Below are 288,358 nucleotides of genomic sequence, written 5' to 3' on the forward strand. Positions count from 1 at the left end.
CAGTCCATATAGTCCATATTTGGCAAAGTCAGTAAGTCCAAGATTGGTAGTTAAGAGTCCTCAGATTCCCAGTCCTTCAGAGGACCCCAATGGGCCCCTCCCAGCTGGGGGTGCAGTCCAGCAGCATTACAGCCTACGTTTTGACAGTGTTTCCAGTAGCTCTGCTCTGGGGCACTGAAGGACCCCTTTTTATGTGGATCTGTAGAAAATTGTCAGGAAAAACTAGCCAATCAATTCCTTCCATCTACCATACATCAACATTGTAACAGTTTCAGATAGCAGATTTGACCCAGATAACCAAAGAGCATGAGTCAGCACATAAACCATTAACCCATTTGCAGGCACCTGCATAGAAGGAGGTCAGATATAAGTCAGAAAGTGGTCAACTGCAGGTCAAACATACCTCCCAGCTTTCTAAGGTGAGAAAGAGGAACAACTTACAGTGCAACATTTCTAGGCAAAGGACAAACCTCCTACCATGCCCCCAGTTAAGTGAACCATGAAAAACCATACAATAGAGTGCATGCCTGGAGTTCAGCTTTGATGCAAAAGCACTGATTGGTAAAACCCACATATTTTTTTTTTTATTGATGTATGTAATCATTTGGAAATTGGATGAATAGTTTTGTGTAGTAGAACACACTGGGGGTTAGAATGTACTATGGTGCATAGAGGTATATAAATCACACCAAAAAGAGGGACTAATAGGGAAGAAAGGGAGACAGAGGGATTTGGCTCCAAGAGAGGCAAAGTCCCTTCAAATAGGGGACAGTTATAAAATATGAGTAAAGTACAGTGAGAATAAACTATGAATGATCTAAGAAGCATCTCAAACTGATGTCAAATGCAAGAGGAATACACCTGATCTTTTCCAGGGAGAATTCAAGAACAAATTACTCCTTTGGGACTTTAAGGCAGCTAACAAAATATCACACATGTTTATATATAAATAATTGCATACTTTATGTTACAATTTTTTTTCCTAAAAGATTAATTACATTTTAGAATCATACTGGTAGCTCTGATACAATTTTGTCAGCATAGTCCCCTCTATAGTGTTGAAACAACCAGATAGTATACAAGATCTTCCCCAATGGCCCTGATGCATTTCAATCATTGTAATCCTAGATCTTCTTCAGGGAGCATGAAAAAATGGGGAACAGGACATTTGAAGTAAAGGAAGAATGCTGAACCTGGTTGTCTACAACAAAGGTATTAACCATTGATATATGGTTAGTACACTTGTTGTAGACAATCAAGTTCAGCAATTCGCCTCTACTTACAATGTCTTCTAGACTTATTGTATGAAATCATTTAATACTCTATGTTTCTTATATAGTGACTCCATGGAATGATGTTGTCACCAAGGTGAGGATTGATTGACTTCTTCCTCTGCAGCCAACATATTGAGAGGTTCATGTGACCACTTGTGTACCATCAGGTGACTCATGCCATCATTTATCGAGGCATGCAATTCTGTGGTGAACGCCATTGTTTTTAGGATTGCTCTGATACATGTAGCTGTTCAATTGATGTTTTGTAAATATGAAAATGGAGATCATATAACTATTTTTGATTATATTACAATTATTTGTTATTAATTTTCAATATGTTCATTTAGAGGTCCCCTTTTTTCATACCCTTAGTGGTTGCCAAAGAGGATACAAATATTCATGATGCAAAATTGTTACCACCGCCATGACTATGGACCTAAGTGCCAATGAAATCCAGTGGCAGCAGCAGGGAACATCAGCAACCCTTGACATAGAGGAGAGCAAAGTAAAAAGACTACTAATTGGCCTGGGTAATGCTAGCAGACTAAATTTACTGCACATCTTTGTCGACAGGGTGGCTACATGTACAACAAATTAGGTGCTAAAGCAGGACCACATGTAACACTGACAATTTTGAAATAAAGGAGAAGTAGGGCCAAAGTTCCTTTGGCCCTACTTCTCCTGTGGATCACAGGGGTGTAGTTCATTCTGCACTCCTGTGACCTGTTTTTAGCCAACAGGGGGCTAACATCACTCAGCCAGTCCAGACTCTGAAGAGATCCCAATTTTAAAGTTTGTTAAAGGGAACAGGAGCGTGGAGCTGGAAACAGAGGGAGATCACCATATGAAAAGTATGTAAGTGTCACTGGACCTAGGGCACTGATAATGGCATTGTCCATAAATGTCCTCAGTAATTAAAAGTCTGCGTTGTGGCAGCCGGCTGCAGGAGCTAGAAGCAGCTCTGTAGGGTAGCAAGCATGTATATCCCTTTGCTGGGTTCAGTTCTGGGCGCTGTGGGGAAGAACCGCTCATCTTGGTCACTCTGGTGGCTCCTAGGGCACACTAGTATGGCGTGTATCTGACACTGACAGCTCGTGATGTCATTCCCGGAACTCGAGGCATACAGGGGGTATGGCGTGCGTTCGGTGCATGCGTGCTCCTTCTTCAGGCCATGTTGGAGTAGGCTTATATAGACTGAGCCGGAGGACAATAAAGACCAGCAGACCAGAGATGTAATGTAATCCAAGGTCTAATTTGCTGCAATCAGACAAGTGCTACTAATTTATAAAAACAATTGAGAGTAATATAACAATTTTAAAGTTTGCATACTTACACAATGTTAGGGTAAAGGAGGAAGAGCTGGCTAAGGGTAATGCCTATTACATACTATGAATTTTTTTTCATTAAGCCCAGCTGGCTGAACGAATAAAAACTGAGAAGCTTGCTTGGAGGTTTTGATGTTAGTACAGTGATCATCTTGTTGAGCTATTGTCTTCTGAAAGGGGGACTGCCCCTTCCGCTAGAACACACCCATCAGAGCTTGCAGCCATTGGCTGTGAATGCTGATCGGATGCCGTTTGGCAGATGTTTTTCCAGCATGCCCTTTCTACAGAAGCTGGATGTTCAACTGGCCTTTGTAGGACAGGCTGCTGTACACAGGGGCCAAATATCAGCTGGTTTCTGTTTTTTTTTTTGTTATTTTATTATATCTTTTATTAAATTTTTCCATTCCAAAAAAAAATAATCCTTGTACCAATACAATTCACATATACACAAATTCCACATAAATTAACCTATTCCCTTCCCCTCCCCCCAGTTCAATTACCCCTGTCCATATACCATATTCTTTACTTCTAATTCCTCCTATATTTTTCTGTCTATATCTATGCCCCTTCTATCATACCTCCACTCTCTCTTTCCTTCACTCAACTCCCTACAGCTACTCCACAGCTACTCCATAGTACACTCTCTAAACTTTTCACCTTATACTCCTACCACTTCCAAATAGCTTTTGGATATTTTAAAGTCACACCACCTACTCCACGTTTTCCTACATTTTTCCATTTTATCCTCCTCCATATCATATAACTCCACCATCCTGTTTATATATTCCACTCTATCTAGTCTTTTATTTTTGGGGGCTCTGGTACCGGCCAGAACTTGGGAATAAGACCCTTAGTCGCACTAATTAGATGATATAATACACTATTTTTATATAGTTTCACAGAAATCTCGTAATTATAAAATAAACACACCCACGGGTCCTTCTGTATGGTTGTTCCCAAGTATCTCCTGAATATATTGGATTATTTCCTGCCAGTACTTCTGTATTTTAGGACATTCCCGCCATATACCTGACATTGTTCCCTTTTTCCCACATCCCCTCCAACATACAGGTGAGACATCTAATCGTTGTTTATGTGCCATGTTCGGTGTAATATACCATCTCGCCAAACATTTATAATTATTTCAACTGTGCTCATATTCATCACCTCGTGTGTTAATTTAAATGTTTTATTCTTTTGTTGATCATTCACTTCTGTTCCCAGCTCCTTTTCCATTTCTCTAAGAACAAAGGAGGATCAGTTCCCTCCATATCAATAACGATCTTATAAATCCTGGAGGCAGCATGTTTTTGAACTATGTTCAAATTCAGCAGTTTTTCAAATGGATACAAATCCTCCAGCGTCCTCAGTGGTTGTGGGAGCGCTGTAACAAAATGTCCTAGTTGATAATGCGGCTGGTTTCTGTTGAACCGACCAATACTGGCTGATATTAGACCTGTTGGTACCAGGCTTAAGGGCTTAATGACTGCTTTTACCCATTAAGAACTGTGAGGCAAAGCAGCCCACATGAATTCACACTGACCTCAATATATAATCAGACACACCAGTCCTTCTGGCTTTTGCCAAATGGTCCAGGCTCAGGCTTTCACTTCAAACTGTTACATCTCAGTGAAACTTCACCGTAACCGACTTTAACTGCAGAGAAAACCATGAATGTTATTACAATAAAAATGTCTGATTATTCACAACAAAAGATGCATATAACCACTTTCTTCCTCCACCAACATCTCCAGGATCTCCCAGGCTTCAAAACATCTAGACCCAATCCTCCGCTTTATTCTGCCTTTACCTCCCCACTCGTCTGGTCTGATTCCAACGTCTGCTCATTAAAAATATATTGAAATATGAAATACTAGCAAAGCGTGGGAATGAAGAGTGAGGCATGCTGTGTATTATTTAAAGGTTTTTATTCATCAGCACTAATGATTTTAAATTAATTCCATATGTGTTTGTTGTTACATTCAAAGGGTAACAATAGACGTCCAGTGTTACTTGAAGTTTCATTGTGATCTTTGCTCAAGAACATAATATGGTGCTCAGTTCAATTTTGACTTTTAATTTTTAATTAATTTAAAGAGCCATTCCAGGCAACGGGTAATATTAGTCTGTGATTACCTAATGTTTACTTGGGAAGCAAAGCCGCTGTGGTAAAGTCAGAAATATTGCTTGGATAATTATTAATCTGATTTTATATAATCTGTTGTAGAAAGTTAAAGTTTATCTAGTCAAAACTTTTTTTTTTATAATATTGGAGAGAGTAGAGCAAGATAAAACCCCTGTCTAGTTATTTTCACTGCCTTTGTCACACTGGCGGATTTACCTTCACTTCCTCTCCTGGAGACACAGGACATGAGAGAAAAACTCCCCAAATAAAGGGTAATTCCCTGCTTAGATGACAAGTCTTTGGAAAATTCATCCCAATTGGATAATTTGCCCCCTTCTCTGGTGAAACTCCAAAAATGTTGAATTTCTCCTCATTTTCATATATATGTGAGACCCAGCGAGCACAAAAAAACCCTAAAAAGAGGAGCACTTGCATGCCTTGACGTCACGCGGCTGGATCAGGAGGTCCGGCGGCCACCATTTGTATTATACTGGTCAGTGTACACAGTCACCCTGTGTGTTTTTTACCTGTGTATGTACACCACCTATACCTCTTATCTCTATGCTCAATAAATCTTTTGAATACTACACTAGGAGCATCTATATTTTTATTGCTCTGCACTGAGCTTTCACACCCCAGCCCAGGATTCCGGGTGACCTGTCCAGGCCTAAGAAGCGAGTCATAGACCAGACTGGCATACCCACTACCCATTACCAACTAGAGGGATCTCCTGAGGATCATCCTAGTACCAGGCACTACCTGCACAGGACCTCTGGCCATTTGTGATCTCTATAACCGAGTTTCTTGTCTTCCCCCCAGCCCGGACACCACCCCCCATTGACTTCTCCGTCACATCCAACAACGCCACCATCAAACCCGCCCCACAGGCCAGAGTACTTGGTGTCGTTCTGGACTCCAACATATCCTTCCAGCCCCAAGTCCAATCTTTAACAAACTCGTGCAGACTCCACCTCCTCAACATCGCCAAAATCCGCACGTTCCTAACCCCAGAAACCACTAAACAGCTCATCCACTCCCTCATCACATCACGACTCGACTACTGCAACTCCCTCCTCACTGGCCTGCCTCGCCGCTGGCTATCCCCGCTTCAGTCGATCCTGAATACGGCTGCCAGACTCATTCACCTTTCCAACCGCTCCATCTCCGCCAACCCCCTCTGCCAATCCCTCCACTGGCTTCCGATTGCGCAACGGATCAAATTCAAAATCCTAACACTGACGTACAAAGCTGTCCACCATACTGCCCCGTACTACATCACTGACCTAATATCCAAGTACCGCCCAGCACGCACACTCCGCTCCTCACAAAACCTCCTTCTCTCTAGTTCCCTGGTCTCCTCCTCCCATGCCCGCCTCCAGGACTTCTTCAGGGTGTCACCCATCCTCTGGAACTCCCTGCCCCAACCCATTAGATTATCACCTACTCTCCTCTCCTTTAGGCGCACCCTGAAAACCCATCTCTTCAGGGAAGCCTACCCCACCCCCTGCTAACCTGCCGACCTCCTCCACTCTTCCTACCACTCCATCCACCACAGCTATCTCCTCCTGTACCACTATCCCCTCCCTCCTAGATTGTAAGCTCGAAAGAGCAGGGTCCTCGATCCCCTCATGTTTTGCATTGTATTGGTATTGTTCTGTCACATGTTCTGTCCCCCTTTGTAATGTACAGTGCCGAGCGAGCCATTGGCGCTTTATAAATACTGTATAATAATAATAATATATGCGCATTAAGATTGCGCTTCTGGTGAGTGGGCAATCTTTCAATACTTTTTCACCTGGATACCGGATCAATTTTCACACTGGGCTAATTGAGCCATCATATGATATACTACATTGGACTCTTTGTTTATACTCATACAGTATTGTTTACATAGGATTTGTTCCTCATTGGATATCTTTCATTTTAGCACTGTACTTTATTTACATCTCCTAATTTTCAGCCTTAGTGACAATAGTCATCAGTACAAATCGTGTAGTAAATCTTCCCAGAGGGGACACAGCAATAAAAACCTGCAAGATGGTCTGACTCTACCCTACTCCATCCAGTTCATAAAAGGTTTGCCTTTACAAACATTTTTTTGAAAATCAGAGTCACTCAGAAAGAACTCATGGAGCAAGAATGTATTGGTATTTATAGACGCTAGATATCTTTGATTTGATAGTGGAACAATTATTTATCCAGACAATGGCTCCATGAGTATGACAGTCATCACATGCATATTTGGTCCTCCAAGGTCCCATATACAGTCAATATCAACAGATTTTGTTTTGTACAGGCAGTCCTTGGGTTCCGAACACGATAGGGTCTGTAGATTTGTTCTTAAGTTGAATTTGTATGTAAGTTGAAACTGGTGCATTTTTTAGGTGTAGCTCCAGCAAAACAAATATTTTTAGATTTTTTTTGGATAGCATAGGGAAGGGTTAACATCCCTGTAATGTTTGTGTTGCTGTCTGTGCTTCTGTTCAGAAGATTTTACCTCACTTTCTGTCCCTGTGACAATTGGATTTTGAAAATTTTGGGTTGTCGTGGAAACAAGGATTGGTGATAACACTTCTTGTTTCTCCCTCTAGTCGTAAGCAGGAATCGTTCGTAACTCAGATGTTGGTAACTTGGGGATTGCCTGTACAATGCAAAACTGGATCAATCTGTGGGATTTACACAGACCTACAGGACAGGCCAAGTTGATGACCTCGCTTTTCTCTGCTGCAGTTAAGCAATACAGCTAGGTCACTACCTCACCCCCAGCTTGTGATTGGACAAATAAGGAGCAGTAGCAGACTGAAAGGAACAGTTCGATTTTCTCCTGTTAGCAAGTACTTTGTCAATCAACTTACATGCAGCAGAGTCAAATTGGTTCTTGGGTATGATCCTCCTTCAATCTGTATAAGTTGTATGGTATGGGGCAATTAAAAGAGCCTGACATCAAGATATTTTCTCATACTTACACTACATTGTATTTAAAATTAATGTTGTTATTTTTTAGAAAAGTGCATTATCTGTGTTTTTTTATATTGTCAGCTTTAAACTTTACCCTTCAGATTAATCAATAGGTCACTTATCAATGTTACCAGTAAAAAAAAAGGTAGCTCTGCCTTGCTATAAAAAAAAATACTTCCAGCCTTGACAGCTTAGATCACATGATCTCTGACTATCAATTATTCATCCAGACAGTCCAGACAGTCTATTGCTTTCAATCAGAATCAGTAGCATATACTCATGAAACACTGAATAAGATTCCTATGTAGCTAACATAGGTTAGGGTCTAGAGTGGTAGAGGGATACCCACATATCAATCAGCTGAGTACCGGTAACACATTGCTGTGTATAAATAAATGTTCCAGACTGCCACCTTGCCTGAAAGTGCAATTCATCTGGGTCCTCATTATTGCTCTCCATGAAGAATGTAGGCCTTTATCTTGGCATACTTAATATTTGCCCACTTTGGATCAGTCCATCCAGAACTGAACTGCTTGCAGAGAAGGGTGACAATATGCTGCTATCTGCTTGTCGTCCATTCAAAGTGTCAGCAACAGGCATAGTTGTCAAAGTTATCAAAAACAATTTTTGGGCTCCTCCAATTCAACTGATGCCCAAGGAAAGAAAGATAGATAGAAAGATAGAAAGAAAGAAAGAAAGAAAGAAAGAAAGAAAGAGAGAGAGAGAGAGAGAAAGAAAGAAAGAGAGAGAGAGAGAGAGAGAAAGAAAGAGAGAAAGAGAGAAAGAAAGAAAGAAAGAAAGAAAGAAAGAAAGAAAGAAAGAAAGAAAGAGAGAAAGAGAGAAAGAAAGAAAGAGAGAAAGAAAGAAAGAGAGAAAGAAAGAAAGAAAGAAAGAAAGAAAGAAAGAAAGAAAGAAAGAAAGAAAGAAAGAAAGAGAAGAAAGAAAGAAAATATATCCCTTGTGATACCCTGAACTGTCCCTTCACATTAAATGTTGTCAAGAAGATATTGGAGAAGCACCCTGCATGTCTTAGTGTTGGTCATGCAGTGAATGCACTTGGATATTCTCATATCTCCTAACTCAGAAACCTGAGAAAGAGACTTTGGGACAAAAAAGAGATGCGCCGTGGCTAAATTGCACATAATAGGTTGTTTTCTAAAGGCAAATAGGCTGTTCACTTTGCAAGGGAATTTGCTCCAGGGCCTAGTGAATGTGGTGAAGGTTCACTCTGCAAAGAATATCCAATCATGTGCAAGGAAAATATAACAAAAACTTCATTTTTACTTACACATGATTGAATTTTGAAAGTAGAGCTTCATCTCATTCACCTACGCTCTGGGGCCTATTTTCTTCAAAGTGAACAGCCTTTTGGAAATCAATCCCAATGTGTATTGACATGGCTGCTTGCAGTCACCACCAGGGGTGCATATGACAGCATGACAACAAAGGAGCACAAGTGGGAGACTGATGCCATCCCATAACTGTGCCGTAACAAAGGCCTTCATTGCAGGATAACCAAGCATTCTTTTAATGAAAACTTCACAGTTCAAAGATGAAAAACAACTTTTGAAATGACAATAACATGTTAACGTTTAGATGAGGTTTTAGTGAGTGGGTTTAGCTCTACTTTAAGGTCAGCAATTTTGTTGTAAAGATTAAGGCTTGCGGGGTTTTAAGCAATGCTCATTTGTAAGGAACAATTACTAGATGTAATCACTATTTCCGTTGTTTAATCAGCCACAACCTCTAACTATTGTATTTCGATATATGGGTTTTTTTGATAAAAAACTGTAAATAGTTTGTTACACATAGCACACTTTTCTTAACAATTAAGTTGTATGTAAAGACTTATAAGCTTTGGATAGAGTAGGGAAGGGTTAAGCTAACCATAAACCAGTAGAATTTTGTTAAAAAAAGATTATTTTTTTTCATTAGTGGTTAGAGGGGTCACATTCACTTTCGATCGCAGTGATGAAAATTCAAAGGAGCAGGATTGAATATTTATCTTGAAAGAATGAAATTCTAATTGTGGATGTATTTTTTGTCCAGGACAAATCATATATATTGTTATGTGCATATTCTATTTCTAGGTACAACAGAAGCCTGAATAACACATCTGGCATCCCATTCAAATATCAGGAATGCATGATTTTTTTATACTCTGTTTATTGAACTTTTATAAGGTAAATACAAAAACAAAGCACAAAAAAAGGACCACAACTGGCCCAAAATTTGATCACGCAGGACGGTCAGGGCAGTAAGAAATTTTAATTAATTAAATTCTAGAGGTCTAAGGCAAGCTTTAGATTTTTGTTATGTTTTTATTGCTGTCTGTGCCCCCATAAAGATAGGCCTCCCTCTATTTGTCCTGATGGCCATTGTCATCAAGACAAAAAAATGAGGGGAAGTCTACAATTTTAGAGTTGTCAATCTGGGAATGGGAATTCTGTTCACTTCAGAGAGATTTTCTCATTTCCTGCTGAATCTCCAGGTCAGAAAGGAAAAGGAAATCTCGCAAATTTCTGAATGAGCATTCAAATTAAATTCTACTGATGTATGGGCAACTTTAGGGTGTTTGTTAAAGCAGAGTTCCACCCAAAAGGGGAAGTTCCGCTTTAAAGATTGCTCCCCTGCTCCTCATTAAGGATTGGCACCTTTGGGGAGTGGGGGGAATGGGTACCGTTCTTGTAGCTGCTGACTTTTATTTTTTTTACAGAGTGAGTGGAACTCCGCTTTAAGTTTTTATTGCTGTCTGTGTCGCCTCTAAAGGAAATCCACCCTCTATTGTATCATCATCAAAAGACAAAAAGTTAAGGGAAATCCAAAATTTAAGAGTTTTCACCAGAGCAAGAGGTAAAGGAAAATCCCCCATGGGGCAAAATTATTCCTGTAACAGCTTTCTAGGATAGGAATTCTGTTCACGTTGGAGAGATTGTTTTCTCATTTCCTGTTGAATCTCCAGGTCAGAAAGTAAAGAGAAATCTCTTTAATTTCCATATGAACATCCAAATGAAATTCCGCTGGTGTTGAGTCTTTAAGTTTTTGTCTGTCTGTCTTTGTTTCCTCTAAAGGGAGTCAGTAATGCATTGGTAGGTGAAAACATGGTGGCTTCTTTTGTTTGAAAAATACTTGGACTCAAACTTTATGAACCTTTGTACCAGGTGCTCCTCAACACTCACCCCGATGTTTGCCTCTAAAGGGAATCCTTCCTCTATTGTACTGGTGTTCATCACCAAGGGACAAAAAGTCAAAATTTTAGACATCACCAGAGCAAGAGGTGCAGGAAAATCCCCCAAGGGGCACAACTGTCCTTGCAACAAATTCTCTAAGATAGGAATTGTGTCCACTTTGAAGAGATTTGCTCCTATTTCCTGTTGTACCTCTACATCTGGAAGTGAAGCAAATTTTCCCTAGCCAGACACCATCAAAAATAACCTTTTCTAAATCAAAAAAGTTTTGCTTTTTCATATACTTTAAGGTCTTTTACAATTGTTCACATGTACACATGCCAACAGTCAAATTGTATCTTTCAGTTTTTTTTTCTAGCATGTCTGTGTTCAAAATTGTATATTACAGTAATTCTAAGCTATTGGTTAAGTGGAAGAAAATTGGACAGCTCCAAGAAAAGTGAATCAGCAGTAACTTTCTTTGTGACAAACTCTTCCCATTGACATTTGGAGGACTAACAATGTGGGTTTATAGTTAATTGCCCACATTGTCTTCAGTGATTGACGGGTCACAATAAGGAGTTTTCCTCCAAAGACTGACCTTATATAAAGACTTTTTATACAGTTGACAGCGTGTTTCACATACCCCCTCTCTGGCTGACAGCATTATTTTTCTTAATGTCGGAGACCTGCAGGATCTATTTTTATATAGCAAAATGCAGACCTTCTCCCTTTGAGACTGAAAACTCCCACCTACTTCAGTCAATGGCACTTCTGGTGATAATGAGCAGTGGAGCACTTTTCCTGTGTGAAAAACTGGAGATTCCGACTGACAACCTGTCAACAAGACTGGCAAGGTCTGCACCTCTCCTTGATGACTTTTAGTGATGGCAGGCATATTGTCCAACGTTTCTGACACCTCGTACTTGTAATAATCCTGTGCTAAAGAGCTCTGTGGATTACCAATGGGGATTTCAGTTCAGTTGCTTGTATTTGTTTATGGGAGATTAGTCTATGTGTTTATAAAACAGCCTGCCCACATTGGGGTAGAGTGCTAATTATGCAAAATGCAGATTAGTGATAGTGAAGCAGCTGTGTGAGGCAGAAAGGGGATTTTTCTTTTTTTTCTTTTTTTTTTTTTAAAAAAGGAAAGGACTGCAGATAATAAAAATTTAATGGAGATCAAATTAAAAATACTGCTTTTATACCTTAGATTGTACGCTCCATGAGGGCAGGGACTGATGTGAATGTACAACATATATGTAAAGTGCTGCGTAAATTGATGGTGCTATACAAGTACCTGAAATAAATAAATAAATAAAGGAAAAGTATGCAAACTTTTTGGAAGTTGCTTACTCTTCCCTTGCTTGTGTAATGGGGGAGAATGATCCCCTTAGATTTTTAAATAATGGGTTAGAGCAGTGGTTCTCAACCTGTGGCCCGCGACCCCTTTGGGGGTCAAACGACCCTTTCACAGGGGTCCCCTAAGACCATCAGAAAACACATATGTGTAAAGAGCAGCTACTGTGTAGAAAGCAGCTGCTGTGTTGAAAGCAGCTACTCTGTTAAAAGCAGCTACTGTGTTGAAAGCAGCAGTATTGGAGGTAAAACGACACTCATGAATTATAATTACTGGGTAAATAATTTTATGGTTGGGGGTCACCACAACATGAGGAACTGTATTAAAGGGTCACGGCATTAGAAAGGTTGAGAACCACTGGGTTAGAGTATATATATATATATATATATATATATATATATACATATATATAAAATATTGCTGTTTTTTCCACTAATTTGATGTGTTATACCTATTTCACTATATGCAAAAACGAGCTTTCTTTTAAGAAGATTTAAAACAGAGAAGCAGCCTGTCTTGAGCCCCATTTTGTCTAATATTACAAGCACAGAAGCCATCCAATAAAGGATGTTTCACTAAAAACAACAGGCTTCACATCAAAGAAGCAATGTGAAAGCATGGGAAATATAAAAGGGAAAATGGAAGCCTAAAGTGGAGCCAGTGTAAAGGAGCCAAGAACTTCAACTATTGGAAGAAAAATAAGTACAAACTATTGTTATTCAATACTTCATATTTAACGGACTGTGTTTTTTTTTTAGAAACATCATTTGGTAGCCCTGTCATGCGTTAGGGCTGGTCACTGTCCAGTATTCTGCTTTTGAGTCACTAGCAGCCGATTTAGCTAGGACATGGCAAGATTGCATGTGAGGATCAGGTTGGTCTCTTTACTTGCTTTTAAATCCTTCATGGTTGCTAAGCCTAAAGCAGACCTTCGCCTTAAATACTCACTTACATTCCCCTGCCTTCTCCACCCTCCTATTTTGCTTTTTTTTTTAACTTAATAGTAATTTTGTAGCACTCACTGTGCAGATGTGACACAGATCTTGCAATGCACATCTGTGCATGCATGGCATCAGGGCCGTGGATAAGGGGGTACCACCAATCCTATGGGGCCAGGCCAGCAGGGGGGACCCAGGCAGCTGGATGAAACAGATGTGGGCAGGGAGGGTGATCTGTACAGAGGGGGTGCAAATACTGGAACCAGTCCCCTGTATGGCTCTCTCTGCAGCAGCTTAAAACCAGATTCTTCTCCTCTCCCTCCCCCTGGCTTTCAGCTGCTGCAGAGAGAGCCATACAGGGGATTGGTTCCAGTAATTGCCCCCCCCCCTGCTTGGTACCTTATCACCCTCCCTGTGCACCATACTCTTCCCCATGCTTCGCCCCTGTGTGCCCCCAACCCTGCAGTGCTGCTGGCTTGCCTCCCCTCCTTCCTACCAGCAGCTGCAAGCACACAAAAGGATCCTTCAGGATGCAGAGTAGAGGAAGGGTCCTGTAAATATGTAACATTTTACCAGCCCCTTTCCTTCCTGAATCAACACAATCAGTGCTTGGTATAGATCACACACTGTGTTCATTCATAACTGAAGCATAGTAAACTGTGTTTTATTTTGGGGGGGCCCTGCCAGGTTGGCTGTATGGGGCCCCGTGGTTTCTAACAGCAGCCCTGCATGGCATTGCTGCACAAACACAGAGCGGTATGAAGGTCCTGTACTTTGCCTTGTCTGTGCAAGCATGGAAACTCCTACACACATGCACAGATGTGCTGAAAAGGCTTTGCTGGGACTCGAAGGGAAAGAAAAGCCCTTCAGCACATCTGCACATGCACCAGAGAAAAAAAGATGGTGCTGGAGGGGGGGCGGAGCCAGAGCTAAAAGGGGCTAAAGTTCCTCTTTAAAGCTGAAATCCATGCAGATAAAATACTACTGAATGCAATTATGTATTTTTTTTTTTTTAAATTTAATCAAGTAATTAGGTAAGTACCTAAATGTGACCTAGTATCATGTTCCTGTAGTACCCTGTACAACAGCAGTCTGGGACAGAGAGGGGCAATACTAGGAGCCATTAGGTTGTGCTGCGTACACATGTACAGATCGGAGGAAATAGCAGAGTAAGCGAAGGAAAGAGCTCTATGTGGTGTTGCTTTTCTGTCCAATCACAGGCCAAGGGTGGAGAGGTGACCCAACTGTACAACTTAACAGCAGCAGAGAAAAGATCGGTCACTAACTTGGCTCTGCTGCCTTTCAGGGGTGTAGAAAACTCAGAACTGAATGAACATAATTACAAATCTTTTGGCAGGTAAAACAGCTTACATATTACATATTTCAACCATGTTCAACTGTTCGATTGAAGTTTTTCTTTAATTAAAAAAAAGTATGTCTCCTAATTACTTACTGCTAATAAACTACTATTTTTAAGTGACCTTCAAAATCCAGTTTAGAATTATTTGTCCTGACACAAGCATCCGACTTTCATGAAACATTTTTCCTCGTACAGGTTTTTCTTTTTGTGACACTGAACAAGCCAAGTTTCTCCTCGGGGCGAACGGAACAGCCGGGTGTTGCTTAAAACACACCAGAGACTGAATGCTCATTTTAATGCCCTACAGGGTAGTAAGAGACTAATTAAAAGGCCCGTCTGTGGTGAGGCGTATTCATACAGACATCCGCATGTGCAAGCATGTAGGTCATAGTTTCGTTTCAGGAGGCTGAGTGTAAATGACACATACAAGCATGTATTTTGCTCAAACGCACAATTTTCATTTTGTCCCCGAGTATAAATCACAGGTGGTCTGCAAAGTTGTTTACAGAGAAAAAAAAATCATTAAGAGGTAAAAAAAAAAAAAAAAGCAGTCCCATAAATTAAAAATGAATTCATTCACAGTGATATTTAAACGAATCACACTGTTGCATAATGCATTTACTGATGTTTGAAATGTAGCACATATACAGCACTTCCTTGGAATAAAAATCAATTATTTTGTCTAAATTTGTTTTTAATGAAGAAGCACACGGAAAGTTAATTTAGTTTTCTTTTTAAAGATTAAAAGATAACTCCAGGCAAAAACATGATATGGTTATAAATATGCAAAGTGAAAATCTGTTTACTTCCATTTTTGGATGCATTGGAGGAAATATAATGTTAAAGTTTTACTAAACCTAACAGAGAAAATCAATCTGTATATGCAGTAAAGCACGCTTGTTATACTCACTGTTGAACCTAAGGGGTTAATCCTCTGCATTGTTTGAAAAGGCCATTTGATCCTTTCTTCTCTGCCCTTCCTTTTGTTGAAATGACTACCTGATACAGGCTGAATCCGTAGTCACATACGCATGCTCAGTTTAGTGTGTATTGCTAGAGAGAGTGCATGTGTTCAGCACAGGGCCAATCAGCACTGTCCAGACAGAGGGTCAGGGGGTTTAACATCCTCCTAGAGCAGACAGAAAACTCCTCCTACAAGCTTTAACCAGTGCTCAGCTGAAGTCACAAGACTTCTCTATCTGCTGATGAGAAAAGGTATTTAGCAGTTTATATTTACTAAAATAATTGCATTTCCATGTTGTGTGTACTGTTGGAGAGCAGATATAGTGAATGCAGGGTCCGGGGTTTAGTAACACTTTAATTGCAGCTTCCGAAATAAAGCCTTTCACTAGGACACATGAGCCATGGTGACCAGCACAGCTGGTTGTAAATACTGCAGCTCTCAACCATCCCTCATTTAGAAAGGCTAAGTCTGGCCATAGACTAGTAGATTTTAGAACAAATGTTGATTCAACGATTTGATGAATGTTCAAAAGTATGTAGGCAGGAGCAGGTACTTTTCAGGTCTATAGATGGCATCATGAATTGTTACAGGGGAAGAGGAGTCTATAAGGGAAGTTTGCCCTTAGAGACTCTGCTAGTCCTCTCTGAGAAGGTAGGCATCTCAATTCATCCTGAGTTCTCGTTAGAGTTGAGCTGGCCATCTTAACATGAGAGCCTTTAAATAGGGGTTCCCATGGTATTTGGGTGCACTTCAAGTGAGTAGCAGGTCAGGGAGAGGAACCCGCTGGACAGGGATAGTGCTCAACATAGGAAAAGGGTCCTGAGGTAGGGACAGAGCAAGTGACACTGGTGTTGCAGAACCTTCCGAGATTCCTTCAGTGGTGAGTGCAGTGTAAATTGTCCCATTTCACTACCCCTCCAGTAGAAGCCATCTCCCAGTAACGTCTTTATTACCTGTACTACAGTGGGATTGTGTCAAGTTTGCATTGTTCTCCTGAGTGCCCCTAAACTGTGTGCATGGTCTCTGCAGAACATTCAAATTGTTCTTATAAACAAACTCCAAGTGCCAAGAAGTGTTGTGTATGTGATTCCTCATGAGGCCCCACCTACAACTGCTTCAAAATGTAATTTGCTTTTAAAATTCACATTTTGGAATCAATGCAATTTTCTGAAAGGAAACAACATGAACCATTAGAAATTCATTTGCTCGAGAAACATTTTCCACCCTGCTCTTTCAAATTTTCTCAGGTTTATAATGGAAGAAAAGTCCAGTTAACTGTTTGAATGGCAGAGGTGCCCATGGTGGCATGTGTTGATGTTTTTAATTCATACAGGAAATGTATTAATTACACCAAAGATGGTTTCATAGCTAAAATATGTAACTTTCTTAGTCTAGCAGTTCTTGCATGAAGAGCTCTGCCTCTGCTGGTTTCCGAACATTCAGCACACACACATCCCTGCTGCTGAACGCATGGAAACCCGCAAGGACAGACCTCTTTGGTTGAACACCACTAACCTGAGGAAGTGACATATTTTAGCAACAAAACACGTCTTTGGTGTTGCTCCTTTTAAATAAATGTTGTGTTTAAATTGAAAATAATGACTTTAACTCATTCCTAAATATCAGCACACTTCACCACAGCTGTTTGTACAGTCGACGGGACTTTTCCTCCTTGACAAAACAGCCAATCACCCTCCTGATATCCCCCATGAGGACCTAAGACCAGGTCCCCCGAGGCTAGAGAGGGACCTGTCCTTTGTTCTATATGGAGAGTGATATGCTTCACACTCGGAAGGTGGTGTCTACCATATCTACTAATACCATCAACATACTACACTATAAGAGCTCTTTCGCTTCTTGTATTATTTTTCCAGCAGACTCTTTGGAGCTTGGCTTCCTGCCTTTTTTTTGTTTGTTTTTTACAGCTTTGAGGATTACCACCCCATGGGCACCTTTGATCTTTCTCATAGAGAGTGAAGTGAGGGGCGCCAGACTAAGTACAGCATTAGTAGTATCAATTTATTGGCATAAGAGACAACTGGCAACTCACAAGAAGTATGAAAGGTTAAGGCATGTGATGTGGTCCAAAGCAATCCCGGGAGCCGGTGGAAGACAGGGGGAGTCCAAGCATCAGACTGGTGGCTGGAACGGATATCCTGGTTCGGCCGGCCGCCGCAGGGAAACCAGCGTGGAATGCAAATAGTGCCGAGGCGGACATGACATCAACATTGGAACGTGATGATGTAAATGGGCGGAACACAAATGGTGCCGGGGCGTGTTGACGTAAATGGGAAGAATGCAAATGGCACTGGGGCAGACGTGACGTCAACGTGATGACGGAAATTGGTGGAACGCAAATAGCGCCGGGGTGGACGTGAAGTCAATGCTGGAAAGTGATGATGTAAATGGGCGGTAACGCGTTTCCAAGCGGAGCTTCTTCCTCAGACCTCAGACGTTCCAACGTTTCATACTTCTTGTGAGTTGCCAATTGGCTCTTATGCCAATAAATTGCTACTACTAATGCTGCACTTAGTCCGGCGCCCCTCTCTTCTCTCTCTTTGCTTACAGAGTCCAGCTTTACTCTGAGGGTGCTGACAATTATGCTGCTGTTCTTTGTCCATTGTCTTTAGGAACACTCACAGCTTGTTCCCTGCGCAAAAGCAGGGGGCGGGGAGGCCGTTTATAAACGGCCACCCACCCCTGCACTGCCACCATCCAACCGTTTATATACATGGGCCGGGCAGGAAGTGGTTAAGCACTTCCTGTGAGGCCAGGCTGTCATGGGCACACCCCTTAGGGTGCATTATCAGGCATTCTGGACTCACAGTGTAATGCTGTTTAGGATGGTGCTCAAGTTACAATGTGAGTGTCATCCTGTTTCACACTGAGGACAGCACATCCCCAAAGCTGGTAGGTGTATTTTGTTTTTTAATTAAAGTTGTTGTAAACCCTTACATATACCCAGTGAAGTGACTGGCCTAAGGTGATACACAGAGATGAAACAAATCCTCCTATACAAGTTTTACCGGTCTATCTGCAGTCTTCTCTTCTCTACATCCATTCAAAGTTCAGAATTTATACAGCTTGTCAGACTGTCATAAAAAAATGGGGCGGAGAGCTGAAGTTACACTGTAGAGCTCAGTGAGGAAAACTTTGAGAGCTGATTGGAAGGAAAGGATACACCCCCCTCCACACAGCTCACAGGAAAAGAGCTGAGGTTGTCAATCTGCTGGAGATGCCTCCCCTGTCACCATTTTCTCTTGATATCAGGAAAACTTGTCAAAAATGATTCCTGCTGATAGAAGAAAGAGGCAGCAGACAGAAATGACAGCAGACAGAAATGACACTTAGTGCTCTGGATTGAGACAAGTACATACTATAGAGGGATATGCTTTGGTCATATTTCATGTCTGAGGTTTACAACCACTTTAAGTATAGGGCTGGTGGGGAGGAAGGGACAAAAGCCCAACATTAAGCTGGACATTTTTCAAATGTTTGTTTTGCTGTTTGTTTGCATTTGGTGAGATTTCTCTTTAGATCTTGTCCTGTTCCTAATCACAATGGGGACACAGATCAGCGGGCAATCTCTCCGCTGATCCCCGCTGAGCAGGTGAATAACAAATCTGTGTCCGCTCCGCTGTTGCAGAGCGGACACAGACACTGCCCGCTGTTTTCTATGGGGTGGTCAGATGGAAACGAACTGCCTGTCTGTTTTTGCATCCAATTACCATCCGATCTGATCCACTAGATGGATGGATCCCCATCCATGTTTTTGGCGTACAGGATCGAATCAGATGCCGGCAAGTGTCAGTAGACACTTGTTGTTTTTGCTATTGTGTTCCCTCTAGAGAGATTTCCCCGCACTTCCTGTCCTGGTATCAGGGGAAGTCTTAACAGCTGACAGAGGTACTACTCCAAAACAAGAAAAATCTTCTGACTAGGGACTTTACCTATAGATGTAAGTTTACTTAGCCACCTCTGGCATTTAATTTTGTGGATTGTGTTGCAGTGTTGTCTTCTGCTCTCTAAGCCCTTGTCCTCCCAGGATCTTTGCTTCTTGCACCTGGTTTTGTAAAGCAAATCTTTGGGTTGTAAAGATTGAATTGTGCCATAAATGCAGAGCCAGGACAAGGGGTGGGTGGGAGGGGCAGTTGCCCTGGGCACAATGGTTTACTGTCGGGATGGGGGCACTTTCCTTCTGTTATAAGGCTGACAGGAGTAGTGACAGCAGCAGTGATTTCTGACAAGCAAGTGACTGCTGGGTGTAGGATCATGAATGGGGGAAGGGGCGCAGTTTGGCATCTTTGCCCTGGGCACTGGATGACCTTGTCCCAGCACTGCATAAATGCCTCCACATCCAGACTAGCAAGGCCTTGCTCTGACATTTTCTTTCCTTAACTTAGCTTCCTGGGTGGAAAGAAAGTGAGGTAGAGCAGAGGAGAACTGTTTAGGTTCAAAAATGCTTGTGTCATGCCTCCATAGTCACTTCTGTGAAGTCTATAGGGCAACAAATGCTCAACATAGATTCAAAAAAAGCTTTGAGCTTCAAATGACTCAGGATAGAGATGTGAACAGCCACAACAGAAGCAAACAGAATTTTGATGTTGAACATGCACAACAAAATTTTTAGGTATGAATGGGGGCTGCCCCTTTAAGATGATCCAAGTTAAGATGGTATGTCTTAGTTGATTGGCCGGATTGCTGTGGTTGCCCAAGTCCTCTCAACAAAAAAGTACAAGCTAAATGGATAATTGTACAGGAAGGAAAACAACTAAATCTTCTCAGACTGCAGTGTTTAAGGATATCTCTCTATTTCCTTTTCTATTGCTGACTGTTCATAATGTTTCTTAAGGACATCTCTTTTTTGCTTACTCCTCAGAACGCATGATGGATTATTTTGGTTACCAAATGACAATCTTTTCATAACCGTCAGAAATAAACAAAAGGTAATGGTTCAGCCAGCTTCATTCAGAATATAATCTAGCGGGGGCAATCAGGAATCAACGTATTCTGTTTCTCAAGGACTCCAAGTAGGTGGGACTCAGCACCTTCATTCCCAGTTTATCCTACCTACAAGGGGCTTTGTATTACTTACAGGGGTCTGATATTTGTATCTTAAAGTGATATTAAAGTTTTTTTTTTAACAAACATGTCTATACTTACTGCTCTGTGCAGTGGTTTTGCACAGAGCAGCCTCAATCCTCTTCTTCTTGTGTCCTCCACTGGTGTTCCTGGCTCATCCCCTTGACCAGTACCCCTATTAGCAAGCTGCTTGCTAGGAGGACAGTGGTGCATGTTCGCTCCCAAGCCAGGCTCTATGCATTCATAAGACGTATGGAGCCACTGCTCGGCCCCTCCCTCGCACTCTCCTCCCCTCCCCTCCTGTCTCAGCCAATGAGGAGGGAGAGACCTGGAACAGCTGAGGCTCCTGTGCACATTGCTGGATCAAGAGGGGGTTTAGGTAAGTATTGGGGGGGGGGGCTGTGTGGGGATCAGTACATAAATGCTTTTTTTTACCTTCATGTAAATGCATTCCAATAATGTAGATTTGTATTTTTAAAGACATACAGTATATTTGAAAAAGTATTTTTCATATATTTTGTATTAAAAATGCATTTCAACATGTAGTATGTGTATGTATATATATATATTTATTGAAATATATTTTGAAATATAGTGAATATGGCCAAGATTGTAGTATTTCAAATATATGTCAATATATTTGGGAAGAATATTTTTAAAATATATTTCAAATATATTTTTCTACCATGTGGGGCATCGGGTCACATTATGGGGCATACAGCAAGGCACATTATAGTACCAGTTTCCTTCATATGCAGAGCATGGCAGGGAAGTGGCTGTGATCAGTCCTCTTGAGGCACATTGTTTCCCACCAGACCCCCTTCCCCTACTGTCCATCACAGGTGAAGGCACATACAAGTACCTGGGATGGACAGGAGAGTAAGAGGGGTTTTCAGGGAACAGCGCGCCACAGCTTGCACACAGCCACTTCCCTGCATAGCACTGCATGTCTTGGCAGAGGAGATGTGATGTACCCATCAGCTGCCTGTGACTGATGGGTAGATCACAGCAGAACCCTTGTGAACCTCTTGTGAAACCCTGGTTGAGAAACCCAGAACTAGAAGAATTTATGTGTGATACGATCCAATATTTCTCAACCAGAGTTCCATGGAACCCTGCTCTTCCTCCTCAGGATGATAGAGGTTCCTTAAGCAGTCAGCAATGGTGGATTGATCTCCCACCTTCACTGACCACCAATGCAAGGAGGAAATTGGAGGTCACTTCTACACTGATCACTAATATAAGAGTACACCACAATTGTACATTTGTTTTCAGCAGTTAATTTTCATTTCTTGACTATTACTAAAAATAATTTTGTAAGGAATTGGAAACAAATATCTGTAGCATGGTTGTCAAAAACGTTAGATACATCATTTTACTCTTTTTATTTAAAATTTTCTTACTAAACATGCTAATGTACTATGAGCTCTAGTTATAACCTGCAAATTATTTCAGAGGTTCCTGTTGAAAAAGGATGAAATAAAGGCAGTACATGATCCATCAGGTTATGGTTAAATCTATTTACAGTCTAATTTCTGAAAGCACTCTGGGGGAGATTTGCTAAAACTGGAGCACTCAGAATCCGGTGCTGCTGTGCATGGGAGCCAATCATCTTCTTACTTCAGCTTCTTTAATTAAGCTTTGGTAATAAAACCTGGAAACTGATTGGTTTCTATGCAGAGCTGCGCCAGATTTTGCAGTCTCCGGTTTTAGCCGCCAAAGAGATGCCTGCAATAATATTGCATCTTATCTTGATACAAGAGTAACACTCCTGGGGTGCACAGTTTGCAAATGTCAGCATCCATATTCATAGTCTGACACCCCCTCCCCCACCTCCAAATGGAATGTGTTGTGCTCCTATAATCAACACAAGGAACACACTGCAGGGGGTATGCCAGAGCTTTAACTTAGGAGCCAAAATTGGACCTTCGCATAATGAACACTCTGGGATCTGGGGATACCGAGGCACTCAGGAACCATGATAATGGGAAGGGATGACCCCTCTTAGTGACAGCTATTTACAGACTAGGCCAGTTTTTTTTCTTATTACATTTCCACTTTTAAGACACAATTGCTAACTCACCCCTTGAATTACTGACATATCAATTTACAGGGATCCTGTGGTTCATGAAATTCAGAAAAGGCACTGATGAATACAATTAACCATGGAACCTACGTAACTTGCATATGTCAGTGATTAAAGGGATGAGTTGGAAATCTCACTTCAAGCAAATGCTGGTCAGGCTATAAATCACCAGTAAGGTTTACAAAAAACACACACACAAAAAAAAATATTATAGTCCTGATTTTATGGTGTACTGAAGTCGTATTTGCACTTAAAGTTACTATAACCACTTCCCAATCCGTAGGCTAGGTTCACACCTATGCAATTTGCATTTGGTCCATTTATGCAGTACATTTTGCATTGTGTTTTATGTTTTTGCTACATTTTGTCTTTTTGTTTTTACTTTTTTAAAATGTTTCTTGTTGCTAGGCAGATTTAAAACACAAAACGCATCAAAAACACAGCAAAAACACACTACATGCGCTTCTGCAGTGTTTCCATTGAAGTCTATAGAAACAAAAACTCAACTTTTTGCGTTCAAAAAAGTCCCTGACCCTTTCCAAAAAACACACCGGGTGAAAATGTGGAGATGTGAACATGTCTCATAGGAAATCATGTTAAATGGACTGTTGTGCGTTTCTGCAAAACGCTGCGGAAAACACTTAGATGTGAACCTAGGGTAAAACACAATTCCTAACTCACCCCTTGAATTACTGACATATCAATTCCAGGGATCCCGTGGTTCATGAAATTCAGATAAGGCACTGATGAATGCAATTAACCATGGAACCTATGTAACTTACATATGTCAGTGATTAAAGGGATGAGTTGGAAATCTCACTTCAAGCAAATGCTGGTCAGGCTATAAATCACCAGTAAGGTTTACAAAGAACACACACACAAACAGACACAAAAAAAGAAAACATAATATAGTCCTGATTTTTTGTTGTACTGAAGCAGAGGCGTCCCTAGGGTTGGTTTCACCCGGTACGGTAATACTTGGTGACACCCCCTCCGACAAGCCCCGCAGAATGGATCGGATCTGCGGATTGAGCATAATGGATTGGACTCCGATCCATTATGCTCAATCCGCAGATCCGATCCATCCTGCGGGGCTCGTCGGAGGGGGTGTCACCAAGTGTTACCGCACCGGGTGAAACCAACCCTAGGGACGCCGGCTTTCTTCACAACTTACCTTTTCTAGAAGCGGGTCTGGTGTCACCCCGTATAGGTTGCATGCCGACGGGGACCAGCTCCACGAAAAGCTAAGTTGTAAAGCAAGCCGACGATCTCCGTCCTGCGGGGATTGCCGGCATGCAACCTATACGGGGTGACACCAGACCGCTCCAAGAAAAGGTAAGTTGTAAAGAAAGCCGACAATCCCCGCAGGATGGATCCGATCCATCCTGCGGAGATCGTTGGCTTGCTTTACAACTTAGCTTTTCGTGGAGCTGGTCCAGTGTCACCCCGTGTGGTCGGTGCCACCTGGTGTGGGACGCACTCCCCGCATCTGCCTCAGGATGCCACTATACTGAAGTAATATTTGCACTTAAAGTTACTATAACCACTTCCCAATCCTGGTAGTCTGTTAGGATGGCCATACAGTTGTAGATTTTCAAACATTCGTATGAACATTCATACGAAAATCCATACAAAAATATCAGAATATTTGATGACTCAACAAATGTATTTGGAAAGTACTTCCAAATTTCGTTCGCTTTTAACTTCAGTTTTGGAACAAACAGACTTTCCTAAATGAAAACCACATACACTGTTAGAAGTTTGTTCGCTTGTGATAAATTTTCCATCCTGTTCCTTCGAATTTTCTCATCAATGCGGCCAAAACAAATGTTGATTTGACCTCACTAACAATTAACAAACTGCATAGTGCATTATGCCAACTTGGTGCCCCAAACCCTAAAATATTGACTGAAGATAGTTCTTTTTTAGTTTCCAAGATGATTTTTCTTAGCTTAGTGAATGTGGGGAAAATTCACTTTTCAAAGAATATCCAATCACTTACAAGAAAAATAAAGAAAACAGCATTTTGTTTCTTTTTTTTTTGGACATGATTGGATGATGAAAGTCAGCAGAGCTAGGGAAAAATACCCTGGAAGTGCGATTTTGGAAAAAAAAAAGAAAAAAAAGTTTCTTGCATGTAGTGCCGCCCATTAAAATGAATGGGATAACCTACCCATGATGTGTGCACCAAATGCACATGTATAGATCTGAACCTGTTCTTACATCAGTGTCCTCAATCCCCACTGTACATCACAATCCCCTCCTTCACAGCAAGATCCCCTCTTGATGAGGGTCCTCAGCTCCTCCTTATCATCTCCCCCCTCCACCCCTTTCACAGTAGTGTTCTCACACTTCCACCCCCCAACAGTACTGTCCTCTGTCCCCTTCACTGAAGAGTACTCTGCCCCTTTTTACATCATCCCTCCACATTACTGTCCTCAGATTCCCCCCAGTGCGCTACTGTACTTATTGAGCCACCCCGCCCCCCAGTTACTGTCTTCAGCCCCCCCATTTTACTATCCTCAGCCCCCATATTACTGTCCTCAGCCCCCCCATGTTACTGTCCCCAGCCCCCACATTACTGTCCTCACCCCCCTCCCATGTTACTGTCCTCAACCCCACATTACTGTCCTCAGTCCCCCTCCCCTTCACATTACTGTCCTCAACCCCACATTACTGTCCTCAGCCCCCCTCCCCTTCACATTACTGTCCTCAACCCCACATTACTGTCCTCAGCCTCCCTCCCCTTCACATTACTGTCCTCAGCCACACCACATTACTGTCTTCAACACATTACAGTTCTTAGCCTCCTCCATGTTACTATCCTTAGCCCACAACATTACTATCCTCAGCCCCCCACTTTAATGCTCTCAGCCCCCCCCCCCCACATCGCAGCTGCTAGCCCCTCACATCTAAATTGTTGACTCCTCCACTTTATTTTAATGTCCTCAACCCCTCCCCCCCACTTAATGTCCTCAGCCCCCCCAACAGTACTGTTCTAATTCCCCCCCGACATTCAGTCCTCAGTCCACCTACATTCAGTCATCGGCTCCTTTTCACATCAGCCCTCCTTCACACAAATGTCCTTAGCTCCTTTAACTTTGACCCCCCCCCCACTGTCCTACATTACACAGACAGTGATTGACAGACAGTGATTAATTGCTAAGACTGCCCTTCATCCTAGTAACCAATCACCTGCTTGTTAACCTCGGGCAACTCCCGCCCTCCAAGCAGAACTGTCCTGCCTCTGGCTGTCAGCTCTGTGAAAAGTCATGGCTGGGGGAAGAAAAGGTTCCTAAATGGCGAGACCGCATGGGTCCGGATGGGATAGTGACTCAGTCCGCATCCGGACCCCGATCCACCATTTAGCGATGCCTGCTCTAGAGGAATAGCTTCACTCAGGAAATGCTTGGCCTGACCTAGAAGACCTTTAGCCCCCCACACCATAAGGGTCAGGAAGTCTACAGCTGGCTCTCCTGGGAGCAGGTCTGCCTCTCCCCGCCCTCCAGCCCTGTCCAAGGCCTCCATGTGCTGGTTACATCTGTGCTGGTGTGAGGTGCTTGGCCCCCATGCCCAACTGCACTAGGGCTTCTACCAACCTGGCTTGTATCTGGGCACTGACTCACCCATTACATCACTGCAAGAGGCTCTGCCTAAAAGGGTCCAGCACCTGGTGACACCATCCTCTATAACCAGACACTGTTCTGAAACAGAGCCACCTAGTGGCAGACTAGCTAACTGCACTTGCCTAACTGCCTGCCTAACACTTCAACCCTTTGTTTGTAGCCATCTCATTAGGCTGGAGCTATACAGAGAATACAGGAGATTTTTCATTGCTCAGTTGTGCTTCTAAAATTGCTAGCAAATGATCACTTAGGATTAGCAAAAGACTGCTAAAACAGATGGAACAAATGGCTCCCTGTGGAGTAAGCTATACAAGTAGCATCTTGTAGCGATTAATCACACATGATTGGAGCAAAGTACGATTCTGCAAGATTAATCACTACCACATGCTACTGATGCAGCTTACTCCATAGGAAACCATTTGATTTACCTGTGAAGGATTCATTTGCTACTCCTAGCGATAAATCGATAGTGAGTTTAGAACATGACTGAACTGCTACCAATCTCTTGTGTAGTTCTAACATGATGAGGTGACTGTCAGCAAATGGCTAAATCTCTAGTAGCAAAATTAAAATAGCTCACATAGCTTAGCATTAAAATGTCTAATTGCTAAGGTCCCCTTCCAACCAGGGGCAGACTGACAACTCATGGGGCCCCCGGGCAATAGGGGATCATGGGGCCCCTGTGTCCTTGCCCAAACTCAAAAAAGCCTATGAAAAAGGTACCAGGGGCATCTCATGGGGCCCCCTACTGACCCCAGGCCCTCGGGCAGTGCCCGAGTTTCCAAATGGTCAGTCCGCCCCTGCTTCCAACTTGCCCACTCTGGTGTGTTGCATCAGGCTAGGTTCTCACTTCTGCATGTTGTGATTAACGCATTTTTAGAGCTTGTTTTGTGGTGCATTTTGCATTTTTGAACACGCGTTTTTACCACATTTTGATGCTCTTTGTTTTTTGTTAGGCTTTTTTTACCAATTGGAAAGTATTGACTTTGATGCAACTTTGATGTGACTGGATGGGTGTGACTGATGCGACTTGGATTCTACTTTGATGCAACTTTGGATGGGTGAAACTTTGATGTGATTTTGTAATAGTGTCACTTTGATGCGACTTGGATGCAACTTTGGATGGATGCGACTTGGATGTGACTTTGATGCTACTTTAATGCTACTTGGGTGCCAGAGAGTGTAAAGTCACATCAAAGTTGCACTAAATGAACATAACTGTCATACTTTCTTATTAGCAAGAAAAAAAAAGTTGCATCAAAGTCGCAGCCACCCACAGTCACATCAACGTTGCATCAAAGTCAATACTTTTCTATTGGCAAAAATACCCCACAAAAAGGCATTTCTGCTACATGTCCATTGATGTCTATTGAACCAAAAATGCACCATGTTGCATTTAAAAAAGTCCCTGATCCTTTTCCAAAAACGAAGCTGCTGAAAAATGCATAGATATGAACGTGTCCTATAGGAAACCATGAAAAATGGATTGTAGTGCGTTTCTGCAAAATGCAATAGAAAAATGCATAGATGTGAGCCAGGCCTAAATGCATGTGCGTCATGTTGTGCATTAACATGCAGTACTTTAACTACTTCCCAACCACCATATAGCAGAAATACTGCTACAGGGCGTCACGGGTGCGCAAAATCACGTTTATAAACGTGATTTTGCATTCCTGGGTAGGGGGCGTGCGCGGTGATTACTCGCTGGCGCACGGTGATTACCGAGGATTTCCAACGGGGAGGAGAACTGAATGTAAACAATACAGTTCTCCTCCCTATCAGCTCGTGCACACTGCTTTGGATGTCTCTGCACAGCACAGCCATCCAAAGCAGTGTGATTACAGTGAAGCACAAACACAGAGCTTACTGTGAAACAGCGCACAGTTAACCCTTTAATGTTAACCCCTTTCTGCCCAGTGCCATTAATACAGTGTCAGTGCTTTTTTTTTAGCACTGACCACTGTATTGGTGTCACTGGGGATGTCAATGACACCAAGTCAATTTCCCCCCCAGTGTCAGAATGCCTTCTGCAGTCCCGCTGTAAGTTGCTGACCGCTGCCATTACTAGTAAAAATTAAACAAAATTCCAGTATATATACCGCCATTTGTAAGCGCTATAACTTTCACATAAATCGATTATTTACTTTTTTTTTTTAGCAAAGACATGGAGCAGAATACATGTTGGCCTAAATTTATGACAAAACTTGATTTTTACATTTTATTTACTGGACATGTTTAATAGCAAAAAGTAAAAAATATTGCTTTTTTCTCAAAATTGTTGGTCTTTTGTTTTTATAGCGCAAAAAATAAAAAATGCGCAGGCGATCAAATACCACCGAAACAAAGCTCTATTCATGGGAAAAAAGGACCTAAATTTAAATTGGGTGCAGCGTTGCATGACCGCAAAAAATGGTGGTTAAAGGGTAACTCCATCTTTTGCATCATGCTACATCTGCATTTAGGAAGTAACATGGTGCAAATGGGATGCCTCTCCCCTCCAATCCGCTCCGAAACAGTGTCGTATCGCAAAAAATGGCCTGGTCAGGAAGGGGGGTAAATATTCTGGGGGGTGAGTGGTTAAGGCCTACTATGTATTGTGGTGCCATTGACATTGAACAACACTGTGATGCGCAAAGTCCAGTATGGTGCATTGCCATGCGTTACTGCACCACATTGAAATGAATAGGTGTGAATACACCTTTAGACTTCTCAACATTCTGCTAGTCCTACCTGGTAATAGGTCATCCAAGCAAATTTAGATATTCAAAAATAACTGCAAACAGAGAGAGAAATAAATAACTTGTTGGAAAATCATATCAAGCATATTGCTATTTTAATCCATCACATGCAATCGTTTTACTTTTTTGTTCTTTTTTCTTAGTCAAATTGTAATAAAATAAACAAAAGAAAAACAGAAAACACATGAATGTCCAAATCCTTTAGGCCTCATACAGACAGGCAGAAAAAATGCTGCTTTTATAGGCTTTTTTACTTTGTTTTTAACACCTCTGAAAGCAGCTCTGGGTTACCTAAAGTGCATATGCACAATGTGCTGGTACAGATGTATCTTAGAGCAGCGTTCAGGGGCATAAAAAAAATCCAATGACCTGCATTCAGAGAGGAGCTTCTTGTTGTAATTTATGCCTGTATGTGCGCAAAAAATGCAGCTAAATTAACTTAAACATGCATAAAAGCATACATATGTGCGGACATTTTTTTTTCCAGAGGCTAGGATAAATGGATGTTTTGGTCTCCAAAATATGGCCCGCGGGCCAGATGTCTCCCTTTGCTTGTCCTTATCTGGCCCTTGAGGCATTATTCCTCCCAGGGGCGGACTGACCGTTTGGAAACTCGAGCACTGCCCAAGGGCCCGGGGTCAGTAGGGGGCCCCATGAGAGGCCCTGGTACCTTTTTCATAGGCTTTTTTGAGTTTGGACAAGGACACAGGTACCCCATGATCCCCTTTTACTCGGGGGCCCCATTAGTTGTCAGTCCGCCCCTGTTCCTCCCTTTGATTCCAACAATGGGGTATTATTCCTCCCACTGACAATCGGGTACTATTTCTCCCACTAATACCAAAGATTGGGTCAATATTCCCTGCATTTATACCAACAACGGGGCACTATTCCTTCTGCATTTTAAACCATGATTCCTTCCACTAAAACCAATGCTGGGGAATTTTTTACTTTCCCTGGCCACAGTCTGGCCCTCCTAAAGTCTGAAGGACAGTAAATCAGCCAATGCGTAACTGAAAACATAACCTCCTGCACTCCGGTGTGGTACTTAAAGATAGAATGGACTCCACTCTTGTCAGATCTTGTAGGTACAGCGCACAACGTCTTGCTGCCGTCTTAGGACTGTGGGCATCCTTAAGCAAGCTACAAAACAACAAGAAAGAGGGCACACCAACCTAGGGCATTACCATAGCCTAATTGTTATTCAGAGAGTATATAACAAGTGGGAACTAATAAACGCATGTTACATACAAGCATATCTAAAGATACAGATGAGACCACATCCAAATGCACCTTACTCAGCTGATGGCATGGGAAGACCCCCTTGTGCTGTGGGGAAGAGGGCCATCAGCCGAGTATGGTGGATTTGGAAGCAGTCTTGTCTATATCTTTAGATATGCTTGTGTATGACATGTGTTTGTGAGTACCCATTTGTTATACACCCTTTTAATCACTTGCCTACTGTGCACTTTCATCCCATTCCTGCCCAGGCCAATTTTCAGCTTTCAGTGCTGTTGCACTTTGAATGACAATTGCAGGGTCATGTGACGCTACCCTTATTTACATTTTTTTCATACAATAGAGCTCTCTTTTGGTGGTATTTAATCACCACTGTTTTTTTTTTATTTTTTGTAAAACAAACAAAAAGGCCACACATTTTGAAAAAAAAATTTTTTTTAGATTCTGTTACACAATTTTGTAAATAAGTAATTTTTCTTCTGCACTGATAGGCTACACTTATGGGCACTGATTAGGCGGCACTGATGGGCACTGATGATGCGATACTGATGAGGCAGCACTGGTATGCAGAACTGATAGGTAGCACTGATGGACACTGATAGGCGGCCCTGATGGGCACTAATAGGCGGCACTGATAGATAGCATTAATGGGCACTGAGAGACAGCACTAATAAGTGGTGCTGATAAGGAGGCATTTAAAGGCTGCACTGATAGGCATCACTGATAGGCACTGAAAGGCAGTACTAAAGGCCACTGGTAGGCAACACTGATGAGCACTGATAGGCAGTGCTGATAGGCAGCACTGATGAGCATTGATAGGCAGCATTAATGGGCACTGAGTGGCATCACTGATGAGCACTGATGGGGCTGCACTGATCAGTGTAGATGTCCCCTGTGTGAATTGCCGCTTACCCGCTCTCCTCTCCTCATGCGCTATCAGCACAAGGAGATGACTGCTGATAACTAGCAAATCCTGTTTACAATGAGATCAGCTGTGACTGGACACAGCTGATCACATGGTAAAGGCCTGCTGTGATTGGCACTTTATCTAGATCTGTGATCAGCTGTGTCCGAAGGACACAGCAATCACAGAGTGAGCCTGATGTTGGCCTCAGGGGTGTGCGGAGAGGCGGAGTTCTGGGAGGACGTTATTAGATGCCCTCCCAGAACTGTAGCTGGCTGTAGCTGTCTTTCAGCTATAGCATGGTCGGCAAAAGGTTCAAAAAAATCAAGCTATGGTAATGCACTAGGTCGGTACACCCTCTCTCTTGTTGTCAGTACTGGAACAAGTTCATCCAGCGTCCAGGATTAGGATGCGGAACTGTGCCCCCTCCCCAACTGTTAATGCTTGCCGTAGGGTAGGTTTACTGCCCTGTATCCATTCTCTGCCTCCTTTCTCTGCTGTGCCCAGGGCAGCTGCCCTCCTGCCCACCCCTTGTCCCAGCTTTGCTTGTTGTTTTGTAGGGACAGTATAATAGCCCTTTCTTTAGAAAGTTTGGAGACCCCTTTTCTAGCCAACAGAATGAATCAATGCTCATACACTTCTAAAATGCACATACAGTACATGACATTAGAGGCAACTTCTGGCAACATATCTGGGACTTACATTAATTTGCCTGTGTGCATGTAGCCTAAGACAGAGCTCAGTCTCCCAAAAGTGACATTGATTTTGTGGTACAAAGTAACATTTCAGAATTAAACAAAAAAAGGAACTCTCACCTTTACAACAAACACCATACATTTGGAACTTTTTTTATGAGTTTTGGTTTTCTTAGTAGTGGATGTCTTATCTACAAAATAAAAAGAAAAAACCTCAAAAACAAACACAAAAATACTAAAGTCTTGTTTTTCTTGTAACCCCAGAGCTTTCTGCAAACACAGCTCTTTAACCTGGACAAATAAAACTGTCAAGGACCTGTTTTCTTTCCATACATCCATCCATCTGGACCCACTTCTCTCCCCATTGTTCATTTCCTCCAATTTCCAATATCCAGTTGTTAAACTAGCTGATTGGGCCAGTTAAGTTGAGCTTGGTGATTTTGTTTATTGCTTAGAACAATGGAGCTCCAAATCTTGGTCTGAGAAATGTTTGTGGTACACCCAACCTTCAATAAACACTATTAAATGTTCTACTGATTGGTAAACAAGATTGGGTTCTGCTCAGTCTCACACTTGTAGTGGGAACTTCTGTACAATGTTTTTACTTGCCTAGGGTGTCTCGTAAACAATGTCTTTCTGGAGAAACTAATTCCTTAAAGTGTCTGAGGAACATTAGCCATCTGTATTGAATGACTTGGCGTTTAAAGGCATAGTAAACAATGCCGTGAGTAGTTCTGGCCCCTTTGAAAAGCTGTGCGCAATTTGGAAAGCCTTTAATGGTCACACCATTACCATTTCTGTTTACCGGTCTCAAAATTCAATTATTTAGTTTAGACTGTGCAGAGTTCCAATATCTGCTTGCGTTTTGATACAGTGAGAACAATACATTTTCTGTTCTAGTAGAGAAAGGAAAATGCCTTTCATTTTTTTTTTTAATTATTATTATACAGGAATTATATAGCGCCAACAGTTTGCAAAGAGCTTTACAACATGAGGGCAAACAATACAGTTACGATACAATTTAATACAGGAGGAATCAGAGGGCCCTGTTCCTTAGAGCTTGCAATCTAAGGGGGGGGGGGTCAAGTGATACAAAAGGTAATAACTGTGGGGGGATGAGCTGATGGAGAAAATAAAAGTACAGTGGTTAGGTGGGGACAGGATAGGCTTCTCTGAAGCGATGGGTTTTCAAGGGTAATCCAAAAGTGGACAGAGTAGGAGATAGTCAGCCAGATTGGGGTAGAGAGTTCCACAGGATGGGAGAGGCTCTGCAGAAGGCCTGGAGGCGAGCATGGGATGAGTTTACAAGGGATATAGAGAGCAGGAGGTCTCGGGAGGAACGAAGAGAGCAATTTGGTTGGTATTTTAAGACTAGGTTAGTGATATAGCCGGGGGCGAGTTGTGAATAGCTGTGTAAGTTGTTTTATTTTGAATTTTATTCAGTTGGTGAGCAGAAGCCAGTTGAGTGATTGGTACAGAGGGGTAGCAGACACTGAACAGTTGGTAAGGTGGATGAGTCTGGCAGCAGAATTCATGATGGACTGAAGTGGGGATAGACTGTGTAAAGGTTATCCATTGAGGAGGGAGTTGCAGTAGACAAGGTGAGAGATGACCAGGGAGTTAATTAGCAGGTTTGTTGTGTCATTGATTAAGAAAGGGCAAATTTTGGAGTCCATAGTCCAGGATTGCACCTAGCAATTTGGCTTTCTTCATTATCTTCTTCAGCTATATGCATCCTCCAGCAATAGGTGGACGCTAAAACTGGCCATACACCAGTAGAATCTTGTTTGAGCCATGGGAATTCTGAAAAGAGCACTTGATCTTACCATTACTAAGACAACTAATTTCCTTCAAATTTTGCCCAGTCCTGCTACTTGAATGGAATCCCAGAAGTAATAAACAGACTTCTTTTGTACCTACAACAAGAACATTACAATATGCACCCTTTTTCCCCAGCAGAAACTACATTCACAGTTAGAATTGTGTTTGATAAAAAAAATTGCATCCTATCTCTTCAAATTTTGTCATTATTACAGTGGAAAATAAACGTCAATTTGACCCTACTAACCATTAGAAGGTCAAAACAGCGTACCAAAAATGTAACATTTTTGTATGAAATTCTACTGGTGTATGAAAGTGCTAAAAAAGAATATTGGGTTCTTTTTATGAACTCCAGCAACGCAGAAAAAAATGAAAGCGGTATTCAATCCAAAAGCAAACATTTATTATATTGTAGCTTACCATTACTTAGATGTAGTGGCTGCATTAGTTTGTAGACTTTCTTACCTTTATTTTTTACCTGGTGATCTGGTCAGTAAGTCTGTTGTTTTCCAACAGAACAAACTCTCCTATAAATGTAGCAGTTAGAGGTAAATGAAAACAAACAAGGGCGCACTCTCATCGTGCATTACCGTGGTATACCACGTAATTTATTAAATAAAAAAGGATGTATACTCACAAACCAACGTGATTATAGGCAGCTCTGAGGAAGGGGGTTCAGCCCCCGAAACGCGTCAGCTTATCCGCATCATTAGACACAGTGGTATTGTGACTGTTTTTGTGGATCACTTATACTGCCTATAATCACGTTGGTTTGTGAGTATACATCCTTTTTTATTTAATAAATTACGTGGTATACCACGGTAATGCACGATGAGAGTGCGCCCTTGTTTGTTTTCATTTACCAGTGGTCAGATTTCCCGATCTCAGAAGGGCAGCACCTCTTCGATTGGCATTTTGGCAATTCCTTGGTTTGCATGAAGATTGGAGCGCTGGTTTCATTTGTCTATCTCTTGGAGTAGCAGTTAGAGGGTTGAGACAAACTATTTACAACTGACAGGGGTGCTTACAATGATCTGCTTTTTTTTATTTATGTAAAACCTTTATCCCAAAAGAACAAAAAAAACATTGTAACAGTAGTGTGAGCTGGAGTTTGACTTCAGTTTGTTAGTGTATCTAAATCTTCTAGTACATCTAAGCCAGCCATAGATAAATAGAATCTCGGCCGGTTCAGAAGCTGCAATATATTGCATTTTCGGTTTTGAATTTAACACCACTTTAATACATTGCAGCTTATAAGTTTTTAGATTCAGTGGCTACATTAGTTTTCAGCAAGTTTATAAAATTGAGTAACGTAATGTGGCTTGAACTAAGATCTCAAACAATGGTATCAGCTTTTCCAGCTATCCTCTGTGAACTACAAAGCAACACCCTTTTATGTAATGGAGATGAGAAGAGATGGAGGAGTTTGTAGCTTGAATCAGAGCATAGGATGACAATATTGCTCCTCCATAGACACAGTACAGTTAGTGAGTGTAGTTACCCCAGGGGAGGAAATTTGTTTTGGTAGAATCACAGGTGAAAGCCTGAAAAATAAAACAAATGCAGCTACCACATCAAAGGATTGGTGAGCTGCAATATATTCCATTTTTGTTCTTGGATTTAGATATGAAACACTTTAACTTTGAAATAGAAATGTGTTAGCACTGCCTGTGAGAAAAAAATTACAGGACTCAAACTCCTGAATCTCCTCTCCTTACTCAAGGGAATATCATAGAGGCAATTGAAACTAATTTCCCCCGGAAACTACTAAGCAACTTATTCACTCCCTTGTCATATCACGCCTCGACTACTGTAACTCTCTCCTCATTGGCCGACCTCATCGCAGGCTATCCCCCCTCCAGTCTATCATGAACGCTGCTGCCAGACTCATCCACCTCACTAACCGTTCTGTATCTGCCACCCCTCTCTGCCAATCCCTCCACTGGCTCCCAGTTGCCCAACGGATAAAATTCAAAACACTAACAATGACATATAAAGCTGTCCACAACACTGCCCCAAATTTACATACCTTACTTACTTACTTATCTCTAAATATCACCCAAACCGTACACTCCGCTCCTCGCAAGACCTCTTACTCTCTAGCTCCCTTAGCTCCTCCTCCCATGCTCGTCTCCAAGACTTCTCCAGGGCGTCACCCATACTCTGGAACTCCCTTCCCCAATCCAGCAGACTATCACCTACTCTACTTGCCTTTAGGCGATCACTGAAAACCTATCTCTTCAGGGAAGCCTATCCCGCCCTCTGCTAATTCTGGAATCCTCCACTCTGCCAACCACTCCATCCCCCACAGTTACTACCTACTGTACCACTCACCCCTCCCTCCTAGATTGTAAGCTCCAAGGAGCAGGGCCCTCAAATCCCTCTTGTATATTGTTACTGTATTGTCTCCCACTATAATGTAAAGTGCTGAGCAAACCGTTGGCGCTATATAAATCCCGTAAAATAATAATAATAATATTTGGCCTGCACCTTTTCCTACTTCTATGACGTTCTGCACCATTTTAACTCTCATGATAGACAAGGCTGTCATGGGCACTCCCTTAAGTCCTCCTGGAATACAAGGAATGTTTTTATTGGACTCAATTCACAAAGATAAAACACCAGGATTAAGATAATCATTTTAAAAAAGTGGCAATCATTTTTATCTGAATCCAATAAGATTTGGGAATTACAGTCACGTGTCTGAATATAAATATCCTCATCCTTGTGTAAAGCTTTGTTAATGAAGCCTAATATGTTGGAAGTGTAGCACTCGCCCCCTTAAGGACCGCTGAATTTTGATGGGTCCCTCTAAGCTCTGCATGGACAGGCAACATGCATTTTTCACATATTCACACACAGAGTCAGTAAAACAGTCCTTGAGCTTGGTTTTGTTGTTTTTATTAGGGGTTAACCACTTGGATGGTGTATAGGAGTATATGGGATGGCCAAGGAACTACAAACTTGGGGACAAATTTCTCAGCAAACTGTATAAAAGTGTGGACTAAAAAAAAGTAGCAACTGTCTTTTGAAGGAGCACTGGTGGCCTCTCTGGTGTACCTCCTCAGACCCCAGATGAATCCTTCCTCTTTCACCTGGCTGTCCTGAGGGAATCCCTGGGCAAGGGATTCCAAGATCTGCAATTAAGTAGTCCCAGATGAGAACTAGTTGGTTATTGCAGCTGATCATCCTCTCCCTTCTCTGGCCCATGGGAGTGTTGAAGTACTCACACTGTCCTGTCCTGTAGCTTGATGGGTTGCAGTTTCTTTCAGGCCTTATACTGGGCTTGCTCCTTCCCTGCTGAAAGGATGTCCTCCCTAGGAAACTTGTGACAAAATTGAGATCCTTCCATCCAGCACCAATCTGTAGGTAGGCCCCCTCCCAGGCCCTACACTCCAACACCTTCTCTTAGCCCATCTTCCACCTGACCTTTTCCACTACTCAGGCTCTGTCACATTTAAGGGTTGCTCTTAGCCACTGTGCCCAGCCTCTTGCCTGGGGACTGGCCAAATTCCCATGAACATGCAAATCTGGACCTCCTCCACCCCTCTTCCAGAACGTTCCATCATTTTCTGGAAGGGTGGGAGGGCTGCAGAAACCTTGACCTGTGGAGCCTCCAAGCCTGTCCTGAGGTGGCCTCTCTATCTCACTCCCAGGTGGACTCATTCTGGACTTCCTACTATCTACCTAACTGGAGGGTGCTACATCAGTGCAGTGGTAGATGTTAGTAAGAGTGCTGTACACTTACAAAGTACCTTCCCAGTAACATCACAAAAAAGTGAGTGACAGCTGTTTTCAAGCAACTAAACAGATAAAAAAAAAGTAGCTGTCTTTTACAATGCAATGAAAGCTTTTCCTTGTGTAATCCTGCATTTATGGGTTGGTATCAGATACTGGACATCATATTAACCAATTTTTCCAAGAAAAAGCGGTAAACTTGATAACTACTTATAATAGAATTGAACTTCAGGCAAACTGTTCAAGATATAATTGTAAAACATATATGTTTACTGGTGATGATGTTGATTCATTGTTGAGTGAGCAGATTAGAGGCGGAGACATGGCATTAATGGAAAATATTTATTACTGATTTTATACAGGGCATTATATTGAATTTTGCTGAAGAACATCATGAGATAAAATCAGATTGAACAGGATGCATGTAACTCAACATTAGAGCTGTGCATAGTTCCTTACTCAAGCTCAAGTACTGTTGACTGTATGGATCCATTGGGGTTGAAACAGGCTGTTCACTTTGCCAAGGAAGTTGCATTTTGCAAGGCAATTTCCCCCAGAGCTTAGTGAATGTGGTGAAATTTCACTTGGCAAAGAATACCCAATCACATGCAGAGAAATAAAAAGAACAGCATTTTTAGTTGCACGTGTTTGGATAATGGAAGTCAGCAGAGCTTCCCCTCATTCACTGAGCTTCTAAGAAAATTATCTTGGACAGTGCAACTTATCTTGCAAACTGAACAGCCTATTTGTCTTTAGTTAATCAACCCCATTATCTCTCTGCAGCCTTCCCCTTTTCTTAAAGATGAGCAAACTGTTTCAGAGAACTCACAGTTGATCAAGATGGACTGCTCTAAACATATGTTCAGAAGTACCAGTATGAACCAGATCGCTCAGGGAACTTCCAACACAAGAGTGGCTTGTGATCCAAAGAAGCATGTGCGCTTCACCCCAAAGCCTTCATTCATTAGCAGGGGCCAAAGCTTCCCTGGGAGTATGAAATGAAAATCCCCACCTCTTCTAACATCATTGGCCTAAAAAGAATATTATATATAGATGTCACCTGAATAAGGACAGCTAGGAATGAGAAGAGTGATTTTTCAGAAAATGATTCTGTAGCAAAATTACCGATTTCAGCTTAGCCAAAAGTTGGAAAAATTAGCCCCCATTTGACTGCTTAGGCAAAAAAATTAAATATATATTAAATAGGCACATAGCTTTAGCTTTTTTTTTCTAACAAAGACATCTAGTCACATATTGTGACATGTTGATCAATGGCTTTGTTAATAAACAAAGCTAACCCTAATGCTAAGGGTAACCTTAATGCTAACCATAACTCTTTATCAACAAGGCCATGTGATCACCAAATCAGTGTTGCCATGATGGTCACATGACATTTTACCTAAAGAGTTAGTGTTGATGCTAGGGGTTCTTTTGGCAGTGGGGAATATGTTAGGGTTTGAGTTGATGTTAGGGTTCCTTTGTTCCCCAGTATCTGATCTCTTGTTCCCCATGAATTGCTCACTTCGAATCCCAACCACGACACTATCTGCCTGGAGTTTGCATGTTCTTCCTGTGCCTCCCACACTCCAAATATATGCTGGTAGGTTAATTGGTTAATTGGTTCCTGTGCAAGTATGTGTATGTATGAATGTGAGTTAGGGACCTTAAATTGTAAGCGCCTTGAGCACAGGGACTGATGTACGATATATATGTGAAGGGATGTGTAAATTGATGGCGCTATATAAGTGTAACACCCTCCAGGTTTAGTTGGTTAGGCTGTTTGTTGTTTTGTTTTTTTAGATAGAGGCTGAGTAGCAGTGAGGTTAACTCAGGACAGGCTAGGGAGGTTCTGAAGGTCAAAACATCTGGAGCCCTCCCACCTCTCCAGAAACCTGCAAGCTTTCTGAAGGAGGGACAGGGGAAGGCAGGAGGCTCAGATCTGCATCCTTAACCTCCCTGGCGGTATTCCCGAGTGTAATTCGGGGTACAGTTTCAGTGCCACAAGCGGTAACCCCAAGCTACACTCGGGCTTACCATGTGGCGCTGCTCCGGCATCTGTTCTTCACTTACCTTGCCCTGCGCTCCCGCGATGTCCCTCCTGCAGTGTCCGCGGCAATGTAATCCGGCATCTGTCATCTGGGTTCCGTCCCCTGCGAGCATCGGGACGTACGGGGGACGGAACGGCGGGAAATTTGAAAATGACAAAAAGTGACATTCACTAAATACTTGCTTATTGCTGACTGCAGCGACAGCTTTCTGTGGCATTGATGGACTTTTTTGGCATAATCTCCGAAATCCACTAAAATCACATAGTAAAACATTACTTTATCAAACCATTTTACATACATTTTGTCCCGAGTGTTTTGTCCGGCGCCCTGCCTGCATTTTTACTGTTCTTATTGCCTGGAAACTGAGAAACGTCCATGGCGTCCAAAAAGTGTCCCTTTAGGTCAAAATCGGTTTTAGACCAGCTAGAGAACAGCGATAGTAAATTAGAACCACTTGCAGAATTGAGTGATAATGATTTGTGGGGAAATTCGTTATCAGACACTGAAAACGATTTTGCGACTTTGCTCAGTGATGTACGAACTTGGCGCTATATTTCAAATTTCAGTGTTTTTGGCTTGATTATATTATTGAATTAAATTTATTATTATATTATAATTTTTTATGATTATTTATTATATTATAATTTATGATTTCGTGTTTCAAATTTTAACATACCCGGGATGTTTACTAGACTCTTGTTCGGACAGATTTCAGTGAGTTATTGGTAAAAATTACAGGCCTACAATAAAAAAAATACATATTCCCATGCAAAAAAATGTACCGCTTTGAGCACAGAAATATGGACATAATCAGACCGCTAGGGAGGTTAAGGGACTTTGGCAAATCCTCTGACAGGAGGTTGGGCATGGTGGCCAAGGCAATCCTTAAGAATCACAGAGTCTGGAAGCAGAGTCATTAAGTGTTGGGTGGAAGATGGAGTGAAGAGCTGGAGTGTGGAGCATGGGAGGGGGCTCCAGGGAGGGACGCCCACCTGCAGGCAGGATTCTGGAAGGGAGGATCTCCTCTGTCCTTTCATCTCCTTGGGAGGATGGCCTGTGTATCAGGGAAGAAGCCAGCCCAGCATAAGGTGGCCAGGCAGCCACCAACCCACCAAGCTAGCAGGGAAAGACAGAGTGAGCACTCCTACACCCCCTGCACCAGATAAGTGGAGAGGGCGGTCAGGTCCAATACCCAACTACTCTTCATCCGAGACTGTGCTCAATTTACAGCTCTTGAGCCCCCTTGCCCAGAGATACCCTCAAGGCAGCTGGGGGAAGAGGATGAATCATCCAGGGTCTGAGAAGGTACACCTAGAGCCTTTTGTGTTCTCAAAGGAGAGACTGTTGCTATCCACATTTTTTGTACATAATTGCTAAGGAGTTTGTCCTTGGTTTCTGCAGTTCCTCTGGCATCCCATGTACCCCTATACCCCATCCAAGTTCTAAACCCCTTATTAAAATTACAAAACCAAGCTCAAGGACTGTTTAATGACTCCTGTGTTCTTCAAAGTGTGGAAGAAAATGCATGTTGCCTGGCTGTGCAGAGCTTTAGGGGAACCCAAAACTCCTAAGGGGGTAGTGCTACATAAGTTACTGTAATAAATTAAATAATGAACAAATAAATAAATCTCTAAATACAGTACTTTCTAATTAGGACAGTGCTGTCACAGGCCAGTTGAATAAGTAATGGACTCCACTTTGCTGAATGATGTGTAGAGCGTATTTTCCTTTACTGGGTCATCGCTGGCCAAAATATTACCCCTTTGCCTCTCTGTTTTTGCATATGCATACACAACTTCTTTAAAGTGGTTGTAAAGGCTCAGGGTTCTTACCCTTCATGTATTCTAGTCATGAAGGTACAAAAAACTTCTGTGTGCAGCAGCCCCTCCAGCCTCCCCATAATACTTACCTAAGCCTCATAGTGATCCATCGAAAGCCTCAATCTGGGGACTCTCCCTTTTCATTGGCTCACAGCAAATGAGGACTGAGAGGGGGTGGGGGTGGGGCTGGTTTTGTGTGTGAATGGACATGCTGAGCAGTGGCTCAGGAGTGAGCCTGCTTGGGTGCCCCTATAGAAAGCTGCTTGATATGGGGGTGCCCGACAGAAAGGAGGAGCCATGAGAGCCTGCGGGGGACCCAAGAAGAGGAGGATCGGGGCTGCTGTGTGCAAAACCACTGCACAGAGCAGGTAAGTATGAGAAATTTGTTATTAAAAAAATATACCTTTAATAGCTGTTGGCTAAAGCCTGTTCAGCTTCATCTATACTTAGAGCACTATTAAATCAGCAAAGTATTTTTTTGTGTAAATTCTAAATTCTCCTTAACAGACAGCACAAGCTGCATCACATTTGCAGCTAATCTCATGACGACTGTTACAAATGTCTTGTCAGTGTTCTATGTGCCTGTATTCTGGAAGTGCTAGGTTATAACCTTAAAACCGCTCCCTATGGCACAGACTTCATGATCGGCCACAAGAGTCTGAACTGCAGAAGTTTAGAAGATAGAATACATAAAACAGATGTTCTTAAATGCATGCACATGAGCAATTTGAGCTCACTGATTGCTGCTAATTGGTTCCACATTCTGAATCTCTTCTCAAGAAATCCAAGTGTGACCAGATGACGTTTTCAACTCACCCTTGATCGAACGTCCTATCCTAAGAGTATGATCAGTAATTCTGACAGATATAACCTGTGATGGGCTGTATTAAAAGAGGTTGTGACAGGCCACATACACAGCTTTATAGTATACTGTATTTCAACACTAAAGTCTCATGTTAGTTTTCAACTTCAAAAGTCATTTTAATATTTTGACTTTGCTGCTTTAAAAAAAAATAGTATCTTGTTCAGGCACTTTTTGGTTTAAGGTGACATTGTTTACCTATTATATTTGGGTAGATTTATATTGGGAGGGAGCTGTACTGGTGGGGGAAAGGAGGACTGTACTGGTAGGACCTGTACTGGCGGAGGGAGGTCTGTACTTGGATAGATTTGTACTGGAAGGGAGCTGTACTGGTGGGGGAAAGGAGGTCTGTACTGGTAGGAGCTGTACTGGTGGAGGGAGGGAGGTCTGTACTTGGATAGATTTGTACTGGAAGGGAGCTGTACTGGGGGGGAAAGGAGGTCTGTACTGGTAGGACCTGTACTGGTGGAGGGAGGGAGGTCTGTACTTGGGTAGATCTGTACTGGGAGGGAGCTGTACTGGTGGAGGGAGGTCTGTACTTGGGTAGATCTGTACTGGGAGGGAGCTGTAATGGTGGGGGAAAGGAGGTCTGTACTGGTAGGAGCTGTACTGGCGGAGGGAGGGAGGTCTGTATTTGGATAGATTTGTACTGGGAGGGAGATGTACTGGTGGGGGAGAAATATGTTCTGTGGTGGGATATGGACTGGGTGGTGGGAGTTGCACTGGGGGACCTGAACTGGTGGAGGGGGGAGATGGAAACTGGTGGGACTTGTTCTAGTGTGGGGGGGGACAGCAGTTGGGAGAGCTGTTAGAGGGGGGATCTGTATTGGAGGGAGATCTGTACTTGTGGGGAGCTTTACTGGTGGGGTAGATCTGTCACGGGGGAATCTATACTGGGAGGAATCTATACCGTGGAAACTGTGGGGGATCTGTACTGGGGAGGAACTATACAGGCATATCTGTAGTGAGGTGAAAGGATCTTTAATAGTGGGTGGGGAGGAGATCTGTACTAGGGGGCTTTTGGATTTGTGGAGGAAAGTTATTTTTTTTGTTGTACTCCATCTACTGACCTGTGCGTTACACATTTTGACCCTGTGCTCTGTGTGTTATGCACTCCTGACCCCTGTTAGACTGTTGTATGTGGCATAGTAATTAAAAATATTATGGGGAACAAGGACTGTGCCATATGTTACGGTGTACACAGTGAGCAGACTCAAGTTTTAAGCCCCTCCCAATGTTAGCTCCATTTTGAACACACCCACACTTTACCACGTAGCACTATGCACACAACCTAATTATTTACCTCTAGGTGCCCAAGGCTGAACCATGTCCCCTCCCAGGAAAAAAAAAAGTTTTTAATATTCAGTCTTGAATAATCAAAACTTCCTGGAAGACTGTGGAATATTGTGCAGGCATTTTTCCAAAATCCCATATGAGCAGCTGTGCATAGAATTTGGAATCCCTCTCTGTCACACAACATTCTATTTTAGAACAATGCTGAGAAAGCAACCGGATCTGTTTTATCCCTTTTTAACACCATCTATAAAGCCGAGCCACTCTACAGCCTGGCTTCACTTTTCCCAGAAAATGGTTTTCCATTCCAGCTGATGATAAAAAAATGAAACTGTATATGTAAAGGTACAAACAGAGGAAAAAAATCTTCAAAAATGTTATTTAGTTATCTGATGGTTCATGCAAATACAGTGAATCTTGGCTTACATGGGTGGGTTCACTTACATGATTAAAGAAAAACATATGCAAAACCCATCCAGTCAAGGCCTGGACTGAGTGAAGCTAAAAGGGAGGGCCAGCATGACTGGGGCATGCAGACGAGGTGAGCGTGTATTTTGGGTGGGAGTTTATGCAGGAGGTAAAGGGGGGGGGGGTGGTTACTTACCTGATTGGAGTACGCAACATTGAGGGGTGGTCTTGCCAGGATTTGAAGGGGGGTTGGGTCTTGTCAGAGTTCAGTCGGAGCTTGTGCCAGCACGGGGGTGGTTTCTCCCGCCCTCCCTCCCTGAAGCTGTTTTCGTATTTTTGTTTTGCTGTGTTGGTTATGGTTTGTCCTTTGTGTTTGTCCTGGTGTTGGTTTTGCTGTTTGGTTTGGTTTGTTTGTGGTGTTTGTTTTGTGTGGGTTTATTGCGTTTGTTCCTTGTTCAGGACAGCTTTTTGTGTCCCGAGGTGTTTGTTTGTTTTGTCATGGCAGCCGGCAGGGGTGGATGGGTCTTTGAAGGCGGTGTTGGAGTGACAATTTGGTGAATTATGGGTTGGGCCCATCGTAGGTATGGGTGTCCCTTCCCAATTATAAGGTCATGTTGGTAATGTGGGAGTTCATTGGCTGTATCTGGGACTACGTAACTGTAGTATTGTCCCCGAGGCGGTGTAGTAGCGGCTGGGGGCCTTTCATTGGGTGTCAGATACAGCCGAGTTTGTGATGGGAGTAATGGTGTGTTCGAAGACCTTGGACCCGGTTGGGATCTTACTGTCAGTTATCATTTAAGTGTACTGTAAGAAGTGTTATGTTTGAGTTATGTTAAATAAAATGTCTGCTATGGCCGGTTTTACACCAGAAAAAGAGTCGCATGGTCATTTTGATGGGGAAGGTTTGAAGGGTGGTGGTGGTTTTATGGATTAGGGGTAAGTATTAGCCTCCATATTCTGCAAGTCCAACAGTCATGCTCATCCTGTCGTGCTTTGTGTTACGGGTTATGATCCATCCTTCTTGTTACGAATGTTCCGGTCTGATATGAAGTTACCCAGTGCAAAGCTCTAGTAACTATTAAAGCATGACTAAAAGCAACACTTATTTTCTAGTTTTGGACAGAGTGGAGAGGGGTTAGAACACCTGTCAGGTTTTAAAGGAAAATCCTATATTTTGAATAGCCACTAGAACAGGGGACACTAGTTCTGGTGACCTTGGTGGCTACCAGGGAATTTCTACATTTTGGACGGATATTCTCTCAATTCTGTTGTGGCTATTGGAGAGGAAGTGAAGGGAAAATTCCCCAATGGGGCACAGGTGGCAAGAAAAACCTGGCAAGGGTTATACATCTCCCTTACTCTGTACAAAAGAAAAAGTTTTGCCTTCAGTTTTACTTTTAATTGCACACATAATCAGTAACAGATAACGAATAATTCCAGGCATCAGTATGTGTTGGAATACAGTGTTCGTGTATTTTGTGCAACAACTACATCAGTATTCAGTAAAGATATATTCTTCAACCAGTAGATGGCAGTGTTTGTGTTTGTAGCCACATCTATGGTATACTCTATGTCTTTTCTCTGAATAAACTTTCCTGTTTCCTTGTTGCAGTGAAGCAGAAAAGCACATGTGGGCTGTGTACCGTCTGTTCTGTAGGGCTATATACAGAATTTCTAACAGTATGTTATACATCGTTACATGGGTCTAGCTTGGACCAATGTAACTATGTATATACCACACCTGGCTGATGCCCCTGGAAGTTGGAAATCACCAAAGCAGACATCGCTACTTCACTTATTTTCACTTGTAAACGAGTCTCGTGCCAAGTGGCTGCCGTCCTGCCACTCTCCACCTCATCCATCAGAGAACACTTTGCATTCATTCAGAAAATGACACATGCCCGCCGACCAGAGCCTGGAACCCAGGACGGTAATTCAGCCTGCTGCTTTGGAAGCTATTCTCATGTATCTACTGTGTGCAGTTTTCGTATGTTTGTATTGGGACACCCCGCCAAATCATTACAATCAAGTTTTTGAATTATCTCCATGGCCACAGCTGTATAAAATCAAGCACCTAGGAATGCAGTCTGCTTGTACAAACATTTGTAAAAGAATGTGTCGCTTTCAGGAACTCAGTGAATTCACGGTCAACTGTTAGTGGTGTTATAACAAAGTGGACGCAACTGGGAACAGCAATTCAGTCATGAACTGGTAGACCATGTAAAATGACAGAGCGGGGTCAGCACATGCTGAAGCGCACAGTGCGCAGAAGTCACCAACTGTAGAGTCAATAGCTAAAGACCTCCAAACTTCATGTGGCTTTCAGATTAGCACAAAAACAATGTGTAGAGAGCTTCATGGAATGGGTTTCCATGGCAGAGCAGCTGCATCCAAGCCTTACATCACCAAGTGCAATGCAAAGAGTTGGATACAGTGGTGTAAAGCACGCTGCCACTGGACTCTAGAACAGTAAAGTTTGGAGGAGGGGGGATTATGGGGTAGGGTTTGTTTTTCAGGGGTTGGGTTTGACCCCTTAGTTTCAGTGAAGGGAACTCTTAAGGCCTCAGCATACCAAGACATTTTGGACAGTTTCATGCTCCCCAGTTTGTGGGTACAGTTTGGGGATGGCCCCTTCCTGTTCCAACATGACTGTGCACCAGTGCACAAAACAAGGTCCATAAAGACATGGATGAGTGAGTTTGGGGTGGAGGAACTTGACTGCCCTGCACAGAGTCTTGACCTCAATCTGATAGAACACCTTTGGAATGAATTAGAGCGGAGACTGCAAGCCAGGCCTTCTTGTCTGACATCAGTGCCTGACCTCACAAATGCGCTTCTGGAAGAATGGTCAAACATTCCCATAGACACTCCTAAACCTTCTGGACAGCCTTCCCAGAAGAGTTGAAGCTGTTATGGCTGCAAAGGGTGGGTTTACTCAATATTGCACCCTACGGACTAAGACTGGGATGCCATTAAAATTGATGTGCGTGTAAAGGTAGATGTCCCAATACTTTTGGCAATATAGTGTATGTTTTTTCGTGTAATGCCATTAGCAATTCTGTTGTAGTATTTTTTAGTGTAACTTTTAAATAAATACGTTTTTTTTTACATATTACACTATGGGAATGTGCCGTTATGGGTATGCATCCTAATATTGGAGAAGAGATCCTGATGGTGGATGTTCTATATGCCTGGAGAATTGTAGCTATAGGATATACCTAAGCGTTTGTGGCCATTTATAACCTAATGGTCTACATCATCTGGTAAGAGGTTCCCTAATGGTGTCACATAACGGTGGATGTGCACTTTGTTCAACAGGAGGTTGAAGTATGGGTACAGTTTTAAAAAAATTTGGACTGTGAAAGGACTTTTCTTTGAGGTTTTTTTTTTCACTTTTTGGAACTTTATTTTTTCTGTCACATACTTTTCACCTTTTATGTTATTTATTTATATTTGACATTTATGTGATTTATGCTTTTTGTTTTTGTGTATTCTTTCAATGGTGCCCTGCCAAGCACCCAACCTCCTGTGTTCTCAAGGCAGGAGAGCAGTCATTCAGCTCTGTGCAGTGTCTACTTCAGTGATTTCCGGCTTCCTCGGGCTTTAGCTTAGTATGGAATATACATAGTTACATTGGTCAAAGCTTGCCCAATGTAACTATGTTAACATACCGATTCCTGGAATTATTCTTTAAAGGGTAAACCATGCTCTGCTAGGGAAGGAAAAAGGAAGTGAGAAGAAGCATTGATTGCATTGTGTACCACAGACCATAGTTTATTTTTACTACATCTGTTGCAGAAAATTTACTGCACATATGGGTATAGTTAAAAATACCCAGATAAAAACTGTCTGTAAATGAAGTAATAAAAAATAGTGATTAGACCCCTGTGTAGCATTTTATTGTGCTTTTCTGCTTGGTATCTGATAACAGTTAAGACATTGAAGATACGCTTGGACATCTCATCTGCTTATTCCATGCCTGCGAACAATATAAGACCAGTGGCATTAGCCACACCCTTAAAAATGACTGAGAATAAAATGGTTATCATAAAACTGCATTGAAGAATAAAATTGTTATACTACCATTTGTGAATGTGGTGTATCCACAGGGCTTTTTTAGATTGGTCTGTACAGGATACCAGAGATGGGTCGTGGAAGGGAAGTATTTGTCTCCATTGTTTGGGTTGCGGTTTCTTTAAGAGGGATGGAAAAAAGCACAGTGGAATACTCAGGAATTCCCTCCTGTGCAGGGTAAGGGGTTTCAGAGTTATCTGGTAGAGGGAAACTTAATTTACAGTATTCCCAAGACTATCTTTATATGGGACCCAAAATGTAAAGGTTTGGGGAGGTTTTGGGTGGGCAAGAACCTTCAACTCTGACCATTGGGTTTTTGGACCCGAAAGGGTCAGCCTGCCTGTGAGAGAGGGCTGAAATGAGCAGGAAGCAGTCAGCATGTCCATGAGGTGTTGTGTAGAGAAGGAAACACTTGTGAGAAGTAGCTGTGTGCTGTTGGATTACTGAGACACTGCTGAGCTGTGGTGACCCTCTCTTTGGACCCTTGGAGCAGGTGGGGACTTCAAACCCTGTTAAGGGTCAAGTTTATATAGAGTTTTGTTTTGTGTATCAAAGTGTAGGACTGTTTTGTTTGTTTCATGCTGAAAAGAAGCTGTTTCATTTGCATTTTTTAGAAATAAAGACTGTTTTGATTTGTCAGCCAGCTGGCTGTACCCCAAAATATCATATGGCTGTTGTACTCATTCGTTCAGGTTAAAATACAGCTGTCCAGGGGTCACATCAAGAGTTCTGGATACAGTCCCAGTGTTGTTCAAAGTTATTGCAACTTCTGTGTAACACAGTCTATATATGCCCTATTCCCATCCTACTCCTCCCTGCTCTTGTAGCTTAGGTTTATAAGTTTGACCCAGCAGTACATTCCAGCTTGAAACATCAACATCATATGTGCTCCTCTATTTACAGTATAGGGCAGTGATGGTGAACCCGTGGCACGCGTGCCACAGCCGGCACGCCGAGCCTTATCTGTGGGCACGCCAGGAGAATCCAGCGGCGCGCTGTCTTCCCGGCTGTAGTGTGCGTGACAGCCGGGTCCCAAGTGCGCATGCACAAGAAGCAGTGCTCTTTGTGAATGGTAAGGCGGTACCTGGGACACATGACAGATCCCAGAAGCCGCCGGACCAATCACAAAGCGCAGCGCTTCTCGCGCATGCGCACTGGGCATCCGGCTGTCCGACGAGCGCCCACACTACAGAAGCCGGGAAGACAGCGCGCGGGTGGATAAAGGAACAGGTAAGATAAAAAAAAAACTCTGCGGAAGTAAGAGCGGGTACCTGTCAAATTCAGGTACCCGCTCCCCCTCCCTCCCCAAAGGTCAGCAGTCATCTCTGTGCTGTCCGCAGTCTCTGGTCATCCCTGTGCTGTCCGCAGTCTCTGGTCATCCCTGTGCTGTCCGCAGTCTCTGGTCATCCCTGTGCTGTCCGCAGTCTCTGGTCATCCCTGTGCTGTCCGCAGTCTCTGGTCATCCCTGTGCTGTCCGCAGTCTCTGGTCATCCCTGTGCTGTCCGCAGTCTCTGGTCATCCCCTGTGCTGTCCGCAGTCTCTGGTCATCCCCTGTACTGTCCGCAGTCTCTGGTCATCCCCTGTACTGTCCGCAGTCTCTGGTCATCCCCTGTACTGTCCGCAGTCTCTGGTCATCCCTGTGCTGTCCGCAGTCTCTGGTCATCCCTGTACTGTGTCCGCAGTCTCTGGTCATCCCTGTGCTGTCCGCAGTCTCTGGTCATCTCCTGTACTGTGTCCGCAGTCTCTGGTCATCCCTGTACTGTGTCCGCAGTCTCTGGTCATCTCCTGTACTGTGTCCGCAGTCTCTGGTCATCCCTGTACTGTGTCCGCAGTCTCTGGTCATCCCTGTACTGTGTCCGCAGTCTCTGGTCATCCTTGTACTGTGTCCGCAGTCTCTGGTCATCCCTGTACTGTGTCCGCAGTCTCTGGTCATCCCTGTACTGTGTCCGCAGTCTCTGGTCATCCCTGTACTGTGTCCGCAGTCTCTGGTCATCCCTGTACTGTGTCCGCAGTCTCTGGTCATCCCTGTACTGTGTCCGCAGTCTCTGGTCATCCCTGTACTGTCCGCAGTCTCTGGTCATCCCTGTACTGTCCGCAGTCACTGGTCATCCCTGTACTATGTCCGCAGCCTCTGGTCATCTCCTGTACTTTCCGCAGTCTCTGGTCATCCCTGTACTGTCCGCAGTCACTGGTCATCCCTGTACTGTGTCCGCAGTCTCTGGTCATCTCCTGTACTGTCTCCGCAGTCTCTGGTCATCTCTGTACTGTCCGCAGTCTCTGGTCATCCCTGTACTGTCCGCAGTCTCTGGTCATCCCTGTACTGTGTCCGCAGTCTCTGGTCATCCCTGTACTGTCCGCAGTCTCTGGTCATCTCCTGTACTGTCCGCAGTCTCTGGTCATCTCCTGTACTGTGTCCGCAGTCTCTGGTCATCTCCTGTACTGTGTCCGCAGTCTCTGGTCATCTCCTGTACTGTGTCCGCAGTCTCTGGTCATCTCCTGTACTGTCCGCAGTCTCTGGTCATCTCCTGTACTGTCCGCAGTCTCTGGTCATCCCTGTACTGTGTCCGCAGTCTCTGGTCATCCCTGTACTGTGTCCGCAGTCTCTGGTCATCCCTGTACTGTGTCCGCAGTCTCTGGTCATCCCTGTACTGTCCGCAGTCTCTGGTCATCCCTGTACTGTCCGCAGTCTCTGGTCATCCCTGTACTGTCCGCAGTCTCTGGTCATCCCTGTACTGTGTCTGCAGTCTCTGGTCATCCCTGTATTGTGTCCGAAGTCTCTGGTCATCTCCTGTACTGTGTCCGCAGTCTCTGGTCATCTCCTGTACTGTTCGCAGTCTCTGGTCATCTCCTGTACTGTGTCCGCAGTCTCTGGTCATCTCCTGTACTGTGTCCGCAGTCTCTGGTCATCTCCTGTACTGTGTCCGCAGTCTCTGGTCATCTCCTGTACTGTGTCCGCAGTCTCTGGTCATCTCCTGTACTGTGTCCGCAGTCTCTGGTCATCTCCTGTACTGTGTCCGCAGTCTCTGGTCATCCCTGTACTGTGTCCGCAGTCTCTGGTCATCCCTGTACTGTGTCCGCAGTCTCTGGTCATCCCTGTACTGTGTCCGCAGTCTCTGGTCATCTCCTGTACTGTGTCCGCAGTCTCTGGTCATCTCCTGTACTGTGTCCGCAGTCTCTGGTCATCTCCTGTACTGTGTCCGCAGTTTCTGGTAATCCCTGTACTGTCCGCAGTCTCTGGTCATCTCCTGTACTGTGTCCGCAGTCTCTGGTCATCCCTGTACTGTCCGCAGTCTCTGGTCATCCCTGTACTGTGTCTGCAGTCTCTGGTCATCCCTGTACTGTGTCCGCAGTCTCTGGTCATCCCTGTACTGTCCGCAGTCTGTGGTCATCCCTGTACTGTCCGCAGTCTCTGGTCATCTCCTCTACTGTGTCCGCAGTCTCTGGTCATCTCCTGTACTGTGTCCGCAGTCTCTGGTCATCCCTGTACTGTGTCCGCAGTCTCTGGTCATCCCTGTACTGTGTCCGCAGTCTCTGGTCATCCCTGTACTGTGTCCGCAGTCTCTGGTCATCCCTGTACTGTGTCCGCAGTCTCTGGTCATCCCTGTACTGTGTCCGCAGTCTCTGGTCATCCCTGTACTGTCCGCAGTCTCTGGTCATCCCTGTACTGTGTCCGCAGTCTCTGGTCATCCCTGTACTGTGTCCGCAGTCTCTGGTCATCCCTGTACTGTGTCCGCAGTCTCTGGTCATCCCTGTACTGTTAATTAGTTTGCAATACTGTACGAGTTGTTTTTTCTAAACCAAAAGCTCGATATTCAGGTTTCATTGCAGTGTTGGCACTTTGAAAGAAATAAGTTGGTTTTGGGTTGCAGTTTGGGCACTCGGGCTCAAAAAGGTTCGCCATCACTGGTATAGGGCCATATTTACCACAAGTAACTTGTGAGCCTTTACCTAGGGGAAGAAGGGTATGTGGGGAAGTAAAAAACTGCAATATCTCAAATTTTTTTTATTGTTTGGCCATTTCTGAACCCTTGTGGGTAAATAGAACAACAGAACTAAGAGGTGACGGTAGAGCAAGACCTACGGTTAGAAGATCTCTCAGGTTTTCATTTGTTGTGTATGTCCCTACTGGTGAGATTTACTCTATTTGTTCGGGGACCATTTTGCCAGTACTGAACAAGATAGGAAATCCAAAGTTTTACAGTTGTCAAAAGCAGGATTAGAGGGGAGACATTCCAATAGAGACATGCTTGCATGGGTTTCCACCAGGTACTCCCGTTTCCTCCTATGCTCCAAAGACATGCTGGTAGGTTAATTAGCTCCTGTCTAAATTGGCCCTAGTATGTGTATGTATGAATATGAGTTAGGAACCATAGATTGGGCAGCACAGTGGCTAAATGGTTAGCTTTTCCGCCTGGCAGTATTAGGGTCGTTGGTTCAAATCCCAACCACGGCACCACCTGCCTGGAGTTTGCATGTTCTCCCTGTGCCTGCATGGGTTTCCTCTGGGTACTTCGGTTTCCTCCCACACTCCAAAGACATGCTGGTAGGTGAATTGGATCCTGTCTAAATTGGCCCTAGTATGTGTATGTATGAATGTGAGTTAGGGACCTTAGATTGTACACCCCTTGAGGGTTAGGGACTGATGTGAATGTACAATATATATGTAAAGTGCTGCGTAAATTGACGGCGCTATATAAGTAGCTGAAATAAATAATTGTAAGCTCTCCAAAGTACAAGGACTGATGTACATGTACAATTTATATGCAAAGTGCTGCTTACCCTTAATAAATAAATAAACAGAGGCACCAGTTCCAGTAACCGAAAAAGGAAGGACTGAGCACTGATTGGCTGCAACCTGGTGAAGGGGAAAGTCCACCCTTTGAGGTAGAAGGACTGCTGGAAGCTGCAAGGGCTGCTGGAAAATGAAGTCCTGGAGTGTCAGCCCCTAAACTGAGAGAGACATTGTGGGACTACAAGCCACAGAAGGACTGTGCGCCAGGGTGGAAAAGGAGGGGAAGCTTGGGCTAAGGGGAGGTTTCATGTGTTGGGTGAGGAGAGACAGTTGGCTAACTCCTGACTCAGAGACTCTGATTACATCTGTAACACCCTCCTAGTTAGGAACTAGGATTTGTATAGTTAGGATAAGTATAGCTCTGTTTCTCTGCTTAACAGAGTGCTTTGCTAATTAGCTCTCTGCTTAACAGAGTTGGATTGGTAAGGTCTGCTTATTATGTTCTGGTGCTGTTGGAGTTTGCCTGAGTTCTGCCCACCTTCAGGATGCTATGAGAGCCTTCCAGAACATGGGTAGGGACTAGGCAAAGGAACAGCATAACTATGGATACAGTCTTGCCCAATTCCAGAAGAGGGTGGCCCCATTGCATGCTGGGAGTGGTATTTATGTTCTGTGAGCACAAGGGTTCAATGTCTTTCCCTGAAGAGGATTGCACCAAGCCAGGATGGAGGCAGGCTTGCCTCGTCTGGCACTCATTGCCATGCAGGCCTCAGGTGGGCGACCTGAGGGCCTGAAGTTAGGAAGAATGACTCTGGTTCTACAGTACGCTGACTGTGTGGAACTGTCTGCCAAAGATCTGTCTGGTATCACAGGAGAGAGAGAGTTGCTTGGAAGATTGGAAGGAGATTGCCACTCTGTTCTTGGACAGACACTAAGAGATCTTGGGGTCTCTGTGTGCAATGCTACCCCTCTGATGCTTTATAGTCAGCATGGGTCTGAGGAAAAAAAGGGAACACTGGCTGGTGTTTTGAAGAGCTTGTCCAACCGTTGCTACTGCAAAGGACTTTGCTCAGTTCTATCACTTCTGCATTGCCACAGTCTGCCGTAACAGGCCTGTACCTGAGGAGCTCAGCCCTGCAATTACTACTACTGCTAAAGGGACTTTGCTCACTCCTAAACTGTTTGTTACTACAATTTAAAGAGAAGTCTGCTATCTGCTTTCAATCAGGACTTCAACAATACTCAAGTGAGAGATCAGCTAGATGTCCTCAGTGTGAATAGTTCTAATTTTGAAGTACCCTACTAAATTCCCAATCCCTATCCCCAGTTCTTTGATAAAACTCCAACAATAAACATCCCCTAGACTGATCATTGAAGACAATGAGCAAAAGAGTGTGATTTTGAGGGAAGCAGCCCTTAAGTGTCCAGGTTTCTAGACGCCAGGGAAATCGAGGAGGCTTCACAGCAGACTGCAAAGTGATGAGAAGCTGCTGGCCACAACCTCGGTGCCACCCTAATTTGGTATTTAGTTTGAGGATTTTCACCACTGTACTGCTGAATTACAAATTTAGGTGACTGCTTGCACACAGGACTCTGGGCCTTAATGCTAGTCAATGATTAGTGTCCCACTGGCCATTTGGAGGGGATGTAGAGAGACTCTAATACTTTTAGCCTGTAAATGAGTATTAGCTATACAGTATTTAACTCCCCCAAGTCAAAATTAAGGTACCCCGTAGGGTTTGGGTACAGAAATACTTGATTCACATATTGTTATTTTACTGTACACTGCCATTTTTGTTGTGTTGTTGCAGGGAACCCATACATCAGCAGCTCCTCCAGAGGTAAGACCTACATCTCCAAGACAGGAAGTGAAGGAAAATCTCCCTCATGATATACAGGCAAAAAAAAATAAAAAATAAACAAACAGAAAAGAGCTTTTCCCTTCACCTCCCATGCTGTACACACAACAAGAAGTGATCTTAATTGCTCATGCAGATACTGCTGCTAGCCAGTAACACTTCTGATCCAACAATTAGCTTCCCTTCATATATTAACCAGTTGCAGACCACCTACTGCAGTTGTAGTGCTGAAGAGCAGCCCCTCTGCACTGCATCATATATATGTACGTGATCCAGCATTTTTGGGTAGGGGGCACGTTCACGCCCACTTACCACCTGATCTGTGCTCTCATTCGCTACAGCACAAGTTGGTCACCAGGTCCCGGTCAATGATTTATGCCTGGGACCTGCTGATCTGCTTAGCGAATGACAGTACAGAGCCCCTTGTTTACTAAAACGTAGTAAAAGCAGCACACATTACACATTGTAAGGCACACAGTTAACCCTTTGTGTTATTAGTACAGTGACAGTGTATATTATTAGCACTGAAAACTGTATTAGTGTCACTGGGGATGTCAGTTAGTTTCCACCCAGTATCAGATTGGCTGCCACACTATCACAGTCCCATTATAAGTCTCTGATCACCACCATTACTAGTATAAAAATAAAGAAAAAATCATCTATAAATACCATTGTTTAGTGACACTATAACTTTCACACAAACCAATCAATATACACTTATTGCGAACGTTAGTTCTTCTTGAACATGGGCCGATTGTGTATTCTGTGAACACGCGAATGGCACAGGCGTTCGACAGGCTATTCATCCGCCGTGCCCCAAAATGCATTGCGCCCTGACAGTGCATTGTGATTGGCCAAAGCAAGGTACCTGACTATGCTTTGACCAATCACAGGATATGATGATGTCACAAGGGGCGGGGTGATCCCGCACACTTGTGACATCGTCACCCTCTTTAAGAACTGTCATCCCGGTGCAGCTGCCAGAAGTCAGGAGCCAGCGTCAACGGCAGAGCAGGGTTTTTTTTTTCCTTTTTTCAGGGTGGTGGTGGCGACGGGCATCGTGATTGATGTTGGATCTACTTTGGGGGACATTTTTTTAATTTTTATTTTAATTTTAATAAAGGACTTATCAAAGACTGCCTCCTGTCATTTTTTACACTACACTTTTTTTTGTGTATGGGTAGAGGTACCATGTACCCCATACTCATTCACATGGGGGGTGGGATCTGGGGTCCCCCTTGTCAAAGGGGGCTTCCAGATTCCGAAACCCCCTCCCGCCCGCAGACTCCCACAACCAGCATTGTGGGGAAGAGGCCCTTGTCCTTTACCGGCATGGGGACACTATCCCAATGCTGAGGGCACGTGGCCTGCTAAGGCCCGGGGGATGGAGCGCTCATTCACCCCCTCCCCCCTTTTGCTTGAATCAAGGGTCTGGTAGGAATTTAGAGGGCACCCCACGCACTTTTTAAAGAAAAATGTTTTTACTGTGGGGTCCCTCTTAACTTTCCTACCAGACCTAAAGGCCATGCTGTTTTATTTGTTTGTTTTTTTATAAAAATGTCATTTTTAAACAAAATGTCAGTCCTGCTTCAGCATATTCTATTCACTGTACAGATGTGCAACATCCAAGTCCCCATACCCCTTTTATGGTCAATAACTTGCATATAAGCCTTCAAATTGGGCACTTTTGAATTTACAAGTTCGAGTCTCATAGACTTGCATTATGTTCGATGTTCGCGGTAGAACTTTCTTTAGGTTCAAATGTTCTACCGCGAACCAAACAGGGGGTGTTCAGACCATCACTATTTGGGTACAGTGTAGCATGACCGTGCAGTTGCCAGTTAAAGTAGAACAGTGCCGAATAGCATGGTCATGGTCATGGAAAAATCTTCTGGAGCTATTTTGAGTCCATTCAAGGTTCACATTTTAAATGAAATCCTGATGAAGAGTTTTCTCTGACCCCCCTCTGAACAGTTGGATATTTTTTTTACTGCTTTGCATGATCTCATATCAAAGTCCCATTTCCTCTTGGATGCTTTTTTCTTCATTGGTGCCCTCTGCCGGTTGGCACATTTTGTACTGTGACTCCAACACAGGCTTACTACATTGACAGTACTTGACAGTTTTTGGTTCATTAACCAGGTTGAAGGTTTTGTTTTGTACCAGAATCACACTAAACTTTTATTGGCATAAATATCAATGATGTTGCTAGTTTTATGCCAGTAATGTAGAAAACACTTGCACCTGTTCCTTTACATCAGTTAAAGTACTGGCACCCCTGACAGTTTTGTGACCCTTTCTATACAGCAGTCAACATCAAAGGAAAAGATCAAATCTCAGGTAAGCATTTCACCTAATGAGTTCATTTCAGGGATCTGATCAGCATTAACGACTTTAAGAAAGGGGAAAAAGCAGGTGATGGTATTATGTTAAGTCTCATTTTGTACTACTTGACAACAATAAATTAAAGAAATCCACTTTAATTAAAAGGCAGGTCTTTTTTTTCTGTGAGAAGCTTTTAAAATCATCAAGGGCAGCTAGTGAACACTCTGTACCTGTTTTCCGTACAAAACAACACCGGCTAATGAGTAGTCCACTCTTGAACTGTCACCCTTGGAAGTGTCAGCACAGTTGACACAAAGCCAAGGGCTAAAAGATTCCATTTCATCATGGACATTAAAGTGACACTAAACTTCAGTTTAAGAAATAAACAAATTATACTCAAGTATATAATCTTAAGTCAAAAAAGTCCCTTCTATTGCTCTCAGCCTGCTCCAAATCTCCAAAATCATTTTTGCTGCTGTGATCCGACTTCCTGTTGGACGGTGGCTAATAAAAATTAAAAATTAACTAAGCTTCAGCATTACAACACTGTAAATACAGAAAAATACCTGTTGATCTGCCATGAATCCAGTGAGCTCGTAACTTTCTATTTGAGCTAACAACACATGTGCCACTGAAATCCTTAACATAAGGGGGCGAGGGTTCTGTAGTCTAGCAAGGGAGAACTGGACAGGGCTGTCAACACTACTTAGGATTTCAATAAAGCAGCGGCATGCTGTTACACTTATTTTGTGAAAATATAATACAATTGTCATTGTCAGGGGCGGACTGACAACTCATGGGGCCCCCGGGCAATAGGGGATCATGGGGGCCCCTGTGTCCTTGCCCAAACTCAAAAAAGCCTATGAAAAAGGTACCAGGGGCATCTCATGGGGCCCCCTACTGACCAAGTTTCCAAATGGTCAGTCCGCCCCTGGTCATTGTAAATCTTCATATTACTGCGTATTGAGAATTTATATAGTTACATTTCTTAGCCATTGTTTATTAGTTTCAGTATAGCTGGTTATTATACTGCCATCTTGTAGTCATTTTGGTTATCGCACCATCTTTTCTTCCATCCTGTATTCCCTCCCATATGTGATGTATTTCCTTTTCACTCTGTCGTTATTGGGATGAATATGACTGCTAGTCTTTAGGCCTTATGTTAATCTGCTTGCAGCCGGGAACACACTACCATGTTTTGACCTGCAAATACTGTCTTTTCAATCATCTGCTACATCTTGTTGTCTGCTGTACCTGCTGCAATCAGTAAAGATCTCCTTGGATGAGAAAAAGCTGTTTGGTGAGTTCAGCTATCTGATAAAGACTGTCTGCGGTGATTGTATCTGCTTAAATAGGCCAGGCATAGAGGTCTCAGCAAGGGATAAGTCACTAATACAACAGTTGGAGTAAGAATAAGAGGCAACTTTGTCTACTCACTAGAAGAAGTTAGGAGCTCCCTGGTTTTCTTGCAAGACCAAGAGGAAAAGCATGAGGAAATGTGTGTGCATTGCACAGATTTACTAAATGTTTATGCCCATATACTGTATGGACCTAAAGTAGAACTATAGGCAACACTTTTTTTATCATTTTGTTAAAGTAAGGAAGGGTTATAACCACTGCCAGATTTTTTTTGTGTCCCACTGGGGAGGTTTACCTTCACTGCCTGTCCTATAGCCAAAACCGGAAGGGAATGAAATACTCATTAAGTAAGGGAATCCCCTGGGGCCCCCAAGTCACTAGAAATAGTGTCCCAATTGGAAGATTTCTATTACTATTCTGAGGACAATTCACAATTTGGGATTTTCATTTACTTTCACTTTCCATGATAATGGTAAACAGGACATAGAGAAAGGTAATCTCCTTAATGAGGACACAAACAGCAATAAAAACAGGTGGTCTAATCCATCTCCACTTCGTCCAAAACTAAATAAAACAATGTTGCCTTTAGTTATAAGTCTATCTGAACATGAGAGCAAAAGATTAATACGAGGGGCGAGCGGGGGTTCAAGTCAAATCAGGAATTTTACAAGTATAAAAAGGGATGCGGATATGGTGGTACTACATGCAGTAGTAAGTAGGAAGTATGTCCTATTACTGATAGGCGGCGCATATGTCACAGGCCAGTCCAGAGACCATTTGTCAGGGATCCCGGGTCCTCGGCGGCGCGCGCATGCGCAGACCGCCGATCCGTCCCAGCCGACATGCGCAGTAGCGATCACGGCCGCACCAATGGGAGAGCAGGGCGCCCTATTTAAAGCTGCCTGTGCATTTCCAAGTTGCCGCAAGGTCTCGTTCCTGTTCCTGTAAGTACGCTTCTTGTTGCCAAACTCTGCTTGTCCTGTTTATGCTGACCTTCTCCTGCTCTGACCCTGGCTCGTCCCTGACCATCCTTCTGCCTGACCTCCTGCACCGCGCTGCCCGCTACCTGCTGAACCTGGCTTGTGACCCCGACCATTCTCCGCTTACTCCCCCGTACCACGCTGCCCGCACAATACCGACCCGGCTAGTCTGACCTCGCCTACTCCTGATAGCTGCCCATCCATCCCGCTCGGATCAGGATCTGTCATCCCATCCATCCCGCTCGGATCGGGATCTGTCATCCCCTTCACAGCAGGCTCTACCCGGGCACATACCCTCAGCGGGACCCCTCTGCCACCGCCGGGGGTGCCCAGGGACGCGACCTGGTTTCAGTCTTGCACCAAGTCCATCCCCACCATCAGGGGCCCTGGTGAAAAGGCAGACTGGGACTTAGACTCCGCGTCCTGGGAGACCCCGTGCCGTGGACCACTAGAGATCCCGTTGGGCGGAGCCTGACAGTACCTTGCGGCCATGACTGAGCCTGGAAGGGGAACTTCCCCTCTGGACGACATCTGTCGACAGATGGAGACCCTTACACTGGGAATTAGGGGCCTACAGGAAGGTTATACGATATTGGACAGACGCACGCAGACCTTAGCTACCCCTACCAGGGGGTCTGGGGAACCCATTAGGAAGACTCCGGGGTTGTTACCCGCACCAGAACCCCGTGTCCCCACACCGGAACGTTTTTCCGGAGACCGAAGTAGATTCAGGGCCTTTCGTAACTCCTGTCAGTTATACTTTGACCTCCAGCCTCAGACCTTTTCCTCCGAATCAGTGAGGGTAGGGTTCATTATTTCCCTACTACAGGGGGGACCCCAAGACTGGGCCCACCGTCTCCGAGAGAAGCGAGACCCACTATTGCAGTCAGTGACGGTATTTTTTGAGGCTATGGCCCTCTTGTATGACGACCCGCTGCGCACCGCAACGGCCAAGAGGGCCCTATATACACTCAGGCAGGGTCACCGGACAGTGGAGGACTATGCCGCCGAATTCAGGCGTTGGCATAGTGACTGCCAATGGAACGAGGCGGCTCTGCACCACCAGTTCCGCGTAGGGTTAGCTGAACCCCTGAAGGACGAATTGGCCCGAATAGACATACCTAGCACTTTGGAGGCCTTGATAGCTTTGACTATTCGAATTGACCGCCGGTTACGGGAGCACAGGCAGGGAAGATGCAACCAAGGACAAGGATCAACTGGAACACCCCCTCAGGCCTCTACCCAGTTACAGCCGGCAGGCCAGAATCAGGTTGCCATGGATTCACCCGAGACCGGGCCATCGGGAAGGATCCGACCGACACTTACGCCTGAGGAACGCCAGAGGCGTCTTGCCAACCATCTCTGCCTCTACTGTGGGGGAGCAGGCCATGTGGTATGTACCTGTCCAGCCAAGAGGGGTAAGTGTTCCGCTGTTTTCTCTACAGTCACTTCTAACAGTGTGGGCAATACTAGTTATCTGGCGGTACCTGTGTCACTTCAGCTGCCGGGGAGAACAGTGGTGACCACGGCTATTGTGGATTCTGGGGCGTGTAGTTGCTTCATAGATTTAGACTTTGCAGTTCAGCAACAAATTTCCCTACAAACCAAGGAGGTGGGATTGAATATTTTTCTAGCAGATGGATCACGTATTAAGTCAGGGGTGGTGGACCACGAGACCCCACCTATCCGTACTACCATATCGACCCATCATGAAGAACTCCTTTGGTTGGACACCATAGCATCCCCACTATTTCCAATTATTTTGGGGCTCCCGTGGTTACGAGCCCATAATCCCCAGGTGGACTGGAAGGCGGGTTCTATGCAGTTCCTCTCCCCATACTGCCAGCAGCATTGCCTCCCTAAGATCTCCCCGATTCCACCGACTTTGTTGTGTCTAGAGACAGATGCAGAGCTGGCGCAAGTCATTCCGTCAGTTTACCATAATTTTCTGGACGTGTTTAGCAAGCGGGGGGCGGACATTCTCCCTCCGCACCGAGCTTATGACTGCCCAATTGATCTCCTCCCGGGGTCGGAAATCCCATTTGGGCGGATATTCCCCTTATCCGAGCGGGAGTTAGGGGTACTAAAGGAGTATATAGATGAAAACCTCCATAAGGGGTTTATTAGACCCTCCACGTCACCAGCCGGGGCGGGCATTTTCTTTGTGGAGCAAAAAGGAAAAGTCCCTCCGGCCCTGCGTAGATTACCGGGACTTGAATAAGGTCACAGTAAAAAACCGTTACCCGCTACCACTCGTCCCCGAGCTGTTTCAGAGGCTGAAGTCAGCATCTGTCTTCACTAAACTAGACTTGAGAGGTGCCTATAATTTAGTTCGTATCAGAGAGGGGGACGAGTGGAAGACAGCATTCCGTACCAGATTCGGACACTTTGAATACTTGGTTATGCCCTTCGGCCTATGCAACGCCCCTGCCACCTTCCAACATTTCATAAACGATGTGTTCAGGGACTACCTAGATATCTTCGTCATTGTATACCTGGACGATATCCTTGTCTTTTCCCCAACCTTGGAGGACCATAGAGGTCACGTGAGGCGCGTGTTAGAACGGCTCCGCCAACACAGCTTATATGCCAAGGCAGACAAGTGCTGCTTTGAACAGAGTAGCATTTCGTTTCTGGGTCTAACCATCTCTCCCACGGGAATAGCCATGGATCCTCAAAAGGTTTCGGCCATTTTAGATTGGCCAGCCCCCGCCGATAAGAAAGCGGTCCAACGCTTCATCGGCTTCGCGAATTTCTACAGAAAGTTCATTAAGAACTTTTCGGGCCTAGTGTCCCCAATCACCCAGCTGACCAGGCAGGGGGTTCGCTTCCAATGGACACCCGAGGCACAGAGGGCTTTCGAAGCCTTGAAGGAATTGTTTACGGCGGCTCCTATTCTGAGCCACCCTGATTCGTCCTTGCCATATATCTTGGAGGTGGACGCATCCGAGAATGCGGTCGGGGCGATCCTGTCCCAGAGGAAGGGCATCAAAGAACTCATGCACCCAGTGGCTTTCTTCTCCAGGAAACTGACTCCTGCGGAAAGGAATTATGATATCGGGGATCGGGAGCTCTTGGCGATTAAGGTGGCACTAGAGGAATGGAGATACTTGTTAGAAGGGGCGGTACACCCAATATTGATTTTTACGGATCATAAGAACCTAGAGTATCTGAGGACAGCTAAACGTCTGAGGCCACGTCAAGCCAGGTGGGCGCTGTTCTTTTCACGGTTCTTTTTCCATATAACCTATAGGCCAGGGTCCAAGAACACAAAACCAGACGCGCTCTCCCGCATGTTTGGGGATCCCGAAGAGAACCCCAAGCCAGACACTATCCTGTCCCCAGGAAATTTCTTAGTTCTCCAATCGGAGCTCCATTCTCAACTGCAGACCGCGTCCGTAGGAATGCAAGGTCCACCTGGGGTTCCCTTACTAAATAGGGAAGGACTTTTTTGGAAGGAGGATCAGATTGTGGTCCCTGAGGAGGCCCGTACATTGGTATTAGGATACTGCCACGATCACCCGCTGGCCGGGCACTTCGGGGTACGTAAGACCTTGGAGCTGCTGCAGCGTACTTTCTGGTGGCCTAATATGGCCAGGGAGTGCGAAACCTACATTAAGACCTGTCCCGTGTGTCAGAGAAACAAACCCACTAGGAATAAAGCTTGGGGTCTCTTGCGCCCATTACCCATTCCCGACAGGCCATGGACCATGATTTCCATTGACTTTATCGTGGAACTTCCACCTTCTCAGGACCACACAGCAATCTTCATGATTGTGGACCGCCTGTCCAAGATGGCCCATTTTGTACCCTTAAAGGACACACCTACGGCCCTTGAAACAGCACGTGTGTTTATTAAGGAAGTAGTAAGACTCCACGGAATTCCCAGGGACATTGTATCTGACAGAGGGGTTCAGTTTACGTCCAGGTTCTGGAAAGCTCTATGTGAAACCCTGGGGATTAAGTTATCGTTCTCTTCTGCTTATCACCCACAGACCAATGGCCAGACGGAGCGTACAAACCAGACCCTAGAGCAGTACCTCAGGTGCTATACCACCTTCCTCCAAGATGACTGGGTTACTCTCCTGCCGCTTGCGGAATTCGCATATAATAATGCGAGTCACTCTGCTACTAGACAGTCCCCGTTTTTCGCAAACTATGGGTTCCACCCTGTATTCCTGCCAGATCTAATCCCAGAGGTCGCAGTCCCAGCCACACAGGATATGTTGACCTTTCTGTCAACCAATAGCAAGGTATTGCAGGAAGCAATGGCAAAGGCCCAGGATGACAACAAGAGGGCGTTTGATAGGAAGAGAAGAGGGGAATTGAGTTTGCGGCCAGAGGACCAGGTTTGGTTGTCCACCGCAAATTTAAAAATGTCCTGCCCTTCAAAGAAATTGGCTCCCAAGTTCTTGGGGCCTTTCCGGGTCTATTGCAGTCAGTGACGGTATTTTTTGAGGCTATGGCCCTCTTGTATGACGACCCGCTGCGCACCGCAAAGGCCAAGAGGGCCCTATATACACTCAGGCAGGGTCACCGGACAGTGGAGGACTATGCCGCCGAATTCAGGCGTTGGCATAGTGACTGCCAATGGAACGAGGTGGCTCTGCACCACCAGTTCCGCGTAGGGTTAGTTGAACCCCTGAAGGACGAATTGGCCCGAATAGACATACCTAGCACTTTGGAGGCCTTGATAGCTTTGACTATTCGAATTGACCACCGGTTACGGGAGCACAGGCAGGGAAGATGCAACCAAGGACAAGGATCAACTGGAACACCCCCTCAGGCCTCTACCCAGTTACAGCCGGCAGGCCAGAATCAGGTTGCCATGGATTCACCCGAGACCGGGCCATCGGGAAGGATCCGACCGACACTTACGCCTGAGGAACGCCAGAGGCGTCTTGCCAACCATCTCTGCCTCTACTGTGGGGGAGCAGGCCATGTGGTATGTACCTGTCCAGCCAAGAGGGGTAAGTGTTCCGCTGTTTTCTCTACAGTCACTTCTAACAGTGTGGGCAATACTAGTTATCTGGCGGTACCTGTGTCACTTCAGCTGCCGGGGAGAACAGTGGTGACCACGGCTATTGTGGATTCTGGGGCGTGTAGTTGCTTCATAGATTTAGACTTTGCAGTTCAGCAACAAATTCCCCTACAAACCAAGGAGGTGGGATTGAATATTTTTCTAGCAGATGGATCACGTATTAAGTCAGGGGTGGTGGACCACGAGACCCCACCTATCCGTACTACCATATCGACCCATCATGAAGAACTCCTTTGGTTGGACACCATAGCATCCCCACTATTTCCAATTATTTTGGGGCTCCCGTGGTTACGAGCCCATAATCCCCAGGTGGACTGGAAGGCGGGTTCTATGCAGTTCCTCTCCCCATACTGCCAGCAGCATTGCCTCCCTAAGATCTCCCCGATTCCACCGACTTTGTTGTGTCTAGAGACAGATGCAGAGCTGGCGCAAGTCATTCCGTCAGTTTACCATAATTTTCTGGACGTGTTTAGCAAGCGGGGGGCGGACATTCTCCCTCCGCACCGAGCTTATGACTGCCCAATTGATCTCCTCCCGGGGTCGGAAATCCCATTTGGGCGGATATTCCCCTTATCCGAGCGGGAGTTAGGGGTACTAAAGGAGTATATAGATGAAAACCTCCATAAGGGGTTTATTAGACCCTCCACGTCACCAGCCGGGGTGGGCATTTTCTTTGTGGAGAAAAAAGACAAGTCCCTCCGGCCCTGCGTAGATTACCGGGACTTGAATAAGGTCACAGTAAAAAACCGTTACCCGCTACCACTCGTCCCCGAGCTGTTTCAGAGGCTGAAGTCAGCATCTGTCTTCACTAAACTAGACTTGAGAGGTGCCTATAATTTAGTTCGTATCAGAGAGGGGGACGAGTGGAAGACAGCATTCCGTACCAGATTCGGACACTTTGAATACTTGGTTATGCCCTTCGGCCTATGCAACGCCCCTGCCACCTTCCAACATTTCATAAACGATGTGTTCAGGGACTACCTAGATATCTTCGTCATTGTATACCTGGACGATATCCTTGTCTTTTCCCCAACCTTGGAGGACCATAGAGGTCACGTGAGGCGCGTGTTAGAACGGCTCCGCCAACACAGCTTATATGCCAAGGCAGACAAGTGCTGCTTTGAACAGAGTAGCATTTCGTTTCTGGGTCTAACCATCTCTCCCACGGGAATAGCCATGGATCCTCAAAAGGTTTCGGCCATTTTAGATTGGCCAGCCCCCGCCGATAAGAAAGCGGTCCAACGCTTCATTGGCTTCGCGAATTTCTACAGAAAGTTCATTAAGAACTTTTCGGGCCTAGTGTCCCCAATCACCCAGCTGACCAGGCAGGGGGTTCGCTTCCAATGGACACCCGAGGCACAGAGGGCTTTCGAAGCCTTGAAGGAATTGTTTACGGCGGCTCCTATTCTGAGCCACCCTGATTCGTCCTTGCCATATATCTTGGAGGTGGACGCATCCGAGAATGCGGTCGGGGCGATCCTGTCCCAGAGGAAGGGCATCAAAGAACTCATGCACCCAGTGGCTTTCTTCTCCAGGAAACTGACTCCTGCGGAAAGGAATTATGATATCGGGGATCGGGAGCTCTTGGCGATTAAGGTGGCACTAGAGGAATGGAGATACTTGTTAGAAGGGGCGGTACACCCAATATTGATTTTTACGGATCATAAGAACCTAGAGTATCTGAGGACAGCTAAACGTCTGAGGCCACGTCAAGCCAGGTGGGCGCTGTTCTTTTCACGGTTCTTTTTCCATATAACCTATAGGCCAGGGTCCAAGAACACAAAACCAGACGCGCTCTCCCGCATGTTTGGGGATCCCGAAGAGAACCCCAAGCCAGACACTATCCTGTCCCCAGGAAATTTCTTAGTTCTCCAATCGGAGCTCCATTCTCAACTGCAGACCGTGTCCGTAGGAATGCAAGGTCCACCTGGGGTTCCCTTACTAAATAGGGAAGGACTTTTTTGGAAGGAGGATCAGATTGTGGTCCCTGAGGAGGCCCGTACATTGGTATTAGGATACTGCCACGATCACCCGCTGGCCGGGCACTTCGGGGTACGTAAGACCTTGGAGCTGCTGCAGCGTACTTTCTGGTGGCCTAATATGGCCAGGGAGTGCGAAACCTACATTAAGACCTGTCCCGTGTGTCAGAGAAACAAACCCACTAGGAATAAAGCTTGGGGTCTCTTGCGCCCATTACCCATTCCCGACAGGCCATGGACCATGATTTCCATTGACTTTATCGTGGAACTTCCACCTTCTCAGGACCACACAGCAATCTTCATGATTGTGGACCGCCTGTCCAAGATGGCCCATTTTGTACCCTTAAAGGACACACCTACGGCCCTTGAAACAGCACGTGTGTTTATTAAGGAAGTAGTAAGACTCCACGGAATTCCCAGGGACATTGTATCTGACAGAGGGGTTCAGTTTACGTCCAGGTTCTGGAAAGCTCTATGTGAAACCCTGGGGATTAAGTTATCGTTCTCTTCTGCTTATCACCCACAGACCAATGGCCAGACGGAGCGTACAAACCAGACCCTAGAGCAGTACCTCAGGTGCTATACCACCTTCCTCCAAGATGACTGGGTTACTCTCCTGCCGCTTGCGGAATTCGCATATAATAATGCGAGTCACTCTGCTACTAGACAGTCCCCGTTTTTCGCAAACTATGGGTTCCACCCTGTATTCCTGCCAGATCTAATCCCAGAGGTCGCAGTCCCAGCCACACAGGATATGTTGACCTTTCTGTCAACCAATAGCAAGGTATTGCAGGAAGCAATGGCAAAGGCCCAGGATGACAACAAGAGGGCGTTTGATAGGAAGAGAAGAGGGGAATTGAGTTTGCAGCCAGAGGACCAGGTTTGGTTGTCCACCGCAAATTTAAAAATGTCCTGCCCTTCAAAGAAATTGGCTCCCAAGTTCTTGGGGCCTTTCCGGGTCAAACGTAAGGTCAACGAGGTGGCATACGAGCTGGCACTGCCCGAATCTATGAAGGTTCATCCGGTCTTCCATGTGTCCCTGTTGAAACCGGCAACTCCAGACCCCTTCCCGGATCGAAGGTCTAAGCCACCGGAGGCAGTAGACGTGGATGGGGAGGAGGAATTTGAAGTTGAAGCTATCTTAGATTGCAGGAAGAGGGGAGGCCAAACTCAGTTTCTGGTTAAATGGAAAGGATATGGGGCGGAGGAGAATTCATGGGAGCCGGCCCAAAATGTGCACGCCCCAAGGCTTGTGCGGGAATTTTTTCGGAGCCAGCCGTTGAGTAGGGGTCGGTTGGGCATCCGGAGGTTGCCCGTAGGGGGGGGGCAATGTCAGGGATCCCGGGTCCTCGGCGGCGCGCGCATGCGCAGACCGCCGATCCGTCCCAGCCGGCATGCGCAGTAGCGATCGCGGCCGCACCAATGGGAGAGCAGGGCGCCCTATTTAAAGCTGCCTGTGCATTTCCAAGTTGCCGCAAGGTCTCGTTCCTGTTCCTGTAAGTACGCTTCTTGTTGCCAAACTCTGCTTGTCCTGTTTATGCTGACCTTCTCCTGCTCTGACCCTGGCTCGTCCCTGACCATCCTTCTGCCTGACCTCCTGCACCGCGCTGCCCGCTACCTGCTGAACCTGGCTTGTGACCCCGACCATTCTCCGCTTACTCCCCCGTACCACGCTGCCCGCACAATACCGACCCGGCTAGTCTGACCTCGCCTACTCCTGATAGCTGCCCATCCATCCCGCTCGGATCAGGATCTGTCATCCCATCCATCCCGCTCGGATCGGGATCTGTCATCCCCTTCACAGCAGGCTCTACCCGGGCACATACCCTCAGCGGGACCCCTCTGCCACCGCCGGGGGTGCCCAGGGACGCGACCTGGTTTCAGTCTTGCACCAAGTCCATCCCCACCATCAGGGGCCCTGGTGAAAAGGCAGACTGGGACTTAGACTCCGCGTCCTGGGAGACCCCGTGCCGTGGACCACTAGAGATCCCGTTGGGCGGAGCCTGACACCATTAATCAAGATGATTATTATTATTATACAGGATTTATATAGCGCCAACAGTTTGCTCAGCGCTTTACAATATAACGGGAGACAATACAGCAACAATACAGTTCAATACAAGAGGTATAGGAGGGCCCTGATCCTTGGAGCTTACAATCTAGGAGGGAGGGGCTATTGGTACAAAAGGTAGTAACTGTGGGGGATGGACTGGTTGGAAGAGTAGAAGATTCCATTATTAGCTGAGGGCAGGATAGGCTTCCCTGAAGAGATAGGTTTTCAGAGATCGCCTAAAAGTGAGCAGAGTAGGCGATAGTCTGATAAATTGGGGTAGAGAGTTCCAGAGGATGGGGGAAGCTCTGGATAAGTCCTGGAGATGAGCATGGGAGGAGGAGACAAGGGAGCTAGAGAGTTGGAGGTCTTGGGAAGAGTGGAGAGTACGGTTTGGGTGATATTTAGAGACAAGATCGTTGATGTAATTTGGGGCAGAGTTATAAATGGCTTTATACGTTATTGTTAGTGTTTTGAATTGTATCCGTTGGCCAATGAGAAGCCAGTGGAGGGATTGGCAGAGAGGGGTGGCAGATACTGAACGGTTAGTAAGGTTGATGAGTCTGGCAGCAGCATTCATGATAGACTGAAGAGGGGATAGCCTGCGATGAGGAGGAAGTTACAATAGTCAAGGTGAAATATAACCAGGGAGTGAATAAGTTGCTTAGTGGTTTCCAAGGTTAGGAACGGGCGTATCTTGGAGATGTTGCGGAGGTGAAGATGGCAGACAACAGTGTTAGTGCGTGCATGGAACAGCATGTGGTTATGACGTTTCTTGTGAATGAAGGCGTAAAACTTGTGGATATCTACAGAAGACTTCAAGCACAGCATGATAAGATGCTCAGCCGCAGGAAGACATTTGAATGGTGTAAACGTTTCAAAGATGGCCATACGTACATCAGAGACAATCCCGGCTTTGGTGGTTACCAGCCCACAGCAGTCATTCCTGTGAACATTCAGCATGTGGAACACCTGATCCTGGATAATCGACGCATAGCCTGTTGTGAAATTGCACAAGAGACAAGTCTTTCTGTGGAAACGGTGAACACAATGATGATGCAGTGAAGCAGGCTGTCCTAGGTGTACTGACAAATCTTTCTATGCTAACGCTTTCCAGGTATTAGTTAAACACTAGAATAAGTGTATATTAGTAGCAGGGGAGTATGTAAAAAAATAAATGCAGTTTCCACTCCTTGAAATTTGTTCTTTTATTATATAAGCTCAAAAGTCCTGATTTGATTTGATTTGAATGATCCTTGTATATTAATGTTTACCAGTCCCTGTGGTGGCTGCATTAGTTATCTTTTGCTAAGCTGATTACATTTTCAGCAAGTACAGAAAAAAAATTGATCTTGTGCGTTGTCACCATAGGACAGAAGGTGTGTCACTGTCAGGATCACCAGGAGAAAAAGCCTGAAAAAAGAAAACTTCCCTTTAAAACAAGTCTTTTGCCTGGGGGTTAAGTTAAGAACTCTTCTATTTGTATTAGTGTGTGGACCTCCTTTACTGAAATGTGAAAGCTGAACTCTGGAAATGTAAATACTACTCTTGGATTGTGGCTCCCCTGCACTACAGGGTCAAATGCCTATTTTTGCCTAGATTACCATTATAAAGCCTTCTTTCTTATCTTACTTGCTCCTGTAGGCTCCTCCTCTCCTTGCAGCTGGTCCCCCAAACCAGTTTCTCTTCAGCACTCCATTGGGCTGTTGCATTCTGACATCATTACATGCCACTTGTATTGGGGCTCCCCCCCACATATTGGAGGGGTCAAGTGCTCGTTTTGGCCTTCGGTACCATTAAAAAGCCTTTTGCTTACCTTTTCTCTTGTCCTTGCATTCTTCTGTTCACCATGCAACCAGTCCCGTGACGGTATTTCTTTTTGAACCTCCGCTCAGCATTTACACTCTGACATCATCACGTACAATGCAGAACCAGCAGTTCTGCATTGTAAATGAGGAGGAAGAGCATACCAACAACCCTGACTGTTGAAGGAAAGCACCGATCTCCAAAGGAGTGAGGGCTAAGGTAAGTAAAACTGCTTTTTAATGGTACCCTAGGCAAAAATGAGTATTAATCGTGAGCCATGATTAAGGCCCGACTGGCCTTACACGCCTTATGTGACTGTTTCATACTGTTCATTGCTAACAAATACATACTCTTTAGCTGATCTTCCCCAAGGTGCTGGCTTTTGGCTTGGATTAAAAATTAGTTTTTAATCTCCCTAGAGTTCAGCATGAAATACTGAGAATTCTAGCCAAAGGTCTTTGTTTCTGAAGCCTTCAAAGAGTATAAGAAGCCAACATTACATACAATACTCCAGAAAACATTCAGATATATTCAGAGTACCATTATTGTGTTTGCCTTGATTTTCATGCTAATAATTGCTAAAAAATAGAGTGGAGCCTTTGTAAAAGGGACATCATTTTCATGTAATTGGGGCAAGACAATCTGGTTAGAATGGCTGAATATGGCCTATCAAGTCTCGAAGAAACAGATGCTTGTTCAAAAGGGCTTAAATAGCTTTGCAACACTGGATACTGCTCCTACCACTTCTTGCAGACACTGCTTTGTAGTTTTTACCTATAATTTTACAAAAAAACAGGACATAAAAGGCTGTCAACTCTAAGAATTCTGAGCTGCAATTTAATATTCCCAGCAATTCTTTGCCTGACCTTGAGGAGCTCAGCTGATATGTGATCTTGGCTTTTCAGGCCATCTGCAGGATCGGTTAAAGGTACAACCACTGAAGACAGACAACGTGATGCAATTCGCTGTCGGCGATAAAAATGCTAATCATTACTATCCAAGGCAAATGAAAGCAATTACCCATAACGGCTGGCTTCAACGGTAACACTGTTGAGGGACTCACCTTAATGGTCAATTACCATGCACCACTAGGGTCATCAGTTTGAGTTCCAACTAGGACGCTACCTGCATGGAGTCTGCATGTTTTCCTTGTGCTTGTAAGGGTACTCTGGCTTCTTCCGACACTCCATAGATATGCTGCTAGGTTAATTGGCTGTCTCAGTTGGTCTTAGTATGTGTACAGTATGTATGCATGTGAGATAGGAACCTTGGATTGTAAACTCCTTATGGGCAGGAACGGATGTGATTATACAACATGTAAAGCAATGTGCCAGTGCTATATAAATACCTGTAATAAATAATAAATAAATGAATAAACTATCCCTTATCTAGGGAGAATCTCAGTATTTTTTATCATTTTTGCAACTGAGCTTAATTTTTCCTTCGATATTCGACCATTCCTTCTTCAGGCTATTTAACTTTGAAATGCCTCTTCCCAAAAATATCTTTTCCTGTGGACTGGCTGGTTGGTGGCACTGCTCTTCCTTATGTGTAACATCAAATTTTTTTTTTTTTTTTTTTATGGGATAATGTGGATTTCAACTGACTCCACTACCTACTCTCACTTTTATGTGCAGTTCTGCCACCTTATGTAGTCAGAATTTAACATTTTTAGAACTATTGTGTTTAATGCGGACCTATGGGCATCCCATGTGCTGTACCTGGCTTACTCTCTGAGGCTGCCGCCGGCAAATGTACTCCATCTTCCTCATACTATGTCATCATCAACCCACCACTATACTAACCCCCCCGAAGAAGACTCATACTCTATGAGAGTTAAAACACGTTGGGGCTTATTCTTACAAGATACACACTATTTGAGTTCTGAAGATGTTTTGCATCTTTCATTATGTACCATGATGAATAGATTCCCTGTGCTTTTGGTTTTGTTTTGTTTTTTTTATACTAGACTATATATCAATAAAACTTGTATGTTTTTATATCAATTTTTATTGTGCTTTAACTTTAGTGCCTAAAAAAATCCCATTACTTTATTTTTCCTTTTTATTCATTTTCCAACAGCAGCAGTTATAGCCCAACTTCAGGCTTGGGTCGCTTTCCCTCCGTTTACTATCCACCCTTGTATGAGCCAGCCCAGCACTGTAGCAGTAGTTATAGTCCAACTCCAGGCCTGGATCTGATCTTTTCTGTTTGAGCCAACCCCACACCATAAAAAAAGAATAGCATACCTATTTTTATGTGATCTTGGGTTTGGTGACATCCCAGGGTCTTTTCACGTTCTTACTCTTCAGCTAGAAGGTGGATCCTAGAAGCAGCATGTTTAGGAGGGAAACCTTGATGCACTGGACTCACAGTAAGTGGAATTAATGACAATGGACATCAGTCAACCTGGAAGAGGAGGGGCTCCTCATTGATGGATCATCGAGTCTGCTGGGGACAGCACTTAAATGAGAATCTGGTGAGAGTAACAACAAATTTTTTTTGTTTTCAAAGGCTACCAAGAATTTACTTTTGGTTAATGGCCCAAGCTAGAACTTGGCTTTAAGATACAAAATTGGTTTTTCAAGGGCTTTTTTTTCTCAGAGAATAGGTACAGAAACTGCCCTCTTCTATGTTGCTTCTTGTCTCTGCCCCCTACTGTCTCTTGGTTCTACCCCCTACCCACCTCCCAGTACTGCTGCTTTTAGAGAATAAAGAGCAAAGTATCATTTTGTGGTGCTACGTAATTTGTATGGAATTTGTTACTGATAACAAGAAAACAGTAAAATAGATCCCCCCCCCGCAGCCAGCAGCAATATACTCCCCAGCCCCCCCCCCAGCAACAATAGATTTTGCCAGCAACAATGGACCACCACAACAAAATACCACCCCAGCAACAATAGACCTCAACAGCAACAACAGATCTCCCAGAAGCCATCTTCAACATACTCTCCAGCAGCCAGCAACAACAGACCCCTCCCTCAACAACAGATCTTTCCAGCAACAATTGACTCGCCCCAGAAACAAATATATACCCCACCAGCAACAATAGACCCCCCAGCAACAATGGATCACCATGCAAAGATGGATTATCTCCATGGACTATAGATCCTCCAGCAGCCAGCATCAAGAGACCTTCCAGCACACCTCAGCACCCCTTCCCAATAAATACTTTCAGGGCTGGACGTGCCGGAACTGTGTTCCCCCACGTCCCTACTGAAAAAAATGCCCTGGGCCTTTTGCTGGAATACCCACCCTCTCTCTTGCACACTGTACCCTGCACACTCACTGCTCCTGTATCTTTCTGTCAGTCCCCCTCCAGGCTAAATGATGCTCAGTTTTATTCAACCAACTTCCTATGAACCCAGGCTGTTATGGACCTATCCTTGGGCTGACTGACGTCAGAATTTTGGATTTCCTATGACCTTTTATCCCAGTGACAATTTTCAATGGGACAGATAGAAAGGGTGACACAGACAGAAATAAAAACCTGAGAGGGGTTCTGATCATTTCATCCAAAACAAATACATTTGTTTATTTAGGTATACTTTAACATATATAATAAAAAGTGGTGTATTTTTTCCCTTGGCATATGTGAGTACATCTTTAGCATCTAAGACTCTGTGTAATTAGCTGCAAACATAATCACTTATATGAAGTATAGTCTATGAATGTTCCACAGTTAGCTTGACAAAACTGCTAATTTAAGCAAATTTGCGAGCATTTAACTGAGAGAGGTTTTCTTCCTTTATCACAGTCTAGTTTATAGTCTGGGTCACATCCTAACAATAGACAGGGAAACTTTCTGGCAAGACTCTATACATGGAGAGCGGTAAATAATAGAATTATGAAGCTTGTATCCTGCACACCTGCACCAATTCAATGAAAACATGACAATTCTGGAACCACATTGACGAGGATGTCAGTAACTCCTGATAACCTTTATTGTGATGAGAAAAAAATAACATTTAGTTGAGTTTTGTTTCGATCCAGTTCTTTCCCATGATACTCCAGCGCATTTATATTTTGTATGTCTTTAATTACTTTTGTTCTTTTCATAAAATTGCTTTATTTACTAAGGATGTTCATTGTCTTGAAATTTGAGCTTACAAATTTCCGATTTATGATCCAGATGCTAGAAAAGCTTCCAAACAAAACATGATCTTTATCCAAAATATGGACTCTTTGACTCACAAAAGTGATACATCCAATCTGCAATAAAGCTGAACTCCAGACATGTAATCAAGCCAATCTCCAGGCAAAATTGGCCACCATTTTCTCCTTATAACACATCCAATAACCCACTCCCACCCATTCACATTTAAAAAAAATAATGTCTCTTTTTTCAGTTACATGGACCTACCATCATGTGACTCACAGTGGTTCCTCTACCAGGGTTAAGAGATTAGTAATCCACCACTGCAGACTGGTCCTGCCACTGACTAGTCTTGTCATCTCCCTCTTTGAGACATTATCACAACACAACTTTAGGACCCTAAGTGGACCCTGTCGATACACCCAGGGGCAAGTGTCCATGTCGTTGCACCTGAAGAAGGATTCTTCCACTTGAAAAAGTGAAAAAGCAATTAGACTCAAGACCCACTACCACTAGCCCCTCCCTCCTAGATTGTAAGCTCCAAGGAGGAGGGCCCTCCTATCCCTCTTGTATTGAACTGTATTGTTGCTGTATTGTCTCCCGTTATATTGTAAAGCGCTGAGCAAACTGTTGGCGCTATATAAATGCTGTATAATAATAATAATAAGACCCATTCGGATTAAGGTAGGCATTTAATGCATTCGAAAAACAGTAGACTAGAAGACCATCAATACATTTCATTTTTGTATTGCTACTGTGCCCAAAGGACAAAAGAAGTGTGTATATAGAGCAAAGTGGCCACATCATGCATAAAAAATGTTGTACATATCAAATATGCCTACACATTGGATGCAGCATACAGCAAAGTGTCACATGGGAATACAAAGTCTGCATTCGGGGTTGTGCACCAACAGCCACATTGATGTTAACCACTTGACCACCAGAAAATTTACCCCCCTTCATGACCAGGCCATTTTTTGCTATACGGCGCTGCACTACTTTAACTGACAATTGTGAGGTCATGCAACACTATACACAGATGAAATTTAGATATTTTCTTTTTAACAAAAATAGCTTTCTTTTGGTGGTATTTGATCACCACTGGGTGTTTATTTTTTGCACTATAAATGAAAAAAGACCAACTTTTTTTATATATATAGTTTTAACTTTTTGCTATAATACATATCCCATCAAAAATAAAAAAAAATTAAATTTATTCATAAATTTAGGCCAAAATGTATTCTGCTACATGTCTTTGGTAAAAAAAAATCCAAATGAGTGTATATTAATTGGTTTGCGTGAAAGTTATAGCGTCTAGAAATGACGGTTTATATACTGGAATTTTTATTTATGTATTAATTTATTTATACTAGTAATGGCAGTGATCAGCGTCGTATAGTGGGACTGCAGGACTGCGGGGCATTCTGATACTAACTGACACTGGGTGGGAACTGACTAACTGCCACTGACATCTCCAATGACACTAATACAGTGATCAGTGCTAATAACAACCACTGATCCGTGTACTAATGAAACTGGGCAGGAAGGGGTTAACATCTGAGATGATCCAAGGGCTGGCTGTGCACTGTTTTGTGTTTACTGTGTGCTGTTTTACTAGGGGACATGCTGCATGCTTTGCAGAGAGATAGGAAGTAGCACATCCCCACTGACAGGAGAAAATCTGTGTTGTTACACTCAGATCTCTCCCCTGTCAGCTGCTTCGCTGATCACCACGTCCCAGCCATGAAATGCTGGCCGGGACCCAGTGACTGACATCTCCAGGAGCCATTGACAGCATGGGTAGAGCGGGTGCAAAAAAAAAATGCAAAATGACATATATTTCTGTAATTTTGTGCAGAGCGGCCACCCTGTAGCAGTACTTCTGCTATAGGATGGTCGTAAAGTAGTTAAATAGGACACAGTGGCTGTATTTGTTCAGCCACTGCATCCCAACTGACATGAATGGGTCTGCCTGCAAGGGGATGCACTGAACCGCTGTGCATCCTCGTGCAGGTAAGCACCCTCACACGGTAGTACGCCTGTGCAGTGCTGGATTAAACCCTGTGGAGGCCCTTAGACAGTTGAAACCCTGGGCACCCCCCTGCAGGTTTCTGCTCTCTTGTGGGATAACATTGGCAGGCACATCCACCCACTTGTGGGATAACATTGGTGGGCACATCCACCCACTAGTTCCCATCAGTGCCACCCATTAGTGCCGTCCAGCAGTGCCACCCATCAGTGCCCAGCAGTGCTGCCAGTCAGTGCCTAGCAGTGCCGCCAGTCAGTGCTGTCAGTCAGTGCCACCCATCAGTGCCCATCAGTGCTGGCCATCAGTGCTGCCTATCAGTGCCTATCATTGTTGCATATCAGAGCCGCCTCATTAGTGCCAGCTCATCAGTGCCACCTATCAGTGTCCATCAGTGCTGCCTATCAGTGCCACCTATCCATGCCACCTCATCCGTGCTGCCTATCAGTGCCACCTATCAGTGCTGCCTTATCAATGCACATCAGTGAAGGAGAAAAATTACCTGTTTACAAAATTGTATAATAGAAACAAAGAAAAACTTTTTTTTGTTTAAATGTTTGCTCTTTTTTTGTTTATAGTGCAAAAAATATTTATTTGTGTGAAAGAAATGCTAAAAATTTCATATGGGTACCAGGGGAGGACTGACCATTTGGAAACTCGGGCACTGCCCAAGGGCCCGGGGTCAGTAGGGGGCCCCATGAGATGCTCCTGGTACCTTTTTCATATTTTTTTTGAGTTTGGGCAAGGACACAGGGGCCCCATGATTTCCTATTGCCCGGGGGCCCCATGGGTTGTCAGTCCGCCCCTGATGGGTACAATATTGCATGACCGTGCAATTGTCATTCAAAGTGTGACATCGCTGAAAGCTGAAAATTGGCCTGGGCATGAAGGGGTATCAGTGCCTGGTAGGCAAGTGGCTATGTTTTTATTGGGTACATTACATTAATACATTATTTTCTCTATAGAGTTTTTAATGTAAAGTTTTCATCACTTTGAGCTGATTATTTTTTCTACATTTTGTAAACAATTTAAGAAAGTTTCATTGTAATTTTCTATCATGAACAAATCAATATTATTTTGATTTGTTGTTGCGGGAGTCCTTAAACATTGTGGGGGTTATAGGATGTTGCCTGCTCTGCCTTTTTGGTAATCTGGCAATGACATTTGTGTGAACAAGGCCTCCAAATAACAGCACAGGAGGAGGGAGAAGGTGGGGTCTCAAAAAAATAGGGACCCCTTCTTCAGCAGACTTAATTTTTTTTAATGAATGGGAAAAGTAACTAGAGGGGGTATTGTCTGAGGTTGGGGGACGTCCCTGGAAGGACTCAAGCTTAAAAAAAAGTAGTAATGTATTCACTACAAATTCTTTACATGTATTTTCACAAGCAACTATTGTAAGTGCTTGAATCTGTCCTTAAATTAGAAACAAATGTTCTGTATCAAAGAGATAGTACAACCACGGCACCACATGCCTGGAGTTTGCATGTTCTCCCTGTGCCTGCATGGGTTTCCTCTGGGTACTCCGGTTTCCTCCCACACTCCAAAGACATGCTGGTAGGTTAATTGGATCCTGTCTAAATTGGCCCTAATATGTGTATGTATAAATGTGACGTAGTGACCTTAGATTGTGCACCCCTTGAGGGTTAGGGACTGATGTGAATGTAGAAGGGGATGAAAGAAAGAGCGCACAAACCTTGCGCATTACCTCAATAGATAGTGACTAATTTTATTTTATTTTGGAAATATACTCACAAAAGTGACGGTAAAACAGGCATAAGTTAACCATAATCCACACAGGGTTACAGGTAAATCCAAAGGGGGGGGGGATAAACTAACGCGTTTCAAAGGGTGCTCCCTTCTTCATCGGAGCTGGGTTTGGCAGATAGAAACTTCAGTATAGCAGAGTTCCCACAGCAAGGAGACATTCAGCCACTGAGTGTCAGTATTACAGCATTTCAAATGCTATACAGAAGTTTCTATCTGCCATACCCAGCTCTGATGAAGAAGGGAGCACCCTTTGAAACGCGTTAGATTTTATCCTCCCCCTTTGGATTTACCTGTAACCCTGTGTGGATTATGGTTAATTTATGCCTGTTTTACCGTCAATTTGTGAGTATATTTCCAAAATAAAATAAAATAAAATTAGTCACTATCTATTGAGGTAATGCACAAGGTTTGTGCACTCTTTCTTTCATCCCCTTCTACAGTTTTATCAAGCTTCCCCAGCTTCATGATTGAGCTGCACAACCTCTGATCACCAGCGGATGAACACGCTGTTTGTTACTAATGCCCGTTTGATCTGAGTCTTTGAGCGCAGGAGATTTGGTGATTTTTGGTGACTGATGTGAACATACAATATATATGTATAGCGCTGCGTACATTGACAGCGCTATATAAGTACCTGTAATAAATAAATAAATAAATACTAGAGGTGTTGTTTTTTTTTTTGGGGGGGGGGGTACCACACATTGTCTATGGAAGAGAGCTTAGTACCAGTGGGAATAGCTTTATGCTGGTGATGAAGGTGGTGGTAGTATGCTCCTGAGAGCAGGATGGAATCAGAAAAGATCGGAGGGACCAAAGAAGGAGGTGACAATCTCTTAAATTACTGCAAACTCTTTATTCATTATTCAAATGATCATTGTTTCCAAGAGGCGTAATGTTCTTATGGGAACACAGCTGCTGCAATACTTTACTTTCAAGAATTGTTCTTTCTGCCGCCATCTATAAGCCTTTCCCTTACAGTATAGTCAAGAATGAAACATGGTAACCCCGTAAAATTAGCCAAGGTGAAGGGTGAAGATTGAATCTCCTTTAGATTTTTTTCTGTAATGCAGCTGCAATGAACATAGGCTTTAATTGATAGAATTCAGCTTTGTAACCCAAGACGGCAGCAAGAACATGTAATTCTGGGCTCGGTTTCAGTTGATAGCTGTTCATGCTCAGCTGATGGTCTGAACAGGAGAATGAGGTCTTTGTGATTATCAAGTTTCCACCACAACAGTTTTCTTCTTTTCTTGCAGGAGAGTCTGTAACCATGACCTCTTAGGGGAAATTTGATAAAAGGAAAAAAAGAAGACAAAACATTTTCATGTACATACAGACAAAAAAATGTGTTTATATAAGAGGTGCAAAGAGCATCGTCTGGCATGACCCAACTGTATACATTCAGTGGTTAAACTAAACATAAATCCAAAACTTTTGAATTCTTTTTATAGAGTAGGAAATAGCTATAACTCCTACCATGATAATTTCCCGTCTGTGTCACAATGGGCAGAATTCCTTTCACTTCCTGTTCAGAAGATACCACAAGAAGTGGGAGAAAATCCATTTCTACGGCTTGTTTATACTAGTGGTGGCCTCTGAGTCTAACCAGAACCAGGTTTAGAGGCCCTGGTAAGAGTGGTGAGGCCAACCCATAAATATGGGAGAGTCAGGCTGGCAGGGGAGTCGGGTGGAAAATGGAGGTTGTCGGTGGCCTGGGAAGGGTCCCCTAGGTCTAAGGGGGGGGCTGGCCTCCAGGCTGGGCTGGTTTGGGAGGATCCATTCAGCATCATGGTATGAACAGGATCCATGCCTGGAAGCAGTGGGTGCAAGGAAGACAGAGTGAGTACATCAGCACGCCCAGGGATTCACCTAGAGAAAGCAACGTGTAGCAAGCTTTCAAAGGACAGCTCTGTGCTTAATCCTTGTCCTGGGAGATCTTCAGAGCAGCCACGAAGGCTGGTAGTGTCTATGGACTATGGAGCTGGGAGCAGTTCTACAGGGGACATCTCTGCATGTAGTTGCAAAAAGCTGAGCTAACTTTCAGAGGGGGCTGAGAGTCTCCAGTTTGTAAGGGGCTGTCCCTACTGATCCGTAATGACTAACCGCTTTCAAGAAAAAGAACAACCCAGGATCTGTTTCTATAAATAGGAAGGAAGTTGTCCCCATGCATTGATTCAGTCAAGTTGGGCATCCCATAATCCCTATTACCCTATCCAAGGTATATCCCCTAATAAAATTTAAAAAAAGTAAACTCATGGACTGTTCACTGACTGTGGATAATGTGTGTTGTACTGTGCAAAGCCTAGAAGGATCCAGAAACATGGCGGTCCTCAAGAGGGTAGCGCTACTTAAATGCTGTATAACCACTTGTCCTCCAGAAGATTTATCCCCCTTATTAGTTATTTCAGGTACTTATATAGCGCTGTCAATTTACGCAGTTCTTTACACATATATATTGTACATTCACATCAGTCCCTAACCCTCAAGGGGCGTACAATCTAAGGTCCCTAACTTACATTCATACACATAGGGCCAATTTAGACAGGATCCAATTAACCTACCAGCATGTCTTTGGAGTATGGGAGAAAACCAGAGTACCCGGAGGAAACCCACACAGGCACAGGGAAAACATGCAAACTCCAGGCAGGTGGTGCCTTGGCTGGGATTTGAACCAACAACCCTAGTACTGCCAGGTGGAAGTGCTAACCATTTAGCCACTGTGCTGCCCGTAGGACCAGGCTGTTTTTTGCTATACTGCACTGTGCTACTTTAACTGGTAATTGTGCGGCCATGCAACGCTGTACACAAATTAAACTTATATAATTTTCCCCCCACAAATAGAGCTTTCTTTTGGTGGTATTTGATCATCACTGTTTTTTTATTTTTTGTGCTATAAATGAAAAAAGACCAACCATTAAGAAAAACAATATTAATAATATATAGTGCAGCGCTGGTGTATTAATTAAAAAAGAACATGCTAAAATGAATACAAATAAATAGTTCATAAAGTCCTTCCACAATTAAGTGACCATAGGTGTATGAAGGTCTTCCTCCTTATAAAGGTGACTGGTATCAGATAGAAAAAATGCGCACTCACCGACCGCACATTTTAAATGCGCCTTTGTGCACTCTTATGCGGATGACCAGCCAGACATGCAGATCCTAAGGACACATGGACCATCCCTCTCAAATACTGACATCGGCCTTGGGTGCAGTACCTCCAGGTATATAGAGCCCTTTCGTTCCAAAAGATAGGCAGGCAGGGGTCCCCCTCCTGGTTTCAGGTACCCCAGAAATGGTAGATGCAGATCTGAAACCCTCCAGAAAGAGGGTCAAGAAAGAGGGAATGCCAATAGTGTAGTGTAGTCAAGGAGGAGCCAGTAGCAAGTGTGACTTCCTAACCACTGGGACCACGAGGAGGTCCGGTGGTCTTTGATCTTTGCCGGGTTAGTACATGTTTGATTTCATATTTACCAGTCTGCTTGACGGCTAACGGTATTTGTGGGTACATGCAACCCTGGCCTAATTACTGTTGATCCAATAAAGTTCTTGAACCTACTACACTATTGGCATTCCCTCTTTCTTGACCCTCTTTCTGGAGGGTTTCAGATCTGCATCTACCATTTCTGGGGTACCTGAAACCAGGAGGGGGACCCCTGCCTGCCTATCTTTTGGAACGAAAGGGCTCTATATACCTGGAGGTACTGCACCCAAGGCCGATGTCAGTATTTGAGAGGGATGGTCCATGTGTCCTTAGGATCTGCATGTCTGGCTGGTCATCCGCATAAGAGTGCACAAAGGCGCATTTAAAATGTGCGGTCGGTGAGTGCGCATTTTTTCTATCTGATACCAGTCACCTTTATAAGGAGGAAGACCTTCATACACCTATGGTCACTTAATTGTGGAAGGACTTTATGAACTATTTATTTGTATTCATTTTAGCATGTTCTTTTTTAATTAATACACCAGCGCTGCACTATATATTATTATTCTTGCTTAAAGGTCCAGTGATTCCTTAGAGTGTTCCAGCAGCTGAACTATGAGCGCTCGCTTTATCCTTATGCAAGAAAAACAATATTATTTACTTTCTGCTATAAAACATATCCCATAAAAAATTGTAAAAATCAAATCTGTTAATAAATTTTGGCCAAAATATATTCTGCTACATGTCTTTGGTAAAAAAAAAAAATCCCAATAAGCGCGTATTGATCGGTTTGCATGAAAGTTATAGTATCTATAAACTATAGGATACAGTGGATATTAAAAGTCTACACCCCCCTATTAAAATGTCAGGTTTCTGTGATGTATAAAAATGAGACAAAGATAAATAATTTCAGAACTGTTTCCACCTTTAATGTAACCTATAAACTGTACAATTCAGTTGAACAAAAAACTGAAATCCTTTAGGTGGAGGGAAGTAAAAATAAAATACTAAAATAATATGGTTGCATAAGTGTGCACACCCTTAAACTAATACTTTGTTGAAGCCCCTTTTGATGTGATTCCAGCACTCAGTCTTTTTGGGTATGAGTCTATCAGCATGGCACATCCTGACTTGGCAATATTTGCCCACTCTTCCTGGCAAAAAACACTCCAAATCTATCAGATTGTGAGGGCATCTCCTGTGCACAGCCCTCTTCAGATACAGCCATATAATGGCTCCTGAGCCCAGCCTATGAACACTGATAGAACACACTGTTAAAATAATCTGCTGGGCAATGACCAATAGACAAAAGAGATGACAGTCATCTGCATAACCATTATATGGCTGTATGTCATTACCAGGGGCGGACTGACAACTCATGGGGCCCCCGGGCAATCGGGGATCATGGGGCCCCTGTGTCCTTGCCCAAACTCAAAAAAGCCTATGAAAAAGGTACCAGGGGCATCTCATGGGGCCCCCTACTGACCCCGGGCCCTCGGCCAGTGCCCGAGTTTCTAAATGGTCAGTCTGCCCCTGGTCATTACTAGACTGCATCTCTTGTGTTTTTGCATTCCAGGAGCCCTTGGTGTGTAGGTGGATTAGATGTCCATCTAGCAGGTGCTGGGGGTTGGGGGGAGTCAGTGGGCTGGTGTTTCACCCTCAGCTCCTCTCTCTCCTTTTTGGAGGGGGGGGTGATAGGGCAGATGGGTTTTCCAACTGGGGGGGGTGCTTTGTGGGCTTTTAGAGGGTTTGGTGGGAGGTTGGGAGTGATTGGGAGGGTGGGGTTGGTTCATGGGGGGATCATACCATCGGAGCAGCATAGACCTAGTGGACACCTCTTTCATCTCTTGATATCCCACATGGAGTGTCCCCTTCTCTCCAGGGGTCCTTGTGATGTTGGATCTGTACGCTGTATCTCCGATGTTATATTTGGTGCTTGTTGTATAATAAACTTATTTTGAGGTTAGCTTACTAGATGTGCAGCCTTTTTTCTATTTTCTTTGTTATCCACTGTATATACTGGGGTTTTTATTTATTTATTTTTTATATACTAGTAATGGCGGTGATCAGCGACTTATAGTGGGATGGCGGGCAATCTGACACTAACTGACACTTTGTGGGAACTAACTGCCATTGACATCACTAGTGACACTAATACAGTAATCATTGATAATATACGCTGTCACTGTACTAATGACACTGGGCAGGAAGGGGTTAACATATAGGGTTATCAAGGAGTTAAATATGTGCCTAACAAGTGTTTGTGTGTGTACTGAATCAGTGGTGTCCAGAGGCAGGTGCGGGGGTTTGGTCCGCACTGGGTGACACCGACCGCACGGGGTGACACCTGACCCGCTCCACAAAAAGGTAAGTTGTAAAGCAAGCCGATGATCACCACAGCATGGATCTGATCTATCCTGCGGGGATCGTCAGCATGCAACCTATACGGGGTGACACCGGAGCTGCTCCAAGCAAAGGTAAGTTGTAAAGAAAGCCAACGATCCCCGCAGGAAGTCTGATCCATTATGCTCAATCCGCAGATCTAATCCATTCTGTCATGATCGTCGGAGGGGGTGTCACCAAGTGCTACTGCACCGGGTGACACCAACCCTAGGGACACCTCTGTACTGCATGCTGCTTTACTGGGGATCTACTGTAGTTGTTTTCATTCCCTGCTAAACAAGGAGATCCCCTGTCACTGAACACAGCTCTGTGCTTTTTACACTCAGAGATGTGTTCTGTGGGACTCAAGAGTGGATCTCCGGGTGCCGGCGGTCAATCACTGGCCGGATCCCGCTGTGGCAAATCACCGCACAGCCGGGCGGGCGGGCACACGTGCGCGCCCCCTACCTGGAAATGCAGAATCACGTATATATACATGATTCTGTACTGTTGTATTACATGTACACTGCGTGGTCAGCAACTGGAGGATAATAATAATTTGTGACTCAATTATCTGAAATAAAAAACGTTGGAATTCTAATCATTGTGCTAATAACGCACCCTTGCTGTGAGGTTTGCTATCTCCCCCATATGTAAAAGCCAGTGATTGTATTCTTATTGGCCGTGTAAGCTGGACATACAGTCGGCTGAGACACGGGCAGAAGGTGAATGGGCTGGGATGTTGTTTTCAGGGTGAAGGAACCTGTGAGCGGTAATGATCTGTGCAGTGTACATGAGCTATTCATGAATCAGACACCCAGGGGTGATGTGTGTGAATGTCAGTCTATGAATTATGAGGTGTGAACTTGCTGAGCTTAGCAGTGACTGAATAGCAGATAGCTCCACATTCCTTCTCCATGGGCTGGTTTCTTCGAGTGAGGAACACAAACAGAAGGCTTCGTCATGCGAGAGTCAGTACAGAGCCACATAGTGAGCTTGTGTTACCGCGACACAGAGGGGTATCTAGGGATATGTGTGCAATCCTTGATGATAAACCCTTCTATGGACTTTGTAGGCCTTGTCCTGCCTCAGCTAAGGTGCAGCTATCTTATTATTTATTTATTACAGGTACGTATTTAGTGCCGTCAATTTACACAGTGCTTTACATATATATTGTACATTCACATCAGTCCCTAATCTTCAAGGGTCATACAATCTAAGGTCCCTAACTCACATTCATACATACACATACTAGGGACGATGTAGACAGGAGCCAATTCACCTAGCAGCATGTCTTTGGAGTGTGGCAGAAAACCAGAATACCCGGAGGAAACCCACGCAGGCACAGAGAGAACACAAAAACTCCAGGCAGGTGGCGCCGTGGTTGGGATTCAAACCAATTTACGCAGTGCTTTACATATATATTGTACATTCACATCAGTCCCTAATCTTCAAGGGGTGTACAATCTAAGGTCCCTAACTCACATTCATACATACACATATTAGGGCCAATGTAGACATGAGCCAATTCACCTACCAGCATGTCTTCGGAGTGTGGGAGGAAACCAGAATACCCGGAGGAAACCCACACAGGCACAGAGAGAACATAAAAATTCCAGGCAGGTGGCACCATGGTTGGGATTCAAACCAACGACACTAGTACTGCCAGGAGGAAGTGCTAACCATTTAGCCACTGTGCTGCCCAATCTTATTGTTTTAACAGCGAATTATTGGTGTGGAACTACAAAACACCTCCCCATTTTTCCAGTAACGCCTTTACCCACATGGAAGAAAAATATATTTTAAAAATATTCTTCCCAAATATATTGACATATATTTGAAATACTACAATTTTGGCCATATTTAATATATTTCAACATATATTTCCATAAATATATATATATATATATATATACTGTATGTTGAAATGCCTTTTTATTACAAATATATGAAAAATATTTTTAAAAATACATTTTCAAATATACTGTATGTCTTTAAAAATACAAATCTACATTTTTGGAATGCATCTACAAGTATATGAAAAAATATATGTTCAAATGAGCAGCACAGTGGCTAAATGGTTAGCACTTCCGCCTGGCAGTACTAGGGTCATTGGTTTGAATCCCAGCCATGGCACCTCCTGCCTAGAGTTTGCATGTTCTCCCTGTGCCTGTGTGGGTTTCCTCTCACTCTCCAAAAACATGCTGGTAGGTTAATTGGATCCTGTCTAAAGTGGCTCTTGTATATGAATGTGAGTTAAAGACCTTAGATTGTACACCCCTTGAGGGTTAGGAACTGATCTGAATGTACAATATATATGTAAATTGACAGTGCTATATAAGTACCTGAAATAAATAAAATGAGCTTTTGGCATTTTTTGCCAAAGCTAAAGTCAGCTCCATAAAAGCCTAGGTCTCCATGTACACAGCCTTTTAGCAGAGTTTAGGAGCTGCCGCGTTTAGGTGAGGTTAAACCTTCCTCTCCTGAACACAGAAGAATGCGGCAACCACGGTATTGCATTTTTGAGGCGATTTGCGGTTTCCCATGGCCAGCGGTCAGGGTAGGCTCATATACATGAAGCCTTAGGAGGCAGTATTGCCTCTTGTAAACCAACTTTACAACTACCTCTAAAAAGCGATCCACTGTAGACTGATTTTAGAGGCATATTCAGAACATGGAGCATCAACAGCAATAAAAACCTGACAGATGTTCCTGTCCCTCTCCACTCCATCCAAGACTAAATAACACGTTTTGACTTTATCTCAGTTTTGTTAAGAAATAAAGGTTGGTGAGGCGGTAAAATTCTGCGGTTACATTGTTTTTTAATGCCCCCCAATCGCTCCCCCTTTAGCTGTGGAGGCAGTGACCCGGGGTGTACACATGCTGAGGCAGGAATTGCGCCCCCTTATACATTCAGCAGGTGGAGCACCTGTTTAGTGCAACCCAAGCGCAAGCAACTGCACAGGTTCAAAGGGTTAAAGCAAGTAGTGAGCAGCTGATACAGTGCCTGCCAAATGCCCTCTGAAGAGTGATCCCCATGCAGATCGCTCTTCAGATTCCAAAGCTTGTGTGAACGAGCCCTAAGGATCAAAAAAAAAAAAGGGACAACCTGTTTAATGGAATGGTATCTTCCAATATTCTATCACAGGTACACTTTAGGATGCCTTGATATATGATCCATTATTTACTTGACATTTGATATTTGGATCAAGCTTTGCTTTATTGGAGTCTTTAGAAGCTCAGTGCAATGTACCGTAGGTTATAGATAAATACCGATCATCCACAAACCGTGCATTGTCTACATTTGTGCTCATTTATTTATTATATTCTTCTATACAAGACAGGCTAAGAACCACAGCCTGCAGCAAAAACAAGGCACACAGTTCCCTATGTACCGGCTCATTGTGTGCAGGGCCATTCTAGTATTTTTTTATGGTAGGGACAATTTCCAGTGTTTACTTTATGTTCCTAACTCTCTTTAATTGAATAAGGTTGTGTAACTTTATTTGGCTGGAGGATTGTTTAGTATAATCTTTCCACAGTGCACAAACCTGTATTCATAAAGTGATTTAGATTGCACACAGTTACAGGAAATTTTAAAAGTATATTATTACTTTAATCTAGCAATTGTTCGCTGAATAGCTGCAAGCGTCTATGATTAGACAGTCAGGGTTCAACTAGGCAGGCTTTTTTTTTTTTTTTGCAATACTTCTCTCTGTCCGGTACATTTAAATATTTTGTGTCTTTTTTATTTACATATTATTTCCAACTGTTGTCTGTAGCATTGATTGCTGAGTTGTATATTAATTGTATTGACTGATTATTATTTATGGGCATCTGATTTTTATTTTAACCCCTAGCCTACAGGGCACTTATACTCCCTTCCTGCCCAGGCCAATTTCCAGCTTTCAGGGCTGTCACACTTTGAATGACAATTGCGCGGTCATGCAACACTGTACCCATATGACATTTTTATCATTTTTTGTGACAGATAAAGCTTTATTTTGGTGGTATTTAATCACCTCTGTGTTTTTTTATTTTTTCTTAAACAAACCAAAAACCACTGAAAATTTTGAAAAAAATTTTTTTTTCTTAGTTTTTGTTATAAAATTTTGTAAATAAGTGATTTTTCTCCTTCACCGATGTGCGCTAATGAGGCTGCAGCTGATAGGCTGCACTGATAGGTGGCACTGATGAGGAGGCATTGGTAGGTGGCACTGATGGGCATTGATAGGCATCACTGATATATGGCACTGATAGGTGGCACTGATAGGCGATACTGACTGGCACTGATAGGTGGCACTGACTGGCACTGTTAGGTGGCACTGATAGGCAGCACTGACGGGCACTGATAGGCGGCACTGATGCACACTGATAGGCGGCCTGACTGGAACTGATAGGTGGCACTAACTGGCACTGATATGTGGCACTGAGTGGCAGCATTGATAGGTGGCACTGATTGGCAGCATTGATAGGTGGCACTGACTGGCACTGATGGGTGACACTGAAAGGCAGCTCAGATGGGCACTGATATGTGGCATTGATGTGCACTGGTAGGCACTGATATGTGGCATTGATGTGGCACTGATGGGCACTGGCAGGTGGCATGGATGAGCACTGAGAGCTGGCACTGATGGACACTGATAGGCGGCCTGACTGGAACTGATAGGTGGCATTGACTGGCACTGATAGGTGGCACTGATTGGCAGCACTGATAGGTGGCACTAATTGGCATTGATAGGTGGCACTGACTGGCACTGATGGGTGACACTGAAAGGCATCTCAGATGGGCACTGATATGTGGCATTGATGTGCACTGGTAGGCACTGATATGTGGCATTGATGTGGCACTGATGGGCACTGGCAGGTGGCATGGATGAGCACTGAGAGCTGGCACTGATGGACACTGACAGGTGGGGCTACACTGATCATCAGGGCACATGTCCCCTCCGAGGAATGCCGATGAACGACTCTGCTCTCCTCTCGAGCTGTCAGTGTGACAGCTCATGGGGAGAGAAATACCGATAACCGGCTGTGATGGAAGTGTAGGCAGGACAGAACGCACACGGAGGATGATAAACACACAAAGTTTTATTGAAATAGGAGAGACACTCAATCAGGGTAGGAAGGTAGCGTCCGGGTACCCAAAAAGGGGGGGGGGGAAGAGGGGAGGAGTCCAACACAGTTATAATCCCATCCCACGATGGGGCGATTGGGTAGTGATGGCCCGAGCACACAGGGGCAGTCCAGGTAGCGAAAATAGGCGCATTCAATGGGGCAGTCCAGACAAGGCAATAGGGGGGATTCAACGAGCAGTCCAAGCAGGGAAAATAGGAGCATTGAATGGGGCAGTGCCGGCAACAATAATCCGGGCACACAATGGGGCAGTTCAGGCAGGGATAATCTTCAGTTCAGGGCACTCAGCAACATGCGGTTTGTAGGGGCACTCACGGCAGGTGGCTTCCAGGGACACTCAGCAGCGGACAGCTTCCAGGGACACTCAGCAGTGGACAGCTTCCAGGGACACTCACAGTGGGCAGCGTGCAGGGTCACGCAGCAGCAGCCAGCTTCCAGGGACCCTCACAGCGGGCAGCATGCGGGGACACTCAGCAGCAGGCAGCTTCCAGGGACACTCACGGTAGGCGGCTTGCAGACACTCAGCAGCAGGTGGCTTGCAGGGACACTCACGGCAGGTGGCTTGCAGGGACACTCAGTAGCAGGCGGCTTCAAGGGACACTCACAGTAGGCGGCTTGCAGACACTCAGCAGCAGGCAGCTTCCAGGGACACTCAGCAGCAGGTGGCTTCCAGGGACACTCAGCAGCAGGCGGCTTGCAGACACTCAGCAGCAGGCGGCTTGCAGACACTCAGCAGCAGGCGGCTTGCAGACACTCAGCAGCAGGCGGCTTGCAGGCACACTCATGGCAGGCGGCTTCCAGGGACCCTCACAGCGGGCAGTGTGTGGGGACACTCAGCAGCAGGCAGCTTCCAGGGACACTCACGGTAGGCGGCTTGCAGACACTCAGCAGCAGGTGGCTTCCAGGGACACTCACAGCAGTCAGCTTGCAGGGGCTGGCAGGGTCTTGGCTTTGGGGTCTGGTCGCAACTCAGACCCCTCACAGCACTCTGTTCCGAGCGGGGGATGAACTGGCCGCTGGGTTCTGCTCCGGTCCTCTTATGCCGGAGCAGGATGCTTCCTGGTTGCAACGAGGCACACCCCCTCACTCCGGCCGTGCTCAGGGAGTGCGGCTTTTGTCTCCGGCGGGTGCAGAGCGCAGGAAACTCGGGGTCACGCTGTGCCCGCCAAGACAAGGGGAGGGGGGCGCGCGGAGACACCCAGGTGGCCAGCATGTGAAAAATCCATGTGCAGGCTCACCGGGGTGTCAGACTCCTCTGAGTCCGGCCCAGGAGAGGTGCGAACCGCACCACAGGAGGCAGATCTCTGACATCCTGCACAGCCTTTGATGTAGGCTTGTGCCGGACATAGGGACCTGTAAGGGGAAGGGAGGGGGGAGGATGAAGGAGAGCAAGGGGGGAGCCGTGACAGGAGGGGGGAGGATGAAGGAGAGCGAGGGGGAGACCGTGACACCGGCATTTCCCTGTTTACATGCGGTCTTCCGGAGCCGCACATGTGCGTTGAGAATAGGAGGACGTCATATGACGTCCTCCCAGAACGAGAGAACCGCCTTGCACCTGTCATTGGACTATATGGCAGGGGGGAGGTGGTTAAGGCAAGACCGGTAACCTCTGTTGGCAGTTGGTGTTCCCCTGACCTTCTGGCTTGGTAGTCATTTATACACTATGGTGTCCTTTGATCATGCAGCAGTAAATGAACGCTGCTCAGTTCTCCGGCATTCTCAGGAGAGAGTTCTCCTCTGAATGCCTTTTTATGAAGGGGTGTAGATCGCTTCCCCTAATGAGGAGAGGAGCGATCTACGAACGCTTTGAATGCTGGAAAACGGCTGCTGTTACTATAATCTCACGAGATTACAGTAGGAGATCAGTCAAACACCATTTACTAAGCAGGGGTAAATTATCGCCGCTTCGTTTGCGGTTCCTCTGATTCTCCAGCAGCTCTAGGCTGGAGAATCTGGAGGGAGAACACAGATCGCCAGTGAAGGGCTGACATCGCTCCTTCATACACTGGCCATCTGTGTGCTGAGATGATCAATGGAGAACATGTTCTCTGCTTATCATCTCTGTTTCCTAAACCACTAATGATCGGAGATCAGCAAAGATCCTCAGGATCGCCGCTGACCTCTGTTTCATAACAGTACACCTATATTTCCAAAAGTATTGGGACGCCCTCCAAATCATTGGATTCAGATGTTCCAATTACCTCCATGGCCACAGGTGTATAAAATCAAGCCCCTAGGCATGCAGACTGCTTCTACAAAAATTTGAATGGGTCGCTCTCAGGAGCTCAGTGACTCCAAGCGTGATCCCGTGGTAGGTTGTCACCTGTGCAATAAGTCCATCTGTGACATTTCCTGGCTACTAAATATTCCACGGTCAACTGTTAGTGGTACTATAACAAAGTGGAAGCAACTGGGAACAACAGCAACTCAGCCACCAAGTGGTAGGCCACGTCACATGACAGAGCGGGGTCAGCACATGTTGAAGCACACAGTGCGCAGAAGTCACCAACTGTCTGCAGAGTCAATAGCTAAAGACCCCCAAACTTCATGTGGCCTTCAGATTGGCACAACAGAGAGCTTCATGGAATGGGTTTCCAGCACACAAGAGAAATGCGCAGCTGTTTAGAAGACACAGATGACAAGAAGACAAGATGGAGGGGTGCTTGAGTATCTAGAATGGGTCCAGAGGTGGACATTATTTGTAGGAAACTATCTGACAAGCCCTGAACAATATCTAGGTCCTCGAACTAGTGATCTGAGCAGGCTGCTGCTGGTCTCTTTACTGTTTATCCTCAAAGATGTCTTCATTCACCTTGATTTTCTCCAATTAAAAGTTTGAGGACCTAATGTAGGGGGTCATTTTGTACCCTTGAAACACTTTGGTTTTACCAAAAAAAAAATACAATTAATAATGTGCTTTTGGAATTTGCAATGCTATCATCTTGTTTACTTGATGCACTGATTCATTCTCCATAAATTAGGGTTCCTCAAGAAAACTGCGCAGCCAATAGACTCTGCACCTTCTGATGGTATGGAAAACAATCTGTGCTACTCTAAAGCTACATTAAGTCCTAAATATTTGACATAACAGACAACACAACTCTACCTTTTAGGTCCCATTAACACTTGCTCAAAGCTCCAAACTCCAAAACGCTTGAGGAGAAAAAAAATCAATTATTCTCAATGGAGATGGTACACATCTCCACTCCAAGTCACCTGAAGCCAAACTCCTGAAGCTCAAACAAGTTCTGGAGCTTTTTTTTTCGCTCAAATCGGGAAGATATGCAGGTTTTGAGTGTTTTTATTTCCATAGAAGTGAATGGAAACGTTTTTGCAGGTATTCACGTATTTTATACGTTTTTCTGCTCAAATGAAAACATTTAAAAAAAATTAGTAATGATATACCAATTAATAAATGTAAAATAAATACATAAATAAATAAAAATAATCATAAATAAATTAAATAACTTAATAATATGTAATAAATAAATACAAATTAGCCACTAGCCTTAACCCCCTAACCCTACAAAAAAAAAAAATATGAATGATAATAATAATAAAAATAAACAACCAAACCTGAAAAAAATTATAATATTTATTTATTTATTTATTTATTTTGTTTTAGGGTGTTTATTCATTATTTTATTATTGCTATTAATTACCATTATTATAAATAATAATAATCATCATAATAATAATAATAATAATATATTTACATTTTTAGGGGGTCAATATTAGGGGTTAATTATAATTTATTATTATTATATATTATTTATTTTATTTGTTTATGATTATTTTTATTTATCTGTGTATTTATTTTACAGTTATTTATTCAATTATTATTACAACCTAACCCTAGCAAAACATAAATAAATAATAAGAAAATAAATAAAATGTTAACCCCTAAACCTTATCTGTACTTTAACTCTAACCCCTTACCCTAACAATAACAAAACAGATAATAAATGAATAAAAATAAAAAAAGCAATAAAAGCTGATGGAAAAGCTAAAAAAGCTGAAAAACCTAGCAACAAATGATGCAACAGATGATATTTTTCTCTGCTGGCTAAAAAAAAAACAACAAAGCTCAAAAACGCTGTATGAAAATGCGTAAATGCACAGAAATCGCGTGATAAAACATGCGCAAAAATGCTTAAAGACGCTAGGCTCAAATGTGAATCCAGCCTAAAGGTGGGAATACATGATTAGAAAATCGGCCAATCGGTCATCCTACGACCGAGAGGCGTTCGTTGGTTAGTCGAAATCATGGCCCGCATTAACCAATCTAAAAAAATTGTTCGCCGGGCAATATGTAGTGTTGACGTCTTCTGTACAAGTGGAAGTGATGCGGTGTGCGTGTGACCTTGTAGCCACGCCCTTCTGGCCAGAACGTGTGATATACACAACGATTACCAGCAATGAGTATAATATCGTTTATTACATGACCTATATACATAAATAGTGATACATAAAATATAATCTGCAGAATTCTGGTTTCATCATCTCATTAGGCCAATCTACTTTTAACATTTGGATTTTTTGTTTGTGTTTACAAAGATTCCTTGGACATAAACATCCGGGTCATCTTCTATTTCCGCTCATGCGTGATAGCGCATCTTCTGTTTCCGCTCATGCGTGATAGCGCTTGATAGATTTTTTCCATACGACCATCATACCACCGCATAGAAAATCGGTCGTTCGTATGTGAAACGCCAACATTTTTCACTGTTGTTCAACCGGATTTTTTTCGTTCACAATATCGTTATTGGTTAAAACATCCTTCTGATCAACGAAGAGAAAATCGTTTGATCGGTGGTTCCGTGAAATTTTGCGTACGATTTTCTTATCGTGTGTACGGGGCATAAGTCACCTGAAGACCTTCAACTCAATTTAAAAGCCAAGGCACAGCAAAGAATGAGTATAAAAATAACAAATACCAAACGTTCACTTTTGCATTTAAATGCCTTTACTGGAAATGTAAGATGTAAAGTATTTTTATTATATTACACAATTCTGGACCTTTTTCTCAGAAATACTTCTTTATTGGCATGGGGGGGGGCTACATTATTTTACTGTAAACCCAAACCACTTCTCATCTATTATATTGTTAAACTCTATTAATCTAACTGTAGTGAGCTTTTTCTTTTAACTTCCCAAGCCTGATTTCTTTGCAAGGATCACCTTTCCTGTTTATTTGCGGGTGTTAGTCATGCAAAGCCTGTTTTTTAGAGGCTTGAACAGCGTAATATAATATTGAATAATGAAATTTAAATACAAGGAGTTAATAACCCAAATGCTTGATCTCAGACACCAAAGGGGATCCAGTTTCAGGCTGTAAGGTCCCCTGGTCCTCTCTGTACTTCCTGTTTACCATCATAGCACCGTTCATGCTGAGATTTACTAAAGTGTTATATTACCACTTAAAGTCATGCCTGGCTGCATATCTCACTAATTACATTCTTTGGATTTCAGGCAGATTAAGCTATAGGATAGGTTTTATACGGATCAGTAGCTTTTGGCGCAGAGAACTTGATTTTATATCACCACCAACAGTAAAATATGCAGAGGAGGAGTCATTGACGTTGCTGATCTCTTGTAATTTGGAGGAATATGGTATCTGTCTTTCTTCTAATCAGGCTAACCTGGAGGTCAATGACCTTAGACACTGCAGCTGCTGCTGATGCAACTGACATAATCCCAGCCAAGGCCAATTCATTTAAAGGCTTGAGAGGAAAGTATTGGACTAAAAGTAAACATACGTAGACTCTAGAGCCTGCCAGATGGAAGAAACGGTGCTAAAAAAAAAGAGAGGAGGAACTAAAGGGGTTACATTTCAGGTTGGATGTGGTACCAGGTGAGGGTCCTGCATGTAAAAGGAGGGTCTGATAAAAAAGAGGAGGAACTAAAGGGGTTACATTTCAGGTTGGATGTGGTACCAGGTGAAGATTCTGCATGTAAAAGGAGGGTCTGATAAAAAAGAGGAGGAACTAAAGGGGTTACATTTCAGGTTGGATGTGGTACCAGGTGAGGGTTCTGCATGTAAAAGGAGGGTCTGATAAAAAAAGAGGAGGAACTAAAGGGGTTACATTTCAGGTTGGATGTGGTACCAGGTGAGGGTTCTGCATGTAAAAGGAGGGTCTGATAAAAAAGAGGAGGAACTAAAGGGGTTACATTTCATGTTGGATGTGGTACCAGGTGAAGGTTCTGCATGTAAAAGGAGGGTCTGATAAAAAAGAGGAGGAACTAAAGGGGTTACATTTCAGGTTGGATGTGGTACCAGGTGAGGGTTCTGCATGTAAAAGGAGGGTCTGATAAAAAAAGAGGAGGAACTAAAGGGGTTACATTTCAGATTGAATGTGGTGCCAGGTGAAGGTTCTGCATGTAAAAGGAGGGTCTGATAAAAAAAGAGGAGGAACTAAAAGGGTTACATTTCAGGTTGGATGTGGTACCAGGTGAAGGTTCTGCATGTAAAATGAGGGTCTGATAAAAAAAAGAGGAGGAACTAAAGGGGTTACATTTCAGGTTGGATGTGGTGCCAGGTGAAGATTCTGCATGTAAAAGGAGGGTCTGATAAAAAAAAGAGGAGGAACTAAAGGGGTTACATTTCAGGTTGGATGTGATGCCAGGTGAAGGTTCTGTATGTAAAAGGAGGGTCTGATAAAAAAAAGAGGAGGACCTAAAGGAGTTACATTTTAGGTTGGATGTGGTGCCAGGTGAAGGTTCTGCATGTAAAAGGAGAGTCTTATAACTCACACTTTTCAGGCATATACCTCATATATATCCATAGTATTTTTTAACATAAATGTATATACCTGGTAGTGAGCCCCGTTCTTTGTGTAAATTAGTGCTAGCTGATTAAGTTTTCCAAGCATATGCTCAAAGAAGTTTTCACCAACCCGTTCCAGAAGAAGGTCAGCAACAAGGCATCCATAAAGGTAGGGGAACAATGCACAAACGTTGCCGCATTTCAGCCTGGGTGGGCTTCATTTCAGTTTATATACAGTTGGTACTTTGCTATTTTCCACTAAGGGGACCTAGAGCTCCTAAAAACAAATGGGATATTCGCTACTGATCCATTAAGGACTGACATTATTCCAGAGGGAGTACAGTCTAGGATTCATTTTTGCTGTAAGTTGTACATAGAGAAGTTGTCCTCCAAGTTGTTGTTGAATTCAGCTTGGGTATCCCATAGCCTCTTATCCACATCCAAGTTTATATTACCTTAATAAAATATAAAAACAAGCCCAAGAACTGGTTATTGACTGAGAATGCAAGCTGAAAAAATGTGAGTTGCCTGGCTGTGCAGACAAAGGGAGACCCAAAATCCTGCAGCTCTTTAGGGGGTACACAGATATTTGGGAACAGCTTCATAAGCTTTAGATTCCACAGGTAGTAGAGAATTGTGCCAATCCGTGCAACATACGAGCAGTTTCGATGGTACATACCCAATAAACCAGCAACAAACAGGCAACTGTGACAACATGTGGGCAGCGCATGGGCACTTGTTGCAATATATGGTAAATAAACAGGAAGTTGTCACAATATGAGAGCAACAAACAGGCAATGGTTACAATGCATGGGCATGAAACGAGCAATTGTGACAATGGGTTTGATTCACTAAAGGCAAAAAGACTGTGCACTTTACAAAGTACAGTTGTGCTCTGTGAGTGCAGCTGTTCTAGAACTTAGTAAATGAGCAGAAGCTTTGCTGACTTCCATCATCCAATCATGTGCAAGCAATAAATCCTGTTCTCTCCTTTTCCTTGCATGCGCTATATAAATACTGTATAATAATAATAATAATAATACTGTGATTGGGTATTCTTTGCAAAGTGAAGTTTTACCTCATTTTCTAAGCTCTGAAGCAACTGCACTTTGCAAAGTGTACAGTCTATTTGCCTTTAGTAATTCAACCTCTATGTGCTGTAAAAAAACCATGAGAATGTAAGAACATCGGAAACAATCAGGCAAGCATGACAGTACATGGACAACAAAGCAATCTTGACAATATGAGGAAAAGAAGTGCAGAGTGGCAGACAGTACAATATAATAGAAGCCCACTTTTTCTGGAGTTAGAATTAGAAACAACCAATTGACCAGGTGCTATGGATAGCGTAACCACATGAGTGGTAGGATGCCATAGGTATGAAACATAAAAAACCTTGTTCCCAATTGTAGGCCCTTGTCCAAAATAACTGTGCAAAGGCCCTTAAGGGTTAGTGCCTGTCACAGAAAAACTGTGGCTACCCAACCAGCATAAATAGTTAAAATGCCTGTCTTGACCACCAGTTTAAAACAGGTATCTGACAAAGCAAGACCCACAGAGGGTGTAAAACAGGAACAATTAAAACACTAGCAAGGTAACATTCACCACCCAGCACATTGGTGATCAAGTGATATTGTGTTGCACCAACGAAAGTACAATTTCAATGCCCAACTGCAGGCCTAAGTGAAAAATGCCTAGTCTGATGTCATTCAGGTGAACAACACCATCATCTACCAATAAGACCCCATGATCACCTTCTAGATCCCTATATCAAACAACATGATTTTTTTTAACCAACTTTTTTTGGGCATTTTAATCTTTCTTTCATGTTGTAATGCAGAACCAGGGAATGTGTGTGCTCATACTAAGCATGGAATGATCTTGGAGCATATTAAATCAACAATTGGTGAAGCATCAAGCAAGGTCTTACTTTATGGCACAGATCATATCAGCTGAACAAATTCTACCTAAGTCATCCCCTCTGGCATGGATCACAAGGAGGACTGTACCAGGGATAAATTTGCGTAGTTGTAAATATATGGGCAAAGCTTAGAACCACCTAAAGCTTCACCAGCTTATTCTAGTTACCTCAAAAGTTACACCTAAATTCCTGTGTATATACTATTCTCTACCTAAAGTGTCACCCTATAGTTGAATAAATACTTGATAAGCCATGCCATGATGTGTGGAGAACATGAAAAAATGAAAACAAATGGTGAGTTCGAACATACAAAAAAAAAGATAAGATTCACACCTGCCCAAATACTGCATTTCTGTATTTATGAAACCCATGTTAGATGCAGCAGTAAATGCCTCAATGCATAAAGAGATGAATATCCTTCTTCTCTCTAGTTCCCTGGTCTCCTCCTCCCATGCCCGCCTCCAGGACTTCTCCAGGGTGTCACCCATCCTCTGGAACTCTCTGCCCCAACCCATCAGATTATCACCTTCTCTCCTCTCCTTTAGGCGCACCCTGAAAACCCATCTCTTCAGGGAAGCCTACCCCACTCCCTGCTAACCTGCCGACCTCCTCCACTCTTCCTACCACTCCATCCCCCACAACTATCTCCTCCTGTGCCCCTATCCCTTCCCTCCTAGATTGTAAGCTCGAAGGAGCAGGGCCCTCAATCCCCTCATGTTTTGCATTGTATTGGTATTGTTCTGTCACATGTTCTGTTCCCCTTTGTAATGTACAGCGATGAGCGAACCATTGGAGCTTTATAAATACTGTATAAAAATAATAATAATAATAATAAATAAAAATTTATTTCAGGACCGATTTTAACAAACAAATATGAACAAGTAATTGAAATCCACTGACAACTGTTGAAACTTGGACAAAATAAATGTTACTGTTGATGGTGGAATCAGAGTAAACTAGGAATACTCTGGGCAATGATCATACCAAATGAGTAATCTTATGCAAGACTGACAGGACAGGCACTACCACTGCAAACTTGCAATAATACACTTTAATTTACCCTATTTGTCTGTTTTTGATCTATGAATAACAATACTAACTGGGTTATACGAAAATGACACATCTTGCTAAATGCCTTTTGGAGATATTTGTGACAGAGCAACTAGTTCATTGATTTAGTAAGCTCCATGAAATGTCCACAAAAACATGACACGGAATAGGAGGTATTCTTGAAAGAAGAAACAAATATCTGGCAACAATGTTAGGATGTGAGACAAAAGATCCACTGGCAAAGGATAGATGTTTCCATCCCTTAATTATACAACATATAATGAAGTTCCTAGGCACATCTTCCAAGTCTGAGAGTCAAAATAAAAAAATAAAGCTGACATGGCTTTAACAGCAGATGACTCTTCCTTTGCTTTGTATGCATCCTAAATAGAAAGGTATTGCCAGGCACCTATGATGGTGTAAAGTAGGATGATATTCACTCAAACCATATTTGCTGGTAGGAATCCCATGTCAACATCAACAGCTAAGCTTAGAATAGATCTACATGGCACTGGAAATACGATCCCATAAGTGTTTTGGGCAAGGATGGCCATCCTTGTCTTCCAGAGGGGCCAGGGCCTTAAATTCCACTGGCATTAGATGCTCCTGTGATGATTAGCTTGAACCATATGGAGTATTACAGCGAAGGCATGTTTGACCAAGAAAAGCAATAAAGAATCTATGGCAGGGAAACTGAAAGACAAGCGATTCATCATACTGACCACACTTATACTGTCCAACGAAAAGATTAAATGCCTCCAATCTTTTCTCAAAGAGTTCAACTGCTACTGTGATTGGAAAAAACTTCAACATGGTAATTTTTCAGGTAAGTTAAAACTAGGCCAATGAGGCTGGCCCTGGCTCAACACGCCAAGCATTTTGAAAAACTGCACCAAAGTTGCAAAATCCTGCAGGGTTCATAAATGATTCTAAGGACTGAATTGAGCACCTCTTCTTATTGTCAGCAGGTGTAACTATTATATTCTGACAGTAATGACAACCTGATCTCCAAATCATTACTCATAGGTTAAGTATCCCTTATGTAACAGAATGAAGCCTTAAAACCTTTTGTGTGCCCCAAAAACTGGATCTGCTTACTTTTTCACAGTGCCATCTGCCAGTTGAAGAAGTGAACACAAGCATTCCAGATTTCCTGAGGAAGTTAGAAAAGCCTACTGATGGTATCAATTTTGATACCCAAAAAAAGATAAAAACTGTCTTGTCACTGTCCAAGGTACTCTAAAGTCTTTGCATACAAACCTGCAATGGCTGTTGACAAAGTTGGCTTTTGCAAGGTTCAACGAGAAGGAAATCATCTAAGTACTGTAGCAGAGAAGCAGAACCATAAAAACCCAATAAAAAAAACAACTAAAATTTTCAAAATAATAACAAAAATAAATAGTGCAGCTCATTGTCAGGTGTATGTCTACAAAATGTTGAAATAACCCAGAAGATTAAAGCATTTACAGTAAACAGGAAGGAGTCTAGAAGCAGATTCAATATCTGCCTTTGCTAAAAGTGCCTATGCCCCAGAAGACCTGATGAATGATAAAGCTTTATCAAAGGACTCAAACTGTGTTCTTTATTATTTTTTTTAAAGCCTGGTATTTACCAAAAGACCAACCAAGTGAGAAGATGATGTATGAGTCTGATATTTCCTAGTTCTTTTTCTAGTATTAATCCTAGTGGGGACACTTTAAGGTTCAAATAATGTGGGGAGAACAAGGGACAAGCCATCCAACTCAATTCTATTTCTTTTTGGAGCTTCACAGTAACTACCTGTTCATGCTGGGAAACTAATTTTAAATTGTCAGACAACATGGGAGTGGCTGAGGGATTTGAAAGTATTCAAAAACCCACTTTGAAGCCCCCACAAACAAATGATTCTAGCGGCTCTTCTGAGAGGGTACCAACCCAGCCATAGAATCATCCTTTGTATGGTCTTGGAAGCCCAGTTTTTGGACCAGCTTCACCAGTGGGCTGCTTTCCCTTTCTGAAACATCGTGTCGCTGGTTGAGCTCCACTGCAGCAGGAAGACTTGTGCTTAAAACTGTAGGAATTGTACCATCTGCAGTGATTCTCAAACATCCACCAATCTCCTTTTGGAAACTGCCAATGCTACAGTGGAGGCATCAGTTGAATATGGCAAGGTCAAGGGTCTATGTGGGCACATCATTATTATTAATAATTATCATAAGCTCCAGTCTTGACAGCCAAAACTGAGATGATCATGAAATTATCATTTTCGATGGAATTGAGCATCATAGCTGAACCAACATTGCAAAGCATCAACCTTGAAAGCCCCCTTATTAAATCCATGTAAAAAGTGAAGAATTATAGAAACATTTCCCACTATATGCTGGAACACAATTGCAAAAACCTTGCAGCGAATTTCAAAAGGTTGATGGCAGTGATTTTGCTTTATCTCTTTGAATGCTATCAATCAATTTAGATTTGTTGATTGTTTCCTTGTATGGATTACCAATCAAAGCAAATTAACAAACTCGTGTTTCCAATTTTTTTTCGTTTACCTCTGTGGAAAAGTGTGCCCAAAGGAGACGTTTGTGATAACATAGCAGCAGAAGCACCAACTATGTGTCCAATGGCAGAGCCGCTACCACTAGGTTGGACACCTATGCACAATGAAACATTTTATTCTTGTCAATCTATAATCAGAGTCACTTTCCCTTACTCAAATGGGATTTCAGTCCTACTAACTCAGATTTGAAAATGTGGGCCAAGAGTGGTTGCTCAACATTCAGGGCAGCAGGGAGGGCCATCATTGATAAAAAGGAACAAGCACAACTGCTTGAAAAATAGGTTTGATCCCGTTGATTTGAAACAGCAGAGGGAGAAGCCTGAGGCTGTGTCCCTGCTGTGAAGCTAAGGGCAAGGGAGGAGTACTTAGATCAAGGGGCAGCAGCATCAGCACCAGCCTACAAAGCACCTGTGATCCACTGCCGACTGGGTTCAGTCCTTCTTCTAAGGCATGTGGGACTATGACTGAGACATGAAGGTGGTCTTGCACTTTTAAGCCCCCTAAATAACTGAACACTTGCATCCTCTGGGCCCAAAGCTGGCAGTGCAGAAGGGGCAGAGGCAGGATCCCAGATAAAAGGGGCATAAGCAAGTCGGCTTCCCCTCTCTTGACCACCCCTCTCACTCTTTTAGTAAGGACAACAGCTCTTGAAGCATGTGGCACCAATAGGAAAGATCCTCACACGCAGATGACTCCCCAGATGGCTGCTCCCTTCTCATGCCTGTTTTCCTACCCCTCACTTTACTTCTGTTAAATTAAAAGGCCAACCCAAATTCAACCCAAGTAATAGTAGCCTAGGCATAGGCAGGAGCCTTAAACACTACCAAAATTCATTTCCCCGCTTTCAGCAGTCAAGGCCTCCTTTTCTTAAGTACAATGGGCTTTATGTTCTCTATAGTACTCTTAGATTGTAAGCTCTAACGAGCAGGGCCCTCTGATCCCTCCTGTAGTAAATTGTATTGTAATTGTCTGCCCTTATGTTGTAAAGCGCTGCATAAACTGTATAAATCCTGTATAATAAATAATAACAATAGTTCAATTTAATAAGCTATGTATAATAGGGCAGTACAGTGGCTAAGTGATTAGCACTTCTGCCTAGCAGCACTAGGCCATTTTGAATCACAACCATGACACTACCTGCCTGGAGTTTGAATGTTCTCCTTGTGCCTGTGTGGGTTTCCTCCGGGTATTCTATTTCCCCACACTCTAAAGGCATGCTGGTAGTTTAATTGGCTTCTGTCTAAATTGGCCCAAGTATGTGTATGTATGAATGTGAGTTAGGGACCTTAGATTGTACACCCCTTGAGGTCAGGGACTGATGTGAATGTACAATATATATATATAAGTGCTGCATAATTTAACGGTTTTAAATAAGTACCTGTAATAAATACATAATGCATGTGTTATGTGCCATAGCAATCTTTATCTTAGGCAGATGACTGTTATTTTCAGCTCTCACTGCTGAAAATAAGTCTTCACAGCAGATAATGAGCATTACAGTTTAATGATTTAAACCTTTAATCATTAATAGGGTGGATTCTAACATAACATTACAAGAACTATAAAAATGTATTCATTAAATAGCAATTTATTTACACACAGAAACAGCTGGTCACTCCATTAGCTAAGAGACGTTTGGCACTGCACCAAAAGACAAATTGGCCCTAGAGTGTGTGTATTGGTATTGTGTGCGGGTGTTTTTACATGTGTTTGTAGTGTGTGTCTTGTGTAGTTGTGCATATTATTTATTTATTTATTACCGGTACTTATAAAGCGTCATCAATTTACGCAGCGTTTTACATATAAATTATATTGCCAAATGTGTGCAGTTTTTGTATGTTTGCTGCCCATAGATACACTATATTGCCAAAAGTATTGGGACACACCTCCAAATCATTGGATTCAGGTGTTGCAATCACCTCCATGGCCGCAGGTGTATAAAACCAGCACCTAGGAATGCAGACTGCTTCTACAAACATTTGTGAAAGAATGGGTCGCTCTCAGGAGCTTAGGGAATTCATGCGTGGTACCGTGATAGGTTGCCACCTGTGCAATAAGTCCATCCATGAAATTTCCTGGCTACTAAATATTCCATAGTCAACTGTTAATGGTATTATAACAAAGTGGAAGCAACTGGGAACAACAGCAACTCAGCCAGCAAGTGGTAGGCCATGAAAAATGACAGAGCGGGGTCAGCGCACGCCATAACAATGGGAACACCCTGGACCTCGTCTTCTCCCACCTCTGTACCCTTAACCACTTCACTAACACCCCCTTCCCTCTCTCCGACCACCACCTCCTCACGTTCTCCATCTCCCCTTCCCCTAACTCCCCCCCCCCAGTGCGCCAAACCATCACCAGCCGCAACCTCCGCAACCTGCACCCGGCCCCCCTCCACTCGGCTGCCGACCGCTTGCACGACAGCATCCTTCCACTGTCATGTCCTGACCTAGCCACCACCGCGTACAACGACTCACTATCAGCCACCCTAGACTCTCTGGCACCCCTAACCACACGCAACATCAAACCCAGACCGCTCCAACCATGGCAGAACGACCACACTAAATGCCTCAAACGTCGCAGTCGTGCGCTGGAGAGACTATGGCGCAAAACCAGGTCCCCTCATGCATTCTCCCTCTACAAATCTGCCTTCCTCACCTACACCTCCTCCCTCCACGCCGCCAAGCAGGACTACTTCGTTGACCTGATCAACACCCTCTCAAACTGCCCTCGCCGACTCTTCTCCACCTTCAACTCCCTGCTCTCTCCCCCCCCTCCTCCACTCAGTACCTCACTTACCGCCCACGAGATTGCCACTCATCTCCATAGCAAGATTGACGCAATCCGCAAGGACATAGTCAACTTGCAGTCTACCTCCCCATCTAGCCTCTCCCCTTCCATCACCCTCTCATCTCTCCCCTCCTCTGACCTTGCAACGGCACTGCCCCCCACCACACCCAAGGCCCTGCCTACCGTAACCCCCCCATCACTGCACTCCTTCAGCCCTACTACCACTGAGGAAGTCACCAGAGTCTTCTCAGAAGCCCGCCTCACTACCTGCCCCCTGGACCCTATCCCCTCTCAACTCCTCCGGTCACCCCCCTCTTCCCTCATCCGCTCCCTTACCCACATCTTCAATCTCTCCCTCGCTACTGGCGTCTTCCCCTCCCCCCTAAAACATGCGCACATCACCCCCATACTCAAAAAGCCCTCCCTGGACCCCACTGACCTCAACAACCTCAGACCAATTTCCCTGCTGCCACTCATGTCCAAGCTCCTTGAGCGCTTGGTCTACGATCGCCTAAGCGCCCACCTAACTGACAACAACCTCCTTGACCCACTACAGTCCGGCTTCCGTCCCCTACACTCCACCGAAACTGCCCTCCTCAAAATCACCAACGATCTACTAACCGCCAAAGCCAAAGGCGACTACTCTGTCCTCCTCCTCCTAGACCTCTCTGCTGCTTTTGACACAGTCGACCACCCCCTCCTCCTTAATAAACTACTCTCCCTTGGCATCAGAGACACCGCTCTCTCTTGGTTCTTGTCCTATCTATCCCAACGCTCCTTCAGCGTTTCCTACAACGGCGCCACCTCCTCTTCCCTCCCCCTCTCTGTTGGGGTCCCCCAGGGCTCTGTCCTTGGACCCCTTCTCTTCTCCATCTACACCTCCTCCCTTGGCAAACTCATACACTCCCACGGCTTCAACTACCACCTCTATGCTGATGATACTCAAATCTACCTATCCACCCCTCACCTCACCCCCACATTCTCCGCCCGCATCACTCACCTCCTAAACGACATCTCTGACTGGATGTCGCTCCATTTCCTCAAACTCAACCTCTCCAAAACCGAGCTTCTCGTCTTTCCCCCTTCCCGTGCCCCCCCCCCATCCTTTCCATCACTACCAACAACACCACCATCAATCCCGCCCAGCAAGCCAAGGTCCTTGGCGTCATTCTGGACTCAAACCTTTCCTTCCAACCTCATGTCAAATCACTCACAAATACATGCAGGCTCCACCTTCGCAACATTGCCAAAATACGCTCCTTCCTTACCCCAGACACCACTAAACTACTCGTTCACTCCCTGATTATCTCACGCCTTGACTACTGCAACTCCCTCCTCATCGGCCTACCCCAGTGCAAACTCTCCCCGCTTCAGACCATCCTGAACTCAGCTGCCAGACTCATCCACCTCACCAGCCGCTCCACCTCTGCCACCCCCCTCTGCCTCTCCCTCCACTGGCTCCCCATTGCCCAACGCATTAAATTCAAACTGCTCACTCTGACCTATAAAGCCATTCACAACACTGCCCCTAACTACCTCACCGACCTGATTCCCAAGTACCACCCTACCCGTACCCTTCGCTCTTCACAGGACCTCGTTCTATCTTGCTCCCTGGTCTCCTCCTCCCACGCACGACTGCAAGACTTCTCCAGGTCCTCCCCCATCCTCTGGAACTCACTACCCCAATCCATCAGACTGTCACCTTCCCTCCTCACCTTCAGGCGCTCCCTGAAAACCCACCTCTTCAGGGAAGCCTACCCCACCCTCACCTAACAGCCGCTGCCCTTCCCTCCTCCTACCACTCCATCCCCCACAGCCGTTTCCTCCTGTACCTCTACCCCCTCCCTCCTAGATTGTAAGCTCGAAAGAGTAGGGCCCTCTTACCCCTTGTGTGCTGTTTGATGTTACTGTACTGTTTCATGTATTGTCCCCCCTCTATTGTACAGCGCTGAGCAAACCCTTTGGCGCTATATAAACTCGATAAATAAATAAATAAATAATAAATAAATAACGCACAATGTGAAGTCACCAACTGTCTGCAGAGTCAATAGCTAAAGACCTCCAAACTTCATGCGGCCTGTAGATTAGCAACAATAGTGCATAGAGAGCTTCATGGAATGGGTTTCAATGGCCGAGCAGCTGCATCCAAGCCTTACATCACCAAGTACCATTCAAAGAGTCGGATGCAGTGGTGTAAAGCACACCGCCACTGAACTCTAGAGCAGTGGAGACGTTTTTTCTGGAGTGACAAATCATGCTTCTCTGTCTGGCAATCCGATGGACGTGTCTGGGTTTGGCAGTTGCCAGAACGGTATTTGCCTGACTTTGTGACAAGTGTAAAGTTTGATTGAGGGGGGATTATGGTGTGGGGTTGGTTTTCAAGGGTTGGGCTTGGCCCCTTAGTTCCAGTGAAGGAAACTCTTAAGGCGTCAGCATAGCAAGACATTTTGAACAATTTCATGCTCCAAACTTTGTGGGAAGAGTTCGAGGATGGCCCCTCCCTGCTCCAACATGACTGCGCACCAGTGCACAAAGCAAGGTCCATAAAGACATGGATGAGTGAGTTTGGGGTGGAGGAACTTGACTGGCCTGCACAGAGTCCTGACCTCAATCTGATAGAACACCTGTGGGATTAATTACAATGGAGACTGTAAGCCAGGCCTTCTCGTCCGACATCAGCGCCTGACCTCACAAATGCGCTTCTGGAAGAATGGTCAAACATTCCCATAGACACCCTCCTAAACCTTGTGGACGGCCTTCCCAGAAGAGTTGAAGCTGTTATAGCTGCAAAGGGCGGGGCCAACTCAATATTGAACCCTATGGACTAAGACTGGGATGCCATTAAAGTTACTTGTAGGGGTTTTGCGGAATTCCTGGCTGGAGTGACTTTTCCTGCGTTCTCCTCCATATTTTTGTATTTATTTCTTTCAGGTACTTATATAGTGCAGCGCAATTTACGCAGTGCTTTACATATATATATTGTACATTCACATCAGTCCCTAACCTTCAAAGAGTGTACAATCTAAGGTCCCTAACTCACATCCATACATACTAAGGCTTTTAGTAACATCAGACCCTGAGCTCCTCTGGTGCAGGAACTGAGCTGAACAAGATAAAAAACGAAAAACAAAAACAAAAAACGTTTTTCCTTACATGGCTGACCCTGACTCAGCATACACTTTGACTTTATAGCTTCAGCATTGTAATAGCAATAACAGCAATAGTTATTACTGACAATCTGATATTAGCTTACTTGAAAAATCTCCTTTCATATTGTGAGTGTAGCCTGTCTGCTGGCCATCTCTTTCCACAATTGCTTGAATTCCCTGCTTTGTAGCTTCTCTTCTGCTGTTCAATTTCCGAGGACTATGTATCCTATGGTACCTTCCTGCCAGCAAGCTGTGACTCCGCCTCCTGAAACTCCTCCTCTCAGATCTTCTGTAGTGAAGAAGGCAGGCTTTGTGAATTGTATGACACAGCAGTGCCTAACCATAGGGCATAGTGAATACGTGTCACAGGAGGTGACGGTGCACTGAAAGAGCAAGGTAACAGCATGTATATTAATATTTGTAGATGTACACATAAACCATTAGTTTGCTCTATATTGACATCTACTCCAGCTATACAAACCACCTCTCTAATAATCATGTTGCTTTTTTACCTCCCTATTAGGTTTCTACTGTCACAAATTGAGTTTTCTACTATTATAAATTAAATTACATCCCTGAGTCTCCTTAATGCAATCATGCCCCATAACATCAACTGCAAAGTCCATACAATTTGATGAGCAGCCATAATTAAAAGCAGCCATTGACGTCTGAAGCAATTACAGAGCAGTAAAGGTATGCCCGTGTAAACATGAAAAGCAATTATGTTTCCTGTACGCTAAGGTTGGTGATTACAGAAGAAAAGGCAACTTGAGATTAAGAGAGCTTGCCAAAATCCTTTGGCATAGCCCGTGGCATTGTATTGTACATTCCATTATAAATAGCATTTGTTTGGAGATGGAAAAGGAAGAGAATAACAAGATTCCTTTGGCCTTTCGAGTAAATCTCGGCCCATGGATTTGTGCTGCAAATGCCCTTGTCAATTACCGGCAACGTTGTGCATAAGAGTTCCACGCTGGGAAACTGCTGAGCCAACATCTTGTTTCTCAAGTTTGGAATTGGACTATTATTACTGGTTTGCGTACAGGAGATTACGGAATTCTGCTTGTACACGGTCTTATTTTACAAGTTTTGATCCAGTTCACCAGCTGTTTTGGCTTTCGTTCAAAAAAACAAAAAAGGATTATGAATGCGGAATTGCAATATTGAAAAACTGCAAGGGGTTTACTGGGAAGGGTTCAGTGTATAATGCGCGTTATTAAATCATTTCATAGGCATAATGTTTCCATTAGAACTGCAGGGAGAGAAAGTTGGAATGTAGAAAACAATGAGAGGTTCACATTCTTTTAACTGAAAACTTAGAATGAAATGTGTGTCTGTCAGAGGAGGCTCTGCGTGAACACCTGCTAACCATTACCCAGATGTGATTTGTGGTTGGATGCATAGAAAGGTCTGAATAATCTTGCTGATGTATATGTGTATACATAGATGTATAAAGTGTTTATAAGTAGGCTGGTTCTGCCCGAGATTTGTGGGCAGGCCACAGGAGACTAGGGCAGTTGGACTGCCAGACGCATCTATTTTCGTCTAGATGCCAGACGCAACTATTAAAGTGGGCCTCCCAGCAGGGCTTTTTTTTCTCAAAAAATAGGTGCAGGAACTCAGCTACAACCCCCATGTAGTTTTCTATCTGGTATAGGCTAAATTGTTGTTTCTAAGAACAACCGTATGTGTTTTATAGCTTAAAGCAGCCAACCAGCCAGGGAATGGATGACTGGCATAGGGTGACAATTATTCTAGTAGTGAAGGGGTGTTGTGCTTGTCTCTTTCACTAGCAGCTGGCTCTCTGCATTTTGGGTCCAGACCTGTGGTACAGAGTACCTAGGGACCTAGCCTGGAAGTCCCAGGAGAGATGTAGAGGGGTCCCTACGTGTGTGAGAGACAGCAAGCACATAGTTACAGAGTGAGGTTCATTTCCTGTATCCATTAGTAACTGTGGACATAATACTGGGAGTGCAGGATCTGTGGCACCAGTTCCTAAATGTTGCACACCTTGGAGTTGGTGTTCTCTAGCTGTAGTAGTGTCTAGAGTGTTTAGTGAAAACAGTACAGTCAATTATCCTGGAGTTACTAGAGGTTAACTGTTCTCATTGTGGATAGCTTCTAAGCCTGGAATTATGCCTTAATGCTGAATTTTGCATGAAAGCAAACTCCTGCCTAGAACGTAGGACGGGCAGCTAGGAAAACTCACAGATTTCTTCCCCTGCTGCACCAGCATACCACCCAAGATGGCGGCAGTGGCCATCCTTCTCTGAAGAAGTCTTCTACCAGGGGCGTAACACGTAAGGGCAGAGCCTACTGGAGTGACATTATCATGCTTGGAAGTTTTTTTACGGCATGTGTGTAGGGGGTTGGAGGAGGGTGGTGAGGGAATGGCAAGGAGTTGGGTTTTAAATAAACTTGGAGTTTATAAGAAAAGACATACTTTTAAATGTTAAAAGAAGTTCTTCAGCTTCAGTCAAGTGATGTTTTCTAGGCTGATGTCAACAGTCTGCTGCAAGCACGAGGAAGCATTTTCTCAGTCTCCCCTCTCCCACTGATCTTACTGCCATATTTTAACTTTGTAGCATGTTGCAAGGTTAAAACGCTGCAATAGGGGCTGATCTGTGTCAGACATTTGTGAACACAGCTTAGAACTTCAAAGACAGCAGGATTTACATAACTGTGCCCTCTCTGAACTGGCATGACAATCCAAAATATAGATGAAGACCCTGGATGATGCTTGAATGAAGATGGCTTCGTCCTTCTGGAAATAATAGAGGATGAAAGCTTTGTCAGGGTGAGTATTGAGTATCTCTATGAGAGGTGACAACTACCCAAAAGTTTTATACTTACACATTACTTAACTCCTTGGCTCCAGCCTCTTGGCAGGTGGACCTTAATGCTGAGAAGCCGTATATATGCGTACCTAAAGGTAAACAGACCTATGCCGAAAGCACGCCCTGTACGCGCTCTTGACACAGTTACTGGCGGCTAATGGAAAGCTCCCAATCTCTACTTGCGATCAGGAGCATTTTGATCATGTGACCACTGTGACAGCCAATCATAGCAGTCACATGATCAGAAACCCTGCTCCGCCTCTCGGCATCTAAAGCCCCTTAAAGAGCTGGCAGGAGCCGGTGCAAGGGGGTTAAGATGCATTTTCCTAAGATAAAAAAAATTAAATATATATATATATAAAAAATTATAAAAAAATTATAAAAATAAAAAAAAGTCCTTATTCATTGAATTTATAATGTGTTGAGCAGCTCCAGTTTCATCAGCATATATGCAGGAGACATTGATGTTGCAAGTATAATTATTAAGGCGTCGATACAGAATTTCCCCTACGGTTAGGCTGACTTCATGAATTATTGTATGTCATTGTATAGAATGTTTATTACAAGTTAAATGAGCATTGCAAGCTTGACAGATAATCAATGGTGGAATTTGCAGAATTTGCAGACATCCAGCATCCTATCTTTGGATATAAATCTTTGCCGTGATTGCTGAGCTCATCTTCAAATATCAAGTCAAGGCTGGCCTTGGGATTATGAATATCTCCGCTCCAGACAGGCTCATCCCACGGCGCAGTGCGAGGTATCAACGTGCTGTATCATGTTATAGTGAAATACATTCAACCAGAAACGGTGACTTCAAACCACTCTGTCATCCGTGCATTTAAATTAAATAAAATATAATACCTAGAACAACATTTTTATTCACAGCATTGATTTAAAGGAAAAGTATAGTATGTGCCTACATATTTTGGGTTATTATTGCGGTGTTTCTATAAATCCCATTTCCAGGTATAAAAAAAGAAAAAAAAATCATAAAATGCCTCTCCCGTAATCACCATTAAAAAAAAAAGTTGGGTATGGGTGATCCAGCACTGTATTCAGGGTCCACTGCAGTCCCAGCACATCACATGACTACAGATTTACAGTAGGTGAGTATTTTGGACACTAAGGCCAGGTTCACATCTGTGCGGGTGGTGCCACTGCGGATCCGCATGAAAATCCGTGCATCTGCACCACCCGCACAGAGGAATGCGTACCAGTGGGTGGGTGCCAATAATTCTAATGACATGCCGCCTGCACTGGAAATTGCAACTGTACTGGGAACCGAGGTTCCCATGCGGGCTGAGTTTTCAGGAGAAGTGCGGGGACTTCTTCCCTGCATGTCCATTCAAATGAATAGGCTCTCGTGTCCGTGCAAAACGCGGACCGCAAGAATGCACATATGTGCACCAGGGCTAAGGCAAGGTTCACATTGCTGCCATCTGATTTTGATGTGATATTCAGTGCGATTACGTAGTGCAACTTGGATGTGGTTTGCATATTCTGTAGGTCCAAAACTGCAAAGTAGCACAGGAACTTGCTGATTTGATGTAAACGGGCACCATTGAAAACAATGCGATTTCTAATGCCATGTGATTCTGTGAGACTCAAGTCTCATGTGAAATCGCACCAGTGTAAATGGAGCTTTAGCAACATTTAGCGACCCCCAGCTCATTCTAGCAACTAACTAGGTGGGTTGGGGGTATTACTTGTAGGGGTTTTGCGGAATTCCTGGCTGGAGTGACTTTTCCTGCGTTCTCCTCCATATTTTTGTATTTATTTCTTTCAGGTACTTATATAGTGCAGCGCAATTTACGCAGTGCTTTACATATATATATTGTACATTCACATCAGTCCCTAACCCTCAAGGGGTGTACAATCTAAGGTCCCTAACTCACATTCATACATACATATACTAGGGCCAGTTTAGACAGGAACCAATTAACCTACCAGCATGTCTTTGGAGTGTCTTTGGAGTGTGGGAGGAAAATCGGAGTACCCGGAGGAAACCCATGCAGGTACAGGGAGAACATGCAAACTCCAGACAGGTAGTATTGTGGTTGAGAATTAACCAATGACCCTAGTACTGCTAGGTGGAAGTGCTAACCAGAAGAACATGGTTTTTGTTAAAATAGTGCACCAATTAAAAGCCTTATATTCAAGTTAACTGATACAACCCTTCTGATTTTAACAAATCCTGTGTTTTTTACAGGCAGCATACCAATAAACATCACTTCAGTCTGCAAATAACAGCATACCTTTATTTAATAGTGTAATTCTCAGGCTAATTTACAGTATTAAAAAAAAAATTCAAAAAGTTAAAACATGTAAAATATATAAAAATATATTTTCATTTTTGTTTACTTTTTAGATTTTAATAGAACAGGGTTTTTGTTAAAACAGTGCACCAATTATTAGCCTTCTATTCAAGTTAAGCGAAAAAAATGCTTCTTATTTACCTGATTTTAAGAAATCCAGTGTTTTTCACAGGCTGTATAAAACCAATAAAAAATCACTTTAAGCCTTCAGTCTGCGGATGGCAGCATGCTTATAATTAATATTATAATTGTCAGGCTCAATTACAGTATTAAAAACAGAAATAATTAAAAAAGTTAAAACCTGTAAAATATATAAAAATATATTTCATTTTTGTTTATTTTTTTTAGATTTTAATAGAACAGGGTTTTTGTTAAAAGAGTGCTCCACTTAAAGAGCCTTATATTCAAGTTAACTGATACAACTTTTCTTATTTACCTGATTTTAACAAATCCCATGTTTTTCACAGGCTGTGTAATACCAATAAAAAATCACTTTAAGCCTTCAGTCTGCAAATGGCAGCATACCTTTATTTAATACTGTAATTGTCAGGCTCATTTACAGTAATAAAAAAAGAAATAATTCAAAAATGTAAAACATGAAAAATATATAAAAATATATTTTCATTTTTGTTTATTTTTTTAGACTTTAATAGAACAGGGTTTTTGTTACAACAGTACATTAATTAAAAGCCTTATATTCAGGTTACCCGATACAACGCTTCTTAATATGCTGATTTTAACAAATCCCATGTTTTTCACAGGCTGTGTAATACCAATAAAAAATATATATTGTTACTGAAATTATTATTTTTTTTTTACCTATTCAAACATAATAATAAAAATTCATACATTCCAACGAAATGCTGCATGTCTCTTTCTGCTTTTAATATAACATAATATATCATCTATCCTGTGTATTCAGATATCTAACATTTCAAGTTGAGGATTCGGTTACATAATTTGCGCATCATATAAAAGCTTTGCTTCACATGTCAAGCTTACTGCGATAAAGGCCGGTTCTAGAGTTACTTTTGATTATTTAAACTTGTCACATGAGTGGAAATCCAGTTCATGCTTCACCTGGGAAGATAATTACAGAGCGCTCACAGCTAAAGAAATTTGCTATGCATTAGTGAAAGGTGGGGCGCGCATTAAAGGGTGACTCCGAGCAGCAATAAAACCAAAGAGTGGGTGCCAGAAATATTTGCAGTTGTTATGTTATTAAAAATTACTTTTGAAGTTATTTTAACAATTTCCTTTTTTTTTTTGCTGCCCATACCCCAGTTTAAATTAAAACTAAAGTCAACCCCTTTTTTTTTCATTTTGGATACAGTAAGGGAGGGTTAATATTATTATTATACAGGATTTATATAACGCCAACAGTTTCCTCAGCACTTTACAATATAATATAACCCCTATAATGTTTATTTTTGCCATCTCTGTCCCATGAGGGAAATTTCCCTTCACTTCCTGTCTCCTAGCCGACATAGAAAGTGAGAGAAAAACCCTTGAAATTGAGGGAATACTTGGTTGTCACCAGGGTCATCAGAACTAATGTCACTATTGGAAGATATGTTTAAAATATGGGATTTTCTTTTACTTTTACTTTTACTTTCAATGTTAATGGTAAACAGGACTGCTAGGAAGGGTGAATCTCTATAACGGGAGCACAGACAGCAATAAAAACCTCTATCCAAAACTAAAAAAAAAAAGATTTTAGTTACACTTTAAGATTGTGTAAAAAAAATCTGACACTTCCGGGAGTGTCGATTTCCTGGTTTCCCAGTGTGCACTGTGCTTCCTCCCACTGGGCAATGAAAGACGAAGCGATCTTGTCTCTATGTCACTCTGCTGTCTCCTCCTATCAGCATGTTCTCTGTTAACACATGAGCTCTGCTGCACAACTGACTGGCTCCTTGTGCTGCTGCCCCCTCTCTCAGATCAGTGGAGTTGCATGAGGCTGCCCCCAATTGAATTCAGGTATTTTTATTGCTTGCATTAAATGCATACCTTTCATCATTTATTAATGACTACAGAGCTGGATTAATGTGTAACTTTCATATCTGCCCAGAGCAGGGGCGGACTGACAACTCATGGGGCCCCCGGGCAATAGGGGATCATGGGGCCCGTGTGTCCTCACCCACACCCAAAAAAGCCTATGAAAAAACCAATGAAAGGTACCAGGGGTATCTCATGGGGCCCCCTACTGACCCCGGGCCCTCGGGCAGTGCCAGAATGCTTGAATGGTCAGTCCGCCCCTGGCCCAGAGTTCAGCTATAAAGTGATATTAATCACTTCTTGACCGCGCTATAGCCGAATGACTTTGGACACAGCTGATTACATGTCACAGTGAAGGGCCAATCACAGTGGCCTTTTACCACGTGGTCAGATGTGTCCAATCACAGCTGATCACCATGTAAATACAGTGCCTTGAAAAAGTATTCATGGAAAGAGTACGGCACAACTGCAAACCTACCAAGACAAGGCCATCCACCTAAACTGACAGGCCGGGCAAGGAAAGCATTAGTCCTCATCCACACTGGATATTTTTACAGCAGCTGGTTCTTGCTTTTTTTTCTACAGACGTTTTTAGGGTGGAAAAAAAAACAGAACTAGTGGGATTCTAGAAGAGTTGTTTAACTGTAAAAACGCTCTAAAGCTGAAAAACGCGGTAAAACGCCGCAAACCGGTGTTTGTGGACATTTTTATCTAAATCTCTACAAAACGCTAAAAAGCACAAACACAGAAAAACATGGAAAAACGCAGCTAATTGCGGCAAATGCAAAAAAGCTAAAAAAAGCCAGAAAAACATTTTTAAATACGACTTTACACAGCTAGCGTTACCATCGTTATCAAAACGTCACGTGTGCATGAGGGCTAACACTGAAAAGCGTGGTAAAACGTGGTAAATCGTGGCAAACCTGTGTTTTTGGACTTTTTTTGACCCCGCCCCCCAATTTTTTTGTATAAAAAAATGCTGAAAACTGCAAACATGAAAAAATGCTGCTAAACGCTAATGCAAAAACGTAAAAAAAAAAAAGCTGAAAAACTCACGTTTTTAACGTGACTTTACACAGTTAACGTTCCCAGTGTTATTAAAACGCTTTTCTGGAGATTTTTGGTTTAGATTTGCCAAAAACCATATCATAGGAGGTCAAACCTAACAACACTTTCAATTGTATCCAATTAGGTAGGCTCTTGTGCTACATAGTTGAAGGTAAATCTAAAGGAAATTGGACAGAAATGTGTAAGAAAATTGTATAGTGTATGGCCAGCCTTAATCAGAGAAGCAACCAAGAGGACCATGGTTACTCTGGAGGACCTGCAGAGATCCACAGCTCAGGTGGATTTGACAATTTCCCTATAAATTTAGACCATCTTATGGGGGGAGATCACTGATGGGGGGGCACAGTCACTGATGGGGTGCTGCTTTTGCGTGAGTGCTGCATTGATGGAGTGCGAAGAAGCAGTTGAACACAGCAGTTGAACTAAAGCAGGAGAACTCAAGCAGCAGGAAGATACAACAACAACAAGAAACTACTGCATGCTGGACAGACTGTAAGCAAACACCCCGGGAAACAACTCTTACAAGTCTGAGTCCCACTCCGTGTACCTTTTAATATGTTCCCTCTACTCCTCCTTTTTATATTACTTTCCTGCGTTCCCAAAATCTCACTTCTTTATCCCTCTGCTCCACCCCAAAACTTGTATTGTACATCTCACCCTCACTGCTACCATCACCCTACTACTGCTCTAATCACCTCCTGCTGATACTTTACTCTCCTGCTGACCCAAACACCAGGACTGGAAGGCATGTGCGCTCATGTACATCCCGCTCCCATGTTACTTTCCTCACCTTCCTTCTTCTCCTAATTCCTGGGGATAGCTCCCCAAACCCTGGTCCTCCACTACTTCACCCCCACACCAGGCATCCTCTTTCTTCCGGGAATAGCCGCAAACCCCTAAATTTAATATCGGTCCCTGTGCTCCCAAGAACCACCATCCCTTTTTCATGTTCGCTCTGGAAGGTCCACTCTGTCTGTAATAAGCTCACCTCCATCCATGACCTTTTTGTCTCCCGCTCCCTTAACCTACTAGCAATTACAGAAACCTGGCTCCAAGCAGCAGATTCTGCTTCCCCCGCAGCACTTTCCTATGGAGGCCTCATCTCACACAGACCCAGTGGTCGGAAAGGTGGTGGAGTTGGTCTGCTTCTATCCCCACTCAGCACCTTTGAAGTGCTCCCTAACCCTCCCTCTCTATCCTTCTCTTCTTTCGAGACTCACTGCATTCGGCTGTTTTCTCCCATTTCTCTGAGGATTGCAGTGATCTATCGGCTTCCTGTCCCGCTTTCTTGATGATTTCTCCGCCTGGCTACCCTACTTTCTCTCCTCTGAACTACCCGCTATCATTCTCAGAGATTTTAACATCCCTATTAATGTCAACAACTCGGCTACATCCCAATTCTTCAACACAACCTCATCTTTTGCTATGGCACAATGTATACAGTCCTCCACTCACTCTGATGGGAATACATTAGACCTTGTTTTCTCCAATCTTTGCACTCCCTACAAACTCACAAACACCTCCTTTCCTCTCTCTGATCACAATCTCATCACCTTCACAGTGTCCTCCTCTTCAAACACCTATCCCTCCAAGCAGCAAACAATTACCCGCAGAAACCTTCACAACTTGAACCCTGCTCCTTTCCACTCTGCAACTGACCAACTCTATGACAGAATCTCTCCCTTGTCCTGCCCTCACCTGGCCACTGCTGTCTATAACAGTTCGCTTTAATCCACATTAGACTCGCTTGCTCCTCTAACAACACAAAGCATCAGGCCCCGACCATTACAACCTTGGCAGACTGACCACACCAGAAATCTTAAACGACATAGTCGTGCGCTGGAGCGATTGTGGCGTAAAACCAAATCCCACCAAGCATTCACCCTATATAAATCTGCTTTCTTAACATACAATTCCTCCCTTCATGCTGCCAAACAAGCCTACTTTGTCACTCTTATTAATACCTTCTCATCCAGTCCTTCTCTACTTTTAACTCTCTACTTTCTCCACCTCCACCCAGTACCTCAATCACTGCTCACGAGATTGCAAATCATTTCAAAAACAAGATTGACGTAATTCGTAGGGGCATCACCACTGCACAGACATCCATCCCACTTTGCATACCTTATACTAAACCTCCCTCAACACTTTCCTCTTTTGACCTCGCTACTACCGAAGAGGTCACTAAGGTTTTCTCAGAAGCCCGTCTCACTACCTGCCCCCTGGATCCTGTCCCCTCACAACTACTACAGTCACCCTCTTCTTCCATCCTATGCTCCCTCACTCACATCTTCAATCTTTCCCTCTCTACTGGTGCCTTCCCCTCCCCTCTAAAGCATGCCCTACTAAAACTCACTAATGATCTACTAACTGCTAAAACCAATGGCCACTACTCTGTACTCTTACTACTTGACCTCTCTGCGGCTTTTTATACGATTGACCATCCCCTCCTCCTCAAAAAACTCCACTCTCTTGGCCTCAGAGAATCTGCTCTCTCCTGGTTCTCCTCCTACCTATCGCAGCGCTCCTTCAGTGTTACCTATAATGCTGCCTCCTCCTCTTCACTGTAGGGGTCCCTCAAGGTTCTGTCCTTGGACCCCTTCTTTTCTCCAACTACACCTCCGCCCTTGGTCACTTGATAAACTCCCACGGCTTTAAGTACCATCTCTATGCTGATAACACACAAATCTATCTTTCTACTCCTCACCTCACCCCTTCAGTCTCCTCTCGCATTACTAACCTACTAAGTGACATATCAGCATGGATGTCACTCCAATTCCTCAAACTCAATCTTTACAAAACTGAGCTCTTAGTATACCCCCCAGCCCGTGCCTCCTCCCCTGACTTCTCCATCAAGATCAATAACACAACCATCAGTCCCTCCCCTCATGCCAGGGTACTAGGTGCAATCCTAGACTCCCATCTGTCCTTTCAGCCCCAAATCCAATCACTGTCCAAATCTTGTAGACTTCACCTCCGCAACATCTCCAAGATACGCCCGTTCCTAACCTCGGAAACCACTAAGCAACTTATTCACTCCGTGTTATCTCTCGCATTGACTATTGTAACTCCCTCCTCATTGGCCTACCTCATCGCAGTCTATCCCCTCTTCAGTCTGTCATGAATGCTGCTGCCAGACTCATCCACCTTACTAACCGTTCTGTATCTGCCACCCCTCTCTGCCAATCCCTCCACTGGCTTTCCATTGCCCAACGGATAAAATTCAAAACACTAACAATACCGTATAAAGCCATTTATAACTCTGCCCCAAATTACATCACCGATCTTGTCTCTAAATATCACCCAAACCATACTCTCCGCTCCTCGCAAGACCTCCAACTCTCTAGCTCCCTTGTCTCCTCCTCCCATGCTCGTCTCCAGTACTTCTCCAGAGCTTCCCCCATCCTCTGGAACTCTCTACTCCAATTTATTAGACTATCGTCTACTCTGCTCACTTTTAGGCGATCTCTGAAAACCTATCTCTTCAGGGAAGCCTATCCTGCCCTCAGCTAATACTGGAATTTTCTACTCTTCCAACCAGTCCATCCTCCACAGTTACTACCTTTTGTACCACTAGCCCCTCCCTCCTAGATTGTAAGCTCCAAGGAGCAGGGCCCTCCTATCCCTCTTGTATTGAACTGTATTGTTGTTGTATTGTCTCCCGTTATATTGTAAAGCGCTGAGCAAACTGTTGGTGCTATATAAATCCTGTATAATACTAAAAAATAATAATAATCTGTCCACAGGACAGCTATTAGTCGTGCACTCCACAAATCTGGCCTGGCTCTAATGCTGCTTTGCTGTTACAACTTGTGAGTGTTCCCGGTCGGGCTGCTCTCACTGTGTATTGCTGGACTTTTGTTACAATATATTCCTGTGAAAATGAAACTTTAGGCTCCCTAACCCCCCCCCCTTTTAACCCCCACCCTTCTGGTTGCAGGTCCTGCACACTGAATGTACTCAGCCGCCCAGTGGATCCAGCATTGTCCTGCTGAGATCCACTTTTGATCTGCAACCCCCCCCCCCCCCCATGGTACCGCGCCATCTCTTTTGTGATGTCCTCGGTAAGCTCCCAGGAGGCAATGAAGGCAAAGTGCGTGTTATTGGCCTAGACAAATGACGTGCACAGGGGGGCTAGCCAGGCCTTTTTTTTAACAAAAAAAGGACAAAAGAACCCAGCCCCAATTTCTGCAGTGGAGGCGAGGAGGGGTGGATGGGAGGCAACATGCCCTGGAGCAGGGGTGTCAAACTGGCGGCCCTCCAGCTGTTGTGACACTACAAGTCCCATCATGCCTCTGCCTTTGGGGGTCATGCTTGTAACTGTCAGTCTTGCAATGCCTCATGGGACTTGTAGTTTGGCAACAGCTGGAGGGCCGCCAGTTTGACACCCATGCCCTAGAGGGTGAAGTTCTGCTTTAATATACCCAATTCTAAATACAGTGCTCTGCCCCTTTAAAAAGTATTCAATATCTGTGCCATATAGTATAAATCGAAGCAATAATTAGCTTTTTTTTGAGCTTCAGCATGTAGGTGCAGAAAAACATTTTTTTTTTAGTTTTTTTGTGGTGTTTTTCCAGCAGAAAAAGAAACGCTAAATGCTTCTAAAAGTTGCTAAATGCTACTAAAATGCTCCTAATAGCTTTTTTCTAGTTTTTTTGTCTCTACATGTACTGTAAAAACGCTAATAAAACGCTAACGCTCCTAAACGCTTCTGAATGCTACTAAACTGCTACTAAAAGACACACTAGTGTTTTTCCCAGCGTTTTTTGAGCTTTAAAAAACCCCACTAGTGTGCATGGAGCCTTATAGGTAAAATGAATCAAATAAGTGGTTAAAAAAAGATAATATACAAAAAAAGTGTGTAAATTTTGAAAGTCCTTATGGCTCCATTCACACCTATGCAGTTTGCTTTTTGTCCGTTTTGCAGTGTTTTACTACACGCATTGTTGATGCGTTTTTGACGTGTTTTTAGCGCATTTTGTTCAGCTCTTTTTTTTTATTTATTTTTTGTTACAGTGGAATTTTTTTGGCTGCTGGGCAGAATAAAAACGCAAAACGCAGCAAAAATGCACTACCATGCATTTCAACAGCTTCTTCATTGAACTCTATTGTAGCAAAAATACTGCTTTTGCTTTTAAAAAAGTCCCTGACCCTTTCCAAAAATGCAGCAGCTCAAAAAAGCTTAGATGTGAACATGTTCCATAGGAAACCATGTTAAATGGACTGCAGTGCGTTTCTGCAAAACGCACTAAAAAATGCATTGGTGTGAACAGAGCCTAAGTGTTATGCAAAGTCAGCCAGGTAGACAGAAAAAGGTGCTCCAGAGACCACTCTACCAAAGGGTTCTCTTCCCTCATCCCTTCTCTAGACTAACACACTGACTGGAGACTGCACTGTCCACTGTTGACTCTTTCCTGTGAAGACTGGAAGTTCAGGGAAGCAGCACTGAGAGCAGGAGCTGGCAGCATTGAGGTTCACACTTGTGCAATGCAGGACACCACATGTGATTTGCACAGAAATTGCACCACATTCCTGTGCAAATCACATGCAATGTCTGTGTGGTGCAAGTTGAGCCATACATTTTGTATGGCTCAAATTGCATCGCTTCTGTGCCAAAAAGATGCAGGACCCTTTTTTTTCCACACTTGATTCCCATCGCATGGGTGTCCACACTGGAAATTTCTTGCAATTGCACTGCATTTTGCGATCTGTTTCTGGGTGTCATTAGTTTAATATTGACACCCATACCAGATCGCATGGATGCTGTGCGATTGGAATGTGGTGCGGAAAACGCACAGGATTCGCTGCATTTCCTGCACCGCATTAGTGTGAACCAGGTCTGAAAGATGTAAACTGCAAGTGCTGAGGTATGAATTTTAATAAAAAGTTCATGTTGGAATATTTGTTTATTGAGCTCGATGTGGAGATTGGGGACTTAGCCTCGGTTTACATATCGGCCGTGCGGGCCTCGTTTTGCATGGGCACGAGGGCCCATTCATTTGAATGGACTCCCATGCCCCGTGACACACAGGGAAGAAGTCCCTGCACTTCTGAAAATGCAGCCAGCACAGAAACCTCAGTTCCCAGTACTGCTGCGTTTTCCAGTGCGGGCGGCATGCCATTAGAACTAATGGCACCCTCCCACGGGTCCGCATTCCTCTGTGCGGGTGGTGCGGCTGCACGGATTTTCGTGCGGATCTACAGAGGCACCACCCGCGCATATATGAACCTAGCCTTAAATTGTTACTAGACCCCGGACCCTGCATTCACTATATCTGGTCTCCCACAGTACAGAGAACATGGAAATGCAATTATTTTAGTAAATATAAACTGCTAAATACATCGTTACATAGTTAGTCTGGCTGAAAAAAGTCAAATGTCCATCCAGTTCAACCAAAAAAAAAAGCATGCTAGTAAAAGTTACAATATTTATTTATATATCAAGGTACTTAGTTACATAGTTAGTCTGGCTGTTAAAAGTCCATCCAGTTCAACCATAAAAAAAAGTTATAATCCTACACCCACAGTTGATCCAGAGGAAGGCAAAAAACACAGCAAAGCATGATCCAATTTGTTCCTGCAGGGGAAAAAATTCTTTCTGATCCCCCAAGAGGCAATTGGATATTCCCTGGATCAACTTTACCCAGGGGCAGACTGACCATTCGAGCACTCGAGCACTGCCCGAGGGCCCGGGGTCAGAAGGGGGCCCCATAAAATGCCCATAGTACCTTTTATAGGCTCTTTTGGATGTGTTTTGAGTGTGGGCAAGGACACAGGGGCCCCATGATCCCCAATTGCCCGGGGGCCCCATGAGTTGTCAGTCCGCCCCTGACATTAACTATAAATGTTAGTATCCAGTTATATTCTGTGTATCTAAGAAAGAATCCAGGACTTTTTAAAGCAATCCACTGAGCTGGCCAGAAACAACTCTTGAGGGAGTCTATTCCACATTCTCACAGCTCTCACTGTGAAGAAACCTTTCTGTATTTGGAGATTAAATCTCTTTTCTTCCAGATGTAAAGAGTGCCCCCTTGTCCTCTGTGATGACCTCGGGGGGAATAACTCTACACCGAGTTCACTATATGAACCACTGATGTATTATACATGGAGATCATACCCCCCCTTATGTATTATACATGGAGATCATATCCCCCTTATGTATTATACATGGAGATCATATCCCCCCTTATGTATCATACATGGAGATCATATCCCCCTTATGTATTATACATGGAGATCATATCCTCCCTTATGTATTATACATGTTGATCATATCCCCCCTTATGTATTATACATGGAGATCATATCCCCCTTATGTATTATACATGGAGATCATATCCCCCCTTATGTATTATACATGGAGATCATATCACCCCTTATGTATTATACATGGAGATCATATCCCCCCTTATGTATTATACATAGAGATCATATCCCCCCTTATATATTATACATGGGGATCATATCCCCCCTTATGTATTATACATGGAGATCATACCCCCCCTTATGTATTATACATGGTGATCATATCCCCCTTATGTATTATACATGGAGATCATATCCCCCTTATGTATTATACATGGTGATCATACCCCCCCTTATGTATTATACATGGTGATCATATCCCCCCTTATGTATTATACATGGGGATCATATCCCCCCGTAATGTCCTCATCTCAAGAGAGAATAAATTCAGTTCCTCTAATCTTTCCTCATAGCTGAGCTCCTCCATGCCTCTTATCAGTTTGGTTGCCCTTCTCTGCACTTTCTCCAGTTCCCCCATGTTCTATTGGTGCCCAAAACTGGTCTTTCTAATGAGTTATACAGGTGTAAAATACTTTTTCGCATCAGCAGTTAGAGCAGTCTTGTGACTTCTATCAGTGTCTAGCAGAGCACTGGTTAAAACCTGTAGGAGGAATTTTCATTTTGCTCTAGGAGGATGCAGAACCCCTGACCTCTGTTTGGACAGTGCTGATTGGCCCTCTGCTGATCACATGCACTCTCCCAAGAAAAAAAAACCCTCTCTAGCCATACACACTAAACTGAGCATGTGCAGAGTGTCTCCACATGATATGTCTTATCAAAAGATAAGAGGGGGACACTGGAAGAAGGGGAGGATCAGAGAAGACAGGATCAAACAGCATTTTTACACAATGCAGAGGATTAACCCCCACAGTGAGTATAACAAGCATGCTTTACCTCATATACAGACAGATTTTACTGTTGTGGGTTTAGTAACACTTTAACATTACTTCAAGCCAATCCAAAATTGTAACCAATCAGCAGAACAGGAGTCCTTTGTACTCACTTGCTGCATGATTGTTCAGGGTCAGAGACCTATAATGTACTGAAACCAGAGACAGCCAGGCGAGCAGTGTTTTCAGAAGCAGGTCAGGCCCGTTAGCCTCCTCCAATATTCTCTATGATACAGAGCGTTGGTATTTTGATTGTGGATGAGAAGACTGTGGAACACATTAGGCTCAGGGCAAAGGTATCGCAATAGAAGAAGCAGACGCTGAGACGCGCCAACTGAAGGCGGACATATCCCAGGATGCCGCCGGTTAGGCAATAGAACGCTCTGCAGTTATTTAAAATACAAAGTCATTACTCACATGAAAATCACGCATCTCAGAGGGCTGGGTTCGTGCATGATCCCCATCTCGCACGACTTTACTGCGCTCTGGAGACTCCTGACATGCATCTCCTGCGGCTCACATGCTTAAAAATAGGCCCTTATTTGATTTCCAAAATGAGAAACAGCTTATTATTTTTAAATTTTGAAGCAGCGAGAGACACGGCTGCACAATCCCGGGAGTGTATTAAAATTGGATGAATTGGAACTATGTAAAGTTTACGCTGATCTGATCTGTCATGGAGCTCAGCAAAGGGCAGTTAAAGGAAAACCCTTCTGGAAGGGAAGAAATATTTCTGTAATTGTGTTTTCCTGTAAAGCAGAAGTTTGTCTTTCTTTTATATTTTATACCCGGTGAATTTTATGGGTTTTTTTTTTACTTATGTATGGTCAGGGGCGTCCCTAGGGTTGGTGTCACCCAGTGTCGGAACACTTAGTTCTGCGGATTGAGCATAATGGATCAGAGTCCGATCCATTATCCTTCCCAATCCGCAGATCCGACCCATTCTGCGGGGATCGTCGGCTTGTAACCTATATGGGGTTAACTGATCTCTGCATGAGCTCCACGAAAAGGTAAGTTTTAATGCAAGCCAACGATCCCCGCAGGATGGATCGGATCTGCGGATTGAGCATAATGGATCGGATGTCTGATCCATTATCCTTCCCAATCTGCAGATCTGACCCATTCTGCGGGGATCGTCGGCTTGTAACCTACAGGGGCGGACTGACAACTCATGGGGCCCCCAGGCAATAGGGGATCATGGGGCCCCTGTGTCCTCACCCACACTCAAACCACACCCAAAAAAGCCTCTGAAAGGTACCAGGGGCATCTCATGGGGCACCCTACTGACCCTGGGCCCTCGGCCAGTGCCCGAGTGCTCTAATGGTCAGTCTGCCCCTGGTAACCTATATGGGGTTAACTGATCTCTGCATGAGCTCCACGAAAAGGTAAGTTTTAATGCGAGCTGATGATCCCCACAGGATGGATCGGATCTGCGGATTGAGCATAATGGATCGGAGTCTCATCCATTATGCTTCCCAACCCGCAGATCCGACCCATTCTGCAGGGATTGTCGGCTTGTAACCTATATGGGGTTAACTGATCTCTGCATGAGCTCCACAAAAAGGTAAGCCGACAATCCCCGCAGGATGGATCGGATCTGCGGATTGGGGAGGATAATGGATCGGACTTTGATCCATTATGCTCAATCCGCAGATCCGATCTATCCTGCCGAGGATCGTCGGCTTGCATTAAAACTTACCTTTTCGTGGAGTTGGTCTGTTGTCACCCCGTGCAAAAGATGTCACCCAGTGCAGAGCGCACCCCCCGCACCTGCCTAGGGACACCCCTGTGTATAGTTACTTTTCACTTTTTTTTTGTTTTTGTGGGGGGGAGATTTTCACTTTGTTGTCTACTTCAATTTTCTCCTTTTATATGTGTATTGTGTGACTAGTTGCTGGTGATCTGTATACAAAATAACAAATAAATGTACAAAGCTAAACCACTAGTGGACTCTCCCTGCCCTGATTGTAATTGCTGGCCATATACAATGCATCCCATGGCAGCAGCCTCAGGAGTCAGGTCCAGAGTTTTCTTATGCAGGCCATACATAGGTCGAATTCCAAACGATTTTTCGTCCGAAAATCGAAAACGCCATTCGCTCGGTAATCCGATGGTGCCATTAATGATTTTGAAAATCGGTTGACCAAGTCATAAAGTTCACCCCATATAACAGGCGAAACTTCTGTTCCTTCCAGGTCATGGCTCATGCGCATATTCTTTTCGGAAAAATAATCGTACGATTTGACCATCATTGAGTCGAAAATTGGTCGTTTTTCATGAATTTTCCAACATGCCAGATCACCGAAAAGGGGAGGAACCACGAAAATCGGCTGTGCCATTGATCCACTAACAGAGTGAAAATCAACCGATTTACTTAGGTCCCATTTTCGGATTAAAAATTGGTCGAATTTCGAGCCATGTATGGCCAGCCTTAGGCTAGGTTCACATCTCTGCGTGTTGCGGTTGATGTGCTTTTTCAGGACACTTTTCTGTGTGTTTTGCATTTTTGAATACCTGTTTTGTTTTTTTGCCAATAGGAAAGTATTGATTTTGATGCGACTTTGATGCTACTTGAGTGCCAAAGAGTGCAACATCGCATCAAAGCCACACTACATGAACAGCACTGTCATACTTTCCTATTAGCCAAAAAAAAAAAAAAGAAGCAAAACGCATCAAAAACTTAACAGTTGCATTTTTGGTGCAGTTCCATTATAGTATTTTTCACAGAAAAACACAATCTGCTTAGGAAAAAAAGTCCCCCATCCTTTCAAAAAAATGCACAGTTGTGAACTAGATCCATAGAAATCATGTTAAATGGACTGTAGTGCGTTTCTGCAAACTGGAAACCCTGGCTTAAAGTACATGTAAACCCTCACCTTGTAAAACAATCCATACAGTTCAAAATAGAAATGAAGGGGAAAACATTTGTGTATAGATATAGATAAAAAAACATTATAAATACCTTTTTTCCCATTTTTTAAGTTATCACATATAGTACCTTCTGTTCTCAGCTGTATAAGAGCTAGGGGAGGAGAAACATCATGATACTAGTCTTCCCAGTGAATGGCTGTGCAGACAGGACCTGTCAGGACAAGTCTGATCATTGGAGGAGAGCAGGCTGAATTCCCAGCACAGCTAGAGAACTGACCATGCTGTGCTCTCATGCCTAGTGTGGTCAGTTTTTTTTGTTTTTGTTTTTGTTTTTTTTTAGAAACCAGAGGGACTAGCAGGAACACCAGGGATTTCAAACAAAGGAAGCAATGCAAAGAGAACAGGATACTTTTCATACAAGTACATGGTACAGCAGGCACATATCAGGAATCTGAAATGTTAACCCTTTCACTGCCAGAGCTGGTTTTGCTTTTTTTTTTTTTTTTTTTACAAATGATATCAGGCTTGAAGATTACACAACCCCCCCAAACATTATATATTTTCTGAAAGCAGACACCCTAGAGCAGTGGTTCTCAACCTTTCTAACGCCGCGACCCCTTAATACAGTTCCTCCTGTTGTGGTGACCCCCAACCATAAAATTATTTTCGTTGCTACTTCAGAACTGTAATTTTGCAGTGGGAGGAATAGTGCCCCGTCATTGGTATCAGTGGGAGGAATAGTGCCCCATCGTTGGTGTCAGTGGGAGGAATAGTGTCCCATCGTTGGTATCAGTGGGAGGAATAGCGTCCCATCGTTGGTATCAGTGGGAGGAATAGTGCCCCATCGTTGGTGTCAGTGGGAGGAATAGTGTCCCATCGTTGGTATCAGTGGGAGGAATAGTGCCCCATCGTTGGTGTCAGTGGGAGAAATAGTGTCCCATCGTTGGTATCAGTGGGAGGAATAGTGCCCCATCGTTGGTGTCAGTGGGAGGAATAGTGCCCCATCGTTGGTGTCAGTGGGAGGAATAGTGCCCCATCATTGGTGTCAGTGGGAGGAATAGTGCCCCATCATTGGTGTCAGTGGGAGGAATAGTGCCCCATCATTGGTATCAGTGGGAGGAATAGTGCCTCATCATTGGTGTCAGTGGGGGGAGGAATAGTGCCTATCATTGGTGTCAGTGGGAGGAATAGTGCCCCATCATTGGTATCAGTGGGAGGAATAGTGCCTCATCATTGGTGTCAGTGGGGGGAGGAATAGTGCCTATCATTGGTGTCAGTGGGGGGAGGAATAGTGCCTATCATTGGTGTCAGTGGGGGGAGGAATAGTGCCCCATCGTTGGTGTCAGTGGGGGGAGGAATAGTGCCCCATCGTTGGTGTCAGTGGGGGGAGGAATAGCGCCCCATCGTTGGTGTCAGTGGGGGGAGGAATAGCGCCCCATCGTTGGTGTCAGTGGGGGGAGGAATAGCGCCCCATCGTTGGTGTCAGTGGGGGGAGGAATAGCGCCCCATTGTTGGTGTCAGTGGGGGGAGGAATAGTGCCCCATCGTTGGTGTCAGTGGGGGGAGGAATAGTGCCCCATCGTTGGTGTCAGTGGGGGGAGGAATAGTGCCCCATCGTTGGTGTCAGTGGGGGGAGGAATAGTGCCCCATCGTTGGTGTCAGTGGGGGGAGGAATAGTGCCCCATCGTTGGTGTCAGTGGGGGGAGGAATAGTGCCCCATCGTTGGTGTCAGTGGGGGGAGGAATAGTGCCCCATCGTTGGTGTCAGTGGGGGGAGGAATAGTGCCCCATCGTTGGTGTCAGTGGGGGGAGGAATAGTGCCCCATCGTTGGTGTCAGTGGGGGGAGGAATAGTGCCCCATCGTTGGTGTCAGTGGGGGGAGGAATAGTGCCCCATCGTTGGTGTCAGTGGGGGGAGGAATAGTGCCCCATCGTTGGTGTCAGTGGGGGGAGGAATAGTGCCCCATCGTTGGTGTCAGTGGGAGGAATAGTGCCCCATCGTTGGTGTCAGTGGGAGGAATAGTGCCTATCATTGGTGTCAGTGGGGGGAGGAATAGTGCCCCATCGTTGGTGTCAGTGGGGGGAGGAATAGTGCCCCATCGTTGGTATTAGTGACACAAATGATGGGGCACTATTCCTCCCACTGACACCAATGATACTTACCTTGCTGACCTCTGCTCCAGCCTGGGCTCGCTCTCTCCCTCTCCCATCTACAGCCTGCAGAAGCAAAATTTGCACTTACCTGTCAGCTGTCTTCCTTCTCTGGCCTCTCTCCTCTTCACTCGGTCCTGCAGCTCCCTCGATCTTCTTCGATCTGCGCGCTCTGCCGCTCGGCTCCTCCTCTCCAAGCTCCACCTCCTCGCCGGTGATTGGCCGCCTGTGTGCCTCTCCTGAGCTACAGTTCCGGTGGCCAATCAGCAGTGAGGAGGCGGAGCTGTTGAGTGATCCCGGAGGTGTGGCCAGGTTACAGGGGCAGCATATCATCCCGCCCACAGATCGCGAGACAGAGCAGCGGTGTCTCGGTTCCTAAGACCATCGGAAATATGTTTTCCGATGGTCTTAGGCGACCCCTGGGAAATGGTCGTTCGACCCCCAAAGGGGTCGCGACCCCCAGGTTGAGAACCGCTGCCCTAGAGGATACAACAGTGGTAGTTCAAATTCTTTATGTCACACTGTATTACCGCAAAGGTCTAGGAAATGCAAAATTTGAGTAAAAAACAAACTAAAGTGAATTTTACCTTACCGTTACCTATAACGCTACCACCTCCCCCTCACTCCCCCTCTCTGTTGGGGTCCCTCAAGGCTCTGTCCTCGGGCCCCTTCTCTTCTCCATCTACACCTCCTCCCTTGGCCAACTCATACACTCTCATGGCTTCAACTACCACCTCTATCCCGACGACACACAAATCTATCTCTCAACCCCCCACCTCACCCCTTCAGTCTCCGCCCGAATCACCAGCCTACTGAACGACATATCAGACTGGATGTCACTCCACTTCCTTAAACTGAACCTCTCTAAAACCGAGCTCCTAGTCTTCCCCCCAGCCTGCGCACCCCCCATTGACTTCTCCATCACGTCCAACAATGCCACCATCAGGCCCACCCCGCAGGCCAGAGTACTTGGTGTCATTCTGGACTCCAATCTATCCTTCCAGCCCCAAGTCCAATCTTTAACAAACTCGTGCAGACTCCACCTCCACAACATCGCCAAAATCCGCACGTTCCTAACCCCAGAAACCACCAAGCAGCTCATCCACTCCCTCGTCATATCACGACTCGACTACTGCAACTCCCTCCTCACTGGCCTGCCTTGCCACAGGCTATCCCCGCTTCAGTCGATCCTGAATACAGCAGCCAGACTCATCCACCTTACCAGCCGCTCCGTTTCCGCCACCCCCCTCTGCCAATCCCTCCACTGGCTTCCGATTGCCCAACGGATCAAATTCAAAATCCTAACACTGACGTACAAAGCTGTCCACCATACTGCCCCGAACTACATCACTGACCTAATATCCAAGTACCGCCCAGCACGCACACTCCGCTCCTCACAAGACCTCCTTCCCTCTAGTTCCCTGGTCTCCTCCTCCCATGCCCACCTCCAGGATTTCTCCAGGGTGTCACCCATCCTCTGGAACTCCCTGCCCCAACCCATCAGACTATCACATACTCTCCTCTCTGCCCACCCTGAAAACCCACCTCTTCAGGGAAGCCTACCCCAACCCCTGCTAACTTGCCAACCTCCTCCACTCTTCCTACCACTCCATCCCCCACAGCTATCTCCTCCTGTACCACTATCCCCTCCCTTCTAGATTGTAAGCTCGAAAGAGCAGGGCCCTCGATCCCCTCATGTTTTGCATTGTATTGGTATTGTTCTGTCACATGTTCTGTCCCCCTTTGTAATGTACAGCACTGAGCGAACTATTGGCGCTTTATAAATACTGTATAATAATAATTTTAGGGCAAACAAATGCAAAAAATACACAACTTTTTAGAACAATATAAAAGATGAAGTTGCGCTGAGTAAATAGATACTCAACATGACAAACCTTATTGCTCTCACTCTAGCGTGCTCGGCGACATGTAACAATTGCCGCTTTCATGCGTAGGCACCCAGACGTGTGCGTTTACATTCGTATGTGTGTATATGTGGGGGTGGCTTCACAAATATTTTTTGGGGGGATCTTATTTGCTTGGGTGTAACTTTAGCGTGCACTCATGCGGGGGGGGGGGACAGCACCATTACTGGGGGCTGTGGAAGTGATCGTGTGGCAGCGCAGCCACCTGACTACTTCCACCTGATGGGCAAGAGTCTGCCTGTCAATGTTATACAAAATCCCGGACCGGATTGTGGATAAAACCCTCGCTGTCAGGTCCGTACAATGTATGGACTTGACAGCAAAAGGGTTAAAGGATAACTTCACCTTTTGACCAAAAATATTAAATGCACATTCATTTGCAGGTAAAAAAAATGTGCATTTATTATTTTTGGTTGCAGGAGCCTGGAAAGCATTGCACTGGCGGTCAGCAGATCATTGGTGCTATGCAGGTCTCCTGCTGACCTGTCAGTATATCTGCTTCCTGTACAGGATGCACAGGCAAGCAGATATACTGCAGTGTGGAATTCGCACCAGTTTCTGTGTGATTTTTGCACTGCATCACAATTGCACCCCGTTCATGCGAAACGCTGCGGGTGTGCATGTTGAGTTAACAACACCCTGAAATCACTTTGCAAAACACAGTGCGATGTGGAGAATCATTTTGCATGTTTGTGAATACAAATGCAACCCGATTCTGGTGCAGACAAAAAAAAGGGTCCTGCACTATTTTGGTGCGGATGCGGTGCGATCTGAGCCATACAAAATTTATGGCTCAAATTACACATCACATCCCTGTTGGGGATTGGCCAGGATCCCTCAAAAGTACAAGCCAGCCACTCCTCAGATCCTCCCACTGCCTCTAGACCTTCCTCCAAAGCTCTAGAGCAGAGGAGAATTACAGAGGTGCTAACCTGCAGAGCCTCTCAGCCCTGACCACAATTTGACCTCCTGACTATTGCACCCAGGCTGCTACTCATCTCTCCTCTCTAACAATCAGGACTCTAGCTCCCCCTAGCTAACTAGGAGGGCGCTACAGTAATAATAATAAATAATAATCTGTTCATTTTTTTTCTCTGTGCCGCATTAGTAAAACAAAATAAAAATGATGTTATTTATTTTTCATTTTGTCACACGGTTTGTGGTCATGGTGATTTAGATCTCAACCACAGCACCAGCTGCCTGGAGTTTGCATGTTCTCCCTGTGCCTGCGGGTACTCTGCTGTGCAGAGCAATGCAAAGCAGCATGCTGAAGCTGACAGGGGAGAGATCTATATTGTTTACATACAGACCTCTCCCCCAACAGTGATACTCGTCGATTGCTGGGTGCCAGCGGGGAATCTCTGACTGGGACCTGGTGATTGACAGCTGAAGCTGCCAATGGTGGCACGGTTAGGGTACGCGCGCACCCCCTACCCCAAAATACAAAATCACGTATATACATGATTTTACGCGGCCCTGCCACCCTGAAGCTGCACTTCTGCTATAGGGTGACCGGGAAGCTGGTAATGCTGGTTCTGCAGCCAATGATTTCTCTGGATTGTCGCGGTGTATGGCAGCAGAGCCAGCAATACAGGATATATTTCTTCTTCACAGGCACTGCATTTACGGGCATTTTTATTTTCAAGACAGGATTGCTCTAACCACTGAGCATTATATCTACTCTGTATGAAATAATAAAATAAAAGTACCAGTTTAGAATAAGTGGATTTCTGGAGTGATCACACAATGAAAGACATATTTCGACTGAACCTTTCAGAAGGGTTGTGACTTCCACAATAGGAACCAGTTTAGTGAAGTTAATTTAATATTAACACCTGGTTGTTAAAAATCTTGAAAAAAGACGTCCGCCTCCTCTGTGGCCTGACATTAATGCTGTAATATGCGGATCTGCAGTAGAAGACCAATTAGACCCCACGCAGGAGCACATCATGCATGTTACCAGCAATTGTGTGGACCCTTTCTCCTGGTATAATAGGAGCTCCTATCGGGGAATAAAAGTATAACTGTTTCTTTGAACTTTTCAAAGATGTAGAAAAAAAATGGTTTCTGCTTTAATTGGCATGTTGAAAAGGAAATTTGTCAGCGGGGAATTCCAGAAGAATTAGTGCAGACAATGGCCCCCAATGTAATTTAGAACAGTTTAAACAGTTCATATAAAATGAGAACGTTTGGGATACCTACATGAAGGGCGCATTAACCACATTAAATGGAACGACTGCAAAATAAAAAAGAATTCTAATAATCAGTTTTCTGTCACTGATGATTGTAACTATTAAAAATGTGTAAGTTGCTGGAATACCTTTGAATTATAATTTTCAGGTAAGGTAACCTTTACCCTAGGTTCACACATATGCAGGTTGCTTTTGAGCCGTGTCTGCATTGCGTTTTGCGTTGTGTTTTGTGCTTTTGCCCTCTCGTTTTTTATGCTTTTTTTTTTTTTTTTTTCTTGTTAGACAGATTTAAAACGCAACAAAAACACATAAAAAATGCAGCAAAAACACACTACATGCTTTTCTGCAGCATTTCCATTGAAGTCTATAGAACCAAAAATGCAACTTTTTGCATTCAAAAAAGTCCCTGACCCTTTCCAAAAACGCACTGGGTGAAAACGTACAGGTGTGAACATGTCCCATAGAAAATCATATTAAATGTACTGTACTGTGTTTCTGCACAAAGCAAAATGCTGCATAAAACGCTTAGGTGTGAACCGAGGGTTAGGTTTAGGATTTGTACACGTGTCAGAGACTTAAAGTGTTAGTACACCCACAACAGTAAAATCAGTCTGTATATGCAGGAAAGCATGCTTGTTATACTCACTGTGGAACCTAAGGTTAATCCTCTGTATTGATTAAAATTGCTGTTTGATCGTGACTTCTCTAATCCTCCCCTTCTTCCAGTATTTCCCTCTTATCACCTGATAAGACATATTGTGTGGAGACACTCTGCACATGCTCAGTTTGGTAAGTATTGCTAAAGAGTTTTTTTTTCTTGAGGGAGTGCATGTGATCAGCACAGGGCAAACCAGCACTGTAAAAATAGAGGTCAGGGGTTCTGCATCCTCCTAGAGCAGAAAGAATACTCCTTCCACAACCAGTGCTAGGATGACAAGGGTGTCAACATTTTCCTGATAGCTTGCATTTTAAGCATTCTATTTTTCTCTTTGTTTGGACTTAATTTACTCACATTCTTAGACTCAGATGTTTGGATTCTGTGTTAAGGATCTGAAAGTAGCTCATGTTTACACACCTGTGTGAACAACTCCATTGGAAACAATGTAGCTGTGTTCTGATTCGCAATTAAAAAAACATTAGTATATGAATATTTTTACAGCCATGTGAATGAAGCTTTAATAACTTAAGTTAACCAATAAAGGGTATCACTTAAATTTTAAGCTTTGTGCATTCATCAATAACTAACATGGTACAACACTCTACAACAACTTAATTTACTTAAAATGAATGTAAAGTGACTTTGAATGCATTTTCTTTTCAAATTTAATTTATTATAGTGAGAGCTAAAAAAATGTATTTATGTAAATACGGAATATTGCATGGTAATATTTTGCATTCTTAAATTTAGCCAGCAGGTGGAGCTTTCATTTTCTTTTCTTTTTTTTCATGGTTTCCTCTGTCTCCTTTGCTTCTTTGTAGTAAAAAAACACATGTACAGATCTCATTAGATTAGATTTACCTGAAATTTACACACAATTGAATAAGATGCAGAGACTTGGACAACTCTGGTTTCATGACTAATATAATGTGTATGTTTGATTAAGGATTCAAAAGCATTTATTGAACATTAATAACTTGTGCTTTCCTTTGAAAAAGTTTAATTCTTCTTTAAACTTTTTTTTTAAAGGTTAACATTTAGAAATTCTACTTCAAATTCAATATCAACATCTTCTGGATCTTCTCAAGGAGGAAAGCTTGTAAGGCCTGGAGCGCAGACCTACAACTCCAACTATCGCCGGAAGACTGGGAGCACATATATGAACACATACACAAAGGGTCTATATGTGTATCCACACAAGAAAATAACTTTAAAGTTTACTCTAGATGGTATAGAGTTCCATCACTGCTTCACCGCTTCAACCCCAATTTATCAGATTTGTGCTGGAGATGCCATCAAACGACGGGTACACTCCTACACATTTGGTCGGAATGCCCATTGTTGCAACCCTTCTGGGGGAAAGTCCAATCTACAATTACACAAGTTACTACGTATGCCCTAGACCTTTCCCCCGCACAATTTCTGCTCCATCATACCGTACTTCCATTTTGGACATACCGCAAATCACTGCGTATGCATATGGTAAATGCTGCTAAGCAATGTATCCCAGTCCACTGGCACTCAACACATGTTCCCACTATACGAGAATGGTTTGCTAGGATTGACAAAACTGAGGAAATGGAGGAACTGATTTCCGTAGCTAAGGAACATCCCGAGAGATTCAGGAAAACATGGGCATGCTGGAGTCATTTTAAATCCACCCCTACCTATCATCTAACAGTACACGATTAACCGAGACCCTCTGGCTGAATGTCTAACTACAATGCTGTAGGAGGAAATACCCTGATAACCGAGGACACTTCTCTCACACATAAGGATGGTCTGTAGATCTACATCTCAACATGCCTTCTGGGGTTCTTGATCCACGTGTTACCCCACTGACCGATCCTGTACATATAATATTTTAAGCTTTAGTACTACCTGTCTGGCTTGGCTAATACATGAGGATGTAATCCCTTCTCCTCCCCCCCTTTTTTTTGTTTTCTTTCTCTTTTTTTTTCTCTCCGCCCCAGCATCTCACCCTACAATTCTCTCTCTTACTGTCTTTCTTTCTAACCTGCTTTTTTCACACCTGTCAATTACCTGTATCACTTATTCTCTACCAACCAAATAGAGCATTTACCTGCACACAGATATGACTAACTTCAACCATAGCACATACTCTAGTTATAATTATGTAAACAATGACCGTCACAGTACCCAACACTTTCCCTACCCCTATCCCTATCATCACAATACCTCACCACTTAAAAAGTTGATGAGAGTCAAGACGAGATAACTTTCACCAACATCACTTCATCCATTTTCCTCTTGGTATCCACCATTTTGCATTGTATGATTGATGTAATTTCCTACACCATTTCGTCATGTATGACTGTTTACAATTTGTCCCATCTGCGAAACGGGAAGCAACATGTCATGTCTATGTTTTGACTGTGATCTATGGCTGTACATGCTCTAAATGCTTTTTTGTCTTCTCTTATAACAATAAAGTATTTTTGGAAAAAACAATGTCCAAATGCAGAAATAATGGACCATCACACCCCCGGCTGGGCACAAGTGCCACAAAGACATTATGACACAAACACACTATGCCTTGATATGTGTTGGCCAAAGTGGCCCTGGGCCTATAACACCACAACTAATATTGTTGGTGCTTGGCTGGCTAGTGTTAGGGCCCAATTGTATAGTTGGTGCACATGAGAATAACCCTAGTAAAGCCTGCAGGCTACCATAAGACTACTAGAAAGCTATATGGTCAGTTCCTAAAGGGCTCAGTCTCTATAGCATTAGAAAATAAATTCCCACAGCAGCAGCTTACCAGTCCTAGTGATATTGCAGCTCACCATCCACACATAGCAATTAGTCCACTCTCTGCTCCGCATCCAGGTGAATCTGACTGTTGGCACACCTAGGCTCAGTCCACAGTTATTTACAAGTGGTGGTGCACACTGGACAGCGATGTGCACTCTCCTGTCTCCCTCACAGCAAGAGAAAGCCATGTCCTATAAAGCCTGAGAGAATGCAGCTCTTCCCCCTCGTTTGAGGAATTTCTCTCAGAGAAATGCAGTTAAAAAGCTCTTGATTACAGTACAATATTTTTCCTCTGGACTACAGTTCCCACAGTGCAGTGCTGCCTGACTCAGTCTGTTGAACTCTTCCTGCTCAGAGTCCCTCTCTACTTGTTAATATAGCCGTTACTAAGCTCAGCACCACAGGGAAGCAGCTACAGAGAGCAGCTGCAGCCAGTGTTTCGCCTACTCTTCATTCTTAGCCAAACACCTGGCTAAACAAGTATGCATCAATAGATGAATGCAGAGAATGCAGACTTCTTGTATCTCTTAGCACATACTGCCTAAACATAGGTACCTCTTAGTGCACCATCCAGCCACAGCAGCTGTCAGCCTCTCGTAGAGTTTAAAAGACTGCTGGCAGCGGGACTGAATGGTGCACCTGTGCTTTCCGTCATCACCTTAATGCTGGAGCCTCACACACCGGGTTGAATGTCCAGTGTGCATGGGGATTTACTTGTTAAAGCTTATATGAGGAATGAGTGTAGGTCTACTAATATAATCATAGTCACAATTTATAGTTTCCTTTAAATACAAAAACAACTTGTGCTTTATTGTTTAGTAGGACTGTCGCTTTCTCATTATGAATGTGGTACTGACAAGGAGAGATCAGCTGCATTCTAATTTCTGTAACCTTAAGAAATGTTATATAACTATACCAAACACAACATAAATATTCTCTTACCAACAAAGGAGACTGTTCAACTGCCGAGGAAAGTTTTCCTTTGATATCAGGCATTTTAAACAGCAGTTTCCTGCTGGCATCTGAAGCCTATTTCAACAGCTTAACCAATAAAAGCCACAAAATGTTCCTCAAAGGGTCATTTGTAACTGAAACTTGGCTCTCTGTGATGATCGATATTAAACAGAATCCACCACCAAAACCTCTAGACTTCCTTTTCACAGGCGCACACATGTGCTCTAATTATTATGTAACTACCTGCTGTACAGTATATCATTACTTACATTTTTTTCTGTAAAAGTGTTTGACCTATATTAGAAAAATGTTTATAGTAAAGACTGTTTTTTTTGCTTTAGCAAACGATCAAAAATAGCCCAACAGTCCCAGTTTTCTCAGGAATGTTATGACTCTAAAAATGGCGGATTCTCGGCATGCCCAAGTATCGTCAGACAGGAAGAAACATTTAAATGGCTCAGGGCAAGAGTTAAAGTAGGTCCAAACTCAACATTAAAGATTTGCTATGTGATAGTTTTAATACACCCTCTAAAGTGCTGCAAGTTAAGTTACAGTAGCTCCATTCCCCCAGTTACAGCACACATAATCAGGCACACAGCGTTTTTATAACTCTTCCGCTGTCTCTAAGGGACAGTCTAGGGGTATATTTTTAGGGTTTTATTGGAATGTTGAACTTGGATGGGATGAGGGGAGCATTGGATACCGCAGAACAGATAAACTGAACACTTTACGGATTCCTAAACTATAGTATCCTGCTGCAGCGTACAAAAATGTCCCATAGAATCTCCATGCTGAGGGTGACTATGACTTCGCCCAGAGACCAAAATCTACACACAGTCACTGACTTCTCAACAATTGAATCATCTACTCAGCCACAGGATCATTGGTTGCCTCCTTCCGATATCCACCAGGCTGTTGAGGGAGATGCAAACTCACACCACCATAGGACAGCTAGACACTTTCCCCCAACTTCCTCCTGGCTTTCTACAGTGAACTTCTCCAGATCCAAACTAACTCCAAGACTAAACTTGTGAATAGGCCCCCCAAGCTAAGGCTTAGCTGAGACCTCGATGTCTTCCTAGTGGCACCTCTAGCACACCTGCCCCAGGGGCAGAGCCCCTGCACAGTGGGAATCCTCCAGCAGGACTGGACTTAGAAACTCTCTCCCCCTGCCCCGGGCCTCAGACTATTTATGGGCTCATATCAAGTTCATTTTTTGCATCAACACCATTACACTAAACGAGGGGTCTCCAAACTGTGGCCCATGCACCAAATGCGGCCCTTTGTTTGTCTTTATTTGTCCTTTGGGGCATTGTTTCTCTCACTGACACCAATGATGGGACACTATTCCTCCCACTGACACCAAAGATGGGGCACTATTCCTCCCACTGATACTAATGATGGGGCACTATTCCTCCTTCTGCTGACCATAGGCGCTAGATAATTGTTTTACTCCTACTGATCAACAATCATGAGACATTTTCTACTCCCAGTGTTGCTAGGGCATTTTCTACTCCTGCTGGCCACAGTCTGATCCCCCTAAAATCTGAAGGATAGTAGTTTGGCCTTTTATTTAGAACTTTTGGAGACCCCAGCTCTAAACTTCATGACGGTAAAAAAAACCCCTATTGCTAGTACTATTCTATTGTTCTCAGCCTCTTCCAAATCTCAAAATTCCTTTTTTGTTTTTTCTTTGTTGTTTTTTTTCTTTGCTTTTCTTTGTTTTGTTTTTTTTTGCGGTTGTTTTCCAACTTCCTGTTAGAGGTTGGCTATGTTTGTTGTCTGTGGTCCCACTGCATGTAGAAATGTAGCCACCTTCTCTTTTGCTCACTTCCGAGATGGACTATTGGCTATGAGATTGGTGGTACAGTATAGAGCAGTGCACATGACCACAACTAACGTGCACTGCTCATTCCAAACACGAATGAAGAAGAAAAAGAGTTGTTTGGGAGTTCATGAAGGATGTTACAAGAAGACAGAAAAAACACAGTAAGAAACAATTTCATGAAAACAAGAATAAAGGGCCATTTAGTAGTGGATGTTTATGGACTAGTTATGGTGTATAAGGATATTTTTTAGTGTCAATCTAATCTGTATGCTAGTGCCTAGATTTTATCTGTAATTTTCCTGAATTACTGAATTTACTGAATTTCAAATAAAAGTCAAACAAACAACGTACTGATTTACATTTTAGAAATGAAAAATACAGTGAATGGCTAGCATCATATAAATTCATGCTTTTGCGCTAACTAGATGAAATTTAGGAATATTTACACTTGGCACTGGATTGGCGTTGCTGTGACCGTGTAGCCGCCATAAAATCTATCTGCGCTCTTGCAGGCAGCTCCACAATTCCTGGTCTGTCAGGGGAAGGAATAATGCTTGGCAAGCTGGCACATGTTACATAAGGTGGTAATTCATAACATATCATTTCGGAGAATGGAAAATGTCCATGCATGCAAGCATCATTCATATGCTGGGTTTTCAGCTCTTGGCATGAGTCTTAATCCTATAAATTATACAGCATTTCTGCATACTTGTGTGGAAGTTCTGTGTGTAAAAATTCAATGTCCCGTTTCTTTTCTTTGATCACTAGCGTGAACCTTTATGAAAGAGGAAGTTATAAAATATAAAGTTTTGGTTTGTAGAAGGAGGGGGTAGCCAATCAAATGGAATTTGGAACTGAAAAGGACATGCAGAGTGAGAAACAGAATTTATGAAAATAATCTTACATATAAACATGATTAAACACAGTATTTAGAGCCAAGTTTTCCAGATTTCTGGAAGGAATATATAATATTAAGGGTTCTTTAGGAACTTCCTACTGTAAGGTGTTTTCAGAAGAGTCAACAAGAGGCAAAGTGAGAATGTTTCTTAGCTTACTCATGTACTTTATTTCTCCTACTCCTACCCCACACAGGGATGTGGGATCTGCTCCAACACACTCAGGGCTGGGAGCAGGCATAGGCGGCAGAGACATCCTCCTGCATTGTGCAGGACCAAGTTGCCAAATTAGCAGTTCAGTCCTGCAGATTACACCAGGAGCGTTTAGTGTAATCAGTGTGTGGGCAGGGCAAAGGAAATGTTAGTACATTGTTACATCTCTGGTACCACTGTAACACTAGCCCCGAAAGGGGCCGCTAAGAATTTCACAGGTTCTTCCTATGTAGTACAGTGGCCATCAGTCACACAAGCAACAGTTCATTCACTCCAACTCCTTTAAACAGTCTAGAGGATGTCTTCTTACGATTTATTGCTTGCAGAAATTTAACAGGAGAGGCATAACGGCTAAGGAATAATCCAAAATGCTTCCATTCATGGAAAACACTATTCTCTTTGTAAATGTAGCACACTCTAGCTCTCACAGCTGGGAACTGTGAGGTACTTAAAGTCTCATAGCTGGGGACCATGAGGTAGCTTCAGAATAGTTAAAGTCACATTACTGGGGACCATGATGTAACTCCAGAATAGTTTAAGTCTCATAGCTGGGGACCATGAGGTAGCTTCAGAATAGTTAAAGTCACATTACTGGGGACCATGATGTAACTCCAGAATAGTTTAAGTCTCATAGCTGGGAACCATGAGGTAATTTCAGAATAGTTTAAGTCTCATAGCTGGGGACCATGAGGTAGCTCCAGAATAGTGTAAGCCTCATAGCTGGGGACCATGAGGTAGCTCCAGAATAGTGTAAGCCTCATAGCTGGGGACCATGAAGTAGCTCCAAAATAGTGTAAGCCTCATAGCTGGGGACCATGAGGTAGCTCCAGAATAGTTAAAGTATCATAGCTAGGGAAAATGAGGTAGCTTCAGAATTTTAAAGTATCATAGCTGGGGACCATGGGGTAGCTCTAGAACAGTTTAAAAGAGAAGCACGTTTTTCTCCCCCCCCAAATTATACTTACCTAGGTGGATGCAGCATCAGTCCAATCTTGCATCTGTCTCCTGCCAGCTCTAAGTGTGAGAACTCAGCGATCACATGACCGCTAATCGCTGAGTTCTCACCACCGCTGTGAGTAGAGAGCGATGACTATCAGTCACCACTGTCTGCTCTGGCCCAACCTCCCCCCCCTGCACTCACTGGAGTGCTGGACTGTGGTCAGGGGCGGACTGACAACTCATGGGGCCCCCGGGCAATAGGGGATCATGGGGCCCCTGTGTCCTTGCCCAAACTCAAAAAAGCCTATGAAAAAGGTACCAGGGGCATCTCATAGGGCCCCCTACTGACCCCGGGCCCTCGGGCAGTGCCTGAGTTTCCAAATGGTCAGTCCGCCCCTGGCTGTGGTACTGGAGGGAGCAGCTGTCTCAGGCTCTTAGCAGATCGCTGACAGGCTGATCCAGGTGCTGCTCCAGACTCTAGTGTAGATTCCGACTTTAAAGTCATGATCTTTCCCCAGCTTGGACTGGCTGAGTGACGTCAGCTGACAACGGACTTTAGCCCACTGTCAGCTAACAACTAGTCACAGGAGTGCAGAACTAACTGTACTCCAGTGATCCGCAAGAGAAGTATAGCCAAAAGAGCTTTGGCTGTACTTCTCCTTTAAGTATCATAGCTGGGCACCATGAGATAATTCCAGAATAGTTAAAGTCTCATAGCTAGGGACCACAATGTGGCTTCAGAATGATTAAATTCTCATAGGGGACAATGAGGTATGGTTATTCTTTTGCAGGGTGTCAGTCAGGGTATCTACTCAGGCTCAATCCCCTGATAGAGAAGTCCAGCATCAAGTCCAGAGGTGCTTCAGGTGCAGTCTGCCCCCTGAAGCTCACAGATCCATCCCTTGACAGGGAAAAAGACAGTCTGCCCAGCCTATCTACCACCTTCCTTGACCACCTTCTCTGCACACCTCCCCAGAGATCGACCAAGGCATAGTAAATATTCAGGCCACTCATTTGAATTTCCTTCGCTAAGCTCTGGAAGCTTCTCCCAAAGACTGGGGGAAACAATGAAACCCCTAGCTTGTGAAACCATGAGCAGACCAAGGCCAATAATCACTGCTCTTCTGATTACAGAGCAAGCCAAAAATTACATTTACCTAGCATCCTATATAGGAGAGTACAACACCACTAACAGGCCTCCTGCCTAATCTCACAATATGACGGCACTCCTGGCAAAGATGTGACACGGAATACCCAGTACTTCTGCCTATGGAGAAACGTGACATTTCACCTGTTTAGTGTTGTAATGACGTGGGTTCATGGTCAAAAATGCCTAATTACCAGGCCTAAGCTCTGTCACACTGGTCCCTCCAGTAAAGTATTTTTTTTTCTTTGCCTTGTGTGTGCAAAGTCCAGATTTACTTTAACAGACCTTGTGTACACAGAAAATATACAGTCTGAGCTTACACAAATGCTGCAAAAAAGTCTCTAACAGCCATTGATACCAAACCATGGCTGGCTTAGGATGGCTCCAGCAATGTAAGTTGGAGAAACACTGAAAATATCTTTGTAGAGTTCATCAAAACGGAACCAGCCACCATGTATGAAAGACCTTGTAACCGGCAATATATCTATTGTAAATAAACTTGAATTGTACCGTCACATAATCTGTCTATGTCACTGCAAAGCATGTTGGAACGGAGAGAAAAATATACTCTGACAAGCTTATCTAACCACATTACAGAGGTATCATAAACTGAATGACGTCAAAATAAAAGCAGCTGTCACAAACTTACAGGGCTTATGGTGACAAGTTTGTAACATAACAGATCATTTTTAGAATCTTATAATTTATTATCAGCTTTATTTAAAGGTAAATGCCAGTCAAGCGTGAAAATTTTATATTTAAACTTAAGTTGATCTTCCATGAAAATGTATGGTCCTCTCTATTGAAAGCCCCCACCCATCAAAGAAAAATTGCCTGGAAAGGCAATTCAAAAATGAAGCTGTTACTAAAATAAAAAAGGAAAAAATGCTTACCTAAGTGCAGGCTTCCAATGCTTATGACATAGATTATGTCACTATGCCTCACCATTGCCCAGGGATAGCTGGGGGCTCAAAATAACATAGGAATGTACTGCAGCCCATTGTAAGGCGTATTCTCATAGGCATGGTTTTTTTTTGCTCAGAAAATAGGTGCAGGTACTCCTCTCTTCCAAGTTGCCCCTTGTCTCCACCCCCTACCCACCTCCGAGCACTGTCCCTTGGTTCCACCCCCTACCCACCTCCCAGTACTGCCCCTTTTAGAGAAAATAGAACTAAGTATCATTTTGTGGTGCCGAATAATTTATATAGAATTTGTTAATGATAATACGAAAAGCAGTGAAATAGACCCCCTGCAGCCAGCAACAATAGCCCCCCCCCCCCAACAACAATAGACCCCAGCAACACAATACCCCTAGCAACAACAGATCCACCCCAGGACAACAATAGACCTCCACCAGCAACAACAGACCTCCCAGTAGCCAGCATTAATAGACCCTCAGCAATATATTCCCCCAGCAACAATAGATCCCTGAGCAGTCAGCATCAATAGACCCTCTAGCCCACTCCCAGTACTCCTTGCCATTATATAAATTTAGTTTTGGAGGTGACGGAACTGCATTCCTCAGTGTTCCTGCTGAAAGAAGCCCTGCTCATACAATTTCAAATACACAGCTAAGCCAAAAGGCAGTGGTGAGATGCAGTGACGTCACCTTGATAAAAAAAAAAGGCAAGCATAGGGCAAAAGACCAGCTGATCCTTTCCCCATTACTGGCTTATGATGTCTGATTCTGCACTGCCTGCACTGACCTCTTGTCAGAGCTGCTGCCCTGATGACTACTGGTGATCTGATGGCTGGTAAGGGAATATAAAATATCAGGAGAGGTGCTGGAAGAACATAATGAAACAGAAGCAGGAACATCCTTGCACTGACATCACCAAATCTTACTCCAAATCTCAGGAGATCAGCAGTCAGAGGCAGCTGTGCCTTAGAAGATCTCACACTTCAGATATACAGCTAAGCTAGGAGTGTCTAGGCATAGTGGCATGCCAGGAATTGTTGCTTTCATCCTCTAAGCCCTACATCATTACAACACTAAACAGTGATTGGGTTAAAGGATGGAGCAATGTATACAGTGGGGAACACAGGTACCCAACACTCCCACAGTTCTTGATTGCTGGAACTGTGGAAAGATAGGTGTGGGCCACTGGAAAGGTGATTAAAGAAAAACTCTTCTACACACAGTCACTGTTTTTTAGTAAGTGTGTAATGGTTGCAGCCCAACAAAAGGCCTCTGACCTCTGTGACCAAGCCCTGGCGGGTGGGGTGAAACAAATCAGGGTGCGTGACTGGAGTGGCAGGTGAAGCCAACACCGATACATTTACTGGGGAGGTTGATGCAGTGACCCAGAGGCATCCCTAGGGTTGATGTCACCCAGTGCAGTAACACTTGGTGACACCCCCTCCGATGATCCCTACAGAATGGATCGGATCTGCGCATTGAGCATAATGGGTTGGACTGCGATCCATTATGCTCAATCCGCAGATCCGATCTATCATGCGGGGATCGTCGGCTTTCTTTACAACTTACCTTTTCTTGGAGTGGGTCCGGTGTCACCCCGTATAGGTTGCATGTCGACGATCCTCACAGGATGCGGGGATCGCCGGCATGCAACCTATACAGTGTGACACCGGACCCGCTCCAAGAAAAGGTAAGTTGTAAAGAAAGCCGATGATCCCCACAGGATGGATGCGATCCATCCTGTGGGGATCGTCGGCTTGCTTTATAACTTACCTTTTCGTGGAGCGGGTCTGGTATCACCCCATGTGGTCGGTGTCACCCGGTGCGGGCCGCACTCCTTGCACCTGCTTCGGGATGCCACTGCAGTGACCATTATTTTATCTTCCATTGTTCTAAATCAACTTAAGGGTGCTGGCTCCCATTCTCTGTTATGGATGGGGTCTTTTCAAATTCTCTGGTTTTGAGTGGCGCTACAAGTTTAATCAGCTATTGCCCAACAAAAGGAGTTGATGATCCACTGTAAGGATGTGTCCAGTGTCAAGAGTGAAGATGTTCACTCTGCCCAGTAAACGTAGAGAGGTCAGTAAAGACAGGAGGCAGGTCCAAAATTTTCTCTGAGGCCCACAAGTTATTGAATAATGCTTAAATGTAGCTGTGGAGTCTGCCTATACTTCAGGACCCAATTAGAGCACTTAATAGAAGAGCCTAGAAGTACATGATTTTGGGCAATGAGCTGTGCCTAACACAACCCATTTGTGAAATGTCTTTGTTGCTCTTCATGGGTAAAGGGCGGGCTTGCTTTTGAGAGACTCCGTATTTGAAAGGGTTAAATCACAGCCCATGGTGGGGGACACATACATCAAACATTTCAGAAAAAGTGTTGTATTTGATTATTCTGTGGATGGCTGTGCTCTTGAAGAAAGCAAAAATTCCACTGAACAGCACGAGGACAGATAGTATGCAGCATGTTTTTGTTGACAATTTTTATTTCAATGATAGAATCTCCTTAAAGTGCCCCTGTGCTCACAAATATTGGAGCGCCTTCATTAATGGGTGGGTTCTAAAGCAGAATATGTTTTTTATTTTGCCATGTCTCCTTTGCAGAACTTTTCAATGACAAGATTCCAATGCAGTAGCTCAAACCATACAGAAACAACAGAAAGGAGCACCAGACCAAAACCAGTCAGATGAAAAAAACATCCACTGTGTTTTGGGGGCAACACCCCTTTCATCAGGGCTCAACACAGGATAAAACTTGGATGGACTCAGAGACGTCAGTGACTTTTACAGATCTATATTAGAACCAGTATTGAACTCTCCACAAGGAGTAACAACAAATTTGCAGAGCAGCAATGGAGGATCGCAGTGCAGGACAGGGCAGGGCAGAGAAATACTTTGGATTTGAGCATTTTCACTGTACTGTTTAGTGATCCTGACAATGGCGAGTTGTGGCCAGTGAAAGAATCGCAAGCATAATATGGTCTCAATGCACTCAGATAAATAAAATGCCAGTAGGCTGTTGCTCTTCATTGACCCATCAGCAATCTGGGGCATAGGAGCGGGGTTTAGTGTTCGGTGCCCACTGGGGAAGAGAACTCGCACAAAGACCAGATGTTGCAGGAGAGTATATTAACAGGAGGGCATTGAAGAAGTGTAACAGAACCTGTATGCACAGCCACATTGGGTCAAAGCATTTACAAGAAACCATATAGAAAATATCCATGCACAGTACTGACACCTGACAGCATCTGACAGAGGAAGGCAGACCGACAACAGGCACCTGAAAGAGGAAGGTCTGTTGACCAAAAACCAGCAACAGTATTTGTTCTGTCCTTCCTCCACAGGAACCTGTCCTGTTCCTAACCTGACCTTTCCACTTGAAAAATGTGTGCCAACTGAAGGAGGACAGTACTATTTATTAACACTGCCCACACCAAAGATGGCCACAGAGGTCAGCCAGTGCAGCAGTGTCCAATCAGATAGCTGCTCCCCTGAAGACAACTATGAAGACCTTAGAGCACAGGTGTCAAACTGGCGGCCCTCCAACTGTTGCCAAAATACAAGTCCCATGAGGCATTGCAAGATTGACACTTACAAGCATGACTCCCAAAGGCTGAGGCATGATGGGACTTGTAGTTTTGCAACAGCTGGAGGGCTGTCAGTTTGACACCCCTGCCTTAGAGGAACATGGATTCCCCCTTATTCACTACTCTGAACAGCACCACCCTTGGCCAAATCACAACTGTCTACAGACAGGTTCTGGTCATTGAACTGAATTAAAAATTTTTTGGCATGTAAAAACATTCACATATAGGTATTTGAGCTGTGTATTGAGCCGATTGCCTGGAATCCAGAATTAAAGCAGAGAGCCTCTTTAAAAGTAATACAAATAGAATTACATCTACAGTATATTTCAAACTTGTATGCTCAATACTCATTTTGCAATGCAGGCACTTTGTACTTCTCATGGTGTACTTCCCCATCCTTTGTTTTTTACTTGTGAAGCTTGGTTGAGGTATTTCCTTCAACGCAATCACACTTGATTTATTGATCTCATTACAATCTGGGCTGACCAACTTGTTTTCCATGTAGTTTAAAGACATAAAATTAACAACTTTAATTAAACAGCTGTAATTCAAAGGAAACCATCTTTTTTCTTCAACTAAAATGAAGTGTTTTATTTTTATGTTTTTTTTTGTTGTAGATAATTTCATCACACATAAAATCTTCCCAACCAGATACATTTACACCCCGGTCACGTCGATCCCGACCTTGAAATCATGCGACTTACGGTTCAAAGTCGGATGACATGCCAATTTGAGGTGCGATTTGCAAGACATCTGACACGTAGCGCATGTACTACTTTAGAACCCGCACCAATATGACAGCTGTAATTGCGGACAATAGGGTACGACTTGCCATGTAATTTGCAAGTGTAAACAGGGACTAAAATGAAAGAGTTTTCAATATTTCTGGGTTCACACCTGTGTTCAGGTGGGTATGTGAGATGTTTAGTTCCAATTTTCTTCATCTCTATCTCAAGCGGCATTTATATGTATCACAAATCAAGTGCTAGCGGGTATATCTGCCATCCCTCTCTGCAAATCCCTCCACTGGCTTCCCATTGCCCAACGGATAAAATTCAAAACATTAACAATAACATATAAAGCCATTTATAACTCTGCCCCAAATTACATCACCAATCTTGTCTCCAAATATCACCAAAACTGTACTCTCCGCTCCTCCCACAACCTCCTGCTCTCTAACACCCTTGTCTCCTCCTCCCATGCTCATCTCCTGGACTTCTCCAGAGCTTCCCCTATCCTCTGGAACTCTCTACCCTAATCTATCAGACTATAGCCTACTCTGCCCACTTTTAGGCTACCTCTAAAAACCTATCTCTTCAGGGAAGCCTATCCTGCCTTCAGCTAATAATGGAATCTTCTATTCCTTCTACCAGTCCATCCCCCACAGGTATTAACTTTTGTACCACTAGCCCCTTCCTCTTAGATTGTAAGTAGAGATGAGCGAAGTATTCAAAAATTCGATTCGACTGATTCGGCGAATTCGTGGACAATATTCGATTCGAGTCGAATATATTCGCTGTGAATTTAACTTAAAAAAGGGTGTTTCTAGGCTTCAGAGAGCCTTTATACTAGTGCAGAACACTGTACCTTTAATTTAAATGCCCTTGGAGTCTGCTGGGGAAGAGAAATAATACTGTCAGTCAGTATGACATGCAGATGAGTGCCGTCGATCTTAGAATCACCGCACACTTCACTCATTTGGGCAGTCACGGGGCCAAAACCAGTGTTTGGAGCCACAGTGTGGCGGTGGAGGCAGCAGCAATGGGAGGCCATACAGCAACCTATGACAAAATGGAAACCAGCAGGAGTGTGAGGAGACCTCAAAGTGGCACATGGCAGAGTGGGAGCAATGGGAGGCGGTACAGGGACCCATGTCACACTGTGGACCCAGCAGCAGCGTGACGAGGTGGTACGGGGGCCCATGGCAGATTTGGGGCCTGGCAGCACCTATGGGAGGCCTGTAATCTGCCAGCAACCTATGACAAAATGGAAAACAGCAGGAGTGTGAGGAGACCTCAAAGTGGCACATGGCAGAGTGTGGCGATGGAGACAGCAGCAATGGGAGGCCGTACAGGGACCCATGACAGACTCTGGACTTGGCAGCAGGATGAGGAGGCGGTATAGGGGCCCATGGCAGATTAGGGGCCTGGCAGCAGCTATGGGAGGCCCGTAATCTGCCAGCACCCTATGACAAAAAATGGAACACACCAGCAGTGTGAGGAGACCTGAAAGTGGCACATGTTTGGGGCATGATTCATGGCGGATTTAGTCAGTTGTGTCAGGAACTGGTGGTTTGAAATCCAGACTAATCCACGCCTGATTCATTTTCACAAACGTGAGTCTCTCCACACTTTGGGTGGACAGTCGTGTCCTCCGCGGAGTTGCAATACCTCCTGCCGCACTAAACACGCGCTCCGATGCCACGCTACTGGCCGGGCATGACAGCCTTTCAAGGGCAAATTCAGCTAGTTGGGGCCAAAGGTCAAGTTTCGTTGCCCAGTAGTCAAGGGGATTGTCTACCTCGGTTGGCAGGGTGCTGTCCAAGTAGGCCTAAGCCTGTTGTTTGAGGTCCTGCTCCAGGTCCACCTGATGCTGCTGCTGCTGCTGCTGCTGCGGCTGGTTAGTAGTTTCCTCACTGCGCTGGTGAAGAAAGCTACTCATCATCGACTGCAGACTGAGGCAGCCGCTGCTGGTGGAGCTGCCACTGCTCCTACCACCCCACCCCTCCCCTGCTGCCATGGCAGCGGAACGCGAGCGCACAGGGCCCACAGTGTCTGAGGATGGACGTTGGCGCAGACAGGCAGAGACCAGCTGACTACATAGGTGGTTTTTATAGTACGTTATTTTGGCCTCCCTCTCAGCAGGTGGGAAAAAGGCCACCATTTTGGAACGGTAGCGAGGGTCCAACAAGGTGGACAGCCAAAAGTCATCCCTCTGTCTGATGGTTATTATTCGGCTGTCGGTACGCAAGCAAGCGAGCATGCTATGGGCCATTTGTGCCAAGGAATGTGAGGGACTCCCTGCCTCCATCTCCACAGCATACTGTCACGGTGCGTCTGGGTCCTCTGTCTCCTCTTCCTCCTCCTCTACCAGATGCTCCTGCTCCTCCACTCCTGTCCGCTGAGTGGAAAAAAAAAACATTTCACTCAATAATTCCTGAGCACCAATGTCCTCCTCTACCTCCTCCTCTTCTTCCTGTCCTGCCCCCACAGGGGTCATGTGGCGTTGAGATCTGTGCGCCACGTCTACCGCACCCTGACAAGCCATTGTTAACAGCATTTGTTCCAGGATGTGCAACAGAGGAATGACGTCGTTCATCCCATAGTCCTGCCGACTCACGAATAGCGTGGCCTCCTCAAAGGGCCTGAGCAAGCGCAGGTGTCACGCATGAGCTGCCAATGGCTGACATCTAAGTTACACAGGGAGTACCTTTATCCGCTTTTAACATCAGGAAATCTGTGATGGCCTTTTGCTGTTCGTAAAGGCGGTCTAACATATGTAGGGTTGAATTCCACCTTGTTGCAACGTCACAGCATGAGGAGTCGGTACGGGGGCCCATGGCAGATTACGGGCCTGGCAGCAGCAATGGGAGGCCCGTAATCTGCCAGCACCCTATGTCAAAAAATTCAACACACCAGCAGTGTGTGAGGAGACCTGAAAGTGGCACATGGCAGAGTGTGGCGATGGAGACAGCAGCAATGGGAGGCCGTACAGGGACCCATGAGAGACTCTGGACCTGGCAGCAGCATGAGGAGGCGGTATATAGGGGCCCATGGCAGATTAGGGGCCTGGCAGCAGCTATAGGAGGCCCGTAATCTGCCAGCACCCTATGTCAAAAAATTCAACACACCAGCAGTGTGAGGAGACCTGAAAGTGGCACATGGCATGAGACACTGTGGACCTGGCAGCAGCATGAGGAGGCGGTACAGGGGCCCATGGCAGATTAGGGGCCTGGCAGCAGCTATGGGAGGCCCGTAATCTGCCAGCACCCTATGTCAAATAATTCAACACACCAGCAGTGTGAAGAGACCTGAATGTGGCACATGGCAGAGTGTGGCGATGGAGACAGCAGCAATGGGAGGCCGTACAGGGACCCATGAGAGACTCTGGACCTGGTAGCAGCATGAGGAGGCGGTATAGGGGCCCATGGCAGATTAGGGGCCTGGCAGCAGCTATAGGAGGCCCGTAATCTGCCAGCACCCTATGTCAAAAAATTCAACACACCAGCAGTGTGTGAGGAGACCTGAAAGTGGCACATGGCAGAGTGTGGCGATGGAGACAGCAGCAATGGGAGGCCGTACAGGGACCCATGAGAGACTCTGGACCTGGCAGCAGCATGAGGAGGCGGTATATAGGGGCCCATGGCAGATTAGGGGCCTGGCAGCAGCTATGGGAGGCCCGTAATCTGCCAGCACCCTATGTCAAAAAATTGAACACACCAGCAGTGTGAGGAGACCTGAAAGTGGCACATGGCATAAGAGACTGTGGACCTGGCAGCAGCATGAGGAGGCGGTATAGGGGCCCATGGCAGATTAGGGGCCTGGCAGCAGCTATGGGAGGCCCGTAATCTGCCAGCACCCTATGTCAAAAAATTCAACACACCAGCAGTGTGAAGAGACCTGAATGTGGCACATGGCAGAGTGTGGCGATGGAGACAGCAGCAATGGGAGACCGTACAGGGACCCATGAGAGACTCTGGACCTGGCAGCAGCATGAGGAGGCGGTATATAGGGGCCTATGGCAGATTAGGGGCCTGGCAGCAGCTATAGGAGGCCCGTAATCTGCCAGCACCCTATGTCAAAAAATTCAACACACCAGCAGTGTGTGAGGAGACCTGAAAGTGGCACATGGCAGAGTGTGGCGATGGAGACAGCAGCAATGGGAGGCCGTACAGGGACCCATGAGAGACTCTGGACCTGGCAGCAGCATGAGGAGGCGGTATATAGGGGCCCATGGCAGATTAGGGGCCTGGCAGCAGCTATGGGAGGCCCGTAATCTGCCAGCACCCTATGTCAAAAAATTCAACACACCAGCAGTGTGAAGAGACCTGAATGTGGCACATGGCAGAGTGTGGCGATGGAGACAGCAGCAATGGGAGGCCGTACAGGGACCCATGAGAGACTCTGGACCTGGCAGCAGCATGAGGAGGCGGTATAGGGGCCCATGGCAGATTAGGGGCCTGGCAGCAGCTATAGGAGGCCCGTAATCTGCCAGCACCCTATGTCAAAAAATTCAACACACCAGCAGTGTGTGAGGAGACCTGAAAGTGGCACATGGCAGAGTGTGGCGATGGAGACAGCAGCAATGGGAGGCCGTACAGGGACCCATGAGAGACTCTGGACCTGGCAGCAGCATGAGGACGCGGTATATAGGGGCCCATGGCAGATTAGGGGCCTGGCAGCAGCTATAGGAGGCCCGTAATCTGCCAGCACCCTATGTTAAAAAATTCAACACACCAGCAGTGTGTGAGGAGACCTGAAAGTGGCACATGGCAGAGTGTGGCGATGGAGACAGCAGCAATGGGAGGCCGTACAGGGACCCATGAGAGACTCTGGACCTGGCAGCAGCATGAGGAGGCGGTATATAGGGGCCCATGGCAGATTAGGGGCCTGGCAGCAGCTATGGGAGGCCTGTAATCTGCCAGCACCCTATGTCAAAAAATTGAACACACCAGCAGTGTGTGAGGAGACCTGAAAGTGGCACATGGCAGAGTGTGGCGATGGAGACAGCAGCAATGGGAGGCCGTACAGGGACCCATGAGAGACTCTGGACCTGGCAGCAGCATGAGGAGGCGGTATATAGGGGCCTATGGCAGATTAGGGGCCTGGCAGCAGCTATAGGAGGCCCGTAATCTGCCAGCACCCTATGTCAAAAAATTGAACACACCAGCAGTGTGAGGAGACCTGAAAGTGGCACATGGCATAAGAGACTGTGGACCTGGCAGCAGCATGAGGAGGCGGTATAGGGGCCCATGGCAGATTAGGGGCCTGGCAGCAGCTATGGGAGGCCCGTAATCTGCCAGCACCCTATGTCAAAAAATTCAACACACCAGCAGTGTGAAGAGACCTGAATGTGGCACATGGCAGAGTGTGGCGATGGAGACAGCAGCAATGGGAGACCGTACAGGGACCCATGAGAGACTCTGGACCTGGCAGCAGCATGAGGAGGCGGTATATAGGGGCCTATGGCAGATTAGGGGCCTGGCAGCAGCTATAGGAGGCCCGTAATCTGCCAGCACCCTATGTCAAAAAATTCAACACACCAGCAGTGTGTGAGGAGACCTGAAAGTGGCACATGGCAGAGTGTGGCGATGGAGACAGCAGCAATGGGAGGCCGTACAGGGACCCATGAGAGACTCTGGACCTGGCAGCAGCATGAGGAGGCGGTATATAGGGGCCCATGGCAGATTAGGGGCCTGGCAGCAGCTATGGGAGGCCCGTAATCTGCCAGCACCCTATGTCAAAAAATTCAACACACCAGCAGTGTGAAGAGACCTGAATGTGGCACATGGCAGAGTGTGGCGATGGAGACAGCAGCAATGGGAGGCCGTACAGGGACCCATGAGAGACTCTGGACCTGGCAGCAGCATGAGGAGGCGGTATAGGGGCCCATGGCAGATTAGGGGCCTGGCAGCAGCTATAGGAGGCCCGTAATCTGCCAGCACCCTATGTCAAAAAATTCAACACACCAGCAGTGTGTGAGGAGACCTGAAAGTGGCACATGGCAGAGTGTGGCGATGGAGACAGCAGCAATGGGAGGCCGTACAGGGACCCATGAGAGACTCTGGACCTGGCAGCAGCATGAGGACGCGGTATATAGGGGCCCATGGCAGATTAGGGGCCTGGCAGCAGCTATAGGAGGCCCGTAATCTGCCAGCACCCTATGTTAAAAAATTCAACACACCAGCAGTGTGTGAGGAGACCTGAAAGTGGCACATGGCAGAGTGTGGCGATGGAGACAGCAGCAATGGGAGGCCGTACAGGGACCCATGAGAGACTCTGGACCTGGCAGCAGCATGAGGAGGCGGTATATAGGGGCCCATGGCAGATTAGGGGCCTGGCAGCAGCTATGGGAGGCCTGTAATCTGCCAGCACCCTATGTCAAAAAATTGAACACACCAGCAGTGTGTGAGGAGACCTGAAAGTGGCACATGGCAGAGTGTGGCGATGGAGACAGCAGCAATGGGAGGCCGTACAGGGACCCATGAGAGACTCTGGACCTGGCAGCAGCATGAGGAGGCGGTATATAGGGGCCTATGGCAGATTAGGGGCCTGGCAGCAGCTATAGGAGGCCCGTAATCTGCCAGCACCCTATGTCAAAAAATTCAACACACCAGCAGTGTGAGGAGACCTGAAAGTGGCACATGGCATGAGACACTGTGGACCTGGCAGCAGCATGAGGAGGCGGTACAGGGGCCCATGGCAGATTAGGGGCCTGGCAGCAGCTATGGGAGGCCCGTAATCTGCCAGCACCCTATGTCAAAAAATTGAACACACCAGCAGTGTGAGGAGACCTGAAAGTGGCACATGGCATAAGAGACTGTGGACCTGGCAGCAGCATGAGGAGGCGGTATAGGGGCCCATGGCAGATTAGGTGCCTGGCAGCAGCTATGGGAGGCCCGTAATCTGCCAGCACCCTATGACAAAAAATGGAACACACCAGCAGTGTGTGAGGAGACCTGAAAGTGGCACATGTTTGAGGCATGATTCATGGCGGAATTAGTCAGTTGTGTCAGGAACTGGTGGTTTGAAATCCAGACTAATCCACGCCTGATTCATTTTCACAAACGTGAGTCTCTCCACACTTTGGGTGGACAGTCGTGTCCTCCGCGGAGTTACAATACCTCCTGCCGCACTAAACACGCGCTCCGATGCCACGCTACTGGCCGGGCATGACAGCCTTTCAAGGGCAAATTCAGCTAGTTGGGGCCAAAGGTCAAGTTTCGTTGCCCAGTAGTCAAGGGGATTGTCTACCTCGGTTGGCAGGGTGCTGTCCAAGTAGGCCCAAGCCTGTTGTTTGAGGTCCTGCTCCAGGTCCACCTGATGCTGCTGCTGCTGCTGCTGCTGCGGCTGGTTAGTAGTTTCCTCACTGCGCTGGTGAAGAAAGCTACTCATCATCGACTGCAGACTGAGGCAGCCGCTGCTGGTGGAGCTGCCACTGCTCCTACCACCCCACCCCTCCCCTGCTGCCATGGCAGCGGAACGCGAGCGCACAGGGCCCACAGTGTCTGAGGATGGACGTTGGCGCACAAAGGCAGAGACCAACTGACTACATAGGTGGTTTTTATAGTACGTTATTTTGGCCTCCCTCTCAGCAGGTGTGAAAAAGGCCACCATTTTTGAACGGTAGCGAGGGTCCAACAAGGTGGACAGCCAAAAGTCATCCCTCTGTCTGATGGTTATTATTCGGCTGTTGCTACGCAAGCAACCGAGCATGCTATGGGCCATTTGTGCCAAGGAATGCGAGGGACTCCCTGCCTCCATCTCCACAGCATACTGCCACGGTGCGTCTGGGTCCTCTGTCTCCTCCTCCTCCTCCTCTACCAGATGCTCCTGCTCCTCCACTCCTGTCCGCTGAGTGGAAAAACCACCCATTTCACTCAATAATTCCTGAGCACAAATGTCCTCCTCTACCTCCTCCTCTTCTTCCTGTCCTGCCCCCACAGGGGTCATGTGGCGTTGAGATCTGTGCGCCACGTCTACCGCACCCTGACCAGCCATTGTTAACAGCATTTGTTCCAGGACGTGCAACAGAGGAATGACGTCGTTCATCCCATAGTCCTGCCGACTCACGAATAGCGTGGCCTCCTCAAAGGGCCTGAGCAAGCGGCAGGTGTCACGCATGAGCTGCCAATGGCTGACATCGAAGTTACACAGGGGAGTACCTTTATCCGCTTGTAACATCAGGAAATCGGTGATGGCCTTTCGCTGTTCGTAAAGGCGGTCTAACATGTGTAGGGTTGAATTCCACCTTGTTGCAACGTCGCAGATCAGGCGATGCTGTGCAATTTTGTTCTGCCGCTGCAGCTCAAGGAGGGTGTGCTTTGCGGTGTAGGAATGGCTGAAATGCATGCAAAGTTTACGTGACATTTTAAGGATGTCTTGCAGTGGGATGGTGGATTTTAGGAACCGCTTGACAACCAGATTGAACACGTGAGCCATGCATGGCGCATGGCACAACCTTCCTTGACGCAGAGCAGACACCATGTTCTTTCCGTTGTCGGTCAACATGGTTCCGATTTTCAGTTTGCGCGGAGACAGCCATCTGTCGATTTCTCTGTTCATTACACTGAGAAGTTCCTCCCCTGTGTGACTACGTTCGCCAAGGCATACCAGGTGCAGCACAGCATGACACCGTTGCGCCCTGCACATGTGATATGCCGGTCGGGTAATGGGACTTGGCACGGGGGTGGCGGCTGAGGACACGGCGGAAGAAGAGGTGGTAGAGGCGGACATCTTTGCCGGACCAAGGACGTGCAAACGTGGAGGCAAAAGCGGCGTGACCTGTCCAAGTTGCTGGTGCGGCTGTGACGGCACCACGTTCACCCAGTGGGCCGTAAATGACATGTACTGTCCCTGACCGTAGTTACAGCTCCACACGTCGGCGCTGCCGTGCACTTTGGCAGAGACCGACATGCTCAAAGACTGGCCCACCATCTCTTCTACATGTGAATGCAGGGCTGGCACTGCCTTTTTGGCGAAGAAATGACGGCTTGGCACTCTCCACCGCGGCGCGGCACAAGCCATCATTTCTCGGAAAGGTGCTGAGTCCACCACTTGGAAAGGGAGGGACTGCAGCACCAGCAACTTGGACAGGAGGACGTTCAGCTTCTGCGCCGTCGGGTGCGTGCTCGCAAACTGTTGTCTCTTGGAAACGGATTCCAAGAAAGACTGCTGACGGAATCCGTGAAGAGGAGTAGCAGGAGAAGGAGCATCTGAACGAGCGGAAGATGCCAACGAGCGACAACTCCCCTCAGCAGAGGTGTTGGAGCCTTGACTGGCTGATGGAGGGCGATTGACGTCGGGTGACGGAGCAAGTAACGGAGCGGGTGATGGAGCGGGGGCTGGGGCGGGCAGAACCACCGTATCTTTATCACGGTTTTCCCAGGCCACCAAATGGCGACGCTGCATATGCTGCCGCAACGCTGTAGTCCCAACATGGGCCCCCTGGCCACGCTTGACTTTCTGGCCACATAGTCGACATACGGCTACGTTTACTTCCTCGGGCGGCTTGACGAAAAATTGCCACACCGCCGAGTAGGAAACTTTGCCCCCGATACTCCTCACTGGCTGACTGCTGCTTCCTCCGTGCACACCGGCACCACTACTGGCCGTGGTGGTAGGCTGCAGTGGAGCTGGTGCTCTACTCCGTGGCCGTTTGGCTCCACTGACACTGCTGCGACCCTGCTGCCTCCTGGGCAACCCACCGACTGTTTCGCTCGCTGCCAAGCTGCCACCCTCTTCTCCTGATGATGCGGAAGAAATTGCCTGATGACGACGAGGCTGCCAAGTGCGATCAACCTCCTCATCATCAAGTAGGGTCTCCGCCTCACTACTAGCCCCCTCGGCTGCGTCTGGGTCAGGAGACAGACCTGTCTCTAGACCGGCTACCGAGCCACTCTCCTCGCCACTACTTCTTCGCCTGGCTGCTGAAAAGGCGGATGTCTCCCCCCGTTCCTGACCGCCCTCTGTTAGCTCTTCCTCACTGTACAGTGGGGCTGAGCCCACAGCATGCGATACTTCGCTTGGTGAGGGAACACCAAAGGACAGGGGCAGGTAGAGGACACGTGATTTCAGTGGGCTTGGTCCCGGGCCATGCCAACTAACGGTTGTGTCTGACGTACCCACCGACCGTTGGCTGTAGGTGTCAGAGGTGACCTGGGAAGAGGAAGACGACCGAGCCAACCAATCGATGACGGCAGGGTTGTCGGTGGAGACACGACCGCTGGATGACACCGGGAGCACTGGCCTCTGGCTGCGAATAGTGCTGCCTCGACCCCTTCCTCTGCTGCCACGTCTGCTCGCTCCTAAAACATTGCCTCCTCTGCCACTCCTCTACGTGTTGTCTGACATACTCTTTAATTCAAAGATTCTGTGTCCCTGAGTAACAATTCTGTGTCCCTGAGTAACAATTCTGTGTCTGTCCCTGAGTAACAATTCTGTGGCCCTAAGTAACGGTTATGTGGCCCTCAGTAACAATTCTGTGTCCCTCAGTAACAATTCTGTGTCTGTCCCTGAGTAACAATTCTGTGGCCCTAAGTAATGGTTCTGTGGCCCTCAGTAACAATTCTGTGTCCCTGATTAACGTTTATGTGGCCCTAAGTAACGGTTCTGTGGCCCTCAGTAACAATTCTGTGTCCCTGAGTAACAATTCTGTGTCTGTCCGAGTAACAATTCTGTGGCCCTAAGTAACAGTTCTGTGGCCCTCAGTAACAATTCTGTGTCCCTGAGTAACAATTCTGTGGCCCTAAGTAACGGTTCTGTGGCCCTCAGTAACAATTCTGTGTCCCTGAGTAACAATTCTGTGTCTGTCCGAGTAACAATTCTGTGGCCCTCAGTAACAGTTCTGTGGCCCTCAGTAACAATTCTGTGTCCCTGAGTAACAACTCTGTGGCCCTAAGTAACGGTTCTGTGGCCCTCAGTAACAATTCTGTGTCCCTCAGTAACAATTCTATGTCTGTCCCTGAGTAACAATTCTGTGGCCCTAAGTAACGGTTCTGTGGCCCTCAGTAACAATTCTGTGTCCCTCAGTAACAATTCTGTGTCCCTCAGTAACAATTCTGTGTCTGTCCCTGATTAACGTTTACGTGGCCCTAAGTAACGGTTCTGTGGCCCTCAGTAACAATTCTGTGTCCCTGATTAACGTTTCTGTGGCCCTAAGTAACGGTTCTGTGGCCCTCAGTAACAATTCTGTGTCCCTCAAGAAACAATTCTGTGTCTGTCCGTGAGTAACAATTCTGTGGCCCTAAGTAACGGTTCTGTGGCCCTCAGTAACAATTCTGTGTCCCTGATTAACGTTTATGTGGCCCTAAGTAACGGTTCTGTGGCCCTCAGTAACAATTCTGTGTCCCTGAGTAACAATTCTGTGTCTGTCCGAGTAACAATTCTGTGGCCCTAAGTAACAGTTTTGTGGCCCTCAGTAACAATTCTGTGTCCCTGAGTAACAATTCTGTGGCCCTAAGTAACGGTTCTGTGGCCCTCAGTAACAATTCTGTGTCCCTGAGTAACAATTCTGTGGCCCTAAGTAACGGTTCTGTGGCCCTCAGTAACAATTCTGTGTCCCTCAGTAACAATTCTGTGTCTGTCCCTGATTAACGTTTATGTGGCCCTAAGTAACGGTTCTGTGGCCCTCAGTAACAATTCTGTGTCCCTGATTAACGTTTCTGTGGCCCTAAGTAACGGTTCTGTGGCCCTCAGTAACAATTCTGTGTCCCTCAAGAAACAATTCTGTGTCTGTCCCTGAGTAACAATTCTGTGGCCCTAAGTAACGGTTCTGTGGCCCTCAGTAACAATTCTGTGTCCCTGATTAACTTTTATGTGGCCCTAAGTAACGGTTCTGTGGCCCTCAGTAACAATTCTGTGTCCATGATTAACGTTTCTGTGGCCCTAAGTAACGGTTCTGTGGCCCTCAGTAACAATTCTGTGTCCCTGAGTAACAATTCTGTGGCCCTAAGTAACGGTTCTGTGGCCCTCAGTAACAATTCTGTGTCCCTGAGTAACAATTCTGTGGCCCTAAGTAATGGTTGTGGCCCTCAGTAACAATTCTGTGTCCCTGATTAACTTTTATGTGGCCCTAAGTAACGGTTATGTGGCCCTCAGTAACAATTCTGTGTCCCTGAGTAACGTTTCTGTGGCCCTAAGTAACGGTTCTGTGGCCCTCAGTAACAATTCTGTGTCCCTGAGTAACAATTCTGTGTCTGTCCGAGTAACAATTCTGTGGCCCTAAGTAACAGTTCTGTGGCCCTCAGTAACAATTCTGTGTCCCTGAGTAACAATTCTGTGGCCCTAAGTAACGGTTCTGTGGCCCTCAGTAACAATTCTGTGTCCCTGAGTAACAATTCTGTGGCCCTAAGTAACGGTTGTGGCCCTCAGTAACAATTCTGTGTCCCTCAGTAACAATTCTGTGTCTGTCCCTGAGTAACAATTCTGTGGCCCTAAGTAACGGTTCTGTGGCCCTCAGTAACAATTCTGTGTCCCTGAGTAACGTTTCTGTGGCCCTAAGTAACAATTCTGTGGCCCTCAGTAACAATTCTGTGTCCCTGAGTAACGTTTCTGTGGCCCTAAGTAACGGTTCTGTGGCCCTCAGCAACAATTCTGTGTCCCTGAGTAACAATTCTGTGTCTGTCCGAGTAACAATTCTGTGGCCCTAAGTAACAGTTCTGTGGCCCTCAGTAACAATTCTGTGTCCCTGAGTAACAATTCTGTGGCCCTAAGTAACGGTTCTGTGGCCCTCAGTAACAATTCTGTGTCCCTGAGTAACAATTCTGTGGCCCTAAGTAACGGTTGTGGCCCTCAGTAACAATTCTGTGTCCCTCAGTAACAATTCTGTGTCTGTCCCTGAGTAACAATTATGTGGCCCTAAGTAACGGTTATGTGGCCCTCAGTAACAATTCTGTGTCCCTGAGTAACGTTTCTGTGGCCCTAAGTAACGGTTCTGTGGCCCTCAGTAACAATTCTGTGTCCCTGAGTAACAATTCTGTGTCCCTGAGTAACAATTCTGTGTCTGTCCCTGAGTAACAATTCTGTGGCCCTAAGTAACGGTTCTGTGGCCCTCAGTAACAATTCTGTGTCCCTGAGTAACGTTTCTGTGGCCCTAAGTAACAATTCTGTGGCCCTCAGTAACAATTCTGTGTTTGTCCCTGAGTAACAATTCTGTGGCCCTAACTAACGTTTCTGTGGCCCTAAGTAACAGTTCTGTGGCCCTCAGTAACAATTCTGTGTCCCTGAGTATCGTTTCTGTGGCCCTAAGTAACAATTCTGTGGCCCTCAGTAACAATTCTGTGTCTGTCCCTGAGTAACAATTCTGTGGCCCTAACTAACGTTTCTGTAGCCCTAAGTAACAGTTCTGTGGCCCTCAGTAACAATTCTGTGTCTGTCCCTGAGTAACAATTCTGTGGCCCTAACTAACGTTTCTGTGGCCCTAACTAACGTTTCTGTGGCCCTAAGTAACAGTTCTGTGGCCCTCAGTAACAATTCTGTGTCCCTGAGTAACGTTTCTGTGGCCCTAAGTAACAATTCTGTGGCCCTCAGTAACAATTCTGTGTCTGTCCCTGAGTAACAATTCTGTGGCCCTAACTAACGTTTCTGTGGCCCTAAGTAACAGTTCTGTGGCCCTCAGTAACAATTCTGTGTCTGTCCCTGAGTAACAATTCTGTGGCTCTAACTAACGTTTCTGTGGCCCTAAGTAACAGTTCTGTGGCCCTCAGTAACAATTCTGTGTCTGTCCCTGAGTAACAATTCTGTGGCCCTAACTAACGTTTCTGTGGCCCTAAGTAACAATTCTCTGGCACTCAGTAACAATTCTGTCTGTCCCTGAGTAACAATTCTGTGGCCCTAATAACGTTTCTGTGGCCCTAAGTAACAGTTCTGTGGCCCTCAGTAACAATTCTGTGTCTGTCCCTGAGTAACAATTCTGTGGCCCTAACTAACGTTTCTGTGGCCCTAAGTAACAATTCTCTGGCACTCAGTAACAATTCTGTCTGTCCCTGAGTAACAATTCTGTGGCCCTAACTAGCGTTTCTTTGGCCCTAAGTAACGATTCTGTGGCCCTCATTAACAATTCTGTGTCCCTGAGTAATGCTTCTCTGTCCCTAAGTAACGTTTCTCTGTCCCCAAGTAACGTTTCTGTGGCCCTAACTCTGTCCCTAATACAGAGCGGTCTGCCTCTCTTGAATGACTGGAGGCAAATGAAGAATTCTAAAATGGCCGCTATTTATAGCTCGACCATTACACAGTGCTGGCTGCCTGGCTGCTGATTGGCTAATGCGATCACATGTCATTAAGGAATGCATTATGGGTCAGCGCGCCTTGTCTGCGCGCCTTCCCAGACATCCCCGCTCCGTCGCCGCACATGTCCGCCGCCATTTTAGGAAAAATTTAGATTCGCGCGTCCGAAGTAGGCTATTTTTCGGATTCGGCGCGAATCGAAATTTTTCCAATATTCGACTCGAATTCCACTTCGCCTACTTCGATTCGCTCATCTCTAATTGTAAGCTCCAAGGAGCAGGACCCTCCTAACTCTCCTGTATTGAACTGTATTGTTGCTGTATTGTCTCCCTTTATTTTGTAAAGCTCTGAGCAAACTGTTGGCACTATATAAATCCTGTATAATAATAATAATATTAATAATAATAAAGTGAATCTGACATTCGTCAAGCATTTAGACTAGGTTCACACTAGTCTGCATGGTAAAGCGCAATGGTGAACTGCATTTATCCCATGTGGAAAAAACGCAGGTCACCACAGTTAGTGAGAATGAGCCCTTATTGTACGTGAAACTTCCAGGTACATGCACTTTCACTTACAGTGATTGATTCACTAACAGTGAATGCTTTCTGTTAACAGGGATGGGGCAAGGGGTGGGACGGAGGGTCAGCTGCCCCAGGCACACCAGGGGGGGCTCTATCTCACTGCACGTATGCTCCAGATAAGTGGCTCGCAACCAATGTGCTGTGACTTTATGTCTGCCCTGACCGCTACTGCTGCCACTCTGTGCTCCAACATGCCCACTCTCCACCCATCTGCCCAAGGCTGGCATGAAAAACACACCGTACATGTACAACTACCTTCTAGCTGGTAGAAAGGAAGTGATTGACCATGCATGTGTAGTGCCCACCCCATGCCAACCATGAGCAGCTGGAGCAAGGAAGCAAAAAATGGGTGCAGTATGGTACGCCCATTCTACGACATGCATTAGCAGTGGAAGGTGGGAGCGCAGTTCTGCATTTTTGCCCTGGGCACTGGACAAATTTTCCTGGTACATTTGGTTAATGTCACATTTACTGCTTTGTAACAATTCCCCTTTTAAAGTGTATGTTTGACAAAATTTCGATAGTCCCGAACCCCTCATTAGCACTCCTACACATCGGAATCGAGAAACTCCCTCCCCACTCCCGATCAATTATTACCCACATACTCTTTGCCGCCAAAATTAATATTACTAGATTATGGAACACAAACAATACCGCCTCAATCACTTCATTACTTACAGACTTAAACACTCAATGCCTAATGGAAAACTTATCCGCAATTAACACTTCTTCCTATCACAAATTCAATATTCAATGGACCCGATGGCTAAATCACCCAAAATGCTCTGTACAACCCTGATGACATTTCACGAGATGAAATCACACCCCATACCAAGACTAGTATCTCCTCAAATACCCAGTTATATCCCTCCTCCCCCCAATCCTATCCTCCCCCACCTCTCCACCAAAACCCCCTTAACACCCCAACTCATTACCAAGGTTCATCAATTGCATATGAATACCTCTGATGATATTGCTAAACAAGACCAACACCTCACCCGTCCAATGGGCAGAACTACAACAAAAATGATCAACCATATTTTGTCTAGTGCAATATTGTATGTATGAATGAACCATATCTCTTGTCCCTGTTTTTCCCTGTTTATCTCTGAAAAACTTAATAAAAATATTGAAATATAAAGTGTATGTTTGGGAAAAATGAAAAAACACATTGGGGTTGATTTATTAAAGGCAAATAGACTGTACACTTTGCAAGTGCAGTTGCTCCAAAGCTTAGTAAATGACATAAAGCTTCACTATGCAAAAAATACCCAATCACATGCAAGGAAAATAAAACAGCATTCTAGCTTGCACATGATTGGATGATGGAAGTCAGCAGAGCTTCTGCACATTTACTAAGCTCTGGAGCTAGTGCACAGTCTATTTGCCTTTAGTAAATCAACCCCATTTAGTACATCTCTGCAAAACATGCAAATGTATTCATGTTTTTGCATAAAATTGCAACACAAGCCATTTTGTAATTTAATGATATTAAAAATGACCTATCCATTTCAATCTGACGCCTCTATAATTTTTTAAAACTGTCAAAACATCAATGCTGTATGGCTACCAGGAGGTGTTCCATACCCAGTAGTGTACCCAGAAATGTAATTTCCTGCTTGTATGATTGGCTCACTGATTTTCCTAGAAGTTTGTGTGAAGATAGTCAGATTTTAGGCATTGCATTAAGAATTTCATTTTTAGCTCCCTAAGGGTTAACTACTTCCAAAGGGCTGCAACTTTCCTCATTAGAACACAGAGAGCGCAAATGGTGATTATAACGAACTAGGCCCTCCCATTCAGGAATCAGTCCTGACAAAGGACAAAGTGGAGCAAACAGCTTTCTCTTCAGCACAGAAATAGGTAGGGCTTTGCATCAAAATGAGTTAAAATCATTTCAATGCACATAGGTCACCCAGAGATTGATTGTTTTCTCTTAACATAGGTGGAGTTTTAGCAATTCAATTATCTGAAATACATATATGTGAATTGTTTTAAAAACATTTCTAAATTCTGCTCTGTTAACTTGCTGACTATTTCCTATTTCAGTATTATGCATCACCTGCCATCTCATCAGAAGTTTAAACAACATGCGATGAGAGATCTTAAGCAGATAATTGACCTACATATTGGTTAAAGTAATTCAAGTGGTTGTAAAGACTCAAGGTTTTTTACCTTCATGCATTCTATGCATTCAGGTAAAAAACCTTCTCTGTGCAGCATCCCCACCAGCCCCTCTAATTATTATTATTATACAGTATTTATAAAGCGCCAATAGTTCGCTCAGCGCTGTACATTACAAAGGGGGACAGAACATGTGACAGAACAATACCAATACAATGCAAAACATGAGGGGATCGAGGGCCCTGCTCGAGGGAGGGGATAGTGGTACAGGAGGAGATAGCTGTGGGGGATGGAGTGGTAGGAAGAGTGGAGGAGGTCGGCAGGTTAGCAGAGGGTGGGGTAGGCTTCCCTGAAGAGATGGGTTTTCAGGGTGTGCCTAAAGGAGAGGAGAGTAGGTGATAATCTGATGGGTTGGGGCAGGGAGTTCCAGAGGATGGGTGACACCCTGGAGAAGTCCTGGAGGTGGGCATGGGAGGAGGAGACCAGGGAACTAGAGAGAAGGAGGTCTTGTGAGGAGCGGAGTGTGCGTGCTGGGTGGTACTTGGATATTAGGTCGGTGATGTAGTTCGGGGCAGTATGGTGGACAGCTTTGTACGTCAGTATTAGGATTTTGAATTTGATCCGTTGCGCAATCGGAAGCCAGTGGAGGGATTGGCAGAGGGTGGTGGCGGAGATGGAGCGGTTGGAAAGGTGAATGAGTCTGGCAGCCGTATTCAGGATCAACTGAAGCGGGGATAGCCAGCGGCGAGGCAGGCCAGTGAGGAGGGCGTTGCAGTAGTCGAGTCGTGATATGATGAGGGAGTGGATGAGCTGTTTAGTGGTTTCTGGGGTTAGGAACGTGCGTATTTTAGCGATGTTACGAAGGTGGAGTCTGCACGACTAATACTAATACTCACCTAAGCCCCTTCATTCAATTCAGCGATGTGCACTGGAGTCTTGGCTATCTCGGGACTCCCTCTCCTCAGTGACTGAGACAGCAGAGGGAGCCATTGCCGCATGCTGCTGTCAATCACAGCCAGTGAGCCAATGAGAAGAGAGAGGGAGTGGCTCCGGGCAGTGGTTCCATGTGTGAATGGACACACAGTGCAGCGGCTGGAGAACACGCATGCTCAGGTGACCCCCATAGCAAGCTACTTGCTGTGAGGCACCCGACAGGAGGGAGGGGCCATGAACTCCGGAGGGGGGACCCCAGAAGAGGAGGATCCGGGCTGCTCTGTGCAAACCATTGCACACAGCAGGTAAATATAGACATGTCTGTTAGTTTAGAATGACTTTAAATCATTACATACTGTATATACATTCTTCATTTTCATATTTATATCACTTAGCCAAAAAGGAGGCATGCCACTTCTTTTGTAATTACATCATGATAGGGAGATTTACTAAAACTGGAGCATGCAAAATCTGGTGCAGCTCTGCAGAGAAACCAATGAGCTTCCAGGTTGTATTGTCAAAGCTTAATTGAACAGTCTGAAGTTAGAAGCTGATTGGCTACCATGGACAGCTGCACCAGTTTTAGTAACTCTCCCCCAATGTGTAATTGGGCTGAGGAATTCCTCTTTCAGTCAATTAAAATAGAACTGCATATGTCTGGTAGTCTACATGCATCCATTGGACTCCTTTACTTGTTCACTGTCTGGTACAGGGTGGAGCAACAGTGGGAGTGGATTGTGAAGCAGTGGTCTCTCTGTAGAGGTCTGACATGCTCCCTACTAAATCAGGTCTATAGTTCTGTGATCAGCAAAGCTTATGCTCCCTGTTGATTGGAGACCCTCTGGCACTGACTCAGCAGTGGGTGTGTCAGATTTCTGCAAAGAAATCACTGCTTACCAGGGGCGGACTGACCATTTGGAAACTCGGCCACTGCCGAGGGCCGGGGGTCAGTAGGGGGCCCCATGAGATGCCCCTGGTACCTTTTTCATAGGCTTTTTTGAGTTTGGGTAAGGTCACAGGGGCCCCATGATCCCCTATTGCCCGGGGGCCCCATGAGTTGTCAGTCCGCCCCTGCTGCTTACCCACAGATAACAATGGATCTGACCCGCAGCATGCTGGCCGTGGACAGGCTTTTCTACAAACTATAAGACTTTGCACACCTTTTGCTTCAATGTGCATGAAATGTATTTAGCTAATTTAAACTGAAAGTTCAGTTGAGCTTTTAATCAATCTCTTTTTCACGCATCACTACCAGTGACCATGCTAAATGTATTATAAGTTAATTGGACTCTTTCTTTTCTTTGGATCTTGTGTCCTATAGGATGTCAAGCCTCATCTCAGCTGCTGGAGTCATTACACATATTACAAAACCCTGACCCCCGACATAAAAGTAGTGATTATTAAGATACCATAATAGGAAACAAATTAGTACTGGCTTTGGAGCTTGCATTCTCAAGTTCTTTGTTCCTTTTAATCACCCTTTAAATCACGTCAAGAATGTTACTCTTTTTTTGGCTTACATTGTATAACTTGCAAGATAAGAAGGACTTCATCTATGACTAAGCTTACTGTTATTATCAGGATTTATACCAATAGCAATTATTCAGAGTTCTATTGCCAATACATATTCTATGCTGAACTTGATATGTACTGCAAATGGCAGTCTACTCTCATAAATAATTATTACATAATATATGGCACAGCAGAGACTTTATAGTATTAACATGTCATCACTTCCATCACAAGTGTAGAAAACAAGGGGCTTCTTTGAAGTGTTAGTTTGCCTTCAGCATGATCTTTCCAAAATCCCCCTATGTAATTCCATATGCTCTTATTAGTACAACACAATCTGTTTTAAATGGTGCACATCAGTCAGGACCAGGATCTGAACCCACAACCTCTGTTGCATCTGGCAGAAGCATTCCTGAAATGCTGGAGAGCATCCTGCCTGAACCCTTGGATAATCTTGACTTGTTTCTGGTGAACCTTGAACTCTTTGCTCTTCCCATGAATTTCCTATTTAAGCCATGCCATTGCATTTACAGTTTGCCAGATTATTGTGCTCTCTCCAGCCGATATATTGCTACTTTACGTATGTGCAGCTGTCTTTATCGCCATTACCATTCTTTACTGATTTTGGCTTTTTCCTTGACTATGCTTCCCATCAGTGGTGGACTGACCATTTGGAAACTCGGGCACTGCCCGAGGGCCCGGGGTCAGTAGGGGGCCCCATGAGATGCCTCTGGTACCTTTTTCATAGGCTTTTTTGAGTTTGGACAAGGACACAGGGGCCTCATGATCCCCTATTGCCCGGGGGCCCCATGAGTTATCAGTCCGCCCCTGCTTCCCATTGATCCCAACCTGCAACCTTGTTATTGACCTTTGACTTGTTCACATGTGTAGATTTCTGCCTGTCCTACAAACTGGCCAGTGTATTTTGTATAGAGCCCCCTCCCAACAGCTGCATGTGTCATGGGAGTATGTACAATAATAGGAGAACATGGAATTGCAGGGGAGATTTTGGCAAAATCCTGTTGAAGGTGGACTTTAATGATAGTGGGTACAGGTATAGAAGTTATTCCCTAATACCCTTCGGCAATTGTGCATCGGATATAAAGCAGTCATGTAGCTCTATATCATAGAGGAAATGGACACTCCCAAAATATCATATTCTGCTGAATCCTCATCCGGCATGTTCTTTTCAAATGGAGAGGTGTGTATTTCATGCTTTGGAAAGGGCAGCTTTATTTTAAAGACTGATTTTTAGTGTAATGCCCTCTAGGATTAGCTAGATAGGTTTTTGGGTTTTTTTTAAGATAGAGGTTGGGTAGCAGCCAGGGATGAGTCAGCCTGGGAGTGAGGCAGGAGTTCACCTCAGGACAAGCTGGGAGGTTCTACAGGTCAGGGCTTCTGGAGCCCTCCCACCCTTGCAGAAACTGGCAGAAATTCTGGAAGAGGAGTGAAGGAGGGGAGGAGGCCCTGATCTGCATGTTTGAGGGACCTTGGCCAATCCCCTGGCAGGAGACTGGGTATGGTGGTCAGGACAACCCTCAAATGTGGCAGAGCCTAGGGAGAGGTGTGCAGTGTTGGGTGGATGATGGATTAAGAGGGAGGCTGAAGTGAGGAGCATGGGAGGGGGCTCCAGGGAGGGGAGCCTACCTGCAGGCAGTATTCTGGAAGAGAGAATCTCCACTTTCCCACTGTCTCCTGGGGAGGACAACCTGAGCCCAGTGAAGGCCTGCATGCAGCCACCAACCCAACAAGCTGACAGGCCAGGACAGTGTGGGTACTCCTACACCCTCTGGGCCAGATAAGGAGAGGGTAGTAGTTCTCAGCTGGGACTACTTCATTGTTAGCAATATTTACTGAAGTAATTACATTTCCATGTTCTGTGTACTGTGGGAGACCGGATATAGTAAATGCAGGGTCTGGGGTTTAGTAACACTTTAATTGCTGCACTACAGCACTGCAACTGCACTGCAGGGTGTTTGCAGTGCAGCCCTATTAACCTCCCTGGAGGTATTCCCGAGTGTAGCTCGGGGTAAAGTTTCATCACCGCAAGCGGTAACCCCAAGCTACACTCGGGAATACCCTGCAGCGTTGCTCCGGGATCTCTTCTTCACTTACCTTGTCCTTCGCTCCTGTGATGTCCCTCCTGCAGTGTTCCCGGCAATGTTCTCCGGCTGATGCCGGCATCTGTCTTCCGGGTTCCATTCCCTGCGACGTCGGGACGTATGGGGACAGAACTGGCTGCAAATTTAAAAATGTCAAAAAGTGACATTCACTAAATACACTAAAATCACATAGTAAAACATTACTGTATCAAATCATTTCACATACATTTTGTTAAACTGGTTGTAAGCCTCAGACATGATATATGAACAAAGCATATCTCTCTATAGTGTGTCTTATTTCAGAGCACTAAGTGTCATTTCTGTCGTTTCTTCTGCTATCAGCATGAGTCACATCTCACAAGTTTTCCAGACACCAAGAGAGAAAAGGTGACAGGGGAGGGACCTCCAGCACAGAGTCTGTGATTGACAGTCTCAGCTCTGTTCCTGCGTGATGTGTGGAGGGAGTATGCCCCTTCCCTCCAATCAGCTCTCAGAGCTCTCCTTAATGAGCTCTACAGTGTGTAATTTCAGCTCTCTTCCAAGTTTTCTGAACACTCAGACAAGCGTTATACGTTATAAACTTTGAATGACTGTAGAGAATACTGCAGATAAAAAGGTACAACTTATGTAGGAGGATTCCTTTCATCCCTGTGTATCACCTAAGGCCAATCCCTTTACTGAGTATATGTCAGCCTGGGTTCACACTGATGCGGTGCGGCACATCGCATTGTGCTTCGCACAAGAACCGCACCGCATTCCTGTGCAAATCACATGCGATTTCTGTGCGGTGCAATGTGAGCCATACATGCTGTATGGCTCACATTGCCCCGCATCCGCACCAAAATAGTTAAGGACCTTTTTTTTGTCCGCACCAGAATCGGTTTGCATGAGTGTGGACACCCATGCAATGTGATTCTGCACATTGCACTGCATTTTGGGAACTGATTTTTGGGGTGTTTTTAACCTAAAATACACACCCGCACCGGTTCGTATGAATGGGGTGCGATTCTGATGCGGTGCAAAATCGAACAGAAACCGGGTGCAAATTCCGCACAGCATCAGTGTGAACCCGGGCTAAGGGTTTGCAATCACTGTAATTACTTCTACAGAGATGCCGACCTGCAGCTTATTAAAACTCTAAGCCCTGGTTCATACTGATGCGGTGCGGAATTCACAGCGGTTTATGTGCAATCTCCACACCACATCACAATCGCACCACATTTATGCGAACCGCTGCGGGTGTGTATTTTAAGTTAACAACTCCCTGAAATTAGCTTGCAAAACATGGTGCGATGTGCAGAATCGGATCGCAAAGGTGTGAACACTCATGCAATCTGATTTTGGTGCAGACAAAAAAAAAGGGTCCTGCACTATTCTGGTGTAAATGCGGTGCGATTTGAGCCATACAAAATGTACGGCTCAAATTGGACCACACAGAATTCACATGTGATTTGCACAGGAATACAGTGCGGTTCCTGTGCGAATCACATGCGATGTGACGCACCGTATCAGTGTCAACCCGCGCTGAAAGTTCATCAGCTAGTTAATAATGAAAAGGTTATTCCTATTCAGATTCACTCCGCACATATCCCAGCAAACAGCTTTTCCTTCAGGTAGGAATCTGCAACTATGGTGTCCGTTTATGGACCAGCGGTAATAGATCGCTGCTCAGTTCTCCGGCATTCTCGGAGAACACAGTTCTCCTGTGAATGCAGTTTATGAAGCAGTTCTCCAAACGCTGGAGAACGTTCTACAAACTCTGAAAACCGGCTCATTTTACTATAATCTCGCGAGATTACAGTAAAAGATCAGTTTACTAAGCAGAGGTAAATTATCTCTGCTTAGTTTTCGGTCCCTCTGATTCTCCAGCTCTGGGCTGGAGAATCTGGAGGGAGAACACAGATCTCCAGAGAAGGGCTGACATGATCTCCTGAGTGTCATAAATAGAGATGAGCGAAGAAATGAAAAATTCGATTCGACTGATTCGGCGAATTCGTGGACAATATTCGATTCGAGTCGAATAAATTCGCTGTGAATTTAACTTAAAAAAGGGTGTTTCTAGGCTTCAGAGAGACTTAATATTAGTGCAGAACACTGTACCTTTAATTTAAATGCCCTTGGAGTCTGCTGGGGAAGAGAAATAATACTGTCACTCAGTATGACATGCAGATGAGTGCCGTCGATCTTAGAATCACCGCACACTTCACTCATTTGGGCAGTCACGGGGCCAAAACCAGTGTTTGGAGCCACAGTGTGGCGGTGGAGGCAGCAGCAATGGGAGGCCATACAGCAACCTATGACAAAATGGAAACCAGCAGGAGTGTGAGGAGACCTGAAAGTGGCACATGCAGTGGGAGCAATGGGAGGCGGTACAAGGACCCATGTCACACTGTGGACCCAGCAGCAGCGTGACCAGGCGGTACGGGGGCCCATGGCAGATTACAGGCCTGGCAGCAGCAATGGGAGGCCCGTAATCTGCCAGCACCCTATGACAAAAAATGGAACACACCAGCAGTGTGTGAGGAGACCTGAAAGTGGCACATGGCAGAGTGTGGCGATGGAGACAGCAGCAATGGGAGGCCGTACAGGGACCCATGAGAGACTCTGGACCTGGCAGCAGCATGAGGAGGCGGTATAGGGGCCCATGGCAGATTAGGGGCCTGGCAGCAGCTATAGGAGGCCCGTAATCTGCCAGCACCCTATGACAAAAAATTGAACACACCAGCAGTGTGTGAGGAGACCTGAAAGTGGCACATGGCATGAGACACTCTGGACCTGGCAGCAGCATGAGGAGGCGGTATATAGGGGCCCATGGCAGATTAGGGGCCAGGCAGCAGCTATGGGAGGCCCGTAATCTGCCAGCACCCTATGTCAAAAAATTGAAAACACAAGCAGTGTGTGAGGAGACCTGAAAGTGGCACATGTTTGGGGCATGATTCATGGCGGATTTAGTCAGTTGTGTCAGGAACTAGTGGTTTGAAATCCAGACTAATCCACGCCTGATTCATTTTCACAAACGTGAGTCTCTCCACACTTTGGGTGGACAGTCGTGTCCTCCGCGGAGTTGCAAAACCTCCTGCCGCACTAAACACGCGCTCCGATGCCACGCTACTGGCCGGGCATGACAGCCTTTCAAGGGCAAATTCAGCTAGTTGGGGTCAAAGGTCAAGTTTTATTGCCCAGTAGTCAAGGGGATTGTCTACCTCGGTTGGCAGGGTGCTGTCCAAGTAGGCCTAAGCCTGTTGTTTGAGGTCCTGCTCCAGGTCCACCTGATGCTGCTGCTGCTGCGGCTGGTTAGTAGTTTCCTCACTGCGCTGGTGAAGAAAGCTACTCATCATCGACTGCAGACTGAGGCAGCCGCTGCTGGTGGAGCTGCCACTGCTCCTACCACCCCACCCCTCCCCTGCTGCCATGGCAGCGGAACGCGAGCGCACAGGGCCCACAGTGTCTGAGGATGGACGTTGGCGCAGAAAGGCAGAGACCAGCTGACTACATAGGTGGTTTTTATAGTACGTTATTTTGGCCTCCCTCTCAGCAGGTGTGAAAAAGGCCACCATTTTTGAACGGTAGCGAGGGTCCAACAAGGTGGACAGCCAAAAGTCATCCCTCTGTCTGATGGTTATTATTCGGCTGTCGCTACGCAAGCAAGCGAGCATGCTATGGGCCATTTGTGCCAAGGAATGCGAGGGACTCCCTACCTCCATCTCCACAGCATACTGCCACGGTGCGTCTGGGTCCTCTGTCTCCTCCTCCTCATCCTCCTCTACCAGATGCTCCTGCTCCTCCACTCCTGTCCGCTGAGTGGAAAAACCACCCATTTCACTCAATAATTCCTGAGCACCAATGTCCTCCTCTACCTCCTCCTCTTCTTCCTGTCCTGCCCCCACAGGGGTCATGTGGCGTTGAGATCTGTGCGCCACGTCTACCGCACCCTGACCAGCCATTGTTAACAGCATTTGTTCCAGGACGTGCAACAGAGGAATGACGTCGTTCATCCCATAGTCCTGCCGACTCACGAATAGCGTGGCCTCCTCAAAGGGCCTGAGCAAGCGCAGGTGTCACGCATGAGCTGCCAATGGCTGACATCTAAGTTACACAGGGAGTACCTTTATCCGCTTTTAACATCAGGAAATCTGTGATGGCCTTTCGCTGTTCGTAAAGGCGGTCTAACATATGTAGGGTTGAATTCCACCTTGTTGCAACGTCACAGCATGAGGAGTCGGTACGGGGGCCCATGGCAGATTACGTGCCTGGCAGCAGCAATGGGAGGCCCGTAATCTGCCAGCACCCTATGTCAAAAAATTGAACACACCAGCAGTGTGAGGAGACCTGAAAGTGGCACATGGCAGAGTGTGGCGATGGAGACAGCAGCAATGGGAGGCCGTACAGGGACCCATGAGAGACTCAAGACCTGGCAGCAGCATGAGGAGGCGGTATATAGGGGCCTATGGCAGATTAGGGGCCTGGCAGCAGCTATAGGAGGCCCGTAATCTGCCAGCACCCTATGTCAAAAAATTCTACACACCAGCAGTGTGTGAGGAGACCTGAAAGTGGCACATGGCAGAGTGTGGTGATGGAGACAGCAGCAATGGGAGGCCGTACAGGGACCCATGAGAGACTCTGGACCTGGCAGCAGCATGAGGAGGCGGTATATAGGGGCCTATGGCAGATTAGGGGCCTGGCAGCAGCTATAGGAGGCCCGTAATCTGCCAGCACCCTATGTCAAAAAATTCTACACACCAGCAGTGTGTGAGGAGACCTGAAAGTGGCACATGGCAGAGTGTGGCGATGGAGACAGCAGCAATGGGAGGCCGTACAGGGACCCATGAGAGACTCTGGACCTGGCAGCAGCATGAGGAGGCGGTATATAGGGGCCTATGGCAGATTAGGGGCCTGGCAGCAGCTATGGGAGGCCCGTAATCTGCCAGCACCCTATGTCAAAAAATTCTACACACCAGCAGTGTGTGAGGAGACCTGAAAGTGGCACATGGCAGAGTGTGGCGATGGAGACAGCAGCAATGGGAGGCCGTACAGGGACCCATGAGAGACTCTGGACCTGGCAGCAGCATGAGGAGGCGGTATATAGGGGCCTATGGCAGATTAGGGGCCTGGCAGCAGCTATGGGAGGCCCGTAATCTGCCAGCACCCTATGTCAAAAAATTCTACACACCAGCAGTGTGTGAGGAGACCTGAAAGTGGCACATGGCAGAGTGTGGCGATGGAGACAGCAGCAATGGGAGGCCGTACAGGGACCCATGAGAGACTCTGGACCTGGCAGCAGCATGAGGAGGCGGTATATAGGGGCCTATGGCAGATTAGGGGCCTGGCAGCAGCTATGGGAGGCCCGTAATCTGCCAGCACCCTATGTCAAAAAATTCTACACACCAGCAGTGTGAGGAGACCTGAAAGTGGCACATGGCAGAGTGTGGCGATGGAGACAGCAGCAATGGGAGGCCGTACAGGGACCCATGAGAGACTCTGGACCTGGCAGCAGCATGAGGAGGCGGTATATAGGGGCCTATGGCAGATTAGGGGCCTGGCAGCAGCAATGGGAGGCCCGTAATCTGCCAGCACCCTATGTCAAAAAATTCTACACACCAGCAGTGTGTGAGGAGACCTGAAAGTGGCACATGGCAGAGTGTGGCGATGGAGACAGCAGCAATGGGAGGCCGTACAGGGACCCATGAGAGACTCTGGACCTGGCAGCAGCATGAGGAGGCGGTATATAGGGGCCTATGGCAGATTAGGGGCCTGGCAGCAGCTATGGGAGGCCCGTAATCTGCCAGCACCCTATGTCAAAAAATTCTACACACCAGCAGTGTGAGGAGACCTGAAAGTGGCACATGGCAGAGTGTGGCGATGGAGACAGCAGCAATGGGAGGCCGTACAGGGACCCATGAGAGACTCTGGACCTGGCAGCAGCATGAGGAGGCGGTATATAGGGGCCTATGGCAGATTAGGGGCCTGGCAGCAGCAATGGGAGGCCCGTAATCTGCCAGCACCCTATGTCAAAAAATTCTACACACCAGCAGTGTGTGAGGAGACCTGAAAGTGGCACATGGCAGAGTGTGGCGATGGAGACAGCAGCAATAGGAGGCCGTACAGGGACCCATGAGAGACTCTGGACCTGGCAGCAGCATGAGGAGGCGGTATATAGGGGCCTATGGCAGATTAGGGGCCTGGCAGCAGCTATGGGAGGCCCGTAATCTGCCAGCACCCTATGTCAAAAAATTCTACACACCAGCAGTGTGAGGAGACCTGAAAGTGGCACATGGCAGAGTGTGGCGATGGAGACAGCAGCAATGGGAGGCCGTACAGGGACCCATGAGAGACTCTGGACCTGGCAGCAGCATGAGGAGGCGGTATATAGGGGCCTATGGCAGATTAGGGGCCTGGCAGCAGCTATGGGAGGCCCGTAATCTGCCAGCACCCTATGTCAAAAAATTCTACACACCAGCAGTGTGAGGAGACCTGAAAGTGGCACATGGCAGAGTGTGGCGATGGAGACAGCAGCAATGGGAGGCCGTACAGGGACCCATGAGAGACTCTGGACCTGGCAGCAGCATGAGGAGGCGGTATATAGGGGCCTATGGCAGATTAGGGGCCTGGCAGCAGCTATGGGAGGCCCGTAATCTGCCAGCACCCTATGTCAAAAAATTCTACACACCAGCAGTGTGTGAGGAGACCTGAAAGTGGCACATGGCAGAGTGTGGCGATGGAGACAGCAGCAATGGGAGGCCGTACAGGGACCCATGAGAGACTCTGGACCTGGCAGCAGCATGAGGAGGCGGTATATAGGGGCCTATGGCAGATTAGGGGCCTGGCAGCAGCTATGGGAGGCCCGTAATCTGCCAGCACCCTATGTCAAAAAATTCTACACACCAGCAGTGTGAGGAGACCTGAAAGTGGCACATGGCAGAGTGTGGCGATGGAGACAGCAGCAATGGGAGGCCGTACAGGGACCCATGAGAGACTCTGGACCTGGCAGCAGCATGAGGAGGCGGTATATAGGGGCCTATGGCAGATTAGGGGCCTGGCAGCAGCAATGGGAGGCCCGTAATCTGCCAGCACCCTATGTCAAAAAATTCTACACACCAGCAGTGTGTGAGGAGACCTGAAAGTGGCACATGGCAGAGTGTGGCGATGGAGACAGCAGCAATGGGAGGCCGTACAGGGACCCATGAGAGACTCTGGACCTGGCAGCAGCATGAGGAGGCGGTATATAGGGGCCTATGGCAGATTAGGGGCCTGGCAGCAGCAATGGGAGGCCCGTAATCTGCCAGCACCCTATGTCAAAAAATTCTACACACCAGCAGTGTGAGGAGACCTGAAAGTGGCACATGGCAGAGTGTGGCGATGGAGACAGCAGCAATGGGAGGCCGTACAGGGACCCATGAGAGACTCTGGACCTGGCAGCAGCATGAGGAGGCGGTATATAGGGGCCTATGGCAGATTAGGGGCCTGGCAGCAGCAATGGGAGGCCCGTAATCTGCCAGCACCCTATGTCAAAAAATTCTACACACCAGCAGTGTGTGAGGAGACCTGAAAGTGGCACATGGCAGAGTGTGGCGATGGAGACAGCAGCAATGGGAGGCCGTACAGGGACCCATGAGAGACTCTGGACCTGGCAGCAGCATGAGGAGGCGGTATATAGGGGCCTATGGCAGATTAGGGGCCTGGCAGCAGCAATGGGAGGCCCGTAATCTGCCAGCACCCTATGTCAAAAAATTCTACACACCAGCAGTGTGTGAGGAGACCTGAAAGTGGCACATGGCAGAGTGTGGCGATGGAGACAGCAGCAATGGGAGGCCGTACAGGGACCCATGAGAGACTCTGGACCTGGCAGCAGCATGAGGAGGCGGTATATAGGGGCCTATGGCAGATTAGGGGCCTGGCAGCAGCTATGGGAGGCCCGTAATCTGCCAGCACCCTATGTCAAAAAATTCTACACACCAGCAGTGTGAGGAGACCTGAAAGTGGCACATGGCAGAGTGTGGCGATGGAGACAGCAGCAATGGGAGGCCGTACAGGGACCCATGAGAGACTCTGGACCTGGCAGCAGCATGAGGAGGCGGTATATAGGGGCCTATGGCAGATTAGGGGCCTGGCAGCAGCAATGGGAGGCCCGTAATCTGCCAGCACCCTATGTCAAAAAATTCTACACACCAGCAGTGTGTGAGGAGACCTGAAAGTGGCACATGGCAGAGTGTGGCGATGGAGACAGCAGCAATGGGAGGCCGTACAGGGACCCATGAGAGACTCTGGACCTGGCAGCAGCATGAGGAGGCGGTATATAGGGGCCTATGGCAGATTAGGGGCCTGGCAGCAGCAATGGGAGGCCCGTAATCTGCCAGCACCCTATGTCAAAAAATTCTACACACCAGCAGTGTGTGAGGAGACCTGAAAGTGGCATATGGCAGAGTGTGGCGATGGAGACAGCAGCAATGGGAGGCCGTACAGGGACCCATGAGAGACTCTGGACCTGGCAGCAGCATGAGGAGGCGGTATATAGGGGCCTATGGCAGATTAGGGGCCTGGCAGCAGCTATGGGAGGCCCGTAATCTGCCAGCACCCTATGTCAAAAAATTCTACACACCAGCAGTGTGAGGAGACCTGAAAGTGGCACATGGCAGAGTGTGGCGATGGAGACAGCAGCAATGGGAGGCCGTACAGGGACCCATGAGAGACTCTGGACCTGGCAGCAGCATGAGGAGGCGGTATATAGGGGCCTATGGCAGATTAGGGGCCTGGCAGCAGCTATAGGAGGCCCGTAATCTGCCAGCACCCTATGTCAAAAAATTCTACACACCAGCAGTGTGTGAGGAGACCTGAAAGTGGCACATGGCAGAGTGTGGCGATGGAGACAGCAGCAATGGGAGGCCGTACAGGGACCCATGAGAGACTCTGGATCTGGCAGCAGCATGAGGAGGCGGTATATAGGGGCCTATGGCAGATTAGGGGCCTGGCAGCAGCAATGGGAGGCCCGTAATCTGCCAGCACCCTATGTCAAAAAATTCTACACACCAGCAGTGTGTGAGGAGACCTGAAAGTGGCACATGGCAGAGTGTGGCGATGGAGACAGCAGCAATGGGAGGCCGTACAGGGACCCATGAGAGACTCTGGACCTGGCAGCAGCATGAGGAGGCGGTATATAGGGGCCTATGGCAGATTAGGGGCCTGGCAGCAGCTATGGGAGGCCCGTAATCTGCCAGCACCCTATGTCAAAAAATTCTACACACCAGCAGTGTGTGAGGAGACCTGAAAGTGGCACATGGCAGAGTGTGGCGATGGAGACAGCAGCAATGGGAGGCCGTACAGGGACTCATGAGAGACTCTGGACCTGGCAGCAGCATGAGGAGGCGGTATATAGGGGCCTATGGCAGATTAGGGGCCTGGCAGCAGCTATGGGAGGCCCGTAATCTGCCAGCACCCTATGTCAAAAAATTCTACACACCAGCAGTGTGAGGAGACCTGAAAGTGGCACATGGCAGAGTGTGGCGATGGAGACAGCAGCAATGGGAGGCCGTACAGGGACCCATGAGAGACTCTGGACCTGGCAGCAGCATGAGGAGGCGGTATATAGGGGCCTATGGCAGATTAGGGGCCTGGCAGCAGCAATGGGAGGCCCGTAATCTGCCAGCACCCTATGTCAAAAAATTCTACACACCAGCAGTGTGTGAGGAGACCTGAAAGTGGCACATGGCAGAGTGTGGCGATGGAGACAGCAGCAATGGGAGGCCGTACAGGGACCCATGAGAGACTCTGGACCTGGCAGCAGCATGAGGAGGCGGTATATAGGGGCCTATGGCAGATTAGGGGCCTGGCAGCAGCAATGGGAGGCCCGTAATCTGCCAGCACCCTATGTCAAAAAATTCTACACACCAGCAGTGTGTGAGGAGACCTGAAAGTGGCACATGGCAGAGTGTGGCGATGGAGACAGCAGCAATGGGAGGCCGTACAGGGACCCATGAGAGACTCTGGACCTGGCAGCAGCATGAGGAGGCGGTATATAGGGGCCTATGGCAGATTAGGGGCCTGGCAGCAGCTATGGGAGGCCCGTAATCTGCCAGCACCCTATGTCAAAAAATTCTACACACCAGCAGTGTGAGGAGACCTGAAAGTGGCACATGGCAGAGTGTGGCGATGGAGACAGCAGCAATGGGAGGCCGTACAGGGACCCATGAGAGACTCTGGACCTGGCAGCAGCATGAGGAGGCGGTATATAGGGGCCTATGGCAGATTAGGGGCCTGGCAGCAGCAATGGGAGGCCCGTAATCTGCCAGCACCCTATGTCAAAAAATTCTACACACCAGCAGTGTGTGAGGAGACCTGAAAGTGGCACATGGCAGAGTGTGGCGATGGAGACAGCAGCAATGGGAGGCCGTACAGGGACCCATGAGAGACTCTGGACCTGGCAGCAGCATGAGGAGGCGGTATATAGGGGCCTATGGCAGATTAGGGGCCTGGCAGCAGCAATGGGAGGCCCGTAATCTGCCAGCACCCTATGTCAAAAAATTCTACACACCAGCAGTGTGTGAGGAGACCTGAAAGTGGCATATGGCAGAGTGTGGCGATGGAGACAGCAGCAATGGGAGGCCGTACAGGGACCCATGAGAGACTCTGGACCTGGCAGCAGCATGAGGAGGCGGTATATAGGGGCCTATGGCAGATTAGGGGCCTGGCAGCAGCTATGGGAGGCCCGTAATCTGCCAGCACCCTATGTCAAAAAATTCTACACACCAGCAGTGTGAGGAGACCTGAAAGTGGCACATGGCAGAGTGTGGCGATGGAGACAGCAGCAATGGGAGGCCGTACAGGGACCCATGAGAGACTCTGGACCTGGCAGCAGCATGAGGAGGCGGTATATAGGGGCCTATGGCAGATTAGGGGCCTGGCAGCAGCTATAGGAGGCCCGTAATCTGCCAGCACCCTATGTCAAAAAATTCTACACACCAGCAGTGTGTGAGGAGACCTGAAAGTGGCACATGGCAGAGTGTGGCGATGGAGACAGCAGCAATAGGAGGCCGTACAGGGACCCATGAGAGACTCTGGATCTGGCAGCAGCATGAGGAGGCGGTATATAGGGGCCTATGGCAGATTAGGGGCCTGGCAGCAGCAATGGGAGGCCCGTAATCTGCCAGCACCCTATGTCAAAAAATTCTACACACCAGCAGTGTGTGAGGAGACCTGAAAGTGGCACATGGCAGAGTGTGGCGATGGAGACAGCAGCAATGGGAGGCCGTACAGGGACCCATGAGAGACTCTGGACCTGGCAGCAGCATGAGGAGGCGGTATATAGGGGCCTATGGCAGATTAGGGGCCTGGCAGCAGCTATGGGAGACCCGTAATCTGCCAGCACCCTATGTCAAAAAATTCTACACACCAGCAGTGTGTGAGGAGACCTGAAAGTGGCACATGGCAGAGTGTGGCGATGGAGACAGCAGCAAAAGGAGGCCGTACAGGGACCCATGAGAGACTCTGGACCTGGCAGCAGCATGAGGAGGCGGTATATAGGGGCCTATGGCAGATTAGGGGCCTGGCAGCAGCTATGGGAGGCCCGTAATCTGCCAGCACCCTATGTCAAAAAATTCTACACACCAGCAGTGTGTGAGGAGACCTGAAAGTAGCACATGGCAGAGTGTGGCGATGGAGACAGCAGCAATAGGAGGCCGTACAGGGACCCATGAGAGACTCTGGACCTGGCAGCAGCATGAGGAGGCGGTATATAGGGGCCTATGGCAGATTAGGGGCCTGGCAGCAGCAATGGGAGGCCCGTAATCTGCCAGCACCCTATGTCAAAAATTCTACACACCAGCAGTGTGTGAGGAGACCTGAAAGTGGCACATGGCAGAGTGTGGCGATGGAGACAGCAGCAATGGGAGGCCGTACAGGGACCCATGAGAGACTCTGGACCTGGCAGCAGCATGAGGAGGCGGTATATAGGGGCCTATGGCAGATTAGGGGCCTGGCAGCAGCTATGGGAGGCCCGTAATCTGCCAGCACCCTATGTCAAAAAATTCTACACACCAGCAGTGTGAGGAGACCTGAAAGTGGCACATGGCAGAGTGTGGCGATGGAGACAGCAGCAATGGGAGGCCGTACAGGGACCCATGAGAGACTCTGGACCTGGCAGCAGCATGAGGAGGCGGTATATAGGGGCCTATGGCAGATTAGGGGCCTGGCAGCAGCAATGGGAGGCCCGTAATCTGCCAGCACCCTATGTCAAAAAATTCTACACACCAGCAGTGTGTGAGGAGACCTGAAAGTGGCACATGGCAGAGTGTGGCGATGGAGACAGCAGCAATGGGAGGCCGTACAGGGACCCATGAGAGACTCTGGACCTGGCAGCAGCATGAGGAGGCGGTATATAGGGGCCTATGGCAGATTAGGGGCCTGGCAGCAGCAATGGGAGGCCCGTAATCTGCCAGCACCCTATGTCAAAAAATTCTACACACCAGCAGTGTGTGAGGAGACCTGAAAGTGGCACATGGCAGAGTGTGGCGATGGAGACAGCAGCAATGGGAGGCCGTACAGGGACCCATGAGAGACTCTGGACCTGGCAGCAGCATGAGGAGGCGGTATATAGGGGCCTATGGCAGATTAGGGGCCTGGCAGCAGCTATGGGAGGCCCGTAATCTGCCAGCACCCTATGTCAAAAAATTCTACACACCAGCAGTGTGAGGAGACCTGAAAGTGGCACATGGCAGAGTGTGGCGATGGAGACAGCAGCAATGGGAGGCCGTACAGGGACCCATGAGAGACTCTGGACCTGGCAGCAGCATGAGGAGGCGGTATATAGGGGCCTATGGCAGATTAGGGGCCTGGCAGCAGCTATAGGAGGCCCGTAATCTGCCAGCACCCTATGTCAAAAAATTCTACACACCAGCAGTGTGTGAGGAGACCTGAAAGTGGCACATGGCAGAGTGTGGCGATGGAGACAGCAGCAATGGGAGGCCGTACAGGGACCCATGAGAGACTCTGGACCTGGCAGCAGCATGAGGAGGCGGTATATAGGGGCCTATGGCAGATTAGGGGCCTGGCAGCAGCAATGGGAGGCCCGTAATCTGCCAGCACCCTATGTCAAAAAATTCTACACACCAGCAGTGTGTGAGGAGACCTGAAAGTGGCACATGGCAGAGTGTGGCGATGGAGACAGCAGCAATAGGAGGCCGTACAGGGACCCATGAGAGACTCTGGACCTGGCAGCAGCATGAGGAGGCGGTATATAGGGGCCTATGGCAGATTAGGGGCCTGGCAGCAGCTATGGGAGGCCCGTAATCTGCCAGCACCCTATGTCAAAAAATTCTACACACCAGCAGTGTGTGAGGAGACCTGAAAGTGGCACATGGCAGAGTGTGGCGATGGAGACAGCAGCAATAGGAGGCCGTACAGGGACCCATGAGAGACTCTGGACCTGGCAGCAGCATGAGGAGGCGGTATATAGGGGCCTATGGCAGATTAGGGGCCTGGCAGCAGCAATGGGAGGCCCGTAATCTGCCAGCACCCTATGTCAAAAAATTCTACACACCAGCAGTGTGTGAGGAGACCTGAAAGTGGCACATGGCAGAGTGTGGCGATGGAGACAGCAGCAATGGGAGGCCGTACAGGGACCCATGAGAGACTCTGGACCTGGCAGCAGCATGAGGAGGCGGTATATAGGGGCCTATGGCAGATTAGGGGCCTGGCAGCAGCTATGGGAGGCCCGTAATCTGCCAGCACCCTATGTCAAAAAAATCTACACACCAGCAGTGTGTGAGGAGACCTGAAAGTGGCACATGGCAGAGTGTGGCGATGGAGACAGCAGCAATGGGAGGCCGTACAGGGACCCATGAGAGACTCTGGACCTGGCAGCAGCATGAGGAGGCGGTATATAGGGGCCTATGGCAGATTAGGGGCCTGGCAGCAGCAATGGGAGGCCCGTAATCTGCCAGCACCCTATGTCAAAAAATTCAACACACCAGCAGTGTGTGAGGAGACCTCAAAGTGGCACATGTTTGAGGCATGATTCATGGCGGATTTAGTCAGTTTTGTCATGAACTGGTGGTTTGAAATCCAGACTAATCCACGCCTGATTCATTTTCACAAACGTCAGTCTCTCCACACTTTGGGTGGACAGTCGTGTCCTCCGCGGAGTTACAATACCTCCTGCCGCACTAAACACGCGCTCCGATGCCACGCTACTGGCCGGGCATGACAGCCTTTCAAGGGCAAATTCAGCTAGTTGGGGCCAAAGGTCAAGTTTCGTTGACCAGTAGTCAAGGGGATTGTCTACCTCGGTTGGCAGGGTGCTGTCCAAGTAGGCCCAAGCCTGTTGTTTGAGGTCCTGCTCCAGGTCCACCTGATGCTGCTGCTGCTGCTGCTGCGGCTGGTTAGTAGTTTCCTCACTGCGCTGGTGAAGAAAGCTACTCATCATCGACTGCAGACTGAGGCAGCCGCTGCTGGTGGAGCTGCCACTGCTCCTACCACCCCACCCCTCCCCTGCTGCCATGGCAGCGGAACGCGAGCGCACAGGGCCCACAGTGTCTGAGGATGGACGTTGGCGCACAAAGGCAGAGACCAACTGACTACATAGGTGGTTTTTATAGTACGTTATTTTGGCCTCCCTCTCAGCAGGTGTGAAAAAGGCCACCATTTTTGAACGGTAGCGAGGGTCCAACAAGGTGGACAGCCAAAAGTCATCCCTCTGTCTGATGGTTATTATTCGGCTGTCGCTACGCAAGCAACCGAGCATGCTATGGGCCATTTGTGCCAAGGAATGCGAGGGACTCCCTGCCTCCATCTCCACAGCATACTGCCACGGTGCGTCTGGGTCCTCTGTCTCCTCCTCCTCCTCCTCTACCAGATGCTCCTGCTCCTCCACTCCTGTCCGCTGAGTGGAAAAACCACCCATTTCACTCAATAATTCCTGAGCACAAATGTTCTCCTCTACCTCCTCCTCTTCTTCCTGTCCTGCCCCCACAGGGGTCATGTGGCGTTGAGATCTGTGCGCCACGTCTACCGCACCCTGACCAGCCATTGTTAACAGCATTTGTTCAAGGACGTGCAACAGAGGAATGACGTCGTTCATCCCATAGTCCTGCCGACTCACGAATAGCGTGGCCTCCTCAAAGGGCCTGAGCAAGCGGCAGGTGTCACGCATGAGCTGCCAATGGCTGACATCGAAGTTACACAGGGGAGTACCTTTATCCGCTTGTAACATCAGGAAATCGGTGATGGCCTTTCGCTGCTCGTAAAAGCGGTCTAACATGTGTAGGGTTGAATTCCACCTTGTTGCAACGTCGCAGATCAGGCGATGATGTGGAATTCCGTTCTGCCGCTGCAGCTCAAGGAGGGTGTGCTTTGCGGTGTAGGAATGGCTGAAATGCATGCAAAGTTTACGTGACATTTTAAGGATGTCTTGCAGTGGGATGGTGGATTTTGGGAACCGCTTGACAACCAGATTGAACACGCGAGCCATGCATGGCGCATGGCACAACCTTCCTTGACGCAGAGCAGACACCATGTTCTTTCCGTTGTCGGTCAACATGGTTCCGATTTTCAGTTTGCGCGGAGACAGCCATCTGTCGATTTCTCTGTTCATTACACTCAGAAGTTCCTCCCCTGTGTGACTACGTTCGCCAAGGCATACCAGGTGCAGAACAGCGTGACACCGTTGCGCCCTGCACATGTGATATGCCGGTCGGGTAATGGGACTTGGCACGGGGGTGGCGGCTGAGGACACGGCGGAAGAAGAGGTGGTAGAGGCGGACATCTTTGCCGGACCAAGGACGTGCAAACGTGGAGGCAAAAGCGGCGTGACCTGTCCAAGTTGCTGGTGCGGCTGTGACGGCACCACGTTCACCCAGTGGGCCGTAAATGACATGTACTGTCCCTGACCGTAGTTACAGCTCCACACGTCGGCGCTGCCGTGCACTTTGGCAGAGACCGACATGCTCAAAGACTGGCCCACCATGTCTTCTACATGTGAATGCAGGGCTGGCACTGCCTTTTTGGCGAAGAAATGACGGCTTGGCACTCTCCACCGCGGTGCGGCACAAGCCATCATTTCTCTGAAAGGTGCTGAGTCCACCACTTGAAAAGGGAGGGACTGCAGCACCAGCAACTTGGACAGGAGGACGTTCAGCTTTTGCACCGTTGGGTGCGTGCTCGCAAACTGTTGTCTCTTGGAAACGGATTCCAAGAAAGACTGCTGACGGAATCCGTGAAGAGGAGTAGCAGGAGAAGGAGCATCTGAACGAGCGGAAGATGCCAACGAGCGACAACTCCCCTCAGCAGAGGTGTTGGAGCCTTGACTGGCTGATGGAGGGCGATTGACGTCGGGTGACGGAGCAAGTAACGGAGCGGGTGATGGAGCGGGGGCTGGGGCGGGCAGAACCGCCGTATCTTTATCACGGTTTTCCCAGGCCACCAAATGGCGACGCTGCATATGCTGCCGCAATGCTGTAGTCCCAACATGGGCCCCCTGGCCACGCTTGACTTTCTGGCCACATAGTCGACATACGGCTACGTTTACTTCCTCGGGCGGCTTGACGAAAAATTGCCACACCGCCGAGTAGGAAACTTTGCCCCCGATACTCCTCACTGGCTGACTGCTGCTTCCTCCGTGCACACCGGCACCACTACTGGCCGTGGTGGTAGGCTGCAGTGGAGCTGGTGCTCTACTCCGTGGCCGTTTGGCTCCACTGACACTGCTTCCACTGACACTGCTGCGACCCTGCTGCTGTCTCCTGGGCAACCCACCGACTGTTTCGCTCACTGCCAAGCTGCCACCCTCTTCTCCTGATGATGCGGAAGAAATTGCCTGATGACGACGAGGCTGCCAAGTGCGATCAACCTCCTCATCATCAAGTAGGGTCTCCGCCTCACTACTAGCCCCCTCGGCTGCGTCTGGGTCAGGAGACAGACCTGTCTCTAGACCGGCTACCGGGCCACTCTCCTCGCCACTACTTCTTCGCCTGGCTGCTGAAAAGGCAGATGTCTCCCCCCGTTCCTGACCGCCCTCTGTTAGCTCTTCCTCACTGTACAGTGGGGCTGAGCCCACAGCATGCGATACTTCGCTTGGTGAGGGAACACCAAAGGACAGGGGCAGGTAGAGGACACGTGATTTCAGTGGGCTTGGTCCCGGGCCATGCCAACTAACGGTTGTGTCTGACGTACCCACCGACCGTTGGCTGTAGGTGTCAGAGGTGACCTGGGAAGAGGAAGACGACCGAGCCAACCAATCGACGACGGCAGGGTTGTCGGTGGAGACACGACCGCTGGATGACACCGGGAGCACTGGCCTCTGGCTGCGAATAGTGCTGCCTCGACCCCTTCCTCTGCTGCCACGTCTGCTCGCTCCTAAAACATTGCCTCCTCTGCCACTCCTCTGCATGTTGTCTGACATACTCTTTAATTAAACGATTATGTGTCCCTGAGTAACAATTCTGTGTCCCTGAGTAACAATTCTGTGTCTGTGCGAGTAACAATTCTGTGGCCCTAAGTAACAGTTCTGTGGCCCTCAGTAACAATTCTGTGTCTGTGCGAGTAACAATTCTGTGGCCCTAAGTAACAGTTCTGTGGCCCTCAGTAACAATTCTGTGTCCCTGATTAACGTTTCTGTGGCCCCAAGTAACAGTTCTGTGGCCCTCAGTAACAATTCTGTGTCTGTGCGAGTAACAATTCTGTGTCTGTGCGAGTAACAATTCTGTGGCCCTAAGTAACAGTTCTGTGGCCCTCAGTAACAGTTCTGTGTCCCTGAGTAACAATTCTGTGTCTGTGCGAGTAAGAATTCTGTGTCTGTGCGAGTAACAATTCTGTGGCCCTAAGTAACAGTTCTGTGGCCCTCAGTAACAGTTCTGTGTCCCTGAGTAACAATTCTGTGTCTGTGCGAGTAACAATTCTGTGGCCCTAAGTAACAGTTCTGTGGCCCTTAGTAACAATTCTGTGTCCCTGATTAACGTTTCTGTGGCCCCAAGTAACAGTTCTGTGGCCCTCAGTAACAATTCTGTGTCTGTGCGAGTAACAATTCTGTGTCTGTGCGAGTAACAATTCTGTGGCCCTAACAGTTCTGTGGCCCTCAGTAACAATTCTGTGTCCCTGATTAACGTTTCTGTGGCCCCAAGTAACAGTTCTGTGGCCCTCAGTAACAATTCTGTGTCTGTGCGAGTAACAATTCTGTGTCTGTGCGAGTAACAATTCTGTGGCCCTAAGTAACAGTTCTGTGGCCCTCAGTAACAATTCTGTGTCCCTGATTAACGTTTCTGTGGCCCCAAGTAACAGTTCTGTGGCCCTCAGTAACAATTCTGTGTCTGTGCGAGTAACAATTCTGTGTCTGTGCGAGTAACAATTCTGTGGCCCTAAGTAACAGTTCTGTGGCCCTCAGTAACAGTTCTGTGTCCCTGAGTAACAATTCTGTGTCTGTGCGAGTAACAATTCTGTGTCTGTGCGAGTAACAATTCTGTGTCTGTGCGAGTAACAATTCTGTGACCCTAAGTAACGGTTCTGTGGCCCTCAGTAACAGTTCTGTGTCCCTGTGTAACAATTCTGTGTCTGTGCGAGTAACAATTCTGTGGCCCTAAGTAACAGTTCTGTGGCCCTCAGTAACAATTCTGTGTCTGTGCGAGTAACAATTCTGTGTCTGTGCGAGTAACAATTCTGTGGCCCTAAGTAACAGTTCTGTGGCCCTCAGTAACAATTCTGTGTCCCTGATTAACGTTTCTGTGGCCCCAAGTAACAGTTCTGTGGCCCTCAGTAACAATTCTGTGTCTGTGCGAGTAACAATTCTGTGTCTGTGCGAGTAACAATTCTGTGGCCCTAACTAACAGTTCTGTGGCCCTCAGTAACAATTCTGTGTCTGTGCGAGTAACAATTCTGTGTCTGTGCGAGTAACAATTCTGTGTCTGTGCGAGTAACAATTCTGTGGCCCTAAGTAACGGTTCTGTAGCCCTCAGTAACAGTTCTGTGTCCCTGTGTAACAATTCTGTGTCTGTGCGAGTAACAATTCTGTGGCCCTAAGTAACAGTTCTGTGGCCCTCAGTAACAATTCTGTGTCTGTGCGAGTAACAATTCTGTGTCTGTGCGAGTAACAATTCTGTGGCCCTAAGTAACAGTTCTGTGGCCCTCAGTAACAATTCTGTGTCTGTCCCTGAGTAACAATTCTGTGGCCCTAACTAAAATTTCTGTGGCCCTAAGTAACAATTCTCTGGCACTCAGTAACAATTCTGTCTGTCCCTGAGTAACAATTCTGTGGCCCTAATAACGTTTCTGTGGCCCTAAGTAACAATTCTCTGGCACTCAGTAACAATTCTGTCTGTCCCTGAGTATGAATTCTGTGTCCCTAACTAGCGTTTCTTTGTCCCTAAGTAACGATTCTGTGGCCCTAATTAACAAATCTGTGTCCCTGAGTAATAGTTCTCTGTCCCTAAGTATCGTTTCTCTGTCCCCAAGTATCGTTTTTGTGGCCCTAACTCTGTCCCTGTCCCTAATACAGAGCGGTCTGCCTCTGTTCAATGACTGCAGGCAAATGAAGAATTCCAAAATGGCCGCTATTTATAGCTCGACCATTACACAGTGCTAGCTGGCTGGCTGCTGATTGGCTGATGCGATCACATGTCGTTGAGGAATGCATTATGGGTCAGCGCGCCTTGTCTGCGCGCCTTCCCAGACATCCCCGCTCCGTCGCCGCACATGTCAGCCGCCATTTTCGGAAAAATTTCGATTCGCGCGTCCGAATTAGGCTATTTTTCGGATTCGGCGCGAATCGAAATTTTTCCGATATTCGACTCGAATTCCACTTCGGCTACTTCGATTCGCTCATCTCTAGTCATAAACTGTGAATGACCAGAGAATAGCTGAGATCTGTTGAATCGCAGCTATTCTCTGTGTCATAAACGGACACCAAAGTTTGTTCAAATCCATGCAATGTACGTACATGGATCATTCAGAGGGAATTGGCTTTTTTTTTACCAAAAGTGGAGATAGGTGTTAAGTTTTTTTCATCTGGTCAGTCACATTTTTCCAAGAAAAAACAGATCAGTTCACATCAAGTTTTCATCAGTTTACATCAGTTTTTCATCAGTTTAAATCCGTTTTCATCAGTTTACGTCAGTTATTCATCAGTTTACATCCGTTTTCATCAGTTTACATCAGTTTTTCATCAGTTTACATCAGTTTTCATCAGTTTACATCCGTTTTCATCAGTTTACATCCGTTTTTCATCAGTTTACGTCAATTTTTCATCAGTTTACATCAGGTTTTCATCAGTTTAAATCCGTTTTCATCAGTTTACTTCCATTTTCATCAATTTACTTCCGTTTTCATCAGTTTACATCTGTTTTTCATCAGTTTACGTCAATTTTTCATAAGTTTACATCAGTTTTTCAGCAGTTTAAATCCGTTTTCATCAGTTTACATCTGTTTTCATCAGTTTACATCCGTTTTTCATCAGTTCACATCAATTTTTCATAAGTTTACATCAGTTTTTCATCAGTTTAAATCCGTTTTCATCAGTTTACATCCGTTTTTCATCAGTTTACGGCAGTTTTTCATCAGTTCACATCAATTTTTCATCAGTTTACATCAGTTTTTCATTAGTTTAAATCCATTTTCATCAGTTTACATCCATTTTTCATCAGTTTACGTCAGTTTTTCATCAGTTTACATCCATTTTTCATCAGTTTCCGTCAGTTTTTCATCAGTTTAAATCCGTTTTCATCAGTTTACATCAGTTATTTATCAGTTTACATCAGTTTTTCATCAGTTTAAATCCGTTTTCATCAGTTTACTTCCGTTTTCTTCCGTTTACATCTGTTTTTCATCAGTTTACGTAAATTTTTCATAAGTTTACATCAGTTTTTCATCAGTTTAAATCTGTTTTCATCAGTTTAAATCTGTTTTCATCAGTTTACATCCGTTTTCATCAGTTTACATCCATTTTTCATCAGTTCACATCAATGTTTCATAAGTTCACATCAGTTTTTCATCAGTTTAAATCTGTTTTCATCAGTTCACATCAATTTTTCATCAGTTTACATCAGTTTTTCATTAGTTTAAATCCATTTTCATCAGTTTACATCCATTTTTCATCAGTTTACGTCAGTTTTTCATCAGTTTACATCCATTTTCCATCAGTTTCCGTCAGTTTTTCATCAGTTTACATCCATTTTCATCAGTTTTCATCTGTTTTTCATCAGTTAATATCTGTGTTTCATCAGTTTACATCCGTTTTCATCAGTTTGCATCCATTTTTCATCAGTTTACATCTGTTTTTCATCCATTTACATCTATTTTCATCCGTTTTTCATCCGTTTACGTCCATTTTTGTCCATTTTCATTAGTTTTTCATCCGTACCATTTTTACTGGAAGAAAATTATGGTTTTCTTCCGTTCAAAGAACAAGATGTTAACAGATTGACGGATGTAAACAGATGATCATCCGCTAGTCCGTAGAAATACATGGGTGTCTGTTTGTCATCCGTAAATGGACAGATGAAAAACGGACTTACGGAACGCCTGTGTGAAAAGGGCCATAATCTTTAAAATTGTATATTTAGCCTCTAATTGGCATAACCATAGTTTCTATATTATATCTATCTTCATGGGTCACAACCCTAAACATTCTTTTTTTTTTATACCGCTGATACAGTTAAAAAAGTTACTTGTGCTTTACAATTTAGCAAGTGCATTATTCCATGGGCAGGATGAGGAAACAAGAGAAGGGACAGATCAATAGAGACAGTGCGGTCTGCCAGGACTGAAGAGCTGTGTCACAAGACATCTTCTGACATTTGAAGGGATTTCAGAGTCCAAGGACTGACAACTGCCTAAGTAGTTGCATGATGTAGCACTGCCATCCATCTCTGGGCCGAGTTGGCCACAACCCGCACAACTGCTGCTGAAGGCAACTGCTCGGTAAGCCCAGTCCAAGAGCTTCTGTTAAGAGAATATGCAGATAGCACCCGTCACCTAAACTGTTTATCTGTGTTTAAATTTAGAGTGCTCTTTCAGTAGAGTGGAAAGAATCATGGGCCAGATTACAGAGTATAAATCAGCACGCAGTCTTGAATTTCATACTGCAACTATGTAACCTATACTTCTTCCTTATTGGAAGAGCTTGAATGCAATTTATTTCTATTTTTACCACATGATATTTTGATTTTCCATTTGGAATGTCATTCTCCAGTTCAATGGGTGCTAAACATAGCACCTTATAAATAACATGCACCCAACTTAGACCAGCCGCTAATCCAGGACCTGTAACTCCAGATTAGAAAACAGGGTGGGAGAAAAAAAAATCCCATTAAGTGTTTTTAATAGTTGAAACGCCTGTTTATAGTACATTTAGCATCCCTATAGTGGTAATTATCTATATAAACCAAACACTTAGCACAGGTTTTTTTGCAATATTTTGTCACTAAAAATTAATTTTAATTTTTAGACTTTGATATATCAAACCTTTATTTTATTTTTTCTATTTATTAAATGTAATGTTGGTTTAAAAACTGTTATCTTGTTATAGTAAATGCCTATATTTTTTCAGAGGAACCCCAAATTGTTAAAGTTGGACTAAACTCTCTCAATCAACATTAACTTGTCTTAATGCTTATTCTGCTAGAATTAGTAAATAGAATGTTTACCATCACAAACTGTTGGCGCTGTATAAATCTATTACTATTGTATTTGCTTTTTTTAAACTTTTTTTACTTTTCTTCCCTTGCTTCCTGGTTTCTGGTCTAGGCCAAAATGATGTCATACATTCCAGGTCTTCACTGGCCTTTTTTTCTTTTATCTAGAGGAGGAGAGGTGATGCTTTCTCAGTTAAACACACCAACCTGCCTGCATGCCTGAGCTAAAGGGAGATGGATTCCAGGAAGTAAATGCTATATTAATCACCTGCCCTTACTGAAGATGGCCATGGCTAGAAATGCGTAACCAAAGAAAGCATGGAGATATGGATGGATGGGTGAGTTTGCCTTGAATATTAAACAGTGTTTTCAGGTTGTGATGCAGTTCAGTTCCGCTTTAAATCCAAATATATGAGACACCCTAAAACAATTACAAAAAGAAAGCCTGAGAGCAACTTTTTGTTGTGACATTTATAACACTGGGATTTCTGTTGTTTATGTGTGAGGGAAGTAAGAAGCTACAGTGGGTGTGGTTGGGAACCTTTCCCCTGCATGACTAACAGGTGTTCCCAGGTCACCAGAGTACCAATTAGATGGATGGAGCCCATAGCATGTATGTTGAGCTTCCTGTGTGCATGTCAAGGTTTTACTTTGACTCAAGCATACATTTGACTCAACGTTGTCATGGTTCAGCTATCACCTTCTTCTTAGACTACAGTATTCTAATTACAGCTAGCTAAACAAGTTACAACCTAATTGTACAACCCCCTTCAGAATCTCTTTTGGCTTTTTCCAACAATTACATAATGCCAGGGTAAACCCAAAAAATTAATTCTATTTTAATTCAGTCCAGTAGGTCTCACACATTGCATAGTTATTGGTAAATCTAAAAGAGATAGTACAACCAAATAATAATGTTTTTGGTTGACTTATAATGCAAAAAAAAATTATCTAAATATTTAAGGTTTTATGAAACATCTTTCCATAGACCTATGGACAGAACATGTCACCTTGGACTTATGGAGGACAGAGAACAGACACCTGAACTTGAAAAAAATGACAGGAATTGGCTGAGAATATTCAGCTCAGCTCAATTCTTTGTCTAAGATGTACAGTTATTTTCTGGCCAAAAATGTCACCTAGTCTTTCTCAATCAGAATTCCATGAAACCCTATGGTTCTTCCTGAGGTTGGTGTTGGTTCCTTGAGCAGTGAGCAGCAGGGGGATCACAATGGGACTTCTAACTGATCCACAATGGAAGGGTGTGCTACATTTTCATTGACTGCATTTTATTTCTGGTCCTTATTATTAGTAGCAATGTTTCATGATTATTACTAAAAATAACTTTGTCCTAAAAAGCAGAAGTGTCTTAAAATTATAATAATAATAATAATAATAAAAAAAAAAAACTTTATTGTATATAGTACTTTTATAGGTAGCTTCTCAAAGCACTTTCCAAAGACAAGAGAAACACAAGAAGTACATGGGGTAAAACAAGATAAAAATGGACAATTACGTGAAAGCTTGTTTAAAAAAAAAAAATATTGATTTGACTTGAATGAGTTTAGAGAAAATGACTCTCTGATGTTCTTTGGCAGTGAATTCCAGAGGTTTGGGGCATAGCAGGAGAAGGCTCTATCTCCCATTGAGTGTAGGTGAGTACAATAAAAGACCAGAATTTGAGGACCGGAGGTTACGGGGAGGGGGGGGGGGTAAGTTGATAAAAGTTCAGATAGATAATGGGGTGCCAAGCCATGAAGAGCCTTTTAGGTGAGCAAAAGGATCTTAAAGTCTATGAAAAACCTGACGGTTAAACAGTGCAAGGACTCCAGGAAAGGGATAATATGGTCACTTGTACCAGACCTAGTTACGATACTGGCTATAGAATATTGTACATATTATAGTCGTAATAGTGGATTTAGGTAGATCAGCATGTAGAGCATTGCAGTAGTTAAGGTGTTACTAAACCCAGAACCCTGCATTCACTATATCTGGACTCTCACAGTACACAGAACATGGAAATGCAATTATATTAGTAAATATAAACTGCTAAATACCTTTTCTCATCAGCAATATATAGCAGTCTTGTGACTTTTATTAGTGTCCAGCACAGCACTGGTTAAAGCTTGGAGGAGTTTTCATTCTCCCCTATGAGGCTGACCCTCTGTTTGGACAGTGCTGATGGGATTTGTGCTGATCCAATGCACTCTCCCAAAAAAGAAAAAAAAACTCTCAAGCAATACACACCAGACTGACCATGTGCAGCTTGCCCCCAAGGCTTGTTCTATCAACAGATGGATGGAGGACAGTAGAAGAAGGGAAGGATCAAAGAAGACAGGGTAAAACATCCTTTTTACACAATGCAGAGGGTTAACCCCTTAGGTTCCACAGTGAGTATAACAAGCATGCTTTACCTCATATACACACTGATTTTACTGTTGTGGGTTTAGTAACAATTTAAGTCGAGAGAATATATGGATCAGCTTTTCAGCTACAGTGTAAAAAAAAGATGTTGTGACCACATTTTGTACATGTGGATCAAAGGTTAAACTAGCATCAAATATCACCCCTAGACTTTTCAATTTAGACTGAAGCTCGAGTACAGTGTCATTTATAGATAGGCTACCAAAATTGGCCTGACCTAATTCCACTCTTGATGTCAAACACATTGGATACACAAAATTTCACTAATGTACAAAGAAATGTTAAAGAAAATTATTTTCATGGTGGAAAGCTTGAAATAGGTTGTGTGAGACTATGGGTTTGATTTATTAAAAGCAAATAGGCTGTTCACTTTGAAAGGGAATGTTCCCCAGAGCTTAGTGAATGAGGTGAAGCTCAGATGACTTCCATCATCCAATTATGTGCAAACACAAGTGCTGCTTTTTACATTTTTGCATGTAATTTGGTATTCTTTAGCAAGTGAAACTTCACCACATCCACTAGGATATAGGGATAACTCCCCTGCAAAGTGCAAGTTATGTTGCAAAATGAACAGTTTATTTGCCTTTAGTAAATCCACTCCACAGGCAACCTTTCCCATGTTTTTTTTACCTTGAAATAATGTTTTAAAAAGATTTTTCAGTTTTAGCAAATGCCTGTCAACATAAATCATCATACACACAATCAGCAAAATGTAATCTTTCCTACAGACAAATGTTTCTCATTTCATTAAAAAACACACTTGAATAGCTTAATGTTGGCAAACTCTGCGTGCTTCACTTCTGACATTAATGAATGAGCACGGACTGAAGAGGACCAGTCTGACCCCCTCCACTCTGTAAATAAAAGATAATAATATGATTTCACTCTGCAATTATAAACATTGAACCCAAAATGAATTGTCAATGATTTGTTGAAGCACTGTTTTCGCCAAAACCATACACATAAAACGCTGCTTTGGTAGGATGGTAGGATGGTAGGATACACGCCATCCCCATAGATGTTTGATTTGGCTGAAAGCTAGAAAACAAAATAATATTTGTATTAATTATGGAAACCACATTAATTATGTCAATCCACACTTGTTTTCACTGGATGGAGAAGCTTATTCCTTAATAAAATATAAACTATCGCTAGTCATAATAGTATTGTGTTCTCTGGCTGACCACACTTCACAAGCCTGCCATTGTTCCGTGTTTTTCCCAATAGTAATGTTGCATGTAATAATATTGCCAAAGCAAATAAAAATAATAATATTAAGCAATAAGGCTGCTGTATATTTATAGTATCACAACCTCTTATGCCAGAGGGTGAAGGGATTAGTCTTGGTTAACCATAGATGGCTCTCTAGAAACCAACAGGAGGGCATTCAGAGGGACTTGTTACCATACAGAGAAAGTTTACAACTTGCAGGGGAATCTCCCTGGAAGTGGGTCCCCATCCCTCACTCTTTGATAGAGAAAAATGAAACATCAAAGTATGGAGCATGTGTTGGTTTTGAGTGAGGATCATGGCATGTCCTGGTGCTCAGCCATGCCATGCAAGGATGGTAGATATCACCTCATACATCAAGCTCAAGGAAATAGCTGCCCAACTGTGTCCTGCAGATACGCTTTTAGGGTATATAATAACATTGCCAAAACAAATAAAAATTATTTTATTAAGCAATACAACTTCTGTATATTTGTACTATTACAGCCTCGTATGCCAGAAGGTGAAGGGATTAGTTTTGGTTAACCATAGATGGCTTTCTAGAAACCAACAAGAAGAGGGCATTCAGAGGAACTTGTTACTATTCAGAGAGTTTTTCCAACCTACTGGGGAATCTTTCTGGCAGTCAATCCCAATCCCTCACTCTTTGATGGAGAAGAATAAAACATCAGAGTATGGAGCATGTGCTGGTTTTGAGTGAGGATCATGGCATGTCCTGGTGCTCAGCCATGTCTTGTGAGTATGGTATGGCTAGAGAGCCATAGATGGCTCTCTAGAAACCAACAAGAGGGCATTCAGAGGGACTTGTTTCCATTCAAACATCGATACTCATAAAAGTCAAGGAAATAGCTGCCCAGATGTATCCTGCACCTAATATCTTACACTTGTACGGTAGTTGTGTTGTTCTTCAGATGTGATGACTCAAACCAGTTAGCCTTTCTAATTCAAGTTGGGTCTTAATCTGGCTCTGATATGTGGTCGCGTTGTTACATGATTATGTTGAGGTGTCATTCAACAGTTTGATTCTGAGAATAGGTATTTTAAGACCTCAGCATTTGGTTCCGTGCCTCTCACCAGTTTTGACTTCTATCTTTCTATATAAAGACATGACAAATACATATACTTCAACGTTATGTCCAACCATCCTAGAAGGATGTCATGCGTTTCCCAGCAGAATCAGATCACTTTTCAAAACATTAAAGCAAGTGAAAGTGAGCCCATTGCTTTCAAGAATTTACACCTTTGGTACAGCAGGCATACCCATATTCCACACAGGATATAGGAACAGGATCCAGGGCAGCAGCTGTTGATGAGGGTGACTTAAATACTTTAATTCATATATAAAACTGTACGTAATCTGACATGTATGTAGAGGGGATGATGTCAGAAAAGGTAATCGACAGTCCAGTCTCACAACAGATAATGCAAACAAGCATTACCCGCTATACATATTGCTGGTGCCATCCTTCAGCTGCTCCTGGTCTAGAGTTACTAACACTAGTACACCACATATAGTAATATAAAGATGATCTCACTGGCTGACTTTGTATACTATATCACTTTGGAAAGGAAGAAAGTTTTATAAGATTAACAAGCATGGCATTTTGCATTGTGCCCTTGATAAGAATTGTTGGGCAGACACTCCTTCTCTCAATATTTGTTCTCATGTCTGGAAAGCTTAACTAGGTTCGGCATTGTGTGTTTTTTGTTAAACAATGTCCTTTTATTAGATTAAGGAAAGAGTAATGTGCACTCTCTTATGGCACATCATCAGAAATCATCTTTCCCTGTTCTGACTGTTCAAAACCAAGAAAAAAAAATTTGATTGGTTTGCTCCAGGAAATTGTACCTTACCATGCAGTTCTCAAATTAAAAACTATTGCTGTTTTCGTTCATTTTATTGTAACTTTTTTTTTTTTAGGTTAGCAGTTGATAAACTGATATCATTACTTTATTTTTTGTATAAATTCTTATTTTACAAATAAACATTTATTATAGGGTGTTGCCAAGATTTGGAGTGTGCAGTACAGGCTGAGCTGTATAATAGGAAAGCCCAGCACTAGCTGCGCAATTGTCCTGCAGACTGAAGATCTGCACAGCACCGTTTTTACCGCAGAAGAGGAGAGAGTATGTCCTTTCTTTGAGCCACTCAGATAGCTCATTCTTCTGGGTGTGTAATCTGAGATACTGCTAAATTACAGCAGTAAACCAGCTAACGTAGCCTCCCTGGAGGTATTCCCGAGTGTAGCTCGGGGTATAGTTTCAGTACCACAAGCGGTAACCCCGAGCTACACTCAGGCTTACCATGCGGTGCTGCTCCAGGATCTGTTCTTCACTTACCTTGTCCTGTTCTCCCGCGATGTCCCCCCTGCAGTGTCCCTGGCAATGTCCTCTGGTGGATGTCAGCATTTGTCTTCTGGGTTCCATCCCCTGTGACGTCGGGACGTACGGGGACAGAGCCGCGGGAAATTTGAAAATGACAAAAAGTGACATTCACTAAAATCACATAGTAAAACATTATTGCATCAAAACATTTCACATACATTTTGTCCCGAGTGCTTTGTCCGGCGCCCTGCCTGCATTTTTACTGTTCTTTCTGCCTGGAAACTGAGAAACGTCCATGGCAACCAAAAAGCGTCCCTTTAGGTCAAAAGCGGTTTTAGACCGGCTAGAGAACAGCGATAGTAAATTAGAACCACTTGCAGAATTGAGTGATAATGATTTGTGGGGAAATTCGTCATCAGACACTGAAAACGATTCTGTGACTTTGCTCAGTGATGTGCGAACTTGGCGCTATATTTCAAATTTCAATGTTTTTGGTTTGATTATATTATTGAATTAAATGTATTATTATTATATTATTATTTTTTATGATTATTTATTAAATTATAATTTATGATTTCGTATTTCAAATTTTAACATACCCGGGATGTTTACTAGACTCTTGTTCAGACAGATTTCAGTGAGTTATTCCTAAAAATTACAGGCCTACAATTAAAAAAATACATATTTCCATGCAAAAAAATGTACCGCTTGGAGCACAGAAATATGGACATAATCAGACCGCGAGGGAGGTTAAATCCTGGTCTACCAGACTTATTCCAAGTCTACCTGCAAACAGCAAAAGACTAAATGTGGCTTTTTTTTGTATTCAGTGTTTTGTAACTAACCTCTTGATGCCGATGTAACACAAATATAAGACCTCACAGAACTGGGCTTTTTTCCGTGGGGCTGCATTTTTGCGTACCAGTCTTGCTGCTGGGAGTGTGCCGCACAGCGTACTCCCAGCACAAAGATCGCAGTGTCACTGAGAGCACCAGGTCCCGTTCTAACAATCGGAACCCGGGACTCCCTCTTCCGGGTCACATGATCGCTGTGATAGCCTCTGTTTGGCTATAACAGTGATCAGTCACTGTACAGCCGTCCCCTTGTTTTTTTTCTCTCTCTATGAATGGAGGAGACAGATACATTGTATCTCTCTAACTCCTGGCATAGAGGGGAAAAAAAATGTTTGTAAAAATAAATAAATAAATAAAAAATAAATAAATAAATAAATAAAAAATATATAAATATTAAAAAATAAAGAAAATATACCTAGATCAAGGTTTGATCTAGTTCAGTGCCAGGGTTAGTGTTTGGGTCAAGGTCAGGGTCAAAGGTCAAGGTCAAAAGGTCAGGGTCAAAAAATTTGGTATCAGTGTATATAGTGTAAATGTCAGTATATTGTAGGTAAAAAAAAGACAAAAACAAAATGTGCACTATTGTTTCTGGGCTGTACTACAGGTACAAACAACAAATAACATACACATATATGGTATTGCTGCGATCGTCAAGAGCTGGAGAATTTATTTCGGGTTGTTCTTTGGTGGTAGGTTATGATAGTAACAAGAAACACACAGCTAAATGGAAAAAAATTTTTTTTTTTTACTATTTTGGGCCAGTTTTCCCTTGATAATAAAAATAAATCAGGAGATATCCATTACTATTTACCACCAAATGAAAGCCCAAGGTGTCCTGAAAAAAGCAAGGTATAATTCACCTGGATGTACAAAATAGTTGTGATGATATGTACAGTTATACTAACACATGTCAACGTTGCAAAAGCGTGCTTAGGCATTTAGATTTGTTTTACCCTTAGGCATGAAGGGGTTAATTAACAAAAGAGAAATACAAAAATTAAATGTTTACACCTGAAAATAAATAAATAAAAATAGCAATAATACAAAATAAAAGTGGAAAATGCTGTTCATCGCTTTTATGATACCTTCAGCCAAACAGACAAGAAGGCTCCACATATACTGGGCTTAAAAAAAACACTAGTTCCCTTGACACAAAAAAACTGTGATATAGAGCATTTTTGTACACCATTTAGGCGAGTTTAGGAGAGGGGTTTTTATTGGTTTTAAAAAAATAGTCTACAAAATTAAGCCTTTAGGCATTCCCTGGCTCAAAAGAAAACATAACATATTATTATTGTTATTATTATTATACAGTATTTATAAAGCGCCAACAGTTCGCTCAGCGCTGTACATTACAATAGGGGACAATACATGAGACAATACAGTAACAATATAGTGCGATACACGAGGGGTTCGAGGGTCCTGCTCCTTGGAGCTTACAATCTAGGAGGGAGGGGATACTGGTACAGGAGTAAATGGCTGTGGGGGATGGTGTGGTAGGAAGAGTGGAGGAGGGCGGCAATTAGGAGGGGGTGGGGTAGGCTTCCCTGAAGAGGTGGGTTTTCAGGGTGCGCCTAAAGGAGAGGAGAGTAGGTTATAGTCTGATGGATTGGGGTAGGGAGTCCCAGAGGATGGGTGACGCCCTGGAGAAGTCCTGGAGGCGGGCAAGGGAGAAGGAGACAAGGGAACTAGAGAGAAGGAGGTCTTGTGAGGAGCGGAGAGTGCGTGTTGGGTGGTAATTGGATATTAGGTTGGTGATGTAGTTTGGGGCAGTATGATGGACAGCTTTGTACGTCAGTGTAAGGATTTTGAATTTTATCCGTTGGGCAATCGGAAGCCAGTGGAGAGATTGGAAGAGGGGGGTGGCGGAAACGGAGCGGTTGGTAAGGTGGATGAGTCTGGCTTCCGTATTCAGGATCGACGGGATAGCCTGTGGCGCGGCAGGCCAGTGAGGAGGGAGTTGCAGTAATCGAGTTGTGATATGATGAGGGAGTGGATGAGCTGCTTAGTGGTTTCTGGGGTTAGGAACGTGCGGATTTTGGTGATGTTGCGGAGGTGGAGTCTACATGAGTTTGTGAGTGATTGAACTTGGGGCTGGAAGGATAGATTGGAGTCAAGTATGACACCAAGTACTCTGGCCTGCGGGGCGGGCCTGATGGTGGCAATGTTGGACGTGATGGAGAAGTCAATGGGGGGTGGTGTGCGGGCTGGGGGGAAGACTAGGAGCTCAGTTTTGGAGAGGTTCAGTTTAAGGAAGTGGAGTGACATCCAGTCTGATATGCCGTTCAGTAGGCTTGTGATTCGGGCAGAGAGGGGGTGAGGTGAGGGGTCGAGAGATAGATTTGCGTGGCGTCGGCATAGAGGTGGTAGTTGAAGCCGTGAGAGTGTATGAGTTGGCCAAGGGAGGAGGTGTAGATGGAGAAGAGAAGGGGCCCGAGGACAGAGCCTTGGGGGACCCCAACAGAGAGGGGGAGTGAGGGGGAGGTGGTAGCGTTATAGGTAATGCTGAAGGAGCGTTGTGATAGGTAGGACGAGAGCCAGGAGAGAGCGGAATCTCTGAGGCCAAGGGAGTGTAGTTTTTTTGAGGAGGAGGGGGTGGTCGACTGTCGAAGGCCGCGGAGAGGTCGAGGAGTAGGAGCACTGAATAGTGGCCGTTAGCTTTGGCGGTTAGCAGGTCGTTGGAGAGTTTGAGTAAGGCAGTTTCAGTGGAGTGTAGGGGACGGAAACCGGACTGTAGGGGATCAAGGAGGTTGTTGTGGTTGAGGTGGGAGCTTAGGCGATTGTAGACTAAGCTCTCTAGGAGTTTGTTTGTAAATGGCAGTAAGGAGATGAGTCTAAGGTTGTTCGGGTCATTGGGGTCCAGGGAGGGCTTTTTAAGTATGAGGGTGATGTGCGCGTGCTTCAGAGGGGAGGGGAATGCGCCGGAAGAGAGGGAGAGAATAAAGATGTGGGTGAGGGAGCGTAGGATGGAGGAGGAGGGAGGTCGTAGGAGTTGTGAGGGGATAGGGTCAAGGGGGCAGGTGGTAAGGCGGGCATTAGAGAAGATCTTGGTGACCTCCTCGATGGTAGTAAGGTCGAAGGAGTGGAGTGTTGAGGGAGCTTCAATGTGAGGAATGTTAGGTGGGGTGGAGGTCAGAACAGTGGTGAGGCCGAGGGAGAGGGGTGATGAGGGGATTGCTGTGTGAGAGGGGATGGGTGGGGAGGAAGTTTGAGCAGTGGTGATGTCCCTGCGAATAGTGTCAATCTTGTTTTTGAAGTGATTGGCAATCTCATAGAACATAAAACAATCCCAACTATAGTCATAACTCTGGTACCCCTTGATCAACAAGGTAACAGCGTCCACATAACCAAGGTAGGCAATCAGGGGGTAGAAGTTAGGCACTATCATATTGATTATGCACATATCAAATTTCAGAAATATAAGCAAGAAAATAACGAGAATAACACAATGAATACCTTAGATTGTACACCCCTTGAGGGTTAGGGACTGATGTGAATGTACAATATATATGTAAAGTGCTGCGCAAATTGACGGCGCTATATAAGTACCTGAAATAACTAAATTCATAATAATGTGCAGTATGAGCAATGTATAGTCCCAGGGAGATGCTACAAGGTGAAGAAGGGGTACACAGGCTCAGTGGGGGAGGGGGTGCCAGGTCATCCATCAGATAAGTCCCTCCCCTCAAGAAACATTGAATTCACTCACCATTCATTTTAGTCAAGCACAGTATCATCTCTAGCACTAGTAGTAGAGGTAGATTTGATCCAAATATCCCAGACCTTTTGAAACTTTTTGGGGCAACCTCGGGAGAGATATGTCAATTTATACAATGGGATAAGTATAGGAGAGTTTTGCATTTTTCTGCCAGAAAGCTCAAATCAAAACATAAACCAGAAGGCTTTTTTTCCTGCCTCTAAACTTGGAGCTTAAAATATGCCTCTAATCGTCCTAATGTGCATGAACACATAGGATAACATTGAGCTGCTTCTACAGGCAAAGCACAAAACTCCTGCTGAAGCAGCAATTTTTAAACCAGGGTGCATGAAGCCTTAGCCTTCCAAACACAGTTGAAGCAAATATTTTACCTGCATAATTATGTGTTACACTGACCCCTTCTTTATTATGGGTTTAATTTACTAAACCTGGAGAGTGCAAAATCTGGTGCAGTTGTACATGGTAACCAATAAGCTTCTGACTTCAGCTTGTTCAATTAAGCTTTCACAAAAAAAAACTGGAAGCTGATTGGTTTCTATGCAGAACTGCACCAGATTTTGCACACGCTCCAGTTTTAGTAAATAACCCCCTAGACATCCTCACAGTATAAAGAAGTTCAGTAATTCTGCAGACTCTGAGTGGCTACCCACATTTGTGCCCTGTGATTGAGTATGGGGTACATGGTACTGCTACTCATTCACACAAAAAAGTGCAGTGTAAAAAATGACAGTAGAAAGTCTTTGACATGTCCTTTATTAAAAACAAAAATAACAAAAATTTCCCCCTAAATAGATTGCATGTCAATCACAATGTCCACCGCCACCGTTGACCCAAAAAAAGGAAACGCTCCATTCTTGACCTGTGGTCAGGTGCATTGCTTTGACCAATCACAATGCACTGTTCAGGGCACAGTACATTGTGGGGCGCGGTTGGCGAATGCCTTTAGCATTTGTGTGTTCGCCAAACACACAAACGGCCGATGTTCGGGCCAAATGGCTGATGAACATCAAGCCCAACTCTAACCATTAGCAAGCAAGCAAGCCCATTGAATACACCTGCACTGAGCTCCCTCTCATACTCTCAGAGACCCTCTCCTCCAGATGATCAGTTCACAGAGAAGTTACTCCTGCACCTCCAAATTTAATTTGGTGCCCGAAAATGTTAAAATGTACATCTGATATTTACCAGTAAAGCAAGGTTTATGCAAGGAGAACAGTGACAAAATGTATTATTCCCTTGTAATCAATCTGGTTGTTTACTTTTATGAATTATTCCTTTTTATATCAGTTTCTTTGTTTGAAATATTCAGCAAGGCTTGGAAGCCAAGCATTAATTATGAATTTGGGACACTCTCATTTTGTGGTCATCTAAAATTAAATATATAAATGCGTGCTGCATGTAATAATATAATATAATAAAATATAATATAATAGTGAGAAAAAGCTTTGTATCTTGGGTACTAATGATTAAACACAAACTTATATACATATATATGTGTTTACACAATATAAATTTGTATTACACACTAAAAAAATGTCAAAAATGTCAAAATGTCAAATGGACCATCAACATGTGAAAACTTAAAGGGTAACTCCACTTTTGTTGAGAAAAAAAACATTGCCCTCTGGGTGATCTACAGAATTTACATTGTAGGGATTTTAAAAACTTTGTTGCAGATTCCTATCTTGTGTTATTTTGAAGAGAGAGCTGTTTATCTGTGTCCATGCGCAGACTGAGTCTGTATGGAAGTGATTTTAGAATTTTCAACCAGCTGCTGCACCTGCTGGGCTTTAAAGTGGAAGTAAAGTCAATTTTTAAAAAGTTGCTGACATGCAGGTTATTTATGGCAGAAGTGATCCTATTGGTCTCTTCTGCCATAAATGCATCCTCCTGCTTGTCAGCTGCCATGTATACTGAGCCATGCATGCGCAGCTCAGTGAAAATTTCCAACCCTGATCCATGCTGCAGCGATGTGACTCCCATGAGCATGTGTGGGAGTGATATCATCGTGGTGCGGCCTATCACAAGGCCGAAGTCAAAGGACCCGGAAGGAAGACCGGGTAAAGTTGGAAGTGCCAGGGGCTCTCCAGATCGATCCCAGGACTGCGCTGGAGGGCACTGTTTGATAGGTAAGTCTGCCATAATGTACTAATATACCAGGTTTGCTAGCATATTATGGCATAAACCCACCTGCGGTGGCCCCAAAATAAAACTTTTACATCGGAGATCAGTAACAGAATGTATTATTCTCTTGTAATCAATAAGGATCCTTACTTTTATGAATTATTCCTTTTAATATTGGTTTCATTGGTTGAAATATTCAGCAAGGCTTGAAAGCCAAGCGTTAATTATGAATTTGGGACACTCTCATTTTGTGGTCAACTAAAATTAATTTACTCGATACATAAATATTTTGCAATCCAGTACAAAGAGAATTGACAGTTGTCACACAAACATTTTTTAAAGGATAGGTTCACCTTCAAAACATGTTATATTCTTCTTCCCCCAGCTGCTGTCACATTTTAAAATCGGCATGGCTGTGTGGGTGGAAGAATTTGCAAAAGAAAAAATTACAAGTCCCATGTGCCACTGCAGCAAACGGCTTGTAGTTCTCAATGGACTACAAGGGTGCTAATGAGCGCCCTCCAGCTTTCACACTGACAGCCTATACAGAGGTATGGGCAAGAAAGCTGAAGGGAGAGTGTGCAGGAGTCTGCCATTGCACCCGCAATCCACTGATCACGGGTTCAATGCTTTGCAGACTCCTGCAGGGAAAAATAATAAATGCACATTTTTTCTGGCAAATAGTAACAGAATCAGAATCCGTTTCACGGACTTGCCTCTTCCTCGAAATGCGTCAGCCTATTGGATGTCTACACTCCCTATTGTGGACTGTTACTCAGCGCGGTGTTGACCAAGCTGTTCTTTTATGACATGCCTTGACTTTATTGTCCTTTGTGAGTACAACACCTACTTTATTTCTTATTAAACATTTTATATGGTAATGCACTAGGCCAGTGTGCCCTCTGTTTGTTCATTGTCTGTTGCCTGTCTGTTTGAAACCTAGACTCTACTTAGGATTGGTTTGTCTATGCTTGATCTGATTATCAATCTGCTGGTTCTGCCTCTTTCTGATATTTCCTATGCACATATATGCTCAGTATGTCTGATGACTTACACTGTTCTAGCAACTGTCCTGCCTCTTAGTCTGCTAACACCCCTAGTGACAGAAAGGGTCTATAAAACTTTGTGATAGTAACTAAAGCTTAGTATATTCCATAATTTTCAGGTTACAGGGGGAGCTCAGGCATAATTTGTAGACTTACCCCCTAGTCTGCTCCCCTCCAGAACTGACTGATCCAACCTTGCCAACACCACTCTGTTGCCACTGCCATCTTCTCTGCTGCCTCTTCCATGCCTGTCATCTTCCCTTTTCAGCCACTGGGTGGCCACCGATGATGTGACTCCATCTATATTCAAGGCATCTTACAGATGCCAGAAGTGGGTAGTGGGTGTGCAAAAAAAAAAGATAGAAGAAAGGGGGAGAATTTTTTATTTTTTTTTTAAAGAGACATACAAAACCTCATATACAAGAAGCTCTACCCCCTAGCATTTTTTTTAGAGTTGTGTTTTACTTGAAGTGATCTCTTCCATCATAATTCTCATGCTTGTTAAATTGAAAAGGTAGCACTATTGATGCATTTCCTGAAACATTTTCATGCTGAGCTTGTGATAGTCAGCATCATTCCCTCTGCTATTCCGCAGCTGCTCTTTCTTTAGAAAAACAAATCAGGGCTGTTTGAAAAGACACTCCATGCCATCGGGACACTGGTGAGAAATATCACTCAGCCAGCTGTATTTATTTAGTAAGCTTTGGTGACAGGGCAGTTTTATTTTGTGTGATACAGTGCTGCATTGTGCAAAGGCTTTACCCAAACATCACAGAAGAGACAATGCAGCCATGCATTTGGGTGTACATTGGCATTGGTCCCAGTGCTCTGATGGCTCTAAATTATCTGAGGATAATGCACTGGCATTCATAAGCTCTGAGGTCCAACAGTTGTACTGTACTTCCCAACTTTCTCTTACTTTGACATATACATTAAGATAAAGTTGTTTAAAGTGTTACTAAACCCCGGACCTCGCATTCACTATATCTGGTCTTCCGCAGTACGTAGAACATGGAAATGCAATTATTTTAGTAAATATAAACTGCTAAATACCTTTTCTCATCAGCAGTCAGAGCAGTCTTGTGACGTCTATCAGTGTCCAGCTAAGCACTGGTAAAGCTTGTAGAAGGGTATTTCATTCTTCTCTGACTGTCCTATGAGGCTGCATAACCCCTGACCCTCTGGACAGTGCTGATTTAGCCTGTGATGATCACATGCACCCTCCCAAGATAAAAAAAAAACTCTCTAGCTTTACAAAAAAATAAACTGAGCATGTGCACTCCTAGAGATCTGTACTATCAGCAGATAGATTGGGGACAGTAGAAGACAGGGAGGATCAGAAAAGACAGAATCAAACAGCTTTTTAACACAATGTGGAGGATTGACCCCTTAGATTCCACAGTGAGTATAACAAGCATGCTTTACTGCATCTACAGACTGATTTTACTACTTTGAGTTTAGTAACATTTTTAAAGAGAAAAGACAGGTGCCACAAAAAAAAAGGTGAACAGTCTAGCTTTGACATTTGTAGGAAACCAAGATGAGTCAGTCTGTATCTGGTGTAAAAAATATACACAGTACCACACTACTCCGTTGATGAATGGTTTCCACAACCATGAGTTGTAATGTTCAATAGAAGCACAATATAATACACTTGTGATTTGTGCATGACCAAGCAAAGCGACATAGCCAGAACTTTCAGGTATGTTGTAGCATTTGATGTGCTCCCCTTCTGCCATAATGCAGCACCAGGTGCCTCAGTTGCCAATTCCCACACCCAGTTGCTCTCACATAGGAAGGAGTGGATGGTCTTTTGTCCAATGTCCCTTTCTAACTTGGGATTTACAGAGGGCTTTTTTTTCTTTTGCTCTGTCCAGCAAGTATGGAAGGTGTGTATAAGCAGCTGGAGGCAGGGAGTTACATAAAGAGTGCATTGGCACTGTCACAGAAGTAGTGTAGTGTCTGGTATGCTGAAGTGTAGTGTATGCTATAATCAAAATAAATATAGTTAATGATATTTTTGAGTAGAGATGAACAAAGCTGTACCCCAGGATTAAAGTGTATATGTGCTTTAGTCATTTCATTGCAAAACTCTAACCCTGAGAACGGGGGCGGACTGACCATTTGGAAACTCGGGCACTGCTCGAGGGTCTGGGGTCAGTAGGGGGCCCCATGAGATGCCCCTGGTACCTTTTTCATCGGCTTTTTTGAGTTTGGGCAAGGACACAGAGGCCCCATGATCCCCTATTGCCCGGGGGCCCCATAAGTTGTCAGTCTGCCCCTGCCTGAGAACCTTGTATGCATGGCACCCCAATACTGGGTCCTAGGATTTGCAGTATGAGTACCAGTGAGCTATGTCACTGTGTCCAACTAATGCAGAACTTCAAGCCTGATACACCCATCTGCCTGCAGGTACTCGGAGCTTGTAAGGGGCCTGCTTGTCACATGACCCAGATTTTGCAAGAATATTTGAGGTATTTTGCTCATTTTTTTCTTATAGGTGCACTGTCCATGCACTGGACCATGAGGTCCACTGGACCCGGAGGACCATGATAGGTGCACTGGACCAGGGGCGGACTGACCATTTGGAAACTCGGGCACTGCCCAAGGGCCCTGGGTCAGTAGGGGGCTCCATGAGATGCCCCTGTCCCCTATCTTTTTCATAGGTTTTTTTGAGTTTGAGCAAGGACACAGGGGCCCATGATGCCCTATTGCCCGGGGGCCCCATGAGTTGTCAGTCCGCCCCTGCACTGGACCATGAGGAGTTTTCAAAACAATGTTTTCATTGGCTGCCTAAAATCCCACCTTTATATTACAGGTTTAAAATATTATAATAGTAAGCTTATGTTATGTTTTAAAAACAGAAGTGGTCCAAGGGCTATAATGATTATATCATGCCCATTCCGAAAATTTCCAGGCACTTATAGAGCCATAAGATATTAAGGAAGCACCCTTTATTAAGGAACTGCTGCCAAAGATAAAACACCTCAGGGTTCAAGAGACATTGAGGATTATTCACTAAAAATAGAGCAAAATCTGCAAAAAAATCTGCAAAATCTGGTGCAGATCTGCACAGAAACTAATCAGCTTTCAGGTTTCATTGTCAAAGCTTAATTGAACAAGCTGAAGTTAGAAGCTGATTGGCTACCATGCACAGCTGCACCAGATTCTGAGTGCTCTTGATTTAGTAAATCTCTCCCATGTCGCATGAGACTCAACACAATCATCCTACCTAATTACCCAGTTACTGGGTGACACTTTGGGGTTTATTTACTAAAGCTGGAGAGTCCAAAATCAGACTCCCTTCTGCATAGAAACCAATCAGCTTCCAGGTTTCATTGCCAAAGCTTCATTGAACAAGCTGAGGTTAGAAGCTGATTGGTTTCTATGCAGAAGGGAGTCTGATTTTGGACTCTCCAGCTTTAGTAAATAAACCCCTTTGTGTTCAGATGGTTTCAATGTGCCTGGGGCAGCAAAGTAGTGTCTCCTTAAATTTTGTACATGTCGAGATATGTCTGTCTTGATGCACTTTCCTTCTTACGATATGCTTGTTGACTTTACTGTATGTCTTGATATGGTTTAAAACTTCAAAATGTATTCTAAAAAAAAAAACACCCCAGAAAGGACAGGGGCAGCAATGAGAACCAGGCAGGGGTCTAACCAGGGCTCAGTTTCCAATAATGGAATTTGCGAACACAATTGGTACACTTTGATTCAATACCTCTTTTTAAAGAGTACATTTTATTGTTTTATTGCTACAAACCCAATCGATAAAATTGTGACAATGTTTAATGTCTGTATTTCTGCTGATGATGGGAAAAACATGTGTAGTCAACAATTAAACAAGAAAAAGCCACCTCTTCGTCTCACCTGTAGGCCAATGCCTACTCTACTTAATGGTAAATTCAGGCCTAACTAAAATCCCAAAGCTTTAACACAATGATAAGGATTTTTTTGTAGCCTCATGATTTTAATTTTCAAATCTCATTGGATATCAAAAAAATTTCACTATTTCAAAAAACAAGAATACCTAGTGTCTTAGATTTGTGAATTGAGCTTCTGCTCCTAACACTTTTCTTGTGCTGCTAAAAAGTTTTGGTTGAATTAAATTTAAAAAAATGTGCTCTTGTAGAATCAAGACATGAATATTCAGCATATAGTTATGCTATCTACAATGTATACAAATGTTCTTTAAAGTAAAGCTTCAGAAGGTGAGATAAGCTATGGCATTCTAATTCTACCAGTACATGGTTTCTCATTGATTCCTTTAAAAGAAAGATTCAGAGACATTGGTTATTATTTCTGGAAAATGTCACTGTATTAATTTGTAGGAGAACCTTAAAGCTTGAAACTTACACTCACCGGCCACTTTATTAGGTACACCTTGCTAGTGCCAAGAAAATATCTCCCACACCATTACACCACCAGCACCAACAGGCTGAACCATTGATACAAGGCAGGATGGATCCATGCTTTCATGTTGCGTATGCCAAATTCTGACCCTACCATCTGAATGTCGCAGCAACCAATCTGCCCATTCTCCTCTGACCTCTGACATCCACAAGGCATTTTCGTCCACACAACTGCCACTCACTGGACATTTTCTCTTTTTCAGACCATTCTCTGTAAACCCTAGAGATGGTTGTGCATGAAAATCCCAGTAGATCAGCAGTTTTTGAAATACTCAGTCCAGCCTGTCTGGCACCAACAACCATGCCACATTCAAAGTCACTTTATCCCCCTTTCTTCCCCATTCTGATGCTCAGTTTGAACTTCAGCAAGTCATCTTCATCATGTCTTCATGCCTAAATGCATTGAGTTGCTGCCATGAGATTGGCTGATCAGCAATTTCTGCTACCAAGCAATTGAACAGGTGTACCTAATAAAGTGGCCGCTGAGTGTATGTTCGTGCTAAATAAGTCTTTTTATCCAGGTCTGTTCAGAACATTGCATTCATTAAACCTTCTAGTAATAAAATCTGTTGTTTGGCTGCAGTGATAAACATGGCATCTCTAGTGTCTCTTCATCTTCTACTTTATAATATTAGATTCTAACTCATCCTACGTTTTTACCACTGCCCTCCATGCTTATTGAGAACATTGGATCCACAGGCAATCTCAATGGAAAAAAGGATCTCATTTCAAATTAAAGGGCAACTATATTTTATACTGTATATTGTTTATCTTTGGCTAAATGAAGTAGCAGTGAATGAAGCATATGACTTGAACTAAGTCAAGAGATCTTCCTAGCAAAGTATAAAGCAATTTCTCCAATAACAAGTATTTCTGTAGTTAGAAGAATTTAAAGTGGAAGTAACCCACTTTTGTATCCTTTACCTACAGGTAAGCTTACAATAAAGCTTACCTGTAGGTAAAATAAATATCTCCTAAACGTGCACCGTTTAGGAGATATTCACTTGTTTTGCCAGCTGGTGCATGTGCTCTGAAGGAACGGCATACCCGTGCCATTCCTACAGAGTACCGTGTTGTGTCCCGAGACTCCCTCGCTCATGCGCGGAGTAGCATCATCGCGGCTCGGCCAGTCAGAAAGCTAGAACTCAGAAACCTGGAAGGAATACCAGGTGAAGATGGAAGCCTCTACAGCGGGGACACCGCGCTGCTGGAGGGCTTAATTTTAAGGTACGTCCTGCATAATGTGCTAGTATGCAATGCTTACTAGCTCATTATGACATTACCTTCCAGGGGATTTTTTTATTTCTTTTCTCAAGCTGCGATTTACTACCGCTTTAACATGCAAACTGATTTTGCTCACGGTTGGCCTAGGTCTGGGAGACCCTTCCATGATCTTCCCAATGCTGCTCTTGCTGTGTTTTATTCCTAGTTTTTATTGCTGGTAGCCTAAGGAATAAAACTACCACTCATGAAAAAACACAGCTGTGGGGGGCGTGTCCAAGATGGCGCCGGGTGCAGACGTCTCCTCCTGAGCTCCGGCACCCTGATCCTCCATCCGCTGCCATCCGGGGAGCGGGGGCCACCCGCGACGTATCCCTGGCTGCCCGGACCTTGTCTGACATCCGAGGAGGGGTGTCGAGCAACTCTGCCCCTTCTCTGAGCATCTGGGGCGCGGGGCGGTTTGAGGCCTACCGCGGCGTGTGAAGCCGTGGTCTTTCCTAAATCCGCGGCCGGAGCGGATTGCTGCCGCCGCCGGATCACCGCACCTTCACCCTGCCCATCCAGCTCTGGATACAAGTCAGCTATTGGGACGGGCTGGGTGGGTCCCCCTGATCCTCCTGGTGGCCCTGTGGATTACACCATATCCCTGCAGGATCACAGTGAGATACTGGTGATCTGATTTGCTGCAGGAATAGAGCTGGAGGAGGGAAGGAATTCTTCCTAATAACCCCCTTCCCCAGTGGATAAATCAGGAGTGCCTGAGCTATATATATTTTGGCAGCCTCTACTCAGCCTGCATAACCGGCCTGGGTACCATAATCATCTACATTTTACTGGCTGCGGCATTATGTTGAACCTTCTGTGAACACCTCCCCGGTGGGGGACACGTACGCGAGCCAGGGGGAAAATGCCAACGTGACCTCCCTGTGCCGTGCCACCGAGCTATTTCTTTCGGCCATTGAGCTTTTACACCCTAACGCGTCACTTCAATAGTCTGAGGGTGCCTTGGAAACCTGTGGAACACTCCCGGCAATGCACCGCACTCCCCACACTAAACTTAAACATCGGGCCCGACAACAATCCTCTCCACAGGGCCACATCGCTAAGCTGATACCTAGCCCGCCTGAGCCTGACGACAACACCCAGCTTCCAGGTGATCCTGAGTGTGACGGAGATAGTCAGCGGCAATTCCCATCGGGGATGGCTGATTCTCTTGAACACAATCCCGAAGCCTTGCTACACAAATTCCGTGCTATAGTGCGAGAGGAGATTACAGCTGCCTCGCGCAAATTATCTTCTGATCTGGCGAGAGGCCTAAAGGAGTTGGGCCTGCGCGCCCATCAGTTGGAGCAACGTATGGATCTGGCGACTACAGTCTTGGAAGGTCATGAACAAGAAGTGGAAGATCTACATGCTGAGCTGGATACTTTGAAGGATAAGTCAATTCCAAGCCTCTTCGCCTGTGGATCTTCGCGTCACTTCCGGGAGCTTAAACTGGAACTGCCACAATCCCAGAGTGAGGAGACTCCAATCCCTACGCGTCTTCGAAATTCCCAGTCTTCGCGTAAATCTCCTTCTCCTTCTAGTCAAAATGGTCCACAGGCCCTCCAATCTCTACGGGCCCAACGTTTTCAGGAAGTCTCCGCAACTTGATGTTTAAAAGCTGGCCGTCAGTATATAGCTTAGTCCCATGTGGATTTTTGCTGCCACCTTCTGGACTTGATTCTGGATCTGTTCGGGGATTTTATATCTCCGTGTGTTTTATCTCTTCCAATCCAGAGTAGATGTTTCTTTTCTCTGCACTGATTGGCTGAGATCTCTATAGTCCTGCGAGTTTCGGATTGCTTATTTACGGGTGTATTAGCCTCAGTTGTTTGTATAATATTTTTGTATTTTATATCCATGCCGAGTTGTCCCGGTGGATGGTCGTGTCCCCCACCGAGCTGGCTAGCGGTCTGGTCTTCTGTCCCGCCCGCTACCTAGCCTTTATGTGGGTGTTTTACCCACAATTGATAACTATATTGTTTGAATCAACCTCCATGTTTCACAGATATCTTGCTTGTATATCAGATGTCTTCTCCTTTCTTTTTCGTCTCTTTCTCTTTGTCCTTTGTCATGTGTGTTTTGTGTTTTTGTAAATTTTTTTCCAGGGCTCCCGGGGACTGCAGTGGATTTACTCTTCCTTTTTTTAGATCTCCATGTCGTTGAACTGGTTATCACTGAATGTCCAGGGGATGAACTCTCCACAGAAACGGGTAAAGATATTTAAGTTTTTCTGGGCTCGCCAAGTTGACATTGCTTGTTTGCAAGAAACTCACTTCTCCACTAATTCTGCCCCAAAATATTTGATGCACGTTACCCTCAGATATTTCAAGCTAATGGCCCCACTAAACAGAGAGGCGTATTGGTCGCCTTCCATAGTAAAACTCCATTTGTCTGTGTGAGGCGTATTGCTGATCCCAATGGCAGATACCTTCTGCTCCAGGGCACGATTCATGGAATAGATGTTACCATACTGTCCTACTACGCTCCTAACGTTAACCCTGGGCCTTTTTTGTCGCACCTATGTTCTCTTCTGGCTACACACCAACGGGGTACGCTTTTGATGGCAGGGGATTCAAACTTAGTGCTAAACCCTGCATTAGATAAATATCCAGTAGAGCGCTCTGACCCTTCCGCATCAGCGAAGTCCTTTGTACGCATGTTAAATACCCATGATCTGGTAGATTTATGGCGTGAATTTCATCCTCGGGGGAAAGACTACACTTATTATTCACACCCTCATCATTCTCATTCCAGAATTGACCATGCATTCGTTTCACGTAAACACCTCCCTTTGGTTCGCTCTATTTCTATTTTAACGGTCCCATGGTCAGATCATGAGCCTATTCTGGTAGTCTGCCGATCTCTCCTATGTAGGCCGGCCTCCTCTTCCTGGATAATGAACGACTCCTTGCTTTCGCTGAAGGAGATTCAGACAGAGCTACATCGTAAGTCTCAGGAATATTTCCAATTAAATTCGGGTTCTGTCTCTTCTTCAGTAACATTATGGGAAGCATACAAGGCGGTTCTTAGGGGTCATATTATCCACATAGCTTCGAGGCGAAAGAAGGAAAGGAAGTTTAAACAACGTCAGTTGGAATCGAAGTTAGCTTCTGTGTCGGCCCAATTTAAACAGTCACCTTCCCCGTCGAATCGTAGACTGTTGGATCAGGCTAGAATTGGATCTGTGCTTAACAGATGAGGCTGAGCGTTCCTTACGTTGGACTCATCAGAAATGGTATAGTAAAGCAAACAAACCAGACTCTATGTTAGCCCGTAGATTGCGTTCTTTCGCGCAACATCCCAAACCGATATCTTTACGTACTCGTCACAATACCCTTACGAGTAACCCTGTAGCGGTCTTGGAGGCGTTCCGGCACTGACTAGCTAAACTTTACTCTGATCCCACTCGGGCTGACCCTCAGTCTATTTCTGACTTTTTAGCTCATCTGCCCCTGCCTACTTTAACGCCGGCCCATAAGGATTTGATGGACCGTAATATCCAAGTATCTGAGGTTTTGCAATGCATAGCAGACCTGAAAACGGGCAAACGCCCAGGTCCTGACGGATATACGGCACTATATTATAGGAAATTAGCTGATGTGCTCGCTCCCCACCTTGCCGCTATGTTTAACGCGGTGAAGGGAGGTTCAAATTTTTCCCCAGACTCCTTGACTGCTAATGTGGTTATGATCCCTAAACCGGATCGAGATCACTCTTCTTGGGCAAATTATAGGCCTATTTCTCTTATCAATATCGACATGAAGATTCTTACTAAGATCTTGGCTACTCGATTGAATTTCTTCCTTTCTCGTCTGGTCAAAAAGGACCAGGTGGGATTTGTTCCCCACAGGCAGGCTGGAGATGCTATCAGACGTATTTTGCAATTGCAACATTTGGCCCATACTCGTAAACTCGATATGATGCTGTTATCCTTAGACATCAATAAGGCCTTCGACACTTTATCCTGGCCGTATCTCCTATCGGTCCTTCACCGCTTTGGTTTTGGCCCTTCCTTCTTACGATGGATCTCTTCACTATACACATCCCCTCAAGCAAAGCTTAGATACTACGGATTTCAGTCTTCTACGTTCTCGGTTGCCAGAGGCACTAGACAGGGTTGCCCGCTTTCCCCTTTACTTTTTATCTTAGCCTTGGAACCGTTGGCTGAAGCCATCCGTTTACATCCTGATATTAAGGGGATTGATGTGGCAGGCTCCCAGCATAAATTGTCTTTGTTTGCGGATGATATATTATTGTCAATCTCGAACCCGGGGATTACTTTGCCCAATTTGCTCGCAGTTCTCGATTCCTTTGCCACCCTTTCAGGTTTACATGTCAACCCAGCAAAATCAAGAGCTATGTCAGTTACCCTCTCACCATCACTTTTGGCTACTTTGAAGCAAACGTTCCCTTTTCAATGGCTTTTGGCATTACCATATTTGGGAATTAAGCTTACCCCGACCTATGATGGACTGTATCAGGCTAACTTCCCCACTGTTTTTCATGAGCTGACTGAGTTATTGTCCTCTTGGTCTCATTTCCCGCTTTCTTGGTTCGGCAGAATTAATGCAATCCGTATGACCTATCTCCCAAAACGTCTTTACCTATTTCGTGTTTTGCCAGTTCCAGTACCTTCGCATATATTGCGTATCCATCAACGAAAACTTCTGTCCTTTATTTGGAGCTCCTCTCGACCAAGAATTAGCAAACATATCTTATTCACGCGATGGAGTGCAGGCGGGTTATCTGTTCCGAATCTCCAGTCTTATTATTTGGCGGCTAACATTGTCCCTTTGGCTCATGTTCATGCATCTCATCACTTCCCTCTGTGGGCTGTTGTAGATATGATGGACTCTCACCCGATACCGCTCTCCTCCTTGCCATGGCTTCCTATCTCTCAAGGTCCATCTACCCTTAGCCCAATGCTGACGCTTTTGCTACGTCTTTGGGATTCTATCAAATATTCCGCTGGCCTTATCTCTCCTCACCTGCCGCTGTTACGTCTATTGCATAACCCAATATTCCCTCCGGGTAGGGATAATCCTAGACAGTTTGCATGGTGGCAGGCGCATGGTTTTTATGATGTTCACTCACTCCTATCTCCCACTAGAATAATTACCTTTGACGCTCTGCACTCTTCTTATAATATCCCTCTTCGAGAACATTTTGGTTATCTTCAACTTTGTCACTTCCTAAATACACTAATACGTACGCATCCGGGACCTTATCGTCTGTCCCCCTTTGAAAGCCAGTGCAGACATAGACCTCATGCCCCAGGTTTGATCTCTTTGATTTATTCTTCCATTATATCTTATAGAACCCCTCCGGTTCGTTCCTATCATCAGCATTGGCAGTCTGAATTAGGGGGGACCCTGGATCAGCAGGACTGGCAGAACATGACCCAAACATTATCTAAATGCTCTAGGAATGTCATTACCCTTGAGAATGCCTACAAAATTCTATACCGATGGTATTATATGCCTGCTCGTCTAGCTAGTTTTATCCCTACATATTCCCCGGTCTGTTTTCGGGGTTGCCAACAATTGGGCACCATGGCTCACATCTGGTGGACTTGCCCTAAAGTAAGCAGATTATGGATTAGGGTGTATGCCCTCCTCCGCACAGACATTAAACGTAACCCGTATGAAGCGCTTCTATTTAAACCACTGGAGGGTCTTCTCCGTTCTGAACGGCAGCTGGCATCACACTTATTTATGGCAACTAAATTGACAATTGCAAGGGCTTGGAAGACTCCTGTCTTTAGTTTTGAGGCTGTCAAAAACCGGATGAACTTCATAATGGTTAATGAAAAATTGACGGCCATATTGTTGGATACCCATACAAAATCTTTGCAGATATGGCGTCCCTGGTTGGATATAGCTCAACCCTCGAAATTTGACCAGTCCCTTCTGTCGATATGAGGATGGATTTTGCTGTGATCCCCTCGGAGCCCCAACACCCCCCCCCCCTTTTTTTTTTTTTTTTTTTTCTGTTGTTGTTTGTGCTGTCCGTGTCTCTCTACTGTTTGTCTTTTCCTACCCTGCTGTTCAATCTGTCCTTAAACATATTTTACGGATTGTGCTTGCTGTTTTCTGCGCTACGTCCGCAGTACTATTTATGCAATTTAGATTTCTTTATACACTCTAGGATATGATCAGGTACAATTTTTTGGAGAGGCCTCTTCTCGTGCCTCTCCCGTTTTCTATAATGTTGATGTAGCAAAAATTCTCTTTAGAGTTTACATTATCATTGACCCACAAAGGTTTGTTAAACATTCCCTTTTAACCCCTTCCCCCATCCTTTCCTACAGGGCTTCTATGTAAACTCTTCAATTTATGCCTTTATTGATGCATGCCTTGAACCAGCTTTTCGTCATTTAATATGATTTATAATTGTTGGTCATTGAATTTATGCTCAGAATGTCTGTTTATCTTTGTTTAATATTCAATAAAGCTCTTTGTAAAAGAAAAAACACAGCTGTACACATTAAAGAAGAAAAAAAATCACACACTCATATGTGGAATCACTGCAATCATCAAGATTAGGAAAAAATTTTTGCAGGTTTTTCAGGTGGTGTTACATGGTCGTAGCATAAACATTTACAGCTAAATTTAAAGATTTTTTTTATACTGTTTGGGGCCAGATTTCTTCTGCTAATTAGAAAAAAAAATCAGGAGATATCTACATAACATAGGCCACCTCAAACCATTTCAACCACCTCTCTTGAATGGAGAAAACCAAAGACCCCCATGGCTCTTTTGCTTCTGTGTGTGAGTTTGGACTACTTTTTTAAAATGAATTTTTTTTCTATGAGTGCATCCTTTTCTTCCACTGACACTGTGACATTACATTGACTTTTCTGCTATTTCTCTTATCAAAAGCAAATACTAAAACAATAAAATATTACATTATATATTAAAATTACAATAGTTTGGAGATAGACCTCTCTTCTGAGTCCCTCTCCAGGGGCACCCGCTCAAAGCCACAGAGGGCAGGCTTCCCCAGATAGCATTGACCCCTGACAGATTCAACCAATCAGCATAATAAATAGTTATTTAAATAAACACATAAATAAATGAGAAAAGCAGAACAGAAATAAAAATATCCATTTAAAAGTTTCAAAATGTATTTTTTTATTATTATTATTTTTTTCAGACAGCTTCAAGGGCCTTCTGCCACCCTCTCCGAACCATGCTACAAGACCAAAATGGCTGACTGTATCCCAGCATATGAAAGAGAAGACAAAATGCAATATAATACAAGAAGAAGCTTCTAGGATGTTTCTACAAAACCTTTCCCGATGGCTGCAGGGATGCCTCTGCTACTTACCCATTGTACCTCCACTACCCAAGGAGGACATGACCCCAAATTAATTTTTTCTGTGGCGGAACATATATTTACAGAATCAAGGGTACACACTGTTCCTGCTAGGTGGTGGTTACTGTTAGCTGTTGTTACTATTGCCTCTGAATTCCTCTCATGACAGCATTTCTTAATTTCTGGTTTGTAAATGACTGGTGCTAGCCACCAATGCCAGTGCTGATCTAGTTAGTTCCTGGCGTAGTCTCATTCCAACCTATTATCCTCCCCCTTCCCAAAACAAAATGAATCACAAAATAGACAGATAAGGTAGAGAAATACATTAAATGTAAATAAAACTCTGAAATGTAAAACTTTAAAAACGTTATTTCCTTTTTAAAAGACACCTTCAAGAGCCTTCTGCCTGAAGTTTCAGATTGCTGTCTAAATGTGGTACATCGGCCCGGCTAATTGAAAAATTACTTTCATATTTACCCAAGGGCTGGCACATTTTTGTTACCAGGACCGCTATTTGTACTTTGCAATGCCTTGCCATAAAAACGGGATGCCACATGCTGCTTTTTAGGGTTAAAAAGCAGCATGTGGCATCCCGTTTTCAAACCCAGAGGGAAGAAGCTCTATTTTCAGGTTACCATGATAGATGCCTGCTGTGAAATCCATTCTTACTTTTAACTTGCTGTCGTTCTTACAACTGACTACTAAGAGAACGACCTTTTTTCTCACTGACTTGTTTAAAATTAGTTTTTTGAATCATACCCTTTGGTAAACTGAAACCCATTGAGGCTTATGCTTCAAAAGATGCAAAAGAGATTGACATTTCTTTAAAAAATTGTGGCTCCCCATTCCTTTTTTTTCTCTTTTTCCTTTGCTGTACCCAACTTTTCTTCCTCACTGGTCCCCTTTACCCCTTCCCCTCATTTGCCAACTTCTCTATTTGACTTCCTTTGTGGTCTTACATTTTTTTTCCTCTCTCCCCACAATAAAGGTGCCCCTCATTCCTTCATGGGCAGTATCGAATAAGCAGGTGTAATATTCAGAATATAGCTAATTCACAACTCCCAATGGTTTCCCATGAGCTTTACCGAGATTCTCTTTAAATGGGCCAATATGTACTATATAAATATTGCTCTGGTCAACATCCCCTTTAATACATGTACATGACTTTCTCCAATTATCCATCATTGGACACCCAGAGCATCCCTTGTATTTCTTTTTTACATTTTACTGTTTCATTCACCTCGTTTTCAAAAGGGTTGAGATGTTTCAATAATGTTTTTGTACAAATGTTACTATGTTATGTACAGTATATGTACCATGCTCAACCTCATTACTTTTCAATTAAATCAAAGTGAAAGAAAGAAAAAGTGATATTGTGTACAAACAAAATATAAAATATAAAAAAAAAATGTTAACATATGGAGCAATGTATGCACTGCCAAGGTATAGTGTCGCTATTGGGAATCCCAGAAATGACCCTTAGTGATTCTGCAACAGAGTGTAGAAAATTAAGGGACCCACAAAGCTGTAAATTGAAGGATTTATGTACCATGAGTCCTCCCACACTTTTTTTTTTCCTTTTAATAGCAACATGATCCTCAGACATGTGATGGGCTTCCCATGCCATTTTGTTGAATTTGTCTCCAGAAGTTGCTGGTTTGGATTCTACATCTTCTGAATTATAAATATTTTGACCTATTCAGCTGAACTGCTAGCAAATCAAATAGAGACATATTTGAGCAACATTAGTTCTAATCATGAATCAGCATCCTCAACATTTTGTTCAATCTGCATAATTTAACACAATATTATTATTTGATGAAACTGTAATTTATATCCCTAGGTGCCTGTGGCTGTACATGATATATATAGGAAATAAACTAGGGCTGCACCGAAATTTAGATGGCTGAAACATTTTGGCGGAAAACACCCCTATCAGCCGTTGGCCGTTATGCAAAAAAGCACCTATACAGGTGCTGAAAATAACTCCTCCCCCTCATCGCTGCTGCCGTCCGCCATTGCCGCCTCGCCCCTCGTCACCCTGTGCCACTGCCTGCACACCACTGCTATCACCAGCCGCCGCTCGGTAGTTATCAGCCTTACCTGAGAAACCACTGAATGGTCTTGGCACTGGGCATAGAGATAAGTGAAGGAGAGATGGTCTCCACTCATCTCTATGCCCTTGGAGGGCCAGAGTGATGTCACTTCCGGTTCATGAGGAGTACATTTACCTCAATACAGTTCTGATATCAATGTCTAAATCAATGTTACTCCATGGACTAATTAGTGCTCTTATGTGGTCATTATGTGGGCTCCCCTTCCCTGCTGACCTCCCTTGACAGTCCTGGCACTCACCCCTGGGTTGTTTTGCAGCAGATTTTAGTGCGATTTGGAAATCAAAGTTCCCCACTAGGTGTGAATAGGTATATTTCTTCTGTGTACTGTATGTAAATGTTTACCTGTAAATTGGGTGATATATGGTATATACATTAACATCAGTTCTTCTTCTGAAAATGGACATCTCATTATGAAAATAAAACAAAAAAAAGTCCCCAAATTTCCTTAAGGCAGCCTAATAACCTACCAGTTGATGACAATTGCTAATGTATTCAATGATCAAATAGAACACATGTGAGTTTTAAACACATGAAGTGAAACAATAAGTTAGACCACCTAATAAATTTCACTAACTTAAAAAATTAGACTAGAAATCAATAAGGCAATCAATCAGCCTAATTAATACATCAAATCAACAAAGGATGAACAAACTGATAACAAATAATGATCAAGTATCAAATAAATTAGCCAAAAAGTAATCAATTCAAAAGTCAATTTACTGCATAAATTCAGCTATAAGCCCAAAGAAAGCATTATTACTCAATCAACACTGTGAACAAACCTAACCATCTAGTAGATGGACACAAAAAAAGATTAAAGTGGTTGCAAAGGCTCAAGGTTTTTGACCTACATGCATTGTATGCATTAAGGTGGAAAACCTTCTGTTTGCAGCAGCCCCCCGTAACACTTACCTGAGCCCCATCCCGATACAACGATATCCACGAAAGCCTTGGTTCTCCAGGGACTCTCACTCCTGATTGGCTGAGGCATCAGCGGGAGCCATTGGCTAGTGAGCCAATCAGGAGAGGGAGGGGTAGGTCAGAGCCATGGCTTTGTGCGTGTATGGACAATCAAAGCCGTGCCTCGGCAGTGCGCTTGCTCGGGTGCCCCCATAGCACTCCACAGATATTTTGGTTCTAATTTTGATCTTCGTGTGCTTTATTCTTGAAAGTAGTTGCTCACAAATACAGGTGCTGCCCGAAAACTGATGACATGAATAAGGCGTGATCGTGAAGAGTGGGAGATTTTTCTTTGGGAAGATAAATCTTATAAAAGTCCAGTAAAGAGACGTCAAATTTTTCTTCAACCCCATGTGTTTGCTAAGTGTAAATGCATTTTTCAAAAAAAAAGTAAATATATAAATCAAGTTCTTCCTCCCAGTATATTTCACATATACATTAACATGTAAACACTTTTTCTGTGCTGAGAGTGTGAGCCCTGCGTGCTGCTAGCACAGTTATTGGAGGGGACTGGAAAGTCCCGATGCATACATGGGATCGGGAGCTTCTTGATCATGTGACTGCTGTGACAGCCAATCACAGTGGTTACATGACTCGAATACCTGCTTCCGCCTTCCAGCATTTAGAAGCCTCTTGGCCTTAAAGCCCACCCACCAAAAGGTACCATCGGAAGGAAGAGGTTAATTTCTGTTGTGATGAGTATTGCATTTGTGGTGTTATGTTTCCATAGACTTATGGCAGAAATGTGGCATTACTATGATGATGCAGGTTATTTAAATTGTGAATTTATTGGATGGTGTGTGTAGATGTGCCCGCACTTTCTGCTCATTTGTCTGCATTTCTCTTAAGCTTTCATGGAAGTTACAACTTTCCCTGAAGCAGATACAAGGGGCAGGGAGCAGCCAGTATATGCCAATGAGCACCATAGCCAAAAAATACTCAATAGCAAGGAGGAAAATGTCTGTGACAGTGTGCGGCAGTGAATGTATAGTTCCACCTTGATGTGAGTTTGTCTAATCCTCAGAACTTGCATAGGCCTACTTCACATATCTAGGTGATAGAGGGTCCAAGAACCCAGAGCCACCACTTTGGCATACTTTTCCAAGGCCTCCAGGCTATATTTAGAAACACTCTTTACACACTCAGACCCGTAAGATATCAAGGTCCCAGGGAACACTGTTAAATTGGGAGACCCTTTGTACTGCAGCCATGTCAATGGGATCTCATTGACTAAGCCAACCACCTGTCTCCCAATCACATCTGGTTTCAAAGCCTCTGTACCCTACCTATTCACAGGCATTAGAAAAGACTTAGTGCTCTTTTTTTCTTTTGATGCTATTTACTTAAAAGATATTTTTGCATAATAAAGTTGATCCACATATTAATTCATACTCTTTGGCTGGCTTGGTTCTTTGCCCACATGAAGGGTAATTTTAAGTCAGTCTTTTGCTACTCTGGTTCTCTAGGAACCTTGTCTTTGCTTTCTTGGGGTAAAAATCCTGGCTTTACCCCCAAACAAGAAGCCATATGGTGGGCTTCCTGTTCGGTGGGGTCTTTCACATCTTCCCACAAGGCTTCCTCCTTTCCATCTAGGGCAATGCAACTGTTCTTCTTTTGGTCTACCTTGACTCTTAGTAAACCATCACCCCAAGACTCTTACTAAACCATCACCCCAAGTCTCCTCCCAAAGCACTTACCTGTTTCTCTCAGTGAGACCACTACTGGCTGCCGCAGAAGAAGAAACTATCGAACTGGACTTGTAAGCAAGTGGAATAAAACTAATGCCATCTGAATAAGGTTGGGAGCAGCAGCAGTAAAATGACCCATATTATAACTAGGCTAACATTTCTGTTTATCCATTGGATGAACATGTGCAAGCAAATATGTCCAGTTAATGTTCTTTATAACTCTAGCAAAAGATCCAACAGGATCTTGGCAGTGAATGATCAGAGAACCAATCGTTCAATGCATTCATTAAATGATTCCAAACAGACAGCATGCCCTGAGGCACACCACATGAAAAATAGGCTCTTCAGAAATGATTGGAGACTGACTGCAAAAGGAATTTTCAAAGCGTAAGAAGATGTTTGTGGAACACAAGGTTTAAAACCGGAGATGCATAAGTATTACCATAACTGTACCACAAGCAGCAAATGACACGTTTATTTGTACGGTAATGTTTTCAGAGATTGAGCGAATCTAATTAACAAATATCCGCGAGAGTCACAGCAATTTGGTATAAAACAGTTCAGTTGATCAGTGTAAAGGAACAAATAGTATTTCTCAAGCCAGATCCAAGAGACATTATTTATGTTATCCTCAATGGCCTATTCACAGTGTTGCACCTGCTTGTCTGATCCAATTGCTCTGGCTCCAGACCAATCTCATACAGAAAACCCAACAAAGGTGCTGATAGCTCATCGTGATAGCAGTTATATTGTAATTTAGGTAGAAATATGAACAAATGCCAGTGCTTCTTCCCTAGCATGCAGGTTAGAAGAGGCAGGATCCAGCACAGCATAGTGGCTCGGATTCTTAAAGTGAACCTGACCTGCTTAAAAATGTGTGTAAGGTAGCCAAAGCACTGATGTGCAATATAAGAAAAATGTATGAAGAAACACTAGTGCTTAGGCATGGGTCTCCATAAAGATCACCACTAATTCCTAAGGAAAGTGGCTGTGATGGTGAAAGACTTCTGTCCGGGGCTGTCTCGGCATTCCCTCGTTTTCCTCTAGGCTCCTGGTCGTGCCATCAGCGGTATTGAGGAGTGAGAGGCGGAGGTTCCCTATTTGTTGAACTATGGGCTATTGATGAGTTGGCTTTCTGGTGAGTACTTGGTGGTGCAGGACCTTGCACAGGAGAGGAGCTTTTTTTTTTTTCGATTCAGCATTTTTTTGGAATTATTTCACTGGAGATTTTTATAGGACTGTAATCTGAAGGACTTTTGTTACATCACTGCATTTGGCACTTTAATGAGCACTATTTGCATATTAATATTGACTTATAATATTTTATTTATTTATTTTTTTTGGTAAGCATATATTTATTTGGGGCAGCACAGGGGCTAAATGGTTAGGACTTCCAGCTAGCAGTACTAGGGTTGCTGGTTTGAATCCTAACCATGACACCACTTGCCTGGAGTTTACATGTTCTCCCTGTGTGTCAGGGCTCCGGGTATGACCAGAGGTGTGTGGACTGACACAGGGAAATGCAGGCTTCAGAAATGTTATAAACAATATGATTTATTAAGATTAACAATACAAAACGCAGTGCAAAACTAAACATAAACACAGTGCAAACAAACCAAACCACCTACAGATAACAATATATACAATGCAAGAGTCGTCAGCCAGGCTGGGTCAGTAGCAAACGGGCAAACGGAGTACCAGGAACAGGCGGGAGAGTGGTCGGGGTCACAATCTGGGTTCAGTAACTCACGGGCATCGCGGTGCAGAGGGTCAGGCAGAGAATGGTCAGGGTCACAAGCCAGGGATCAAACAGGAGAAGTCAGCAGAGGTCAGGATCAAGCAGGGTCAGCAACAAGTCAGGCAGAGGCAGGAACAGGAACACAGGATATAAGATACAGGGGCCCATGGAAAAACACACACCAAGGCCCTGACTGTGAGTCTGGCCATTCCTTAAATACAACCCCTGCAATCAGCTTCAGGTGTTTGGCAGGGGTGACTGCAGGGGTGAGTCTCTGATTGCTGAGAGCACCCGCTGGCCAGCCCTGGTACTGCAGCCCACAAGGCAGGTGAGTCCCACCATTATTGGCAAGTCCATTCCTGACACTGTGCTTGCATGGGTTTCCTCCAGGTACTCTGGTTTCCTCCCACACTCCACAGATATGCTGGTAGGTAAATTGGCCATAGTACAGTATCTGTATGTATGTGAGTTAGGGACCTTAGATTGTACGCCCCTTGAGGGTTAGGGACTGATACAAATGTACAATATATATATGTCAAGCGCTGCATAAATTGACAGCGTTATATAAGTACCTATAATAATTTGTACATATTCTTGATATATGTTTTATGTGCTGCACTATTCTGTTGTATTTATATTTTGCATTTTGTCACTCCCTTTTTAGTTCAATCAGCTCCAAATCTCTAGCGTTCACTATTTACTTCTGATTTTAGGTATAAATATATCAATGACCTATCCATACCTAACTACCCTGTGTTTTGTTAAATGTTTTTCGTGGATGCTCCCCCTCATGCCACATGGTATCAGCCAGGGGTGTACCTACAGGGGTCACAATAGCGACTTGGCCCCATGTATTCCTGGATAGGAGGAGCGGCTGCATATAGAGGAATCGATCCCTCCATTTTCCTGCAGCCACTGAATATCCGCTTCTCCACCTCTCCCTCATTTCAGCGGCTGCAGTAGGAAAATGGATAAACCGATTCCTCTACATGCAGCAGCCACCAACGTTCCCCTTATCCAGCTTTCTTCAGCCCCCCTGTGCTCTCCTGCCTCTCTATGCTCTCCATTCCCTCTGTGCTCTCCGCCCCCCCTTCCCTGTGCTCTCTGCCCCCCCTCTACACCCCGTGCTCTCCATCTCTCATTGTGTTCTCTGGCCACCCCTGTGCACTCCAACACCAGCTGTGCTCTCCGGATCCCCCTCTGCTCTTTGGTCCTCCCTGTGCACTCTTCCCCGCTGTGCTCTTAGGGATCTGTCAGGATGGAGAGCGGAGAAGGGTCCTGTAAATGGAGAGTCAGTGATCCGTACCAATCACTGTCTCTGACCATTCATAATTGAAACATAGTAAACTGCATTTACTATGCTTCAGTTTGTGAATGACCAAGAACTCCTTGTCTAAGGGCGGGAAACTCTGTGCAGAGCTATTCCTGTTCATTCATTCTGTGCTAATGAGGCTTCAGAGAAGGAGATTGAGGGCTGTGTCCTCAATCTCCTTTCTCTGTCTCAAAGGTGAAACATCAGAGGTCTGTTTAGACCCCTGATATCTCACCAAAGCACCCCCCATAGGGGCTCCTAAAAAAATAGTAAAAAAAAATAAAAAAAAAATTGTGAAAAATAAGATAAAAAATGGCAAAAAAAATAATAATAAACAAGAAAATACCAAAAAAAAAAAAAAACTACTGACACCAGTGGTGGAACTACCAGGGTCACAAAGGTCACACTTATGACCAGAGGCTGGTGTTCCTCCTCCAGGCTTGGAGGGAAGGTTCCCAGCTGGGGGCCAGGGGGCCCTTCATGGTTTCTTGCACAGGGGCCCTGAAGGTTCTAGTTACACCACTGGCATGAGTCAAATGACAAGGGCAACACAATGAAAGATTATTATTATTATTATACAGGATTTATATAGTGCCAACAGTTTGCTCAGCGCTTTACAATATAACGGGAGACAATACAGCAACAATACAGTTCAATACAAGAGGGTTAGGAGGGCCCTGCTCCTTGGAGCTTACAATCTAAGTAGCCAGTAAATGTAGCTCAACCCAACATGATTAGAGGTTCAGTTACAATCTAGGAGAGATAGTTTTATATTTAATTAGAGGTCCAATGCTTTGGTCCCATGCATTTTCAAATGGTCGTAAATAAGCAGAAATGTTGACAGTATAAATTATATAAACTTTCTAAGCATGTGTTAATCAATGTAATCATTTTGGAGACAAAATAACATCTGGCATGCCTTAGAAAAACAATGTTGGTGTTGTAAGGAATTTGGCTTCTTGAAAATGTTCCTGTAGTTTTATCCTAGCTGGTAAAGAATAAATAAATTGTGTCAATCCAAATGCCAACCCAATGGATTGACATACACTGAATAGTAGATGTGCAGAGAGGTTGAAAGAAGGAGGGTCCAACCGTTCATCTTCCAAAGCTCAAACCTATGCATACGGGTAACTCTATTGTCAGTTGAAGACTACGTATATGGTGAGAAGTCCTTACTGTGAGCTTTCACATTTCGAGAAATATCTGAAAAGGCGCAACTAACTGACGGAGCTGTCAATAGAGATGCCAAGATGACAAACCGATTGGCTAATAGGAAGGAATTCATCAGTTTTCACATAATTTGAAAGTCAATAACACACAGGGCAGTCAATGAAACACAAGAGCATTTATTGGGCATTTTAAAAAAATCTAATTTTACAAATGAATTTGCTTCTGACAAGCTTAAGTCATTGTTTAATTATGTGTTTAATTTATTTGTCCCAGATGAATGTATAATTAATCTGAATGCAATTTGCTCAATTCGCAACACAAACACGCCATGTTATTGTTAATTTAAAATGTTTAATGTTAATTTAAAAAAAGTTATTTTCCAATGAGTTCAATGAAATTTGAAAGTTCATTCGTGGCTGAAAAAAAAAGATCCTTATCTTTGTGTTAAAGTTTCTTGAGTTCATTCTAAAGCGTATGTGTAAAATTTGTCTTTGCACAGTATGAAATTGCAATAAAACATTGCAATAAAAATCCGAAAACTTTAAACTTGTTTTATTTTTAGGAAACAAGTCACTTTGGTGTAGCCTAGCAAGCTTGTAACACCTTCTGTCCTCCTGTTTCCTATTTCTTTTCTTCTTTTTATGTCAAATTCACACAGAACAACATCATAGAATGGCACAAACATTTAATAAAAATGCAAATTATTCAAATTTTCTTTTTTTGTTAAAAGGCCATGACACCTCGCTTAATTTTTCAAAGCACATCAGGCAGTAAATCAGAGAGCCTTTCTTTCATCCATTGCCTTTGTTGAGGGACAAAAGTTATCCATTTAACCCCAACCATAACTGATTGACTCCATGGAGGAAAAGATAAACAAAAGCCAGAAGACAACTTAGAGGATGGGTTAGATTTCATGTCCTATAGCATGAATTTCCATGCTGTTTATCATTTCAGTTGCCTCATTATTCTTTGTGATGTTCTAAAAAAACTGTCTTAAATGATACCATTTATCAGTAGTCATGGGAGAAAGAGGAAGCAATAGTGGAAGAAAAATGATATACTTGTTATCCAGTTGAATAGATAGATAGATAGATAGATAGATAGATAGATAGATAGATAGATGGAATAAGATAGATAGATAGATAGATAGATAGATAGATAGATAGATAGATGGAATAAGATAGATAGATAGATAGATAGATAGATAGATAGATAGATAGAATAAGATAGAGAGATAGATAGATAGATAGATAGATAGATAGATAGATAGATAGATAGATAGATAGATAGATAGATAGATAGAATAAGATAGATAGATAGATAGATAGATAGATAGATAGATAGATAGATAGATAGATAGATAGAGAGATAGATAGATAGATAGATAGATAGATAGATAGATAGATAGATAGATAGATAGAATAAGATAGATAGAATAAGATAGATAGATAGATAGATAGATAGATAGATAGATAGATAGATAGATAGATAGAATAAGAGAGAGAGAGAGAGAGATAGATAGATAGATAGATAGATAGATAGATAGATAGATAGATAGATAGATAGATAGATAGATAGATAGATAGACAGACAGACAGACAGACAGATAGATAGATAGATAGATAGATAGATAGATAGATAGATAGATAGATAGATAGATAGATAGATAGATAGATAGAATAAGATAGATAGAATAAGATAGATAGATAGATAGATAGATAGATAGATAGATAGATAGATAGATAGAATAAGATAGAGAGATAGATAGATAGATAGATAGATAGATAGATAGAATAAGATAGATAGATAGATAGATAGATAGATAGATAGATAGATAGATTTATTTTTTTTAGAAAATAATAATAATAATAATAACAATTATTGTTGCTGTTGTTATTATTATTATTGTATAATTATGGTATGTTATTTTTTTTATCTTTTTAAGTCCATCCCCAGGCAATGCAGATTTTTTTTCCTCCCAATTGACAGGATCTCTCTTTCATTTTTACACCTCATTTCTGTTAACAGCAATTTACAGTCTATGGGCAGGGGTCTCCAAACTTTTCAGTTCAAGGACCATAATGTATATTTTACAAATACAGTTTTATAAATGAAAAAAAAAATGTAAATTAATGAATGAGTTTTACTTGAAGTTCCTTCATAGTCAGCATGATATAAAATATACTTGAACAAAAAAAAAACTTTAGTAAAACAAAGCAAAGAAATTCCAAATAAACGTGAGCACGTCAGAGTCCTCCCTTACATCGGAGTCTCCATCAAAGTTCCCCTTACATTGGAGTCCCTCTTACATCAGAGCCCCCATCAGAGCCCCCCTTACCTCAGAGGGTCTGATAAAACCTTGCAGTAGACTAGATTTGACAAAAGGCATAGAAAAGAGCCTGCAGGGCTAAATTACCTATCTACACCATGCAGAAATAGTGGGGGAAGGGGGAGGGGAGATGAGGAGGAGAATGGTTATCCATTGCACAGGGGTGAGCAGCCTCTTTAACAGGAAATGCTGCAGCAGGCATGAAATGCAAGTGAAAAGGGCAGGGGCTACTTATCAGCTTCAGTTTTAAAACAGTGCTGGGATAAGGGGCTTTTTAAAACACTCCAGACTGCTAAAGGTGCCCAGGAGTATGTGTATAATTTAAGCCAACTGTTGGCTTTCAGGACGTATCCCTATGTGATGACAAAAAAGATTAGTAGAAATGTTTTTTTTTAGAAAAGTGTTAAAACTTAAAGTTACACCCAAGCACTTAATTTAACCCCACCCAAAATGTTTTATTTTCTTTTTCAATAGATTTTTATTGATGTTTCCAAGAAGAAATACAAAATTACAGATAGGTATTATTATACAGGATTTATATAGCGCCAACAGTTTGCTCAGCGCTTTACAATATAACGGGAGACAATACAGCAACAATACAGTTCAATACAAGAGGGCCCTGCTCCTTGGAACTTACAAGCTCAACCCAACATGATTAGAGGTTCAGCATGAATCCCTCTCAAAACATTTTTGAGCCCTTAGCCCTTAACCCCCACATACACGCACCTATGCAGGAAAGCGTGTATGTGGGGGTTAAGGGCAAAAATTGAAGGTACCAAAATGTGTTGCCCTTTCACGAGCACACACAGTTTTAAGGCCTGACATGTTAGGTATCCATTTACTCGGTGCAACCTCATCTTTTATATGTTACAAAAAACTGGGTAATACATTTCATTTGTGAGCCCTAAAATTAACTTTAGTATATTAATAAAAATTTTTTTAAAAAGAAGGAAAAGTCCCAACAATAATCTAAATGCAAAAATTCCAATCCTGAAAGCAGCTTTTAAATGTTTATAATCCATTAGAATTAACCATTAAGTTGTTATTATTTTCTGCCAAAGATAGAAAAGTCCACTCAAACTATGAGGTTAATTTAGAATGCTTCTAGGCTGTAGGTTCTCATGACCTCCCTTTCCAAGTGCTACAGAGGGCAATGCTCTGAACTAGAAAACAAATGTCTGCCCATTCATGGATTGAGATTCAATTACTCTCTAGGTCAGGGGTAGACAACCTTAGCGCTCCAACTGTTATGAAACTACAAGCGCCTTAAGGCATTGCAACACTGCCACAGGCATGACCCCCAGAGATATAATGAGATTTGTGGTTGCACCATAGCTGGAGTGCTGAGGTTGCCCACCCCTGCTCTAGACACTGAAGTTAATGTTGACAGCCCTGGAATCTGCAAATTTAAAAACAAGATTGCAAAGACATTCCCCATGGTCTGTCCTCACAGGTACACTTTAGAAGAAACCTGAACAGAGAGAGATAAAGGGGCTGTCAATAATGTCCCTTGTATGAAAATATTATTTCTGTGGCTATCTCCGGTCTTAATGACCTGCTGCTACTGAAGATAGCTGAATGTCAAAACTCCTGATCGGTATACAAGTACCAGGTTTTAAAAGGTGGACATTTTCTTTAGCCTTAATGGATTCTCTGCATTAAGGTAAAAAATCCTTCTGTATTTACCTGCCCCCTAAATACTTACTGTACCTGAGCCAGATCTCAATCCAGTGCTGTGTCCGAGAGCAGAGCCTCTCAACTCTCTCTCTCCTCACTAGTCATGAGGGCAGCATTGGCTCCTGCTGCTGTCAATCACAACCTGTGAGGAGGGAGCTGTGCTGTGTGTGTGTGTCAATGGACACACAGAGCCTGGCTCGGGATTGTGTCCTTCCGCGTGCTCCCATAGCAAGTGGCTTGCTTTGGGGACACTCAGAAATGGGAGAGGAGCCAGGAGCTCTGGTGAGGGAACCCAGAAGAGGAGGACCGGGGCCACTTTGTGCAAAACCATTATACAGAGCAGGTAAATATAACATGTTTGTTATTTGAATTTTTCTTTTTTCTTTACAATCACTTTAACTCAAGGTATTGAGGTTGGTGGATCAGCATACCAGCCAGGCAATCAGTTTTTTTTTTAGCCCTGGTAGTCTACATTTTTCCTTTAATGCTTGTTTAATTGCCAAAGAATATATGACTAAATGATTTTGAAGAACTGATAGGCAGCCTGACAGTCAGCTTAAGGAGTGCATGCGGCAGGTTGACAATGCTTCTGCTATTCAGGAGACAGCTTACTGCTTTCAACCTGAAACAGGAAATGATTGAGCTTGCAGGTTCTCCAACTTTGCAAAAGAAAGAATTTGATAAAGTTCCATCCAAAAGTGAAAGCTCCACTTATCTGCCTCCTCCCCCTCTCTGCTGCCACATTTTGCTCCTTCTGGGGGGGGAGAGGGGAACTGGCACCTGGTTTTGACAGGTACCCGCCACCACTTCTGGCTTTTGGCCCCCCCCCGCAGCCCTCTGGGAAAATCAACAGGTCCCACAAAACTGTGGCCCATTCACAAAACACAGCGTGCTTCAAGCATGTGCAGCAGGAAACCAACTGTGAAGCTGCAAGGCTTCACTGCCAGTTTCCCTTAGTCAAGATGGCAGCCCCAGTACCCGCCAACTGATTGAAGAAATGGCTTGGGGTGAAGACACCACTGGATCCCTGGACAGTTAAGTGTCCTATTATTAAAAGTCAGCAGCTATAGTATTTGTAGCTAATTACTTTTTTTGGGGGGAGGGGGCTGGGGCTGGAACTCCGCATTAAAGTCTAAGTTTAGGTAAATCTTTTTTTTAGAAAAATACGACAAGGGACAGGTACTTACATTTAATCTGAAGTGTCCCTTGTGCTGGTGCCACCTGTCATAGCTGAAATCCTGTGTCCTCTCCTATTACTATATCACACAGACATATTCTTCTTGGGCTTCTGAGGTTTAATAGAGCCAAGTGCCCTGACATACGCACTTACCAAGAATACTGACTAGGTCACCCTCCTCCTTTCATAGAAGCTGTACTATAACTTCCATCAATGAAAAGTGTTCTGTGAATTGAGGAGGTGGACCTTTCATTTATCCACCCGTCCTCCAATGAGAATCTCTCTTCAGAAACCAAATCATGAGTGAATGAGCCCTTACTGTTTGTACCTTGCCGATCCTTCTATATGACTGGAAAATGTGAACTATGAAACATAATAGGCTCACTGCAGTTTCTAAAGAATATCATCTGAGCTCATGAATGTGGGGGTACCTTTCGTGCGGAGTGTGCCCATCAGTCCCTGAGACCAGGTAGAGACTGTGAAGAATCTAACATTAAGGCAGTCCTCCAGCTTAGAGATGAGCCTTCACTGTGTGCATCAATTAAAGTACAATGAATGGGGCCATGTATCGTGAGATTTTGAGTGCAAACCTCCTTCCATCAGCAAGAGTATTGAAGATGAAACGTGGCTGGGTCTTCCAACATGACAATGATCCCAAACATACCGCCCGGGCAATAAAGGAGTGGCTTCGTAAGAAGCATTTCAAGGTCCTGGAGTGGCCTAGCCAGTCTCCAGATCTCAACCCCATAGAAAACCTTTGGAGGGAGTTGAAAGTCCATGTTGCCCAGCGACAGCCCCAAAACATCACTGCTCTAGAGGAGATCTGCATGGAGGAATGGGCCAACATACTAGCAACAGTGTGTGCCAACCTTGTGAAGACTTACAGGAAACGTTTGACCTCTGTCATTGCCAACAAAGGATATATAACAAAGTATTGAGATGAACTTTTGATATTGACCGAATACTTATTTTCCACCATAATTTGCAAATAAATTCTTTCCAAATCAGCCAATGTGATTGTCTGGATTTTTTTTCTCATTTTGTCTCTCATAGTTGAGGTCTACCTATGATGCCAATTCCAGGCCTCTCTCATCTTTTTAAGTGGGAGAACTTGCACAATTGGTGGCTGACTAAATACTTTTTTGCCCCACTGTATCTTGCTCCTTACTTGGTTACCCATAGCATTTACATTCTGCTTCTCTGTGTCTTGCTGAGTTAACCCTTTTGTATCCATGTTACTTTATACCTCATAGTTCATTACAGACTCTGCTTCTTTTGATAAACTAGAACCATCAGGCACCCCTTTGAGTAACTTCACACCAGGCTCAGAATTATTAATATATCTTTACTGAACTTTATTGTCCCTAATCCTAACCAGAATAATATAGTGGCTCAGGAATGCCTCCATGAGGTGAGAGTCCTAATGGGATTGTCCAAGGCTTGGATGTCCTCTGGTTTCACAGATGAGGTTGTCACTCCTAGACCTACAGGTTCTGCACTCGGGACCCTTGCTGTCCCCATTTTTTTTAGCACAGGTGGGCTGGCTAGAACCAAAATCCCAGGAACTGAGCTAAAAACAATTAACCCTTTCCCCAGCCTGGGTCTGCAGCTGCCCAACTAACCTATTCACATTTTATTTTTTTATTACAGGTACTTTTATAGTGCTATCAATTTACATAGTGCTTTACATATATATATATTGTACATTCACATCAGTCCCTAACCCTCAAGGGGTGAACAATCTAAGGTCCCTAACTTACAATCATATACACATACTGTGGACAATTTAAACTTTTACATTTTAAAGACCTTTTTACTGAAGTAGGATGAATAGATATGTGTAGGTATACTTACCCAAACACTAGGTCTTACTTCTGGTCTATCACTGGCAAGGGGAGCCTATCTTGAATAGATCTGGCATTGTGTAACAGCAAGACTTTACCAAGACTGCAGCCATCTGCATATTGACCCAGAGCTATATCTGATCACTCCCTGTTAGAACTTGAATTTGAAAAGTGTTGGTCTCAGACCCAAATGGAGGTTTCACCCCATTTGGTTGGGTCTGATAGTTTACAGTGATCCTATAGCAGAGTGTTAGAGTTCTTGTAAGACCAAGATTAGAAAAGGACACGGGTGTTATTTTGAAAGCAATATTAAGTAGTACACTGAAATCCACCATATCCTATGCTTGTTATTATAGGTGCTTATATAGCGCCGTCAATTTACTCAGCGCTTTACATATATTGTACAATCACATCAATCCCTAACCCTCAAGGGGCGTACAATCTAAGCTCCCGAACTTACATACACATACTAGGACCAATTTAAACAAGAGCCAACTAACCTACCAGCCTGTCTTTGGAGTGATGGGAGTAAACTGGAGTAGCCAGAGGAAACCCACACAGGAACAGTGAGAACTTCATGCAGGTGGTGCTGTGGTTGAGTTTTGAACCAATGACCCTAGTACTGCCAAGTGGATGTGCTAACCATTTAGCCACTGTGCTGCCCATTCACAACCTGCCTACAAGTAGAAATACTCACAATACTCCTGGTAACCAGAGACCATGTGATCTAAGCAACCTCCAAATTAGGTAAATGAAAGAACTTGGATGAGCATATTTTTAGTTACACATGGTAAGCAGGCAAGAAATAGTTTTTAAATCAAAATAAATATTTACATCAAAGATCTTCTTTAATGTTACAATGTTAATGCCAAATCTGTCATAATGCATCTATCTGATATTTAAACACAGCCCATAATGATGTATTCCAGAAGATGCGTATGCTGATACAGTATGTAAATGGTTTGCAAAAATGCTTTTGTCCTCTTTACTCTTCTTTTTTTTATGGCTGGGAAAGCAGCGAGGGGCTATGCTGCTACAGTGAGAGAACACACTGGGGTCTTGACATTGCTTATTCACAGCATATTAACCATGAATCTCATAAAGTGTTTTAATTCAGCAAACAAACCATTTTTTATGGCTATTGTTTTGTAATTGGCTGGTTATGAATTGCACATTGCAGCTGAAAACGTATCTCCAGCATACGTGCAGCCTTTGTGTATTTTCATGGGGAACTGTCCTTATATATCTAAGAATAGAATAGCCTTTGTTTCTTGTTCTGTAAAAAGTTTTATCAGAAAATAATTAAGTGAATATATATATATATATATATATATATATAATTTTTATTTTTGTTTCTTTATTAATTTATTTTTATTAAAGTGGTTGTAAACCTCAGACATGAAATATGAAAAAAAAACATATCTCTCTATAGTGTGTACTTGTCTCAATTAAGAGCACTAAGTGGCATTAATGTGTGCTGCTTGGTTCCTCTGCTATCAGCATGAATTACTTTTGAAAAGTTTTCCTGACACCAAGAGAAAAATGGTGACAGGGGAGGGACCTCCAGCAGATTGACAGTAGAGATGAGCGAATCGAACCTGGCGAAGTGGAATTCATTTCGAATTTCAGGAAAAATTTGATTCGCATCGAATCCGAATTTTAGTAAACTTCGGGTGCACGAATCGAATTTTTCCCGATCAGCCGGCAAAAGTGTCACTGCAGAGAGCTCCGCTATTTCTGACAGTTCTGACAGTTCATTTACAGAGGTTGAAACATTGTATCTATTTGTTTCCATTTAGGATACAGATGTTTTTATTCGGAAATAAATAGATACAATGTTTCAACCGCTGTAAATGTGAAGGAACTGTCAGAGAACTGTCAGAAATAGCGGAGCTCTCTGCAGATACACTTTTTGCTGTACTGGAATACTTCTTCTTTTCATTCTTCTTCTTCTTTTCATTCTTCTTTTCATTCTTCTTCTTTTCATTGTTCTTCTTCTTTTCATTCTTCTTTTCATTCTTCTTCTTCTTCTTTTCATTCTTCTTCTTCTTCTTTTCATTCTTCTTTTCATTCTTCTTCTTCTTCTTTTCATTCTTCTTCTTTTCATTCTTCTTTTCATTCTTCTTCTTCTTCTTTTCATTCTTCTTTTCATTCTTCTTCTTCTTCTTTTCATTCTTCCTCTTCTTCTTTTCATTCTTCTTCTTCTTCTTTTCATTCTTCTTCCTCTTCTTTTCATTCTTCTTCTTCTTCTTTTCATTCTTCTTTTCATTCTTCTTCTTCTTCTTTTCATTCTTCTTCTTCTTCTTTTCATTCTTCTTTTCATTCTTCTTCTTCTTCTTTTCATTCTTCTTCTTATTCTTTTCATTCTTCTTCTTCTTTTCATTCTTCTTCTTCTTTTCATTCTTCTTCTTCTTCTTTTCATTCTTCTTCTTCTTCTTTTCATTCTTCTTTTCATTCTTCTTCTTCTTGTCATTCTTCTTCTTCTTCTTGTCATTCTTCTTTTCATTCTTCTTCTTCTTCTTTTCATTCTTCTTCTTCTTTTCATTCTTCTTTTCATTCTTCTTCTTCTTCTTTTCATTCTTCTTCTTCTTCTTCTTTTCATTCTACTTTTCATTCTTCTTCTTCTTCTTTTCTTCATTCTTCTTCTTTTCATTCTTCTTTTCATTCTTCTTCTTCTTCTTCTTCTTCTTCGTTGTGCCCCGTGACTGCCCAAATGAGTGAAGTGTGCGGTGATTCTAAGATCGACGGCACTCATCTGCATGTCATACTGACTGACAGTATTATTTCTCTTCCCCAGCAGACTCCAAGGGCATTTAAATTAAAGGTACAGTGTTCTGCACTAATATAAAGGCTCTCTGAAGCCTAGAAACCCTTTAAATAAGTTAAATTCGCGGCGAATAAATTTGCATCTAATCGAATTTCTCCCGCAAATTCGGCGAATCAGCCGAATCAAATTTTTGAATAATTCGCTCATCTCTAATTGACAGCCTCAGCTCTGTTCCTGTGAGCTGTGTGTTTGGGGAGGGGGGGGTGTCTCTTCCCTCCAGTCAGCTCTAAAGTTGTCCTCACTGAGCTCTGCAGATTGTAACTTCAGGTCTCTGCCCCCTTTTTTGACATCTCTACAGTCTTTATAAACTCAATACTGTGAACTGATGTAGAGAAGAGAATGTGACAGAAAAACAGGTACAACTTATGTAGGAGGATTTGTTTTATCTCTGTGTATCACCTGAGGCCAGTCACTTCACTTGCTATATGTAAGGGTTTACAACATCTTAAATTCAAATATAGAAATATAAACATTTTTATTTTATGTTCTAATAATTACATTTTATTGTTTTCTATGTGAGCTTGCATTGCATCTGTATTGATGATTGCTGATCAATGCAGCTCAACGCACCTGTTGTGATCGAGCCCAAATAGGCATATTAATTAAATGCAATTTGATCTTAAATTGTGTAAGGAGTTCTGTACTGTTAGAGCAGCAAGGATGTGGAACTCCCTTCCACAGTTGGTGGTGCCAGTGCCGAGTGTCGACGTGTTGAAAAAAATCTTTAGATGGGCACCTTAGTAATATTGTAGTGTGAAATATTCAATGAACACAGCATGCATTATATTACATTTTTGTTACTATTTAACCAGTTGCTGACTGCTTTCCACAGTTTTACTGCAGCAGAGCTGCCCCACTGACATTTCTGGGTAGGGGGCACAAGCATGTGCCTGCTGACCCTTCTGTGCTGCCATTCACTACAACACAAGCCGATCAGCAGGTCCCAGCCAATGATTTATGGTGAATGACAGATCAGAGCCTTGTGTTTACTGAGAACACAGGGCTCTGAACAGAGATTAGTGATGTGCCTGTTTTTTTCTCCCTGCAAAGCTGGTAGAAAGAGCAAATACATTGTTTAGTAAAGCAGCACATAATACACACATTACACATTGCTAGGCATACAGTTAGCCCATTGATTGCGCATAGATGTTAACCTCTTCCTAGCCAGTGTCATTAGTACAGTGATAGTGTACAATATTAGCACTAATCACTGTATTAGTGTAACCGGTGATGTCACTGTAAGTCAGTTACCACCCAGTGTCAGTTAGTGTCAGATTGCCTGCCGCACTATTACAGTCCCACCATAAGTCGCTGATCACCGCCATTACCAGTATCGCATCTATAGCTGCATAAATTTGTGTGTGTATATATATATATATATATATACACCCTGTTCCAAACTATTGTGCAAATTCTATTTAAGTGTCACAAAGATGAAATATTTTGTTTTTCAGTGTAACTCATGGATGGCATTGTGTGTCAGGGCTCTTTTGATCACTGAAAACAATCTCGGACACCTGGTGATAATTAGATTGGCAGGTGAGCCCAATTTAAGGAAATTTAAGGAAAAACTACTAAACGAGGGTGTTCCACATTATTAAGCAGAGCACCATTTTCAAGCAATATGGGGAAGAAAAAGGATCTCTCTGCTGCTGAAAAGAGTGAAATAGTTCAATACCTTGGACACGGTATGAAAACATTAGATATTTCATGAAAACTTAAGCGTGATCATCGCACTATTAAGAGATTTGTGGCTGATTCAGAGCACAGACGGGTTCGTGCAGATAAAGGTACATTGAGGAAGATTTCTGCCAGATCCATGCATCGGATCAAGAGAGCAGCTGCTAAAATACCATTACATAGCAGCAAACAGATATTTGAAGCTGCTGGTGCCTCTGGAGTCCCACGGACATCAAGGTGTAGAGTCCTCCAGAGTCTTGCAACTGTGCATAAACCTTCTATTTGGCCACCACTAACCAATGCTCACAAGCAGAAACGGCTGCATTGGGCAGAAAAATACATGAAGACTAATTTTCAAACAGTCCTGTTCACTGATGAGTACCGGGCAACCCTGGATGGTCCAGATGGATGGAGTAGTGGATGGTTGGTGGACGGCCACCCTGTTCCAACAAGGCTACGACATCAGCAAGGCAGTGGTGGAGTCATGTATAGGGCCAGAAACATGGGAACAGAAGGTGTAAAGATGACCTCTGCAAAGTATGTGGAGTTTATGACTGACCACTTTCTTCCCTGGTACAGAAGGAAGAACTATGCTTTCAGTAATAAAATCATCTTCATGCATGACAATGCACCATCTCATGCTGCAAAGAATACCTCTGCATCAATGGCTGGTATGGGGATAAAAGGAGAGAAAGTCATGGTGTGGCCTCCATCCTCCCCTGACCTCAATCCTATTGAGAACCTTTGGAGCATCCTCAAGCAAAAGATCTATGTGGGTGGAAGGCAGTTTACATCCAAACAGCAGCTCTGGGAGGCTATTCTGACATCTTGCAAACAAATTCAAGCAGAAACTCTCCAAAAACTCACAAGTTCAATGGATGCAAGACTTGTGAAGCTGCTATCAAATAAGGGGTCCTATGTTACAATGTAACGTGACCTGTTCAAATGTTTAAAAAGTTAAAATGTTAAAAGTTTGATTGAAATAGCTTTTGATTTCAGTAAATATGCTGCAAACACAACAAATGACAATTTTCAGTTCTTTACAACCTATAAAGTGTTTTGAAACTTACTGTGCGTAATAATTTGGAACAGTGCATTGTAAGTTTTTTATGTTTAAAACAAATCCTGTTATTATTAGGAGGTTTGTTCAATAAAATCTGAATTGTACTCTTAATAGGTGATAACATCAGAATTATGCTGACTGTTATTTACATCAATTATTTAGGTAAATGAGAAAAATATCATTTGCATAATAATTTGGAACAGGGTGTATATAAGAAAATTGGATTGTGCAGCAATCCATTTTTCTTTTTTCTATATATGGCCTTTGGGAGGGCCTAATTGCTGTGCACTGTGGTTGATCATCGTTGTGCACTCATATTACTGATATATATATATATATATATATATACTGTATATGCTCAGTATACACTTAGGAAATTTTTTTCCAAAGACATGTAGCAGAATACATTTTGGCCTAAATTTACAAAGACATTCGATTTTTAATTTTTTTTATTGTTTATGTTTTAGCAGAAAGTAAAAAATATTGGGTTTTTTTTAACTTTTCAATCTTTTCTGTTTAAAAAATAAAAAAGAATGAAAAACCCACAGGTGATCAAACACCACCAAAAGAAAGCTGTATTTGTGTGAAAAAAAGTGATATACATTTAATTTGCGTACAGTGTTGCATGAACGCACAATTGTCAGTTAAACTAGCCCAGGGCCACATAGCAAAAAATGCCCTAGTCATAAAGGGGGTAAAACAATTCGGAGCTGAAGTGTCTTTCTTTCTTTCTTTCTTTCTTCAGTTTATATAAAAAAAAATGTTTTTGTTTACATGCAAAGGTTTAATTTTCAGTCAATAATTCACCAAATTAATTATTAATTAAATCTATTAAAGCAATTAGTATATGGATTTACAAAAATGCCTTAATGTTTAGGTTTTTTTATTTAATTGTTTTAAACTTTCAGAAGTGAGAAATGACTTTGTAATATTGATATTCAAATTTCAATTCATAATACAAATAAATTCCTTTAGAAAAGTATTGTTTGAACATTTCAATGTGTGAACCGAGGACTGAAAAAACAGATTCTCCCTTTTGCTTTCCCTTGGAGAGTGAATGCCTATAAAACTGTACATGACATTACGGCATTGATCCCTTTCAGGTTCTGAATAATGCATTTTTCATGAGCGTCCACTTCTGTAGAGGATTTGCAAGAGAAATAGGGCACCTTAACCCCCCCCCCCCCCCTAAATAGAAGTGAAGTGAACTGCTTTACAGGAGCCCACAGGCTGTTCAAATATGAATGATTCCGGGAGGCGCTCTTGTCCTGGAACAGTGAATAGCGATGACTCTCAACACATTCCAATTTAGTGGAGCTCCAGTCTCCCATTCTGGTACCCCAGTAACAAAAATTCCTTTGCATCCAAGAGCTCAGAAAACAAGCATCATGCTAATATCATTAACTTATGTTAAAAAAAAAAAAGCTAAAAAAAAAAACAGATTCAAGTGCCACTCCAGCAGCAAGAAAAAAAGGAAATCATTTTTGAAAGTAATTACAGTTTTTATGTTTTTACTATGAAGCCTGTCCTAGACCCACACTGTGCCACCCATACTGCATAGCTGTTTTAAAGTATATGTATAGCCAAAACTTATTTTTCATTTTAGACAGAGCAGTTAAGGGTTAAAACCCTTGTCCTTTTTTTTTTTTGCCTGTCCATTTTTCATGGGGGAAATTTCCCTTTATTTCCTGTCCTGGATACATAAAGGGTAGTTCCATTTTTGCATTCAAATTTAAGAAAACCATGTGTTCCCATTCACACAGCATACCTTAAAAATATGAAATAAATATTTCTTAAAGAGTAACTCCATTGAGAAAACGCATTCCCTCTGGGTGATCTATGTACATTGCACGGATTTGAACACACTTTGTTGCAGATTCCTACCTTTTGTTCTTCTGAAGAAACAGCTGTTTGTCTGTGTCCTTGTGCAAAATGAACGAGCATGGGAGTGATTTCATGATTATCAATCAGCTGCTGTACTTGCAAGGCTCTAATGAGGAAAGTGGCAGAGTCTGCATTCCTTTGGATGTGATTTCCCTTTGGGAGTATCTCACCAAAAATGACATTTTTGTTGCAGGGGATGCCAAAAATTGGAATTTTATCTTAGTGCAGATTTCTGGGAGCCAATCATACATACAGGAAATTACATTTCTTGGAGGGGGGGCGTTCTGTACACCATCTTCAGGTTGCCATATTGCATTTTAGGCTTGGTTCACCCAGCCACGACTTGGGACCTGACCTTTGAAACACCAAGTCGCATGACATGTGAAAGCCCATGTCAGTCCATGAGAGCTGTCTTAATTAGCACTATTGAAGTCGCTCCAACTTTAGAAAAGGGTCCTGTACTACTTCAAGGTGACTTCTAACTGACTTGTGCCCATAGACTTTAATGGAAGTTGCCTCCAAATTGGATGCACATCTACTATATTAATGTGATTTGGATCCGACATTACAGAAAGATTACCCAGGCAAAGTCACATGGCATGAAAGTCACGCATCAAGTTGCATCAAAGTTGTACCCAAGCTGCATTAAGTTGGCAGCAAACTGCCAGGAAGTTGCCTAGCAAAGTCACACTGTAAGTCGTGCAACTTTCAGCTCGCAGTAGTGTGAACCGTGCCTTAAACAACAAGCACAGGGTGTCTGGGTTGTATATTTAACACACCTTTAATGCACATTGAATGCATGTCAAATGCACCAAATAATGTGCATTAACTCAATAGGAGTGCTGGTTCAGCATCTGTATTTGTAGCAAGCGTCAGCAAAGCCTTAGGGACTCGTTCATACTTGCTATGGTCTCTTAAGAGTGATCCATGTTCAGATTGCTGTTCAGAGAGCATTTAACAGGTGGTAGGCATTGTATAGGTTCCTCACCGCCATCTTTAACCCTATGAACCCTACACTAGCATGCCACAACTGTGGCATGTGTGCACCCCTGGCTGCTGCCTCTGTAGCTAAAGGGGGAGCAGCTGGGCGGGGAGGGTCGATAAGAATGTGGCTCAACTGCAGGGTTGTATTGCCCTTCAAGCACTAGCATGAATGAGCCTTTAGATGTTTCTAAGAGAACGTGTCATGGCTGACTCTAAGACTTTCTGAACATTCTCACAGTGTCTTTGTCCCCACACAGACTGAGCTTTCCCTCATCAACATACATTTAACCCTTTGTTGGGCCAAGCAGTGTTCAAAGCTAGTTTCAGCTGAAAATGAATGACTGGCAGACAGGCAGTGGTGTATTTAGGTTTTGTGCTGCCCTAGGCAAAATCGTCTCCCCCCCCCCACCATAGAGAGACTCTGACACTGACCAACACCCCCCTAACCCATGCAGAGAGCCTGACATTAATCAACAACACCCCCCCCCCCCCCACCTGAGAGCTCCTTCCACTACCACCACACCCCGTACACTGGCAACCCCTCCCCCACCCCAGGGAGAAAAGACACTTACCTTCACAGCTCTGGACATCCCCGAAAACCATCAAGGTAGGCGAGGAGCAAAAAAAAAAAAAAAATATTTGCAGGGTTGACATGACTAGGGGGAATAGAGTGACAACAGAGGGTTAAATTATGGAGAGGAAGTTTTGGGGATTAAGGTTTATGTTATTGGATGGGGGATGTTGGGGAGGTTCTCCCAGGGAGGAAAAGGAGGGTCTGTCCTCAGGAAGTCCACTGGGGGAAGTTTGGATGAAGAAGCTTCCCACCCTCCCTCCCCTTTCTGCTTTGGATTGTCACGGCTGCCTTGGCAGTGGTTGGTCTTTGGAGGAGGAAAGAATTCTGTATGGAGACAGATTCAGGACCTATCAGTGGTATGGGGACCTCGGTACATTCCAGTTAACAAGGGGTTAACTCAGAATAGATAAAATGGTGGTCCCTGTGGATAAGTAGGGTTATCCCCGAGCCGGTGTGTTGCGGCTGGGGATAAGTAGGATTGTCCTTGAAACGGTGGGTTTCGGCTGGGGGCCTAAGTTGAAGGAATGTTTTCCGTAAAAGTGAAGTTGGGTTTATGGCCCTCAAAAGACCACCACATTTTCATCTGTTTATAATTTGGAATGTTATGTTATCTATGTTAAAATAATTTATTGGTTAATAAAAGGCTGCTATGGCCATTTTGACTCCAGAAACTTGTTTGCGTATTTTGCATAGCTGGGATGGTGGCGGGTATGGCCTAGCAGGCTTGGTTAGGTTGAAAGGCATATATTCTACCCTTGTCAAGCAGCCCTCAGCCTCTCTCAGATCCCACCTGGTCCCCATGCTATGTGTGTCCCTTCTTCCATCCCTTCTTTCAGGAGCGGAGCTACCCCCATGAAAAATGCCGCCATAGGCAAATGCCTTGTTTGCCTTGTGGTAAATACGCCCCGGCAGACAGGGTTCATTATGTTAAACATTACTCCACAACCCCTCCTAAATATTACAAAGCAGAGAGGACCTGTAAGGATTTTAAAACATGTAAAAAAAACACTTAAAAGCAGATATCCAGCGATTTTCTAAATGTATTTAAAGTTATGCTTTGTTAATAGGAACATGTAACAGATACAAGGGGTGTTCAAGTCAAACTGGGACTTTTGAGTTTATATAATAAAAGAACAAATTTCAAGGAGAGGAATCTGCATTTATTTTTTTGACATACTCCCCTGCTATACTTATACACTTATCCCAGTGATTAACTAATGCCTGGAAAGGAAGATTTGTCAGTACGCCTCAACCATCCTAGGGCATTCATGAATGATTGTGTTCACTGTTCCCACAGAAAGATTTGTCTCACGACAGGCTATGCGTTGATTATCCAGGATCAGGCGTTCCATGAGCTGAATGTTCACAGGAATGACTGCTGTGGGCTGGGAACCACCAAGGCAGGGAGCGTCACTGTTAGACGGATGGTCATCTTTGAAATGTTTACACCATTTAGATGTCTTACTGCAGCTGAGCATCTCATCACCGTACTGTGCTTGAAGTCTTCTATAGATATCCACGGGTTTTACGCCTTTGTTCACAAGAAACGTCATCACCACACCAGGGGCAGACTGACAACTCAAGGGGCCCCCGTGCAATAGGGGATCATGGGGCCCCTGTGTCCTTGCCCAAACTCAAAAAAGCCTATGAAAAAGGTACCAGGGGCATCTCATGGGGCATCCTACTGACCCCGGGCCCTCGGGCAGTGCCCGAGTTTCCAAATGATCAGTCTGCCCCTGCACCACACACTGTTCCATGCACGCACGGACACTGTTGTCTGCCATCTTGATTAATGTTCTCTGGACTGGCCTGCTACGCCGCCTATCAGTAATAGGACACACTTGCCACTTACTACTGCATGTAGTGCCGCCACGCTAGCATCCCTTTTTATACCTGTAAAATTAAAAGTCCCGGTTTGTCTTGAACGCCCTTCATATAAAGTAGATGTTATCCCAATTTGGCTGCAAAAGTGGAAATATACTTTAATAGCAAGTAAGAGGAAATCTCTAAAAATTGAGAGGAATACCTGTTGACACTTACCCACACAATGAACCTCAGCGGTTTAGTGTGCAGGCAGCAGTCTGTTCTGACTAATGATGCACAGCAGGGGGCGGTGTGATGCACCTCTTATTGCATCATATAACTCCCTTTATTTTAATAAACTTTATGTGAAGTGCACAAAGTGACACTTTTTTCATATCACAGCAGTGCGGTGCAGTGAAATAAAAGCGTGGCTCAACCATGAGGTTTTACCACCACCGCAACTTCACAAGTGCATGAGCCCTTGCAGTGTATGTGGTTTGTTAATGTCCATTCATTCAAAAATCAAAATTGAAAGTATAGGGAATTTTGGACGACATTTGTCAAGCTTTTGAATATACTTAGAATTTATATATGAATTTTAATTAAAAAATCGAATAGTGTATACCCAGCTTTACCCTTTATCTAGTCCAGGGGTCTCCAAACGTTTCTAAGAAAAGGACGGTTTATGGTCCATCAGATTTAAAGAGGGCCAAAGTGTGGCCAGAGGGGATAGAAAATGTTTCAGGCGCAGCATCAGTGAGAATAACCATGGCTCAGAGATGGTGGTCAGTAGGAGGAAGAGTAGTGCCCCATCATTGGTATTAATGGGAGGAATAGTACCATGGAAGTGTTATCAGTGGAGGAAATAGTGCCCCATTGTTGGTGTCAGTACAAGAAATACTGCTTCATATTATTGGGAGGAATCTTAGATTGTAAGCTCCAAGGAGCAGGGCTCAAAAATGTTTCGAGAGGGATTCATGCTGAACCTCTAATCATGTTGGGTTGAGCTACATTTACTGGCTACTTAGATTGTAAGCTCCAAGGAGCAGGGCCCTCCTAACCCTCTTGTATTGAACTGTATTGTTGCTGTATCGTCTCCCGTTATATTGTAAAGCGCTGAGAAAACTGAGAAACTGAGAAAAATCCTGAATAATAATAATAGTGCCCCAAGGACCGGATAAAGGCTAGCAAAGGGCCACATCTGGTCCTCGGGCCGCAGTTTGGAGACCCCTAATCTAGAAAATGAGAAGAGCAGCAGCAGGCTGATGAGCTTATCTCTCTGTCACTCTGCACTCTCCTCCAGTCTGTGTGCTTCTTGCACTACATAGCACTCATTGGCTAATTGTGCTGCTTCTCCCTCCCCCAGTCTGAGCTCTGCTGTACATGCTGGTTCCAAATCAAATTCAGGTGCTTGAATTAAAAAACAAACATGTTTAATGATGTATTAGTGATTACAGAACTGCATTCATGTGTTTTTTTTTTACCTATGGGAAATTCTGCGTTAATACCTTTGGTCTGCTGGTCTCTTGTAGCCCATGATACATAGACCATTGTCACTTTGATTCCTTTCCACTAAGTGTTAATTGTTCCATGTTCTGCTGAGTTCGAATTGATTGCATTTTTCCTTTAGCAAACAAGCTTGGCTGTACAGAAAATGTTCATGTATGACCTTTTCTAACAAGTGAAATCATTTCCTTTTAAAAGGAAATTCAGGGGAAGGAAACCTGTACATAAACTTCCACAGAAGACAATAGGAGAGCTATAAATGTGGACCTTTTAGCTGGGTGTGGGTTGGCTTCCTGCTTCAGAGGTTTTGTGCTTATCACAATCCTGTTTCCCCATCATTTATAATGTTTTTTAGCTTGCTTATATCTTAATTCCTCCTTCGCAGATGTGTCCCCTTTTTCCTGTTTCTCTCAAACGCAGTATATGTTGGAAATGTTACAAGATCGCAGAAATGGACACCTGTGTTTAAAAAGTGCTAAATCAGGGGTGACCGAATTCAAAGTTAGCACTTCACAAATTATCAATGGTCAGCTACAGGCGGTGGTGACATATCTGTATCGTTTGAAGTGACCTCTCCAAGACTTTACTGCAAAACAGCACCAAAAAAAAAAAAAAGGGCCCCTATTGCAATGTTTTTTATGTCTGGTTTTGCAGGGCTACAGTAGATGTGAACTTGAAAGGTATCAGTGGTAACATCTAGAAATGTTAATTTGCTTAAACAGGAGATCTATGGTCACAGCATACATTTTCATTTTATAACATCAGCATTGTAATAACAATACAGATAATAGTTATTATTGACAATCCAATATTTGCTTACGCACTTGAGCTCTGGAAGATTTTGCCCCCATTATGACCAGGCCAATTTTTTTTTGCTATTTTGCATTTTGCTTTGCCTGGTAATTGCGTGGTCATGCAACGTTGTACCCAAACAAAATTTATATAATTTTTTTTTCACAAATGGTATGTAGCCTCCCTAGTGATCTGATTATGTCCATATTTCTGTGCTCAAAGTTGTACATTTTTTTTGCATGGAAATATGTCGTTTTTTTATTGTAGGACTGTAATTTTTAGGAATAACTCACTGAAATCTGTCCGAACAAGAGTCTAGTAAACATTCCGGGTATGTTAAAATTTGAAACACAAAATCATAAATTATAATTTAATAAATAATCATAAAAAATAATAATATAATAATAATAAATTTAATTCAATATTATAATCAAACCAAAAACACTGAAATTTGAAATATAGCGCCAAGTTCGCACATCACTGAGCAAAGTCGCAAAATCATTTTCAGTGTCTGATGACGAATTTCCCCACGAATCATTATCACACAATTCTGCAAGTGGTTCTGATTTACTATCGCTGTTCTCTAGCCGGTCTAAAACTGCTTTTGACCTAAAGGGATGCTTTTTGGACGCCATGGACTTTTCTCAGTTTCAAGGCAGAAAGAACAGTAAATATTCAGGCAGGGCACAGGACAAAGCACTCGGGACAAAATGTATGTGAAATGGTTTGATACAGTAATGTTTTACTATGTGATTTTAGTGAATTTAGTGAATTTCACTTTTAAAATTTCCCGCCAGTTCCGTCCTCATACGTCCTGACATCACAGAGAACGGAACCCAGAAGACGGATTCTGGCATCGGCCGGAGGACATTGCCGGGGACACTGCAGGTGTAAGCCGTGTACCGGGGTGGGCTCCCCAGGATACAGTGAAGTCACGAACGAGAAAAGCAACCTCAACACCAGCTTTTGCCACAACAGAATTTTACTTAGATGTGGCAAATAAACACAACCACAAATGCTGGAAACATACAATAAATTTACATACACCCAGCCCAAAGGCTGAGACCCTTGTGCTGCACAGCACGGCGCCTTCTGATGGATGAAGTTAGAAAGTGTAGTAATTTACCTACTGGCGGGCACAACTAAGCTGCCACACCTTACCTGTTATTACCCTAAAAGAGCAGGAATCAGTGTATGGGTGTACGGTATGGGCTAGCCTGCGGTGCAGCACAATAGCTTACAATCTTACACAACTCTACAGTATTCCCCCTCCTGTAGCACGTGCCTGAGTATTCCTTCTGAGCAAAATGCCAGTCTGGCTTGAGTTTGTAGGATTTTATCAGCTCTCCAATGTGAAATGTCACTTTAAGTTGTGGAGTCCTTCCAATAATGAGTAATAACACTTGTGGCCTGACACAAAAAAGAGATCCTAACTAACTAACTATAGGCCTGGACTCAGTCTATAGGCGCCAACACTGAAATGAGGTGTGTGCACGATCTTACCGACCCGGGTCTGCTTTGCATCCGCTGGTGACTCTGAACAGAACAAATGTCTCTCCAACAAGCATGCGGTCTTGCCGTATATGTTGATTAGTTCCTCTGCTCTCATCAGTCTTCCTGGCAGTAATCTCATCAGCTTCCTGGCAGCAAATTCATCAGCTTCACTCAGCTGCAGGTCTGGTTAGTGAGAGACGAATTCACACCTGGATGTCATCGGATTCTCAGCCCCCTCATTCAGCATCGTCCAAAACATGGCTGCCGTCTCCTCTTCCTGTTCACTAAACTCCAAACTCTGAGTGCAAAACTCCACCTCTTCATGAATATACAAATATCTATGTAGTCTTAATCTGTGTTAGAAAAACAGTGACATCTTGTGGCTAAACCGCAGAATGTCAGTCAAAACATTAATGTACTTCCACACAGTGTTCAAACAATGAGAGCTGTTTCCCCATCTCACACAGGAGGGACATCGTGGGAGTGCAGGACAAGGTAAGGGAAGAAGAGATCCCGGAGTAACGCTGCAGGGTATTCCCGAGTGTAGCTCGGGGTTACTGCTTGTGGTGCTGAAACATTACCCCGAGCTACACTCGGGAATACCTCCAAGGAGGTTAATCACCACTTTTTATTTTTTATTATATAAACAAAAAAAAGACCAAACATTTTGAAAAACAAAACCAATGTTTTTGCTTTCTGTTATAAACATTACCAATAAAAAAAAAAAATCATATTTCTTCATAAATTGATTTCACAAAATCATTGTCGCTTCCGATTTTGGGGGTGGTCATCGCATCACCTGCTCTGTAAATAACAGTTCACTCTTTTGACGTTCGGTAGGGTTGATACCGAAATACTAAAAAGTGAAGAGTGGTTAAGTGTTTAAAACAAAACATTTCAAATGAAATCTTTACTTACAGTTCATTGCAATACCTTTTCTGGTTTCTTGCGGAACTGGTGACGTAGCCTTGCTCTCACAGCTGTCCACTGGAAAGGTTATGTCACCAATGCCTTCCAGGGAGATCTTGTTTCTAAACTTTGAGATCTTGCAAGATCTCTGATTGAAAAATGTTTTTTCAACAGATGATGTTGTACAGTGCATGTGCAAGATCAGGCACAATTATGTCTGTGCATATTCTATTCTACCCAATATACAAGGCTGACAGTTTTTTTGGTAAATTACCTTAGCTCATAGAAGTAGGTTAGTTCATTCGTGTGTAATACATGTGTATGTTCTCATGATTAATAGTCCAACAACACTGTCCTTACAGACACAGCTAATAATAATCCAATGACCTCCCTCATAGATTTATTTGGAGTGCTCATTCTTTAGAACATATCAAACAGTCTGATCTTGCTCTGCTAATGAAATCTTTTAGTGAATGCCCCTATAATGACAAAAGCTAATGAGTCCATCTATCTGAAGAATTATGTTCTTTGATAATACAAATGTAATGTTAATGTTAGCGGTGGTTGTTCATTCTTAAGGGGCTAAAAAAAACATTTAACCAAAAAAAAGAGACATACGAAGCCAGACATTGCTATGGGGGATATGTTCCAATGTCAAATTTAAAGAAATTTGAAAAAATGTTGTTTTTTTTTTACATGGGAATGGAAATTTTGGGATAATAATTTGGGAATGGGTAAAAGGTAATAATGTAACCCTGTGCTCATTCCTTTGGGTGGAAGCAGATATTTTGGGGCCAGATTCCACTATAGCCCCCGCCCCATATTACTACCAACTCCTTTCTGGGGCATCAGATGTGCGGAAGAGGTTCTTGTCCCTCAGCACTGGGACCAGGGTGATTTGCAAGGAGGAAAGGTTTGCCCCATGCAAGGTAGCCTTCATTGCAATGTTGGAAGGCATGCTGCCTGGTCTGGTGTTTTAAAGTGTCATGCAATCCAGGCCAGATCTATTTTTATAAAAGTCAACTGGTCAATGTTGCCTTGGGGCAGGCGGAAGCTGTTCTCTGTGACAAGTCCTCCTTCTGCTCTGAAGACCATCTCGGACATCACACTTGCAGCAGGGCAGGCCAGCGGTCTATGAGGGGCATGTGAAAATACAAAGGGTGTTCTTCACTTTTTAATATTTTGGTATCAATCCTGGCCAATATAGTCGACCTTCATAGGGTTCAGGTGCTGTCTATGACAACTCTGGCCACTGTGCCTTGAATAGTCTAAGCCAGCCTTTCTCAACCAGGGTGCCCAACACCCTGTGGTGCTTTGTGGCTCCTTCAGGAGTACCTTGGCAAAATATCTACAAATGTACCAAATCTTGTATACAACCCAGCATGCGGAACAAGCCTGCCTTTTAGTTATAACAAAGCCACAGGTTTTCATTGTGCATCATTATGACCTTCTAGCCACCAGCGTCCTGACAACCAATGACATCATCAGTTGATAAGAAGTATGTCAGCTGCCTGCACAGCATCCTAGTTTGACTCTCCCCTGCCCCTCTCCATCAGTGCTGGGGTCACATTATCTCAGTGGTGGATAAAAACTGAGGGAGAAGAGAAGCACTGGAATACTACTCAGTACCAGTGTGCAAAAGTGTATTTGCTTTGGAAGAATAAATCACCTCTAATGTTGGGTGTCCTATATGTGTGGATATTGCTGGGTTATATAAAACTATTAGAATAGTTTTTCACATTTTAGAATGTGGTGCCCTTTTAAAATGATGAACAGGCTAGAGGCACCCCATTTTAGAATGGAGTGCCTCAAGACTGTCTAAAATTATGGAAAGTCCTGAGGCACCCTGTCACAGGTTAGCCTGCAGTTTCTTGTTTGTGTTCTTACCTCCTTGCTGCAATGCTGTTCCTGATCCCTTCACATGTGTGTTTGTCTGTGATAACCTATGGGCATCATCTGCTGTTCTCTGGGTTTTATTTCCTTCCCTTCCATCACTTCCTGGCCCGCCTCCTTTTTTGCCTGCCTATATAAGACATGCTCAGTCTAGGCCACTTTGCCTGAGCAACTTCCTAGTTGTCTGAGCTCTTGTGTGTTGCTATTGCCTGTATCCTGCAATGACTACTTGTCTACTGACCCTGGCTTCGTTCTCTGACCGTGCTTGTTTTCTGCCCATCCTAACCTCGGCTAGTCTATCGGATTTCCGTTTGTCTCCTCCCTTTGTACTCTGCTCCTGCAAGCGGTCTCCTTATCCTCAGCTGGGTGTATCCAGGGGCCGCGACCTGGTCCCAGCTTGCTGTAAGTCCATTCCCACCATCAGGGGCTCTAGTGAAGAAGCAGGCTGGGGCTTACACTCCGTGCTCTGGGGAACCCCTTGTTGATTATCTACAAGGGCTCACTACCACAGGTGCTGACACACCCTTTAAAATTATAAAGGATGCCTTGACTGAAAAAAGGTTGAGAAACACTGGTCTAAGCAAAGCCACGCTGAGGCTGCTGCTGTTGCCAGTCCATAAAGAGAGGTCAGCAACAGAGGACGGGAAAATTGGTTCTGGGGACATCCGTCTAAGATTTTCTCTAACTTCCTGTTACATCTTTGGGACAGGAAGTAAAGGGAAATTTCTTCAGAGGTACAGAGACAAAAAAAAAAATCTGACAGGGGTTTAAACCCTCTCTGGACTCTGTCCAAAAAAAAAAGGTTTGAGCTATAAAACTTGAATTCTCATTTTAATTTTTTTGTGATTTTATTTAGGCTGGAGTATTACTTTAGCAAGGCAGCATTATCTAAAACATAATGTAGTATCGGCACATTTCCTACTTCCCTTCCTACAAAATACAGTCTCTTTTAATGAGTATCAGCATATTTAAATGTTTACACAAGTTTTGGACGCATCACTTGACAATGATGTAGGAGACTTTTGCCAACTCACATACTTGATTATTCTGTTGATTGCTAGTATTGAGTTAGTTTAGTGCACAGGAAACATCTGACAGTATTCACTTTTCAAATCTTGGTTCCTGTTTTGGAAAAAACAATAACAAGTCTTATCGGTGATAGAATGTTCTCAGACACCTCAGATTTGTTTTAAATCCATTAACAGCCTTAACTTTGCAAAACCGTGTTAGCAGCGGTAACACAAACAAAGCTAATGCACATGTTCTTGGCAGTTTGTTTGGGTTGTCTAAATATACAATTTTAAATGCACTGATTTTAATTGGCTGACCATCCAAAGTCCAGTTATTTGTGGGGGATTTCACTGTCATCCGGTTGTTGCTTTTATAGTGATGAGGTCCATCTTTAAGTGAAAGTTTGCCCAATTTGGAAGTTTAGAGTACAAACAAAGAGAGCTAAAATTGGTAACATGCAACTGGCTTGAATCATAAACTGCTTACTAACCAGTGAACACAATAAGGTACAGAGTCACTAGCTGTGTTGTAGATACAATAGTTGAAGAGGTGACAGCTGAAGAGCTGTAGCGGACCCCTGGCTTACATTTTGCATCAGGGCCCAAGTGAGTTTGCTGTGCCCTGGGTACTAGAATCAGATTCTCTGTTACGCCCAAAGAACCCTTCACTTTATGCAAGGGTGTTGCTAGAGTTCTAGGGAGTGTTACTAGGGTACATATATGTAGTGCTTTCTCTCTTTCTAGTAAATTTGCCCAGGTTTTTCCCCAGTGGATTGCCCTAGAGCTAACAAACCCAGTCACTCTTTCCCTCAATAACCAGTCTAGGGGTGTTGTTTTTATTTTTGGAGAACTTGGATAGGGTTGAGGGAATTGAGTGTGATACTCTAAAAACAGAAACTATGTACAAGTTGAGGACAGCGATCTCCTTTCCATAAAGCTGAAGCAGAAGTCCTTGCATATAGCAAACTGTGGACTTGGCTTGTAATAGAAACAATAAAAGCACACAAGCTTCTTCCTTTAGAGCAGTGTTTCTCAATTCCAGTCCTCATGGACCCCCAACAGGTCATGTTTTCAGGATTTCCATTATTTTGCAGAGGTGATTTGATCAGTTTCACTGCCTTAGTAATTACCACAGCTGTTTCATCTGAGGGAAATCCTGAAAACATGACCTGTTGGGGGTCCATGAGGACTGGAGTTGAGAAACAATGCTTTAGAGCAACAAGAGCAGAATCCTTTCACAGAGAACTAGATAGCCAGAGCTCTTCAGAACACCAGCCAATGTCCAAGAAAGTTTGCTAGCCTCCTTCCAACACCCATGCAACACTTTTCTCTTGTAATAACCAGATCAGATCTTTAGCAGGCAACCCCTCAGCCAGCTCTCTGTAGCTGCAGTATCCAGGCAAGTACATGGCATTTTGCATTTTCTTGGGTAGAATTTGGGCAAGTATGTTACCCTGGGTGGCAGCGGCCCTCAAGGCTAGACTGATGCTTAGCAGGAAGAGACCCAGAAGCTCTGTCTCTTAGAGTATTTTTACAGCTACCCAAAATTCTTCAGGGCCCTGCTCCCTGGGATTGGCCAGAACTGCATAAATATTCATACTGCCATCTGCTTAGCTCCACACCTACGTTCCATAGAATTCTACTACTGTCTGGAAAGCAGAGTTAGCTATAAGGCTAGCAGCAGCTGAGAACACTGAACTGACCTAATTAATCAGCCGCACTGGATACTGTGAGCACAGCTAGATTTGCCTAACACACTAATTACAGCCACACAGGCTATAGTGAGGCAAGTTAAATTTACCGAACCAAAAACACACAGTGAGCCAGCACTAAATCTAACTAATCCTAGCACCTATCTAGGAGTGTGCTACATATTCATACCCTAACACATGTACCTAGCCCATCCTTTCTCAACCTCTTGTCCTCCAGAAGAACCCCTAAAATAATTTTCAGGTCTTGGGAAACCTGTAATAAAACCCTACTAAATTAATTGGTGGTCAAATGGAGCAACAATGTCTTTTACACTGGTGGTCAGTGGGAAGAATGCAACTTTTACCCTGGTGGCTAATGTGAGAATGCAACATTGGTGGTCAGTAGGAAGAAAAGTAGTGGGCAAATTGCCACCCTTACAGAAAGCTAAAAATATAATTGGTGTCATGCTCTTGCTTTGCCAAGTGGTTTTGGTCCTGGAATTATGCAGGGACCATTAAAAGTGAAGTCAATCAGCCACAGCTCAAGGAATCCCTAGCTACGTATGGAGAAACCTTGGTTGAGAATGGCTGAGCTAGACTAAAAATCTTAAAAATAGATAAAAAATATCTACACTTGATTTACGGATAGAGGTTGATTGCAATTACAAAACTATACCTCAGTGGCAAATCCAAAAATATTTTGAGCTGTATTATGTATCCACCAAGGAAGGATCCCCTTCCTGGTTCTCTGATCCTCATTATCAAGGTATTTACAGGACCAAGGAAAACGTATGTTAATTGTACAGCTATCAGTAACTGGACCATGTAGTAATAGGTTCTTTAGCAACTGCATGGATGGTGCTGTCCAGCTACATCAAGGTTCTCCAAACTTTCTAACAAAAGGGCCAGTTTACTGTCCTTCAGGCTTTGGGGGGGGGGGGGGTAGGAGTTTGGCCATTGGAAGTAGAAAATGGTCTGGCATCAGTGGGAATAAAGAATGCCTCATCTTTGGTATTAGAGGGAGCAATAATGCCTCATCATGGTGTTAGTTGGAAGAATAGTGTCCCCATTGTTGGCATCAGTGGGAGAAATAGCATTCCCAATGTTGGTGTCATTGGGAGAAATAGCACCCCCGTAATTGGTGTCATTGGGAGGAATTGTGCCCCATTGTTGGTGTCGTTGGGAGCAATACCCCATTGTTTATGTCAGTGGGAGAAATGATGCCCCATTGTTGGTGTCAGTGGAAAGAATAGTTCCCCTTTTATGGTGTCAGTGGCAGGAAGTATGCTCCATTGTTGGTGTCAGAGGGCAGGATTAAGGCAAGTGAGGGACCCAGTTTTTGAGACCAGTGAACTACATCAAAGAAGAATATATATCACCAAGACCCATTATCTTTTCTGACATGATCATACATGATGAAGGGGACCTGTATGGCCCTGAAATGTTGCACTGTTGTGGGAAATTCTATGTGAACAATAGAAATCATTTTTTGAATTTAATGGTGTAATGGACACATAAGGTCATCTATATGACCAGGTGTAACCTGTGGTGCAAACCTTGTTTCCTTTTTATGTTATTACTGTTTAAAGGTTAGTTTTTTCCTGTATAGGACTGGTCCAGCCTGGAGAGGATATGCTTCCCTCCATGGCAATGTTGCTGGATCTACTGACATAGGCGAGTGGCCTGAGGGCCTGAATGTTGAGACCTGGATTTTTTTAAAGCTGACTAGTGGACCAAATCCCCAAATCAAATTGAAGGTCTGGTCTGGTATCATGGCCGGATCTAGAGGGTGCTGGGGTGGGCTGTGCCCCCCCCAGATTTCAGTTGTGCCCCCCTAGGCCAGGTGCCTCCCTCCTTCCATGTATGTTGTGCCATGCCCACTCAGCCTCCCGCACTCACCGCCAGCCGCAGTTATGTAATGTAATCAGTCTAGACAGGAGCGCCAGAGAGGAGAGAGCGGGGAGGAGATGCGGGCTCTCTGTGATCTCCACCTCCTATCATAACATCTATCCTCCATACAGCAGGTTACATAGGATCGCTATAATATCCAACGATATACGGCTTCATTACCCACCTCCATCCACATTTCCAAGAGTTGAACAGTCATTGGAGAAGATGGGGGTGGGTAATGAATCTTTGTGCTGATGGATGTAATAGCGATCCTATGTAACCTGCTGTATGGAGGATCGCTGTTATGACAGGAGGGGGAGACCACAGAGAGCCCGCATCTCCTCACTACTCCTGTTGTTCCCCCAATGTAAGATTGGCGGAGGGAGAGCTTGTGGAGGAGGGGTGGGGGGCTATTTGTGGTGGGAAGGGTAACTGGGGTGATGTGTTAGGAGGCAGGATTGGGGAAGATTTGTGCTAGGAGTGGGGAATTGTGCTAGGAGGGGGATTTGGGAGGAGGGCATTAGTGTTAGGTGGGGGGAATTGGGGGTGATATGTGCTGCTAGGGTGATTTGGGTATGCGGGGATTTGTGCTGGGAAGGGAAATTTGTAGGTGGTGTGCTAGAAGGAGGAATTGGGGGGGGGGGGAGAATTTGCACTAGAAGAGGGGATGGGGGGATTTGTACTAGGAGGGAGGATTTGGGGGGGGGGATTTGTACCCAGGGGAATATTTGTGCTAGGAGGGGGGATTTGAGGAGATGATTTACGCCAGGAGGGGAGAGGATTTGTACTAGAAGAAGGAATTTGGTAAAGGATTTAACCTAGGAGTGGGGATTTGTTCTGCAGGGGGATTGGGAAGAAAATTAGTACTGAGAGTGGGGATTTGGGGGAGAGGGTTTGTACTAGGAGGGGGGATTTGGAAGGAAAGAGGATGTGTGCTAGAAGGGCTGATTTTTGGGGCATGGAAGATTTGTTAGGGATTGGGGAGGATTTGAGCTGGGAGGTGGGATTAAGGGACAAAGATTTGTCCTTAAAGGGGGTTTGGACTGTGAGGACAGGGAATTTTTGCATTTTTTGGGGTAGAATTTGGGCTTGCAGAAGGGATTTATGCTTAGGAGTGAGCATGTTGATTGGTGCTGTTTTTTTTTTTGGAGAGGGGGGTGCAGTTTGGTCACCTTCACCTTGAGTGCTCGATGACGTTGTCCCGGCACTGCCCACATGGCACACAAGGCACTCAACAGATCTTTTCCTCCCCACGCAAAACATAGCTGAGATCAGAATCCTCACAGCATCGATCTGCACAATGTGTAGCTGGCTGCAGTTGCAGTTCTGACCTTTAAAATTCCCTGAATTCACTGTGTGGAGGGATACTGATCTCAGCTATGTGCTATGTGGGGAGGAGAAGATCTCTTAAGTGCCATGCCAACAGTGATCCTGTCCACAACTCTGCTGACCACTGTCTTCCGCCATGCTGACCCCTGTCCTATGCACTGCTGACTCCTGTCCTCTGCACTGCTGACCCCTGTACACTGCCCTACAGACTGCCAACCCCCTGTACACTTCTCTACTGACTCTTATACACTGCCCTGCTGACCTTGCATCCTCTGCCCCCAATATTTTTACTGCACCCCCAAATCAGACAGGCTAGATCCAGCCCTGTCTGTTATCACACAGGAAAACAACCATCTGTCCGTGCGCCTTGTGAGTACAGGCACCTCTGAAAGAATCTTAGAGACTTTGTCCTGCTTAAACTCCTCTGGTGCCAGGGAGTCAGCTTTGGGTCTAGCTAACCGGGACTCCAAAGAGCTTTGTCCTCTTAATCTAAAGATACTCTGCCCTAGTTTGCTACTACTACTACTGCTGCTGTCCTAAAGCTGAAGTCTACGGACTTCGTCATAGCTTATCTGAAAGAATACCCAACATCTTCAACTGTATATAGTTCTTGTTTTTGGAGTATCCCACCTAATTCCCTCAACTCTATCCAAGTTCTCCAAAATAAAAACCACAAAAACAACACCCCTAGACTGCTCACTGAAGAAATGTGTAAATAAGCCTATGTGCCTGGCTGCGGGGCAAAACTTTAGGGTAAGACCTGAACAGTATTCACGCGGCTCCTACGGGAGTAGGGCTACATTTGCAATGTTGATGTTGCAGCTATTTATGCATGAAGCCTGTTCGACTTTACAGATACTTTACCTCTGTTGCTAAAATCAACAAAATAGTGGTACCTTCATCATCACTAAGTGACTATCCAGGCCCCTATGAAGGAACAAGGAGATTGGAAATATTATCTTGAGCATTCTATGTACCTGAGGAAACTCACTTCTTCTCACTTTCCCTCTAATACAATGTTAGCTGATTGTTGACATGCTGAGTAGATTCAGCAGCATTTATATGCTCACCATTCTATCTCAGCAGAATGGAGGAGCGATTCCACACTTGGGTGAAGCTCACACTAACCAGTAACCAAGCCAGATTTTATTGATATTCAAGTTTCAACTAAATGGCTATTAACATATTGGATGGATGAGTACTCATTACTCCACAAGAACCTTAGTGATGATATAAGTGGCCATCGTTGTGGTTTTTAAGTTTAGGTAGACCATGGCAAAATCGTACTTTATTTGGAAAAAAAAGCACTGTATGGCATCTATATTGCTGATTTTGTAAGTGTACTAGGCTCATTACAGTATTTATATTAAAAAAACAAAGGTGTGGTTGTCCTTCAAAGATTATTTGGGAGGTAAAATAGTAAATATATACAGCACACATTTAAAGCCAAACTGGACTTTCCATTTATAGCCACTAAATACATTTCAGGTGCATCATAACAAAAGATGTGTAAAGTCTTATGGTTCATTTTCTTTAGAAAGCAGAGACAGCCTGAGTAGAAAAGCCAGTATTTTGTCTCTCTTGGCAGAGGACTGCTACACCCCCACTGAGTCAGAACTAAAGCGTTCCAATCAGGGGCGGACTGACAACTCATGGGGCCCCTGGGCAATAGAGGATCATGGGGACCCTGTGTCCTTGCCCAAACTCAAAAAAGCCTATGAAAAAGGTATCAGGGGCATCTCATGGGGCCCCCTACTGACCCCAGGCCCTTGGGCAGTGCCTGAGTTTCCAAATGATCAGTCTGCCCCTGGTTCCAATCTTATAAACAAAAAATAGGGAATGAGATTCCAATTTACCAACACAGGTGATTGGAGTTTGGGAGTGTAGTAAGTATCACTTAATGCAAGATATAAATACAAAAATAACTTTATTTATACAATAAAACAAATTAAATGGTTAAAAGAAATCCATATCCTAGAGACTGTGATCAAGGTAATACAAATGTAGAGCCTAGTGGATAAATACGTTTCACATAAGGATCCACATGCTTTCCAGTCTCATTCTTCCAACTGACTGGAGAACTCTAGCTGTTACTCAGTGGGGGTGTCAGAGTTCTGCAGAGACACCACTGCTTCCAGAGAGCAAGGGTCCTTCCCTGCAGAATGCTGGCACTCAGGCTGTGGCTGCTTTCTAAAGAATAACAGCTGTAAGATTTTGGACACCTTTTGTTTTGATCTATAATGTATTTAGTGTATATAACTGGAAAGTCCAGTTGAGCTTTGTCAGTTTATTTATTTAATTTCCTGGAGTTTTACTTTACATTTTACACCAACAAATACCTAGGAACAAAACTAAACCTGTTCAATGTGTCTGGCCGTGGAGAAGAGAGGCTGGAAATATATATATATTCCAAGGTGGCAGACAGCACGTATCATTGTAAACAATACAATAACCCAACAATCCCAATGTTTGAAGAAGGCAGTCCAGAGTCATATCAGTATTTATTTAGTCAAAAAGTACTTATATGTGTACACAATTGCATCCGTTTCAGGCCACAAACACATCTTAAACAATAGTAACAAAAGAAAACCTATATACATTAGAGACTGGAAGTGCATAAAGTAACCATAGCTACTGTTTACAAATTCAGTCAAAACAGAAAAACAAAAGCAGTCTACAGTATGTAGCTGTAGCACTACCCCCTTAGGGGTTGCAAAGATTCTGGGTCCCCCTATAGTCCTGCACAGCCAGGCAACACACATTTTCCATCCAGACTTGCATCCAGGAGACAGTGGCCAGTCCTTGACCTTGTTTTGATGTTTTATTAGGGGATAATAAAACTTGGATAGGGTGGCACGGGATGCCCACTGGAACTGAGGACAAACTTCCTGAAACTATTTGCAAGTCTGTATAGCAAAAGATTCTCTTCTGAAGAGCTAGCTAGCCTTTCCCAGTGTACAACCTCAGAACCCAGACTCGCCTCTATCTGGCTGCCTGAAGCAATCCCTGAGCAGGGGATCCAGTGACTGTCACTTTAAGACAACAAGATAGTCCCGGGTGGCAGCTAATCTGGTATCCCACCAGAGAGCTCCTTCCCCTATTTGGCTCAAGGGGTGCAAGGCCTACTCACTCAGTCTTTTTCCAGTGTTGCTGGTGGGTTGGTGGCTGCCCTCACAGGCTCCTGCCTCCAGCCTCACATTCTTCCCTCTCCTCCACCCGAACTCTCCTGCTGCTGAGCAGGCTCAGTTACTCTTAAAAGCCCTCCTGACCCCTTGTCAAGCCTCCTGTTGGGAAATGGCCAGGATCCCCTAAGAATACAAACAAGACAATCCTCAAAGAGGGCATGACGGTGCGGCGAACGGACGTGACGTGGACCGTGACCGGAAGTGACTAACAAACCGAAGATGGTGAGAGAACCTGATCTATGTTCACTTCAGGCTTATCGAAGGATATATTGTTCGGGCTTGTTTTATTGATTTTTCTTGTGAATAAGGTCCAATCACTTTATTAAAGGATCTGTTTGTTCATACTACATCATTGGAGCATTTTTTGTTTGTTTTACATGGTCAATTTGGATGCAGTGGAATCTTTATCTCGAGTGATCTATAATCCATCTATAAATGGGAAATATGTCCCAGGAAGCTTGTTGGCCAACCACGAGAGTGGAAGGCAAAAATTTGTGGTGAGTTCACATCTATGTGGGGGAATCCTATGGAGCACTTTGTTTTCAGTTTGCTGCACATGCTGAAATAGAAGATTTCATTTTATGGACTTTGGATAACTTTACTACACTTTTTTCATGGACTGTCCATCACTTTTTGTGTTTGTTATTGCTTTTTACAGTAATCACGGACTATTTATAAGCTTGTGTTATCACTATTGAGTTTTATGGGTATTCACAATATATTTTTTCATTATATTTTTTTATCATTGTATTCATTATTGATTATTTATTCAGCGCCACTTTAAACATCTTATTTATTTGGTGTTTTAATTTTTAAAGAAACTCCTCAAATTCGCCCACTGCTTCTAGATATTTCTCCAAAACTCTCGACCAGGGGGGAATTCTTGAGGGGCCGGTCTGTAGAGCCTCTAAGCTTTGACCCAATTTTGACCCCCTTCTAGCTATTATTCCCAGACTGCTACTCAGCCCTAGATAACAATTGAGGCTTAGCTCCTCCTAGCTGACTAGGAGGGTGCTACATAGCTATGAAACTATACAACAGGTAAGTAACAGCTCAGACATGCAGGTGTGCAAATCCACAAAGTATACAGTTCCTCTAGAGCCTTGTGCCCAACAGTCGGCCTACTAGCTTCCTGTGCACAGCCCGCCTGTAAGGGAATCCCGGTGAGACGAATGGTGAATAGAAATGCGCATGCGCGTAGAAACGTCTGGAGAAGAGTGATCTCTCATGCGCATGTGCACAGAAATGCGCAATCGCGCATGTGCGCACACACGGCGAAGATTGGCGGCAGATGGACTATTTAAAGGGTGCCTCGGCCTATGCTAAGTGCTGACTGGTCTTCAGCTGTTCCCCAGTTCCTGCTTGTTCCTGTGTGATTCCCTTGTTGTTGACCCGGCTTGTTCCTGACCTGACTTGATTACTCTCCCGCTTGATACTTGTTTCTGACCTCGGCTCCGCTCCTGACTTTGGCTTGCTTATGATTTGGTACCTCGCTGTCCACCCGTTGATGACCCCGGCTATTCCTATGACATTGCTCCTGTCTCCCATCCCAGCTTCCTGTCTTACGCTGGTGCACACCTGGCGATCTACCATACCAGCTCTGCATATCACTACTGTTCCTGAATTGGAGGTTCATCAGTCGTCCAAAGTCTCAAGCTGCAAGAGCTGCAAACAACATCTGCTGGAGCTCTTGTCCCCCTGGTCCCTAGATACCCTCTGTTCCACTTCCAGCGGGGTCAGTGACACAAGTGAGGCCGACCTCGTCATTTCAGTCTCCAATCAGGTATGTGACACCACCATTGTGAAGAGAACACAGGGCCAGATTAAGAGCATCATGGGTCTGATGCTGGCGTCAGCGAAGCAGATTTAGGAGTGACAGGGATATGACGACATGACGTAATTAATGTCATAACCCAGCTCTCCTCTTACTGGCTGCCCTCCTGCATTTCCAAGGAAACTTAATGCAGTAGATGAAAGACACATCATGCTTACTTCTCTTCGACATCAGAAAATGTCCAGCAGTGCCATCGTCACAGAACTGGCAGAAACCAGGGAGACTCAGGTACACCCATTTACAGTCTAGAAAAGTCTGGCCATAAGTGGTCTTCATGGAATTATTACAGCCAAAAAGTCATACCTCCAACATGGAAACAAGGCTAAGCGACTCAAGAAAACAGGAATCGGGGTGCAGAAAAATGGCAGCACATTCCCTGGACTGATGAGTCAAATTTTGAAATATTTGGCTGTAGCAGGAGGCAATTTTTTGCCAACGGGCTGCAAAATAGTAAAATAATGTGTGTTTCAAGGCAACAGTGAAGCATGTTGAAAGTTTCTTGCAAGTTTGGGGCTGCATTTCTGCAAATTAATTTAGAGATTTGGTGAGACACAGTGGTATCTTTAGTGCTAAGAAATACAGGCAGCTACTTATCCATCATGCCATACCATCAGGGAGGTGTGTGATTGGCCCCACATTAATTCTGCAGCAGGACAATGATCCTAAACATACAGCCAATGTCATTAAGAACTACCTTCAGTGTAAAGAAGTGTTTAGGAGTCCTGGAAGTGATGGTTTGGCCCCCACAGAGTCCTGACCTCAACATCATGGAGTCTGTCTGGGATTACATGAGAAGACAGAAGGATTTGAGGCAGTCTACATCCACGGAAGTACTGTGGTTAGTTCTCCGAGATGTTTGGAACAACCTACCTGCCAAGTTCCTGTGTGCACCAGCACTGTGTGTACCTAGAAGAATTGATGCTGATTTGAAGGCAAAGGGTGGTCACACCAAATATTGATTTGATTTAGATTTCTCCTCTGGTCCTTTACTTTCCATTTTGTTATTTGCTAAAAATTCACACCTTAAAACTTTTGCACAGTATTGAACAGTATATATATATATATATATAAAAAATTTTAAATAATGGACGTTAGAATAGATAGGGCACAGAGGTGAGTGAGGTCAGAGCTCCCTTTGCATTCCCATTAGTATAATAAATAATACAACAGCTCAGTCCAAAAGCAACCAATACAATGACAAAATAATGAACTCTGAAATTTCGAACTATCCATTTATTAACTTTGCAATGACATCATGTTATTAGTTCCTAATGAATCAGATAGCCTGAATGCTCATGAATGTATGTTCAGCCAAGAAAAAAATAAACTGGCTCTTCAATGTGTGAATGACAGGTGCTTTTTAATGTATGAGTGGAAGAAAAGGGCCTTTCTGTGCCATGACAATGGATGGCAGCCACAAGCGTAGGCAACGAATATCTCACACAGGTTGGTATTGTTACTAGTGAGTCCTTCCCAGAACTCACAGTACATGTATTCATCCTGAAATGCTTTTTATGGTTTGGTGTACATTCAACATGTGGATGCAAAAAAATGATCTCAGGACTGTTTGTATGGAAACAATGGGAACACTTTATTGAAGGGGTAAATGACAATTCAGAGCCATTATAAACCGTAGAGAACCTCTCTAGGGAAATTTAGGCTAATTGGCATTGGGCTCAAGTGTTCAGCATGGAATAAAACATGTGATTGGCAATTCACGACACTCAAGAGAACTCTTTGGGTGATTAAACGCTTGATAGTTCTTAGGAGAAATGGCCATTTTTTTTTTGCCAAGCCTAAAGCTGAACTCTAACATTACCTTCAGTCTTGCACAGTTGTACATGTTCCTCTCCTGTACTGAAATGGCTTGCTCTGATTTCACTGCACACTGTGAGCTTTTCCTAATCTGCATTAGAAACTGCAGCAAGTAAGACAGTGCCCATCCCATTTTCTGATTGGAACATCATCTAGAACAGGGTCTCCAAACTCACTTAATGACCTTTTGGCTAAGATCAGCTGTAGTATCTGTTCTTTTCGGTGTCCACTGTCATTCTGACTTTATGGCATGGATGGCAGGCTGTATAGTACCCCTGCTGGTATGATGGGGGTACCAAGAGATCTTCCTGTGAGGTGAGGCACAGGAGTAAATCCCTGATGAAGGATTCTGAAGGGCCCAGTGTCTTCCGATTTGATGGTACTACCTGGTCTGGCAAGGGGCCAAGAAGGCAGAGGGCACTCGGTGTCAAGTGCCCCTGAAAGTGAGCATTCCAGAGGGTGCCAGAGTTGCCTTTTGGTTAAGACCAGGGCAATTTTTGTTACAAGACAGCAAGTCTAGCCAATGTACCTGCACTGGCACCTTTTTTATATTTGCATACTTTATTTTCTCTCCACGTGTGTCACCTTGCACTTATATTTGTGCTACCTTTTCACTCAGAATCAAAAGTCAACTGCGGGAAGTCGGAAGTCATGCTCTTCGGAAAGTGGTTCCTGCCTTCTTCTGCATCCATGCCCTTTGGCATCAAGACAGACTTCATGAAAATTTTGGAAGTTTGGTTTAGTGTCGAGGGCGCAGCCCTGAAGTCTTGGGAGGAGAGATTGGCAAAGATGCGACAGAAATTTGGACTTTGGAGCCTCAGAGACCTCACCATCGAAGGGAAGGGAAGACACTGGTACTCTGCAGCGAGATTCTCCCTGTGTTGCAGTACCTCGCCCAGGCCTGGCCCCCACGGGTCAACACCTGTAAGGCCATCACCAGGGCGGTGTTTCACTTCATCTGGGGCTCCAAGATGGACAGAGTGAAGCGGGCAGTCATGTTCAAGGAACCCCTCAAGGGCGGTAAGGGCGTGCCCGACATCGCCACCCAACTGAGGGTGTTCTTTGCCTGCAACTGCATCCGCAGAACTTTGCCCAAAAGGATTATGGACTCTGGCGGGAACGCAATGTCACGCTTCTTCCTGTTGCCTCTCTGGAGGTCCCTCGGATGGGACAATTGGGACAGTTCCATCCCCTACAACTGGGACACCCCTTGGTACTACTTGGATACCTTCAAGTTCATCAGGGAGCAGGGGCTGCAGGGAGTCAAGCCTGACTTGTGGAAACCAAAGACCATTTACAAGCTCATCAGAGCAAGCGACATTTTGGAGTCGGTTCCAGGCCTGCCTTCAGACACCTGCAAGGTGGTCTGGAGGAATGTTTCTTCAAACATTCTCACCAACAGGCATAAAGACCTGGCATGGATGGCAATCCAAGGGGGATTGCCTCTCAGGACATTTATGCATGCCAGGAACCTGAGCAGATACAGACACTGCCCCTTCTGCATCATCCATGAGGAAACGTCTCATCATGTTTTCTGGGAGTGCTCTTTTGCTCAGGCCCTGTTGGGGGCCCTGGAACCTGAAAGCTTAGCACCACTAAATTTAAATAGACACTCCTGCCTAGGGCAGGGTATCTACACTTAATTTTTACTTGGTGATCTGGCTAGTAACACACTTCCTGAACTGCCTCCCACTCTTCATTCATTCCATTCATTTCAATGGGCCACCCAATGTGCAAATATGGCACAAACGAAGTGCAAGCATCTTTTTTGATAATGCGTTTTGGCGTAAAATTTCATGTTCACATTAGCAAGGTGCATTGGGTTGTCATTAATGGCATCGCCACATGCCTGCAAAAGTGATCCGTCTTTTTTATTAGCTGCGGATCTCATATGATTTGCATACATTCTTGCATTGCACAAATGTGAACCAATCCTAAACCACCACTGAAAATGTAACCACTGCATTTTTGGTGTGTGTGTGTGTAAACCCACTGCCCATGTGAGCAAGGCCTAACAGTCATTATTATTATTATACAGGATTTATATAGCGCCAACAGTTTGCTCAGCGCTTTACAATATAACGGCAGACAATACAACAACAATACAGTTCAATACAAGAGGAAAAGGAGGGCCCTGATCTTGGGAGCTTACAATCTAGGAGGGACATGCGAACTTTCAATTTCAGCAAAGAGTGGCCTTCTGGGTGCTCCTATTGGAGCCGATCAGGGTCACAAACCAGATGATTGGCTGAATTTTCCCCGATACGCTCATCTCTACTAATAGACTATTTGCAATTGAACTTCTTGGCCAGGGCAATACTCGGTAGATTCCCCTGTGAATCCATTGGTCCTGCTGTGTGAAGTCAGCATTCTTGCTCTGATTATACCTATGCCAAGTATTTTTAAAGAACTCTTCAGCGGCCTTTTGTTACAATGAATCCATTCTCTCCGACCACAGTACCGGCCACACTACGGTTTCCGCTGCAGCTGTGTTTTCAGATAAACGTTTCATCAAATATTTGTTTAGCATGAACTGTGCCATAAATAATCACACACACTCAACCTCCTGCTGGAGACCTGCTTCTGACACATGGTGGATTTCCTAACTGCACCGCTGTCTTGTGATCTGCAGTGAATGTACTTTCCGCAGAGGGCTTTAAAGCCATAAATTATTAACCACCAACCCTCTATGGTAACGCCATTTTTAATGCAAAAAAAAAACTATGCATGATAACCAGAAGATTAGTATACTAGTCAACTTTAAAGCTTGAGCACAGGAAAAAAATTGCCTTGGCAGTGGGCGGTATGAAGCCCAAAAGCAAACATTTCTTATATTGCAGCTTGCCAGTTCTTAGATGTAGTGGCTGCATCCATTTTCTTTTTTAGGCTTTCTTTCCTTTATTTTCACCTGCTGATCCAGCCAGTAAGTCTGTTGTTTTTTAACAGAAAAAGTCTCCTGTAGATGTAGCAGTTACAGAGATGAGTGGTGGATTGGCACGGCGTGGTGGTGAACACTTTAGAGAACACAAAAATCAAATATATGAATTGATGGACTTTTTATCACAAACTGTTTATATATCATCAAGATATATATATTTTTTGCACAAATTGTTATATTAATGTGATATGTTTTATGATTGGAGGGGGGTCAGTGGTGCATTTAGTCTTTGTGCTGCCCTAGGCAACACAAAAATTGGCTCCCCCCACGGAGAGACCCTGACACCAACCAACACCCCCCTCCCCCACGAAGAGAGCCTGACATTGACCAACAACACCCCAGCCCCCCTCCCTCCCCTACCTAAGAGAGACTTCCACTACCACCTCCCCTCATACACTGGCAACCCCCACCCCAGCAAAAGATAAGACACTCACCTTCACAGCCCCAGGCATCCCCAGGAACAAGGTGCATATACCATCATGCAACTTGCAGCCTCTCTCAGATCATACCTAGTCCCCATGCTGCGTGTGTCCCTTCTTTCTTTCCTTCTTTCGGGGGACGGCGCTGCCCACCTGAAAAATGCCGCCCTTGGCAAATGCCTTGTTTGCCTTGTGGTAAATACACCCCTGGGGAGGTGCACTATGATTTTGTATATTAATTAGAATATGGGAGCTTTTTGATACATATGACACTTTTTTAGTGTTTGTATTTAGCACTCTTGTCTTTGCACATTAGCACTTTTCTTTCACGGTTTACATACCTGTCTGATATATTGAGGAGAGTATATTACCAGGGTGTTGGGGAGCGCTGTTTAATTCCTAATATCCAATTAGCTAGAGTTTGGCTTCAATTTGTCATTGTATTAGTGTATTTAAATCTGCTAGTACTACCTAACACTGCCTGACCCCCTGACTGACAATGCTGCCATCCAAAGGTGCCCCCTGTGTCTCTTCATCCAGAGTGAAGGCCCTCTAATACAGGATGTGTGTTACTGGTCAGATCACTAGGTGAAAACAGAGGGAAATAAGAAAAGGAATGCAGCCACCACATCTAATGATTTGTCAGCTGCAATATATTACATTTTTGTTTTGTGGTTTAATGCCGCTTTAAGTCTGGGGGGTAGATTTACCTTATTCCTAGCTTCCTCCATCTGTGCAACCGGTTTTCTCTCTAGGGCATTCTGGCCTGCAGCTGCACGATTATCTCATCATATGCAATGCATGGCTAATAGTCCTGCATTATACAGGATGATACTGTGAAGCCGCCCACAAAGTCGTGAGTCAGGGAGAAAAAGAAGCGCAGGAGCCTGCCAGAGCAAGGAATTCAGTAAGTAATTCAGTCTCTTCCTCTACTCCCTGGAGTTAATGAGCATTTAACCTCTTCCATACAGGGCACTTTTACCCCCCTTCTGCCCAGGCCAATTTTCAGGTTTCAGCGCTCTCACACTTTGAATGACAATTGCGCGGTCATACAACATTGTACCCAAACTAAAATTTTATCATTTTCTTCACACAGCTAGAGCTTTCTTTTGGTGGTATTTAATCACCGCTGGGGTTTTTATTTTTTACTAAATTAACAAAAAAAGACCAAAAATTTTGAAAAAAAAAAACGTTTTCTTTGTTTCTGTTATAAAAGTTTGCAAATAAATAATTTTTCTTCATAAAGTTAGGCCAAAATGTATTCTGCTACGTCTTTGGTGAAAATAACCCAAATTAGTATTTATTATTTAGTCTGTAGGAAAGTTATAGAGTTCACAAACTACGGTATAGATCTGAATATTGATCAATCCTGAAGTACTGACAACCAATCTAATTTCTTGAGGTCCAAGAATGTCAGGACAGTACAGATATCCCCCAAATGTCAGAACAGTACAAATATCCCCCAAATGACCCCTTTTTGCAAAGTAGACAGTCCGACGTACTTCATAAGAGGCATGGCGAGTTTTTTGAAGTTGTAATTTTTTTGTCAGAATTTTTCGGAAATGAAGAAATAAAAAATATTTTTTTCACTATTTTTTTTACATACTGTCACCAGTGCAGTACAGCGTCATCATATAACTGGCATGGCGGTGATCAGGGACACTGACTGGTGACAGTATGAAAAAAAAATTGATAATTTGTCTTTTTATTATTATTATTGTATATTTTTTATTAAATTTTTTTCTCTTTTTTTAAGGTTTTTTCTTCATATTTCACTATGACCAAAGTAGTACATTGTTACCATGGTAACATTGTACTACTTTGGGGAAGTGATCTATTTTTTTTTTTTTTACACAATAAGCAAGCATTTACCTGAATGAAATCAATTCATTCAGGATTTTTTTTTTCTTTGTGATTTGGAAAACAGCTAATCACATGACACAGCTGGACTGTGATTGGCCCAGCTTGTGCATGTGATCGCTGTGACCATTCACAGCTAGGCACACTTGTATACAACAGATGGCATGATAGGAAGCCATCCATTGTATACATCTGTCATGTGACCTGCTGTGATTAGTCACAGCAGGTCACATGGTACTGGAAACGGGGGCCGGTACTCAGATCTGTCATCGGCCGTGTCCAAGGTACACGGCCGGTGACAGATCGCGCTGTGCGCGACTCTGCGGGCATGCAAACTGCGCATGCCCGAAAGGACGCCATATGGCGTCCACCCGAAGCAGTGAGGGTTTTTGCCAGCCGCCATTCGGTCATAGGCTGAGCGAGAACCGGTTAACTCTTGCAGTATAGGGAGCAAGGGGATTGTTTTCATCCCAGATTTGAGATACAATAAAATATAACCTTTAGATCAGCATAAATCCAAAAATATTACAGTCTACCAATCATTAGATGTGGTGGCTGCATTAGTTTACTTTTTTAGGCTTTTTTCCTAAGTTTTCACCTAGTCATCTGTCCAGTAACAAATCTCCTATATTAGAGTGCTCCTACTCTGGATGGAGGATCAACAGAAAAGCCTCTGGACAGCAGCAGGAGAGGGTAGTGTTAGATACACAAGCACAGGGGTGTCAAATTCACCATGGGCCGCATCAACATTATGGTTGCCCACAAAGAGCCGTTGTATCCGTAAGACTAGATGTCCAGAACCCCCCCCCTTTAAACAGAAGTCAAGAGACCCCTACCCTCCCTTACATCACAGTGCACTGCCTTATCTTGTGCTGCTGCAGGGAAGTAGGTGGGGGTGGAGCTGGGAAGCAGAAAGTGCAGAGTCTGGAGGAGAACCAGAGAAGTCAGCTGCTGGAGTGTGCTAAATGCTGAGACTAGGGGAGGTGGATATTTGGAGGTGCTGTGGCTGCACAGAGAGGCATAGTATGTGTTGGAGAAGTTTTGTCCTCCTTTCTACTGCCACCTGCTGAGATAAGGTGTGGGTGGAGACGAGGGGGGTGCCACAGCTGCAGGAGAGGTGTGAGGGCCACATGAAATGGCCTGGCAGGCCTGATTTGGCCTGCAGGCCTTGTGTTGACACATGTGCACTAGCAGATTTAGATGGGTTCGACTAACAGATTAAAGCTGAAGTCCAGCAGATACTTTTTTTTTTGTTTTTAATGAGAGATGGACAACAAAAATAGCACCACTGCATGAGGTATAGCATACATCAAGAAAAAGGCACATAAGTACAAAATGGTATTATAACACCAAATCATAGAAAAAGAAAGTTTGAGTACATGAATGAGGTAGGCAGTAAGTCATGCAGAACAACCACACAACCAACAAAAACATAATGCCAATAAATCTATGATAGTCCATTAATCTATCAATTGATGCCCAAATGTCTTCCAACCATCCCATTTTCTGTTGAATAAGTGCATCCTATCCAACAAGGTATATTGAATACGTTCCATGAGCATCACTCTCCGCAAAACAGAGGACAAAGGCACCACTGGTGACTTCCAATTACGGGCAATGGCCCACAGGGTAGAGACACAGATAGTGTGAATTAGCTTCATTACGTTGGCAGGGATCCCCGAAATGGGAGCATCTAATAAGCAAATTTGCAACGACAAGTTCACCGGAGTATCCGCCAAGCAGGGGCGGACTGACAACTCATGGGGCCCCAGGACAATAGGGGATCATGGGGGCCCTGTGTGCTTGCCCACACTCAAACCACTACCAAAATAGCCTAGCAAAGGTACCAGGGGAATCTCATGGGGCCCCCTAATGACCCCGGGTCCTCGGGCAGTGCCCGAGTTCCCAAATGGTCAGTCCGCCCCTGCTGCCAAGGCAGAGGCTACCTCAGAGCTAAGAATTTTTATGCAGTTACAGCAAGAGGGGTTTTTTTTCCTTTTAGGATAAAGGTTTTACTTCACTGAAAAAAAAAGCTGCTCAAAAAAAGCTGATCATGGTAAGCACCCCTGTCAGTGGTAAATAGTTTGTCGCTTCCCTCTAACTGCCACTTTTGTTGGACAGCTTGGTCTGTGGAAAAATAACAGACTTACTGGCAGGATCACCAGGTGAAAATAAAGAAAAAAAAAACGAATGCAGCCTCACACCTGCATCATAACACATTTTTGATTCTGGATTTAATACAACTTCAACATTACAGTTGTGAAAAAGTCAGACAGGACCTTATCATTTTATTGAGCTTTATACTTCACTTGAAAACATTTCTGAACAAGTAAAAAGCTTTCAATGGGTCTCCTGGGAAAATAACAAGAATGGTCAATGTACAATGTATTTAATAGTAGATCATTCATAGTCCCGTAATAAATGGCTGATGATCTGTGCCATGCCGGTGTACAGTTTGCTGGGAGCTCAGCTCATAACTCCCATCTGCAGTCCAATGTGAAAGCCACATGTTTTTAATGGGTGATTGGCAGTCTTTTCTGGGTTTCTTCACAGTCTCACTAATCTCCTCTAATTCTCTCCCATGCTTCATTTCATTCTGCTCGAAGAGCTCTTTTTTCACATTCTTCCCCAATCTCCAACCAATGCCCTCATTGTTTAGGATTCTTATACCCTGACAAAACTGACCTCAGATATCCTTTTGGCTTCTGTGCCTCGTTACTCAGACTGTCCATTCACTAATTCAAATGGTAACCACTTACAGATTCACAGCAAACATCTCTCACTATCTTCCAGGGGCAATTGAAACTTTTCTTCTTTTTTTCTTTTTTTTTGCCGGGCCTAATGGGAAGACGAGAAAACGTGGTCCAACAACTTTTTTTTTTTTTTCGTTTAATGAATCAGGGTTAGGCCAAAATAACATCAGCAATTCTAATTTGCCCAGCAACAGATGGCAAATGACTCACAGCTCTGTAAATTAATTTCTGTCAAAGACTTTAGTAAAAAGGGATAGCGAAAGGGAAAAAACTTTTCAAAGAGAACCAACATGAATCACAGGGCCTCTCTTATAGCTATCACATGACCATTCGCTGCTTTAATACGTTTCCAAACCAAAACAAGTTGCCAAATATGGAGGTTTTATTTTATATATATATGATTGATACATATACTGTATATATACATTGCTCAAAAAAATTAAAGGAACACTTTATATATATTACCATTCCAGACCAGTCTAAATACACAATGTTCATTACCACCCTTTGGACTTGCCCTCGTACCCAGTTTTCTATCTATGTACAAAACCTATGGTCCATACCTACAGACCTCAATTTGTAAATGAAGCATTTATGAGGGACTGTATCAAAGACTTTTGCAAAATCCCAATATACCACATCCACAGCCCTTTCTTTATCTAGATAAGAGCTCACTTCCTCATAGAATGTTAGCAGATTGGTTTGGCAAGAATGATCTTTCATAAATTCAGGCTGATTACTACTGATGATACTGTTTTCATCAGTAAATTCTTGGGTTTAGTCCCTTATCATCCGTTCAATAGTTTACATACTATCAACGTTAGACTGACTGGCCTGTAGCTTGCATTAAAGAGCTTTAGAAACAGTTCAACACTTTTCAGATAATAGGATTTATTACTAAAAAGGTCAAAAGGGTGCAATAACAATATTTACAGAAAAAGAGGTAGGCAATATATATATATATATATATATATATATATATATATATATATATATGGCACAAACCAGCTCTAGAGGGTGTCCTCACAGGTGCCCCCATAGCACATGGCTTGTTCATGGGGCACCCAGATAAGAGGAGGAGGAGACAACGCTGGCCGTAGACTCCAGTGGAGGTGGTAAGGGACCATTCAGTGTAATACCATTGCACACAGCAAGTACTGTAAGTATATTTTTTTACTTTAGCCAGAAAAAAATCTTTAGTATCACTTACAGTTCTTATCTCTCTTTTAGCCTGCAATCCCTCTATTCATTCCTTCTGTCATCGTGTACTTTATTAGCACATAAGCACTGTAGCAAAACTAATTTTTTTAACTAATCCTAACCAGGGTTCCATGGTTGAGGTTACTAGGGGTTTGTTGAGCTGTGGCTGATTGACTTCCCATAGGATGGTACCTGTCTAGTTCCAGGGCCTGGACACTGACCATCACTTTAAGGATGTATTTTTTCTACTGACCACTAATGTAAGGGGCATTTTTTCACCTACTACCGATGAATTGGTTTTAGCAAGGGTTTTCAAAGACCTAAATATTATTTTAAGGGTTCATCATATGTAAATAGCTTGAGAATGGCTGGATTAGCTCCTTGTTTTGCTTTTCCCTCTCCCAGTCTGAACATTTCTGTTCTGAGTTTGCAAGAGCATGATAGCGAGCCAACACGACTTTCACAACTTAGGGCCCATTCATACTTTTGCATTAGAAAACACAATATGCATTTTCGTGAACACATATGTTGCATTTTTTTATGATTTTATTGTCGTTGTTAAGTTCAAAACAATGCATGATGCGTTATATATGCATTTTGTATGTGTTTTCCTGTTATGTTAATTTTCCTTCAGACACCTGAGAAATATCGCCATGCAACTTAAAAAAATTAAAATGCACAAAATTTGCAGCAAGCAGGACTTTTCAAAACTACAATTCAAAGTCCTAAAACACTATGCAATAGTGTGTTTTAGCTCTCACAAAGGTGTGAACAGGACCTAAGAATACTACTCCATAAATACTTAAAATAAGAACAACAAAATGTAAAACTAATAAAAAACAAATACAAGTTAAAAGAAAAAGTGATGGCGTGGCTTTAAACATTTACAGAATAAGAGTGACATCTGCATGAAAGAGAAATAAAATAATTACAATTATGTTGAGCTGAATATGCGTTCTGTTTCCTAGTTGTAGTTATTAAAAACATCCTTCCTGTGATCTTGAGAACAGAGCTACAAAATTTTGACATGACAGCTTTTCCACCATGTGCTTCATAAAACGCAAACTTAGAATCGCACAGCAGTGACAGTCACCGCTAATGAAAACCAAGCCCTGCCGTAAGAATCACAACTCCACTGCACTGCGGTATTAAGCAGCAATAAAAGATAATGTTGTTTTATTAGATCCAGAAAAGGCTCATGCCAAAAAAAGGAAAGACTAAATGTGTTCAAACAATCCAAAACTTTGATCTGTTTACAAAAAATGTTTACTTGACAAAAATAATTATGTTAATGCTATATTTTTTCAGATGCAGTGGAATTAGGACACAATTAAAGTATAATTTTATTTTTGTAGTTTTTTTGAGTTTTTATATGCAAACTGCTAATAGAAATGCAGAGAGGGTGTTTGAAAAGTCATGGAGGCTACTTGGCTAGTTTGCAGCTAAGACAGGGACTAGTTACATAGTTAGTCTGGTTGAAAAAAGACAGTTCAACCCACAGAGAAAAAACCCCCCAAAAAACCCACACACAAACCTCCATATACACATTCATTGGCCACTTAATTAGGTACACCTGCTCAATTGCTTGGTAACACAAATTGCTAATCAGCCAATCAGATGGCAGCAACTTAATGCATGTAGATGTGGTGAAGACAACTTTCGGAAGTTCAAACCGAGCATCAGATTGGGGAAGAAAGTGGATTTAAGTGACTTTAAACATGGAATGATTGTTGGTGCCAGACTTTCTGGTCTGAGTACGTGAGAATCCCTGTTCTACTGGGATTCTCACGTACAACCATCTCTAGAGTTTACAGAGAATGGTCCAAAAAAGAGAAAATATCCATTGTGCGGCAGTTGTGTGGACGAAAATGCCTTGTTGATGTCAGAAGTCGGAGCAGAATAGGCAGACTGGTTCGTGATGATAGAAAGGCAACAGTACCTCATGTCAATATGGACCAAAATCTCGGAGGAATGTTTCCAACACCTTGTTGAATCTATGCCACAAAGAATTAAGGTAGTTCTGAAGTCAAAAGAGGGTCCAACCAAATACTAGCAAGGTGTACCTAATAAAGTGGCAGGAGAGTGTATATCCACAGTTATTCCAGAGGAAGGCAAAAAAAAAAGAAAATAAAGCAATTTGCTCCATTTGGGAAAAATCCTTCCTGATCCCCCAAGAGACAATTGGATATTTAGATCAACATCACCTATAAATATTTGTATCCAGTTATATTTTTTGTATCTAGGAAATAATCTGGGCCTTTTTTTTTAAAACAATCTACTGATCTTGCCAGACTCCAACTCTTGATGGAGTCTATTCCACATTTTCACAGCTCTTACTGCAAAGCTTTGGAGGTTACATCTCTAGATGAATTCTAGATTCTAGATGAATTATGTAGAATTTAATAACTGACCATTCCAATCTGAGGACTGCCAGGCACTTCCAAGTAGCCAGTAAGAATGTCCTCCTAGAGACAGTAGTAGTAGTAAGGAATTAGTTATATTAGGAGCACTGGCTTCCTGATTTGCCTAGATTGACACCATGCTTTTGAGCAACCAGTGGTGCATGAACATGATAATTTACGGATCCTGGGTGATTATCACTTCAAGAACTCTGATACAAATAAGAACTTGTATCTGATCATTTACTGAATTTCTTTCTTACAGCTTTTGAAAAAGAAAAGCCCAAGTCCATTTATTTCAACCTTTCCAAATAGAGCATATATACATGGCGCAATGCTGCAGTCAGCCACATACTTTAAGTATGGACAGAGCCTTTTGTGAACCTTTTCAGCAGAGAGGAACCCTTGAAGTAACTTTCTGGTCTCAGGGAACCCCTGCTAATATTTACTATATCTACAACTCATGATACATTAGTGTGATGGACAGTGGGAAGAATGCTCTTTACACTTGTGGTCCTTAGGAATAATTACCCCCTTACAGATAGCTAAAAAGATCAATGGTGTCAGTGGGAATTTATCTGAGAGACAGAAATTGCTCATTGCTTAAGGAACTCCTAGCAATCTCTGAAGGAATCCTAGGGTTCCATGGAACACTGGTTGAGAAACCCAGACCTAGAACATGGCAAAGGTACACATTTTAATTACTTTACAAACCTATGACAAAATATTCTTTTTTTCAGTGAGAATGTTATTTGTTGAACACAAAACCTGCTTGAGGCCCATTCATACTTGCTTTTTAGCAACCTGCTCACGGACCTGCTCTGTATCTAGCACCTTATTGTTGCCATTCATTGCACTGCATACTACAATAGAATGCAATACACTGCAACAATGCACATACTGTGCAATGTGGTGGGCTGCATTGCTAAAAAATGGTCAGTTGTATTTTTTTGATCCATTGTGGTGCCTTGACAGCCCATTCATAATGTGAAATGTAATGCATGTTAACAGACACACTACTGTTGTTACAAATATTGTAAAAATCATACTCACTTATACATTATTTCTCTACTGTTTAGCTGCCACAGTTCTGGATGCTACAGGCTACCAGGTCATAATTGCATGATATTGCTAACAGAAAAAACAACACAGCCCAAATGATATGATGAGTCAATTACAGATGAAGATCACAGGACCCTGACACTTGGACTTATCAACGGACACGTTTCAAGGGACAAGCCCTCTTCCTCAGAGAAAAACTTTGCCAGATAGAGATGAAGATCATGCAACCCTGACATCACTCTACCCTGAGAAAGAGGGTTTGTCCTCTGAAACTTGTGAGTGATGTCAAGGTGTTGTGATCTTCATCTCTTACTGGCAAAAGTTCTTCTCTGAGGAAGAGAGCTTCTCCCTTGAAATACGTCAGCTGGCAAGTCTAAGTGTCAGGGTCATTTGATCTTCATCTTTAATTGGCTCATCTTACCACTTGGGCTGTGTTGTTTTTTCTTCTGCTATTATGTCCTCTAGCTATTGTGAGTACGCACTCATTAGCTTTATTTCATTAATAAATGTACATTTGGTCATGCACTAGGCCTTTGCACCCTTTTGTTTCTGTTTACAACTGTTCAAGATTTCCCTGTCTGGAGAGGGTAGCTTCAGCGCAGTGCATCTGTTTTTGATGGGAGTCTACAACAGAGTGGTCATCTAATATAACAAATCAAGTTCTAACTACACCCTCAGCACTATAGTGTCACTTTTGGACTTATTTTAGAATGCTATTGCTTAATTAAAATGTTTCACTGGGTGGGAAGTGCCCTTAAACAATGAGTTGTACAACTTGATGGTTATGGTCCGAACCTAAAACTTTTTTTACATTTTGTAAAACTTAAAAAATACAGCCAACACGTTTTGAAGATTACAGAATCCCCCTTCTTAAAGGCTAATGTGTGTAAAAAGGACAAAAGGTGCACATAAATTACCATAAATAAATGTAATATGACTATAAAATCAATAAAATAATGCTTATGGTAAATGTGGTGTTGGGAAGAGGTTTGAGCTCGTGAACAAGCTGAACGTGTCTAAATGAGCCAGTAGCAAAGGCGTTCAGGGAAGGAAAAACGCATCCTGTGTGCATGAGACCTAAAGAATCATGCAACTTGATAGCTATGATACAATCTTTAATTGATAAAACAAAGCCAACAGGCAGCCAAATTAAAGCCAACAATTAACCAGTTTTGTAATCAGTGTTTAAAACACACCTATTTCCAAATCCAGCAAAGAAGATATCCCGAACACTGAACACCAACATACCGGTCACTTGAGTAAAAGCAGCCTCAGCCCAGCTCCGCCCAGGCCACACCTTTTGCCCCACTCACAGGAACCTCGTGACTAGGCACCATGGGCAGGGCGAAATGCATTGGTAATGTGGCCTGGATGGAGCTGGGCTGAGATGCTTTTACGCAAGAGACTGTCGGGCATCTTGATGTCTGGCTTTCGGGACATCTTTATTACTTAATTTGGAAGGTGTTTCACACACTGATGAAAGAATTGGTTAATTCAGCTTTAGTTTGTCTGGCTGTTGGCTTTATTTTATTTTTGTTTTATCAATTAAAAAGTGTATCATAACCATCAAGTTGTATGATTTATTCTTTAGACCTCATGCACACAGTTTATGTTTTTCTTCCCCTGAATGCCTTTGCTACTGGTGCATTTAGACATGTTCAGTCAGAGCGTTCATGGATTCCAGTGGCAAGAATATTAATTTATTTTGTCCATTGGAATGAATGAACACTCACCTGCCAAGGAGTCCAGCATTATGTGTGTTTACACGCATTTAGGCTCGTCAAGTGTTTTTTCTGTCCAAAAGCTCCTCTCCTGAACACGCTGCTGATGAGTCTTTTTCAGCTTGTAAACACTCCTTTTCCAATACACCTGTTTATATCTATGTGTGCATGGCTACATAGGCTAATAAAGATGTGTGTTTACAGGCTGAATAAAAAAGTGAAACACCTGTAAAAGTGTGTTTTTTTAAGTCCTTTGTGCTTGAGACTTTAATGTGCTCCTCACCCACCACATACCAATGTCACTTTGCTGATGGACCACCACCTAGATTGGTCTCCCCAGGGGTTGAGCAGCTTAAGACCAAAAGCAACCATCCAAACCAACAAATAAGGATTCAGTCCACAGACATTGTCTATTACGTATATATATAATTGTGCAGTATCAATGCATACACCCAAGACACTCAAACTGAAGTGTCTGGCTTACAGTAAATAAAGCTAAATTATGGGGCAAATATAAATCTTTTGTAATTAAGAGCGCACAGAGTGGAAGTAAAGGCAAAGCCTAACTAACTCTAAACCAACTCTCAACTAAATTCTATATAAGGGGCAGCACAGTGGCTGAATGGTTAGCACTTCCACCTGGCAGTACCAGGGTCATTGGTTCAAATCCCACCCATGGCACCACCTGCCTTGAGTTCACATGTTCTCCTGTGCCTGTGTGGGTTTCTTCCATGTACTCTAGTTTCCTCCCACCCTCCAAAGACATGCTGGTAGGTTAATTGGCTCCTGTCTAAATTGTCCCTAGTATGTGTATGTATGAATGTGAGCTAGAGTCTTTACAGTGTATACCTTGAGGGTCAGTGACTGATGTGAATGTACAATATATATGTAAAGCACTACATAAATTGATGGCACTATATAAGTACCTGACATAAATCAATTCTAAGCTTAATCTATCTAGCCCTGTAAAGAATTAATCACTATACTTACCTGTTCTGTAACTACTCCATTAAGGTCTCCAGCAGCACCTTCTGTGTGTGGGAGACAGCCAACAATAGCTGGGAAATGCCTGGGAAGTTATGTCATCCATAGACTTACTATGGGGCTCTCATTGTCAGCTGCCTCTCCTGCAGAGCTGGACTGGAACAGCACAGCTGCAGAACAGATAACTATAGTGGATTTTTCCTTACAGGGCTGGATAGATTATGCTTAGAATGTGGCTGAGAGTAGGTTTAGAGTTAATGAAGTTTTGCCTTTACTTCCACTTTAAGACTGAATATTCAGATTCTTGTACAAAATCCGGAGGTGACTTTAAGAAGCAATATGAAGAGAAGTTGGCATTTGGGCCTAGTATGTCCCTATGGGGTTTATTTACTAAAGCTGGACAGTCCAAAATCAGACTCCCTTCTGCATAGAAACCAATCAGCTTCCAGGTTTCATTGCCAAAGCTTCATTGAACAAGCTGAGGTTAGAAGCTGATTGGTTTCTATGCAGAAGGGAGTCTGATTTTGGACTATCCAGCTTTAGTAAATAAACCCCTTTATGTCCATTGACAGGTCCATTCTTTCAAACCAAATTAATGTAACGATACCTTATTATACCAGTAATTGCATGCCAGCACAATAATTTGCTGAATGGCTGTTTTACATTAAGTAAGCCTTATTCAGTTTAAAAATAAATTAAGAGTAGCCATAAATCAAAATCTGTAAACAAAGCCGCCATCTGAAATGCATGGACACTATTACATCTCACCAGGGTTGAACATGAGAAGATGTATATGATGGTGAATTGATTTAATTTCATTTATAGACTGCCCTCCACCACATCACAAATAGATGATCCCTCTTTGAACTCAATGTGGACAAAGACTCTTAGTGTGGTGCTTTTCCCCTAAGGCTCCGGGAATGGGTGTAATATCGTCTTATTGAAAGAACTTAGCACAGGACATTAATTTATGGCCGCTAGAAGAGAATGGTTCTCATTTCATAAAGTGCTCTAAAAGTTAAGGACCTGCAGTCACCAAGAGGCATAAAATTGAAGGTCAAAGAGAGGACAGAGGGGAAGAAAACATTGCAATAATTAAATCTTGTGAGACCTCACATGGGAAGGTGGGGGTTAGATGGAGAATATCTTGCTCAATATTGCACAGTGAAGAGTAACAACCCATGCTAAGAAATAAAACTTGTATGAACGATTAACATGAAATATTAATATGCTCTCTTCACCAGTTCCTCCCCATGAGTCTTCTGCATACAGTCATCACTATGTATATATAATGTCTATACATCACAAATCCCCAGAGCTTAGGAGTAAATCCGCAGGTTTTTAGCAAGACCTTTCATAAGCTTGTGGATAACCAACTACAGGGGAGACTTCATATTTTAAAATTGACCTGTCACAGCAACCAGAAAGATAAATATTAAAGAATTATCTCTGCTAATAAAACAGAATGAAACATATGGTACTTTTACAGTGTTTTTTTACAAGTATGTGGCTTCTTAAAGGGAATAGTCTTTTTTTGGATAGAGTAAAAGAGATCTCCCATACAGGATCCTATCAGACTTTACCCCATCTACAACACACTGTAGGGTGCTATTACACTCGCCCCTCTCTATCTATTGCCCATCTTACCAGACATGTCAAACAACTATGGATGGCAGAGAATTGCAAAGTTACCCACTGTGTGTTCTGTTTTACAATGTTTTATCTGTTATCAAAATATTTGTATTGAAAAGTAACTCTCGTAATTAGTGACTGAGGCTTACTGTGTATATTAGGATTACATAAAATGTTCAGCTCAGTGTGACTTACATATCCAATATGTGTCAGGGCAGGAGCTGAGGAACGGACAGGCAGGCCTAACAATGTAACGCACTGGCTGACGACAACCACCACCCACAGACCGAAGTCCCTCAGGGCGCGGAGTCTAAGTCCCAGGCTGCCCTTCACCAGGGCCCCTGATGGTGGGGATGGACTTGACGCAGCCAGGAACCAGGTCGCGGCCCCCGAGACACCTCAGCTGCCGTAATGGCCGCCGCCAATGGCGTGTAGCTGGTGGAAGAGACAAAAGAGTAGTCAGACAAGCAGGGTCAACAACAACAGGACAAAACAGTACAGGACAGCAGACGAGAATCACAGGTCACGAGCCGGGTTCAGCAACAGAGGGTCAGATCAAAGGAGAATACAAAGAATATTCAAGTCACAAGCCGAATCAGAATACCAGAAGAATCACGAGAATCAGAACAGCGTAATAGCAACACAAAGACACAAGACACAAGTGCAAAGAGCATGTGCGGGCCACAGGCTTATATGTCATCAGCCACACCCCTCTGGGGGATGGACCACAGAGACCTGAAGGCATAAAAGGATTCCCACCATGCACAGCAGAATCCAAGATGGACGCCAGCACATGGAGTAACATAACGTCAGGGAAAAGGTAGGACCTTGACAATATGTTTACTTGCATCTCAATGTACATTCTTTTTGCCTGTCATCTTACTTTTGTTATTTCAATAAACTTTTATGGAATAAAAAAAAAAAGATCAGATTGTAAATAATCACATCAGTTTGTGTCTATAAAGTTTAAAAGCATAGATTGTATCAATAATTTGTAATGATATATTGTAACCATATAGCCAGAAGCATGTGGACACTCCTCAAAATCACTGAGTTAAAGCAGTGGTCTTCAAACTGCGGCCCAAAATCTGGATGTGGCCCTTTGCTTGCTTTTATCTGGCCCTTGGGGCACTATTTGGCCATTGATAAAATGCACTATTCCTAACACTGATACCAATGATGAGGCACTTTTCCTTCCACTGACACCAACCGTAGGGCAATATTCCTCCCACTGACACCAACGATAGGGCTTAATTCATCCCACTGACACCAACAATAGAGCACTATTTCTTACCCTGACACCAGTGATTGGGCGCTATTCCTCACACTGACACCAATGATGGGGCACTATTCCTGACACCAATGATGGGGCACTATTCCTGACACTGACACCAATGACAGGGCACTATTCCTCCCACTGATACCAATGATGGAGCATTATTCATCACCCTGACACTAACAAGGAGGGACTATTCCTCACATTGACACCAACGATGGAGTAATATTATTCACCCTGACACCAATGATTGGGCACTATTCCTCACACTGACACCAATGATGGAGCAACATTCCTCATCCTGTCACCAATGATGGGGCACTATTCCTCACCCTGACACCAATGGTGGGGTACTATTCTTTCCACTGAGACCAACAATTGAGCACTATTCCTCACCCTGACACCAACTATGGGGCACTATTCCTACCACTAATATCAATGATGGGGAATTGGCTGTGTCCACTGAAACCAGGGCATTTTCTACTCCCAGTGGCCAAAGTCTGGCCCTCATAAAGTCGGAAGTTCAGTATACTGGCCCTTTGTTTAGAAAGATTTGAGACTCCTAAGTTAAAGTCTAAATTTCAAGAAAATAGCCTATGCGTTCAGAAGGACACAGTAGATATCAGTAAACTGTGAATCTTTGTACAATGTTCATTCATTTTGTTTTCATACCTGTAGGCCATTTGGGCCCCCCAAGAAACCTGGGCAAAAAATTCCCAGTTAGCAACCCCCACGTCCTATGTGGTTTCTAACTGGGACGCTGCTTCCCAGTGTTACAAAAGAGAAAATGAACTTTTCACATCATAGTAACAAGACAGGTCATGGGGGTTACTAATTGGGAGTCTTTCAGCCAGGCTTCTGGGGCACCCAAATGGTATGACAATAAAATACTACAGAACACAAATACATTGCAAACAATTTTGTATTTCCAGCCTTGTGGCAGCAGTTTGGGGAAGACCTTTTTCTGGTCCAGGATATACTGTAGGCTCATGCCAAAATGCTGCTCATCCCATGAGCGCATGCACATGGGTGTGTAATTTTACATAGGATCATGTTGGCAGCAAAATGTTATGTAAAATGTTGTCTGTACAATGTACACCCGCAAGGTATGTGCTTTACATGAGTACAGCACATAGCACAAATCCTATTGGCTATTAGGTCTCTAGGTGGTTTTGCCTTAAAGTGTCAGTGGGTCTTTAACCCTTTGGAGCTTGCCACCTCCCAGTCCTTTAAGGTTTCTAAAAGTCGTGAGGCAGGCCTTGGGGTCATGTGACCACTGTGATTGACTATCATAATGGTCACATGATCGGAAAGCTCCTAATCGCAAGTATGCATTGGGAGCTTACTGATCACCATTGGCTACCATGCTGGCAGCATGCAAGCAGCACATTCTCAGCATGGTAAGTGATTTTACCAGGGCCGCATATATGCGGCCACGTGGCGGTAAGGCACACACGCAGGGGATGACTGACCATTTGGAAACTCGGGCACTGCCCGAGGGCCCAGGGTCAGTAGGGGGCCCCATGAGATGCCCCTGGTACCTTTTTCATAGGCTTTTTTGAGTTTGGGCAAGGACACAGGGGCCCCATGATCTCCTAATGCCCGGGGGCCCTATAAGTTGTTAGTCCGCCCCTGCACACACGCATATATGTGGCTGATGCTAAGAGGTTAAAATTGAATTCCAGGTATGGATATTTTCCTATAGTTATGTTGGTTCAGCTTGGACTAATGTCAGTATCCATATTCTGTACCTGTAGGACTGCAGTGGAAGTAGAGAATCACTAAGTGGTAGCAGTGGGGTCGTTGGTTCAAATACCAACCACAGCACTACCTGCCTAGAGTTTGCATGTTCTCCCTGTGCCTGTGCGGGTGTCCTCCCACACTCCAAAGACATGCTGGTAGGTAAATTTGTCTTAATATATGAATGTAAGTTAGGGTCCTTAGATTGTATGCTGCTTGAGGGAAGGGACTGATGTGAATGTCCAATATACAGTATGTGTAAAGTGCTGTGTAAATTGACAGCAGTATATAAGTGCCTATAATAAATAAATGAGTGGCTACCCTGCTGTATAGTAACCAGGCTTCTTACTCACACAGGTACCTTTCAGAGAACATTTTGCATTTTCTCAGTGAATGCAAAGCATTCTCTGATTGGATGTGGTGGAGAGGTGGTGTAGTGACATCACGCTCATTAATAAAAATAGTGTTCTCTGAATGGTGCCTGCACTGCCCCCTGTGGTTACTATGCAGCAATGCAGTCATTCAGCGCAGGATCCGGTAGACAGCAGCGATCGCTCTAGTATCGGTGGCTATTATTACATTCTGACATATCATACACCCAACATGTCATAGTTTTTTTGTGCTGACATTAAATAGGTAAAAACCCACATTAGGCATATATTTGTTTCACCCACAGCTTGGCCACATTGATAAAGTTAGGTCACTGGAGTAGACGTACTCTGAGCGGGGGCCTGTGGTGTGAACAGTCATCACAAATACCACCCATACATCCTTTCTCAATGTTGGGCTTCTCACCCCTGACCTATATTTTAGTTGTAGAATTAAAGGCAAATGTTTTAAGAATTATATCTACAAAGAAAGACACAAATATTTGTTCTTGCATTATTATTATTGGAATCTACATAACTTAAAGAAGGACCTTAGTTGAAAGTAAAAGTAAAATATAAGCAACCCAGCAGTAGTAAAAGCAATGGGGCTGTGCAACAACTGCGAGTATGGTTGCGGAGCATTGGTCCCATATAAAATTGCCATTCGGCAAAAAGAAAAAAATCATCCAGGAGGCATCAGTATTGGCTTCTGAAACATCACTGTTTAGTGCTGCTTAGCCGAACTCTGAAAAGCTATCCACCCTGGATCACTTTTCAGAGATTGACAAGCATGGACCTAGCTTAAATGTCTCATAAGGAGTCTCCTGTGTGCCTGCTGTTTTCTGAATGATGGATTTTTTCCAATCGAGGGAAAGATCATCAATATGTGAGACCTGGAGGTGGTCTTATTCAGTGTCCCATAAATGGCCAATGGATGAAGCGCTGAACTTTCAGTTCCCTAGCCAAAGGTGCCAAAAGTGGTAGCTCCTGTCAAACGTGCCCATTGAGTTTAATGAGGCATTGCACAAAGTTGTAGCAAGGTAATATGGCATTGCAGGGTTAAATCAGGAAGTGAGGAGGTGATAAAAAATCTCCTCATCACCTGTCAAATACCCTCTGAAAGGTGCTTTGAACGTGGATCTCTTTTCAGAGGGCAAATGTGAAAGAACCGTTACTGATTCTCATGGGACATGAAAACAAGGCTAAGAGACTCAGCTATGCACGGAAATATAGGAACTGGGGTGCGGAAAAATGGCAGCAGGTGCTCTGAACTGAGGAGTCAAAATGTGAAATATTTGGCTGTAGTAGGAGGCAGTTTGTTGGCGAAGGGCTGGAGAGCGGTACAGCAATGAGTGGTTACAGACAACAGTGAAGCGTGGTGGAGGTTCCTACAAAGCTTGAGGCTGCATTTCTGCAAATGGAGTTGGAGATTCAGTCTGGATCAATGGTGTCCTCAATGCTGAGAGATAGAGGCAGATAGGTATCCATCATGCCATACCATCAAGGAGTGTGATTGGCCCCAAATTTAATCTGCAGCAGGACAATGACCCCAAACATACAGCCAATGTCATTAACCACTTGCCGCCCTGCCACTGTAGAAATACGGCGGCAGGGCGGCACGGGCAGGCAAAACCACGTTTTAAAACGTGTGTTTTGTAAACAGATGGGGGGCGTGCGCGAGGCGCGCCGCCGCCCTATCTGTCCCGCTGATCACCGCCGCGGATGTCAGTCGCCGGGTCACAGCCGGTCCTTACCGGCTGTTTCCCGGCGATCGGCAGCAAACAGTGACAGACAGCACAGCTGCAGTAGCTGTGCTGTCTGTCACTTCCCTGACAGCTCGAGGACGAGCTGATCGAGAAAGAAGAGTTTCTCTCTCTCGATCAGCGGTGTCCCATCCAGTAAACACCCCCGCCCCCTAGTAAAGCACTCCCCCTCACACAGATAACCCTTCCCTGCAAAATAAAGTTAACCCCTTCCTCCTCAGTGCCATTAGTACAGTGTCAGTGGTTTTTTCTTTGCACTGATCACTGTATTAGTGTTTTTGGGGGTGTCAGTACCCCCCAATGTCAGAATGTCCGCCGCAGTCCCGCAGTCCCGTCATAAGTCGCTGGTCGCTGCCATAAGTCTCACTAATCACCACCATAATTCGCTGATCGCCGCCATTATTAGTATAAAAAAAACTAAAAATCCCAGTATCTTTCCCGCCATTTGTAAACGCTATAACTTTCACTTAAACCAATTAATTTACACATATTTTTTTTTTTTTAGCAAAGACATGTCGCAGAATGCATTTTGGCAGAAATTTATGACTAAATTTGATTTTTGCATTTTTTTTTTACTGGACATGTTTCATAGCAAAAAGTCCAAAATATTGTGTTTTTTTTTCCTCAAAATTGTCAGCCTTTTTTTTTATAGCGCAAACAATAAAAACCACACAGGCGATCAAATACCACCAAAAGAAAGCTCAATTTGTGGGGAAAAAAAGGATGTAAATTTCATTTATGTACCGTATTGCATGACCGCGCAATTGTCCGTTAAACTAGCGCAGCGCTGTATAGCAGAAAAATGGCGTAAATTGCAGTATTTATACCATAGTTTGTAGACGCTATAACTTCCGCACAAAGCAATCAATATACACTCATTGGGATTTTTTTTACCAAAAACATGGAGCAGAATACATTTTGGCCTAAATTTATAACCAACTTTGAGTTTACTATATATTTTTTATAGCTGAAAGTAAAAAATATTGTTTTTCTTCAAAATTTTTGGCCTTTTTTTGTTTATAGCGTGAAAAATAAAAAGCGCACAGATGATCAAATGCCACCGAAAGAAAGCTCTATTTGTGTGAAAAAAAGGACGTAAATTTTGTTTGGGTGCAGCATTGCATGACCGTGCAATTATCAGTTGAATTAGTGCAGTGCCGAGTAGAAAAAGAGGCCTGGTCATTAAGGGGGGTAAATCCTCTGGAGGTCAAGTGGTCAAGAACTATCCTCAGTGTAAAGAAGAACAAGGAGTCCTGGAAGTGATGGTTTGGCCCCCACAGAGCCCAGATCTCAATATCATGGGGTCTCTCTGGGATTACATGAAGAGACAGAAGGATTTGAGGCTGCCTACATCCACAGAAGATCTGTGGTTAGTTCTCCAAGATGTTTGGAACAACCTACCTGCTGAGTTCCTTCAAAAACTGTGTGCAAGTCTACCTAGAAGAATTGAAGGAAAAGGGTGGTCACACCAAACATTGATTTGATTTGAATTTCTCTTCTGTTCATTTACTTTCCATTTTGTTAATTGATAAAAATAAACAATACCACTTCCATTTCTGAAAGCATTATTAACCTACAGCATTTTGTCACACCTGCCTAAGACTTTTGCACAGTACTGTATATTCAGAAAATCCATTGGAAGCCATGAAAAAACTAGGACCCTTCTTTGTGCTTCGTCCTTATGCACTGGAGAGATCAACAGTAAATAGAACTCTGAATAACAGTCCGATTGGAATATTTATCTTGTAAGGTTGTCTCAGCACAAGTTTAGCCGAGCTCATAAGCTGCTGAAGAATCACATGTCGGCTGGTAATTAAGATGTTGCGCCACATTCACTTCTGGTTACAGAAAAAGTGAGTAACCTGAAAAAAATGTTGAATACAAATGGCTAACAAATATCATCCTAATGTGAGTGGTAGGGCAACAGCTGGAACATGTGGTGTGTAGAAACTGCATGGAAGAAAATCAATTATAGTTGGGAGACAGCTATGGGTAACACAT

General features: G+C 44.2%; 2 long non-coding RNA genes across 3 annotated transcripts; one reads left to right on the top strand and one right to left on the bottom strand.

Annotated features, from left to right (window-relative positions):
* Nucleotides 1–69,417: 69,417 nt before the first annotated feature.
* Nucleotides 69,418–205,341, bottom strand: LOC149461799 (uncharacterized). Of its 2 annotated transcripts, XR_016312776.1 has the most exons (3): nt 205,229–205,341; nt 72,283–72,481; nt 69,418–69,640 (listed from the first exon to the last, which is right to left on the bottom strand). It is a non-coding gene; the product is annotated as an uncharacterized LOC149461799 (long non-coding RNA). The 2 variants fall into 2 exon arrangements; XR_016312777.1 differs by lacking the exons at nt 69,418–69,640; nt 72,283–72,481 and adding an exon at nt 78,756–79,199 and having other exon boundaries at nt 205,229–205,339.
* LOC149461800 (uncharacterized) lies at nt 190,508–219,639 on the top strand. The gene is made up of 3 exons (XR_016312775.1): nt 190,508–190,638; nt 191,520–191,689; nt 217,906–219,639. It is a non-coding gene; the product is annotated as an uncharacterized LOC149461800 (long non-coding RNA).
* The last annotated feature ends 68,719 nt before the right edge of the window (nt 219,640–288,358 follow it).

This window comes from Staurois parvus, unplaced genomic scaffold (assembly GCF_062004578.1).
Source record: "Staurois parvus isolate SC_StPar_1 unplaced genomic scaffold, SC_StPar_1.0 ptg000192l, whole genome shotgun sequence".
Classification (NCBI taxonomy): Eukaryota; Metazoa; Chordata; class Amphibia; order Anura; family Ranidae; genus Staurois; species Staurois parvus.